The sequence below is a fragment of the Pogoniulus pusillus genome, chromosome 18 (genome assembly GCF_015220805.1).
Source record: "Pogoniulus pusillus isolate bPogPus1 chromosome 18, bPogPus1.pri, whole genome shotgun sequence".
In the NCBI taxonomy this organism is placed as follows: domain Eukaryota; kingdom Metazoa; phylum Chordata; class Aves; order Piciformes; family Lybiidae; genus Pogoniulus; species Pogoniulus pusillus.
The window spans coordinates 5,083,594-5,371,951 of NC_087281.1; the positions used below are offsets into that span (position 1 = coordinate 5,083,594).

Here is a 288,358-nt window from a genome sequence, read left to right on the forward strand (position 1 = left end):
GTGCAGCCTGCAGAAGAGGAGGCCCAGGGCAGACCTCATTGCTGCCTACAACTCCCTGAAGGGAGGCTGTAGCCAGGTGGGGTTGGGCTCTTCTGCCAGGCAAGCAGCAACAGAGCAAGAGGACACAGTCTTAAGTTGTGCCAGGGGAGGTCTATGCTGGATGTTAGGAGGAAGTTGTTGGCAGAGAGAGTGATTGGCATTGGAATGGGCTGCCCAGGTAGTCCCTGGAGGTGTTTAAGAAAAGCCTGGATGAGGCACTTAGTGCCATAGTCTGGTTTATTGTCTAGGGCTAGGTGCTATGTTGGACTGGATGATCTTGGAGGTCTCTTCCAACCTGGTTGATTCTATGACTCCATGACTCAATGTATACTGTCCTAGGCACATTTGAGTGCCTTTCTTCTTCTCTGCCAGCCATCTTAATGCACATTTTATTGTAGGAACACTTAGCTACTAGGACAACATCTGCTTTCAGTGCAAGAAAAGGCTATTTTTATGTTCAAGTGCAACAAGGCCCAAGAAGAGCAAATTATCTGTACATATTGGCTTTTTATACCTCTTAGCAAACCAATGAATGCTATAGACTTTATCATTGTTATTCTTTTACAACCAATGATCTAATTTAGTTAGATTCTGTGCTAAAGTCTCAGGAAAGCACCAATTTCTCTCATTAGAATATTCCATTAAGCTTTGAACTACTACAGGCTTTGATTTGTGTGAGACGCTTCTGACTACTGACATTTGGCTGTGACAAAAAACACAGCTGAAACCAGTCCAGATCTTTCCTCTCCACCTGCCTGTACAAAGTTGCCAAGCAGAAAAAATAAACCACTTGCATTGCTAGAGGGGAAAGCCTGCTAAAGTTCCTGAGATGCTGATTTGCACAGCTAGTTTTTGTTTACTTACCCCTATTAAAGCACTGCTGGCACCTCTTTTCAAAGCTGAGTAGCTGGGTGCTGTTGAGAACACCTGATCTGGCTTCTCTTTTGGGGCACAGACACACAGAATGGCAGAGCCTGGAAGGCATCTAGTCATGTTACTGCAGCTCTGTAGTGAGGTCATGTCTAGCTATTAAAAACTGTCACCGTGGAGAAGGAGCTCCTGTACAGCCATAACTCCAGTGTCACTTGGACTGAAAGCTTGGGACTGGGCTTACCATACCTGCATGGTCCTTGAAGTCTTGTTCAGACCTATTGTTACTTTGTCTGAAATTGTGGGGCAGGCTGCACCTCTCATTTGTCTAATTTCAGGCTAGAATATCTGTTTTACACCTAGGGTTTCACACAGGAACAGAATGTGACAGCTGTGGGAAATATAAGAAAGGAGAAGGAGAGCAGTGACTCTAGCTTTAAACAGACAAAACCAATTACAGTCAGCAGCCAGGGGAACATCTCTGTCCATCTCTTGCCAGGAGAACATCTCTGTCCATCTTTTGCTCTTTCTCTGTAACAATTCAGGGTGACACTGACCTCGCCCTCCCCCATCACTGCCCTGAAAACAAATCTAACACAAGTGTGTAACCAAAGTGATCAAACAACTCCCAGTATGTGCCAAAAACTAGTCACAGCTGTATGTTTGTTCACTAAATTGCTGCTTCTGCAGAGAAAAATCAGACAGCATTTGTTCCATACTGACTGAGCTGATATTTCATGTCTTGCTTTTGACTCTTTTTGGTCTTCAGTCTGTTGACTGCATTTCCCTCCAAAATAATGAAGGAGCCTGCTGAGAAGTCACAAATCATGTGAGAGTTGGGGGAGAGAACAGCACAGCCCATGGTTCATCATAATGGCAATGTAATGGGGCCTCCAGGGACATGTAATGTAAGTGGTTGGGAGACCTCCTACAATGTAAATTCCTATTTCCCTTAGAGAAACTGCACTATGTAACAAGAGAGGTTTGAAATCTCATTGATGTGCCTGCTCAGTTACTACTTCTGTCTACAGCGACCTGAAGGGAGGCTCTAGCCAGGTGGGGTTGGGCTCTTCTGCCAGGCAACCAGCAATAGAACAAGGGGACACAGTCTCAAGTTGTGCCAGGGGAGGTCTAGGTTGGATGTTAGGAAGAAGTTGTTGTCAGAGAGAGTGGCATTGGAATGGGCTGCCCAGGGAGGTGGTGGAGTTGATGTCCCTGGAGGTGTTGAAGAAAAGACTGGATGAGGCACTTAGTGCCATGGTCTATTTGATTGGATAGGGCTGGGTGCTAGGTTGGACTGGGTGATCTTGGAGGTCTCTTCCAACCTGGTTGATTCTATGATTCTATAGTCAGATGTTCATGCACCAAGCATCACATTATGGTTCAAATCATAGACTTTGTGACTGAGAGGCAGAAATTTGGCAGTTTGTTATTTAAAATAGCCTTTTCTGAAAGGCAAAAAGTGAACCTTTGCCACTGCCTTCTAAGAGGTGGTGCTTTTCTTTCAGCCTGCTTGAGTGTTTTTATAAAACACTGTTTCATCCCCATTGAAACATCTTCTCCCCCTCCTTAGAAGTCAAGCTACCTACTGCCTGTAACACATCAGTTTGTCTCAGAAATGTTAAACTCAGTGTCCCCGTTCTCAAGATGAGATGGCACAAGGCCAGGGGAAATTCATTCCTGCAGTGGATCGCTGTTTGGCTGAAAAAGCAGCAAATCCTGCTAAAATAATATATGGAGTGGTGTAACATTTGGAAGCAGGGGAGATTGTGAAGAGGCAGCACTGCCCTCTGTATGACATTCATATACCACAGTGGAAATGTGTCATACTCTGAAATTAATTTTCTGTTAGGGATTAGAAGGAGAAAGAAATGGGTGGAGAAGCTGGAAGAAATCAGTTTGTATTTTTGTGATGAGAAGGGAATCCAGAAATAAGAATTATTTCAGTGTTTGAGAAGAAGAGCCTGCAGGGGCTAAAGTGGGGAGAAAGCTCTTGCAAGGCACACATTTCAGAACTCACTAAGAACATTTTGCATACTGAGGAGTGTTCACTTGTAGTGAAAAATACAGCCTGAGATCAAGAAACCAGCAGTTGCTGTATACCTCCATCCTACTCATCATTGCCACTGCTAACCTGCAAGCTGTCTGATTGTGCCCTTTTCATTAGACTAATGTCAGTAATAAAATATCAATTCTGAACCTATGTTCAGAGGTTATTTTTTGTGCCAAAGAGAGTCAAGAAATCTCTAGGAAGAGAAGAATGCATCATTGCTTCAGAATTGAAGCAATGGGTTTGATAGACACCAGCAGAGTTTCGTTAGTTTGCACTTAGTGTGGTGGGGGGGCAAGGGGGTGGCTCTTCCATTTCCACTTGAAAAAGAACCTGACAGATATTTTTTTTTTCTTTCCAACTACTTTCTAGATTTAGATTTCATTTCAGGGCTATTTAACCATTCAGACTTAGCTCCTTGTCTTCTGTCTATAGATCATCATTGATCTTCTCTTACTGTTTTAATGAACTCTTATTCGCTGAGCAGTGCATTGACAGAAGTTGTACCAAAAACCTGCTGAATGAGGAATGCAGTGGGGGAAGAGTGGTGGGAATGTTTGGAAAGGTTGGTAACAAACAGAAGGCTACTGCCTTCTTTTTACTTTATTACATTTCATGTAGCTTGTGTTTGCTATAAAACAGTGATGTGGTGTTGAAGGCAGTCTTAAGGAGAAGGAAAGGAGTGAGGAATAGAAAAATGCCATCCTTAAGTAGTTGAATGTCCAGGGCATATATAGAAAACACATTTATTTGTCCAAGAGAGCTTAGCTACAGGCTTCTTTCTAGCAGTCATTTTCCTTCTGGATGCACAGCTTTGATGCTGTCTGTGAGGAGTGCCTGGAGTAAAAGTTGCTTATGTTGGGTTCAAAGAAAAGGGAAATAAGAGAAGGGGAGGGGGGATGGGAGCCCAAGGTTGTTTCTGCTCTGTATCTGCCTCAGTCTCTGCTCTCAGCTTGCAGTCACTGGTTCCTGATTTGCTGTCCCATAATATATTTCAATCCCTAATGGTTGTCAGGCATCTAGCAGCTGCCTTTTTCTTCATGGCTGCCATCCACGGCCTCAGTATCCCACAGGACTGTTGTAAATCAGCAAACATCTCTGGGGTGACTTTTGCCTTCCTGCTTTCACCTGTAATTCCAAACACTATTGGTGCACCCTGGCCCCTACTCCAGAGACAACCACAGCCAATGCCCTGCCCATAGCTTGACTGAACAAGGATGAGAAATCCAGCTTGTATTATGGGTTCTGGCACTAGATGTTGAGACAAACTAAGTCTCAGATTAGTAAGTTCTATTATAACAAGATTGGCGCTTATAAAATGTGACCTCTGAGTGGATCTGACCAGCAGTGAAATATCTTTCATGGCACTTGTTGTGGTGGGCCTAAATAGGCCAAAATAAGCTTATCCATGTCCTGGCTTGCCCAGGCATGTGTTTCTGCTTTTCTTCCTCCTTCTTCTGTGGGGAGAAGCAACCATGGGAAAGAGGACAAAGGACCAGGGGCCACTGAGTCTAAGGACTCTGGCTTGTCCAGTCATGTTCCCTTGCTCCCCCTCCTTCTGTGCTGGGGGAAGCAATCACAGGAAAGGCCAATGAAAGCCCTGGCTTCACCTAATATGGCCAAGCTTGGCAAAGTGCCATTCTGATTGGCTAATCTGTGTCCAAAGGCCCATTAGTCTCAGGCTGTATTGATAAAAAGGGATGAGCAGGAAGCACAGGGTGCTGCTGCTGTCTCATTGCATCCTGAACTGCCTGTTAACTCCACTGCCTCGAGTTTACCAGCAGCAGGTTCTAGATGCCTGCATAGCCAGCTTGAAACTGTGCCAAGCCTGCACATGGCATTGCATCCTGCCTGCCCCTCTGCAAGGCTGCTGCTGAATCGGGAATCAGGAGGAACCAGATCAGAGACTATGCTACAGACTCCCAGCTTCCTGAGAAAAGAGCCTGGGAAACTCCAATGCCTCTAATGGCTTTGAGACCACCAAAGGCAGCCCCTCCACGTGCTTTGGGTACTGTCTGATACTATTTTGTGAGTAAATATTTAAACCTCTTGTAACTCACTAATTGTCTTCTGCCATAAGCAGAAAGGTGCTTCCTGTGTCCATCTAGTGGCTAAGCAGTACAATTAACCACAAGCAGTATAGCGACCATAAGAACCTTCTCTTCCAGTACAATTGATCATTTTAAGAACTAAGTGCTCTAGTTTTGCCTGTTCCCTGTGTGTCTGTAAGTAACCAAACTGTGTGTTTCAAACACTGTGAATAAGTTTTCTGGCGAGATTTAATGTTAATAACCCATTTTTGTAGGTGCTAACAATATCAAAATTAATGCAGATTATCAGTTTTGCTTAGTTTGTCACAGGACTGTGTATCAATGCCTGGCTGCAAAAGCACTGCTGGAGATAAAAAAAATTCTGCTGAGGATCAGTAATAGATGCTGATCTGTGATGTCAATGATGTGGAGAAATGGTGCATTGGACAAGAGCTTTTTTGCTTCAGGCAGAGGAGGAGCACTGCTCTGCAAGCAGAAAAAGGAGCTCTAGGCTGCACCCTAGCAGCTCTGGGCTTCTTACTAGACTTTGGCAGTGTTACTGGGCTAAAGAGGGAAGCCAGGTAACAGAAACTGTGGATTCATGCCAAAATCCGAGGTGTAGTAAAGCACAAAAGGCATAGGTCAGTGGAACACAGGTGCCCTGGGTATGGGAAATGGCCTGCATTTTAGTGCTGTCATAGGTATCATTAGGTAACCAGAAACAGAAAATGAAAGCCATGCTTACAGAAAGGAGGGCCCAGGACACAGTGGCTCTGTGATTTCAACCAGATAATATTCTCCACTATCAGAATCACGAATTTATGACTACTGCATCTACTGCTGTGCCGCATTACAGTCCTGGAAAGGAGGGACTGGATAACCTCTGGCTTTTCCAGTCCTTGAGTGGGTGGCTGTGTGTTTGTCTGTAACCAGATTCAGACAGGTATTCCTTTACCTTTTCCTTCTGTTTTCTGCATATGCTGATGTAATCTGATGTCTTTGTAGCAGGGGAGTAAAATAATCTGTGTAAATCAACTGAAAATTCTCCTTTTGCCTATTCCCCCCCCCCCCCCCCCCCCTTTTGCTATCTCCTGGTAATGAGAGAAGAGATAGGGAAGGGAGTGGAGGGGATTGGGGAGTTTAGCCCTTGCACTAAACCATTGCAATACAGAAACAACTCCTGGAGAGAAGGAGTGAAGGAGCTCAACCTATTTAGTTCACAGAGATAAAGAGTGACTTGGTCACGGTCTGCAAATAGGAAAATAAAGAACAGAAATGTGGTAAATAAGGGTCTCTGAAGCCAGCACACAAGTGAAAAACAAAATCCTGTTCCAGTGATGAGTCCAGAAGAGATCAAGAACAAAGTTTAAATTTAAAAGTAGAAAAGATAATAAACTGTTGAAATTTTATTTCATCATGTCACTGGAAAAGTTTTAGTCATTCTAAAAATGGCTTCAGTGCAAGGAGGAATTAATTTGGCCCCTAGCTTCTATTACAGCAGAGGTCATGAAGGGACATCTAGCAGTTTTAACACCAGGATTAATAAACATATGTTCACCCCACAGTCTCAGGAATATGCTTTTAATGTCTGGACTTAAAAGACCCTGCTGTAGGGTAGGGTGTCCCTGACCATGGCAGGGGGGGTTGGAACTAGATGATCCTTGTGGTTCCTTCCAACCCTGACTGATTCTATGACCAGGTTTCTCACACGTTCCACCCTAAACTCTCCAAGAACTTAGGGAGATGTCCTCTGGAGGACTCTGAGCCATATTATCAGGTGATTTTTAGGAAGGATAAAACATTACTCAGAAAACCGAAATTTCCCCCAAACCTCCGGAGGAGAAAAGATGATGAGAGCTATTTAAGGCTGTTCTGCTGCCACATGTCACACGTTATGACGCACTCTGTCAGTGTGGTTACACAACACTGCCACCTCCTCAGACACAGCTGCCTTTCCATACAGGGCCTGTGCCCCCATAGCCGCCCCCTGGCCCCCCACCATGCTCAGTGCAAGCTAACAGAGCTCTGCTGGTAGCTATCAAACCCATTGCTTCAATGATGCATTCTTCTCTTCCTAGAGATTTCTTGGCTCTCTTTGGCACAAAAACCTCTTGAGCATAGGTTGTGAATTGGTAGTTTATTTTTATGAATTATTTACTAATGTTTAATTTGGTGCTCTATAGAAGTATCACAGGGCACTGGCGTTGCATATAAGAGAACCAATCCAGCAGCCTTCCCACCTGCTGGAAGCATACAGTAAAGGCAGATAAGCTAGTTTTGTGTGCAGCCTGACTGCAGCCTCACACCCAGGTGAATCACTGGGGCTGTTCATGAAGTGGGAGCACTGGAGGGCTCTGTTTTACAGCTAGCAGAAACTAGATAAAAATATGTAAGCAGTATTTTGCCTGGGTTTTTTGGACTGAATTAAGAGCACTAAGCTTAAAATATTTAGGGATAAGCATATATTTACATAATAAACTACTGGCATGAAGTATATACATAGCAAATAAGACTACCAGTAATCTCCAAGTAAAGGTTGCCCAGTATCTTCCAGGAGAGGGCTGTGCCATCAAGTATTTACAGACCTGGCAATTTTTTTTTATGTATGTGTCTGCTTTTGAATGTATTTAGTGGATATTTAGTGGGAGCAGGGGGAAAAAAAGGACATCTCATGCTGACCTTAAGACTAAAGTGAAATACTGCATTCTACCATTTCCAACGTGCACTTAACTCAGGCTCTTCTGTGTTTCTTTGACAAGAGAGCCAAGTCAAGAGCAAAGAAGCTGTCACTTGGGAAGAATCATTAAAGCCTTTCAAACTGGGCATGTTCAATATACAAATCCTGCCTGACAAACCTGGTGGCCTTCTATGAACAGGTCACAACATTAATAGATGAGGGGTGAACAACTGATGGCATTTACCTGGACCTGAGCAAGGCTTTTGACACTGTTCCATACCACATCCTGGTCTCCAAGATGTGATGGGTGGACCACAAGATGGGTAAATAACTAGTTTGATGTCTGCACACAAAGAGTGGCTGTCAATGGCTCCATCAACAAGTGGAAGCCACTGACAAGCAGAGTCCCTCAGGGATCAGCCCTGGGACCAGTCTTGGTCAACATCTTTGTGGGTGCCATGGACAGTGGCACTGAGTGCAGCCTCAGCAAGTTTGCCAATCACACCAAGCTGTGTGGTGCAGCACACAGGTTGGAGGGCAGGGATCCATCCAGAAGGACCTAGACAGGCTGGAGAGGTGGGCACAAGACAACTTCATGAGGTTCAACAAGACCAAGTGCAAGGTCCTGCATCTGGGTCGAGGCAATACCAAGCATAAATCCAGGCTAGGTAGTGAATGGCTGGAGAGTGGCCCTGAGGAGAGGGACTTGAGGGTGCTGCTGGAGGAGAAGCTCAACAGGAGCCAGCAGTGTGCACCTGCAGCCCAGAAAGCCAACCAGAGCCTGGGCTGCAGCAGAAGTGTGGCCAGTAGGGCAAGGGAGGAGATTCTCCCCCTCTACTGCACTCTGGTGAGACCCCATCTGGAGTACTGCAGCCAGTTCTGGAGCCCCTATGACAGGAGGGATGTGGAGATGCTGGTGCATGTCCAGAGAAGGGTCACGAGGATGCTCAGAGGGCTGCAGCAGCTCTGCTATGAGCACAGACTGAAAGAGTTGGGGCTGTTCAGTCTGGAGAAGAGGAGGCTCCCAGGTGACCTTCTTGTGGTCTTCCAGCACCTGAAGGGGGCCTACAAAAAAGCTTTTTAGGCTGTCAGGGAGTGACAGGACTGGGGGGAATGGACCAAAGCTGGAGGTGGGTAGGTTCAGACTGGATGTGAGGAGGAAGTTGTTGAGCATGAGAGAGGTGAGAGCTTGGCATGAGTCGCCCAGGGAGGTGGTTGAGGCCCCATGGCTGGAGGTGTTTAAGGCCAGGCTGGCTGAGGCTGTGGGCAGCCTGCTCTAGGGTAGGGTGTCCCTGGCCATGGCAGGGGGGTTGGAACTAGATGATCCTTGTTAGTAGGTTAAGAGATGTTCTCCTCCCTCTCTACTGGGGGCTGGTGAGGCTATGTCTGGGATATTGTGTCCAGTTATGGGCTGCTCAGTTCAAGAAGGTCATAGAACTGCTTGAGAGTGTCCAACACAGAGCCATGGAATTATTAAGGGAATGGAACCTCTTCCTTATGAGGAGAGACTGGGGGAGCTGGGGCTCTTTAGTTTGGAAAAGAGGAGACTGAGAGGTGACCCATTAATGTTTATAAATATGTAAAGGGTGAGTGGCAGGAGGCTGGAGCCAGGCTCTGCTGGGCGATGCCCAATGACAGAACAAGGAGCAATGGGTGGTAGCTGAGGCATAGCAAGTTTCACCTAAATATGGGGAAATATTTTTCACTCTGAGGGTGATGGAACACAACAGGGGGGTTGTGGAGTCTCCCTCTCTGGAGATATTCAAAACCCACCTGGATGTGTTCCTGTGTGATCTGGTATTTTATAATTGAATTGATTTTTTTGCCTGAAGAAAGCAAAGGGAAAAGCAAACTTCACTATTATCTTAAGATCTCAGCCTTCCTTTTCAAATAGCTTCACACAAAAATATCTCTTCCTCCTCCTTTGCAAATACAAATCTGGCAAGTTTTTCCAGAAACAATGATGGAAATGTGGTGCTCAGATCTGTGCCCTCTAAGGTTAGCCATGTTTTCAGAAGTTGATAAGAGTCTTCCACTCTTCTAAGCTGGCAGGACCTCAAAGAACACAGAAACCTGCAGGAAGTTGCTGAGTTAAAACTCCGCAGTGCTGCTTCTCTTAGGCTGTCAGAGTGCAATTCATTGATGCTTCCCTTCAAATACAGTTTGTTACTCTTTTAACTTCACAGGATCACAGAAGGGTTGAGATTGGAAGGGGCCTCTAGAGGTCAATTAGTCCAAATTCTCTTACTCAGGCTGGGCCATCTAAAGCCAGTTGCCCAGGTCCACGCTGAGACAGCTTTTGCATATCTCCATCAATGGAGATTCCACAACCTCACTGGGCAACGTGTGCCAGTGCTCAGTGTTGTGGAGGGTCAAAATGGGCCAAAATAGGCCTGAACATGTCCTGGCTTGCCCAGACATGTTTTGTCTGCTCCCTGACCTTCTGCTGTTGGGAGAGGCAACCATGGGAAAGAGGACAAAGAACCAAGAACCTGGAGCCACTGAGTCTAAGGACTAAGTTGTGCCAGGAGAGGTCTAGGCTGGATGTTAGGAGGAAGTTCTTCCCAGAGAGAGTGATTGGCATTGGAATGGGCTGCCCAGGGAGGTGGTGGAGTCACCATCCCTGGAGGTGTTGAAGCAAAGCCTGGCTGAGGAACTTAGTGCCATGGTCTGGTTGATTGGACAGGGCTGGGTGCTAGGCTGGACTGGATGTGCTTCCAACCTGGCTGATTCTATTATTATTTAATAACTTAATTGATTATTTAATGATTAATGTATTAATAAACTTAACCTAGCAAAGCTCATCAGATATAAAAATAAAGACTATATAACTACAGCAATTCCCTGAATGGGAGAGGCCTTCTTATGTTCACACAAGGCATGTACTGCACCAAATTCCATAACTCTTTATAATTCAATATAAAGAAGTTAAATTGCCTTGTTGCTGAGTGCTGACCCTTCTTAGTTAATAGTTTGTAATTTTCACTGAGGTTTCAAGCTGTGCTGAGAGCATACTTAAGCTACTCCTAGTGTAGTCACCTTTGTTAGCTGTTAATCAACTAAACCTGTGTAAGCAAGAGGGCAACAAGCCCTCTTTCAGAAGGCAACTCACACAGACACAGCTACTGCTGCAAATTGTTCCTTGAAGGAGCTTCTCCTTTCATTCACTATAAGGGAAGAGGAAAAAAGAGAGGCTGGCCATTCAGGTAAGTGGTTTTTAGCATTGCAGATGTGGATAAGGACACAAATTACATGAGAAGGTGTGAGAACTGAGTTTTATTCTTCTGAAGGAAGAAACCTTGCTAACCAGTAAAGCAGAGTTCCCTTTCTTCCCCTTGTCCAAACAGCTTATGAGCAACACAAGGTATTACTAAGAACAGTGATGACACAAACTGTTAAAGCATGCTCTTGACTTTAACTGTAGGACTATCTGCTTTATAGGGACTGCTTGCATATTTAAGAATGTACTTCAGAATTGTTTGGTCAAGAATGGCCTGTGTTAGTCAAAACCTATGAAACCATCAGAGTGGTTTATCTGGAGTGGTTTAGTTCTTCCTGACTTGACTTTTTTCTACAGCACTGCTTGCTCTACCTGCTTAATTCTGTGATGTGTATTAAATCTGCATAATTGCCTATGGCAGGATTTGTTTATCAAGCTCTCTAGATTCAACAATTTTCCAGCTTGGTAGACATTTCTCTTCTGCTTTTGGTCAAATGTATCTAAAGTTATAATGACTTACAAGGTTTTACCCTGAAGTAATAGGAAGAGAGACTTTATCAGAGTGCTCAGAAATAGTATTTGTCTACGGTCTTAATTCTCCAGCTCTCTTTGGGAGCAGTTTATTTTCTAACTCTGGAAAATTTTTACTTACTTAAAATCTGCAGCACAGCTGGATAGGGTACTTCCTTCATCTAAACTGATTTAGCCTCAGAGAATTTATGTTAATCTTTGGAAATTAATTTCAAAGGCCCTGCTCTTCAGAACCCATGCTGCTCTTGTAGAGCACACAATTATGGTAACAAAACCTCACCACTTTTAAACCTACATAAACCAGCAGCAGGAACAGTGTGGCCAGTAGGACAAGGGAGGTTATTCTGCCCCTGTACTCAGCACTGGTCAGGCCACACCTTGAGTCCTGTGCCCAGTTCTGAGCTCCTCAATTCAAGAGAGATGTTGACATGCTGGAACGTGTCCAGAAGAGGGTGACAAAGCTGGTGAGGGGCCTGGAGCACAGCCCTGTGAGGAGAGGCTGAGGGAGCTGGGGGTGTGCAGCCTGGAGAAGAGGAGGCTCAAGGCAGACCTCATTGCTGCCTGCAACTACCTGAAAGGAGGCTGTAGCCAGGTGGGGTTTGGTGTCTTCTGCCAGGCAAACAGCAACAGAAGAAGGGGACACAGTCTCAAGTTGTGCCAGGGGAGGTCTAGGCTGGATGTTGTTAGGAAGTTGTTGTCAGAGAGAGTGATTGGCATTGGAATGGGCTGCCCAGGGAGGTGGTGGAGTCGCTCTCCCTGGAGGTGTTGAAGCAAAGCCTGGATGGGGCACTTAGTGCCATGGTCTGGTTGCTTGGACAGCGCTGGGTGCTAGGTTGGACTGGATGATATTGGAGGTCTCTTCCAACCTCATTGATTCTATGATCCTCACACAGAATATTTAATTCATGGAAACATCTCTGAAGAAACAATTAATAACTGATTTTCTTCTCTTTTGTGGTTTTCTTTCTTCTGTACAGACAGCCCTAACTTTCTCTACCAAAATGATGGCATTCAAACTTGTTATTCTGCTTCCATAAGTATTGTGTTTTAAATAAAAGAATGAACCCCACATGCACTGAGGAGCTGAGCAATGAAAGGCTTTGTGGATAGAACCCAGCAGCTTAATTTTCTTTCTGCAGTTGTAGCTAAGAATTGGAAGGTGTTCCTGTGTGAAAGCTACAATACTGAACATTAAGTAGCCTCATCTAAAAGTGCAGCTGGGAGAAGCAAAGGCCTTTAGGACAAATTATTAATAATTTCTCTTGGTTAAAATGAAAGAAGCAAAGCCACCATCTGCAATGCAAAAATCCCTTCACTGAAGTATGAGATACCATGACTCAGAGAGGTGAAATAACTCCATTATTATTAGTCAGTCACTTAAACCTAAATGTAAATGGTACATCAATAGCAGTTAAATGCTTGAGTCTGTAAAGAAGATAAAAAAATATGTTGTGAAAATTGAGTACATTATTATGGAAAGAAATGCTATGAAAGTAAGAAAAGAGTAAAACTTAACTGGTCATTTTTATCACAGTAAATGATTACAGCTCTAGAAAAAACACACAAAAACTTACCCAAGTTCCATCATCCACCAAGCTAGGGGCAGGTGTGGATCTGTTGGAGGGTAGGAGAGGCCTGCAGAGGTACCCTGACAGGCCTGCCATGGTCTAGTTGATTGGACAGGGTTGAGTGCTAGGTTGGACTGGATGAGCTTGGAAGTCTCTTCCAACTTGGTTGATTCTGTGATAAGGGATTCTGAACCCTTCTAGTCCCACTCACACCACACTACCAAGTAGCAGAGGTTTTATTACATTCAGTTGTGACTAATGGAATATTTCTGCACCAAACTGGGACTAGGTTAAGCTTGGTACATTGTCAGCTTTCTTACATTGGTGCTGAATATAGTTTCTCGTGGCATCAGAACCTATGACTGGTTTCACCAGCCTTACTTTGAGTACTTCCCTGCACACTGTGCATATTGCCATAGAGAAGAGCTTTGAATCAGCTAAGGCTGAGTACATATGACATCCATGCAGAGAAAGCTCTTGAAAGCCAGAAAATGTCAAATTGCGGAACTCCTCTTAAAGGCACCTCAGTGCCCACACAACACATTCCCAGTGACATGAGTAGACTTCACACTTCCCCACAGAACTTCCTTCTGCCTCCCAAATATAAGGGATCCCATGCAGCTCATTAATTTCACACTACAGAACCCCCACACTAAAAGCCTAGCTCAACACCAATTATTACACCAAGTTAGTAAGGTCAAGCCGATGTGTATGTGTGAGGCTTTGAAATAAAGAGGGGATGGAGGTGTTTGAAATTTATTTATGTTTCAGATTTGTAGTTCAGAGCTTTCCAACTGACAACAATTTTTATTTTTTGCTGTACTGTGGCCTTCTTTTTTAATAGAATAACATGCAGGAACTAGTTCTAATTCTATATTTCAGACTACTATCTTGAAGAAGAAGTACTGCGTTCATGTAACAGGCCAGGCAGCAGAATAGTTGGTCCAAAGATTAAATTAGGATGATAGTAACTAAAAAGAATAATTGTGAATATGAATATAGAATTCATAGAATCATGGAATCAATGAGGTTGGAAGAGACCTCCAAGCTCAGACAGTCCAAACTATCACCCAGCCCTGGCCAACCAACTAGGCCATGGCACTAAGTGCCTCAGCCAGGCTTTGCTTGAACACCTCCAGGGATGGTGACTCCACCACCTCCCTGGGCAGCCCATTCCAATGCCAATCACTCTCTCTGACAACAACTTCCTCCTAATATCCAGCCTAGACCTCCCCCGGCACAGCTTGAGACTGTGTCCCCTTGTTCTGTTGCTGCTTGCCTGGCAGAAGAGATCAACCCCCCCTGGCTACAGCCTCCCTTCAGGTAGTTGTAGACAGCAATGAGCTCTGCCCTGAGCCTCCTCTTCTGCAGGCTGCACACCCCCAGCTCCCTCAGCCTCTCCTCACAGGGCTGTGCTCCAGGCCCCTCACCAGCTTTGTCGCCCTCTTCTGGGCACATTCCAGTACCTCAATATCTCTCTTGAATTGAAGAGCCCAGAACTGGACACAGGACTCAAGGTGTGGCCTGAGCAGTACTCAGTACAGGGGCAGAATAACCTCCCTTGTCCTACTGGTCACACTGTTTTAAAGAGGAGTGATTTAGAAACCACCTTTCTGCTTTTTGCCTTTCCTCATTTGTGGCTCATTAACTGGGATCAAGGAGGCCAATTGTATGCAGCTAGCACCAGTGGCTCAGCAGCAGCATCTCAGTTCTCCTTCCTTCTGCCTGTAATATTTTGTATTTTACCTCTGAATCATTATCACAAGTTTGAAAGCATCTTTGTACAGGAGACTTACTCAGGGACTGAAGTGTTGTGAGTACCTCTGCTGGAGTTAATGCTAAGGCTTCATAAGCATAGTTAGAATTTTTCCTGGTTTTGCATTCCTATTTTTCAAGTTCTGATTGTTTAAACTGTTTAATTCTGTGTTTATAAACAGCCTCTGTGCAACTAGAATCATAGAATCAGTCAGGATTGGAAGAGACCACAAGGATCAGCCAGTTCCAACCCCCCTGACATGGGCAGGGACACCCTACCCTAGAGCAGGCTGCCCACAGCCTCAACCAGCCTGGCCTTAAACACCTCCAGCCACGGGACCTCAACCACCTCCCTGGGCAACCCAGTCCAGGCTCTCACCACCCTCCTGCTCAACAACTTCCTCCTCACAGCCAGTCTGATTCTCCCCACCTCCAGCTTTGCTCCATTCCCCTCATTCCTGTCACTCCCTGACAGCCTAAAAAGTCCCTCCCCAGCTTTTTTGTAGGCCCCCTTCAGGTGCTGGAAGGCCACAAGAAGGTCACCTGGGAGTCTTCTCTTCTCCAGACTGAACAGCCCCAACTCTTTCAGTCTGTGCTCACTGTAGAGCTGCTGTAGCCCTCTGAGCATCCTCGTGGCCCTTCTCTGGACATGCTCCAGCATCTCCACATCCCTCCTGTCATAGGGGCTCCAGAACTGGCTGCAGTATTCCAGGTGGGGTCTCAGCAGAGCAGATAGAGGGGGAGAATCACCTCCCTCAACCTGCTGGCCACACTAATTTTAATGCCATCTTGGGAGGCAGGGAGAAATTTTAGTATCAGATGATACAATACATTCATATTATTATTATTCATTAGTATGAGTTATTCCTAAAACTCAAAATTATGATGAGGAATAATTAATCACTGGTGCTTCAGATGCTGCTGAGTGGCAATTGTGAGTGAAGGGCCCTCTACAGACTCTGCACAAATGGCTAAACAGATTTACATTTTCAGAGCAGAAAACCTCACTGGTACAAAACCATTTTGAGTGGCTAATTATATAGGCAGTCTGGGGACAAGAAGCAGTTTACAGTGTTGGAAATGAATAATTAATTATGAATTTGCAATATTAATTTTTAACATTAATATTCAAGAATTTGGGAAATTTCCCTGAGATTGTTTGGAGTTTTGGTAGCTCCCATAACAAGAAGGATGTGGATGTGCTGGAGCATGTCCAGAGAAGGGCCACGAGGATGCTCAGAGGGCTGCAGCAGCTCTGCTGTGAGCACAGACTGAAAGAGTTGGGGCTGTGCAGGCTGGAGAAGAGGAGGCTCCGTTCTTGTGGCCTTCCAGGATATGAAGGGGGCCTAAAAAAAACTGGGGAGGGACTTTTTAGGCTGTCAGGGAGTGACAGGACCAGGGGGAATGGAGCAAAGCTGGAGGTGGGGAGAGTCAGATTGGACATGAGGAGGAAGTTGTTGAGCATGGGGGTGGTGAGAGGCTGGACTGGGTTGCTCAGGGAGGTAGTTGAGGCCCCATGGCTGGAGGTGTTTAAGGCCAGGCTGGATGAGGCTGTGGACAGCCTGCTCTAGGGTAGGGTGTCCCTGGGCATGGCAGGGGGGTTGGAACTGGCTGACCCTTGTGGTCCCTTCCAACCCTGATTGATTCTATGACTCTAAAATGCATTTGCAAAGAGTCCTGTGGATTTCTGGATAGAGAGGCACATCTATCAAGGATTATCTCCTCATGACAGATGTCAGAAGTTGTGTACTGATCACTGCATATCTCTGCTAGCTCTCTTCCTACAGTTGGCTGTGCACTCATGTGTACATACTACGCTCTGTTTACAGTGGAGTGTCCTGGGGTGCTGCTCCTGCCCACTCTTCCTGTTTCTGCTCCCGAGGAATGCTTTCCTGTTTAGTGTGACCACCACACCTTTGCTGCAAGCAGTGTAACTCCGGATACTTTGTATTGGCATTGGAATTAGTTTTGCTGTTTCAACAAACCTATTTTCATTTCAACCCACAAATCTTCTCTCCTTTTTCACAGTTTTCCTTCTCTGCTGGGGAGAGGTCACCAGATGATAAAAACTGCTATAATTTAGTCCCAAATACAGGATAAAAATAGACACAGATTTAGATTTACTTGGTTTTACTTATGCATATTTGTTATTGTTCATTTGAGTTGGGGATCAGCCTACTCTCCCCAGTATCAGCTGCCAGAGAGACAGGAAATTACCTGAAATTGTGCCAGGGAAGGTTTAGGTTGGATATTATGAAAAGTCACTTTACTGAAAGAGTTATGAGGCATTGGAACAAGCTGTCCAGGGAGGTAGTGGAGTCACTGCGCCTGGAGATGTGTGGATGTGGCACTCTGGGACATGGTCATGGTGATCTTAGGTTCACAGTTGGACTTGATGATCTGAGAGGTCTTTTCCAACTGAAACAATTCTATGAAACCCCGAAGTATTTACACAGACATGGAATATATTGCTTTTCCAGGCTGCAAACCAGAGCCCATTGCTGAAACACTTGCAGTGCCTACACAACTGCCCCAAGCATTCAGACAACAGGCTTTTCCACACCTGCTTCAAGCTCTTAGCAGGAAAACTTACACAGGCAGGATTAGATTCAGATAATTGTCACTCTTTGTGTCATCCTTTAACACTAGCTTTCTGAAAATACTTGAAGTATTTTTGTGACTCGACTTGATGTGATCTTTCCAAGTCCACAGAAAGAGGAACTAAGGGAATTAAGATGGGTAATAATTCTCCTGAGAAGCTTCTGTGCATCATTCCTACTGCTGTTGACATAGTTCTTTAAGATTTGACAAATATGGTGAGTCAAGCCTGTTTGTTCACTCAGGTACAGCTGTTTTCAGGGAGTGCCTGTTTAAATATGCATACCACACCCTCTATATAAAGAGGAAGGCCCTGCTCAGCTGTGTTGATTAATCAGCCTAATGTTCTAATGATAATGCTACTTATTCCAGCAGACTGAAGGTTTTCCAGTCTGCTGAGAACAACATATAGATGTAGTACCTACAACATGGCTGAGAGCAGCTCTGAGGGACGGGACCTGGGGGTCTGGGGTAATGCAAAGCTCAACATGAGCCTGCAGTGTGAGCGCAGCCCAGACAGCAACTATGTGCTGGGCTGCAGCAAGAGCAGTGTGGCCAGCAGGGCAAGGGAGGGGATTCTGCCCTTTTGCTCTGCTCTCCTCAGACCCCACCAGGAGTACTGTGTGCATTTTTGGAGCCCCCAGCACAAGAAGGACATGACACTGTTGGAACCAGTCTAGAGGAGGGCCACGAAGATGCTCAGAGGGCTGCAGCACCTCTGCTATGAGGACAGGCTGAGAGAATTGGTCCTCTGCAGCCTGGAGAAGAGAGGGTTTCCAGGAGACCTTATACTGGCCTTCCACTATAAGGTCCCCACTGAAGGTGACCTACAGGAAGGCTGGGAGGGACTATTGGCAAGGTCTTGCAGTGACAGGATAAGGGATAAGGGCTTCAAACTGGAAGAGGGGAGATTGAAATTGGATATTAGGAAGAAGTTCTTTACAGTGAGAGTAGTAAAACACTGGCACAGGTTGCCCAGGGAGGTTGTGGATGCTTCTAGCTTGGTGTCATCCGTAAACTTACTGGACTCAATCCCCTGGTCCATCAATAAAGACACTGAACAGGACTGTTCAATAAGCAGTAAGTACAAAGAATCTAATTTATCTTCATCCATTCATGGGAATTAGGGAAAGGTCATGTGTTAGAACTCTCTTTATCAAAACGCTAGAAGTTAGCACGGAGCACAGGAGTGACACCTACCCTTGAGTGCTTTAATTCAGGACTGTGATTGTGTGTTTTGCACAGTCAGTATGCCTATATTGAATCACAGAATCAACCAGGTTGGAAGAGACCTCCAAGCTCATCCAGTCCAACCTAGCACCCAGCCCTATCCAGTCTACTAAACCATGGCACTAAGTGCCTCATCCAGTCTTCTCTTGAACACCTCCAGGGACGGTGCCTCCACCACCTCCCTGGGCAGCCCATTCCAATGCCAATCACTCTCTCTGACAACAACTTCCTCCTAACATCCAGCCTATACTTTCCCCGGCACAACTTGAGACTGTGTCCCCTTGTTCTATTGCTGGTTGCCTGGCAGAAGAGGCCATCCCCCACCTGGCTACAAAGACTTTATGAATGGACACTTTCAAGTTAAAAACAAAAGAAGAAATGGAAATTAATAATTGCTAGAGCATTCCACTTTGCTACTCACTTGAAGAAGAACCAAGTCAGAGGGCATAGCATGTGTTTCTGAAAAAAGATGAAGTAGCCACCACCCTGAACAGCTGTTTCTGACAGCAGGGAAGCCACTTAGGCAATTTAGATTTGCTGTGTTCTTTATGTGTGGGAATAATACTCCAGAGCACAGTATGTGGGTTAAGGGAAGTAAACATATGTGCCACTTGTAAACTTTTGATATGCTTGCTTTAACATTAAAATAGGCTTGCAATTAGTTCCCAGGAGTTTTTGGTTCAATAAGATGAAGTCTAATTTCATACAAAATGAACAGAGATGGTTGCTCTAGCTGAGACTTAGGCAAGTATACAAATGTATGAATCTTCTTACGTGTTTAAATGCATTTACATCAGAAAAAATAACATTGAAATTAAGAGCACTGCCTGACAACCTTGCAAAAGATATAGGCTGGATGTTAGGAGGAAGTTATTGCCAGAAGGAATGACTGGTATTGGAATGGGCTGCCCAGGGAGGTGGTGGAGTCACCATCCCTGGAGGTGTTCAAGTAAAGACTGGATTAGGCACTTGGTGTCATGGTCTGGTTGATTGGCTAGGGCTGGGTGCTAGGTTGGAATGGATGATCCTGGAGGTCTCTTCCACCCTCGTTGATTCTATGATTCTGTGGCACAGCACTATATCCCTCAGGCGGATTATTTTCTTTCCTAGCCCTCAGACTGCTGTGCCTTTTGGTTTCACTTTTACTGGATCTAGGCTAAAGATCCAATTGTGTAAAGATTTATTCATGAGAACAATAAATTTATAGCCATCTCCACACGACTCAATAAAACACCAGAAGTCAGCCTCGCAAAATTAGGTTGAAATAATAACACAATATGGTGAGGCTCTGCACACCAAAAAATACATTGAGATGTTTCAAGTGATTTTAACAGCTAAAAATAACAGGGAAAAATAGAAACTGCACCATCTATGAGCCTGTTTGGTATAAAAAAACTCAACATCTGTGTGCAAGAGCTTAAAGATTTTTCCACCATCGTCACTAAAGATGGTTGTAGTTTAGGGCTTTTTTTTCTTGCATGTTAAGTTTCAGTGATCAGCACAGATGTCAGAGTTGAACTATTCTGGATGAGATTTAACAAGGCCGAGTGCAGGATTGTGCACTTTGGCCACAACAACTCCAAGCAGCACTACAGGCTGGGGACAGAGTGGCTGAAAGCAGCCAGGAAGAGAGAGACATGGCGATGCTGGTAGATAGCAGCTGACCATGAGCCAGCAGTGTGCTCAGGTGGGCAGGAGAGCCAATGGCATCCTGGCCTGCATCAGGAACAGTGTGGTCAGTAGGGAGGTTATTCTTTCCCTGTACTCAACACTGGTTCAGGCCACATCTTGTGTACTGTGTCCAGTTCTGGGCTCTTCAATTCAAGAGAGATGTTGGAACATGTCCAGAGAAGGCAACAAAGCTGGTGAGGGGCCTGGAGCACAGCCCTGTGAGGAGAGGTTGAGGAAGCTGGGAGTGTGCAGCCTATAGAAGAGGAGGCTCAGGGCAGAGGCCATTGTTGTCTGCAAGTACCTGAAGGGAGGCTGTAGCCAGGTGGGGTTGGTCTCTTCTGCCAGGCAAGCAACAACAGAGCAAGAGGACACAGTCTTAAGTTGTGCCGGGAGAAATATAGGCTGGATGCTAGGAGGAAGTTGTTGTCAGAGAGAGTGATTGGCATTGGAATGGGCTGCCTTGTTAAATCTCATCCCATTCGCCTCTGTCCACCCATCCAGCTTGTCAAGGTCCCTCCACAGGGCTCTCCTACCCTCCAACATATCCACACCTGCTCCTAGCTTGGCGTCATCTCCAAACTTACTGATGATGGACTCAATCCCCTTGTCCATGGTAAAAATATGTAATGGCATATTCCTGTTTCAAAATATATTCAGTTCTTATTCCTCCCTTCCAAATCTTTGAAGACTCTTTCTAGTCACATGCAAATTTTCTTCAAAAACTAGTTGCTTTCAATTTCTCTGTGCAGAATCATAAAATCAACCAGGCTGGAAGAGACCTCCAAGATCATTCAGTCCAACCTAGCACCCAGCCCTAGCCAATCAACTAGACCAAGTATTGAATGTGAGTTCTTGTATTTGTTTCATATCTAGCAGCAGAATAAGTAAATTACTACCAGTGCTACAATATGTCCTTCTCTTGCCTATCTCTTTCCTCTTAAAGAATCATTTTAGTGTATTTTGCTGTTCCATGATCTGGCTTTCAAATTAAAATCATCGACATAAGATCTAGAACGAGGTTACTTTACCTCATCTGATAATAGAATCATAGAATCAGTCAGGGTTGGAAGGGACCACAAAGATCTTCCAGTTCCAATCCCCCCTGACACAGGCAGGGACACACTACCCTAGAGCAGGCTGCCCACAGCCTCAGCCAGCCTGGCCTTAAACACCTCCAGCCATGGGGCCTCAACCACCTCCCAGGGCAACCCAGTCCAGCCTCTCACCACTCTCATGCTCAACAACTTCCTCCTAATGTCCAGTCTGACTCTCCTCACCTCCAGCTTTGCTCCATTCCCCCTAGTCCTGTAACTCCCTGACAGCCTAAAAAGTCCCTCCCCAGCTTTTTTGTAAGCCCCCTTCAGATCCTGAAGGTCACCTGGGAGCCTCCTCTTCTCTAGACTGCACAGCTCCAACTCTCAGTCTGTCTTCATAGACTGGACTCCTCCTATGACACAGAGGGACGAGGTTTTCCCAGATATGCCCAAAATGTTCTTTATAACAAGGTTTTTAGCTCTATCACCTTTAGGTAGCTGACAATGTTTTATATCAGAATGGATGAGCTTTTTTTTTTTTTTTGCTTTTTATTTGCTTGCTAAGAAAATAATGTTTCGTAGCAGTTTAATCAAGGAAGATTATTATATAACATCTGTCAGATTGAGTTGTGCCATATGGGCTCTAGGCCATCTCCTGCAAAAGAAGTTACAGAGACATCTCAAAATGTCTGTGAAAATAGAAGATATTTTTAGAATTGCAGAATATCCTCCTACACTGCCAAATGAACCTGTCAAAAGCGCATCTTGATTTGCTCAGCTCCTACAACTCCTGCTTGTTTGCAGTAAGGACATTTATTGACCAAAGGTGGGTGGTGGAGGTTTTCCATAGGTGCTTTTGCAGATGTGATAGCAACAGTACGGAAGGATTTTTAGGGTGTTTTTTTTTTGTTTAGGGTTGTTGGGTTTTTTTGCATAGTTTTCTAGAATCATAGACTCAAACAGGTTGGAAGAGACCTCCAAGCTAAGCCAGACCAACCTAGCACCCAGCCCTGGCCAATCAACTAGGCCATGGCACTAAGGGCCTCAGCCAGGCTTTGCTTCAACACCTCCAGGCACAGCGACTCCACCACCTCCCTGGGCAGCCCATTCCAATGCCAATCACTCTCTCTGGCAACAACTTCCTACTAACATCCAGCATAGATCTCTCCTGACACAACTTGAAACTGTGTCCACTTCTTCTGCTGCTGGTTGCCTGGCAGAAGACACCAACCCCACCTGGCTACAGCCTCCCTTCAAGTACTTGCAGACAGCAATGAGCTCTGCCCTGAGTCTCCTCTTCTGCAGGCTGCACACCCCCAGCTCCCTCAGCCTCTCCTCCCAGGGCTGTTCTCCAGGCCCCTCACCAGCTTTGTTGCCCTTCTCTGGACATGTTCCAGCATCTCAACATGTCTCTTGCATTGAAGAGTCCAGAACTGGACATAGCACTCAAGGTGTGGCCTGACCAGTGCTGAGTACAGGGGCAGAATAACCTCCCTTGTCCTGCTGGCCACACTGTTCCTGATGCAGGCCAGGATGCCATTGGCCCTCTTGGCCACCTGCTGGCTCATGTTCAGATACTCTCTGCCAGCACCCCCAGTTTGCTTTCTTCCTGGCTGCTCTCAGCCACTCTGTCCCCAGCCTGTAGTGCTGCTTGGGGTTGTTGTGGCCCAAGTGCAGAACCCTGCACTTGGCTTTGAGGTTCTGAAACTATCTCTTGCTTAATCTCGCATGAGAGGATAAAAGATAGAAGACACTAAATAATGAAAACAAGAGAGAGGGAAAAAAATTGCTAAATTAATTAAAAGCATTTCTGTTGTCTAGTATTGTGGTTATGATACAAAGATTACATGTACCTAATTCTATCAATGACCCAAAACTCTAGCTTTTCTGTGGCAGGAAGAAGTAAAGTTTTGAAGTACTTATAATAATGTTCAGTCTGAGGGAGACAAAGTGTTATCTTGGCTTGGAGTCTCTGCTAGTTTGAGGCTAGCTGGAATATTTTAGTGAGAAAAATTACATGATAGGCTTTGAAAAAGAAACAATGGTGATTGTCTGCTTCACTCATGGGCTTGCTGAGATGGATAAAAGCATGAACATAAATATAGATAAGTCAGTGTGTGAGAGGCTCTATCAGAGTCGGTGCCTGTGCTTTTCTCCCTGTGTAACTCAACTAGTTCTACTTCTAACCCCCCTGGCCAGTACCCCAAACTCACCTTGAACGTAAGGCAACATCTGGGATAAGTTAGAGGGGTAGAAAGGAGGTGGCAGGGTGGTTGGGAGCCCCTCCTGGGGACTCTGGTTTCTGGGAGGGCTGTTGTGTTTCTGTATTACCTTTACCTTGTATATTATTTTCTATAGCTGTATATATTGTAAATATCTGCTTGTATATTGTGCTGAGCTCTAAATACAAAGCTTAATTCCTTAATTTCCAGCTCAGCTGGGTGATTTCAGAAGAATGGGGGAGTAGGTAACACCCAAATCATCACATAAAGTTACACTCTTAAGGTGTAACAATGCCATGTTGTTCTGGGCTCTAGTTTACCTCCTTAGTAGTTTTTTGTGTCCTGAGTACAGCTGACTTTGTAGCAGGAGTAATTTCTGTAAGCCTCCCTTAAGTAAAAATCTTGGATCAGACCAGAGAGGTGTATACTTCTATACAGTATAGGCTGGATCTTAGGAGGAAGTTCTTGCCAGAGAAAGTGATTGGCATTGGAATGGGCATTGGAATGGAGGTGGTGGAGTCACTGTACCTGGAGGTGTTTAAGAAAAGCCTGGATGAGGCACTTAGTGCCATGGTCTGGTTGATTGAATAGGGCTGGGTGCTAGGCTGGATTGGATGAGCTTGGAGGTCTCTTTCAACCTGGTTGATTCTGTGATTTATATAATTACCCAGAGGTGGACACAGCTCACCTCTTTCCCTTCCTACCTTAATTTCTTAAGAGACTTCAGGAATTGAAACTTAAGAAACCAGACTTGAGAAAAGCTAGATGTTAGTAGGGGTATGTAGATGCTCTCCCACAGTCTCACTCTGCAGTTGTTTTCCCTTCAACTAGACCCTTGTTTTCATTGGTACCATCTGGTTTCTGGGAGGGGTGCTGTATTTCTGTATTACCTTTAACTTGTCTGTTTCTGTCTATAGCTGTATCGGTTGTAAATATCCATTTGCATATTGTGCTAAGTTGTAAATATAAAGCTTCATTCCTTAATTTCCAGCCTGGCTGAGTCAGTCTAGTCTGGGTGATTTCATAAGAGTGAGGGGACAGGTAGCTCCCAAACCATCACAGAGTACCAGAGCTGGTTTGAGGAGAATAGGAGAAATAGGCAGTAGGAGCACAACTTACCTGGTCAGGGTAGAAGACCTTCAAGGGGGCAGAGGAGAACTGGAAGTAGAGCATTTGAGAAACATGGGAAAGCATCTAGCAACTAAGTACATGGCTTTTAGGCTGTATTTTATTTACTTGACTGATGTTATTTGAAGGACAGCAGATTCATAACCTCCTTAGTACAACAGAAAAAGCATCTGCTGCTGTTAAACAAGCAGGTATTCTAGCTAGTTCCTAAGAAGAAAGTCGTCAAGCTGTTAAAGTCATAGCTGCTAGGATATGGATTTCTAAAAGGTAGTGCCCAACAAATAAAGAAACCTGAGCATGATCAAGACTGAACACAAGCAAAGTTAAAAAGAAACTTAGTGAAAAATGGTTGGGCTCTGTAATCTTAAAGGTCTCTTCAGACCAAAATAATCCTGAGTCTACAAAAGGAAAGATGCAGAAATAGTTCTAGAACCATGAGGAGAGATATTAATGGAAGATCACATTTTCTAGATACACACAGTCACATTTCTCTGTGGAGGGCATCAATGTGAGCTGGAATGATTCACGTCTTATAGATGAAACTATATTAATTGGACCACAAAGCTGTGTCTTCTACTGAAGACAGTGACTATTTCTGCAGTTGTGAGGCTATTAGCAGCTATCTATCAGCTCTGGAAACCTATATACATCTAGGACTAGGTTTTTAAGAGCAGGATCATAGATGCTTGTCAGCATCATGCAAGTACTAGTGTCAAACCCCACAGCTCAGTCACTGCTGACTCTCTCAGCTACTCAGAGTTACAGTGCACAAGGAGAGGAGTCTGCAGTTGCCTGAACTTCTGTCAAATGAGCTGGTATGACAATATGGTGCAGCACATGTGCCAGCATGCTAGTCTAGCCTCAGGAAGCAGCCTGGTTGTGAAAGGAAGCCAATGTCCACGAACTAATAAGCTTTACATCTCAGCAAGCCTAATGAGCTTGAGATGACACTGTGCTGATATGACTGTAGCGTGGACCATGCTCCTTTTTGTACATATCCTTTTTCTCCATCTGCTGGCATCTGTTAGAAGCCTGAATGCTGCTTCCATCTCCCAGTCTACAAGCTGCTCAGAGCCCTAGCTTGAATCACATCCCTGAAAAAGCTAAAGGATTTTAACCAAGTAGAGAGAGCTACTTGGGGTAGTTTTCAGTGCATAGCTGTGCCATGTCCCATACCCTTGCATTTTTGCACAAAGCCTCATTCTGAGGCCTGACACTTGTTACATGACAGCACTTTAGTGCCATATAGCTGTGAGTAGGAACAGGTGCAAATGCCATTAATAAGCATATGTACCAATAGAATCACAGAATCAAGCAGGTTGGAAGAGACCTCCTAGCTCATCCAGTCCAACCTATCATCCAGCCCTGTTCAATCAATTAGACCATGGCACTAAGTGCCTCATCCAGTCTGGACACAGTACTCAAGGTGTGGCCTAACTAACGTTGAGTACAGGGGAAGAATAATATTGGCCCCAAAATGCATGTCTTGACATATGGATGCTGGAGGGGAAAGAAAGGCTATAATCTTGAGAAACACAACTAGGAGGTGTTTAGAATTAGGATGTTAACAGCTTCTTTGTTTACCATGCCTTTCCACATAGCTGCCCAAATAGTCTGATTTGTTCAAGGCAAAGCCAGATTCAGGGACTAGAAATACTTGCATTGTCCTTTAGAATCATAAAATCAACCATGTAGGAAGAGGCCTCCAAGATCACCCAGTCCAACCTAGCACCTAGCCCTAGCCAATCAACTAGACCATGGCACTAAGTGCCTCATACAGGCTTTTCTTGAACGCCTCCAGGGACAGCGACTCCACCACCTCCCTGGGCAGCCCATTCCAGTGGCAAATCACTCTCTCAATCTCTGTCAGCTCTCACCCAGGAAAGAGTACCTAACAGTTGAGCAGCTTCCTGGATTGCCTTCTATCGCAACAGGCATGTTTGTATGAGGGCTGTGCCCTCCCTCAAAGATTGGCTTTAAATCACTGGCACTTTGCACTGAAATGCAGTGAAAAAGAAACATACACAATTCAGGCAGTAGTCTCATCTGAGAGGTCAAAACAAAAAGCTGATGGGTACACCTTTAAGGAAAGCTCTTTCCCTGGCTGTAGGAAAGCTGAGAAGCAGCAGCAAAAGACCATTGACATGGTCAAGAAGAGCTGAAAGTTAGTTTATGGTGCTATGGTATCAAAACTATTGTTACCTGAAAGCAGAGGTAAGCTTAGCATATATTAAATATTTCTTTGGCCTGAGCTCTGTATTTTGGGTAAGCTGGTAATACTTTAACATGCTTTTGGAAAAGGTGTGCATGCAGCTGCCTGCGAGTGGAAGGGTAGTACAGCATAGTCATGATAGTACACCTCTCTGAGACACCACATGTGAAGCAAGAGGAATTCAACTGCTGTTCTCAGGCTACTAAAGGCCCAGAGACACTATCCAAACTGATCACATCCTAACAGCTCTGATATAGCTGTTCCTGCACTTGCTTCTCATTGATGTTACTGTTTGGTTAAAATTCACTGTAGCTTTACTGTTTGAGGCTTAGGCTGAGGGGCTTCACCTCTGTCACTGCTCTGAGCTGAATGCAGAACCCATCCCTTCTGAGTCAATAAGACTAATGAGTTCTGCATATGTTCTAGCATTTGTGAGATCCACATCACATAGATTTTTAGATTTGAGATCAGTAGGGAATCTCAGATCAATTAATATGTTATGTCTGTAATGTGACCATGGTTCCTGACTTGGAAAATTAGGCAAGTGATCTGTCCTGTGCACAGCATGGGAGCCTAACTAGCATGGTTTCTTTGTAAAATCCATGAGGAATAGGACACCCTAGCAGAGAGAGATGCTGCCCCACTCAAACAAGCAGTCTTTAGGAACATGTCCTAAAAAACTGAGCCCATGTTTTTTCCCTCATGAAGAACATGTGTGGCAGTGCAGGCAGCCAGTTCTGACTTGGGTTTTAAAGGCACTTGACATAGAAAGAACTGACATAACTGCCTGCATGCAAGAGCATAACATGTGTCAGCTGCCACTCTTAGAAGGTCTAGAGCATTTCCAAATCTGCAGTAGCTGATAGAATTATAGAATTAACCAGGTTGGAAGAGACCTCCATGATCAGCCAGTCCAACCTAGCACCCAGCCCAACCTATCACCCAAACCTAAAGGCAACAAAGCTGGTGAGGGGCCTGGAACACAAACCCTATGAGGAGAGGCTGAGGGAGCTGGGGGTGTGCAGCCTGCAGAAGAAGAGTCTCAAGGGTGGACTTCATTGCTGTCTACAACTACTTGAAGGAGGTTGTAGCCAGATGGGGTTGGTCTCTTCTGCCAGGCAACCAGCAACAGAACAAGTGGACACAGCCCCAAGTTGTGCCAGGGGAGCTCTGGGCTGGATGTTAGGAGGAAGTTGTTGTCAGAGAGAATGACTGGCATTGGAATGGGCTGCCCAGGGAGGTGGTGGAGTTGCTGTCTCTGGAAGTGTTGAAGCAAAGCCTGGCTGAGGCACTTAGTGCCATGGTCTGGTTGACTGGACAGGGCTGGGTGACCTTGTGGTCCCTTCCAACCCTGACTGAATCTGTGATTCTGTGAACTGCTGGAGCAAGTCCAGAGGAGGGCCACGAAGATGCTCAGAGGGCTGCAGCAGCTCTGCTATGAGGACATGTTACAAGAGTTGGGGCTCTGCAGCCTGGAGAAGAGAAGGCTTTGAGGTGACCTTATAGTGGCCTTCCAGTATCTAAAGGGGGCTAAAGGCTGGGGAAGGACTACTGACAAGGTCTTGTAGTGACAGGACAAGGGGTAATGGGTTTAAACTGGAAGAGGAGAGATTCAGACCAGATGTTAGGAAAGGGCTCTTTACAGTGAGGGTGGTGAGACATTGGCACAGGTTGCCCAGGGAGGTTGTGGATGCTTCCTCCCTGGAAGTGTTCAAGACTATGCTGGATGAGGCCTTGAGTGACCTGTTCTAGTGGGAGGTGTCCCTGCTTATGGCAGGGGGTTGGAACTGAATGATCCTTGAGGTCCCTTCCCACCTAAACCATTCTAAGACAAAGAGAGCATCAGCTTTGAACGTGGCAGGAAGAAAGTCTTGCTGTCTAGGCCAACTTAAAATCCAGACAGTGGCTTTTGAAGACTGCTCTTCCCTTTGAGGTAGTCATACGCATTCCAGAACGCAGGTTATTGTCTGACAGACAACTACAAGGTTTTGATTTACCCATTTTCACAAGGGAGAAGATTTGAATACAAATATAAACATTGCCAAAGCAGATTGCATTAATGGTAGACTCCTTATGTAACTCTGGCTATGTGTCATAGGCAAGCCTTTATAGGATTCATCAGGTTTCCTTCATTAGGTACAAATTAATTCTAGCTGATCTCTAGCTTCAGCTGCTTCATTAGGCTCCAGAAGTGTTTATTTCCTTTCATTGCTTTGAAAGCTTTTGAACCACTGATAAAACAAATTTCAACCTGGCTGATTATTATTCTACTGTATATATCTACACACACACACATGCCTTGAGCTCTGTGGTAAAGGGTTGGACTTGATGATCTATGAGGTCTCTTCCAACCTTGGTGATACTGCGATATATATATATGTGTGTGTAATAGTATTTGCTTCCTTTGACATAATTCAAGAGTGAATTTCACCACAAATTTTTGAGGTTAAAAAAGCAAGAATTTTGATAATATGCTATGGGAACTTGTAACTGTAAATCAGTCCAGTGTTCACTCTCAAAGCTCAACACAGATGAAAAACAGACACACAGTATTAAAATTCTGTATGTGAATGGTCAGGTTAGGTCTATACTACAATAGAGAAATGGATGGAGCACTTAGTGCCATGGTCTAGTTGACTGGCTAGGGCTGGGGGATAGGTTGGACTGGATGATCTTGGAGGTCTCTTCCAACCTGGTTGATTCTATGATTCTATAAAGAACTATACATACATGCAGTAATCTTCCAAAAGTCTCGAGGTGGAAGTGCATAACTCTCATAGCTCTCTCCGCTCCTGAAACACTGACAATGTTTTGCAGAAGCAGCCATTTCTTTGTCTGCAGTCAAAATTTCCTACTGATATCCAGACATATTTGCTGAGTGAATGTCAAGTGTCTTCCAGGATTCCAGTCCACATATTAATATATTTTAAAATGCCAGGTGCTGTGTTGGCCAAATATATATAAAGTTTCACATGGTTTCTCAAATGCATACACACAATACAGGCACTTCTAATTTCTATTACTTAGGAAGTGATGAATCTTCCTGTGAAGACTGTTTAGAGGGGCTCATTCTAAGACATGAAGGGGAATTTCAGATTTCAAAGAATAGTTTCAGGAACAGAAAAGGTCCTGTGCAAAGGTTTAGTCATTGCTAAGAATAAAGTATAGAATCATAGAGTCAACCAGGTTGGAAGAGACCTCAAAGATCATCCAGTCCAACCTAGCACCCAGCCCTAGACAATCAACGAGACCACAGCACTAAGTGCCTCAGCCAGGCCTTGCTTGAACACTTCCCAGAGACTCCACCACCTCCCTGAGCAGCCCATTCCAATGCCAATCACTCTTTCTGCCAACAGCTTCCTCCTAACATCCAGCCTAGACCTCCCCTGCCACAACTTGAGACTGTGTCCCCTTCTTCTGTTGCTGCTTGCCTGGCAGAAGACACCAAACCCCACCTGGCTACAGCCTCCCTTCAGGTAGTTGCAGGCAGCAATGAGGTCTGCCCTGAGCCTCCTCTTCTGCAGGCTGCACACCCCCAGCTCCCTCAGCCTCTCCTCATAGGGTTTGTGTTCCAGACCCCTCACCAGCTTCATTGCCCTTCTCTGGACACGTTCCAGTATCTCAATCTCTCTCTTGAATTGAGGAGCCCAGAACTGGACACAGGACTTAAGGTGTGGCCTGACCAGTGCTGAGTACAGGTGCAGAATAACCTCCCTCATCCTACTAGCCACACTCTTCCTGACCCAGGCCAGGATGCCATCTCTATGTAGAGAAAATTCCTTCCTTACTCTGGTTAAATTCTGATTAACTTAATCACAGTAGTTTTCAAAGCTGACAGCTAATTACCAGTGGAAGTTCTTATGATTCATTCAATTTTTTTCCTAATCTTTCAAAGTTTTTGGCTGACTAATGTTTTGCATCAAATTCCAGCACTTCATTGTGCAGTATCAGAGATATACCCTGCTGTCAAGATTAAATGTGTTAACTCTCTGTTAAATATTTGTCTTATTTTCTTCTTGAAGGACCAAGTATAAAGCAGATTCATTTCCTTCTCATAACCCCTCCATAACCTTCTGGTTTTCATTAAGGCTTTTATATTACTGATGTCTCTATAATTCATCTCTTTCCTGAATGCTGAGGACTCACTCTCCAATATCTTCTCGCAACTTTCCCAAATGGGCCATGCTCTCCTTGCCTATTGAGAGTGACAAAATTCAGTTTCAAATCAATATAGCATTAGTATCTTTATAGAAACATATTCCATTGTGCACAGTAACCGTTTACTCACTTGCTGTAATGAAGCACAGGCTTTCACAGAGTCACAGAATTTCTTGGATTGGAGAAGCCCTTCAAGCTCATTGAGTCCAATCATTAGTTTCATACTGACAAGTCCTTGACTTAACCAAATCCCTCAGCACAATGTCTAATCACTATGAATTGCTGTGCTTGGAAAGGACCACCAGCATCATCCACTCCAACCTTCATCCCAGCATCCTTCACCACTAGACCACAGCCTCAAGCACCACATCCACTCTCCTTTTAAATAACCTCCAGGGATGGCAACTCCACCTCTTCCCTGGGCAGCCCTGCACACCTTCAGCTCCCTCAGCCTCTCCTCACAGAGCTGTGCTCCAGGCCCTTCACAAGCCTTGGTGCCCTTCTCTGGACACCTTCCAATATCTCAACCTATCTCTTGAATTGAGAAGCCCAGAACTGGACACAGCATTCAAAGTTTGGCCTGACCAGTGATGAGTACAAGGCAGAATAACCTCCCTTGTCCTACTGGCCACACTGTTCCTGAGCCAGGCCAGGATGTCACTGGCTCTCCTGTCCACCTGGGCACACTGCTGGCTCATCTTCAGCTACTCTCTACCAGAACCCTCAGGTCCCTCTGTGCCTGGCTGCTCTCAGCCACTCTGTCCCCAGCCTGTAGTGCTGCTTGGGGCTGCTGTGGCCAAAGTGTAGAACACTGAGAAAGGACCTGAGAAAGGAGCATACCCTTGAACTCTTTGTGACACTGAGAAGGAAGATGAAGGCAAATCAGAGATCATATTGCTGTAAAGAGAGAGCAGGAAACAAACATTCAAATAGACTGTTTTAAGTGCTTGCAGTGTGATCGCACACTGTGAGCTGTGTTCCATGTATGCATAACATACTGGAAAGATAACCAAGGGGTCTGATTCTCTGTGTGATAACTGAAGGCAATCAAGGGGATACCCAAGTCATAGTAAGAGACAGTCCAGGTCTTTGGTGAAGGGCAACAGAGTTACTGATAAGCATCAAGAGAGGAGTTACAACTGTGATGACATAGCTCATGTAAAGTTCAAAGTTCTTTCAGGATGTGCTAAAATAAAGTATGAAGGACAATGAACCACACTGGGAGGCAGCCAGGATGGACAAAAGGCAACGTACCTAACATCCCATACTACTCCTGATGATTATCTGACATCTGGTGGCACAGCAAGAAAATATTTTTGTACCTTTTGTCACTACATTACTGCAAAAACCTCAGATTTGATGGAAATCTACATAATGCATTATTTCAGTAACTCCTTTCTGGTTCAAATGTTTACATAAAATTGAAAGCAATTTTAAAACACTTCCCCGGTGGAGAAGCTTTATATTTATACCTTAGCACAATATCCAAGCAGATATTTACAATCTATACAGTTATAGACAAAAATAGACAAGGTAAAAAGTAATACAGAAACACAACAGCCCTCCCAGAAACCAGAGTCCCCAGGAGGGGCTCCCAACTGCCATTCCACCTTCTCCCCACCCCTCTGCCTTACCCCAGACTTTGCCTTACACTGAATGCAATTTAGAGGGTTGGCCAGGGGGGTTAGGAAGCAGATGGATTAGTCACACAGACAGCAGGTTAGGTTAGAAAGAGAAGTTCATGCAGCCCCAGCAGGTTAGGTTAGAAAGAGAAGTTCATGCAGCCCCAGAGACAGAGACTCCCTTATCTGTGTTTATGTTCTTGTTCTTATACATCTCAGTAAGCCTAGAAGTGCAGCAGACATCACCACTGTTTCCTTTTCACAGCCTATCATCTAATTCTTCTCACCAAAACATTCTAGCTAGCTTCAAACTAGCACAATTGTCCAAAAGAAACAACTAGGTTGAGGAGGCTGTGATACCTTAACACTGTTTCAGGTTGTGTTTCTATTCCTTAAATCAGCTCTCATAAAAACAATGGACTCTCTTAGTTGGGAGTTAGAAGACTAAGACTGAGAAGTAGGATGACATTTCACAATATAAATCTGAAAACCATTTTCACAGTGAGTGAAACAAAACAAACAGCTTTAATAACATCATTCATCATCCATAACTAGATCAGGTTTTTCAATTTTAAATTTGAGAATGGTGCAACCTTACACAAATTTTCCCAGTAAATCACTCTAGGAATATGAATGCATTACCACACTATACAGCAAGGAAATAGCTCTCTTATGTTTGATATAAGCACCCCTTGCAAGATACATTTTTATCTTTAGAAGATTTTGCTCATGCTGAACTTTCAGACAGGAAGTCATGACACAGAAAAACATTCCCGTGGGACATAAATTAAGTCTGCTCTTTAGACAGGAAGTGATATTTCAGATGTCAACTTGAAAACATCAGGGTCCTGGGGGAACCATCAATCCTGACTGTCCCTGCCCAGCCTCCTGAGATCCCCCCCACACACAGTCTGGCATCCCATGCCAGCCCCCAGGACTCTCAGCCTCTGCCCCAGCAGCACTGTAGTAGGACCTGTCTCCAGCTCCCTGCAGCCCTGATGGGCCATGGATCCACATCTCATCCAAACCTTAGATCATTCTCTATAAGGCTCTTGGTGCCCAGGACTGCCTGCTCATGTCTGGGAGTGGGTCAAGCCCTGGCTGCCAGGCCCTGCCCTGATAGACCCCCATAGGCAGCCTCTCATGATTCTGGGAGCCACAGGTCCTCACAGCACCCTGAAGTGTTCTCACAGTGCAACTTCCACGGCCCAGAGTTAGTGTAGTTTAGAATTTATTAGTGAGACTGGAGTGTTTTTCCAAAGCTTACCTGCCACTTTTGCCTTGAAAACATTGTAACTCAGAGCCACATAGTCTTCAGAGGAGCAGCAGGCCGTGCACTGAGGAAAAAGACAAAATGAGTGGGATTGGCCAGGAATAAAGAGGAAAACAGATCCCAACCTGTCAGGGAGAGAAAGCTGTAGGTACCCTCAAGCTGCACCTGCAATACTCAAGGTGTGTCCTGACCAGTACTGAGTACAGGGGCAGAATAACTTCCCTTGCCCTGCTGTTCCTGAGCCAGGCCAGGATGTCATTGGCTCTCCTGCCCACCTGGGAACGCTGCTGGCTCATGTTCAGTTGCTCTCTACCAGCACCCCCAGGGTCCCTCTCTGCCTGGCTGCTCTCAGCCACTCTGTCTCCAGCCTGTAGAGCTGCTTGGAGCCAAAGTGTAGAATCCTGCACTTGGCCTTGTTCTATTTCATCCCATTGGCCTCTGCCCACCCATCCACCCATGTCCTGCCTAAAGATGTAGCCCTCTTGTCAACAGTCTTTTCCCCAGTTTCTCAGAAAAGGTCTTTTTGTCCTAAACACCTACATGGTAATGCAATACGAAATACAGCTGTAATTGAGAAGTGTTGGCTATTCTTAACTGGTTCTGTAATCAGCCCTAGCTGTGGTGTTACAACAGAAGGGATGGTGATTCACAGGGAGCAGGTATTAATGAGTCTCTACACACCTTGCCTGAAGTAAAGCTCAGAATTGTGATAAGGTATCAAGTTGCTGAACTTAATCCCAGCAATAGATCTAAATTCTGTTCAGGACAATGCCATGCACTAGGGTCACTTGCTGAGAAGATCTAATTAGAGCTTACCATTTCTTTTAGGCTTTAATTCAAGCAATGACTACATGCCAAAGTTCAACTGCTTCAATTAAGGTTTTAAAAAGTCTTATATTAAGTCACCAGCTGATGCTAAAGCTTACTCAAGTTCACTTACTAGTGTACTGGAACAGAATCTAAAAGACTCGTGAAGAATGACAGAAATGAGAATTGTCAGGCTTACAGATAAATAAATTGGGGTCTAGGCTGCATGTTCTAGGCTTCTTCTCCCCATTGGCCTTGCTACCCAGTTAGTTTCTCTGAAGCAATTATTTGCCTTGTTAATTTCCAATTATTTCCTTCTCAAATTGCAAGGCACTAGCATTTGCTTTGGAAAAATCTCATCTATTTTTGCATCTCCTGTTTCAGTCATTGGGAGGGAAGGGAGAGGAGCAGAAAGAGGTACTGTTTGCCATGCTTGGAATGAAGTTAAAACCACATAGAATACTCGTTCTTATAAGAAATCTTTCAATTGTCTAGAAACCTCATTTTTTCCATGCAACCTAGAATTTAAATATGTATTTGGTGTTATTATTTCTGAACTGCTGTTACAGGAAGGGTTTAGATTCATAGAAAAAATGGTAACATGCTGACAAAAAATCATAGAATAGAATCAATCAGTTTGGAAGATACTTCCAAGATCATCCAGGCCACCCTAGCACCTAGCCCTGTCCAGTCAAATAGACCATGGCACTAAGTGTCTCATCCAGGCTTTGCTTGAACACCTCCCAGAGACTCCACCACCTCCCTGGGCAGCCCATTCCAATGCCAATCACCCTCTCTGCCAACAACTTCCTACTAACAGCCAGCCTGAACGTCCCCTGGCACAACGTGAGACTGTGTCCCCTTGTTCTGTTGCTGCTTGCCTGGCAGAAGAGACCAACTCCACCTGGCTACAGCCTTCCTTCAGGTATTTGTAGACAGCAATGAGATCAGCCCTGAATCTCTTCTCCAGGCTGCGCACCCTCAGCCTCTCCTCACAGGGTTTGTGTTCCAGACCTTCCACCACTGTCATTGCCCTTCTCTGGACACATTCCAGCATCTCAAAATCTTTCTTGAATTGGAATGTACTGATGGAAAAAAATAAGCCTAAAATTCAATGAAGCCTAGATACATTTTGGATATTCTAGCTTTAACATCACTGTAAGATTGTTCAGTTGCTTACATGCATTTTTAGCTTTGCAGTTTACATAGTTCACTGCTTTTAATTTAAAGTAAAAAATACCAGTGTAATAGTAGCAATCTCTAACAAAGACCTAATGTTTCTGTAACCCAAATTAATACTTGTCTATACTGTTAAACTACTGCACAGCAGGAATCCCTTTTTAATTAATTCAATGTAATTACCATGGGAGTTGTAATGTATGTGAGCTTTTTTTCCCGTGTAGTGGGCAGCTACTTGACTGATGAAAACTCCTGCCTAGAGGTTACATTTCATACAAAATGCTGTGTATAAACAGATCACTATCTCTGAAAGACTTTTTTTTCAATCCAGTACTGCAAATGTAAGGATAGATAAATTATTTTTGTCTATTACATTTAGCTTTAATTACTTTAGCCCAAGAAAATCCTTTGTCACTTGGCATGTGCTCATACTTCATCTTAATTTGGCTATTCTGTAAAGCTTGTGTTGATTTCACTTGTAATATTTTGCTGCCTTTTAATGGAGACATTTCATATTTACTTCACTTGCTTATGTGGGTTTTAAGAGTGGCACTGTAATAAGAAGCATTTCTGTTATACCTGATTAAATACTGAAAATGTGTATGACAAAATATATATAAGAAAATACTTAGTATTTAAAGTATCCACCTGTATTTTTTTAGATGGATAGAAGCCTTTGTTTAAAACCTGTTCTTTCTCAGGTTTTAATCCTAGTTTATGCCTACTATTAATGTGAAAAACAGAAATGCTGCCAGGGGATGTGAAACTGTAAATTTATGTTTTAATAATGCAAAAAAGCACAAGTTACTAAGTTACTTCTTTCACAAATGTCATGTTTTCAACTCATAGTGCTGCTGTCATTCATTCTTTTTGCCTTATGTACTCTCCCTTTCTAGTGTGTTGTAGCTATTCTCCTCATGTCACATACCACTAGTAGTAGTCAGTAGTCAGAGATGACTCATCAGAGTGGTGAGAGGCTGGAATGGGTTGCCCAGGGAGGTGTTTAAGGCCAGGCTGGATGAGGCTGTGGCCAGCCTGCTCTAAGGTAGGGTGTCCCTGCCCATGGTAGGGGTGTTGGAACTAGATGATCCTTGTGGTCCCTTCCAACCCTGACTGACTGTACGATTCTACGTGGAGTGGTCAGCTGGTAATGATTCCGTAAATTCTTTCTGAGGCAGCTGTGCCTCTCCCATGTGCTCTGCTCTAGCACAACACCAAACAGATACATGGGCACTTGCATATTACCTATGCTATATGGGTTGATCAATGATGTAGAGCCTTTCCAATATAATTCCCGCAATGACCAATGTATGCTCATCATTATGTTTGCTGGCCTAGCTGAGTGTGCAGGCATCTTAGCGCAGTCTCCAAAGCCCTGTCTCTGCTGTGCATGTCCACACAGCTTTACAGCATCCATACGGAGGGTGTCAGTCCTGTTGTTCCATGATCTTTAATAAAAGATGCCCATGATCTGTGAGCCTACTAAAGACCACAGAGGCTGCCAGATGCAAGAACTCATCATATCCATACAGGCAAGGTCAATCACAAAGTTTGTGAAACAGGGGGATTTAGAAACGCTACACAGTTCATCTCCAGGTGAGGCTGGGGCAAATACTAGCCTAGGATTTTTCCAGAAGCTTACCAGCTCTTCATTTCCTTCTTGCTTATACCTTATTCAAATTAAGCCACAGAAATAGGTTCAACTGTAGATGGATGTCCTCCTTAGTATTTTCCACCAATGCAGATTGTTGGGAGAAAAAATAAATCACAGATGTTTGTTTGGCAACGGTTTTGAGTCTTCAGAAGCTTGTGCACTTTTTCAGCAGCCAGGAAAGACTTCCAAAAGTCACTTGGAGCTATGGTTACACTGCCCTGTCCAATACCTTTGAGTAGAGCAAGTATTACTTCAGAACCGTTTTCCAGCTTCTTTGTATTTATGGCAAGAAAATGTTTGGCTGGATCTCGGTCAATTCTGACTCTGCAGTGTGAGTGACTAAGCACCATTAAGAAGTTCTCAGGAAAGCTAAGCACCTTAGTTAGTCTTCAAAGCTGGGGCTGACTGACTGACAGATGCTTTAGAGCAGCTAAAGACCAAGGAGAGATCTTGAGGTCACTTTCGACAGTAATTTTCTCCTTCATGCTGGGTAATAATTATTGTGTGCAGAATCACCTAGAGTACACTGCCTTCTCTGGCACTTACAACAGGTAACACTTATAGTAACAATGACAGACACAGAGAGTGGACCTGTAAATTCACTACTTACCAACTGCTCTGGGATTATTTCACCCAGTCTTAGCATACATTGTTACTGAATGGGTCTTTACTCATTGTGGATCATGTGAGACTACTCATAATTCTCATTCTTTTCCATGCAGGGGGTGTACTACCTCACAATAAAGGGAGGGAAAAAAGCCTCTAAGCACTGCAATGTCTACACTTTGCAATTACCTGTCAAGTTGTGATTATTTTGAGACAAAGGACCCAACTTATCTGACATCGACTAAATAATGGCTTGTGGAATTGCCATTGTAGGCCAACATTCCATGCTCGTTGCCTCTAATACCTATTAGGAATGGTGCTTGCTTGCTTGCTTGATCAAGAAATAAGCAGGTGATCCTCTCTCCCCTTTTCTAGGAGCAGTAAATAAATACATCAGTAATGAAAGGTGGGTGAAGAAGACCAAAGCCAAGAGGATTCACTTAGAGGCCAGGAATTTGTGTGGCAAATGAAGATGTGCTGCTGAGCATTTAACAGTGGCTCTGTCACAGCTGGATAGTTGAGCTCGAAGATGTTGCAAACTAGTTGGATCTGACTGCTTCTTACTCAGCTGTGCAAGACTCTTAGGCGTTGGACTGGGGTATAAAACACTGGCAAGAGATTTCAGACATCAGAATCAGGATGGTCTAAAAGGGAAACACAAAGTTCAGCAGAATTGTTCCCATTTGTAAACAGGATGTGGTTATTGGGCAAGTGCTGGAAGCCTCAAAGAAGCTCTGACATAAAGCAGACAAATCCAGAGACACAACAGGGCTGTTTGCTGAACTGTAACATTGAAAGGCCTAATTGCCAGTAGATTTTTACAGGGTTAAGAAACACAAAGCATTGATTTGTTGAATGGCATCAACTAGAAAGAGGGCCGTTGCCTCAATGTCCTGTGCTTTGTATCCTCTGCCTAAATATTTACAGGTATTGTTACAATGCTGCAATAATTAATAACTTTTTCCTTGTTGTAGGTGCTGATGTAAAAAAAAAATGAAATCCAAACTCTCCTCTAAAAATTTAAGAGTTCAAGTGGCCAACTCTACAAGTTTTCTTCCCAGTTTAGTGTATTACAATAAGGATATGTGAATAGGTAGAAAAACTGCACGTTACTTCTGTAACTAAAGTTACCTAAAATATGTAATGAATAATTGAAGACATACTGAAAATGCACACAATTCTCTCTTAAAAAGTAAGTTTATTTTTAGATCAGTAATCTACTGATCCTTACTGGAGTCTTATTTCTAGGATTTTTGCCACCTCTGGAGGCATTCTTTCACATTTTGTGAGGATGACTTGAGGAAGTGTCCAGCAGTCCTGGTAACACAGGGGAACAGCTCTGTAAGGTCATGAGTCAATCATTTTGCAGGAATATCCAAACTGGTTTGGTTTCTTTCAAATGCTTATACATCATGTATGTGCTGGCTATGTGATGTAAATTGATGCAGGGTTACTGGTCAAAGAAGAGTGTGGAACTTTCACTTTTGAGGTTATCGCAATGGCTGCATCTTAACTGTTTTTTCTGTGTTCTGATTTCACTTATCCCTCTGTGCAATACCACATTTGCTGTGCTAATAAAACATGCCTAGCTATCAAGTACCACTTAGGCCATTTTTTCTGTGTGTGGGCTTTTACTGCCAAGGCATTCCTGCTATTGCTTGAAAAGCTAAGACAATGTCTGGAATCATAGCTCTGTGTCCTGAACTGCATCAAGAGCAGCATGGTCAGTAGGGCAAGGGAGGGGATTCTGCCCCTTTACTCTGCTCTCCTCAGACCCCGTGTGGAGTACGGTGTGCAGCTCTGGAGTCCCCAGCACAAAGAAGGACATGGAACACTTAGAGCAAGTCCAGAGGAGGGCCACAAAGATGGTTAGAGGGCTGCAGCAGCTCTGCTGTGAGGACAGATTACAAGAGTTGGGGCTGTGCAGCCTGCAGAAGAGAAGGTTTCGAGATCTTGCATTGGCCTTCCAGTATCTGAAAAGGGCTACAGGAAGGCTAGGGAAGAACTATTGACAAGGTCTTGTAATGACAGGACAAGGGGTAATGGGTTTAGACTGGAAGAGGGGAGATTTAAACTAGATGTTAGGAAGAAGTTCTTTACAGTGAGGGTGGTGAAACACTGGAGCAGGTTGCTCAGGGAGGTTGTGGAGCACAGAATCACCCAATGTGCCCCACAACCTCCCTGGAGGTGTTCAGGGCCAGGTTGGATGAGGCCTTCAGTGACCTGTTCTCGTGAGAGGTGTCCTTGCCTATGGTAAGGGGTTGGCCCTGCATGATCTTTGAGGTCCCTTCCAACCTAAACCATTCTATGATTCTCTCTCAGCTTTCCCTCCAAAAGTAAATGTCTGATCACCAGCGCATTATAGCTGAAAAGAAAGTTCAGGAAAGAGTCACGACTGAGCTAAGTGTAACACCTATTACCTGACCATTGACTAGATTGAAAAACAGCAGCAATCTAAAACTGAAAGAAAAAAAACCAAACAAACCAGAACACGACAGATAGTGGAAAGAAACGTTTAACTCTATGCTACCTACTTAAATCAGTTTCGCTGCCGTGAGAATCAAAGGAAGCACTTCGGTAATCCTCGCGGCTCGCCTCAGGACGTGAGGGCCGGGGGTCGGCAGCGCCAGCTCCGCAGCACCTCTGGGGGCCGTCCGCTTGTGCCTATGAACCGCTCCCAGGCCGCCAGCGCACGACGCGCGTGGCCCTCAAGCAGCACGGTGGTCAGGGTGAGGGATATGGGGGCACCATAACCCTCCATTGATCGTAACTGCTGTTGGAAACACTCCTTTCGTCTCGCTCCCAGCACCGCCGCCGCTCCCCGTGCCGCACTGTGAGGGGACCCTGGCGGCGCTGCCTCTCGGCGGGCTGACACCTGCCACGACGGCCGGGCCGCCGCCGCTCCCCGTGCCGCACTGTGAGGGGACCCTGGCGGCGCTGCCTCTCGGCGGGCTGACACCTGCCACGACGGCCGGGCCGCCGCCGCTCCCCGTGCCGCACTGTGAGGGGACCCTGGCGGCGCTGCCTCTAGGCGGGCTGACACCTGCCACGACGGCCGGGCCGCCGCCGCTCCCCGTGCCGCACTGTGAGGGGACCCTGGCGGCGCTGCCTCTCGGCGGGCTGACACCTGCCACGACGGCGATGAGGCGCAGCTCGCGCCAGCTCCGGCTGGCCAGAGCCGCTGAAGAGGAGTCCTGCGCGCAACCACCCGGGAAGCGCAGCTCCCGCCGCAGGAGGGGCCGTGCGCCGCCAGCGCCGCGGCAGGGGCTGTGCTACCCGCCAAAGCCTTCAGTCACTGCCAACACCTGTTACTTGCTCCTGCCTCCATCTGGCCGGAGGCCAAGACCCAGCACACGACCAGCGCGGTGCCCTCCTGCGCCGCGCCCCACCCGCACTCCGCGGGCCGCTCCGGCCTCCGCGCGGCTCGCCTCAGCTCAGCACGGCGGGGGGGCAGACACGGCCACATCCGGGTGCCGGCGCTCTTAGCGCACATGCGCGGCCTCCCCGGTGCTGCGAGAAAGGGTGCCGCGATAGTCGCCGTCGCTACCGCCTCTCCTCCCCGGGGCGCTGCGCTTCCGCGTTGTCAGGCAAGGGGGAGCGATGCGAAGCGGGGGAGGCGCCCTCCGCGGCGGCCGGAGGAGGAGGATGAGGATGGTGATGGTTGTGGGGGCGGGCGGCGGCAGCAGCAGCAGCCGCTGGCAGCAGCCGTGAGAAGCCCCAGTGGCTGCTGGCTGGCGGCACGCGCAGCTCTGAGGCGGCAGAGGGTGCCTGAGCCGCGGGGCGGGCGCCTGCGAAGGGGGGAGAGACTGCGGCGGCGGCGGCGGGGGGGGACCGGCATACGCGCACATACACACGCTGAGACGGGTGACAGCGGTGGCTACAGCTGCCACAATGTGAGGTGGGCTGCGCGGGGGTACGCGGAGGCTCCGTGGAGAGAAGAGGCAGCCCGCACACCCCCAGGGGCGGACGGGCAGCCGGGGTGGGGCCAGCCGGGCCCGGGGCGAGCTGTGCTCCCCGGCAGACTGGGCGCGGGTCGGCCGCGGGCGACGTTGGCGGCGCTGGTGGGGCTGACCGGCTCCTGTTTGCTTGGCTTCAGTCCCTGTCCCTGAGCCCGCGGGCCCCAATGAGGAGCGCCTCTGCACTGCCGGACTGACAGCTGGCCGCCCGCCCCGCGGACGAGGAGGAGCGCTGCCCCGCGGCGGAGAGCGCGGCACCCTTGATTGCGGGCCGCCCCTGCACCGCCCTCCCGACGGGGGCTCGTCTGCCGCCTGCGGGGTGGGCGGCGCGGCGCGGCAGGCGGCAGTGACAGCGCGGCGGCGGCGGCGAGGCCGGGGGAGCGCCGCCGCCGAAGACCATGAGGAAATTTAACATCAGGAAGGTGCTGGACGGCCTGACAGCGGTCTCCGCAGTCGCCTCGGCGTCGTCCGCCGCGCAACAGCAGCAGGCGGGAAACCGGGAGACCGAAATCCAGGAGACGCTCCAGTCCGAGCACTTCCAGCTCTGCAAGGTGAATGAATGCTGCAGCCGAGCCGGCTGGCGATGAGCGCTGCAGGCTTTGCCTGGGTACAGCCCTCACTGAGTCTGCTCGCCGCTCCTGTTTGCTTGCTTGGATTTACTGATTTGGGAGGAGGAGATAGGAAGGAAGCGGTGGATGTAGCTGTGCAGATCTTACTGGATTTCCGTAGTCATCTTTCCTGGAGAGTTTCAGGGTTTGTCGTCTTTTAGGCTCTTCCCAGGCATGTAATACTGAGTGTTCATGGAGGCTTCGTAGAAGGAGTGGGATGGATGAGGGAAGCAGTGATACGGAACTGTAGTGCTGATCAGATTATCGCGGCATTTGAGTAAAAGTCTCTTCTGATGGCCCCGAAGGACAGGGGATCTGTCGCTCTGCATTATTTGGAAATGCATTGGTCCTGTTCTTTTGCGCCTCAAAAGGGCTGTAGACGTTTGTGGTGGTTTTGCTGCAGCATGTTGGCAAGTTGCATTTGCTATTGCAAATCTTCTCCAGAGACAAAGTTCCTGGGGGTTTTTTTGGGGTTTTGTTGTTGTTTAAATTTGCTCGTGTGTGAAACAATAACCGTGGTTTGTCTGCACACTTGAGAAAATGATGTAGCGAATTAATCCACCAGCTGGACCAAGAAGAATTAAAAACTGATTTGAATATCAGTGCCCATTTTATGTTTACAATGCACCCGTGGCCTAACTTGATATGGATGAGCTTGTGTGTGGATTCTTCTCCGTGTTTTATCTTGTACTGCAGGTGTTTCTGCAAGTTGTTCCTAAAGGGTACGTTAAAAAAACAGAGCTGGTACCAGTTAGATTTTATTCACTATGAAATACTGAGAGTTGTGGAGTGCAACTTCAGCAAAGTAAAAGGACTATATCAGAAGTGTGCTATGCATTTGTGAGGTCTTTAAATGATCTTCTAGACTAAAGATTTGAAAATTGAAATGCTAGCTGTAGTATGGCCTATGTTGTATACGTTTATTAACAGAAATAAGAGTAGGGGACACTTAGGTTCTTGATTCTGGTTAATTGCAGTCTGAGAAGGGTAGTTTGGTCAATTATCAAATCCATGTTGGTTAACCAAAAAGCTAAAGGTGCCTACAGCTTCATGTTAGGAAAGAATTTCATGGCTGAGGTTTTGGTTTCCTTTGTTTGATAGACTGTTTTCTGGTTTTGTCTCTTGGGGGCTGTTTTTTGGCTCTTGGGGGGAAGCAGCGGGTGAGAGATTAGCTCGCTGTAGCTTGGGTGTTTTTGTTGGTTGGGTTTTTGGTGTTTGTGTGTTTTTTTTCTTTCCTTTATTTATAAATAGAGCGAGAGAGGTCACACTGACATGTGGGGCCTGTCAGGTTGAAATTGAAGCGATTCCCAGAAAAGCAAGCCTAGTAATTTGTGATAGTTCTAATGACAAGTCTGGTTTTGTTGCCAGACTTCCTAGGAACATCTCTTTGTAAGAGCTGAAAATAAAATTACTTGGACAACAAGGGAGATGGAGGATGGGGGGGGGGGGGGGGGGGGGGGGGGGGAAGCTGAGTTACTAAAATCCTTGCACAGAATAAATGTTAGATTTAAATGAAGTTTTAGTAAGTGTAACTGTCACTTGATGATCAAGGTTGTATGAGTAGTTATGACTTAGATGAATCAATTACAAAAGATTTTTAAGACAACTGATTTTTCTCAGTCTGTTGTTAAAATGCTTTGTAATTCTTAATTGTGATTAACATGGAATCCTCTTCCATAGCATTCAGTATTGATTCTGTTTATTTTTGATCTGCTGTTTGACCCGTGACTGCGGTGATCTGGCTTGTTAGACTGTACGCCATGGTTTCCCCTATCAACCTTCAGCTTTGGCATTTGATCCTGTTCAGAAAATACTGGCCATTGGAACTCAGACTGGTGCACTGAGACTGTATCCTTTTACCTGAAATGGAGTTAGCACACTTCACGTGGGTGATGGTTTGATTCAGCTGCACCCATTCAGAAGTTTGGTGGGAACCAGGCATGCAGGAGAGGAGAAAAACTTTTCTTCATGTTGGTAGGTGGCCAGGCTGTTCTTTGTGTCACTTCCAAGTTGTGTCAAAGATAGGAGGTATGCCTTACTCAGCTCTGATTATCTCAAGGTAGTGCATACAATTTGTAGAGGGTTATTGACAGCTTATAGCATCTGATGGCAAATCTGAAGAGACCTGGGCTGAGCTCTTTTCTGTTGTATCCCCTGGGATAGAAAAAGTCTGGTGGGGATTTTTCAGAGTGTGGTTTTGTTTGTTTGTTTGTTTGTTGTTTTTTATTTTTGTTTTGTGGGTTTCTTCTTGAGATAAGCTTTGTAATACTCTCATTGCCTGCTGCTGCTTCTCTATTGCTAAAAGATGGTTTCAGATGGAGATACCAAAGGATATGGGAATTCTATCTCATTTATTAATTATTCCAAGTGATTGACGTGAACAGAATGAATTTGTGGAATAAAGCACCGCTAACCCTGCTTCTTTTTACTCACTAAAAAGTGGACTACCCATATGTTCATAGCCATATGCTACCCTAGCCATATGGTACTATCCAAGCCATGTAATAACATATGTGTTTAAACTTTTATTTTTAATGGAAGATGCTGTGTGGATTCTTTAATCCATGCTACAACTGCCCAAACCTTCCTTTTCAACAAAAGGGGATTGGCTTAATTCTGTTGTTCTGGAACTGATTGACCTCTTTGGAGAAAACTTAGGCCATCTTAATAGGAAAGTGGACTTAATTCTCTTTAAACTGTAGGTACATCTTGTCTTTCCTGCCTTTATTAGTCTGCAAATAGAACTTTTGGTTGATATCACTATTCCATAAGGTTGTCTCGAGAGACTTGACTTTTACAAATTGAAAAGTTAAAATTTAAATCCCAAGTCTTTGAGAAGAGGCTGAAGTCAAGTAGCTTGTATGATATCTATAATACCTATTAGGAATTCCTAAAATGTCTAAGTTCAAAACATGAGTAAGAATAATGACCATGCTGCACTCTTAATGACATATTTTAAAGGCCTCTAACCCCATAAAATTTTGTTTTATGAGATGATAAAGTTGATTTAAATGAAGAAGTGTGAATGTGTTGTTAATTACTCCTATGTTGGTAGAATAGATGAGAAAACAGAGACCTAAAAGTAAGAATTTTCTTTAGAGGAAAAGGAGGGATCAAAATGCACCTGCTTAGAGCTTACCTTTAATTTTAGACAACATGGTGTTGCAGTTTGAGTAAAAACTTGATAAAACCTATTTGTTTGCACTTGTCTGTGACTACACATGAATTCTGAGGGTGAATTGCTTTCTAAATAACCAAGAGAAATATTACAAGACTGTGATGGGAACAACAGTTCCTGTGAGAGGAAGTGGTAATGTTGACAGTGTATTTTGTAAGGGAGGAGAAGTAGTTTCATGCAGAGGCTAAAACATTGGTGCTCCCCTAAGTAGAAGATCAATAATGTTTCTCAGTACCTTGATACAGATCTTGATTTTCAGAAGAACTGGTTCAAATCCCTCAAACTCAGATGATAGATTATTCCTGTAACCCAGGAACACTGCAGAAATTGCATCTCCTGTGATTACTTGCTCCTTGGGATGGAGGAGCACAGACTAGCTTCTCAACTTTCTGTGTTTGAAAAGCACTCTAGGAAGGAGTGAAACTTGCAAGAAATGCTTATTTGATTCCACTGCTGAAAGATAAAAGCACAATTGAGAAATGCTGATCTACAGGATGACTTAACTGTTAAAAAGATATTTACAAACAAGATGTGGGCAAGGGTTCATTGAAGTGGTAGCTAGTGACTAAAAGAGCTTCAAAAGTGTCTTGAAAGGAGTTGTGGAGTAGGCAGATGGTAAAGTGGTATTCACTGAGAGTAAATCCTAGAAAGTCAGGAAAAAAAATCTTAATCTTCTGCATTCATGTTGTAAGTGCACGGAAGGAAAGGAAGTTTAGCCTGGAGAAGAGGAGGCCTCATTGCTGTCTACAACTACCTGAAGGGAGGCTGTAGCCAAGTGTGATTGGTCTCTTCTGCCAGGCAACCAGCAACAGGACAAGGGGACACAGTCTCAAGTTGTGGCAGGGGAGGTCTAGGCTGGATGTTAGGAGGAAGTTGTTGTCAGAGAGAGTGATTGGCATTGGAATGGGCTGCCCAGGGAGGTGGTGGAGTCACCATCCTTGGAGGTGTTGAAGCAAAGCCTGGATGTGAGGCAATTAGTGCCATGGTCTAGCTGATTGTTCAGGGCTGGGTGCTAGGTTGGCCTGCGTGATCTTGGAGGTCTCTTCCAACCTGGTTGATTCTGTGAATGATAATGCTTCTTCCATTGCCTACAAGCAGATGGGAGGGAGCTGGGTATAAGTGGTTTCCTTGCATCTTCAGGTACAGGTGCTTCTTGCCAAGTTTTCGCTTCTTTCTTACAAGTGAGTGATATGGGCAGTTGAGAAAGTTTTTTTAGAAAGAGTGTTCAAGAAAATACTCTTAAATCAAGGAATGAGGTTACATGGTTTAGATTTCAATCATGTGTGAAGAAATTCATGTAACAGCCCTGGTTGACTTTGGGCCATTTGTCAGCTAAACCCTTCACAGAACACGTTCTCTTTATTCAAGCATGTCTACAATTCAGGTATTTTAATTTCAAACCCAGTACTGGTTAAACCAGAATATGATCAAGAATTTTCTTAACCACACTACTATCCACTAGCAGAGAAAGAGGGAGCATTTTAATGCACAGCTGCTAGATGTTGTCTCCAGTACTGATACACTGAAATGTAAGAATAAAAATAAGGAGTCTTCTGAAGAACCAAGATCTGTAGATAGAAATATACTGGGAGTCCACTGACATAGCATATTTATCAATTTGAGATAAATATAAAGCAACATAAATACTTTGTGGAATCAGAGAATTTGAGATAAATAAAAAATAACATAAATACTTTATAGATTCAGAGGATAGAGTAATTGTAAGCATGAATAAACTGAAAGTGATTGACTTATCTCCCTAGCTAGATTAAAAGTAGACTTGCTACTCTTAATGCTTTTTTTTCTTGTCCCTGATACCAGGCCTGGTGGGTTAAAATTAGTGAGTTTTGTGGCATTTTTGCATACACCCATACATCTAGTTAGTCTGAGTTTGTGGTATTGATTAGAGGACATTCACTCCAACTGTTGGCTAGTGGGATATTTCTGCCTCAGGCTCACCCTTCTCACAGTGCTGGATGCTTGTGGATGTATTCCCTAAGGAACAATTGTGCTTGCTATTGATTTCAGACTGCAATGGTCAGTGTAAGCTCTTTGTGGCTTCATTTGTCACTGCAGGCCAATACCTTTTGATTTCCATCATTCTTACAGGGTTTTAGCTGTTGTTACCAGGGTGTGTTTTGATCTCATGTCCCAGATGTGTTAGGTATCAAGTAGTTAAACATTAATCTGTGCTTTTGTGAAGTTGGCACAGCTTCAAGCAGGAGACTGGTCCAAGTGGACCCAGGAGGTGCTTTCCAATTGAAATTATTCTGTGATTCTGTCTATTCTGTGAATGTACCAACCCTAAACAACTGTTTGATGAACTGTCAGGCAGTTTTTTTTCTGGCATGTGTGCACTGAGGAGAATAGTCCTAACCTCTGCCAACATTCTTCTGGATTTGGAGAAAATCTTCTTGGTTTGGGAAGAGAACATGGATAAAGTTACTAAAAATACTGCAGTAGTGCCATGCCGGAGACACTTTGTGATTATCTGGTAATAAGAAAATATTTATTGGCTACCTTGCTACCCAATTCACATAGAGTGGTTCCAAAAAGTAAAACTGCTTTGCTTAAAATCTACATTAATCTCATCACACTAATGTTTCTTAAAAGGCTACCACATTTCTTATTTCTTCCTGGCCTTAGTTCAAGTGAATATCAATTAGTGCTCTCATCCTTTCTTTCAGTGAAAAATTCCCACTCTCTAAATAAAGAAAACCAGCTGCCCTTGGATAATCTGAAATTAAGTAAGGACAAAGTAGAGATGTCATTTAAAAAAAAGTATGTATTTATAGCAAATATGTCCTACCTAGCTATAACTATACACAAATAACTAAGAATGAATAAGGTGGCGTGTTTTTAAAGCCATGGTTACACTTGCTGGGAGACCTGATGTGCTGGGTTTGGCTGGCATAGAGTTAACTTTCTTCACAGTAGATGGTATGGGGCTGTGTTTGAGGTTTGTGCTGAAAACAGTGTTGATAATTCAGGGATATTTTCTGCTATTGTTGAGTACTGTTTACACAGTCAAGGCCTTTTCTGTTCCTTACTCTGCCCTGCCACGGGGTAAGCTGGGGATGCATAAGAAGCTGGGAGGAGACACAGCCCAGACAGATGACCAAAGGGGTGTTCTGTCTTCACTTAACTATTATGTGATGCAGCTGAGCTTTGCTGAAGGTGGCTGAACCTGCTGCCTGTCAATGAGAAGTAGTGAATGGATTTCTTATCTTGCTCTGCTTCTCTATGTGACTTTTGCTTACCTATTAAGTTGTCCTTATCTCAACCCATGAGTTTATCATTTCTTGCCCTCATCCCACTGCGGGGAGTTAGTGAGTGGCTGTGTGAGAGTTTGCTGCTGGCTAGCATTACCCTATGGCACTCCTTTTCTGTGCCCGTTGTGGGGTTCAAAGGGTTTAAGATAATCATAGAATAATGACAGATTTGATTGGAAGTTGCTAGATAGATTTATAGCTGTCTAACCATTGGCAGACTTCTGTGCCTGTCAGGAGTCTTGCTTTACTGTACATTTGGCTGTGGTGCTTACTAGTGGCTGCTCTCTTGCTTTTACTCTTTGCTGAACTGCTTATCTTATTATCACAGAATCAGCCAGTCTGGAAGAGACCTCTGAGATCATCCAGTCTAACCTATCACTCAGCCCTATCCAGTCAACTAGACCCTGGCACTAAGTGCCTCATCCAGTCTTTTCTTGGACACCTCCAGGAATATGGGAGCATTTTGATAATGGCAGTGATGTGTCTGAGCTAAGAGATTGTCAGAGCATTGTTGCTGTTCCAGTGCTGCTGTACTGGACAGGCTGGAGCTCCGGTGCGATCTGAAGTCAGAAGCACTGTGATCTGCATATGAGTCCATGCAGGAGCAGGTCATCCTCACATGTCTGTTGATAAGCCCATGCCAGAGCAGGTACATCTCAAAGCATCTGTGGCCTTGACTGGCTGTCAGAGCAGATGCACCTCTCAAAAGATTGTGGTCCAAGGATGTGACCATGCTGGAGAGGGCACACTTTGAAGCATTAGTGGGTGTGCAAGAGGGCATGCTGGAGTACCTCAGCATGTGGCTGTGGAAAAGGCCATTGCAAATGAGGTACTCCCCTGGAGGGACTGTAGGCATGGGTAAGACCGTGTTGGAGCAGCCATATTGCTTGAGAGCATTATGAGTAAGGTCATGGTGGAATAGGCGCAGCTCAGAGCAACGAGTCTGTGCTGCAGGAGGCCTTTGATTTGAGGGACTAATGCTTATACTGTAATTCTGCTAAGCATCTTTTAGTATTAATTGATTTTGTTCAGAAATACCTGAAGAATAATTCTAAGTCTCATACTGTAATTAACAAAACCAGACTTCAGAATGGAAACTTTTCTTCCCTGTCATTGTTTTACTGACAGAGTGAGCAGAAGCCTAGTGGGTATAGCGTTGCACCTTCAGGCTTGCTGGACTACAGTGAGCTTAGGGAAGCTGATGGCTTCAGAAAGCAGGCAGAGTTTGCAAGGCTGTGAGTGTTAACCATAGTGCTGGCACAGCCTCTTTGCTTGTACCTCCTAGTTATTTGTGAAACACTAAGGGAGATAGGGATTGTATGATCTGATGATGTTAGGGATAAAATGTAGGAAATTGGACAGCTGGGACCTAGCTTAAGTACTGTACTAGAAATCTAATTCAGTAGGCTCTTAACTTGAGTTTTTAGTGGATTTGTTCTTTCTCAGTCACATTGGAAAGGCTTTTGGAACTGAAGTAGCCTTATTGTTGCAGGAAAACAAATGGGCAGATCCAGTGAAGTCACATTGGAAAAATAGATAGAGTTTGTGACCTGATATGATAATTCCTGAAAGTACAAATCAGTATTGCAAACTCTTCCTAAGAAAACTTACTTTTTTAGCAGAAGTTTTCTACCTGCATAGTTTCTTCTAAGCAGACAGGTCTTTATTTTCACAAGAGAAAGCTACGTGTTCTTATGCATTACACTGAAGGTGTCTGGGTGTGCCCTTAGTTATCAGTTCTGTTCACTTTGTTCTTAGTCGTAGCTAACTGGTGATTGTTCCACATTTTGAAAAAATAGAGTTCTTAGCAGTTTAAATAAGAAGAAAGGGACCTGGGGGTACTGGTAGATAGTAGGTTGAACTTGAGCCAACAGTGTGCCCAGGTGGCCAAGAGAGCCAATGGCATCCTGGCCTGCATCAGGAACAGTGTGCCCAGCAGGACAAGGGAGGTTCTTCTGCCCCTGTGCTCAGCACTGGTCAGGCCACACCTTGAGTGCTGTGTCCAGTTCTGGGCTCCTCAATTCAAGAAAGATGTTGAAGTGCTGGAAGGTGTCCAGAGGAGGGCGACAAAGTTGGTGAGGGGCCTGGAGCACAACCCTGTGAGGAGAGGCTGAGGGAGCTGGGGGTGTGCAGCCTGCAGAAGAGGAGGCTCAGGGCTGACCTCGTTGCTGTCTCCAACTCTCTGAAGGGAGGCTGTGGCCAGGTGGGGTTGGTCTCTTCTGTCAGGCAAGCAGCAACAGAAGAAGGGGACACAGTCTCAAGTTGTGCCAGGAGAGGTCTAGGCTGGATGTTAGGAGGAAGTTGTTGTCAGAGAGAGTGATTGGCATTGGAATGGGCTGCCCAGGAAGGTGGTGGAGTCGCTGTGCCTGGAGGTGTTGAAGAAAAGACTGGATGAGGCTCTTAGTGCCATGGTCTGGTTGGTTGGCCAGGGCTGGGTGCTAGGTTGGAGTGGCTGAGCTTGGAGGTCACTTCCAACCTGGTTGATTCTATGATTGATTCTGTGAAAACTAATACTGTGATAGGTCTTTAATCTCTTGGGTCTTCTCTTTTCCTTTTGCTGCTCTTGGCGTGGCCCTTTTTGGAGTGTACCAGAAACTGATCACTCTAAGTTTTTTGAAATATGCAGGTTCTTAGACCTGCAACTACTATGTCTGATTGTCCTTTTCCCAGAAATGTAAATATTTGACATGAAGTGTCTCTGTTTGCCAGCCTGAGTAAGAGGTTTGTGGTACTTGTGAACCAAAACCACGTATGAGAGCTCATTTGCATGCCCACTGTCAGTATGCTGTCTTGCAGCAATAGCTTTTGCTGATCTGTAGGTTTAAATCCTGGTATTGCAGCTGGTATTTGAATTCTAATCAAGCATAACCATTTTTTATATTAGACTGGGGAGATCTTGGGTGACTTTTTTCATGTCAGTGCTTTTGTAGTAATAATAATAAGACAGCTTGCATGTTTATCAAAGAGAGCACTAAGTCACTACTTCTCTTGACTTCCAATGCAAATATGGGTAAAGGTCTAATGACATAATTTAAATCTCTGGCTGTGGTACTTGTGTTGCTGCATGAAGATCTTGGAAATAGCTAAAAGTGGAATATTTTCATACTGAGGACTGTGTAGAGTGGAATAATTATTTAGTAGATTTCTGAAGTGCGTAGCGATGCTGTCAGCCTATGGAGACTCCTACTGAGTCCTGATTCATCTTGAGTTTTAAAAGGCTTGCATGAAATTCTGTTTTCTGTGTGTATAACCTAGCCTGATCTGACATGACGATGTTCACTTGAAGATGCTCTGCCACGAATGGGAACCATTTTGTCTTACAGTTGAAATCTCTCCTTGGCAAGGGATTCTGAAAGTGCTTTTCTGTCTGAGAACTGTACGACTTGATGACAATCTTGATTTGCATACTAGTTGTTGTAACTTAATCACTTCCTACAAAGGCTCAGTCTATTTTGAATCCTCAAGCTTCTCTTAAACCATAAGGTAATTCCAGTTATTGATAATGCTTTTGCTGAGGCAGCTTGTATCAATTAATGAATTAAGATATTTAGTATTTTCATTAGTAACATTTTTTTGACTGATATCCAAGAATAGATCTTGCCTAGCATTTGTTTACAGCAGTTTTCCTCTCAGTGGTTTTGTACTTAGGCATTTGTCATTTGATTTGAATGTTGTGAAAGCAGATAAAACCTGAAATGTGTGCTTGCTAGTATAGCAAAAGTGCATGATGAAATGCTTGGAGGAGTCTTAGACTAGGATGGGTGAGCTAATTAAAATGTATGAAACTGATTTTTAATAACAGTGATGCTTGTCTTGTAATACTTGGAAAAGTACAATTTGAAGCCTTGTGGTTTGCAAAATCTGCTACCTGACCTTCTCTGTAGAACACTGATCACAGCATGACAGAAATAACTAAGGGCAGCCTTATTCTTTTTACTGTATGTAATGGAATTTTCTTTTGTTGATGCCTTTACAAAGTAATAACAAAACCTGGTTTCTCCTTGGGCAAACTGAAGCTTATTTTCCTTCTAAAATTGAGATAGAAGCAGTGGTCAGCACAATTATACTATGTCTAGAATAAGTATAAGCCTGTCCCACCTAAACTGTGTGGTGTTCTTATGAACCATACTGGTGGAGAATGGAGGTCAGGTTTTTCCAACAAGAAGGGTGTAGACTAAAGTCACCCTTGTATGGAATAACTGCCATGGATTCTCCAAAAACTAATGGTCTCCTCCTCCTGTATTCTTGGTACAAGTTTTCACAGGAGTTGTTTTAACTTTGTAAACCAGGAAACTAAAGAAAGGATGCACAGATCCAAAGAAAGCAAAGCCTTCATACTTCCACTTAGAAAAGTACAGCTTTTATTTTGAGTGATTCATTCCATTTCATGCAGGAGATGGCATTGCATAGCTGCTTCTTGAAGTTTCTGCCAGGCTCAGAGTTGTCACATCTGTGATTAACGTGGTTAGATCTTTGATTCAAGATAGGTTGATATATTAAACACTTGAAGAGCAGACAGCTGAAGAGGTAATCTGAGTGGTAGCCAATGTTTTTGATAACCTTTCCTACAGAAGGTCCTGCCTCTTTCCCAGCTACTAACACCAGCTTGGAGTCAGCAGCAGCAGATGGACAAAGGCAATTTATATTTTTCTACTTGCTTATTAGGGGAAAAGAAAAGAATGCTTTATTTTTTTGGTGATCACTTAACATTAAATTGATAGGCTTAATGTGTGTCTGTTTCTTTGCCTATGCTCTATCCAGTCTTACTACCTTGTTAAACAGAGCAGATGTTCATCTTCACAGTTGAAAAACATTCTTGGCTGAACTCTAAGGTGTTGATATTAGGATTACAGTTACTAAACTTCAGTGATGCTTATTAATATGCAAACAGGCTGAAGAGCAATAGTTTACCTGGCTTTCTTTTATGTGTGTGCAGTAAACTGGTGCAGTGAGACCAGCTTCACAGCTGCCCTTTAAATATCAGATAAAAAGGAAAATTACCAAAAAAAGCCACCCAGAAACTTCCATTTCACTGACTAAATGTGATGACCTTTCTTGCTGGCATAGTATCTCCTCTTTGTTTTGTAACAACTAGATGGGAAACATAATGATTGGGGAAGAAATCCTGGTGAGTTATCCAGAAGAGAGATTGAGTAGCCTACCTCTTTAAAATAGTTTTAATGTCCCTGTGTTTTCATGTGGGCTGCTGGCTGAAAGAAATAGTATTCAGATAACAGCCACTTACAGTGAATACCACCATTTTCTTAATCTTGTTTTGTACTTTCTTCTATGTTTTTTGGGGGGGATGGGGACAACAACAGAGGGCCATAACCCTAAACAAACAAAAAGAAGCATAGAATCATAAAATCATAGAATCAGCCAGGTTGGAAGAGATCTCCAAGCTCATCCAGTCCAACCTAGCACCCAGCCCTATCCAGTCAACCAGACCATGGCACTAAGTGCCTCATCCAGGCTTTTCTTGAACACCTCCAGGGACGGTGACTCCACCATTTTCCTGGGCCATAGGTCCAAAACCTTTCTTTTTAAGTTACCCACAGTATATGTAGCTGCCTAGGACTTGACAGACGTTGCCCATTAGTTTTCTTTCAGACATGGCCCATGAACAGCACAGTGAATATATTCCTAATCATGCTAATAGTTGTAGTTATAGTATGAAAGCTGTAAATTACAGTGGAATTTAGATCATTGTGCTTTGGAGGATGCTACGAGGAAGAGGCAGTAGCAGTTAAGTTTTATAGTGTTGTTACTTTACTTATTGAGCAGCATGGAAAAAGGCTTTAACTTATGATCTATGGCCATTCAAAAGAAATGTAGGGTTGTTGCCTTTTATTGCAGGGTTCTTTAACATATAAACTCTGTCAGTAACTTCCAGATTAAAAAAAAATGCTGTTCTGGGTAAAAGATTAAAAAAAAAGAAGGGGGAGGAGACAACATTTCCTGAGGAAACTTTACTGACTTCTGATGCCTTCTTTCTGCTGACAGTTCCCAGTAGGAGGAGCAGCATATCAGAAGGTGCTAAAGTGGAGTTTGCTTACAAATATTTTGGAACTGCAGTAGTGTATCATAATCAGAAGCAGTTCCACTAATTCATTTTAGTTGTTTTGCACTTAGCTAAGTGTATTGTGACACTTTGAAGACACTTTGTGATGACATTTGTGCTGCCACTCTTATCTCCTGTAGTTTTCTATACACTGAAACTTAGTGAACAGTTTAATGCAGGGAAGTTACCTGTAATGCATTCAGCGTAGTATTAGTGTTAACAGCCATAAAAGCCTCCGTTGGAGCAGTTTGCAAATAAGACTCTGAAGAAATAAACTTCTACAGATCTGCAAGTACATAGATAGTGACAGTTGGTGCATAGCTATAATTGGAAAGCAAAGTGATCAATATTTGAATGCATCAGTACGTTTGGTGCTCTGCTTTGCAGCAGAACTGATTTGTATTTGCAGCAGACTCTAAATAAAGCTAGCTGTGTTTGAGTACCAGGCATTAAAATTCCAAAGGGGACAGAAATCTGATGATATGTGAGTATATAGTAGTCACTTAAAAAATGTCTTATGGGGCTTTCTCCATTATAAAGGTGTATATAGGCAAAAAAAAAAGAGGCTGTTATTACTCTTGCACCTGAGGTTAACGTCATCTGCTTTGGCATGATCAACAGTAGGGGCGATCACTCTTACCAGTGCCTTTGGCAAATTGGAGCTGCCTGCATTTTGTTTCAGTAGACAGAAGTTAGAGTTCTGTACTAGCATCTGCCTAGTGCACCCTGGACTGGACAGGATACTCAAAGACTTTAGCTATTACTTCAGTGAAACTCTTTTAAAGGAAGGTAGTTTGTAAAGCCAGCCATGTTTGGTAGTTACCTACCTAGAGACTTTCATAGCTCAGTTAAGTTGGATTGCCCTTTTCAAATTAGCCTTCCTTTATTCTCAAGGTTAACCTGGGATAACAGAGGGTGCTGCAGAAACTTGAGAGATTACATCACTTCCAAGAATGCTACTTACATATTTCTCTTGTAAGTTCTGTGTATAATTTCATAGTAATTTGACAGTCTGAATTCAACATAGTACTATATTATAGAAATATAGGTTGCAATACTGTATTCTAGAAATAATAAGCATATTTGATATACTGTATGTAATATATACAATATATTAAAGAAAAATGGTATTGGCTTGAACTAGATCTTTGAGTCATCACAGCAGTCAAAGTAGAAAGCTTTAGATAGGTGGTTAGGTGGGTTTGTGTGTCCTTTGAACCAGCTACTGAAACCTGGCTTTTTGATCTGTTACCAAATCTGCCCAACAGACTTGGAACAGCATGGTAAACAAAAGTTGTTATCTTGCTGTCATATAGAATGATGATGTGTCCACATTTTGAATTATGCTTATATTTTTTTTTTTTGCCTGGATTTAGAGGAGAGTGGCTAGAATGACTGAAAATAGAGTGGCTGCCTTAAAGAGGATTAACAGTGCTTTTTTCCCTCAATTTAGAGAGGAGGAGAAGGGATAAATATGTTCAAGGATTGTAAAATCAAGATGGCAATAGTTAAAATGTACACTGAGCTGTCATGAGAAAAGGTGGAGGGCTTCCAGTAAAGCACTATTAGACTGGGTTTTAGTTTGCATGTACTGAACAGTGATTTTTTTTTTGGGAGGTGGGATATGATGTCAGGTCATACTAGTGTATTGAGGGGAGGAGTGGTCAAACCCAGACAACACTCAACAAGCAAATGCTGAAGGGATGACTAGACTGGGATTTGTCCTCTTGCATACTTAGTCTGCTAGGAAGGTTTGGTTTTTGAGTGGGTAGGGAATAGGCTGAGAAAAGTGACCAAGTTTGTGTGCTGTCCTTGAATGTTGAATGCTGTTGTAGAAAACAGTTCTAGGCTGCATGGGCCTCTGGCTTGAGTCAGTATGATGACTGTTAGAATCATAGAATCAGTCAAGGTTAAAAGGGACCACAAGCACCACCTAGTTCCAACCCCCCTGCCATGGGCAGGGACACCCTACCACCCTAGAGCAGACTGCCCACAGCCTCAGCCAGCCTGACCTCCAGGGATGGGGCCTCAACCACCTTCCTGGGCAACCCATTCCAGCCTCTCACCGCTCTCATGATGAAGAACTTCCTCCTCATATCCAGTGTGAATCTCCCCAACTCCAGCTTTGCTCCATTTCCTCTAGTCCTGTCACTTCCTGAGAGCCTAAAAATCCCCTCCCCAGCTTTTTTGTAGGCGCCCTTCAGGTACTGAAAGTCAGTCTTACTTTGACTACCATACTTAGGCAATTCTCTCCAATGATAAAGTTCAACAGTATTGTTGCATTAACTTAATTACAACTTAGTACTCCACATTTGTTGTCTTTCATAAGCACCAATTCAAATTTTCTCAGCTTTTATGATTTGTCAGCAAGGAAATAATCTTCACTGCTTAAGCAACATTTATCAGATGTTAGGGAGCGTTACCATGGAAACTTGTGTGGTTATCATCCTGTGACCTGATGGTGTTCTCTGCTGCCTTCTTTTTCTATAGTGATGGTTACTGTTGCAGTTAGAGCAGTGCTGGGCAAGCTCAGAAAACAGTAGCTTTGAGATGGTTTTAAAGGGGCAAAAACAACCCCGTATTGTTCTTCAGGCTACAATATTACTACAGTAGCTGTATCCAATTTGACAAAGGAAATGCTACTAAGACTTGCTCTTCTAATCTACAGAGCTGTGGATTGGCATTTTTAGGAATAGAATCACACCTGGTACATGAAAGCTCCAAGGGACTGTTATTGCAAAGTGTTCCTAAGTTCTGCTTTGTGTCGAATTTAAAATCAGCAGATTTCAGTTACCAAACAGGTAAAAACAATTAAAAGCACAGTTTGGAAACTTTATCTACATAGTTCGCTGTACAAAACAACCCCCCAGAACTATAGGTCTTTGTAATCTGAAACTTCTTATTGTCTGCTGTAGTACCTTAAAAGTATATAATTGTAAATTACACAAATGTGCTTAATTTGGAGGGAGTTCACTTCTGATGCAATTAAACTTAATTGGGCATACTTCTTGTTAATGCTGTCGTAGTATATTCATAGGATCATAGGGTGTTAGGGGTTGGAAGGGACCCAAGGAGTTAACTGCCCTTCCAGAGCAGGACAATGCTATCCAACACAGATCAGAGGAACACATCCAGACAGGCTTTGAAAGTCTCCAGAGAAGGAGACTCCACGACCTCTCCGGGGAGCCTGTTCCAGTGCTCTGTGACCCTTGCAGTGAAGAAGTCCCCCTTGTGTTGAGGCAGAACCTCTTTTGCTGTATACCTGTATGGATTGAGGATCTTTAACAATGGTCAGTATAACTGCACTGATGATACTGAACCGTTATAAAATACACTTTCAGATCCTAATAAGGACTTGAGAAAATATTTAGCAGTCTAAAGTAGCTTGGTTCTAGTCAGATGTATTATTTGGTGTATTATTTCTCTGGTTACTTTTTTTTTTCTTTAAGGACTTGCCATGGCAGGGAGATTGGAGTAGAGGATCTCTAAGCAGTTCTGTGGCTACTAATAAAACCAGGATGCAGAATGGCATTTGTTGATGTTTGACTGGGTTGCATGTATCAGCCTGTTGTGGTGGATTTCAGCAGAACAGACTTCCTCCTGAGGTATATGCAACTGGCCACAGAGATTGCACAAATAATTTGTTTCCTTTATAGTTACCATTTTGAGTTAATCAGAAGCTATTGGTTAATAAAAGTGATCTCTGCTTGTCTTCAGATTCTTGTTAGGCTATTCTAAACACATGGAGTTTTGAATGTCTGTGACTGCTCTTTGTTTCTTACTAAACAATTCTTAAAACATACTATTTTGGCAGGTTTTGGGTGTGCATTAGTACAGTCTATTTCTGGTAGACTTAACTGTAGCTGTTGTCCATGAATGGTTCCCAAGAATTTATCCATCGTGGAAGAGGCTGTCTAGGGTTGTCTGGGGTGGATGATTTAACTTTCTCTCCTCCGCTTCAAGAGGATCAAAATTATGTACATATGCAGTCTGGGAGGAGAAGAAGGGTTAAGGCTTGAGTTAGAAATGTTTCCCTGACTGAGCAGTCTTGTTCCTGCATGTGGAATTCAAGACCTTTCGATCAAACTCTGATGTGTGGGCATTTGTAGGTGATTCTTGATTAAACAAGCCTGCTTCTTTCAACCTTTGCTAGAGGCTGAAGTTCAGAACCTGAGCATTCATGGGAACAATGAGTAGTAAACAGATGGAAGGTTGCAGTGCTAGCATTATCAACTGATGTTTCTCATAGCCCTTGCTTGGGATACTTTGCAAGCAAAATGCCTTCAGACTTGCAGTGCTTCAGAGAATTTAAAGTCAATCTGCTTGTAGTTGACCAGTAAAGATTCACTTTTTGTAGAGGAGAATACACTTAGCTTTTTCTCTTAATGAGTTGAGTTTAGCCTAGGTGAATTTTTTTACTGTATGAAGTCTAATACTTAATTGTTTTTTTTCTTCAAGTCACACAGAGCTACTGACCACTGTAAATATACAATGGGATTATTTGTTCCTGTTTAAGATTGGCATTTTGCTGTGCTAACATTTGAAAGAAGAAACAAACTTTGAATGGTACCTTGTAAAGGTAGTATTTATTCACTTCTAAGTTCTTTTTTTTTTTTTTGCCACATCATAGAAGCAAGTTTCCTTTGTTGTTGCTGGTGTGGTGGTTTTGATTTGGGTATTTTTTCATTCCACTAAGTATTTAAGAGAAGCATCACAGGTAATTTAGTCTGACAGCAACTTAAATGCTTACTCTTCCATCTTGTATTTCAGCCTCCTGTGATGTTACTCCTCACCATGTAAGGCTTAACATATGACTTCTAGTGAGTTGCAGTAGCTGGCTGAAAATTACATCATTGATTACCTCTTGTATTTTTTGATGGAAAGTGTTACAGAAGCAAACATTCAAAACTTAATTTTCCCTAGAGTTGAGTAGAAGAAGCTGTCTGACACTCAAAACACTTAAGTGTTTTAATCAAAGCGTTTTAAGCAGCAAATTATAGCATCAGTGCAGGGTCTGGAAGACTAACAGAGCAGATCTGCCCTGACTAGACTGCAATGCCATGTTAGTTTTAATGACCTGGCTTTGTTACTTTAAAATCATCTTCAGGTTGAATGAAGAGTAGCATTCCAAATGATACTTTTCTTTTGTCTGGTGCTGTAGATGTTGTCATATTATGGCATTTTTTGAAGCACTGCTTCTGTAGCTGAAAATTTCCTAGAGCAGACAGGAAACCCAATCTGTTTGAATTCTCTAACTTCAGGTTTTGACACTGAAACCTCAGTAAAGCTCTGGGCTGTTGTGGTAGTCTACCTTAAACTACGAGTGTGATTATTTTCAGTATTTATTTTTATTAATGTGGTGTTTTAATGTTCTTTGCAGGGTTAGTACTGTGACTACTGATGATAATAGGGGCTATTACTGATGATAATAGGGGCTAAGATATATAATTAAAAATAATTTTATCTTCTAACTGTGCTAGTTTGAAGCAAGCTGGAGTGTTTTGGTAACAGAACTAGATAACAGGCAGTGAAATGAAAAACAATTGATGTCAACTTCTCTCACAGTCTCGCTGAGAACTCTGGGAAGAAGAAAGACTTTTTCTCCATTTTGTTTCTATCTCTTGCTTTTGCCTTAGACCTGGTCACATCTCATTAACCCTGCTCCCACTAACCTTGCTCCCTAACCTCTTGGCTGCACCTCTTTTCTTCCTGAGAACTGGGGTAAGGTTGAGAGGGCCGGGGGGAGGTGTTGGGGTGGTTTGAGAGCCCCTCCTGGGGACTCAGGTTTCTGGGAGGGGAGTTGTGCTTTTGTATTGTTTATCCTTTGTATATTTCTGTATATAATTGTATAGAACTGTATATATATTGTAAATAGCTGCTTGTAAATTCTGCTAGCTGTAAATAAATTGCTTCATCTATATTCCCAGGGTCCGTCTGAGTTAGCTGGGGCAAATACAAAGTGTGGGGGGGCGGGGTAACCCCCAAACCATCACATTTTTTAATTGGCTTGCCCAACGTGGGGCTAGATATTTCAGTGAGTGGAAATCAGCTCTGGGAATTAAGATGAAGCTAATCAAGCAGCTATTGTACTTGGTGGGGATTGCTGTGTGGCCTGTTTTCTGGTTTTTTGTGTACAATTGGATCAAAGATCAAATTGGTTATTTCTTGCTTCATGTAGTTTTTAAGAAGGCTAAAGTTAAGCTTTCAAACATGTTCTGGAGCTGGGGTGATTTTATTCTTGGTTATGCTGGTTTTAGTGTCACTGAGAATATTACTAGTGATATTACAAGAGTTTTTGTCAATAATGTGACGATCAGTCAAAATGCTGCTTTATCTACTGCTCTCATGAGGGTCATCCAGCCCCAAACTGAAATGCCAAATCCCTGCAAGGATTTCTACTCGAAACAGAGCATGGCAGGGATGCTGGGCATTATACTGGCTCTTGTAGTTTTAAATTTCATATTAATTTTGGCATTATTGGTGAAAAATTCAAAACCAGCTTCTGTAAGGACTAGGAAAAATTCTGTGTCTCAGAAGCAGTCTCTTTCACAGCAAAACAAGGGAACACAGTTATCGGCTTCCCCCTTGCCAGCCTCTGCCCCTCCTTCTCCAAGTGCTGGGAACACAGCCAGCGTTCCCGCCACTAACGTAAACAATGATAAGGATAACCAAAACAAGCTGCAGAGTTTAGCAGGAGCCTCAGGAGCACAGGCAAGTACCCAAAATCAGAATGTTCCTAGCAAAAATGAAAACAAGTCAGGGTTGGCAGGCATCCCAGGAGGACAGGCAAATAATAATACTACTAGTGCTGGTAACGCTAGCCCAGTCAGTCCAAATCCTAATGACACCAGCTCAGCCAATTCAAACCCCCAGCCAGCAGACCAGAACCAAAATCCTCCTGTTAAAAGCAAGGCAGATTTGAACTCACAAGCTCCAAGTCAGACCTCCAATAATTCACAAGCTCCAGGTCAGACCCCTAAGGATTCAAACCCTCCAAGTCAGACTCCTAAAGATTCAAATCCTCCAGCAGACACATCCAAGTCTGTTGCTGCTCAGGCCCTTCTGGCACCTGCTAAGGCAAAAGCTAAGACAAAGAGTGGTTCGCAGGAGGATGTAAGAGATGGAACCTCTGGTGATCAGCAGCAAGAGGAGGAAGAGGAGGCAGTTAGTCTGCGAGACCTTGTAGATGTGCTGAGACAACAATACTCAAGTGAGAGGAGTGCTGTGAGGTTAGCTGCCAGGAGAGAGGATGGTTCCAATGAGTTTAGGAATGCTATGAGGAAGATTGTGTTAGGCCAGGCACCACCAGAACAACAGGAAGAGGAGGATGAAGATGACATCCAAGGCTCCAAGGATCCACTCAGAGAGGTCAGGGAAGTTAGGAAGGAATACACAAGAGAATCAGGTGAGCCAATCCTAAGCTGGCTAGTGAGATGCCGTGGCATTGGTGCTAATGCTCTGCAGGTAGGAGACAAGTCTGCCAAGCAGCTGGGACCACTCACTAAGGAGAGTGGAGTGGACAAACACCTGGCAAGTCCTCTTGGTAGGGTTAGCTTGTGGACACGCCTTCTGTTGGCTGTGGCTATGAGATATCCTTCCCGAGATGATTTGCCATGGGCTGCCAAGAAGTGGAACACCGTTGAGCAGGGAATTAAGCTTCTGAAGGAGTTTGCTGTGAAGGAAGTGCTTTATGGAGATCATGGTACTCATGAGCCTGACGATATTCCTTTGGGAACAGGTCTCATGAAGAAGCTGATTAAGCTTGCTCCTTCATCCTATGCTAACATCTTGGCCAGTAAATTCCTAGCAAGGAGTGATAATGGAAGGTCTTTCACTGTTGGTGAATTCACTGATCAGCTCAGGCAGATTGAGGACAGCTTGTCACATTCTGGCCTAGTCTCTGCCATACAAACTATGACCACAGAGATTAAAGATACCATGAAAGAACTGAAGGAGGATCTTAAAAACATTACTAATCTGGTAAAGGATACCATTCCTGCATCATCTGAATGGGTGCATGTTTCTGCAATCAGGAACAGACGCCCACCTCCTGCAAGGCAATTCCAGCCCAGGAGGAGACAAATTCCACCTAGACAGCAGCAATCACGTGCGTCACTGTGGATACTTCTGCGTGACACATACGGTGAGAACATGAACAAATGGGATGGTAAACCTACTTCAGCTCTTTCAAAGAGAGTCAGGGATCTGCAGAGTGGCAGAAACAGAGGCAATAATGCCCGAAAAGTAGCTGTCACTTCTTCAGCTCCCGAGAGCAACTGCAATTGTTCCAACAGTTGCAGTTCCTCTCACAATAACACCAATCACTGTGTACACCCTACATGCCATGTTCAGCATTAGGGGTGCCCTGCCTCCAGCCAGGAGGAGGAAAGGGATAGTGGAGAGAACCGAATCTATTGGAATATATTCATTAGGTGGCCTGGCAGTTCAAGAGTTCGGAAATACAGGGCTTTAGTTGACACAGGTGCTCAGTGTACTTTATTGCCATCAAATTGCAAAGGGACAGAGTCCATTTCTATCTTTGGAATCACTGGTGGATCTCAAGAGTTAACTAAGATACAGGCTGAGATCAGTTTAACTGGTAAAGAGTGGAAGACACATACTATTGTAACTGGTCCTGATGCGCCTTGCATTTTGGGAATTGACTTTTTGAGACAAGGTTGTTTCAAAGATCCTAAAGGTCACAAATGGGCTTTTGGAATAGCATCTGTAGAGATTGAGGATGATAAATTGAAATTGTCTGTTAGACCTGAACTTTCTGATGAATCTGCAGTTGTGGGACATCATGACATAGAGGACCTGGAAGTGCCAATTGCAACTCAAACTGTTCATCATAGGCAGTACAGAACTAACCGTGACTCTTTGGTGCCCATTCATCAGCTGATTCGTCAATTGGAGAGTCAGGCTGTCATCGAGAAAGCTCATTCACCTTTCAACAGTCCCATCTGGCCTGTGCGCAAACCTACGGGCGACTGGAGACTGACAGTTGACTTTCGTGCCCTCAACGAGGTGACGCCACCCATGAGTGCAGCTGTGCCGGACATGCTGGAACTCCAGTACGAGCTGGAATCGAAGGAGGCTAAGTGGTATGCAACCATAGACATTGCTAATGCTTTCTTCTCTATTCCCATAGCAAAGGAGTGCAGGCCTCAGTTTGCATTCACCTGGAGAGGAATCCAGTACCAGTTCAATCGTTTGCCTCAGGGGTGGAAACACAGCTCAACCATCTGTCACTCAGTCATCCACAATGCACTGGAGAAAGGTAAAGCTCCAGAGCACATCCAGTACATCGACGACATCATTGTGTGGGGCCAAACTGCTGAGGAAGTCTTCGAGAAAGGTAACAAAATCATTGACATTCTGTTGCAAGCAGGTTTTGCCATTAAGAGAGACAAGGTCAAAGGACCTGCCAGAGAAATTCAGTTTCTGGGAGTGCGGTGGCAAGATGGTCGCCGTTACATTCCTCAGGATGTGATCAACAAAGTCTCTACCATGGCAGTTCCCACCAGTAAGAAGGACACACTTTCTTTTCTTGGTGTGGTGGGATTTTGGAGACTACACATTCCTGGTTTCAGTCAGATTGTCAAACCTCTGCACGATGTGACTCGTAAGAGAAACAGTTTTGAGTGGGGACCTGAACAACAAGCAGCCTTTGATCAGATCAAACGAGAAGTAGTCCATGCAGTGGGTTTGGGACCTGTGAGATCTGGTCCGGACATTAAAAACATTCTGTACACGGCTGCCAGTGACAATGGTCCAACTTGGAGTCTTTGGCAGAGAGCTCCAAATGAGACACGTGGTCGTCCACTTGGTTTCTGGGGACGTTGTTACAGAGGTTCAGAGACAAATTACACTGCAACTGAGAAAGAGATTCTAGCAGCCTATGAAGGAGTGAAAGCAGCTTCTGAAGTGATTGGAACTGAGTCACAATTGCTTTTAGCTCCTAGACTGCCAGTTCTTAACTGGATGTTCAAGGGCAAAGGTTCATCACCACATCATGCCACAGATGCAACCTGGTCTAAATGGATGGCTTTGATAACCCAACGAGCACGAATGGGTAATCTTGACCGACCTGGTCTGGTGGAGGTGATCACCAACTGGCCGGAAGGCACAGACTGTTCCAAACCTCCAGAGGAGAAAATAACTCGTGCTGAGGAAGCTCCTCCCTATGGTGATCTCTCTGATCAGGAAAAGAACTATGCTTTGTTCACAGACGGTTCCTGTCGTCTTGTTGGGAACAAGCGAATATGGAAGTCAGCGGTTTGGAGTCCAACCAGGAGAGTTACCGAAACGAAAGATGGCGAAGGAGAATCCAGTCAGTTCGCTGAGGTAAAAGCTGTTCAACTTGCTCTTGATGTGGCTGAACGTGAGAATTGGCCTATCCTTTACCTCTACACCGATTCGTGGATGGTAGCCAATGCTCTATGGGGTTGGCTAAAGGACTGGAAGAAGAGTGGTTGGCAGAGGAAAGGAAAGCCTATTTGGTGTGCTGATCTATGGCAGGACATTGATGCACGGCTGGAGAGAACTCCAGTGAAGGTGCGGCACGTAGATGCACACATGCCTAAGAGCAGAGCTACTGAGGAACATCAACATAACCAGAAGGCAGACCAAGCTGCTAAGATTTCTCAAGTTGATACCAACTCTGAACTTGACATTGACCTTGATTGGAAACACCGAGGTGAGCTGTTCTTAGCTCGGTGGGCCCATGACTCATCTGGACATCAAGGCAGAGATGGAACATACCGATGGGCTCGCGATAGGTCAATTGACTTGTCCATGGACGCTATCACCCAAGTCATCTATGACTGTGACATTTGTGCTGCTATTAAGCAGGCTAAGCGAATCAAGCCCTTATGGTATGGTGAGAGATGGTCAAAGTACAAGTATGGTGAAGCCTGGCAGATTGACTACATCACTTTACCTCGATCTCGTTCTGGCAAGCAGTATGTGCTAACGATGGTAGAAGCCAGCACTGGATGGTTGGAAACCTATCCAGTTCCACATGCTACTGCACGTAACACTATTGTTGGTTTGGAGAGACAAATCTTGTGGAGACATGGAACTCCAGAGAGAATTGAGTCAGACAATGGTACTCATTTCAAGAATAATCTTGTGAAAAACTGGGCCAAAGAGCATGGTATTGAATGGATCTATCACATACCCTACTATGCACCAGCTTCAGGGAAGATTGAGCGCTACAATGGTTTGCTGAAAACCACCCTAAAAGCCATGGGGGGTGGAACTCTGAAAAACTGGGACAAACATTTAGCAGAAGCTACCTGGTTGGTAAATAGTAGAGGTTCAGTAAACAGAGCAGGACCTGCACAATCAGATTTGGTCCAAACAGTAGACGGTGATAAAGTTCCTGTTGTACGTCAGAAGAATCTGTTAGGGAAAACTGTTTGGGTATTTTCTCCTTCGGGTGAAGGGAAACCTGTCCGAGGGGTGGTTTCTGCTGAAGGTCCTGGTCATACATACTGGGTAATGCAGGAGAATGGTGAAATCCAGTGTATTCCACAGAGAAATTTAACCTTAGCTGAGAGAATTTAAATTCAAGTTGTTAGGAGTTTTCTGTTCTAGATAACATCGGCGCCCAACACTGAGAGAATCTACGATAGCATCTACAGTATGTGAGCACGAACCCAACATCACCTGGGAGTCCCTGTTCTGAGCTTTTGAATCACCTACATCTGATTGAAGTGTGAACTGAATTGTATATATTGTTTTAGTGTAAATATTGGTTTAGATTAGATTGGATAATTCTCAGCGATACTCTGAGCGAAGTAGACAGGGGTGGATTGTGCTAGTTTGAAGCAAGCTGGAGTGTTTTGGTAACAGAACTAGATAACAGGCAGTGAAATGAAAAACAATTGATGTCAACTTCTCTCACAGTCTCGCTGAGAACTCTGGGAAGAAGAAAGACTTTTTCTCCATTTTGTTTCTATCTCTTGCTTTTGCCTTAGACCTGGTCACATCTCATTAACCCTGCTCCCACTAACCTTGCTCCCTAACCTCTTGGCTGCACCTCTTTTCTTCCTGAGAACTGGGGTAAGGTTGAGAGGGCCGGGGGGAGGTGTTGGGGTGGTTTGAGAGCCCCTCCTGGGGACTCAGGTTTCTGGGAGGGGAGTTGTGCTTTTGTATTGTTTATCCTTTGTATATTTCTGTATATAATTGTATAGAACTGTATATATATTGTAAATAGCTGCTTGTAAATTCTGCTAGCTGTAAATAAATTGCTTCATCTATATTCCCAGGGTCCGTCTGAGTTAGCTGGGGCAAATACAAAGTGTGGGGGGGCGGGGTAACCCCCAAACCATCACACTAACTAAAGAGCAGCTATTTCATAGGATCATTAGATCCCAGAATCATAGAGTTGTCAGAGCTCAAAAGGGTCCTTGTGGATCATCTGGCTTTAGCCTGCCTGCCATGGGCAGGGACACCTCACGCTAGATCAGGTTGCTCATAGCCACATCCAGCCTGGCCTTAAAAACTTGCAGAGATTTCACTTTCAAAGTTTAAAAAAAGTTGCTGAGGATTGCAGTGGGTACCCAAACCAGCCCAAAGTTCTTTAGTCTTGTGCTTTTAACAACTGTCATTTTGAAGGTGGCTTTTTTCTGAGGAAACTGGCTGTACTTCAGTTGCATCTCTCTGCTTGAAACTGGTCTAAGTAACACTTCCTTCAAGCCATCATAGAAAGAAAGTGGGATTTCCCCTTGCACCTAGAACAGTTTCGATTTGTACCATCAACCATGTTGGAAGAGACCTGCAAGCTCAGCCAGTCCACCCTAGCACCCAGCCCTAGCCAGTCAGCCAGACAATGACAGTAATTGCCCCATCCAGTCTTTTCTTGAACACCTCCAGGGACGGAGACTCCACCACCTCCCTGGGCAGCCCATTCCAATGCCAATCACTCTCTCTGGCAAGAACTTCCTCCTAACATCCAGCCTATACGTCCCCTGGCACAACTTGAGACTGTGTCCCCTTGTTCTGTTGCTGGCTGCCTGGCAGAAGAGACCAACCCCACCTGGCTACAGCCATATAGATATTAACTAATTTGGCTACTTTCATCTATAGGAAACTGATGTTTCGACAACAAAACCTACTATCATACAGCTATATCTTTAGTATAGTTACCTGTGTTGTACCTTAGAAATGTTTGCTGTGATGGCAGCGTTTCCTATAGAGCTTCTTATTTTAGAATGCTGAAGTAATGCTGCCACCTTTCTCTTTTTGATTGGTATGTGGGCCCAATCTGTGTGTGTGCTAGTTTGAAGCTAGCTAGAATGTTTTGGTGAGAAGGATTAGATCACAGGCTGTGAAAGAGAAACAACAGTGGTGTCTATGTCACTCATAGGCTTGCTGAGATGTATAAGAACAAGAGTATAAGCACAGATAGGACCTCTCTCTCTGGGCATTGAGCTGCATCTCTCTAACCTCACCTTCCATCTCTCTGATTAATCCACTTGCTTCCTAACCCCCTGGCCAACCCTCCATTCTTCCTTGGACACAAAGCAACATCTGATGTAAGGTAGAGAGGAGTGGGAGAAGGTGGAAGTGCAGCTGAGAGCCCCTCCTGGGGACTCAGGTTTCTGGGAGGGCTGTTGTGTTTCTGCATTACCTTGTATATTTCTGTCTATAACTGTATATACTGTAAATATTTGCTTGTATATTGTGCTAAGCTGTAAATATAAGCTTCATTCACATTTCCAGAGCTGGCTGAGTCTAGTCTGGGTGATATCTAATGGGGGGGGCGGGGAACACCCAAGCCATCACAGTGTGTTTTCTCTTTTCATTAAACTTACAGCAAATTATTACCTGCAAGACTTCTTCCTATCAGTCAAAGTTGATCAAAATATGTCTGCATCTGCAACAACTGTAAAAAGAAGAGTGAAGATGTGCCATGGTCTAGTTGATTGGATAGGGCTGGGTGATAGGTTGGACTGGATGATCTTGGAGGTCTCTTCCAACCTGGTTGATTCTATGATTCTAAGATGTCATGAGTAGTGTTACTAATGCTATGCTTCACATTTTAGTGATGTTGAAGAACTGCAAGTTGTTTTGTTTTTTTTTTTTAATCTGGCAGCTTAATTTAGATCTTTCTAATGGCATTTATTTCTTCTTTGAGACTATTTTGAAACAAAATTGGAGCAGAATAACATGAAATGTTTACTAATGCTGTGGAGAGAGTGCATAAATTTCTAAAGATACATGAATACATGTATTTTGGCTGTTTATTAACGCTGCAGAAGCAACTTCTAGGGACAGTGCCAAGCTTTGAATAGTCCATCTCAACCTGGATTTCTGGTAAACACAAGTCACAAATACCACTTTGTGTAACACTGACACACAGCTGTAATTCTGGTGTGAAACAGAGCTAGGTGTGATAGCTATTTTGTCCAGATATTTGTGTCCAATATTCCTCCTTAATATTTTAGCATGTAATCAACTGTTTTTTCCTAATTCTGTGAAGAGCCCAAGACATTGAAGAAACTTTGAGTATGAACTGGTTTTGTATATTAAAATAAGAGTTCTGGCTCCAAGGTACCCCTTGTTTATATGAGGACATCCTCTGTGGTAAAGGGTTGGACTTGATGATCTGTGAGGTCTCTTCCAACCCTGATGATACTGTGATACTGTGACATAGTTTCCTGTCTCGATTTTGATGGAACAGTGCCATCTACTGCAGTGCTTGAATTGTACCTTAGTTTTCCATTTGTGATGGTATATTTGGGCAAACATTCAATAAAACTTGTCACAGCTACTCTGATGGTAGTGAAACATTACTCAGTTCCTCTTAATTTTGAAAATCACTGAAATGATGCTACAGTGGAACTTGAGAAGGCTTAAAATGCAATTGGAAATGGTGTTCTTAGAGAAACTGGTGCAGAATGCTCAGTAGTATGGGACGGTTATTGATAGAGGCTTTTGTTTGAGTACCATTTTGAAATGGAGAAGATTTAGGATCTCTCTGTGCTCGTGCCTTTGAACTGGCTTCAGAAAAACTTTTCTCTTGAGACCCATTTGTTTGCATGTTTGAAGCAGGATTTAGAGACTGCTAGGCAAAGTATTTAAACAGCAGTATCAGCAGTATTGCTTGTGAATATCACTGGGTATGTGGAAGATCTAGCTTGTGACTGCCAGCAGTAGTGAGTCTGGAAGCAGACTTATGTCAAGTTGGTACAGCCAGGGTGTCAAACTTCTGCCACCTTTGTTTGAGGTCTGAGTTTCTATGTAATGAGAGGTACCTTGAATCACTGCAGCAAGTGATTTTGCTGGGGAATACTTCAGAAGCCTGTAGCAGCAAAAACCATTCTATGCCTGTATCGCTGATCTGATAAAACACCTAGTGATTAACAACACTTTCTCCAAGAGAGTGTTTATAAGATGGAGTTACATCATTGACACAAGGCAACATGGTGTGGGAAGCAGGAGGATGGATTTAAGCCTCATCCAGAAATCATTGAGTGGTTGTGTCCAAAAGGAATGACCTAATATCAGTACTGAGAAGAAAGAGCACAGCAAAATCTGGGGGAGATAGCCACAACAGTAGGAGGAGAGCAAGGGTTAAATTAGCCTGGCAGGATTTGTGCCCTGCCAGCACAATGGGTCAAGCACTGGTGAAGAACCCCCAGAATAACTTTAAGTATTTTCTTTTTCCTTTTTTTCCCCCAAGGTTGCTCTTCTGAGGCTTTCAGAAATGTTCTGGACTCCTGGAATATTTTTTTTTCCCCAGCGTGTAACTTGTAAGGGCAGATGTGTACTGTGTTGCTCTTACTCAGATAAACTACAATTAATGGTAATAATTCTGAAAATATTTTGAAGAGAATGCTGCTATTTCACTACCTGAAATGCTTTCATTTTGCCTTAATGGGGGTGGGGGGAAGGAAGCTTAGATCTGAAGCTTCTTTTGGAACTGTTGCCTTCTCTGATAAGTGTCAATAAACTCAGTGTTATTATGTGATGTTAAATTAGCCAGATAGCCTGGTTTTCCTATGACCTGCATTTCTGCAGTTGGGAACATCTATGTTAAGACATGACTGTGTTCTCCTTTCCTTCTCCAAGCCACACCTTTTGTCTGACTTTAAAAAAAAATGCAGTGAAGATAGTGAAAAACTAATGTTGGTCATAGAATCAACCAGGTTGGAAGAGACCTCCAAGATCATCCAGCCCAACCTGTCTTTCAGCCCTATCCAGTCAACTAAACTGTGTCACTAAGTGTCCCATCCAGGCTTTACTTGAACACCTCCAAGGATGGTGACTCCACCACCTCCCTTGGGTGGTGGGCAGCCCATTCCAATGCCAATCACTCTCTCCGGCAAGAACTTCCTCCTGACATCCAGCCTAGACCTCCCCTGCCACAACTTGAGACTGTGTCCCCTTGTTCTATTGCTGGTTGCCTGGGAGAAGAGACCAACCCCACCTGGCTACAGCTTCCTTTCAAGTAGTTGTAGACAGCAATGAAGTCAACCCTTGAGACTCTTCTTCTCCAGGCTGCACAACCACAGCTCCCTCAGCCTCTCCTCATAGGGTTTGTGCTCCAGGCCCCTCACCAGATTCGTTGCCCTTCTCTGGACACATTCCAGCACCTCAATATCTCTCCTGAATTGAGGGGCCCAGAACTGGACACAGCACTTAAGGTGTGTCCTGACCAGTGCTGAGTACAGGGGCAGAATAACCTCCCTCATCCTACTGGCCACACTGTTCCTGATCCAGGCCAGGATGCCATTGGCTCAATTGTTTTCCAGGATTGACTTTCCAATGGCCATGGGAAATGCAGAAGCAATATTCAAAGGTACAACTGAAAAACTATTAGTTTATCTGGTTTGTTAGTATTTTGAACAGGTGGTTAAGCAGAAATGGTAGAGAAAGTCCTGGAAGTGAAGGAGGAAGGATGGGTCTTTGATTAGAATTTTTTTTTTCTGGAGTTGTTCTAGATATTTGGCAGAGTTTTCCTTATCTGCAAAATGAAAATGCTTTGTCCATGGACTCTTTATCTCCAATTGCAAATCAGTGGGATGTTGTCTGGTTCTCAAGAGATGCAGTAGATGTCCAGATATTTTAGAAGCTTTGGGAATAATGCTCCAGTTTACTCTGAAATGTTGATTCTTCCTGACTAAACTAGTGTCTCCATTCCTCCAGAAATACTGAGATACTGGAACATGTCCAGAGAAGGGTGATGAAGCTGGTGAGAGGCCTGGAACACAGCCCTGTGAGGAGAGGCTGGGGGCGTGCAGCCTGGAGAAGAGTAGGCTCAGGGCAATCCTCATTGCTGTCTACATCTACCTGAAAGAGAGGTTGTAGCCAGATGTGGTTGGTCTCTTCTGTCAGACAACCAGCAAGAGAAGAAGGGGACACAGTCTCAAGTTCTGCCAGGGGAGGACTAGACTGGATGTTAGGAGGAAGTTGTTGGCAGAGAGAGTGATTGGCATTGGAATGGGCTGCTCAGGGAGGTGGTGGAGTCGCCATCCTTGGAGGTGTTGAAGCAAAGCCTGCATGAGGCACTTAGTGCCATGGTCTAGTTCATTGTCTAGGGCTGGGTGCTAGGATGTCCTGGATCTTCTTGGAATTCTCTTCCAACCTGGTTGATTCGATGATCTTGTTGTCATTCATTATTTTTGCTAGTCTTGGGGGCTGCTACATGGTAGATGGTCGTTGCTTAGTGCAGTGAGCTTTCTTGCCTTAGGCATGCATGTGCAAGTATAGAGGACTTGGACAAATTGCATTCCCTGAGATGCTGCCTGGTTTGTGTGGTTGAGAAATGCTGACCATGTACTGAAGCAGGCATGTATTATCAGCCCTCTGCCCAAAGTGACGTGCAAATTCAAAACTGGAAGGCTTTGCATTGCTATAGTAAAGAAGATTAATGCTGGTTAGGAGGATGATATTAACTTGAGATGAGAAGAATAATTTTAGCTACCAGGTGAAACAGTGAAGATGACATAATACCAAAGCAAAGGAGTTAAATGGGCCTAGATCCAAGGACTATTTTTACTTTGATAACTGTAAGCACTATAAAAGTAGCGAAGATGCTGTTTTCAGACCTGCCTTTGAGGGTTCCTCTAGTTTGTCAGGAGCAACTTGCTATAAATGTTGAAAGCCTCTGTAAGCTTATTCACAGTGCATGTTTACTGACTTGTGGAAAGAGAACTGCTTCAGGTGTTCTAGTAAATGCAGAAGGATTTATTTTTGTTTAAGAACCATTTGAGTGTTCTTAGTGTTGATTTTTTTACTGACTAGTTTTAACAATGCTTCCAGAAATATTGGCATCAGAAGTACCTGAAGAAACATTGGAGGGATAGAGTTTGAAGGCTGAAGTAACTTGAAGAATCTATGGGCTCTGTTTTTTTCTGGGTTTTGTTCTTTTTGTTTTGAAGCAGGGTAGCTGTGAAACCTCCCTTTCAAACTCTCTGTAGGTGAATGACCCAGGCTTATGTTTAATTATGTCAGAAGCTGATATTCAGGGGAAAGGCTGGGGAGATCATCTGCTGGAAAACTACCTGTGTCAGTGCAGGTACATAAGGTTTAAAATACAATTCCTGTAAACATCTGAGTTTCACTTTCAAAAATAGACCTTTGTATATTTCTGCAAATAATTGCTTAAGCAAATGCAGAAAGAAGAGCAACCCTGAAGCCAATGTCCTCTGAAACTTCTCTTATTCCTTGTGGGGATGCTTGTTCCAGTCTGGCACTTTGAATAGTCAGTCCATAGTTAATGCAGAAGCATTATTCTTAGTTTGTGTAGGGAGATAGCATTTATGGGGACAAACCTTCTCCTCACCCCCAAAGTTTAAACTCTTTATTTTTGTGTGTGTCTTTAAGAGCTGTAAACAATCCATGGCATATAGATGATTTCTTTATACAGGAAACTGTGATGGTTTGGGTGTTCCTTGCCCCCCTACTCTTTAGAAATTATCCAGATTAGGCTCAGTCGGCTCTGGGAATATAAATGAAGCTATTTATTTACAGCTGGCACAATACACAAGCAGATATTTACAGTATATACAGTTATAGACAGAAATAGACAAGGTAAAGGGTAATGTAGAAACACAACAGCCCTCCCAGCAACCTCAGTCCCTAGGAGGGGCTCTCAACCACCCCTGCACCTTCCCCCCTGCCCCTCTCAACCTTACCCCAGTCCCAAAGAAGAATAGAGGTTCGGCCAAGAGGTTAAGAAGCAAAGGTGAGTGGAGGGTGTGTTAGAGAGATGCAGCTCGGTCAGCAGCCCAAGCCAGAGTGAGAGAAAATGGCCAGAGTGTTATCTAATGTTTTGATTTCTCCTTCAGCAAGACTCTGAGGGGAGTAGACATCACCATTTGTTTTCCTTTCACAGCCTATAATCCAGTTCTACTCACCAAAACATTCTACTCTACTTCAAACTAGCACAAAACATTGATAAGAATTTCTATTGCAAGGGGAAAAAAGACGTGAGGCAAGCTGGCTCTGTAAGTCCTTCCATGGTAGAACAAAATTGAAGTACTAATTCTGTTCAGGGCAGAAAGCTGGTATTAAGTTTGCTGGATTAGTCAACATCTGTTTAGTATCTCTCGTCACTTTGGATGTTATTCAGATTCATTCGTCTAGGAGAAGAATGGGATTTGTGATGGTTTGGGGGTTACCTGACACCACCCCCCCCCTTATGAAATTACCCAGACTAGACTCAGCTGGCTGGGATTTAAATAATGAAGCTTTATATTCACAGTTTAGGACAATATACAAACAGATATTTACAATCTATCACAAATATGTACAGCTATGTACATATGTACAAGTTAAAGGTAACAAAGAAACACAACACCCTTCCCAGAAACCAGAGTCCCCAGGAGGCTCCTGACCCAGAGCAAGGGGACACAGTCTCAAGTTGTGCTGGGGGAGGTCTAGGCTGGATGTTAGGAGGAAGTTGTTGGCAGAGAGAGTGATTGGCATTGGAATGGGCTGCCCAGGGAGGTGGTGGAGTTGCTGTCCTTGGAGGTGTTCAAGTAAAGCCTGGCTGGGGCACTTAGTGCCATGGTCCGGTTGATTGGACAGGCCTGGGTGCTAGATTGGACTGGATGATCTTGGAGGTCTCTTCCAACCTGGTTGATTCTATGACCCAAACACCCTCCACCACCCCTCCCCTCTTTCCCTCCCTTCAGAAATAACCAGATCAACCTACATATATCTCATGAGATAAATCTGGAGAGATCTGAGGTGAGATGTCAAAAAGATGACAAAGAGGTTAGAGGAAAAAGGGTTAGATTTCATGAAAGAGTTAAGGCAGAGGCAACCACACAGACTTCCAGAAAGAAGGAGCAGAAGTGAGAGCTGAACAGTGTGCAACCAGTGAGTGTCTTATCTATATTTTGACTGGTTGCATTTCTCAGCAGAAGAATAAGTGATACAGGGTACTGTTGGCTTTCTTTTCTTTCTTCTCACAGCTAAGGATTTAATTTCTCTCAGGAAAATATTCCAATTAGCCTCAAACCAGTAGAGGATTGAAGTTTAAAACTAAAATTCCAGTGTGTGACTTGTTGCCATTGTAGTTCTACTTAACATTTTTATCTTGACAACTTAGAGGGTGAACAGGAGATCTGTTTGAGTTTTGATTTGTATGCAGCCTAGTAATCTTTTCAGCTTGTCAACTCTCTCTAGTGCAAATGCATATATCCTTAAGAGTGTTAATAGCTGCTTTGGTTTTGATCAACAATTTCTCTGTAAAAGGGAAACCTGCAGAATGTCTGAGAACTTAACTGTTGTGTTAATTGCTAGTGTATCCTGAGAGAACCAATTGTGCGTTGTATTCCCAGTTTTGCTTACATCTTCGGAGTGATTCCTTTTCTTCCCTAAACTAAGGGTGCTTCTTCAAAACAAGGTGTTCAGCTCTTTGTCAAATTGTTCTCCAGCGATCCCAGAGTGATGGTTTGGATGCTACCCACCCCCCCACACTTAAGAAAATTACCAAGACTAGACTCAGCTGAGCTGGAAGTTAAAGAATGAAGCTTTACATTTACAGCTTAGCACAGTATAGAAGCAGATCTTTACAATCTATACAGCTATAGACAGGAGTAGACAAATTAAAAAGGTAATGCAGAAACACAGCAGCCCTCCCAGAAACTGGAGTCCCCAGGAGGGGCTCCCAACCACCCTTTCACCTCCTTTCCATCCCTTTACTTTATCCCAGACTTTGCCTTGTGTTGAAGGTGAGTTTGGAGGGTCGGCCAGGGGGAGTTAGGAAGCAGAAGGATTAGTTACACATACAGCAGGTTTGGGAGAAAAGTGTGGACAGCCAGAGCCACACAGCAACTCTGTTATCTATATTTATATCCTTGTTTTTATCCATCTCAGCAAGCCTATGAGTGCAGCAGACACCACCACTGTTTCCTTTTCACAGCCTGTCATCTAATTCTTCTCAGCAAAATACTCCAGCTAGCTTCAGACTAGCACACCCAGGCAAGCTGTTCAAGGCAGGACTGGACATGGCACTTGGTGCCATGGTCTAGCCTTGAGCCCTGTGGTAAAGGTTTGGACTTGATGATCTGTGAGATCTCTTCCAACCTTGGTGATGCTGTGTGTGTGATGCTGTGTGAAATGCTGACTGCTTTCTGTAATTAATCTGGATTTATTTCTGCTGTCATCTAGAGGCTGCAGAGTTTGCCTTAATTTCATATAGGAAGAAAGAGGACTGGAAATCAGAGTCTTTGTGACTAGCAAATGAAGCAAAGTATGACCAATTGAAAGAGTGTTTTGTTGCTGCTTCATATTCTTAATGGAAGTACAGGACTGATTATGAGAGGGAAAATTAAACTTCCATTATCTTGTAGTTTATGTAAATCCAGGAAACCTTGATACAGAGATGTTAGAAACTTAGATGACGTAATTTCTCACTGACTTGCTCATACTTCAGCTTCTGATCTTTGTATTTATACCACAGCCGTTATTTTTAACATACCTTGCATTATTTGGCTGCTCTTGCAGGTTTAAGAAAGAAAGGAGGCTCCTTCACCTGAAAAATGTGGTCATTGGATTATGAGGCTTATTTAGTAGTGTTAAATATCAGCACTAGTAGAAAATGAGGTTCATCTAAATAACTGTTCTCACTGGTAGAGAATCTCTATGTATAACTGCTTCATTTATAATTATATGCACTTTTGGGTTCCTTGAGGATAAATAAGATTGGCTTCTTGTTTTCTTTGTGTTTATAAATTGTTTTTTGGTGATCACTCTTCTTCGTGGTTAATATGAATGCATTAGCTAGGAGGAGGATGTTAACCTCTTTGAACGCAGCATTAGTGATAATGAGTGTTGGTTATGGTGTTTGGTGGTTTGGGCTTCCCCTCCCCCAATGTTACATACAACAATTATTCCTTAATGGTACCAATTCCAGCTTTGGTCGGCCGGGAGTTGAATGTTACTGCCAACATGACAGTGGAGCTGCAGTAATCCAGCTTCAGTTCCTGATTAATGAAGTGAGTAAAATGATGTAAATATTCCATAACCAAGAGCAGACACAGAATGCATTTTCTTCACTGTCTCATTAAGCAAGCATCACAATCAACTAACACAAGTGACTCTTAGCATGAATGGCAAACTGTAATGACAATTATAAATAAATGTTCTTAATTTTAGAAAGTGCTTAACTAACTGCTGAAAATATCTTTGTTTCTAGGGTATTCCCTTCCTATAAGTGAGATTGGTTGATTGGGGTTTTTTTACTAGGAGTATTTATTCCTGTCATTCAACATGCAACTTATCTCTTGACCTGGACAGGCTGCCCAGCAGAGAAAGACCTGGGAGTATTGACCAGCAACCAGCTGAACTTAAGTCAGCAGGATGCTCAGCTGGCCAAGCCCAGCAGTGTTCTGGCCTGTATCAGGGATAGTGTGACAAGGAGGACTAGAGAAGTAATTGTCACCCTGTACTTAGCACTGGTGAGGCCACACCTTGAGTATCATGTTCAGCTTTGGGGTCCTTACTAAAAGAAGACATTGAGGTGCTGGAGCATGTCCAAATAAAGGCAGTGAAGCTGGTGAATGGTGTGCAGAATAGGTCTTATGAAGAGTGACTGACAGAACTGGGATATCTTTTTCTGGAGAAAAGGAGACTGAGGTCAGACCTTGTTGCTCTCTACAACTGCCTAAAAGCAGGTTGTATTGAGATGGATAGTGGTCTTTTCTCCCTAGTAACAAGTGATAGGATGAGAGGAAATGGCCTCAAGTGGCCCTGAGCATGGGCGGGTGAGAGTGGAAGGTGTTAGGTTGGATGTTGTTAGAAACTTCTTCACTGAGGGGATACTCATACACTGGAATAGGCTCCCCAGGGAGATGCCTGAATCACAGACCCTGAAAACATTTTCAAGACACAGATGTGATGCTAAGAAACATGACTTCGCACCAGGCTTGGTAGGGTTACATAATGGCTGGAGTCAGTCTTAAAGGTCTTTTCCAACAGAAATTACTCTACCATTCTGTTCTTGAAGTACTAAAGTACAGCACAGAACTAAGTGGAAGTGATTAAGTGATGTATGATTACGTAGGTTATCTCACTACTACTTAGTGGTGTTGATGCACATGGAATCACAGAATCAGTCAGGGTTGGAAGGGAACACAAGGATCAGCCAGTTCCAACCCTCCTGCCATGGGCAGGGACACCCTACCCTAGCGCAGGCTGCCCACATCCTCAGCCAGCTTGGCCTTAAACACCTCCCTGGACAACCCATTGCAGGCTCTCACCACTCTCATGCTCAACAACTTCCTCCTCACATGCACTCTGAATCTCCCCACTTCCAGCTTTGCTCCATTCCCCCCAGTCCTGTCACTCCCTGACAGCCTAGAAAATCCCTCCCCAGCTTTTTTGTAGGCCCCCTTCAGATCCTTGAAGGCCACATGAACGTCACCTGGGAGCCTCCTCTTCTGCAGCCTGCACAGCCCCAACTCTTTCAGTCTGTGCTCACTGTAGAGCTGCTCCAGCCCTCTGATTATCCTCCTGGCCCTTCTCTGGACACACTCCAGCATCTCCACATCCCTTTTGTGACAGGGGCTCCAGAACTGGATGCAGTACTCCAGGTGGGGTCTCCCCTGAGTGCAGTAGAGGGGGAGAATCACCTCCCTCCACCTGCTGGCCACACTTCTCCTGCTGCAGCCCAGGCTCTGGTTGGCCCTCTGGGCTGCAAGTGCACACTGCTGGCTCCTCTTGAGCTCCTTGTCCACCAGCACCCCCAGTTCCCTCAGGGCTGCTCTCCAGCCAGTCACATGCTTGTAAATACTTCTTTTTAGTCCTTGTATTGTATACTTCCACTGATCATGATCTCCCTTTACTAGGGTTATGAAAATGAGTTAACTGAAATGTTTTTTCTTTCTCCTAGGGAGCTCTTGTGAGTGCCTTGGCTGATGATACCTTACACCTGTGGAACTTACGGCAGAAGAGACCTGCTATACTCCATTCACTCAAATTCAACCGAGAACGGTAGGCATCAGATTATTCTTGCCTTACTCTTTACCATGACACCATGTGCCAGATGTGTTAATGCAGGCCAATTCATAACTTGCCAAACAATTCAAACTGGATTTACATCAGTTTCGAGTTTCAAGGCCCAAAGACATGCCAGTGACCTAAAGTAAGGTGACTCTTTTAAGTCTTTATGTACTGCATGGGCTGTTCAAGGCAGGATTGGATGTGGCACTTGGTGCCATGGTCTAGCCTTGAGCTCTGTGGTAAAGGGTTGGACTTGATGATCTGTGAGGTCTCTTCCAACCTTGGTGATACTGTGATACTGTGTGATCTTTAGGACATAGATAAAAGATCTATGTTTTATCTAAAGATATGTATAGGTTTTAACCATCCAGGAGGAGTAACCTTGAACCTGACCCTAGGTGGTCTTGACCCCTCCCCAGGGGTGGGTCTGAACACCACCAGTTGATGGTTAGCCCACTCCCCTTTCCTGTCTAGAGATCCATAAAAGCAGGGGGACTTCATGTTGCTCTCTCTGCACTCCCTGCCTATCACCATCCTGCTCCTGTATTCTCTTTGTTTTCACCACGTGGCCAACACCCATGAGGTGGACAAAGCCATCACCATCAAAATGGAGTCGTATTTCTACATTTTGTATTTGCTTTCCCTTCCCTATACCTTTGTAACTTGCCTACCTCAGATACTTTTTTAAGTTATTGTTAAACTTTTTTTTTCTAACTTATAAATCAAGTGAGATTCATTTATTTGGGTGTGCTTACCTTTCCTCTCTCTACATCTAATCCTTTTCCTTTGCGAAAGAAGGGGGAAGAGGGAAGGACACTCTATAAAAAATTGTTATTGGTTCTATCAAATTTATTTGAGTCTCTGGAAATTTAGATTATAACTGAGTCAAAATAAAGGACTTTCAGTGTATTTCTCCAAAGGATTGTTGGAACAAAAAGTGCATGTGTATGTATACACCAAAACTACAACAGGAAGACTAATTCAGTTAGAAATGTTTCACCCCTTAGGACAAACTGGAATTCATGTTAGAGCTCCTGTACGTATCAGAAGCTGAAAGCAAAATGCATTTTGATTTAACAGTTTTAAGTCTCAAATAAAAGCATTGTAAGCAATCTAGGGAGACATTTGAGATTACACTTCTAAATGTTCAATACATTTCTGGAGGGGGGGGGAAAAGTGTGGGTGTGGATTTTTCTTTCTTTGTTTGCTTAGTTTTGTTGTTGTTTTTTATTTTAAGTAAGTGATCCTTCACTTCTGGGGCATAGCCCTTCTTTTCCAGTATGAGTAAAGTCTCAGCTGGAATGCTCTGTGTCCTTCTGAGCATGTGCTTCGGAGGTGGACTGCTAAGGAAGCTAAAAGGATACCACCAATAAAAGAGAATAATCTGTGACTTGTACCTCTGACTAGGGGAGGAAATAATAAACTTTAAGTAATGGTTAGCAATAGAGTTAAATTAAATATTTATGAAAAAACTATCTACTGTAATGTCATACAAAGTGCTAAACAGGCTGTTGGGAAGGTTATGGAGTGACATTGTGGTTTTAAAGAGTAGGTCATAGACTTGTGAGGAATAACATAAATACAGACTTCTTTTTGCTGTTCAGCATATGAATTTTCAAGAACAAGGAGTTGCCTTTTCTTTTGAAATGATTCTGTATCCATTACAGACCTTGTTCTGAGCTGTGAAAAATGACTTCTTTGGGTAACTTGCAGCTTTTCAGATTTGAACAAAAGTTTTCTGCTAAAAGTAGTGACAAGCTGCCTTCTGAAGATGCTGCTTTCTGTTGAATGTTTGAATGAGCTGAGTATCTGTAGCTAAACTAGCCATTTTTATCAATTCACAGCTCTCAACTGCCTTTTGTACCAGCGATAGTAATTTGAAGCAAGCCTTCTGAACTGATAGTTGATGAATTTTTTGGTGTATAACAAATCCTTTCATTGAAATTACTGCCAGATGTCAGAAGCACAGTGCATGACAAGCTAGTTCTGCAAGTTTCCTAGCCTTTCCTTTTGTTCCTGTTGCATTTGTGTGGGTTTTGCAGCTGCTTCATCTTCTAGTTGCCAAAAGAGAGATGAGAGATAGGAGATATTAAACCAATGTCGCATTAAGCTTGCCAACTGTTCCTTGCATAATGATGCTGACGTTGAAAGGGTTACTTGCATGACTTACCATGCAAGTTAAGAGTTTGTTTTGCCTCTTTGCAAAGTGTGCTATTAAGAGTGTGAATGTTGGTAGCCTAGGTCTTGTACTTCTCTAAGACTTCTTCAGTGAGTCACAGTGTATTTTATTTGTCATCTGCTTACCTAGATAAGTACTCTACACGTAATAAAATGGTTGTCTGTGTACGAGTGAGGCTAGCCTTGGATCAGATTTGGTTTTAATTGATACCAAATGTTAATATTAAGCTAGGTAGAACTCTGAAATAAGCATAGCTGTTACTTCTTGTTAGAGTGAGTATTGAAAGCAACGCCAAGCAGCACTACAGGCTGGAGACAGAGTGGCTGGAGAGCAGCCAGGAAGAAAGAAACCTGGGGGTACTGGTAGATAGTAGGCTTAAGGTGAGGCAGCAATGTGCCCAGGTGGCCAAGAGAGCCAGTGGCATCCTGGCCTGTATCAGGAACAGTGTGGCCAGTAGGACAAAGGAGGTTATTCTGCCCCTGTGCTCAGCACTGGTCAGGCCACACCTTGAGTCCTGTGTTCAGTTGTGGACTCTTCAATTCAAGAGGGATGTTGAGGTACTGGAACGTGTCCAGAGAAGGGCAAAAAAGCTGGGAAGGGGCCTGGGACACAGAGTCTATGAGGAGAGGCTGAGGGAGCTGGTGGTGTGTAGCCTGCAGAAGAGGAGGCTCAGGGCAGACCTCATTATTGTCTCTAACTACCTGAAGGGAGGCTGTAGCCAGGTGGGGTTGGTCTCTTCTGCCAGGCAACCAGCAACAGAACAAGGGGACACAGTCTCAAGTTGTGCCAGGGGAAGTATAGGCTGGATGTGAGGAGGAAGTTGTTGGCAGAGAGTGATTGGCATTGGAATGGGCTGCCCAGGGAGGTGGTGGAGTTGCCGTGCCTGGAGGTGTTGAAGCAAAGTCTGGCTGAGGCACTTAGTGCCATGGTCTGGTTGATTGGCTAGGGCTGTTTTTTAAGTGACATCTCATGACAAATTTGAGTCTCCTTTGCTGCAAACCTCAAACCAATCAGCTTCACATACAGGTATGAAAAATTACTTCAGTTATTGAGGCTTAACCTCCTTAGTGAGCTGAAACCTCCTGTTCTAACGCCAGTGTCATGCTTTGGGTGTTACCTGCCCCCCCACACTTGAGAAAATCACCCAGACTAGACTCAGCCGAGCTGAAAATTAAGAATGAAGCTTTGTGTTTACAGCTTAGCGCAGTATACAGGCAGGTAATTTACAGTCCATATAGCTACAGACAGAAATATACGAGATAAAGGTTAATAGAGAAACACAGCAGCCCTCCCAGAAACTAGAGTCCCCAGGAGAGATCTCCCAACCACCCTTCCACCTCCTTTCCATCCCTCTACCTTCTCCCAGACTTTGCCTCGCATTCAAAGTGAGTTTGGAGGATCGACCAGGGGGATTAGGAAGCAGAAGGATTAGTTACACAGACAACAGGTTAGGGAGAAAAGTGCAGACAGCCAGAGACACACAGCAACTCTGTGTTCTTGTGTTTATCCATCTCAGCAAGCCTATGAGTGCAGCAGACATCACCATTGTTTCCTTTTCATAGCCTGTCATCTAATTCTTCTCCCCAAAATATCTCAGCTAGCTTCAGACTAGCACAAGTGGTGAAACATTCTGAAGAACACAGACTACTTCAGAATGCAGTAGACTAAGGAAAAGTAAAGATTAATTTAGGAGGATTTCTGTTATAATAATACACTCAAGATAAGTGCCTGTCATTTTAACTTAGTATTTCCCTTTAAAATCCTAGTTCTTTGACTTCATTTTAACTTAATCAGTTGTATTCTTTGATATTTCTGTAATTAAATTCCTCTGGGGAATACTATCACTTGCTCTAACTATTTTTTTTTTCAATGTGCTGTGAACCAGCCACAATTAAGATTTCTCTTTGACAGATTATCCCAGAAGACAGATGGTCTGCAGTTAAGAAAAATCCTTTCAGTAGGTTTAGGTTTGGCTTCTCAAAGACTCCCTTGTCACTGCTTACACTGTCCCATAAGCAATACTGCACATGTTTTAAGTAGAGTAAGAATAGGAAATTTGAGGAAATTCCTTTTACCAATATTTTCCACTTCCACTGTACCACTGAGTTTCCTGTTTATAATGTTTTGAGCTACTTAAACCTTATTTCACTTCCCTGAAATGAATTTGTGACTTGTGGGTATTTTTGGTAGGGAAGGAGTGGCTTTGCAACTATGCAGTGAAGAGGAAAATTCTGTGCTTAGGGAGAAGTACAGCTACTAAAACTATTATGATTGTTTAGGGTTGCATAACAGTACCTCATTTTAGCAGCAGTGTTAGCATATATTAAAATCATGCTGTAGATTTTAGGGTTTTTTTAATCCCCTTTAAAGCATTGATATTTTTTCTAGGAAGGTTTTTTTTCCCCTCATTGCACAGATGTGGTGAATTGTAATATTTGGAATCAAGTGCTTGAATTGAATATTTAGCACAATGCACATTCCAAAATGTACTGTACTTACTCAGCTAGCTGAAATTTCCCTGGGGATAGCGTGGGGAATCTGTTGTGCTATGAAAGAGCTGCCTGCAGAGGTCTACTTTCTGTGATCAGATAGTCACAGGGTGTCTCTTTACAGCATCACAGAATTTCTTAGATTGGAAAAAATCTTCAGGCTCATCGAGTCCAATCATTAGTTGCACACTGACAAGTCCTTGGCTAAACCACAACATCGAATCACTATGGTTGGAAAGGACCACCAGGATCATCCAGTCCAACCTTCATCACTAGACCATAGCCTCAAGCACCACATCTACTCTCCTTTCACACACCTCCAGGGATGGTGACTCCACCACCTCCCTGGGCAGCCTGTTCCACTGCCTGACCACCTGCTCAGGAAAGAACTTCCTCCCAACACCCAACCTAAACCTCTCCTGATGCAACTTGAGGCCATTTCCTCTTGTCCTATCATTAGTAAATGGGAAGAAGAGACCAGCTCCTGCCTCACTACAACCTCTTTTTAGGAGCTGCAGAGGGCAGTAAGGTCCCCTCTCAGCCTCCTCTTCTCCAGACTAAACACCCCTAGCTCCCTCAGCCATTCCTCATAGGTCATGTTTGCCAGACCTCTCCCCAGCCTCATTGCCCTCTCTGCACCTGCTCCAGCACCTCAATGTCCCTCCTATACTGCGGTGACGAAACTGGACACAGTGCTCAAGGTGTGGTCTCACAAGTGCTGGGTACAGGGGCGTGATCATCTCCCTACTCCTGCTGTTCACACCATTGCTGATACAGGCCAGGATGCTGTTTGCCTTCTCTGCCACCTGGGCACACTCTTGGCTCTTTCTGCATACAAACCTTGTCTGTTTTTCATAGATGCTTCTGTTACAGTATTTTTTGCTGGAGCAGTTTGATACAGGAAAGGATGAGTATCGTGCTCTGCTTTTCAGGCAGGTGGAGCAAGAAAGACTTCATTTTTTCTTTTTTTCCTGTAGTCTTTTCCATCTATTCACAACAATTTAATGTAATTTCCCCCATTTATGTACATATCCATTTTTGGGTAGGGAGAGAGGGAGGGGAATTAATGCTTGAGTTAAAGAAATGGCGAGAGGCACTGTGTGGCAACTTTTGCTTCTGATATGTCATGGGTGGGGCATACTCTTCTAACCCTGTGACAGAAGGAAGTTTGCTAAAAGAAAAAGTCTTTTCTTTTTTTAAAGAAAAAAGGCCCATGCTATTCATGGCCAAGTGTTAAATAAGCAAGTATTGCCTCACCACCAAAAAGACTGAGTTCTTTTCACACAGGACCACAGGATAGTAGGGGTTGGAAGGCAACCAAGGAGATGAGCAAGTCCAACCAAGATCCTCCAAGATCATCCAGTCCAACCTAGCACCCAGTCAACCAGACCATGGCACTAAGTGCCTCATCCAGTCTTTGCTTGAAGACCTCCAGGGACGGTGACTCCACCACCTCCCTGGGCAGCCCATTCCAATGGGAACTCACTCTCTCTGTGAAGAACTTCCTCCTAACATCCAGCCTATACTTTCATACTGAAAACAACCTCTTACAAATTCTGATTCATGCTATGGTCATCCAAAGTCTGAGAAAAGCAAATGTTCACAGGCTCACAGGATATTAGGGATTGGAAGGGACCCAAAGAGATCACCAAGTCCAACCCCCCTGCCAGAGTAGGACCACACAATCTAGCACAGGTCACAGAGGAACACATCCAGACAGGCCTGGAAAGGCTCCAGAGAAGGAGACTCCACAACCTCTCTGGAGAGCCTGTTCCAGTGCTCTGAGACCCTTACAGTAAAGAAGTTCCCCTTGTGTTGAGGCAGAACCTCTTTTGCTGCAGCTTACTCCCATTGCTCCTTGTGCTATCATAGGGATCAAGTGAGAAGAGTCTGTTGCCCACCTCCTGACCCCCCAGCCCTCAGATGTTTACAGACATTAAATGTTATTTTTTCTTTATCTCTTCTTTATTAAATTTTGTTTCTGTCCTCCAAATTTGAATCCCCTCTGATTCTTAGTTCACTTTTCAGCAGAGCAAGCTAGGCCACTAAGTGTAGTCTGAATGGTGATGTGCTAGTATGTTGTCACTGGTCCTTCAGATGATCATAGCTTCATTGACTGTTGCAGGGGTTTATTTTTTTAAGAGGACTGTAACCCTTGCAGTGTTGTTTAAAATCTATGTAGTTGAAGGTGTTGCCCTTTCTTCTAGAGCAATAAAAATCACAGCCTTGGCTTCATGTGATTTTAAAGGTGAGCAAAGAATATGATTTGGCTCTTAGAATGGAAATGTTGAACAGCCGTAATTAACAGCATTGCTTTCAGATCAAGACAGACAGACCTCTGCTCCTGCTCCTGAATAGTATTTAGTTCTGGCTGCTAGGTTACTCTTCTAAATCCAACTGGCTGCCAGCTGCTTCTAGTATGTGGACTGCTGGCATAGAAGATATGATGTTGAGGAGTTCTGAGGGTTTATCTTTTCATGCTGCGTCTCTTTTGCCTTCCCAATGCCCTGCTTGTAGTGCGAGAGCTCTGTTACTGAGCAGTAAAGTTTTGGGACATGGGTTTTGCTTAGATGCTTCTAACAGAAGAGTAACCTAAGAGGTAGAAAATTAATAGTCATTTAAGTAAAATAATAGCCCTAGAGTTAAACTACCTTTAAAATTACTGTTATAGTTGTTTAGGGTTGATTTTTAGGCTCACTTTGTAGAGGATATGTTGGGCTACATGTCAATGTATATTGGTTGTATTTTTTCCTACCTTCTGTCTTCTCACTTGGAGCCAGCTTGATCTTCATAAAGCTACTTCTAAGAATACTTATTTAAAACTTCAAGGGGAGATTTGTAGGTTAAAACAAGAGTATTGCATTTTAAAATCACAGCAATCTTGGATATACATTCACAGTCACAGAATGGGACCTCCAGCCTTCAGAGGCCTAACGCAGGTATGTCTAGATCAGGTTGTACAGAAACGCATCCAAGTGGCTTTTGAGAGTCTCCAGAGAGGGAGAATCCACAACCTCTCTGCACATTCAGTATACTCATTTTCATAGGTGATTGTGTCGCTTTTGTCTGAATGATGGAATAGTTTAACTTGGTTTCTCTAGTTCTGTTTACTCCAAGTTTTTGCATTGTCTGTGCACCTCTTGCCATTACTTCTCTATTGGATTTGCTACTTTCTCTACCTATAGCCTTCTCTTTCTGCCCGTTTGCCTATGGATTATCTTTTCTACCTTAAAGTGTAAGGTATCTAAAAGACTGATTCCTTTTTTTTGTACCTTTCTTTCAGGATAACGTTTTGTCATCTGCCTTTCCAAAGTAAATGGCTCTACGTAGGCACCGAAAGAGGAAACATTCACATTGTCAATGTGGAGTCATTTACTCTCTCAGGCTATGTCATCATGTGGAATAAAGCCATTGAACTGTGAGTTTAATCAAGTATTGTCTGAGGGGAGGAAACAGAAGTGTCAGTTGCAGAAATGCTCTTGTTACGTAGAGTGGCTTCTGTAATGGTCTTGAGTACAGCAAATAGGAGATCAAATTATATAAGTAGTACTGTAGATACTTTTTCATTCTCATAAATGTGAAATGCTAGTGTTAATTCATACATTTCTACCTGTATAACATTGTTGTGTCATAGTTCCAGGAAGAGGCATAAAAATAGAGAAAATGAGACATAAATATTAGCTGTGGTGATAAGGAACTAGAAAAAATAATGTATGTTCAAATATGATGTGGTTGGTACTTCAGCAGGCACTCCCCTTGTACAGTTTTGGAGTTAAAGCCCAGAATATAACAATAAGCATTGTAAGAGAGCTGATGCAAGCTGTCTGAAAATGTAAATTTAACTAAATCTATTCCTAGAGCAAAGTATACTTTGCAGGTGCATACATGTTAATTTGTGTATGCAAATACAGGTTTTTGTAGAGGGGGAAAAGTACTTCTGTGCTGGTAATTCAGTCCTAGAATGTTACATCTACCTTCAAAACATTCATGGAAGCCATAACTTGCTAAAGGCTGCTGAAACAAACATCTCTTCTATAGCAAGAAGTCTTAACTCTGCTATTCTCATAAAGCCCAGCTTGAGCAGTTTAGGAATAAGGGCAAGACCTGTTTTCCAACATGCAAATAAACATTTTTATCCAACAGCATTAACTCTATAACAAATATTAATATTGGAAAACTAGTGGCAAATGGTATTTTAGCAAGTGAGTGGAAATCAAGCTTTTCCTCCTTAGATAAGGACAAAAGCTAAGTGCCTAAAAATAGAAAGTATGTAAGAGAAAAGTGACTCCAAGCTAAATAGCAACAGCAGAAAAGTGACTCCAAGCTAGACAGCAACAGCTTGCTTATACAGAGTATATATCTGTCTTGTAATCATCTTGAAAATGAAGTTTTGGGTAGGGAAAATGTTGATTTTTTTTTTTTCTTTAATTTTTAGGTCATCCAAATCTCACCCAGGACCAATCGTCCACATTAGTGACAATCCAATGGATGAAGGAAAGGTAGGATCTGTTCAAAGACTACTCAATATATTTATTTTCAAGCAGGACTTGTCAAAATTTATAGAAACCAAACATTAAATACATGAGGACTGTGTTGAAAGCATAAAGAAACCCTAAATCAAGGTTTTAGGCTCTAAAAATCTGAAGTGAGTTAAAGATGTGATTGTAGGACACATTAACTGGAAGAACTGAATACAGAACACTTGAAAACCTAGCTGAAAGTCCATAATTGCAAAAGTTCTTGAAAGCAAAAGCAAAGAACTTCACTTTTTGTGGTTAAAAACTGAGATGTGACCAGAAAAACCTGAGTACAAAAGTTGTGGGATGAAAGTGAAATAAATTTTATGATCCTAGAATCAGAGTGCTTTAAGTTGGGAGGGATCTTAATGATCATCAACCACCCCTGCTATGGGCGGGGATACCATCTACTAGACCATGTAGCTCAAGCCCATGTCCAGCCTGGCTTTCAACACTTATGGGGTTGCATCCTCCATAGCTGCTCTGGGCAACCTGTTCCAGTGCCTCCCCATCCTCACAGCAAAGAATTTCTTGCTAATGTTTAATCTAAATCTAGCTTCTTCCACTTTGAAACCGTTGCCCCTCATCCTATCACTATGTGCCTTTGTAAGTCCAGCTATCCTGGAAGGCTTCTATAAGGTCTCCCTGGAGCCTTCTCCTCTCCAGGCTGAACAACCCCAGCACTCTTAGCCTGTCTTCATGGGGAAGGTGCTCCAGCTCTCTCTTCATCTTCATAGCTTTCCACTGAACCTGCTCTAACAGTTCCCTATCCTTATTGTATTAGGGACTCCAGAGATGGGCATAGCACTGCAGGTGGAGTTACATGATAATGTAAACCAGCAACACCCAAAATCAACTTTAAAATGTTGTTGTTTTTTTTTAATATGGCATATTGATAGAGAATACTGGGTAGCTTCTCTTGAGCTAATAGCAGGCAGCAGTTATCATGGGAATTGAGGATTCAGCAGACACTAACAAGTTCCTTAAAGCCTAACTGGCCTGTATTACAACTAGACACTTCAGGAAAGTCAACTCAGCTAAAATAAGAGCAAGCTGTATATTGTTCTTGTCTTTTTCTTTCATTTGAGGTAGTATTAGCTTTATCTTGATAAAGTTTTACAGTACATGTTCTTGAAACCCTTGCAAGCCAATTTTATGTCCTCTGACACAGCAACCCCAAAAAAGAACTTGAGCTATGAACTAAATTCCTTCTGATTTAAGTAGGGTATTACCCTTTGTTTTGAGAGATATCCTGTGAGGATCATGCAGAACCAACATAAAACACACAACATTAGTTCACCATGAAGATTTTGTGAATTAAAAGAGGAAGCAAGGAGTTGAAATGTTAGCATACCTTTTCGTGGTGACAGCGATTACCCACTTAATTCATGGTTGCAAGACTAAGTTTGCACCTCAGGTAACAAACTTCTTTTCCAAGTCGTGGGATGAGATTACATAACTCACTCTAGTGGAAATCTTCAGTTTTGTTTTGGCTTGTGTGACCCATATAGTTGTTTAGCATATCTTGGCATTCTATTGCAACTTTGATTCAGACCACTTGGTCCATGTTGAAGAATAAATAAGAGGGATTTGGAAAAAAAAAAAAAAGAACAAAACAAAACCCCTTAAAATATGAAAGAAGGCTTTGGAAACAGCAGTCTTGTATGTGTTTTATTCCAAGATTGCTTAAACCCCTGACAAAAGAATGGTTGTAACTTGTCTGGAGAGACTTGATGCAACTTTAAATGACATGTCATTAGTGACTGCTCTAGATTAATCCTGTGTGATTGAATTAAATCTTGTATTTTTGGTTGGTGTGATGGTTACCCACCCCCCCAACTCTTAAAAATCAGCTCAGCCAAGCTGGAAGTTAAGGACTGAAGCTTTATATTTACAGCTTAGCACAATATACAAGCAGATATTTACAGTCTATACAGCTGTAGATAGAAATAGACAAAGATAATACAGAAACATAAGACTTGTCCCAGGAATCAGTCTCCCCAGGAGGGCTCCCAACCACCCTTCCATCATCTTTTCACTACCTTATCCCAGAGTTTGCCTTATGTGCTAGGTGAACTGTGAGTATTGGCAAGGGAGGTTAGAAGGCAGAAGGATTAGTTACACAGAAGCAGCCCAGAGACAGAGGCACACACTCTGACAGAGACACTGACTTTGCCTCTCTGTCCTCTCTGGTTTGTGTTCTTGTTTTTATCATCTCAGCAAGCCTATGAGTGCAGAAGACATCACCATTGTTTCCTTTTCACAGTCTATTATCTAATTTCTCTCACTAGAATATTCCAAATAGCTTCAAACTAGCACAGGTGGTGTAATTTCTCAGAAGTATCCTAGAGTTTTGAACTCCTGTTTGTGAAGAATCTTCAAGGAGAGAGAAAATAATTTTCCTTACTACCATTCCACATACGCAAGAAATGTTTTCATTCTTTACTTGCTTTTCAGTTGACATATTAGTGATGGGTAAAACAGGAGAGGGAATGATATACTATTGTATCAGCAGTGGTTTGACCATTTTAGTAGCATGCTAGTTATAAGCTTGTATCCTAGGCACTTGATGTTTCACTCCAACAGTAACAATTTAGAGAGAATCAGTCAGGGTTGGAAGGAACCACAAGGATCAGCCAGTTCCAACCCCCCTGCCATGGGCAGGGACACCCTACCCTAGAGCAGGCTGCCCACAGCCTCAGCCAGCCTAACCTTAAACACCTCCAGGGATGGTGCCTCCACCACCTTCCTGGGCAACCCAGTCCAGGCTCTCACCACTCTCATGCTCAACAACTTCCTCCTCACTTCCAGTCTGAATCTCCCCACCTCCAGCTTTGCTACATTCCTCCTAGTCCTGTCACTCCCTGACAGCCTAAAAAGTTCCTCCCCAGCTTTTTTGGAGGCCCTCTTCAGATCCTGCAAGGCCACAGTAAGGTCACCTGAGAGCCTCCTCTTCTCCAGCCTGCACAGCCCCAACTCTTTCAGTCTGTCCTTATAGCAAAGCTGCTCCAGCTGTATGTTGTTTTCCACTGGGATGAAGCTTACCGCAGTAAGTGCGTAACTAAGGGTTCTTTTAAATGCAGAATTAACTTTGCACTTCACTCCAGAATTGAGGACCCTTGAGTCTGAATGCAATGGAATCAATAGAACTTCAGAAAGGATAAATAATATTTACTCCAGTGTATTTCACCCCTGCCCTATGTTTAATTATTGTCAATTAAAGTTTAAGAGTTTCTGGGTTTTATCAGGATTGTATGGCCAGACTCTAAAACACTTCCTAAAAGTAAGTGCTGAAGATTCCGGTGCAGTTGCCAGAATCTCCTGGGTGCTCATTTTAAGAGTTTGTTCATCCTGTTATCCTTCTAATTGATTATTTTCCTTAAAATGTCAAGTTAGAATTAATATAAAATATGGCTTATGATAAGCAAGGTAATTTGGAAGAGTATACGTGACACTGTAGGGCAAAAAAAAATCTAATATTCACCTTCAGTAGATCACAGGATATTAGGGGTTGGAGGAGACCCAAGGAGATCATTGAGTCCAACCCCCCTGCCAGAGCAGGACCACACAATCTAGCACAGGTCACAGAGGAACACATCCAGACAGGCCTTGAAAGTCTCCAGAGAAGGAGATGCCTCAGCCTCTCTGGGCAGTCTGTGCCTGTGCTCTGTGACCCTTAACAGTAAAGGAGTTCCTCCTTGTGTTGAGGTGGGATCTCTTGTGCTGCAACTTATACCCATTGCTCCTTGTCCTATCTCAGGGAGCAAGTGAGCAGAGCCTGTTCCCCCACTCCTAACCAGCCCTCAGATGTTTACATACATTTATTAAATCTTCTCTCAGTCTTCTCTTCTCCAGACTAAAAAGTCCCAGGTCCCTCAGCCTCTCTTCATAAGGCAGCGGTCTCCAGTCCCCTAATCATCCTTGTAGCCCTCTGCTGAACTCTATCCAGCTGATCCCTGTCCCTCTTAACTTGGGAGCCCAAAACTGAAGGCAGTATTCATGATGATGTCTCACCAGGGCAGAGTAGAGTAGATGAAGCATATCTGATAATTTAGGGTATTTTTGTGCTGTGTAGCTCTGAATTAGATGCAGTATTTCATCTGTCAGCTGATAGGACACTTCGGTTTGCTCACAGGAGGTACTCTTTTAAGACTGAATAAATCTCTGCAGATGGATACTTACTTTCTGTATGTCCATGGTGGAAAAAGGCATTTGGAGTGAAGGTGTGCTGCTCAGTGCTGGAGCTGCTTTTCCTGTAGTTACATTGCTCAAAGCAAAGATCTCACAGTAGGTACAGCACCTATGAAAAATAAAGCTGCATTGCTGCCTTCTGTATAACAAGTGCCAAGCCTATTGCTACTGCCTTATGTTTTCCCTATTTTGTCTTCATTAAGACAAGCATTGCTTAAAATAGGAGAGAACACTCAAGCACTTAGCAATGTGTTAGACCATTTACTATGGACTATGTGAATCCTCTCTCCCTATGGAAACAGTTTAATCTTGAGTCTAACAAAAAGGTTACTTGAAAAATTATCTCTCTAGCTTCCCTCTTCATTCTGTCTGATGTTCTTGGTGCTCCTTTATCCAGTTGTCTCAGTTGTGATTAACACACAGAAAAGCTCACATGGCATTGTTTCCTTAGAGACAATAAACCATTACTTATAACTTCAGGAAGAATATCACAAATCTAAGGAGAACGAATGCTAGTGAAGAAATGCACAGTAAAAATTTCTCTTTTCCATCCCACCTGTGTTCACTCAAAAGGAATGCATTAAAGAAAGTTTAGTATTGACCTTTCTGGAATTCAAGGAGATTTCCAATGAGCCTTCAGAAAAATGCCTTTTTTTTTTCCTTTAATTTTACATGAATGTCAGTTGGATTAGCCAAAAGTTTAGGAGAATGCAAGTACAAAGTAAACATCTCTAGCATTGAGGTCTTTACCACATCTCATTAATTCTCTTCATACACTCAGTGTAGTAATTGCAAGTAGTTAATAGTGCATCTGTCTGAGGCAAGAACTTACAGGTATTGCAAGTTGTATTGGTTCTGCTTACCCAAAAGTTTAGGAGAATGCAAGTGCAAAGTAAACATCTCTAACATTGAGGTCTTTACCACATCTCATTAATTGTTGTCTTCATACACTCAATGTAGTAACCACAGGTAGTTAATACTGCATCTGTCTGGGACAAGGACTTAAAGGTATTGCAAATCATATTGGTTCTGCTTACCCTTAACAAGACCTAATAAATCTGCTTATTATTGCAGCTTCTGATTGGCTTTGAGTCTGGAACAGTGGTATTATGGGATCTGAAGTCAAAGAAGGCAGATTACAGATACACACACGATGAGGTAACGTTTTTCATCTGCATTACTTACTGTGAGGATATAATTTGCTATTCTAATAGTGACTTTTATTATTTTTCTTTCATTTCTTCTGCTACTTCTGTCTCCAGTGGATCAATAAATAAGTCTCTTTGAAATTGCAAGTACTTGAAGTGTTCTCTAAAAGAGCCATAGTGTTTGAATAATAGAAACTTCAGACCCGAGTAAGTGTTGACAGAGTTGAAGTTTATAAAACAATGAATGGTGGCATGGATTTCTTTAGTGATTTTGGGGGCTGATTCTTGAGTAAATTTGGGGAAGCTTTCAAATGTTGTTTTTTTTTTTTTAATTTTGAGTAGTGTGGCTTTCACCTGTATTTAAAAACTTAAGGTTAAAAAGATGGCTTAGCAATTTCCATGGTTTGGGATTGCTCCCATTCTGAAAGGTGTACAGAGGAAAGAAGCCACTAAATAGTTTGACTAGGATAGTGCTGTAAACAACCTCCTTCATTCCCCACCCTCTCCTTTGTTTTTCTTTAAGCTAAGATGAAGGTTTGAAACAAAACTAGGGCATGTGAGAAAAAACAATGGTATTACATTCATTTATTTTAACATCTTGTTTCTTAAGTGAGTGTAAGCTTTTTGAAAGATAGGTTAGGAGAAACAATTCACCATATGCAAGGTGATGTATTTTATGGCATGTTAGTCTCAATTACTTTCTGGTAATTGTGAAATGTCTGTATCATTGTTCAGTACAAGTTAGGCCTGTTTCTTGTATCACAGCAGATGTGTTTTCCTTAGCTCTGTGCTGCACTTCTCACAAGACAGCATCTGGTTTTTTGTATGGTGGTTCTGACTCGGTGTTCATGCTTGTGTCTTAGTTCTACCAAAAAGGGACTTACTTGAAGGGCAAAATTCTGAAGTAGTCTGAGCCTTAGGTAGTCAGGGCTGTTAAACCTCATTCAGCTCTGATGTTCTCTTTCTTAAGTGTCTGTATAAGCCTAACAGTACATTATATGAAGAGCAATTTTTGTTTCATTGTGTGAACCCAGTTCATTCCATCTTGCTTTATTTCATAACTTATCTCTACTGTATATTCCTAGTTTAAATCAAGTTCATTCTATACTTTTTCATTCTTTTGGCTTTAACTTTCTGGTTTTAAACATTCTATTGTATCTTTGCTTTATAAAAGAGAAACACAACAACATAGTGTATTCAAAATGTGGTCACAATGGAGTTATGGTGTGGAGTAGTTATGTTTTATTTCTTTCCTGATGCTAATACTGGATGAGCTTCTGGATGCAGGCATTAAGCAGATAGGTCCTTGGAATAACCTGCTCTAAAACTAGAGTCTCGTTCTTTGGTGTTAATTTTCAGCTCAAAGTCCATTGTGTGTATGCATGACTTCATGTTTACACAGTATCACAGTATTATCACGATTGGAAGAGACCTCACAGATCATCAAGTCCAACCCTTTACCACAGAGCTCAAGGCTAGACCATGGCACCAAGTGCCATGTCCAATCCTGCCTTGAACAGCTCCAGGGACGGCGACTCCACCACCTCCCCGGGCAGCCCATTCCAGTGTCCAATGACTCTCTCAGGGAAGAACTTTCTCCTCACCTCCAGCCTAAATCTCCCCTGGCGTAGCTTGAGGCTGTGTGCTGGTGCTGGCCACCTGAGAGAAGAGAGCAACCTCCTCCTGGCCACAACCACCCCTCAGGTAGTTGTAGACAGCAATAAGGTCTGCCCTGAGCCTCCTCTTCTCCAGGCTAACCAATCCCAGCTCCCTCAGCCTCTCCTCATAGGGCTGTGCTCGAGGCCTCTCTCCAGCCTCGTCGCCCTTCTCCGGACACACTCAAGCATCTCAATGTCCCTCCTAAACTGGGGGGCCCAGAACTGAACACAATACTCAAGGTGAGGTCTAACCAGTGCAGAGTACAGGGGCAGAATGACCTCCCTGCTCCTGCTGACCACACCATTCCTGATGCAGGCCAGGATGCCACTGGCTCTCTTGGCCACCTGGGCACACTGCTGGCCCATGTTCAGGCGGGTATCAATCAGCACCCCCAGATCCCTCTCTGTCTGGCTGCTCTCCAGCCACTCTGACCCCAGCCTGTATCTCTGCATGGGGTTGTTGTGGCCAAAGTGCAGCACCCTGCACTTGGAGCTATTGAACCCCATCCCCTTGGACTCTGCCCATCTGTCCAGGCGGTCAAGGTCCCGCTGCAGAGCCCTTCTGCCCTCCAACCCAGCCACATCTGCCCCCAGCTTAGTGTCATCTGCAAACTTGCTCATGACTGACTCGATGCCCTCATCCAGATCATCTATGAAGATGTTAAAGAGGATGGGGCCCAGCACTGATCCCTGAGGGACACCACTAGTGACAGCCACCAGCTGGATGTGGCACCATTCACCACCACTCTCTGGGTCCGGCCCTCCAGCCAGTTCCTAACCCAGCACAGAGTGTTGCCATCCAAGCCATGGGCTGACAGCTTAGCCAGCAGTTTGCTGTGGGGGACAGTGTCAGAGGCCTTGCTGAAGTCCAGATAGAGCACATCCACAGGCTCCCCACATCCACCAAGCGGCTCACCTGATAATAGAAGGAGATCAGGTTGGAGAGGCAGGATCTGCCCTTCCTAAACCCATGCTGCCTGGACCTGAGCTCTTTGCCATCCCTCAGGTGTGCTCTTACCACCCCCAAGAGAACCTGCTCCATCAGTTTCCCTGGCACTGAGGTCAGGCTGACAGGTCTATAGTTCCCAGGTTCCTCCATCCGACCCTTCTTGTGGATGGGGACCACGTTGGCAGTTTCCAGTCTCCTGGGACCTCTCCGGTGAGCCAGGACTGCTGGAAAATGATGGAGAGTGGCTTGGCCAGCTCAGCTGCCAGCTCTCTCAGCACCCTGGGATGGATCCCATCTGGTCCCATGGACTTGTGGGTGTCCAGATGGCTCAGCAGGTCCTGAACTAATTCTTCATGAATTTCCAGGGGAACACACTGCTCCCCGACCCCATCCCCCAGTTCAAGAGGCCACTTGCCCTGAACTCCTCCCTCCTTACTGTTGAAAACTGAGGCGAAGAAGGCATTCAGGACCTCAGCCTTTTCTTCATCATCAGTTATAGTGTTCCCCTCCTGGATCAGTAAGGAGTGGAGGCTCTTCTTGCCCTTCTTTTTAGCATTGATACATTTATAAAAGTGCTTTTTATTATCTTATCCTGGTTGATTCTATGATTTTATGATTCTATGACACTATGAAAATTATTTTGCTTTTCCATGAATTTTGTGGTTCATTTGTTTAAAGATTGACTCCATACTTGTATTCTTTAACCAACCCTGTCTTGAGAGGTTGTGAACAGTGAATAGCTCAGCTGTCTCGTCTTCAATTCCCTTTGGGATTTATAAGTGAAGACAGCTAGTTCAGTTTTATTTTTGATTGCAAGGGAGGAAATTACGTATCTAAAAGTCAGATTGTTTGGGAAAGAAATTGGCATTATCGTAACTTAGTAATGGATAAGAAAGGGACAGAAAATATAAGATCTATGGAGTGGATTTTGAGTGTCACTGTCCTGATTAGTGAGAATCATAGAATCAGACAGGTTGGAAAAGATCTCCAAGCTCAGCCAGTCCAACCTAGCACCCAGCCCTATCCAGTCAACCCGACCATGGCACTAAGTGCCCCATCCAGTCTTTTCTTAAACACCTCCAGGGACAGTGACTCCACCACCTCCCTGGGCAGCCCATTCCAATGCCAAGCACTCTCTCTGCCAACAGCTTCTTCCTAACATCCAGCTTAGACCTCCCCTGGCACAACTTGAGACTGTGTCCCCTTGTTCTGTTGCTGGTTGCCCAGGAGAAGAGCCCAACCCCACCTGGCTACAGCCTCCCTTCATACATAAGGCTGTTCAAATATATATATTATTTATATATACATATCTTGGGCCATTCAAGTCTTAGAGGTTGAGAGATGTGTTTTGTGAGTTCCAGTTGCCCTTTAAGAAAAATATTTCTTTGGGGAAAAAAATATTGCTTACAGTAATAATTTGTTGATTCTCATCCATTTAACGTTGTATGACAAGGAATTTCTGCTTCAGTGGGCAAGTTATGTAGATCTAATCTTCTCAGGGGGAAGGCAGAATAGAATAATGCCCTTCTAAATTTGGATTTGATGCAGTTAGGCACCTTTAAAATTCTTCTGGCCTGAATAGCATAGAAATGAAATGATTGATTTTGTCAAACAGTAGGAAAAATAGGTGTTTCTTGAAAGGTGTCATGGCAGAGAGGGCTGTCATTGTTTCTGGATCAAACACTCAATAGATGATCCAATCAGATACAGAGAAGATAATGAACAGAAAGGTACAGAAAGTGGATGCTACGTATAGATGTCTTGTTAGTGCAAGTTGGGTGACGTAAGGCTTCTTCTGTGTCTCTTTCATTTTATTCTTTGCTGCCTTTGTATATAGCTGCAAAAATAGAGCATTATCCTCAGTTTCAGTAGTGAATGGAATAGTCAACTCCATGATGTTATCTTTCTAGTCATCTTCTTCACGCTCTCTCTTCTCTCTTCCTCCCCAACTCTGCCATCTAAGACTACTGAAGTGTATCAGAAGTGTCACAAAGGAGTCTTGAGTTGTGAAACAGGCCTGCTTATTAGCACAGGGGAAACTGCCTCTGACCCTGCTGAAAATGAGTAATTCTAATACTGGTGAGCTGTGTAGTCCTATCAGTCTGAAATGCCATCTCAAGTCACTTTGAGGGCTATGACTGATACTATGCCTATTAGAAATCACAGCACCCTAACTGCCATGCGAGCTTTATTGCTGCTGAGAGTTACAGACTGACATCAGCAGAGTTCAGCACAGCACAGCTGCAATTTGCATAATGCTGAAGGCCCAGACATAGTGGTCACAACCCTGCAGCTGGATCCTCTTCAGTCTTTCTTCTGTAGCAGTGCTGTGAAACTTGCTTGTTTGAGTGATAGTGGCTGCTGTTGAGAGGTGACTGTGGTTCAGTGGCAGTGGCTTAGCAGTAGTGGTGAGATTGTGAGCTCTAAGCAAGTGGCTAGACTTGACCTCAGATGTTTCTTCTAGCCTCATCACTTACTGTGACTCTGTGCTTCATCAGACATTGTGAATAAGATGGCCAGGCACATTGAGAGCATGAAGACTGGTTGCTAGAAATATTAGTCTACCCTCTCATCACTTTATAGTTGACAGTGGTCTTTTAAACATGTGACTTGAAGGTACTGGCGGATAGTAAGCTCAATATGAGTCAGCAGTGTGCCCAGGTGGCCAAGAGAGACAATAGCATCCTGGCATGGCTCAGGAACAGTGTGGCCAGTAGGCTAAGGGAGGTTATTCTTCCCCTGTACTCAACACTGGTCAGGCCACACCTTGAGTGCTGTGTCCAGTTCTGGGCTCCTCAATTCCAGAGAGATGTTGAGGTGCTGGAAGGTGTTCAGAGAAGGGCAACAAGACTAGGGAGGGGCCTGGAGCACAGCCCTGTGAGAAGAGGAGGTGCTGGAGGTGTTTAGCCTGGAGAAGAGGAGGCTCAGGACAGGCATCATTGCTGTCTACAGCTACCTGAAGGGAGGCTGTAGCTAGGACAGAGTTGGTCTCTTCTGCCAGGCCAGCAGCAGCAGAACAAAGGGACACAGTCTCAAGGTGTGCTGGGGGAGGTCTAGGCTGGATGTTAGGAGGAAGTTCTTCACAGAGAGAGTGATTGGCATTGGAATGGGCTGCCCAGGGAGGTGGTGGAGTCACCATCCCTGGAGGTGTTCAAACAAAGCCTGGATGAAGCATTTAGTGCCATGGTCTGGTTGATTGGCTAGGGCTGGGTGCTGCTAGGTTGGGCTGGATGAGCTTGAAGGGCTCTTCTAACCCGGTTGATTCTATGATTCTATGTTTAGAAGTAGTTCAAAGAATGTGGAGTGTACCATTCTTCTTCAAAGAATCAGGAGAAAATTGCCTGTGGCATAATGGAACTGCAGTTGTGAATGAACTTTTCTTTAGAAGTGCTTTTGAAAAGCCTTTCCTCTAAACATCTCTTTGTTGTTGTTTGCTTTCTTTTGTCTTGCGCAGCCTTGGTGGAAAAATAAGACTGGAACATCTTTTTGCATCATTATTAAGCCTTTTGTGTTCAAGCATTCAGGAAATTTTAGATGTTACACATTTCTTATGTGGATCATAGTTTGTACTGTTTCCTGTGCTATGTTTTCCTAAACAATTGAAGTGCAACTTCTGAAAACTAAACCTATTTTTTTTAACAAAAGCCTTTCTTCAAGTAGTGTTTTATTCCAATCTGAAGTAAGCTTTGGTAGTATTAACACAGCAAACATTTTTTAGTATTTTTAGGCTCAGTGTTCTGGTACATGGCTGAGTTTAAGTGATCATTTTACAGCATTAAAAACCTGTCAAAGGAGCCTGTGGGATTAAAAGGAAGAGGAAAAAAATGCAACCCTGATACATGATTTGCCTGATACCAAAGGATGTCATTAGAGCCATTAGGCACTTGCACAGTTGACTGCATTAAAACAATCTTCATAACATCTCACCCATTGTGTCTCAGTAGCTGCATACTACTTTTTATTTTTCAGTATTGTGTTTTTCTTTCTTGACAAGATTTAGAATCATAAATACTCAGCACTGGTCAGGCTACACCTTGAGTCCTGTGTCCAGTTCTGGGCTCCTCAATTCAAGAGAGATGTTGAGGTGCTGGAATATGTCCAGAAGAGGGCCACAAAGCTGGTGAGGGGCCTGGAGCACAGCTCTGTGAGGAGAGGCTGAGGGAGCTGGGGGTGTGCAGCCTGCAGAAGAGGAGGCTCAGGACAGGCCTCATAGCTGTCTGCAAGTACCTGAAGGGAGGCTGTAACCAGGTGGGGTTGGTCTTTCTGCCAGGCAAGCAGCAGCAGAACAAGGGGACACAGTCTCCAGTCGTGCTGGGGGAGATCTAGTCTGGATATTAGGAGGAAGTTGATGGCAGAGAGAGTTACTGGCATTGGAATGGGCTGCCCAGGAAGGTGGTGGAGTCACTGTCCCTGGAGGTGTTCAAGCAAAGCCTGGCTGAGGCACTTAGTGCCATGGTCGGGTTGATTGGCTAGGGCCGGGTGCTAGGTTGGACTGGCTGAGCTTGGAGATCTCTTCCAGTCTGGCTGATTCTGTGATTCTAAATGGAATGGGCTACTTGGGCAGCCCACTCTAAATCACTGTCTCTGTGAAGAACTTCCTGCTAACATCCAGCCTATACCTAATTGCACCTATCTGGTCCATGTTTGTAAATGGATGGATTTAGAAATTTGAAGAGGTCAGAACTTGGGTAACTGTTCTGGATTAATAGAGCCCTCTCTTACAAGCCCTTCTCTTCCCACACTGAAAGGAGGGAAAGTAACACCAAAAAACTCCGGATTGAGATAAGGACTTTACTGAGATGCTGCAAACACAATTACCTTAGCCTGGTTCTAGGGAAGTGCAGCTGAAAGCAGAAGCAGCAGCAGGAGCCAGGGACACCACTCGCCTCCCCTAACCTGCAGCCGGCACGACAGAAAAGACTAACATACCAAAACCCAGAAACAGCAGCTGGGCCAGGAAACCTGTCATGTTACCATCTGAACTTCAAGCCCCATGGTACTTTGCTCCAGTGAGCACTTTCATGTTGAAGCTGGCAGAGTGGCAGCGTGGTACTGAGTATCAGCAGCACTTTCAATGCAGCCAGTGACAATCACCTGTTCAGATAACTTCTTTAAAGGATACAAATATCTTGTAGCTTACATCATAGAATTGCAGAGTGGTTTGAGTTGGAAAGGACTTTCAGAGATCCTCTGTGATACTAGTGTGTGAACTTGTCATGAGGGATTAACTTGCCTGATCAGGATCCATATGATCAGTAATGCATTCCACAATATCTGAGACAACTTAATCAGCACCAGCTAATTAAAGCATACTGCTGCATCATGGCACCGAATGTTGTACTAAGTGAACTTTTAAATCATGATGAGGATTGATAAAATTTTAATAAGACTTAATTTTGAATCAGTATGTTTTAAGTAAAACTGGGGAAAATGAATTGCTCCTACAGGCTTTTCAGCGTCTAGGAAGCTGTGTATAGATTTGCAACCTCAGTGGCTTTTGCCTGATTTTTCACTGTATCACTAAGGCTGGAAGAGACCTCACAGATCATCAAGTCCAACCCTTTACCACAGAGCTCAATTCCAGACCATGGCACCAAGTGCCACGTCCAATCCTGCCTTGGACAGCTCCAGGGACGGCGACTCCACCACCTCCCCGGGCAGCCCATTCCAGTGTCCAATGACTCTCTCAGTGAAGAGCTTTCTCCTCACCTCCAGCCTAAATTTCCCCTGGTGCAGCCTGAGGCTGTGTCCTCTTGTTCTGGTGCTGGCCACCTGAGAGAAGAGAGCAACCTCCTCCTGGCCACAACCTCCCTTCAGGTAGTTGTAGACAGCGATAAGGTCTCCCCTGAGCCTCCTCTTCTCCAGGCTAACCAATCCCAGCTCCCTCAGCCTCTCCTCGTAGGGCTGTGCTCAAGGCCTCTCCCCAGCCTCGTCGCCCTTCTCTGGACACGCTCAAGCATCTCAACGTCCCTCCTAAACTGGGGGGCCCAGAACTGAACACAGTACTCAAGGTGTGGTCTAACCAGTGCAGAGTACAGGAGCAGAATGACCTCCCTGCTCCTGCTGACCACATCATTCCTGATGCAGGCCAGGATGCCACTGGCTCTCTTGGCCACCTGGGCACACTGCTGGCTCATGTTCAGGTGGGTATCAGTCAGCACCCCCAGATCCCTCTCCGTCTGGCTGCTCTCAGTCACTCCGACCCCAGCCTGTATCTCTGCATGGGGTTGTTGTGGTCAAAGTGCAGCACCCTGCACTTGGAGCTATTGAACCCCATCCCATTGGACTCTGCCCATCTGTCCCACTGCAGAGCCCTTCTGCCCTCCAACCCAGCCACATCTGCCCCCAGCTTAGTGTCATCTGCACACTTGCTGATGACTGACTCTATGCCCTCATGCTTTCCTTCAAATTCTAGCACTAGCATTAACCATGGGGAACAAAAGTCAAAACTTTTGCTCTTGATTCCAGAGATGATTTCTCAGTTTTGTTGTGATGATTGAGGCTGTTGCTGTTAACCAACCCATACCACCTAAATTTGCTGTACTCTTTTCCCTTGCCACTTGCAGATATTAGCCTGTTGTATGCCTGGAGATTTTGATAACAGCTGTTTGCAGGTCTGGTTTTATTTTTCAGGCTTACATGACATTGTGAATTGTGTAATAGCTGATGTGAAAATGTGCATTGTGTAATAGCAAGGACAGTGTTCTGTACCAAAGTTTAGCATACTCAGCCCACAGAATTATTAGTGGAAGTCTCTTAAAAATACCTAAACCATGCATTTTGTTAAGCTTTAAATAATGCTTAGCTGCACTGCTAAATGGAACCAGATGCTCTATAAAACCAGATAATAAGTAGCCATAAAGCAAAAGTTCTCATTATTGTCCTTCAGTGTTCTTTCCATCCCACCAGGTTTCTTGCAGCAATTGTGATGGCAGTCATCCTTCTCCTTTGTGCTGAGTTTATCAGATCTCTTTATGTTCTTAAGCATTAAGGCTCTTTCAGTAGTGAGGGCTTGTTGAGTTTCCTTTCCCCTGAACTTTTTCAAGAAAAGGAAAAAGTGTTCATAGCTCAGATTTATCCTTTCTTCAATAAACCTTGCTTTCTTCGTGGTTCTTAAAACCTGTTTCTACATAAGTACGTATCAGAAACTGTTCCATTGACACCATGGGCTGCCTACTGTTGTCAGGGTTAGATGCCACATGAAGAGTATTTAAAACATGCTTACTGCATGGACAATTATAATCTGGATAACTGATTTTCTTAGTGAAAAGAGCTTATTGAAATGCAACCACCCCTGAAAGTGTTCATACAAAGCCTGGCTGACGCACTTAGTGCTGTAGTCTAGTTGACTGGATAGCTTGGAGGTCTCTTCCAACCTCATTGATTCTATGATTCTTCAGTTTACCAGATGGGCACTTTTAAACTTGCTGGTCTCTGACTTTGGTGACATGTTGTTGAAATAAGTAAAAGCAAATTTTTAACACTGATGCAAGATTTCAGTCGTAGTATTGGCATTAATTTGCTACTGAAAATTTATCTTACAGCCAGGATGAGCAAAACTTTGACTCAAGGAGACTTCTTTTGAGATGTCTGGGCTGTATATGTCTAACTGTGAAGATGCTTTCAAACAAAACCTGTAGTGATTCCACACTACACAGGGGACAAAACTAAATTTCAATAAGAAATACTGAACTTAGTATGTAGCTCCAGATCTTCTAATACTTTAACCTGCAAAAGTTATTGTTGGAGACTGTACGCTTATGTAGTGTAGTTGTTTTCTTCTGTCATATGATCACTGGATTCTCCCAATCATATTGCTAGAAACTAGTTTTTCTACAGTGTACTTCTGTGAAATATGAACATCTGGCCTGTGTATAATCACTTTAGGTAAAGCTAGCTTAGACCTGTCTCGTGATTTTTCTCCTCCTAGTAGTTAACTGTGTAAGCTTTCACTGCTGCTTAGGGTTCCCTGCTGCTCTCACACCCAGGTTTCCTCACAGAAGAAATCTGTAGGTACCTGATGAGCTGGAGTGACCATAAGCTCTGCTTACAGATAGCATCTTCTGAGCAGAGATTCTATTGCACAGTGCACTACCTTTCACATATTGGAGTCCTGCTTTCAGTCTAACAAGAGTAATACCTTTGCCATAAGTATTAAGCAAGTCTGCTTTATTGGTAGCATCCAAGTTCAGTGTTTCTGGCAGATAATACTTCTTTCTGCACTTACTGTGTGGTAAATACTTTGAGCTTTCATTGCTTATTTTTATACTATAACTAAAATTTTCTTGAATGTGACCTAATGTATAACATCTCCATGTGCTAGTATTGATGCTGGAAATGGCATCAGTCATTTCTCAATAGTTAATTTGCTTTATTTACACTCTGCTTCACTGTTGACTCTTCTCTGACCTTAAGGCAGCAACTAGACTTCCTTTAATTATCTTTTTACTTTTCCCTGCTGTAAGATTTCTTGTGGCATGCCTTAATCATTCCTAATTCAATATATAAAATATTAAATTATGTTTCTTTTAATAGTAATAGGTTTCTGTATTCATGGAAGGAGTTACCTTCCTATCCCTCAAAACTGCTATTGCAACACTGGAATGCTTATTCAAACTAATTTTTATCGTCGTTTCAGAAAGTTCTTATTTCAATTCTGACTTTATGTTCTAAGCCAATGCTTGCCTCTTGTGTTTATTATCCACATTAGATGTTTCAAAATGTCATTTAAAATTTTGATTTAATAATTCTATGAAGTAGGAACTTATAGTATGGACAAGGTAGTTTTTTTCCCAGTTAAACTTATGTTGGTTAGTAAAGCACCAAGTGCTTGGATTTTAATCTCTGCATGATACCCATTGTTGAAAAGTACTTTGTTATTGCACTGAAGAGGATTTTTTTCCCTCTTAAATAAGCTAGCATGTACTAAGAGCAATAAGACTTAATTAGTAGCTATCTAATTTCCTTTTGCTGTCTAATGGAGCAAGAATAAAATGATACTGATACACTGGTCTGTTTTTTTTATCTCCCTTCTCTTACACAGGCTATTCACTCTGTGGCTTGGCATCACGAAGGAAAACAGTTTGTTTGTAGTCACTCAGATGGTACCTTGACCATATGGAATGTAAAATCTCCTACCAAACCATTCCAGACAATCACTCCACATGGTAAGATGAAAACAGTTAGCCACTGTTACCCTTTAACTGTTCAAACACACAGAACTTAGTTTTAATAGAGTTGTTTTGCAAACCAGAGTATTAAAAGTGCACTTACTGTGCAAGTAAAGCAATAAGTGCAAGTAAAACATTTACTCTGTCCTATCAAATTCTGATAAATTCCATTTTTAAGAAGTCTGAAGTGAGTGCATTTTTGTCTAAATCCATGAACTTTAAGCTCACCTTTCACTTAATGCCATTGATAGCAAAATGAACTCATGTATGTTTTGCAGGGCTTGCTTTTTCATTGACATTACAAACCCATATGTTGTTTAAAATACATATAAGCAAGCATCTGTTTCATGTATAAATGTGTAGATTAGCCTGTAAATTCTTGGAAAGGTTTATAACAGTGAGACTAGCAGCTGGTAGGATGTTCCTACTTCTGGGAAGTCTTGCATCAACTCTAACCTAGGAAATTAACATTTCATGTTGTTCTGCTGTGAAATATGCTGCTGCTCCTCGAAAATGCACTATACAAATGCCAGGTTACCATGGTGTGCATGACATGAAGTCATGCCTTAGTAACATTTACCTCAGACTCTTGAGTGTGAAAGTAACAGTGAGGGTAATCCAGGAGGTTGCTGTCATAGTACAAGATGCTATAGTTAAGCATCCTAGTTTTATGTACCTGGCATCCATCAGTCCATATTTACTGTGCTGGCTGTGGATTACAATGAAAAAAGGAAGCTGTGGATCACTATGTGATCCTGTAGCAGTCAGAAAATAAACTGACATCTGTGGTGGTAGTAAAACTGAACTAAATATAGTCTTGGTCAAAAAAAAAGCCTGGATGAGGCACTTAATGCCGTGGTCTAGTTGATGGGCTAGGGCTGGGTGCTATGTTGGACTGGATGAGCTTGGAGGTCTCTTCCAACCTGCTTGATTCTGTGATTGTCTGATGTTTTGGCTTCTTTAAAAAAAAATTCTTTTGATCTTGGGCTTCAAATTACATTTTCTTCAGAACTTTATATCAGACTTCATCAGCATTCAGATGAGGGGGAAAAAGGCATATTTATGCCACACTCATAATTTCTGCTGACTCCATGGGAAATTGTATGTGTAGAAGCCTCGGATGGTAATAGTTCACAGTAGAGAAAGAGCAGGTTTTGATGTTCAAATTCAAGCCTTAACCTTTTGACGCTCAGAATAGACCTCATTTTACTTGTAAACTGACTAATTTTCATTGCCAAATGGTAGAGACAAGATAATTTTTAAATCTTCAGTGCTACTTAAAACAACTTATTTAGGAGAGAATTGTACTTTTGAAAACAAATGTTATATATCATGTGAAAAAAAAAACCAACAAAACAAAATCATAGAATCATAGAATCAACCAGGTTGGAAGAGACCTCTAAGATCAGCCAGTCCAACCTAGCACCCAGCCCTATCCAATCAATGAGACCATGGCACTAAGTGCCTCATCCAGGCTTTTCTTAAACACCTCCAGGGATGGTAACTCCACCACCTCCCTGGGCAGCCCATTCCAATCACTCTCTCTGTGAAGAACTTCCTCCTAACATCCAGCCTAGACCTCCCCTGGCACAACTTGAGACTGTCCCCCCTTTTTGTCTTGCTGGTTGCCTGGCAGAAGAGACCAACCCCCACCTGGCTGCAACCTTCTTTTGGGTAGCTGCAGAGAGCAATGAGGTCTGCCCTGAGCCTTCTCTTCTGCAGGCTGCACACCCCCAGCTCCCTCAGCCTCTCCTCATAGGTTTTGTGCTCCAGGCCCCTCACCAGCTTTGTTGCCCATCTCTGGACACGTTCCAGCACCTCAATATCTCTCTTGAATTGAGGGGCCCTGAACTCAAACAAAAAAAAACTCAGACAAAAAAGTGCCCCCAGACATCATCCCCCCAAAAAAACCAACAACTCAAAAATACCCTAAGCTTGGAGTATTCTGGGTTGGTATATTGAGAGTTTTGACAAGTCTTTTAATGATCTTATTCCAAGACATGCTCTCTAATTGTCAGATGTTGAATATATATACTTTGCAAGTTGCATAATGAACTTAATCACTTGTTGTCATGTTATGGAACTTTAAGATTAACATAAGAAAATAATTCACTTTAGGAAAGCAGTTGAAGGATGGAAAGAAGCCAGAGCCCTGCAAACCTATTCTTAAGGTGGAATATAAAACAACTAGATCTGGGTAAGACTCATTTTGTATGCAGAATTAACATGTGTGGAAAAAAGAAGGCAACTCTCTGAGGAGATGCTTCATATCCCTGTAGTTGCCTCGTGGCACTGAGCTATGGGAAAACAGCTGAAACAGTTTTTCTAAGTCAGGTATTGCTGAATATGTGAACAAATCACTGTATGAAAAGCTTAACCTTGGTGAAGATCCTGCTAATGCATTATCTACATGCTTCCTTTCTGCTATGGGACTTGGTCTGTTTGCCTTCAGTCTTTTCACAGGCTTGAAAACTGAACTGGGACACGTAGTAGTCTGAGGCAAAATGTTCTAAGTTCTGAATATGTTTTTCTCTCCCAAAAATACTATTTACAGAATTTTTTTCTGGTAGAGTGCAGTTATTTATGCCCTACATTGCACCTAATTATGCATATTTAGAGTGTTACAAAGCATCAGTTGCAACAACAGACTCGGATGGAATGACAGTGTCTTGAGTAGCCTATTTTGTTACAGGATTACAATTAAGAATGAAGTATTACATGAACTGTGTATGAACAAGATTACTTATTCATGGTTCTAAAGTGATTTAAAGTCTTGGAGCAAAAAGAATGCAACATAAAAATGAAATAGTTGTGGAAACTCCTTCAGTTATTTGTAAAAGTTGTTTTTTTTCCTTGAAATTGTGAACAATAAGGTAATTTTCTTTTTACTTTTTACAAGGGTTGTGTATTGCTTCTGTTTGGTTTCTAGGTGTTCAAATGTATAGAATACTTGTTTCTTATTAGTAAGTAGTAAATAGTCAAAGTTTCTATTAATATATTTATGAGGTATTTAGTGCCATGGTTTAGTTAATTATAAGGTGTTAGACAGCATAGCTGATGTACTGGTATTGGGTTATAGGCTGGGCTTGATGATCTTGGAGGTCTTTTCCAGCCTCAATGATTCTGTGATTTATGTACCCATAAATATAGTATCAGTGGCTTTGGCTACTGAAAGGTGAGATGAGTGTGATGGTTTGAGTGCTCCCCGCCCCCCCCACACTTTGGAAATCACCCAGACTAGACTCAGCCAGCTCTGGAAATTGAATGAAGCTTATATTTACAGCTTAGCACAGTATACAAGCAGATATTTATAGTAGATACAGTTATAGACAGAAATAGACAAGGTAAAAGGTAATACAGAAACACAGCTCCCCTCCCAGAAACCTGAGTCCCCAGGAGGGGCTCCCAACCACCCTTCCACCGTTCACCCAGGGGGTTAGGAAGCAAAGTGGATTAATCAAAGAAGCAGCAGAAAGGATAGAGAGAGGAAAAAATATGCATCTCTGAGCTCCCCAGCGGAATTGCCTTATCTATGTTTGGATTCTTGTTCTTACACCTTTCAGCAAGCCTATGAGTGAGGTAGACATCACCACTGCTTTTCCCTTTCACAGCCTGTGATCTGATCCTTCTCACCAAAACGTTCTAGCTTCAAAGTAGCACACAGGGCTAAATTTGAATGCTTCAATTTTTTGTGTGTTCTCTTTACTGATTGAAATCAATTAGGTATGAACATGATTGATGATGTGTGACGTCTCTTCCAACCCTGATAATACTGTGATACTGTGATGGTACAGTTTTAACTTTTAAAGCATTGTCATCTGTCATTCATGGTTTAATTTTTTAAGCCCTGAGGAGAATCTTTGCTGGACAGGATCTTTTTTTTTTCCTAGCTGCAGAAGGTATATAAGCAGCACATCAAATAAACCTGTTTATTTGAGTGCAGTGCACTCTAACTATTATGCAAACAGCACACAACATAGTCTGCAAAACAAAGCAAGCCCATAAAACGTACAAGATATTGAAGATGTACTGTTTAATATATACTTAACTTATTTCAGCTAGCTTCTTTATCATGAAAAACAGCAGGTAACCATTCCATGTTCATTTCTTCTGTGCTGTGCATCACTCCTTTCTCCTCCCTTATCCAGAGTGATCTAAGATCTAGGTTTGTTTCAGGATCTCTGCATAAAGAAAACACTTCATTAATGTGATTACATTTGGTGTTCTTTACTGCTTCTAATGCTGATAAACTTTCTTTTGAGGAAAGGTGTCTAAAACCACACAGAAGGAATGTAAGATTGCAACCCTTCATAGGCACTATCACAGTATCACCAAGGTTGGAAGAGACCTCATAGATCATCAAGTCCAACTCTTTACCACAGAGCTCAAGGCTAGACCATGGCACCAAGTGCCACGTCCAGTCCTGCCTTGGACAGCTCCAGGGACGGCGACTCCACCACCTCCCCGGGCAGCCCATTCCAGTGTCCAATGACTCTCTCAGGGAAGAACTTTCTCCTCACCTCCAGCCTAAATTTCCCCTGGCACAGCCTGAGGCTGTGTCCTCTCGTTCTGGTGCTGGCCACCTGAGAGAAGAGAGCAACCTCCTCCTGTCCACAACCACCCCTCAGGTGGTTGTAGACAGCAATAAGGTCACCCCTGAGCCTCCTCTTCTCCAGGCTAACCAATCCCAGCTCCCTCAGCCTCTCCTCGTAGGGCTGTGCTCAAGGCCTCTCACCAGCCTCGTCACCCTTCTGTGGACATGCTCTGGACAGACACTGTTCCTTTTACTGTTGCAGCTCTTACTAATCTCCTTTTACTTTTTCCCTCCACTTCTGTTCTCCCTACAGGGAAGCAAGAGGCCATGAGGCTTTTTCTGGGTTTTACAAAATATCTGATTTATCTGAAGTTTGTGGCTTTGTGCTAGTTTTGGGTTCTTGAGGTTACTGGAGGTAGTGCCTGTAAAGTCTCCAAACCCAGCTGATCAACCTGCAATACTATGTCTCTAGCTTTATTTCTGGGACAATATATGTAGAAAGGTTACTATTGACAGTCTTCCTATACTTGGGATAGTGGATCAAAACCACAAACTAGCATAATTTTCCAATCCCAGAGCATAATGTCTTTGTGATTTTAGTTGTGGCAATTAACGAGGCAGGAGTTCTACAATATGTACTTAATTTTATTTCTGGAAAGCTCCCCCCCAACAACTCTCTAAAAATGAGTTACATTTGGGTCCTAATTCAGTCAGGAAAATCCTCCCAAGGATGCATCTGGGCAACTCCTTCATTTAGGAAAATCAGGAAAAGCTGGAAAAGTTTAGCCACAAAATGGCTTTGCATCACTTACAAATAGGCAACCTGCAGCCCTAGGGCAAGTCTGTGCTACTCACTGCAGTGGAGTAGGAATTTCAAGCTATACCCTGACTCCTTTGCAGCAGTGTTGGAACTGCTTGGCCCTTGAGAGGCTTCCAGATCTTCCCAGGGTGCTGGGAAAGAGGCAGAGGATCTCTGAGCTGATCCTGGTTCCAGAGGTGCGGGCAGGATCTCGCAGATGTGCAGAGAGCACCATGTTGGTGGCACTTCTTGCCGTGTTGTGAGGCACTTAAATGCCTTCTCCTGGGAAGCTTGAGGTGCTTAATTTTCCAGGTAGTTCAAGCCCAAAACATCAGGGCTAAGCTGGTCTGAAGCACGAGGCAGAGCAGAACACATTGCCCAAGAGCTGTGAGGCAGAGACAGCAGGACAGGAGCAGCTCAACTGCTTGCAACTTAACTCAATTTGTATTACTTGCCTGACTGCAAAGGCTCCTTTGTTCACAGAGCTTCACCAATCAAAATGGCATTTGCCAAACTGACCATATTAGGTGAGCCCAGGGCTTGCTCACCCTTATTTGGGCAAGACACCAACAAGCACCTAAACACCTGTGGGTAGCTGTTTATCACTTAGAGAGGGGACATAAGGGCCCAAGCCTTTGTTTTCCCTCTGCCCTTGCTTCCCCCATCAACAGAAGGGTGGGGCAAGCCAGGGCATCTCATAGGCCTATTAGCCTGCCAGAACACTTTGTTCTTTAGCCATTGAAATTAATCTAAAATGCTCCATCTCTGTGATGAGCCCTAAAGATAGATTACTTTTTAAACTGTATTGAAATGGTTTCCACAGGGTTTTTTTAATGCATATTTTCATGTCTGAAGCAAATCCAGAGAAGCTCTCGACCTTCCTAATGCCATTTCCTACCCTTCCAGATTCTGCTCCTTATAGTCTTTACTCTGGCTGACATGAGTATGATGATAAAATTGCCCAATCATGGGTTTTTTCTGTTGGAGGTCTGTTTTAATAGAAATTTCAGCTCAAAAGTCTGCCTGTAAAACATAGTACAAAAGGGCATTGTGTTGGTAGTCACTTACTGGCTGTAGAGCTAGTCAATCTGTAGCAAGATGAATGGATGTAATTGAATCATAGAATCAGTCAGGATTGGAAGGGACCACAAGCATCATCTAGTTCCAACCCCTCTGCCCTGGGCAGGGACACCCTACCCTAGAGCAGGCTGCCCACAGCCTCATCCAGCCTGGCCTTAAACATCTCCAGGCATGGGGCCTCAACCACCTCCCTGGGCAACCCATTCCAGCCTCTCACCACTCTCATGGTGAAGAACTTCCTCCTCACACCCAGTCTGAACCTACGCATCTCCAGCTTTGCTCCATTCACCCTACTCCTGTCAGTCCCTGGTAACTGGCACCCAGAGGTTACAGCAGTAACAAGGTTTCTAGATTAGACTGAATAGTAGGATTTGCTTGTGTAAGTTTTTGGTTCAAAACCACATTTCTCAAAAAGAACTTGTGATTTATCTTCACCACTACTTCAGGATTTCCAGTCCTAAAGTGAGCTAGCTCTTGAAGTCTTTTACAGCTTTATTATTAGGGATTTGCTTCTCAAATTCACTCATGGTTAGAAAAGTAGGCCAACAGGCACCAGTGACCAGACATCTGTATAGACTGTCCTGTCACATCCAGATGGCTAGAAAATGGCTAATATTTGACAACTATTAAAACTGAGCAGAAACATCCTATGCTGGGAGACAACTTCTGTGTTTTCTGACTGTTTTTCAGTAAGACATTACCCTGCTTTGTAGTGCTCTTTTAAATAGCCTACCCCAAGTGACCTTCACAGATTTACTGATGAGGAAATCTAAAGTGAAAGGACTGATTCCAAACGTGCTGAAGCAGAACTCTTGGAAAGAAGCAGCACTATTAGCAGCTGTTTGAAATGCTGCACAGCAATCCTGAGAGAGCACTGCTTTTTACTAAGTGCTTTCTGTTGTTTCAGGCAGGTAAAACAATCCAGCTTTGATAGTTACAGTCTCATCTATTCACATGAAGTTTTATTTGTCTACTCAAATTACAAATTTCCCTTCAATTTATGTCTGCTAGCTTTTTAATACAATTAATATCACCACTGAAAGACAATGTTCTATGGATTTCATTATAAAACACAGTTTGCTTTGATGGTTGTCCCGGGTTAGGATGGTTCCCTTCCCCTGTAAACTCACTGCAACATGGATTTAATTTCTTTTTTAATGTTAGGAAAAATGAAATTGTATTTCTTATACTTTAAATATAACAGTATAAGAAGAGCAAACAACTACAGAAATACAATAACCTTAAGGAAGATGGGGAAGGGGTCAAGGGATGATGAAGCAGCAAAAGCAGCAGCAGCCAAAACAGCGGCGGGGGAAGACAGCAGTGGGCACAGCAGAAGCAGCAAAGGGAAGGTCCAAGCTGTGCTTCCAGACTTAAAGCTTTTGATGCTCCACTGAAATGACATTTATTTATCTTTGTTGCCATTCTGTGGCCTATCCCTACAATGTTTACCTCTCCTCTCAGAGCTTCCATTTCTAAGGTGCTCTGTTTCAAATGTTTTTCATGTCTGAACTAGAAATCAGCTCAAACAGCCCCAATGGTAAATCTGTGGATGCATGAAAATAGGAAAACTTCATGCATAAACCTGTTTTAATCTTTCCAGCAGATTAAAGTCCACTTTAATCTTTGATTCATCTGTGAAGTCTATGTGACAGATCAGTGCAATCTATTTTTAGCTCTTCCATTCTCTGCTCAATAAGGGTACAGACTGAGGCAAGCCTGGGCAAAAGAATGTGATTACATTGAAGATAAACCCCAGAGAAATCAACATGCAGTTTACACTGTGATCAGTGAAACTTAGAAACTGATGTTTGTCATTACCCACAAGTATAAGAATTTGTCAAGACCCACAAGGCTAAAAATTACTGAAATTTGTTCTGGCACCAATATTGCTCTAAAAAAAAAATAATGATTTTTGTGTAGACAAATACTACAGTAAACCATTCCAGGACAGTGAGATACTGAGAGTACATTGCCCAAGTGCTTTTCTGTTCATTTGCGCCCTGAAAAATACCAGGTTAAATTAAAGTTTCTCCTTTTGCTTTGCTTTTACTTCATGGGCTTGATGATAAAAGGTTGTCTTCTGCTGTGAAGATTGAAGGTTAAATGCAAACTTGGTGAAAACTTAGTCCTCTTCCAGAAATACAGTTTTGACCACTCTTGGAAGCATAATAGTGAACTTGGTAGACCCATGTTCTAATTTAGAATCATACAATCAGTCAGGGTAAGAAGGGACCACAAGGATCATCTAGTTCCAACCCCTCTGCCATGGGCACAGACACCCTAGAGCAGGCTGCCCACAGCCTCATCCAGCCTGGCCTCAAACACCTCCAGCCATGGGGCCTCAATCACCTCCCTGGGCAACCCAGTCCAGGCTCTCACCACTCTCATGCTCAACAACTTCCTCCTCACGTCCAGTCTGACTCTCCCCACCTCCAGCTTTGCTCCATTCCTCCCAGTCCTGTCACTCCCTGAGAGCCTACAAAGTCCCTCCCCAAATTTTTGTAGGCCCCCTTCAGATCCTGCAAGGCTACATGAAGGTCAGCTGGGAGCCTCTTCCTCTTGCAGCCCGAACTCTTTCCATCTGTCCTTATAGGAGAGGTGCTCCAGCCCTCTGATCATCCTCATTTACAGCCATTCCTTTAAGGCATCTTTCTCATACAGCCAGAGTCTTTGATTCTATCAGTCTTCAGTCACAAGACTTTTGGAAGCACCAGGCAGAAGAAACAAAATGCTTAACTCCCTCTACTTTGCCTTCAGTGCTATAAACACAGAGTACATTTAAGCCATGCCCTGGACTTTTGAACAGCATCACATGCATAAACTGAACCGTTCATGAATGGTTTCAGAAAGAAGCATCTACCTAATTTGTCACACTTAGGTTTCAAATGCTAACCAGTGAAAGCAGTTTGGACTGTATGGGAAGATAGTCACATGCTAGTTGCTTCCAAAGCAAACAGTAAGGTTCCTGACTAAAGGAAGCATGAAAACATAGATCAAAGGAATTTTACACTCTAGCAATTTTCCCTTGGAAGTATACCCTTTTATTGACTATTGCCTCATATTCCAGGCCAAAATTTGAGTTGTGTGCTAGTCTGCTCTATAAAATATATTATGCCCTATTTTATCTGTAAGCATCAATAAAGTGGGTGGTGACTTTGGTGACTTTCAGCAATTGGGAAACAAACTACCTAGCACAATGAATACATTTACTCCATCTTTTTTTGTTTTCAAGAAAGGAAATGCTAAACTATGTATTATGTTAGGAGGAAGTTGTTGGCAGAGAGAGTGATTGGCATTGGAAAGGGCTGCCCAGGGAGGGGTGGAGTTGCTGTCCCTGGAGGTGTTCAAGAAAAGGCTGGATGAGGCACTTAGTGCCAGGATCTGGTTGATTGGACAGGGCTGGTGCTAGGTTGGCCTGGACAATCTTTGAGGTCTCTTCCAACCTGGTTGATTCTATGTGCATATTAGATAAAAACGTTTAAATGTTTCTTTATAGACCTGACTGTTTTTAGTAGGGGAAGCCTCTAATCTCTTTTCAAGCCTGAAAAATAATATTCAGCCATTTAATTATGCAGTAGGAGTGGTCTGTGGCATACTATTCCTTAAATGTTGTGCATAGTGGTTGTGCTAGTTTGAAGCTAGCTAGAATGTTTTGGTGAGAAGGATTAGATCACAGGCTGTGAAAGAGAAACAGTGGTGATGTCTTCTTCACTTTTTAGGCTTGCTGAGGTGCGTAAGAACTAGAGTATAAACATAGATAAGGCATTTGGGCACAGCCTGAGTTCTGGGCTGCATTTTTCTCTGTAACCTCACCTTCCATCTCTTTGATTAATGCACTTGCTTCCTAACCCCCCTGGCTGAACCTCCATTCTTTCTTGGGGCACAAGACAACGTCTGGGCTAAGGTAGAGGGGTGGGAGACAGTGGAAGGGTGGTTGGGAGCCCCTCCTGGGGAGTCAGGTTTCTGAGAGGGGAGTTGTGTTTCTGTATTACCTTTTACCTTGTCTATTTCTGTGTATAACTGTATATACTGCAAATATCTACTTGTACATTCTGCTAAGCTGTAAATATAAGCTTCATTCAGATTTCCAGAGCTGGCTGAGTCTAGTCTGGGTGATTTCCAAAGAGTGCATCACTCCTTTCTCCTCCCTTATCCAGAGTGATCTAAGATCTAGGTGTGTTTCACCACAGTGGTAGAGGGGTAAATGGTTAAAACGTTTTGAGTAATAGCAAGGAGAGAACCACAGGCATTCATTTATGTTCTTGCAGCTTGAAAAATGTTCTGTCTTTGAAGTTTATAAGGCAGCTGGTTGCTTCTCCAAGAGCATCATGTTTTTGTGACTGCAAAATGATGCTCTTCACAAAATTGTTCATCCTTCAAAGTTCAGGGTAATTATTTGAAGTAAATGGGCTGTTGTTTCCTGAGCTTGCTGATGTGTTTTGCATTATGCATAATTTGGGCTGTTGATAAATCTGAATCTGGTTCCTCTTCTGCTGAACTGTATGCTGATATTAACAAAAAACCAATGTCATCTTGGCAAACAGCTGCAAAGATTGGTCAAATAAGCAGTAGAGAACATCAGGTTTGGAAGAGATGTCTGACTTGAGTATTTATCTTTTGAAACACCCAAGTTACACATTGCATAGTTTGCTTTATTCTTAACGTATTTTTGCTTAACGATGTCTCATTTAACTTCATTATAAGGTTACAAAAACTATAGAGTCTTTCTTATTGTCACAGCTCGATTCTAAGTATCTATGCTTTGTTCCAGAGAGCCTTTCATCATTCTCTCGGGAGGCTTGTCATACGACACCGTAGGAAGAAGGCCGTGTTTAACAGTTATGCATGGGAAAAGTACTGCAGTGCTAGAAATGGATTATTCAATTGTTGACTTCCTAACCCTCTGTGAAACACCGTATCCTAATGGTAAGCTGTCTTTCACAGTGTTTTCACCCTTTCTCTTTGGAATTTTATACCATTGGAATATTCTTTGCTATCACCTTGCTTTTATCTCTAGAGATCAGGCTGCAGCAACATCTGTTATTCCTGTTGCCTGAAGTATGTTTTACTTCCTAAAGCATCATAATAGAACAGTCCATTATAAAACCCCTTTTGCTTCTAAAAGAATGGCAATTACTCTTTGCATACTTATTCCTTTTAACCTAAAAGCTTGTGCGGACTAAAAAGGAGCATTACAATTTTAAGCTATAGTTACTGCAGCAGAAGTGCTATATATATGTATATATTTGTATTTATATATATATATTTGTATATATATATATATATTTGTATTTATATATATATATATATATATATTTGAGCACAGGCAGATTTCACTGACTTCAGTTTGTTCCAGTAGTCACTTGAAGTTCATCACTAACCTGTAATCTCTACTCTGCAGAGGAGATGTTTTTATCATTGTTTAGAAAGTTGTCTTGGATTAAGAGTAATATCTTGATGATGACTCCAGTGTTTTTAGCTGCCAACTTCCATTAGAGTGTATAAAACTGCTTAGTTGAGAATTTGGGGTCTGCCTAAAAGAGGACGTGATAAACTTAAGATACTCTCAATTTTTTTCTTTTCATGTCCAGTCAGCTGAATTTCAATGCATTTTGTAAGCAGTTAGAATTTAAACCTCTGTGAATATAAGGAAAAAGAGTTTCAGGCTGCAAGGATGTCATTGTTCAGTACCTGTTGCTTTCTCAAATATACCACTTTGCAAGTTTCTCTGCATGATCCTTTTTGTGTTACTTCAGCTGTTTAAATGGTTCTAGGAAGTTGAAGAGTAGGGAGTACTAAATTCAAATGAGAATGTGGCTTTTCTAAACTCAAGTTGGAGTGTTCAGGGGGAGTGAGTGTGTAACTTGTCTTCAGAAACTATAATTGTGAGTGCCTTTTCTACTCTTGACTAGACATAATAAGTAACTACTTTCTTGTTTTCAGACTTCCAAGAACCATATGCTGTAGTTGTTCTCCTAGAAAAGGACCTAGTACTGATTGACCTTGCACAAAATGGGTGAGAATCTTGTCCTTTTTTAATGGTTGGATGCATTGTTCAGCCTTTTCTGCTGTATAACTCTTTAATACACTCTAATACCCTCCTTGTCCAGAACTTTAAAGAATTTAATATTAGATGTAAGATTTCTTCAGCAGGACTGAGAATCTTCATAGATCATGTTCTGTCTAGTTAATATTTATTAGATTAGTAGAGTATCACACAACTTTTTCCATGCTTTTGACCAACAGAAATTACTTTTAGATCACTTTTGCCTTTTCAGTATCACAATCTATTTTTTGAAATTGCTGTTTTATTACTGTGACTGGGTGGGCTTGGAATTTTGGGGAAGGGCAGCAGGGAGAAACAACTGTTCAGGTAAGGTAGGTAGTTTTGGCTGACAGTGAGTTTTGCTGTCATCACATAAGAGCTTGCTGATTTTATTGCCAAGTTAATTGCTACCAGTATTGCATAAAATAACCAAATACTGTTGCAATAAATATCATATACATAACATTAGAATAGTAACATCTACTCCCTGGTTTACTACTATGGTAAGAGTTTGCTTTAATGTAGTACCCATAACTGCTTTCACTAGTACTTGCCTAACATATTTTGAGTCTTGTTACTTTTTCCATGAAGCAGTCTATATAGGGTAGCAATTTAAACTTTCTAGCTTCTACTTTTCTTTTATCAAGAGTTTTGAAATTAGTGCAGGCAGTAACAACCATTAGGGGATTGGTAGTAGAGGAACCAGATGGGTAAGATCTTTGTAGTAGTCCTGATTAGAAGTCCTCAATGGTCAATGAAGGAAGAAAAAAGAAAATCTGAATAGCATCCTTCTAGGACAAAACAAAAACCTGTAACTAGGTATCCTCAAAGTCAATGGTCATAGCTTAAATAACAAAGTCTCTTGGATTTGGAAGGTGAATTTTAGTCCTAATATCCTTGCAGATACTGGGCAAGTTCATTTAGATGTTTGCAGTATGTTACATAGGCCATATGCTGTATCCAGAACTTGTTTCTGGTGGACCAATTGCAATGTGTGCATGTTGAAAGGTTACTAGAACAAGTTTTAATAAGCTTGAAGTAAATTTTATAGAAGGTGTTTGGAAGCTTTTGATATTGTTTGGTTGGGGTTTTTTTTCCTGGAATTGACCTAGTCTGAAATTGGAAGTTCTGTTAAGGCTTGTTTAATTTTCTAACATAAAATGTTCAGCAGGTTTGGTTTGTAGAAGACTTCTTATCTTCGTTGTGATCAGCTTTAGAAATATTGTTTCCCACCTGAAGAAAGCTACAAAGCTAATAGATGATTTTCAACAGATTTCTTTTGCCTTCTGTCATCACACATGTCAACTTGTACTGAAATTAAGTCTCTTTCATTCAGCTTTAGGAGATAATTTTAATGGTATGGATAGCTTTGTATAAAGTTACCTGTATGCAGAATATTTTCATTAGTTGCTACTACTTCTTCTTCTAGATGGATTGAGAAGCTGTGTCCTTGTTTGTCTCTCAAATAGATATTAACCTCTATTACTGGCAGCTTCTTTATTAAGGCTCTGACAGTTTTATGATGGAGGTGGTGGTGAGGATTGCCTATGTCTCTGCTTGCTCCTAATTGGTAACTGAGTGTTGCTATCTATAACTTTATGGAAATGAACCTGGAGATGTGACTAGGTTATGAAAAAGTGTTGGACAGCTTTCTGTTTAAGAACAATATAATAATACCAAGTGAGAAGCGGAGTGTTCCAGTCCTCCTCTCTGGAAGAATAGACTGAAGCCTTGGAAATAAATTCCTAACTCCCCATTAATGCAGTTAGGACTTGGTAACTTCAAGTGTTTTCCACAAGTCATTGAAACAGTAAGCTTTAAAATAGTAAGCTGTAGGGAGTAGCAGCATTCTAGAAACACCCTGGAAAGATTACAAACTTGGGGTTCTGTCTAGAGTACTGCAATATCTTGATAGAGTAGTGGGTAAGCAGTAAGCTTTCATCATCTATTTATTCATAAGCTCACACGAAATTATTTTCCTCTGTGCAAACTTGGTCTTTAGTGTGTAACTTGTATTCTGTATTTTGAAGGAAGATATAAAAGGAAGTCCTAGATTAACAGACTCCTCCTCTTATCCATTAAAGGTACCCTATCTTTGAGAATCCCTATCCCTTGACTATACATGAATCTCCAGTTACCTGTTGTGAATATTTTGCTGATTGTCCTGTGGACCTCATACCTGCACTCTATTCAGTTGGCGCTCGACAGAAACGTCAAGGTTACAGTAAGAAGGTACAACATTGTGTGTGTGTGTGTATACATATATATATATATATATATATATATATATATATATATATAAAAATATGGAAAACCAGAAAGTCTAAAAATAGGAGTGGCCATGCTAAGACCAAAAAACTCCATGTGACTCATCCTGGCTTTGACAACAACCAGTAGTGGGCATCTGTTGGGGTTTGGGCAGCACTGAGTGATCTGAAGTAACGAAACACGAGGGGTAACGTTAGGACGTAGAGAGGGATGTGAGATAAGGGAGTGCAGCGTCAAGGAAAACAACCTTGAAGAAGTTGGCAGAGAAGGTACAAAGTTAGCTGTGCGAGAGGACTAAGAGGGCTGGCCAATACAATTCTCTCCTAGGACATGTGAACAGCCCATGTGCAACTGTTGAGTCGGCCTCTCTTGCAGGCCACGTGGGAGAGGGAGAGACACCAGGCTTACACCCATGTGCTGCATAATGGTCAATGCATGTATTGAAGCTAAGCGAGATACCTATAGAGTGGAGTTTGGTACAGGGGCAGGTACTTCTGATAGGCTTACATAGGCAGAGATTGGCTGTCCACACTCATAGAGGCAGGCCTGACCAACTACCCCCTTAATGCCCCTTTGCAACAACTTAGCCACAACATTGCTTGTTCCCAGGGCTGACCAGCCTGGTTTCCTCGCACAGCTCAGCCTCCCAAGGTTACTTTTCTGCAGCTGTGCCTCCTTATCAGTTCAGTTACTCAACCCTTATTTGCTCAGACTATTCAGTTCTGCCCAACTCTGCTCAATCCTGTTCAAACCCTGGCATGCCATCTATCAGAATTAGACATGTTGTATGCTGAACAATTAGAGCTCTATATAAGCACTGTTTTAGCCTGCAATAAAGGTTCAACTTATGCATCATATTGGTGTCTCAGTGTCACTCTGGTCCCTGCACCATCTAGGAAACCCCAGCAGATGTCTATGGAGGATATAGCGTATGTCAAGCCTATAGTCTTCTGCTTTGCTGATGTCTTCCCATTAGTTGCCACACCACTGAAAGCTAGGGGACTTCCTAGAGCCAGAGGTGGTGTTTCTAGTCTTTGTTGGGTTTTTGGGGGGGGGTTGTGGTTTTGGTTTTTCTCTGCAGTGGATATGCTTAGCCACTTTTTTGAAATTCTGTGAAATACTGGAATCTGCAGTATCTGCAGTTCTTTCAGTGGCTTAGCTTTGCATTGTGTGGTTATTTTCTTTCTCAGTGTCTTTGTTAACCTTCCAGGAATGGCCTATCAGTGGAGGCAACTGGGGTTTGATCACTCAGAGTTATCCAGAGATAATTATTACAGGGTAAGTGACACCACAGTGTAATAATAACTTTGTTAGTTGATCAAATAAAAGTGGAGACCTTTTTTTCCCCACATACAGACAACAATGTCCCAAGAGTGGTTTGAATGCATTAGGAAATTGTGTTTAGCAGGCAAGTCGTTTGCATAATCATGAGGCATTTACATTAAAACAAAAGTGGAAGATAAGGTAGGAGCAAACTAATAGCAAGTGTTTTGCAGGGCTTATCATTATTATTATGTGATCTTATAGGGTTCTATTTGCTATCAGTATATCCTGAACAAAACTTTTATTTTAACTTGTGGAAGATAGTTGAGTAATGTTTTAAAGCATAGAAAGTCTATTGAAAAGTTACAGAGTTCAGTTCCCAAAGGGAAGCCAAATTTTTTGTTTCAAAAAGGACAACCAAATACTTTAAATCCATTAGTTTTGATCTCTTTTGAGATGGATCCCTTTAATACTACTCTAAAGACTATGAGCAAAATTTAATTTGCAACTGTGCAGTGCCTCACTGAAAGTGAAAGCACTACTACAGTTTCTTTTAGAACAGCTCATTAGTGCTAATGAGGATTACTCTCACTTGGTACTATACTTTAGATTGCAGAGACTTTGAGAGACAGTCCAGAAAAAAATCTAGTCATCTGAATCTCAATTCTGAGCATAAATAAATCAGTTAGATGATGCATTGTATCAGCATATTTAGGCATCTTCTTTACATATGTCACACCAAATAAAGAGCATCTTTTGAGAAGGAAGACATGGTAAGATATACCAAGTGACTTGTGGGCAATGCAGGTAACTGAAGTCTACTTAAAATGAGAAATTTACATTAGCAGTGGAATTTAGGGAGGTAACCTCCAAATGTCTTTTTATCTTTTCTGTCACAAGGAATTGTGGCACGTTTGTAAAGTGAGTGGCTTCAAATAAATTGTGAAAATAAAGTGTCACTAAGAATAATAATAGTACAATTAATGTTAACTATCTATTTTCTACTCGGTAGCAAAGAGTTCTAACACTCCAACTAACCATTTTACCATCTCATTGATTTTTTAATATTTCATAGGCATGCTGATGGGTCAATCAAGTTTTGGGATGCCTCAGCAAGTAAGTGTTTTCATTAGTGGGTTGTTTCTTTATTCCTGTAAAATAAGAGTTAACCTAAACTTAACTGATTTCTCTAATTGCAGACTAGTCGCTCTCATTCTTCTTCGTGTAGAGTCTGTAACTCCATAGGAAACTTGTTTAGAATTAAATAAGATTAACATTATTTCTTAATTAATCATTTCACCATTTTTATCACCTGTAATGGAGTAGTAATTAATTAATGTGAGATGATATTATTCCCAAATTAGTATTGTTTCTTAATGTTGATATTCAGAACTCTCACTACTCCCGACCACTGATGATAATGGGTTCTTCACATGGCCATGGAAAACATACAGAGGAATAACTAGGTCTGGAAATAACTTGCACAAATATATTCACTTTAATTGAACTGGAAGAGAAGGTTCCTGCAGTCAATGTATATATCACTTTCAGTCAATATGCCACTTGCCCACTAGATGGATGCAGGGAGCTCCTTTCTGCTTATGGCAGAAGGCTGTGGTGAATTACAAGAGGCTATGAATATTTACTCACAAAATATTATCTCCTGACTCGTGAGGCTAGCTACAGCTTCAGACAGTACCCAAACAATTTCAAGGAATTCTGTTACTATCTTGTCAGCCTTATAGCTTCGCTCCTCTGGATGATCTATGTATCTCCAGGACTTCCCATCTTGGCAGAGTACTTTCAGGTGTAGGCAGGATGTCTTGTGATGTGCAGTCTTAGCACGGTGTCACGCTGGCTATGCAGGCCGATGACATGGAGGCATTTAGAGCCCGTTCCTGGTAAACTTGAGGCAGGCAGTTTCCAGCCAGTTCAGGAGAGATAACTTACAGTTTTAGTATAATGCTGCAGAAGGCAATGGTAGAATCGCTGCCAGAGGCAGAGAGCAATGGCAGCAGGCATGAATACAGTGGCAAAGCATGTTATGTTTACCTGCATATCTCTTTCTGTCAATGTAGCACGAGACCGATGGGCCTTTGGACACAGAATGGCCAACCACAATGGCAGTTACCCAAGCCTGACCATATTAGCTGAAGCCATAGGCTTGCTTTGCCCAAATTTGGGAAAAACATAGGTCTTGCACAAGCTAAGTGTGTGTACCTTGTTTACCATAGGATGTCAACCAGTCTGGGCAGGCCAGAGGCCTTAGACTCAGTGGCTCCAGTTTCTTTGTCCTTTTTCCTGCAGTTGATTCTCCCCAAAACAGAAGGAGGGAGAGCTGAAAAACATGTCTGGGCAAGCCAGGACATGTATAAGCCTATTTTTGTCCTCTCAGACCTACCATGACATCACCTGAGTGAAATTGCCCTGGTAATTCAAGGGCCAGCTAGACTGGAAGGGTTCTAACATGTTTTTTTGAAGCATCTTCAGACACACACTGAGCACAGAGATGCATAACAGGCAAATTGATTCCTTTTTAGTGCCAGTGAATTTCAGTGAGCTATTTCTGTCTTTTTAGACAGGAGAGAGGCATGTGTTTATAAGACATCAGCTGCCCATAAATTAAAGTATCTAAAAATGAGAACTGGGGCCAGTAGTAGTTTGTGCTAATAAAATAATCTATGTGCATAATTTGTGAAGGAAGACAGAAGAATGTCAAGTAAAATCACAATGCTTTTCTTCAGTGGAACACTGAACAGGCTCAAAGAGTCTGATACTGCTTTACATTTTCTTTCAGTTAAAGGATGAGTTGCATCTGATGGTACACACAGCTAGCAGTGAGAAGTGCAGTAAGAATTGCAATTAGAATGTCCTACACTAAGTTAGATGTTTTAATGAATCTGGTTCTGACTAACCTTGCTCCTGGTACTTAAAAGCTGTCTAAAGCCATCTTTGGATCATTATCAGTTGTCTTTGAGAGCTTCCAGAAGACTGGCAAGGTGCCAAAATGTGAAGGCGTGCGTCGGTGTGGGAGGGAACAGATGTAATGTGCGTGTTTAAAAACTGAGAGGAGGAGTATTTGGTTATCTTTCGTTTCACTTTTAGCTGGAGGTGGAATCTAGGGGGTGGGGAAGACCCAGAAACCTGATCGATTCTGTGTTGGTTTAAAAATCCTTTTCAGCATAGATCTGTCAAAAGGAAATCCTACCTGAAGGGAGGCTGTAGCCAGGTGGGGTTGGTCTCTTCTGCCAAGCAAGCAGCAGTGGAACAAGGGGACTCAGTCTTAAACTGTGCCAGGGCAGGTTTAGCCTGGAATTTAGGAAGAAATTCTTCACAGTAAGAGTGATTGGCATTGGAATGGGCTGCCCAGGGAGGTGGTGGAGTCACCATCCCTGGAGGTGTTTAAAAGGAGTGGATGAGGCACTTAGTGCCATGGTTAAGTTAATGAGAAGGGTTAGGTGATGGTTGGATTTGATGGTGTCAGAGGTCTTTTCTAACCTGGTTAATTCTGTGATTCTGTTAAACACACTTAGCTTCTTTCTTAAACAGAAAAATAAACCTGTTAAGGGGAAAACTGCAAGTATCCCAGATCTTGATTTCAAAACTGTTTAAATCTCCCTAATAGTACAGTTTTACTGAGGAATGAGAGAAGTGTGATTCAGGTAACGTCACTGCAGGATGTAAGAGGAGAAAGGCTGCTGTAAACTGAGTTTTCCTAATTATGTAATTAGTATTTGTAGCAGTGATTTTGGCTATTGACTAGACAATATGCCTGTGAAGTTTGAGAGCAACACCAAGACAGTTGAAAGAAGATGTAAGAAAGGATGTGCTTTACAGTTGAGAATGATATTGCTAATACCTGAACAGCATTGAAGCCAATTTATTTGAATACAGGATCAATGTCTTGCACTTAGAACTTGAATTCTTGGCGGGGGGGGGAAGTCTAATGGATTATCATTGAGATAAATAAGTGAGGATGTCTGTAAAACCAACATTTTTAAACTTGGGCACGGCCTCACTAGAGCAGTTCCAGGGAATGCTGTGAAAAATGTGGACTGATTAGAGGGCAGCACTTTTGAATGATCAGAAAGATTGGAGGAACTGCAGCTGTGGGGTCTAAGACACAGGTGAAATTGGAAATACTGCAAGGAGAAAGAAAAGGAATTTTGCTTTCATTGCCATAGGCTTAGCATGTGGGTATAGCACCTATAAATAGATGTCATTGTTATGTAGAGATCCTTCAGAATCAGCCTTACAAGGCTGTGAGGTCTTACTATACACCTATCAGGAAATTTGAGGCTTTGAGTTTTTGGTGTTTTTTCCTTTTTTATCCTAACCTGAATTGGGCACTGCATAGGCAGAGTTAACACAGATATTCAGTGCTTCTACTCTGCCCTCTTTTGCATAGCTATGGCAAGAGTGCCAGACAGTTCATTCATAGAATCAGCCAGGTTGGAAGAGACCTCCAAGCTCATGCAGTCCAACTTATCACCCAGCCAACTAGACCATGGCACTGAGTGCCTCATCCAGTCTCAGATTCTTTCATTTACTCCTCAGAACACAGCACAGTAACTTTGGATTGCCCTAAGATGTGTATTGTAGGCATGGGAATTGCTGGGATGGGATGGTGCTGGCATGCTATGAAGACAGGCTGAGGGAGCTGGGAGCGTTCAGTCTGGAGAAGAGAAAGCTCCAGGCAGATCTAAGAGCAGCCTGCCAGTACCTGAAGGAGGCCACAAGAAGGCCACAGAGAGACTGTTTGCAAAGGCTTTATAGTGGCTTTAAGTTTCTAAATGAAAAAAAAAAATATTAACAAGAGCAAAAATATCTGTGAAGATTAATTTGTATTTCTCTTTGTTCCTAGTAACGCTGCAAGTGCTCTACAAGCTCAAAACAGCCAAAGTATTTGAGAAGTCTCGAAATAAAGATGACAGGCCAAACACAGATATAGTAGATGAAGATCCCTATGCTATTCAGATCATCTCCTGGTGTCCAGAAAGCAGAATGCTGTGTATAGCTGGAGTTTCTGCACATGTGATTATTTACAGGTTCAGCAAGCAGGAAGTGACAACAGAAGTCATTCCGGTAAATAGTATAACCATTTTGGTAACTTTGGACCTAAAACAAGTTTCTGGTTTCCATTGGGTTTTGCAGCCAGTGACAGTTCTTTGTTCTATCTGTCAAAGTGGAGTAAACATTGACAGTGTCAGAAGTCAAATGAAAAGAGAAGCGAATGAAATGTGGAGAAGCGAATGAAATGTGGAGAAGTGAATGAAATGAGAAGTGTCAAATCATTTAGGGAGTCAATTCCCATTTTCCCCCCTTTAATTCCTAATAATTACCATCTCTCTTATCAAAACTATTGCAGTATGCAGAGCTAGAGGCATGCCAGGCATGCCCAAGGGTCTTTTGAGGGCATTGCCATAGCAGTGGTCTATTCTTTATAGGATGCAATGATGAGCTCTATTACGAGAGTTTGAGAAGTCCTTTATCAGGTGCACACAACTGGATTGAATGTATGAGCTGAAAGCTAACTTGAAGCCATTTCATTATTAAATGTTGTAGAATCATAGAATCAGGGTTGGAAGCGACCACAAGGATCATTTAGTTCCAGCCTCCCTGTCATGGGCAGGGACACCCTACACTAGATCAGCCTGGCCGCAGCCTCATCCAGCCTGGCCTTAAACACCACCAGCCATGGGGCCTCAACCACCTTCCTGGGCAACCCAGTCCAGGCTCTCACCACTCTCATGCTCAACAACTTCCTCCTCATATCCAGTCTGCACCTCCCCACCTCCAGCTTTGCTCCATTCCCCCCAGTCCTGTCACTACCCGGTATCCTAAAAAGTCTCTCCCCAGCATTTTTGTAGGCCCCCTTCAGATCCTGGAAGGTCACAAGAAGGTCACCTGGGAGCCTCCTCTTCTCCAGACTGAACAGCCCCAACTCTTTCAGTTTGTCCTCATAGCAGAACTGCTCCAGCCCTCTGAGCATCCTTGTGGCCTTATGTTGTATGTTCTAAGTATAGCTTTAATCATAATGTGGTTGTCTGAGGTTTTTTTTTTCCTCAGCATCTCCTCTCTTAGAGTCATCTTTTCCTTATGTGCAAGTCCTTCTGAAGGAATAATTTTTCCTAAATGACCTTTATAAATGATTCTCTAGCAAACTATTTGTTACTAGGAATGCTTTAATATATATAGTGCTTTGCTTCAGTCCATCAGTTAACTTCTGCACTGCAGGTACCAAGATTACAATGGTCAAAAACTTTATTTGCACTGCACAAGAATTAATACTAATATTGCAGATCTAGCAGAAAGAACTCTGAAATCATGACAAAGTTCTGCAAGATGTATAGTCATGCATTGCCAAACACTGAAAGCAGTCCCACATGTACAGTACAAGTTAGAGTTGTCTGTATGCCTTCAGCTCTTCAGTTTTAGCATCCCTGAAATATACCTAGGCAAGTCATCTTTAGAGCTGTGCATTTGTTGTGCAGTGAATGATAATTGAATGGGTTCAGCATTAACTTCCTTGCTTATATTAAGCAGGAAACTTCCTAACTGCAGGTAAATAGGTTAGCTATGCATTTTTCAGTAATCTTGAGCTATTCAGTCTGCAGTAGATGGTTTGAGTGTCTCTGAACAGTACCTCTGTGTTTAGGTTGTGCTGTTCTCTAAAGTGTTACCTTGTGAAAGATGGAGAAGTCCTTGATGTGACTTCTATCACTGGTGTTTTCAGCTGCACTTCATTTAGTTGATATCTAGCTTCTTGAAAGACAGTTTACTGATAATTTCTTACTTTACAGATGCTGGAAGTACGTCTGTTATATGAAATAAATGATGTTGAAACTCCAGATGGGGAACAGGTGCCACCTTTACCAACTCCAGGCACAGGTTCCAACCCTCAATCCATCGTTCCTCAGTCTCATCCATCTACCAGTAGCAGTTCGTCTGATGGACTTCGCGATAATGTCCCATGTTTAAAGTAAGTTTCTGTTAGGCTTTTGAGTGAGAAAGTTCACAAGAACATAGGGTTAGAATGGCATGTGGCAGCAATTTTTGGTTTTCTTAAAGCAACATTTTCTAAGTACCTGAAAGCTGAGTTCTCTAATAAGAGATTAGTATTGCAATCTTGGTTTCTTTAAGCTCCATGAGATGATTAATGTATATATACACACACAGGCTCACAGGGTGTTGGGGGTTGGAAGGGACCTGAGGAGATCATCGAGTCCAACCCCCCTGCCGGAGCAGGACAATACTATCTAACACAGATCACATAGGAACACATCCAGACAGGCCTTGAAAGTCTCCAGAGAAGGAGACCCCACAACCTCTCTGGGAAACCTGTGTCAGTGCTCTGGGACCCTTACAGTAAAGAAGTTCCTGCTTGTATTGAGGTGGAACCTCTTTTGCTGCAGCTTATACTCATTGCTCCTTGTCCTATCCCAGGGAACAAGTGAGCAGAGCCTGTCCCCCCCAACTTCTGTCCAGCCTTCAGATACTTATCAACATTTATCAAATCCCCTCTAAGTCTTCTTTTCTCCAGACTAAAAAGCTCCAGGTCCAGCAGCCTCTCCTCATAAGACATGCCCTCCGCTGCACCCTCTCCAGCAGATCCCTGTCTCTCTTAAACTGGAGAGCCCAAAACTGAAGGCAGTATTCCAGATGAGGTCTCACCAGGGCAGAGTAGAGGGGAAGGAGACCCTCCCTTGATCTGCTGGACACACTCTGCCTAATACAGCCCAGGATCCCATTGGCCTTCTTGGCCACAAGGGCACATTGCTGTACCATGGCTAACTTGTTAGCCACCAGGACCCCCATGTCCCTCTCCACAGGGCTGCTTTCCAGCAGATCACCTCCCAGCCAGGTGCAGTTTATTATTCCTCCCTAGATGCAGGACTCTGCACTTGTCTTTGTTGAACTTCATCTGGTTCCTCTATGCCCAGCTTTCAGTCTGTCCAGGTCTCTCTGGATGGCCACATGGCCTTCAGCTATATCAGCCAAGCCTCCCAGCCTGGTGTCATGAGCAAACTTGCTGAGCAGACACTGTGCCCTCATCAGTGTCATTGATGACACGTATTTGGAACTGCCTGCTTTAGGAACTTTGACGTACATAATAGCATAGTTCTGGGTGCTCATGCCTTACAACAAACATTTTCAGTAGCAAAAGTATAATTACTTTGGAATCTCATTGTCCAAACAACTTCATGGAAAAGAGAGCTGCAAAACTTTAGGCTAAGTCCAAAAATGTTACTTTTCCAGAGCCTTAGGTTTTTAGGGCCAAAACAAAAGCAATGAAAAAAATTTACAAGCAGCTGAGAGATTTTACCCTCTTTAGGTTTATAAATACAGTCTTCTCTTATGTCACCATGGAACTACTTTGTAGTTTCTGGTCAGGAAACAGAGCTAAATAAGTGTCCCATTTGTATGGATGTTCATTTTGCATGATGCCTCATTGAATTATAGAATCAGCCAGGATGGAAGAGACCTCCAAGCTCATCCAGTCCAACCTAGCACCCAGCCCTATCCAGTCAACCAGACCATGGCACTAAGTGCCTCAGCCAGGCTTTGCTTGAACACCTCCAGGGACGGCGACTCCACCGCCTCCCTGGGCAGCCTATTCCAGTGCCAATCACTCTCTCTGACAACAACTTCCTCCTAACATCCAGCCTACACCTCCCCTGGCACAACTTGAGACTGTGTCCCCTTGTTCTGCTGTGCTCTCAGTGTAGGTCTTTTCAGTGTAGGGCAGATTTTCAGCTTTTTTTTTTTTAATTGGGATTTTTTTTTTCCCTTAAGGTTCCTTCTGTCTGTAAACTTTAGCACATTTGAGAAGAGAAAGCTGATAGATGATAGTCTTCTACGAGACTGTGTTGTGAGGCCACTGGACCATTACCTTTTTCCTTACAGAGAAATGTACCTTGAACTTAATTTTCAGATACACAGTTAAGATCATAGAATGGTTTAGGTTGGAAGGGACCTCAAAGCTCATCCAGTTCCAACCCCCTGCCATAGGCAGGGACACTTCCCACTAGGAACAGGTTGCTCAAGGCCACATTCAACCTACACTTTCCTGTGTAGGTTGCACAGGAACACATTTGGATGAGTTTTGAATGCCTCTATAGAAGGAGACTCCCTAACTTCTCTTAGCAGCCTGTTCAAGTGTTCTGACACCCTCGCAGTGGAAAAGTTTTTCCTTATGTTTAGGTGGAACCTCCTCTAGTCCAGCTTGCACCCCACTGCCCCTTGAATGGGTAGCAATTTCATTTTAGACACTTGAAAACCTTCCTTCAGCTATTCAAGTCAGAACTTCAAGTTAATGCTGTTATGCCTTGCTCTGAGGAGGGAGCAGAAGCATTTGTGATGAGTACTCAATGAATTTTCAGTGCCCTCATGAATCAAAAGAACCCTTAAAGAAGTGAATGACAGTTTGCAGTGGTGTTGGTTTTTTTCCTTGGATTTGTGGGTTTTTTCTCCTTTCTTTGTGATGCCTTTTGTATTTTTCTTGTTTTGGGGCAAGGGAGGTTCTTGGGGGGGGGGTGTTGATTTGTTTGGTGTTTTTTTATGTTTGTGGTGTGTTTGGTTGGTTTTTCTTCTGTTCAGGTCCAGTGTAGTGTAGAACTTAATGAATTCTAAGCCTAGAAGGAGAAAATGGAGACTAGAGAGTCATTAAAACAAGATACTGTGTTTCATTTGCTTTGCAGAGTTAAAAATTCTCCTCTCAAGCAGTCTCCAGGCTACCAAATCGAGTTAGTTATCCAGCTAGTGTGGGTGAGTGGAGAGCCTCCTCAGCAGATCACTAGCTTGGCAGTCAACTCAGCATATGGCCTGTGAGTATATTGCACACAGTTTTTTCATTGTTCTGTTCAAGTCATGGAATCAGTCAGGGTTGGAAAGGACCACAAGGATCATCTAGTTCCAACCCAACCCCCCTGCCATGGTCAGGGACACCCTACCCTAGATCAGCCTGACCAGAGCCTTATCGAGCCTGGCCTTAAACATCTCCAGGGATGGGGCCTCAACCATCTTATTTTAAATTGTCTATTAAATAAAGTTAATTCCCTGTGTGTGTTCACATGAGCTGCACAGCAGCATGAGATGCAATCAGCCTTCTGTGCTGACATAAGATTCCTTTTGGCTCCTGGCAGATCCCAATAGTGTTAACATCAGAAACAAGTCACCTGACACTGTAGTGCCAAGAGCATCACTTAAGGCTGTCAGCTAGGTTGGCAAGCAAAATGAAGGTGATCTATTCTACTCAGTGTCATTTACCAATTAAGCAATGCTGCATTCTGAAGTAGGAATTTCTCAATGCCCACAATTCAGGGTAAGTCATAAAAAAGGAGGAGGTTTTAAAATACTGAACAGCATCAAATACCGATGTCAAGCTTCAGCAATGTTTGATTAGTACTATCTTTTCTTCCACTTCTCTTTTTCCAGAGTAGTTTTTGGAAACTGTAATGGTATTGCCATGGTTGATTACCTGCAGAAGACAGTGCTCTTGAACCTTGGCACAGTTGAACTGTACGGCTCCAACGACCCTTACCGCAGGGAGCCACGCTCTCCCCGGAAAACTCGACAGCCATCTGGAGGTGAGTGAGCAACCATGGCTTGGTTCTGAGCTCACCTGGGCTGGTAGTGTATTTTCTTTGAATACAAGTGTACTTTGCTCCATGCTTTCTTCTTGAGCTGTCCCTGATGACACTACTGCAGCTTTGTTTCTTCATGCTTAAGGCTGGTCCTTAGTGGATTCTGCTGATGCTCGATGTCGTTACTTAGCAGTGTAACATCTGCTTTAAGAAAAAGCAGGTGGGAAAACATCTGGGTGAATAAGTACAAATGTACAATGGGTTTGTGCAGTTCACAAGATTTTTTTGACTTAAAGACCAGCATGAGCTAGAAGTAGCTTGGTGTTGCTGATAAACCTAGTACCCATATCAGGTGCTTGTAAAAACCTATCAGCGTTTGGAGATAGTCAGCATACCTGCTGCTAGCTTTTGGCTTCCTATTCTAAGCTGTCACTAGAAATGACCTTGATGAGTTCTGTGTGGTATGTCTTGCATGCTGTTATATTGTGTCTGAGAGAAAGCCTTTGATTTAAATGAGACTTTGACTTAATGAAGTCGAGGTAAGTTTTGTAAGTTAATATTTAATTTGAGTTGAAGTGGATGCTCTAAGATGAATGTTACTAAATAACCAGTTCAGAAAAGATCCAGCTAGCACCAGCCAGCTTAGTTCAGCTGAGGAAACTGGTCTAAAAACCAGTAGGGAAGAACATACAGAGTTGGTGTCCTGTGAGATAAAATACTTCTAAGAAATAAAAAACTCTACTAAGAAAATTACTTTTTAACAGAGTAAGAATTGTCTTTACTGGCTGGCTGTGTTAATTCCTCTTGGGAACAAAGGGCTTAACTTCTTCATTTAGATTACACACTGCCTTTTGGAGTGTTAAGCATTACTTGGTTTGTTTTCTTCACTTTTAATGTCATGGATCTGCATAACTGAGTTAAAACTGTGTCCAAGATGGTCATGAATGAAGTCCATTTTCCTTGTGGATGTCACAATGTGCCCTTGTGGCATCCTGGGGTGTATTAGGAGGAGTGTGTCCAGCAGATCAAGGGAGGTTCTCCATCTCTACTCTGCCCTGGTGAGACCCCATCTGGAATACTGTGTTCAGTTTTGGGCTCCCCAGTTGAAGAGGGACAGGGAACTGCTGGAGAGGGTCCAGCAGAGGGCTACAAGGATGATTGGGGGACAGGAAGGCATGTCTTATGAGGAGAGGCTGAGGGACCTGGGGCTGCTTAGTCTGGAGAAAAGAGGACTTAGAGGGGATTTGATAAATGTTTCTAAGTATCTGAAGGCTGGACAGAAGTGGGGGGGGAACAGGCTCTGCTCACTTGCTTCCTGGGATAGGCCGGGGAGCAATGGGTGTAAGTTGCAGCACAGGAGGTTCCACCTCAACACAAGGGGGAATTTCTTTCCTGGAAGGGTCACAGAGCACTGGCACAGGCTCCCCAGGGAGGTCGTGGAGTCTCTTTCTCTGGAGACTCTCAAGGCCTGTCTGGATGTGTTCCTGTGTGATCTGTGTTAGATAGCATTGTCCTGCTCCAGCAGGGAGGTTGTACTCAATGATCTCTTTGGGTCCCTTCCAGCCTCTAACATCCTGTGATCCTATGAAAACTTTTTTCCCCCCACACCATTTTAACACTAATGATCTGCATGATAAGAGCATTTTATAATCCTGGTTATTTAAGTTATTGTGCTGGCTTTTTTTTTGTCTCAAATGCACTGCTAGTGTCTTGGTGTCTTTCCTTTTCTCATTGCTTCACAAAGGAATGCTGACTGTGGCTTCTTGCATGTGCGGCCTTTCTAACTTATATTCAGAGTCTGTGAAAAAGCTTCGCACCTCTTATATAAGTAAGTCATCATCTCATGGCAGTAAGATATTTCTGAACATCTGAATTTGATTTTTCACTTTTTCACTTCCATTAAATGTGTTTGGTCATCCATTTTAGGTAACTTCGACTTCTAGAAACTGATTTTAATCCGTCGTGTATCTATTGTGTGTTTTGTGCTCATATCATCTTAAAAAAGGAAGGAAAACCCAGCTGGGATAGTCTGTACTTTGTCATTTAATATTAAAACCAAAAGGAGAACCTGTCTGATGTCTGCAGAGCCAAGATCTTGCTTGCCAAACTTAATACTGTTTTGAGACATGACAGTAGAAGCATCTTTTCCTTAGTCCCCTTTAGGGCAGAAGAAGTGTTTGAAGTCCAGCATTAATATTTAAGATGGTAAAATAAGGAAAAAGTTGTTTGTCTGTTCTAGATAATGACTGACTTCTACATGATGTTATTCATAGAGATTCACAGTGGAGGTGTCTTCTGAGTTGCAGAGCCCTAGGGGATATGCAGGCACTTTTGGAGTTGGGGTGCCTCGTGCAAGGCAGGTGGCCCATCGGAGTCCTGACTTACCTGACTCTTTCTATCATTCACAGCACCCAGCAATTTGAAGTGTCAATATTTGCCATTGGCATGGGCTGCCCAGGGAGGTGGTGGAGTCACCATCCTTGGAAGTGTTCAAGAAAAGTCTGGATGGGGTCACTTAGTGCCGTGGTCTGGTTGATTGGACAGGGCTGGGTGCTAGGTTGGGCTGGGTGAGCTTGGAGGTCTCTTCCAACCTGGTTGATTCTATGAAAATAAAGCATAGTCTTGTTCATTTCCTTAGTATGCCAGGTCTCTCAGCCCTTGGGCAGAGGTAGGCAATCTAACATCATCTTTTGGTGAAGGAGGGTAGAATAAAACTAAGAATGACCTGGAATTTAAACAAAAAATCTCTGCTGCCAAGGGAGGAAGGGGACTAGGCATAAAAGAAATGTATCATCTTGCAGAGTTGAAAACAAATATTTGCTACTAATTCTTTATTATTAGGGGAAACAAAAGGTGAGCAGAAGTACCAGAAGTGGTTTCTGAAGGCAACAAATGGCTGAATTTACCCAGACTTGTTTTAATATATTCCTAAATTAAATAGTTTTGTACAAATTCAAGAAATAGTTTTGTACAAATTCAAGAGAGATGTTGAGGTACTGGAATGTGTCCAGAGAAGGGCAACAAAGCTGGTGAGGGGCCTGGAGCACAGCCCTGTGAGGAGAGGCTGAGGGAGCTGGGGGTGTGCAGCCTGCAGAAGAGGAGGCTCAGGGCAGACCTCATTGCTGTCTGCAACTCCCTGAAGGGAGGCTGTAGCCAGGTGGGGTTGGTCTCTTCTGCCAGGCAACTAGCAGCAGAACAAGGGGACACAGTCTCAAGTTGTGCTGGGAGAGGTCTAGGCTGGATGTTAGGAGGAAATTGTTGTCAGAGAGAGTGATTGGCCAGGGAGGCGGTGGAGTCGCTGTCCCTGAAGGTGTTGAAGAAAAGCCTGGCTGAGGCATTTAGTGCCATGGCTTAGTTTATTGGCTAGGGCTGGGTGTTAGGTTGGACTGGATGAGCTTTGGAGGTCTCTTCCAACCTGGTTGATTCTATGATTCTCTATAGGACATCAGTCTTACACTCTTGCAACTTTCTTTTGGAGGGAGTTGCAAGATCTTATAACTTCTCAGCTACAGCACAATACTAGAACTTTTTTTAAGGTAACATTTCTAGCTCTACCTAAGGCAGGATTCTGATTAGGATTCTGATAATACAGAAGCAGCTCTTATATGCATGTGACTTTTGAAAATGTGTTGGATATGAGAAAAAAAAAAAACAACAACCAAGCTTTCTTTAGTTTATAACTTTCAGAACTGGGCTTGAGTCAAAGTGGAGGAAAATATTCATAACACTCTTCTGGGATTGCTTGTTCTAGTTCTTTTCCCTATCCCCCTTCTCCTTGAGCTGGACCTGGCCATAAACTATTTGTATTTCCAACTTAACTATGAACTAAACCAGGCCAACATCAGCTGTGGCTATGCCCAGTCCAGAACTGAGTTAGAAAGGTTGATAGTTGAGTTTGGAGTTTCTTTGACTCCCATTTTTTCCAGTCAGGTGTTCTTAAATTTAACTCTTTTCAGCTTCATGTCAAGCTAGTTCTAGTTGTCATTTTTAGTGAGGCTGGTTTCCACTGAAGCTGTAGGTCATTCAGGGAGATCTGCTTAAAACTGAGTTGTTCACATAACAAATGTCTCATGAAACTTACTTTGTGTCAGTTAATCATAGAATCAACTAGGTTGGAAGAGATCTCTAAGATCATCCAGTCCAACCTCCACCTGACTACAGCCTTCCTTCAGGGAGTTGTAGACAGCAATGAGGTCTGCCCTGAGCCTCCCCTTCTGCAGGCTGCACAACCCCAGCTCCCTCAGCCTCCCCTCACAGGGCTGTGCTCCAGGCCCCTCACCAGATTTGTTGCCCTTCTCTGGACACATTCCAGTATCTCAACATCTCTCTTGAATTGAGGAACCCAGAACTGGACACAAGACTCGAAGTGTGGCCTGACCAGTGCTGAGTACAGGGGCAGAATAACCTCCCTTGTCCTGCTGGCCACACTGCTCCTGAGCCAGGCCAGGATGCCATTGGCTCTCTTGGCCACCTGGGCACACTGCTGGCTCATCTTCAGCCTAGTATCTACCAGTACCCCCAGGTCCCTTTCTTCCTGACTGCTCTCAGCCACTCTGTCCCCAGCCTGTAGCGCGGCTTGGGGTTGTTGTGGCCAAAGTGCAGAACCCTGCACTTGTCCTTGTTCAATGTCATCCCATTGGCCTCTGCCCACCCATCCAGCCTGTCCAGGTCCCTCTGCAGGGCTTTCCTACCCTCCAGCAGATCCACAGCTGCTCCTAGCTTGGTGTCATCTGCAAACTGACTGATGCTGGACTCAATCCCCTCATCCAGATCATCAATAAAGTCATTGAACAGGACTGGGCCCAGCACTGATCCCTGGGGCACAGCCCTAGTGACAGCTGCCAGCTGGATGTGGCACCATTCACCATCACTCTCTGGGCCCAGCCTTCCAGCCAGCTCTTGACCCATATCTGAGTGAATCTGTCCAAGCCACAAGCTTCCAGCTGTGCCAGGAGCTTGCTGTGGCAGATGGTATCAAAGGCTTTGCTGCAGTCCAGATACCCACTACATATCCACAGCCTGCCCCACAGTCACCAGGCAGGAACCTGATCATAAAAGGAGATCAGGTTGGTCAGGCAGGACCTGTCCTTCCTAAACTCATGCTGGCTGGGCCTGACCCCTTGGCCATCCTGTAGGTGCTTTGTGATGGCACTCAAGATGACCTGTTTACAAAAATTAACTAAAAACTATACTTCAGCTGTAGTATTGCAGGCAGCATGGCAATTTTTGGCTTTTAATGGCACAGTCTGTTGGTTTTGGGGTTTTTTAATTCCTTTTGGAGATTTTCAATTGTTTGTTTTTTCTACTAGAACTCAGATAAAATAAAAGCTCACTGGAAGGTCACTTTTTCATCTATTTTTGTTCTAGCAGGTTGTTGTCCTTGCAGTTCTGTGATGGAAACTCTTGGATCAGTTTGTTTTTAATCAAAAAATCTATAGGAGATTGAGCCTGAAACCAGAGACCTTTTCCAGGGGAGCTGGCTTGCTGCCAGCATGCACCCTCCTGCTTTCAGGCTACCTAAACAGGCAGGAGAGATTGTTAGACCAGGTTGTTCTAACCAGTCATGGACAGACTCAAGTTGTGGCAGGGGAGATCTAGGCTGGATGCTAGGAGGAAGTTGTTGGCAGAGAGAGTGATTGGCATTGGAATGGGCTGCCCAGGGAGGTGGTGGAGTCCCCATCCCTGGAGGTGTTGAAGCAAAGCCTGGCTGGGGCACTTAGTGCCATGGTCTGGTTGATTGGCCAGGGCTGGGTGCTAGGTTGGACTGGATGATCTTGGAGGTCTCTTCCAACCTGGTTGATTTTATGATTAACAGTGCAATTATCAGATGATCATACAAGGACTTGGTGAAATTCCTCTCTACAGGGAGCACTTTGGTAAACACCCTAGAAGATAACTTCTGTAAATGACATGGATGAAGAGTTGGCAAATGACCAAATGCAGCAGGAAGTACAAAGCAATGGGAGAATAATTGGGAAAAACCCTGCAGTAGTTTCAGGTGCTCTAATACATAGTTATAATCTTTGAGATCCCTTGCACCTGACTTTCTTTTGCAGTTACATTTTTGCTCTGACAGTAGGGTTTCTCAAAACAGAAATCATATTTGTACTTGATGTGTATCTATAGTGTGTAAGTGATTGTTCTGATAAGTCTCTTTTCTTGAAAGCATGGTGGCTCTCTAATGAGGAAGTGTATTTGGTGAAGAAAAGCTTTGTAGGAAGGGGACTGAGTGGCTGAGAGCAGCCTGGAGGAAAGGGACCTGGGGGTACTGATAGATACTAGGCTGAAGATGAGCCAGCAGTGTGCCCAGGTGGCCAAGAGAGCCAATGGCATCCTGGCCTGCATCAGGAACAGTGTGGCCAGTAGGACAAGGGAGGTTATTCTTCCCCTGTACTCAAAACTGGTCAGACCACACCTTGAGTACTGTGTCCAGTTCTGGGCCCCTCAATTCAAGAGGGATGTTGAGGTGCTGGAATGTGTCCAGAGAAGGGCAACAAATCTGGTGAGGGGCCTGGAACACAAACCCTATGAGGAGAGGCTGAGGGAGCTGGGGGTGTGCAGCCTGAAGAAGAGGAGGCTCAGGGCAGACCTCATTGCTGTCTACAACTACCTGAAGGGAGGCTGTGGCCAGGTAGGGGGTGGCCTCTTCTCCCAGGCAACCAGCAATAGAACAAGGGGACATAGTCTCAAGTTGTGCCGGGGTAGGTCTAGGCTGGATGTTAGGAAGAAGTTCTTCACAGAGAGAGTGATTGGCATTGGAATGGGCTGCCCAGGGAGGTGGTGGAGGCACCGTCCCTGGAGGTGTTGAAGAAAAGGCTGGATAAGGCACTTAGTGCCATGGTCTGGTTGACTGGCTAGGGCTGGGTGCTAGGTTGGACTGGATGATCTTGGAGGTCTCTTCCAACCTGGTTGATTCTATGATTTAACCTGCAGACACTGTGGGTAGCGGCCAAAATAGGAAGGCAAAAAACCCCCAAGTGAAATGTTGCAGAAATTCTAGCACAGCTGGCTGGTTTGTATCTGATAAGAAATGGAGGAAAGGATAAGATAGCAGCTTTATTTATTAGACACTCTTTTTGTGTTCCAGCAGGTCTTTGTGATATTAATGAAGGTACAGTGGTGCCAGAAGACCGCTGCAAATCACCTACTTCAGGTAACCATAACTTTCTCTGGTCTTCAGCTTCCTTTCCCAGGAGATTGCATGCTTTAAGTCAGCATTTACTATTTAGTAATATTAAAAAAGACCTATGGTGTTCTGACAAACTGTTCCAGCAGTCATCAATTCTGCAGTGTCACACAACTAAGCTTTCAAAACCAGGCAGATTTAAAGAGATGTAGTAGGAGTGGGTAGTAAAGATGCATGAAGAGAGATACAATCTGAACTCTTAATGCTTCAGGGAACATAGTTCATGTGACTGTGTTGCAGAGATCTCAAAAATGGTAAAGATTACTTCTATAAAAACTACTTTATTTCTGCATCTTCATCAGTGGTAAGTTAATCTTTTCCTTTGGAATCACAAGTCTTCAGGAACTGGCAACCTTTACAAAGTAGGAATTCCCTAAAGGCTCCCCCAGCTGCTTTTTGTTTTGTTTTAGTTGCTGCTGCTCTCCATGAATATTTTAAATGAAAGCTTCCACAATATGTCACTTAGTAGTTTGATTAATATTGGCTGGTTGAGGCTATAGCCATTTTATTACTCAATAGTGCACATCAATATATAATGTTTAAGATTAATATGTCGTGCCTGTAGGTAATAATTTGTCACTTGGCCTCACTGTTACTCCTAATAAAACTCCCTAAGTCAGTGCTTCATTCAGAGCTATGCTGGGATGACAACATTGGAGGCTTGCAGAAGTACCTGAGGTAGTATGTGTATTCTTTGCAGTGCAGTGCCAAATGGTCATCAGCACAGGAAATTCAAGATAGATTCCTTTTCTTTTTCATAACCTCTGCCTTTCAAGACCAAGTTGAAAACCTAACAAACTGTGATGGTTTGGGTGTACCCTGCCCTCCTACACTTTTAGAAATGCCCAGCTAGACTCAGTCGGGCTCTGGGAATATAAATGAAGCTATTTATTTACAGCTGGCACAATATATAAGCAGATATTTACAGTCTATACACTTATAGACAGAAATAGACAAGGTAAAAGTAATACAGAAACACAACTCCCCTCCCAGAAACCTGAGTCCCCAGGAGGGGCTCTCAACCACCCCTGCACCTTCCCCCTGCCCCTCTCAACCTTACCCCAGTCCTAAGGAAGAATGGAGGTTCAGCCAAGAGGTTAAGAAGCAAAGGTGAGTGGAAGGTGAGGTTAGGGAGATGCAGCTCAGCTAGAGCCCAGCCAGAGAGTGCAGCAAAAATGGTGAGAGTGTTATCTAATGTTTACCCTTCTTGTTCCCATACATCTCAGCGAGACTGTGAGGGGAGTAGACATCACCATTATTTTCTTTTCATAGCCTATGATCTACTTTTTCTCACCAAAACTTTCTACCCTGCTTCAAACCAGCACACAAACCCAAAATATACTGTTTGTAGCTCTAGTAGAAATTTTACCACGATTTTTGATTTGCCAACTGCTGCCTTTTGATGCTCATTTTTCAATTCTGCAAATTTATATTGGTCAATATCATTTTCTGGTCTTGTTAGGCCTTTATTAGAGTCAGTTTAATTGATTTATAATTAACATTTGACTGGAAATGTTAAAGTCTTAACTTTCATGACATCCTGTGTAACATGAAGTACTGACCTACTGGAGTTGACAGCTTGATACTTTTGGTTTTTAGTGCAGGTGCTTTTGTGTGGTGTTTAGAATAAAGTGTATCTTTTCTGTTGAATTTTGAAGTATCCACACCAATGTCTGTGAGCATCTTGCTGCGTGGTGCTGCAGCTGTGCTAAATCACTTTCTCTATCAAGTGAGGAGAACTGTAATTCTTACTAAGGTATTTGAGTCAGATTCAAAGTCATAGAATCAGTCAGGGTTGGAAGGGACCACAAGAATCAGCCAGTTCCAACCCCCCTGCCGTGGGCAGGGTCACCCTACCCTAGAGCAGGCTGCCCACAGCCTGGCCTTAAACGCCTCCAGCCATGGGGCCTCTAACCACCTCCCTGGGCAAACCCCTTCCAGGCTCTCACCACTCTCATGCTCAACAACTTCCTCTTTGTATCCAGTCTGAATCTCCCCACCTCCAGCTTTGCTCCATTCCCCCCAGTCCTGTCACTCTCTGAGAGCCTAAAAAGTCCAGGCTACCTCTGGATTCTGATGTACTACACACACTGCGCTACACTGGACCTTAGCCAAAAGGCTGAGATGCAATGAGGTGGTGGAGTTGCTGTCCCTGGAGATGTGCAGGAGGAGACTGGATGAGGCATTTGGTACCATGGTCTGGTTGACTGGATAGGGCTGGATGATAGGTTGGACTGGATGATCTTGGAGCTCTCTTCCCTGGTTGATTCTATGATTCTACTGCTGTTAAGTGTACACAGCTAATGAGTTGTAACCCTTAGTCTATATTTTTTGTTTCCCCCTGCTCCAGCATCGCTCAAATGCCAACCAAAAGCAGTTATGTTACCACTAAACCTAAAAACATTACTGAACTTGAATGAAAGGATTTCTTTCATAATTTGGAGGTGGAGCAAAACTCAGTTTACCTTTTCAGTGCAATGAAAGCAAACCCAAAGGTGAAATTCAAATTTGATATGGAAAAATCCTAAATTCAACAATCTGCTTCCCCTCCCTTTAAGATGATCAAGATAAGAAGGCATCTTAGAGTAGATGGATTCAAATGTCCTGGAGGAAAACAGCACTAGGGCAAGGTTCCTAATTCTGCAGAGGTAGAAATCAGTCTCTAATCTGTGAGTTGACTCTTCAGTTGACAGATTGTTTTGAAGTTAACTCTTATTAGAGTTTGGAAAACTGAGTATATCATACAACACAAAATATTGAAGAGAAGTAAGTGTGAAGTACCCAAAACAGTGAATGGACAAAAGATGATGAAGCCACTGTTGCATTCCAGTGTGAAACAGTCTTGAAGCAGCAAGGTTGGGCTGGCTTTGCTTCCCTCACTTCTGTCCTCTCACCTTCTCCAGTTTCCTTTGAGGAAAGTACTTGGAGGGAAACACCTCCTTGGCAGGGAACTCATTTGGTCAGATCTCTGAATAGAGAAGACCTGCAGTTCCTTAGGTTTGGTTTAAGTTTGATATCATTCCTGGGCAAGAGCACAAGACTGGAAGGAAGCTGGAAATGGCATTCAGTCTGCAGAGAAGTGAGAGAGAGTATTTTTGAGAAATCAACTGCACTGCAGTCATGAGCTTGAGATGCAGAAGGACATGTTTGGGTTTTTTTCAGGTTACGATGATAAATAGCCCAGTGCCAAAACTTGCTTGTTACTAGCAGTAAGATTGGAGGATGGGATTGGCAATTGAGTGTGTTATTGGCTTTGAATGTTGAAGTATGATCTGTAAAAGGCACCAGCTGCTCCTTGGAGTCAATTCTGCATCTGTCAAAGTCTTCCATCTCTTCCACTTGCCAGTGTGCAAGTGAAGTGGAAAATACTTCCATTGGACTCCCTCAGTGGGTGGTTATACAGTTGAGAGGACTGTGAAAGGGACTACCTGACAATACCAGTTAGAAGAGTATCCTACAGTTTTACCACTGCTGTTTATTGTTATGCCAGTGTTCTGTGAATCATCATTTAGGTTAATACTTGTGTCAGGCACCATGGTTAGAACGGCAGTATCATTATTCAGTGTAAATACTGGGGTTTTTTTTCCAGGGAGGGAAACAGTTTATAAAATTACTGTATTGCTCAACAGTACTTAAGAGTATAGTTGGTGTGGTTAATCTCAGTATGGTAGAGTTCTTGTCATACCCAAATAAGTAGGTGTGCTAGATAAAGATTATCAGTATTTGGTGGTTTAACACATCATTGTATCATCCTTAAACGCGGAGCTTGTGTTAATGCATGGGGTCTGTGTCCAAAATACTGTGTGTATATCCTTGTCATTCTGTCTTCACTCATAGGTTCTGGTTCACCAAACAATTCTGATGATGATCAAAAAATGAATAATTTTATAGAAAAGGGTACAGTATTTTTTTTTTATTTTCTACAGTCTTTTTTTCTCTTCGGTTCAGTTTTTAATGCGCTTAGATTGATCCTTTATATTAAAATATTATTTACAGTGAAGACCACAAGCAGAAAATTTTCCAAGATGGTAGCCAATGACATAGGTAGGAATTAGAACAAATTCTGCTTTGTTCTTAATCCAGTGCCTTACTCTATGCAGCACTAACACAGCAGCAAATTAATGAAGTACAATGCAAATGTCTATGCATTAAGTGATTAATTGTTTTATTCTTTGTGCTAATTGGTCATTCCTTGGGCTGCTTCTCTACTCAATGCACTGGGCAACACTTAATTTTTTTTTAATCAAAAATATTGGTGTTCTAAGTTCTCTGATTTTGCAGTTGCACTTCTTTTTTTCTGGATGGGTGAAATTCTAATCTGTACTAAGAGTTCAGTCTATGCAAGTCACAACATTATTCCACTTCACAAAAGTATGCTCTCTTTGAGAACAGGTGGCTGGTGCAGTTTCTTTGTGTTGCATTTGTAGCCATGGGATCAAGATAGGGGAAGGATAATTTCTTAATCATCTGGAAGAGGACCTGGTCATACACATGTATGTATATACACACACATGTGTATACTGTGGATACCCCATTACCGTTAAAGAACTGCATTTACTTTGCTGCATCCAACAGTGACACAACACCTTCTAAGCTTGGCTTGTGTCTTAACAGTTTGGCCTTGGAATATGTTGTATGCAGGCAGATTGAACCCTTTTATGATCGGAATGGAAATTAATTCTACTTCTGACAGCTGGGTCATTTAATAAAGGAAGGTGAAAGGCCCAAATGATTGAATTTTGGGCAAGGACCTGTTTCTTTTTGGATTCCTTGTGTTAATGGTTCATTTTGTTTCCATTTTGCATGCTAGCATATCACTGCAGAAGGATTTGATGTTACCTGTCTTGTCATACCAAAAAGTTCAAACCACTTTCTCTGGTAAAACTGCTTGCATGCTAACCAATGATTTCATAGGTTGTATGAAACAATTGGTTAAGACCTCGAAGGGAGATTGCTTTTCCTGTAGTCTCCTTTGGCTTTACTGTGTTGCAGTTTTGTCTTTTTCCTAGACTACTAATCCCTTTCATTGAAATTCAGTAACTGAGAACATGGATCTTTCAGAATTCAGTGAGAGAAATGAGTGTAATGAAGTTATCCTTGGAGTCTGAGGTACATAACGGGGAATAGCAAGAGACCACCCTTTGCTCGGTACTCTGAGCCCTCCTTGCAGCGCTGACAGAAGCGTTAGGGAAATGAGTTCTGAGACAGTGGCTGCTGTTAGTGTATTATGTCAGTTCACCTGTAACTCAAACAAATAACTATCATTTCCATGAGTATTGATGAATATGTCCTCGTCAAGGAAATTCAGCCTACCCAGAAACTTGTGTGCAGCCCTTCTAAAGGAAAAATAGCACTTAATCTCGTGTGTGTTATATCAATGGCTGTTGGTAAGGTAACGTTTCCCTCTCAGGCCAAAGCAGTCCCTTCTAAACTTCAGACAGCCTATTTTGTGCAGTGAACATAGTAGGTTTGAGTGTGACTGTTCTTCAAAGGGTAATGTTGTGGTTTTAAACAAACATGCTAAGGACAGTTCTGTAAAACTCATGACATTTGTTTCAGCTTTAAGCCTTTCAACTGAAAGTATTGTGAGTGTTTTACATAAGTGAAAAAGCAAAACAATTCTTTACAAGTAATGTGTTCTTCAGTGTGTAAGTGAAATACAGACTTCATTGAGACAACGATGCATTCCATAGGTAATCCATGAGCATTTCCCAGTCAGCTCACACTGTGCTTTGTGAAACTTGCAGTTAATTTTAAGCTTAAAAAAATTATTTCATCTGCATTCTGTTAGTTTCAAGTGGTCCAATGCCTCACACTGAATGTTTTTGTTTTGGTATTTTGGTTTTTTTTACTGCCATGTTTGCTCTGCATGCCTCTTTCTGAACTTAGGTTCTAGGCTCTTCCACGTGAACAAAGCATCTCTTCCTCGGCGTTAAGAGTTGTATGATTTTTACATACCATTGTCTTAATCTGAATATGAATGGACTAAGAATTTGTTGTGATTAACTTCTTAATGGAACTTCATTCTTTGTCAATGTGTGAAATATAACTTGTCAAAAGGGTTGTGAAACAGAACAAGAATTACTTAGGTTGCTAACTTCAGTGGCTATTAATATCACTCCTGTGTTTTTTGTCACGTGGGAACAGTAAGTAAAGGAATGCTGCTTGCAAAATGAGAAGTAGCTGTAATGTAGATGAGAAGACCTGTCTAATACATGTGCAGTTAGAAATGTGAAGCCTTCTCTAATCACTTCGTTGAAACTGATGCAGAGACATCTTCATTTCTGCAGTCTTTCGTTAGCGTCAGTATCAAAGGTTCTTGCTTTGTTAAAGGATCAAAAGCCACATAGAATCATAGAATTAGCCAGGTTGGAAGAGACCTCCAAGATCATCCAGTCCAACCTAGCACCCAGCCCTATCCAGTCAACCAGACCATGGCTCTAAGTGTCTCATCCAGTCTTTTCTTCAACACCTTCAGGGACAGTGCCTCCACCACCTCCCTGGGCAGCCCATTCCAATGCCAATCACTCTCTCTGCCAACAACTTCCTCCTAACAGCCAGCCTAGACCTCCCCCGGCACAACTTGAGACTGTGTCCCCTTGTTCTATTGCTGGTTGCCTGGCAGAAGAGACCAACCCCACCTGGCTACAATGTCCCTTCAGGTAGTTGTAGACAGCAATGAGGTCTGCCCTGAGCCTCCTCTTCTCCAGGCTAAACAACCCCAGCTCCTTCAGTCTCTCCTCATAGGGTTTGAGTTCCAGGCCCCTCACCAGCTTTGTCTCCCTTTTCTGGACACCTTCCAGCACCTCAATATCTCTCTTGAATTGATGAGCCCAGAACGGGACACAGTACTCAAGGTGTGGCCTGACCAGTGCTGAGTACATAAGACTGTAACACTAGCATGAATCAAACTAAATGCAAATGCTTCATGTACTAACACTTAAGATTGTTGTGTACACTGTTAAGATCAGTTAGTCTTCTGCTTTTTTCCTGAATACTGGGTTCTGAATGTGCCATGCTAAGGAATGGGTAGCAACTCAAATTGAAGGTGTGTTGTAAATATGTTGCTCTGGGCTCACGTTTCCCTTTCATTTGCATCAGAGGTGAACTTTGAAAAATTCCAGTTACCTTGGAGGTACTTCTGATCATTTCTAGCAACGATCAAAATCACTGTACCCATTATTAAAAGCAACCATTTCTCTTAGGAATGGTTAACATTAAATAGTGTGCTGTGAATTACTCTTAGGAATGGTTAACATTAAATAGTGTGCTGTGAATTACAAGAGAAGTGTTCCAAATGGAGGTGAACTTAGAGGAACAATTGATAGGAAGTACTGAATTTCAAAGGCCATGTCATTATTATAGAAAGGTGTTGTGATCCAACCTCAGTGGAGGAAAAAAGGTATTTCAGTCATACTTCAGTCAGTTGTGTGGTATGAAGATATGTCTGTCATCTATCTCTATGTAGGCAGATTTAGATATATAAAATAGGATTTAAGTGTATCATAGAGTCATAGAATCAACCGGGTTGGAAGAGACCTCCAAGATCATCCAGTCCAATCTAGCACCCAGGCCTGTCCAATCAACCGGACCATGGCACTAAGTGCCTCATCCAGGCTTTGCTTGAACACCTCTGGGGACAGTGACTCCACCTCCCTGGGCAGCCCATTCCAATGCCAATCACTCTCTCTGACAACAACTTCCTCCTAACATCCAGTCTATACTTCCCCCAGCACAACTTGAGACTGTGTCCCCTTGTTCTGTTGCTGCTTGCCTGGCAGAAGAGACCAACCCCACCTGGCTACAGCCTCCCTTCAGGTAGTTGTAGACAGCAGTGTGGTCCCCCCTGAGCCTCCTCTTCTCCAGGCTAAACAACCCCAGCTCCCTCAGCCTCTACAAATCAGGCCACAAGTTAAGAGGTATTATAATGTCAGTTTCTCGAAGAAGCATGCAAAATACCATTTACTCAAAGGCCTTCACTACTCTCAGCTGCTCAGGGCCTCATCCAGCCTGGCCTTAAACATCCCTAGGGAGAAGACATCTACAGCCTCACTGGATAACATATTCCAGAGTCCCACTGCCCTCATACTGAAGAAATTCTTCCTAAGACCCAGCCTAAACCTACTCTCCCTCAGCATAAAACCATTCCCTCTTGTCACAGAATCAACCAGGTTGGAAGAGACCTCCAAGCTCAGCCAGTCCAACCTATCACCCAGCCCTGTCCAATCGACTGGACCATGGTACTATCACCCAGCCCTGTCCAATCGACTGGACCATGGTACTAAGTGCTTTGTTGGCTTGAACAGCAGTGTGCAAGAAGGAGCAAATCAACTCCCCAAAGTGCTGTCTTGCACCACCTGCAGAGGGGGTAGTCTTGGTTGTAACTGTTGCAGCAATTACCTCCAAGAGAGATATTAAACTCTGCTATGACAACTCCTACTTGAGGTCAATCCCATCTGGCATGACCACTCAACATCAGCTTTCCCCTGTTGTGCAACTGGAGTGAAAAGCGTGGCACTGAGCACTCCTGAAGGATCTCCATCCATTCTTTTTTGTTTTCTCTGCTTTGAATCTTGTCTGGCATGTTGCTGGTTTTCATCTGAGGCATAGCAAAGCAGTCCTCCAAAACTATGGTAAATCACTGACCAGAATACAAGCAGATGTTCATTTTAGTTTTGTGGTTTGGGGGTGGGGGGTTTTTGTTGGTTTGTTTTGTCATTTGTTAAAGTAAAGTTAGTTAAGAATTTCTTAGCTGGTGAAATATTCCTGTTTTCTCATTGCATCTTTAAAGGTTTTATTCTTTAAACACAAGATGGCACTACTGCACTTAAATAGGTTCTTCTTTGCTGTTTACATTTGCATTGAGGCTTTTGACACACCAGTGTGTGGTTTGGAATGGTTTTGGGTTTGGCACAGCACAGGAATTCACAACCTCTAGCAATGGCATCCTTTTTAGCCATTCTTGTATCCCTTTGTCCTACTAATGAGACATAGGTCAGTGTTCATACAAAATGGTATCTGACAAATTGAGTTTACCTTCTCAACCACACAGCTGGCCTTTTTCTAAGGACTTGAGCTGTGGATTGACACTTAGAACCTATTGCACTTGTGTGTAATTATTATCTGTTCACTGGTCTGGGTTTTTTTGGTCATTATTTTTCAGCTTGTTAAAACTGTCTTTAAAAACCTCTGAAAAACTAATAGTTGACCACTGTCACCTGTCTTCAAGCTAAGTTAAGCACTGCTGAGATTCACAGAGAGTGAAAGCTCTGAAAAGGCAAAACCACCTCAAATTATTTTCTGTGTGCTTACTTGAGCTTTTGTATCTTCACTCATATGCTTTACATGTCTGACAAAAGTGTTGTAAATCATAATTACTGATAAAGTCTTTTCCAGCTGATCATAAATACAGGCTGGCAGTAAAAAGACTCCTAGAGATGTTTTGCACGATGGTTTTCTGTTTGTATAGATGAGCTCTGATCTAAAGCAGGAGTTGATCTTGTAGAAAACATCTCTGGGCAGAAGCTTAGTTTAGATGGGCTTTGGCCTCATCATTAAGCCAAGCAGATACTACCTGTGTCAATGGAAGGATGAGGGTAGAAAATAGGTAATTGGAGAAGCTTTCTCAGCTTCAGCCTGCACTAAAATAAGTGCCTATTGTTTCAATCTCAGAGCATGCAGTTTCTGGTTTGTTCCAACAGCACATACTTTCTAACACTGACTCCTGAAGGAAATGAGAAGATTATTTCTGGAGTTCTGTACTCAATTTTTTATCATGTCTGATGGGAATAAAAGTGTTCAGCTATTCAGATAACTACCATTTGCACTATTGATGAGCGTAATAGATGATGTAGTCAAGTATTTTAGTTGTTGAAGGAGTGTAAGTAACTTCAAATCAAAAGCAGGCCTTCAGAATACATAGAAAATGGAATTACATCTGTTAAAATGATAATTAGAATGAGTTAACTCCATTTTTACCTGAGAATCAGAGGTTGCTTTATGGCTGGTATATGTTACAGGTTACTGCTAGAATGATGAGGCTATTCTCAACATCTGCTTTAAGGAGAGAATTGTTGCCCTTAAAAGATAGTGAAGAATTAAATGATATATCAAAATTCAAGTATGTGGCTGAGAAATAAATTCAGAATGTAGCTCTGCTCTACCAGTGACACTACAGCAAAACTTACTCCTTCTCCAGTAGCTGTTGAAAAAAAGAAGAGGAGGGAAGTATGGCTACTACTGTATTAGTGATTTCTATTATAGCAGCACTAGGTTAGTTTTGTCCTGCATTTTAAGTGCAGTGCAAGATTTCCATTCCTACAAAGAGGTTTTTCTATGTCAGGGGTGAATTCAAGTTCTGTTTTTCACTTCAACAATATTATCGTGAGTAGACTACATTTTGTGTGACAGTGTTGCAGGTGTTTCTGTGCTGCTGATTGAATAATTGGTCTCTGTAGTGTTCTCATTCTTCCGAGGCTGCAGATTGCATCGCATTATTGCTTTTTAGACACATGCATTAATGTTTTAGAGTAATTAAAAGTCCATCTTCTCTATTTTAAGTATTTCATGATTGCTTAGAAAGCAGGGTAGAAGAGGGGCTGGGATGATAACTTCTCTATAGATTTCAGTGCATGTTCTTGCAACAGCCAGGAGTGTATTCTGCTCCCTCATTCAAGGAAATAAAACTTAAGGTTGAACCAAAGTAAGATTGATTCAATCCATCTAATTCTACCTGAAGCCTGAAGAGAAACAAAGCTTGGCACAAGTCAAAAAATGCTGTATTTGTGGATTTGGGTATCTTGCATGTTTTCACTTTGCATCTCTTCCTTTGGGAAGCTTCATAGAAATCCTGTTAAGTGCTTCAGTTAATACGATCAGTGATGATGTATTAAGTATTGGGAAAGAAGCCAATAAGGGCCAGCAGAGTCATGTTTATTCTGTTTAAAAAAAAGATATACTTCACTTTTCAGCAAAGATGTCCAGGAAGCTAAGTTTGCCAACTGAGTTAAAGCCTGATTTAGGTAAGTTTACATAGTTGATTTTATTTTTACTAAAACTGTTTAGAAGAATGTTGAGTACATTAAAGTCTTACATTACATAACCTATCATGACTTTTTTTTTGTGTCTATGTGAAGCATAGAATTAAAATCTTAATTCCACTCTTTCTGGGGGCTCCCAGGCACAAAATGTCATTGCTGTCATCATAAGGTAAGCCTGCAAGTTTAGTACGTGGCTTATCACACTTGAGGCATCTGCCACTTACTTGATGTGCAATAATGTAATAGCAAAAACATGACTAAACAGGTAATGTAAGGAGAATTGCTACATGTTGAGAACCATCTGATGCTTTTTAAATTGACAAAATGAAATATTTTAAGGATAATTGGGATCTGTTGAGGTTCAGTCAACAAATAGTTGGGCATAGATTTATAAGTACTGTCTTGTGACAGTGTTCTCTCCATGAAAACTGCATACAGCTCTTTGGATGGATGAGCAGTCTGAAAGCTTCATTTGGCTTCAAAAAGCACAGTTACTTTTACATCTGAAGCAGTTCAGTTGTGAAGTCTGTAATGGCTGAAAGTGAGTAGATCTGTTGAGTTTTTAGTGCTTTGACTGTCAGCTCGTGCATCAGACCTAGCTCCCCTCTCTTGTTCTCTGAAGATGATGATGGCAGCTGTAGCCTTGTAGCAGTAGAGTCAGCCTAAATGTGAAAGCTGTCTTCTGCCCACCACAGACTGATCCCCCTCCTGCAGCAGAGTGGCTGCCACAATCCCAGCAGAAGACAGACTGGGATCAGACTGGCAGCTGAAGAGTTCACAACTGCTGCCAGCAGGGCAAGATAGCCTGAAACTGCTGGATTACTCTCACCTACAGTTACAGCTTGCCCCAGCCTCACCAAATGTGAGGTTGGCAGGAGCACTCAGAGATCCTTTTGCCATTGCCATGGCAAGGATACAGGTGTCTGACAATTTGACCTCTCTATTTACAAGCGTTCAATAAGCAACTTTTGAGACAAATCCAAAACAAAGTTGCAGCATTTTCTGGTCAGTTAGAAAATGTCCTGTTAGCTAATTCATCTCCCTTGTTTGCATCTCACTTTGTTTTCTTGTCCTCTCCAAAGTGAGCAGAAGTAGCAAATTCCCCCTCTCTTGTTAGCTGTCTTGTATGCTGTTGCAGGCTGCTGTGATGGCTCTCATCTGCAGTTGGGCAAATTTTCTTCATTAAGTCTTAATTCTTACAAAATTCACTTCCTCCTTTTTTAAGCTTATGCTGTGTAAAACCAGGGTTGTTTCTGCTAATCGCTGCCCTTGGTGTTTTTCCTCCTCTTTCTAAAACTCTTATACTGAGAACCAGTTCGATTTAACTTTGCTCTTGTTGGCACAAAATGCAGAGAAGTTTGATTTATCTTTTCAGTCTGTTCCTGTTCCTCCTTAGGATATTTACTAATGGTTTGGGGAGGGTTTTAGTTTAGAGAAAGGTTTGTCATGCTTTGCAAACTGGAATGCATTTCTGCTTCAATGCTTTTCAAGTCGTTCTAATTTTACTCTTATTTTACTCCTAGTTCTTTACTCCATTTTTTTCACTCCTAATCTTTGAAAGTATTAAGTACTTAAAAGTGTTCTGGTTTTTTTTAATGAAGACTGGAGAGAAGAGAGAGCTGAAATTCTTCCAGTGCTTTCCAAGCTGAAAGAGTTTCAGCATTTTCTGTGTAGTGTTTACAGTTCTTTCTACTGAAATAATGAGATCTAATTGTTTTTTTTTTCATCTCATTTCTGGTATACTCCAACTACTTTGTACGTTCTGCATTAGAATAGCCTTTGACTGGTTTTGCCTCACTTTGCAGGTGTGGATGCTCACACTTAGATGCCTTATTTTGTTCTATGCAAAGTTCTCCTAGGTTTTCAGGTCTGTAAAGAATTTCCTTAGGCAAACGTAATCTTGTTTGCTTTGGTTTACTTCTACCTTTTCTACTAGCAGGATAACTTTTGCATAATGTTCTTTGGAAACTGTCTGCTGGCTTGCATTATTTTGTCAGTTATGTGACCATAGCTGCTGGCTCTAGCAGACGTACTCTCCCAAGTTCCTTATCCCTATAATTTTCATGTCTTCTTGAAATCTACTGGTCCATGGTTGTTCATTCAAATTACCTCTCTGTCTTTAGATCTTTAACCTCCCTGAACAGCCAAAACAAAATCTAAAGTATGTTCTCTATTTATCCACCACTTCCAAACCCAGAAGCATCTTGAAAATACTCTCCACTGCATTGTACCCCTGCCTTTCAGTGTTGTCATCCAGATGGTTAAGGTATCGTTGCCATTAGGTTGTCCTGTGGTTTAACTGCTCATAAGAGCTTCATCCTTCTGATGAAGTAGTGTAGTGGCTCATCACACTCTTGTTTCTTCCTCTTCATCTGAAGCTAATCCATTAAACCACAAATTCTTCCTTGAATTCAGGTGGTGTAATATGCACCAAAGCATTTAAATTCTTTACCCTCATTTCTCTTCTGGACTATTTGTCCACTCTCCACAATACTCATAGTGTCTAGCAAGTTCTTTTGTATGGGATTTTTTCCCCCTCTGTCTATGCTAATAATTCTGGAATTTGTAGAATTCTTCAAATCAAGAATTCAGTGAGCACATTTAATTTTACTGCATTTAGCATAGGCCTGTTCAGACTGATTAATCCATGTTAGAGTTGTGAAGACATGAAGCTAGTATATATTCAAGCATCTGAAGAGGTTGTGGTCATTAGAGGAATTATAAGAACAAATAATTATTTTCACTGTTTTACTCTGGATCTGTCTTTTCTTTTTAGTGTGAAAACTTAGAATGTCAACATCTGAGTGGTTGCCTTTTGGTTTCTTTCTATAATCCATGTTTTGCATTTGACTTAGTTAAAATTTATCAGAACAATAATTTCTCTGCCTTTATTAGAATGAGACAAGTATGGACTGAGATGGAGTGTTTGTGCTGAGTAGTTGTCTGTGTTTAGTCAGTTCTAATCTAGTTTGTGTGCTTTTCATAGAATCAGTCAGGGTTGGAAGGGATCACAAGGATCATCTAGTTCCAGCCTCCCTGTCATGGGCAGGGACACCCTACACTAGATCAGCCTGGCCACAGCTTCATCCAGCCTGGCCTTAAATACCTCCAGCCATGGGGACTCAACCATCTCCCTGGGCAACCCAGTCCAGCCTCTCACCACTCCAATGCTCAACAACTTCCTCCTCATGTCTGCTCTGAACCTCCCCACCTCCAACTTTGCTCCATTCCCCCCAGTCCTGTCACTCCCTGATGTCCTGAAAAGTCCCTCCCCAGGTTTTTATAGGCCCCTTTCAGATCCTGGAAGGCCACAAGAAGGTCACCTGGGAGCCTCCTCCAGACTGCACAACCCCAGCTCTTTCAGTCTGTCCTCACAGCAGAGCTGCTGCAGCCCTCTGAGCATCCTCCTGGCCCTTCTTTGGACACACTCCAGCATCTCCACATCCCTCCTGTAATAGGAGCTCCAGAACTGGATGCAGTACTCCAGGTGGGGTCTCAGCAGAGTGGAGTAGAAGGGGAGAATCACCTCTCTTGCCCTGCTGGCCACACTTCTCCTGCTGCAGCCCATTTTCAGATGCATGTTAGGTATTCTTTTTAGAAATGTTTACAGTGATTTGTCAAAGTTGGCATCCTGATGCTTTGTAGAGCTCTTTAGCTCTTAGTCCTGTTTCAAAGATCCCAATTGCATCTCTGTACAAAGATCCAAATCCTTTTTTTTTCCTTTTTGAGTCATGATATAACTTCTCTCAAACTCTTACTGGTAGGGATTATCATTCTACTTGTGATGGTTTGGGTGTTCCTCGCCCCCCACACTTTGAAATTGCCCAGACTAGACTCAGCCAGCTCTGGAAATTTGAATGAAGCTTATATTTACAGCTAGCACAATATACAAGCAGATATTTACAGTGTATACAGTTATAGACAGAGATATAGAAGATAAAAGGTAATGCAGAAACACAGCAGCCCTCCCAGAAACCTGAGTCCCCAGGAGGGGCTCTCAACTGCCTTTCCACCTTCTCCCACCCCTCTCAACCTTACCCCAGTCCCAAGGAAGAATGGAGGTTCAGCCAGGAGGTTAGGAAGCAGAGTAGATTCATCAGAGAAATGGCAGTGAGGCTAGGGAGAAGTGCAGCTCAGGCAATGCCCCAAGAAGCAGTGCCTTATCTATGTTTGGATTCTTGTTTTTATACCTCTCAGCAAGCCTATGAGTGAAGTAGACATCACCCTTGTTTCCCTTTCACAGCCTGTAATCTAGTTCTTCTCACCAAAACACCGTATCTAGCTTCAAACTAGCACAGTGCTCAACTTTAGGAATGATGATTTCCAGTGAAGTATGAACTCATGAGCACACAGCTAAGTTGAGAGATGCTTATGTGTTAAGCATTACCTCACATACTGACAGCACACAGCTAGGGTGGAGCAGCATTTTTACTGATTAGAGGTTTTGTTCATTCTCTGCTTTGAGAACCTGACTTGCTAAGCAGTCAGCAAGATGTCCTGGTAAGTGTTAGTGCCACTGCTGGCCCTGCCCTGCATTGTTCAAAACAGAAATCTTCACCTTTGCGTTCCAGTTCTGGGGCATGTGGTGTTTCTCTTGCTAAAGTCTGGGTGTAGGTAGTGTGCAGCTATCCTCTCAGACCATACAGTCTCATGAAGTGGGCCAGCATGATTGTGAGTTGTTGCAGGCTGTGCATTGCCATGCTGTCTGGGTGGCACTGTAGTTCCTAAAGTAAGGTAGTTGCCTCTTCCTAAGGCTGTTAAACCACGTTCCACAGAAGCCAGTATTGTTTAAGCTGATCAGAGAATTCATTGGCAGTGCAGCTTGTCACTCTGAGTTTTGTTGGACAATGGCTGTTAAGCTCTCTGAAGAAGACAGAAAAGGGCCTAACAGTTGCTTGCAACAATGCCCTAATAGCAGCAGTCTCTGTTCAGGATACAATGATGAAAACTGGGCCAGAAGGAAATATGGCTAAGGAAGAATACAGGAGTGCTAATCAATAGGATGGTAATTAGTACCTGTACATTAAAGGGGCCGTTTGGGGGGGGGGAATCTGAGTTCTCTTAATCCATGTGGGGTTTTTTTGCCTTCTGTTTAACGAATGCTGCCTTCTTTTCAGATGTGAAAGACAACTCTTTCAGCCGGTCCCGCAGTTCTAGTGTGACCAGCATCGACAAGGAGTCCCGAGAGGCCATCTCAGCTCTTCATTTCTGTGAGACGTTCACAAGGAAGGCTGATACTTCACCTTCCCCCTGCCTGTGGGTCGGCACCACGCTGGGTACAGTGCTCGTCATCGTACTGAATCTGCCCCCAGCAGGAGAGCAAAGACTCCTTCAGCCAGTAATTGTTTCTCCCAGTGGTATGTATAAAGCAGGCAAGCTAAAGCATACTGCAGCATTGGTGGTGGTGGTGTTCTCTGGGTGTTTTCTTTCTTAAGAGAAACCTTTTCTCAGTTGTTAATTAAAAATTAATATTTACTCCATTGATCCAGTTCCTAAGGTTAATAATCCTGATTGCTTACCTCATGAGAGTGGTGAGAGCCTGGACTGGGTTGCCCAGGGAGGTGGCTGAGGCCCCATGGCTGGAGGTGTTTAAGGCCAGGCTGGATGAGGCTGTGGGCAGCTTGCTCTAGGGTCGGGTGGCCCTGCCTGTGGCAGGGGGGTTGGAACTGAATAACAAGTTAACCATGGCACAGCAGTGTGCCCCTGTGGCCAAGAAGGCCAATGGGATCCTGGGGTGTATTAGGAGGAGTGTATCCAGCAGATCAAGTGAGGTTCTCCTCCCTCTCTACTCTGCCCTGGTGAGACCTGTGTTCAGTTTGAGCCTCCTCAGTTTAAGAGGGACAGGGATTTGCTGGAGAGGGTCCATCAGAGAGCTACGAGGATGATGAGGGGACTGGAGGACATGGGTTATGATGAGAGGCTGCTGGACCTGGGGCTTTTTAGTCTGGAGAAGAGAAGACTTCGAGAGGATTTGATAAATGTTTCTAAGTATCTGAGGGCTGGGCAGGAGTGGGGGGACAGGCTCTGCTCACTGCTCCCTGGGATAGGACAGACAGAACTTCAGCAGTTAGCAAAAATAATGCTCAGTTAGGGTAATATAAACAGTATAGCTGAGCTGCTGCACTGGAGCTGTAACAGTGGGAGAGATCTGAGCTCTTTTAAAAAGGCAGTTCCTTGAAATAAATGTTTGCACTTCAAGAGTTTGTTTAGACTCTTCCTCAAAGCAAGAAGAGTTACCAACTGGATTTGTTTCGTAGAAGGGAGCGCTTAGAAGCTGATAGGTCTGCCTTGTCTGAAATCAGTCATTTCAGTTGGGTGTAAGCTGCAGCACAGGAGGTTCCACCTCAACTCAAGGGGGAACTTCTTGACTGTGAGGGTCACAGAGCACTGGCACAGGCTCTGCAGGGAGGTAGTGGAGTCTTCTTCTCTGGAGCCTTTCAAGGCCTGTCTGGATGTGTTCCTCTGTTGTCTGTGTTAGATTGTGTGGTCCTGCTCTGGCAGGGGGGTTGGACTCTATGACCTCATTAGGTCTCTTCCAACCCCTAACATCCTGTGCTCCTATGATCCTTGTGGTCCCTTCCAACCCTGACTGATTCTGTGATGACTAGGGTTTTAAACTTGCAAAGTTGAAAGTATTATCTCATGTAATATAAAAGCACTACTCTAATGTCTACCTGCTGAGAACCCCATGTTTGCTAACCTTAGTGTAGCACCTGACAGTCATTAAACAGAGATGAAAGAGGAGAAGTATCTCAGATGATGCCTTAGGTTTTTTAGTCACGAGGTAATAAACTTAATTTTCCTGAATCATTAAAAGGGAGTAGAAATTAAGGGTTGTATATTGAGCAATTACCTTTAAGTTTTAGTGATAAAAATATCCCTTTGGATTGCTGGGAGAGGTTACTTTTTAGGTAGTTGTAGAGAGCAGTGAGGTCTCCTCTCAGTCTCCTTTCCTCCAGACTAAATCCCAGTTTCCTAAGCTGCTCCTCCTAAGGCTTGTTCTCACCAGCTTTATTGATCTACTGTATGCTTGTTTCAGCAACTCACAGAAGCAGCCAGGTTGGAAGAGACCTCCAAGCTCATCCAGTCCAGCCTAGCACCCAGCCCTAGCCAGTCAACTAGACCATGGCACTAAATGTCCCATTTAGTGTGACTCCACCACCTCCCCAGGCAGCCTATTCCAATGGCAAATCACTCTCTCTGTGCCCTTCTTGTAATGAAGGACTCAAAACTAAACACAGGAAAAGAATGCAAGAAGATACCATTTGTGATGCTGAGCTTGGCTACAAATGTTTATTCCATCTTGACTTGCTGAATCCAAATCCTGAGGTTTTGTTGAATTTAATAGCAGTGTGCACACACTTCACCCTTGAGCATGTTTTTGAATGTGTGTGCTATTGCATGTGCTGGGCTTTCCCTTTTAGGTATATATCCAGAGGTTTTGGTGCATTTGTTTTGCCACAGAGACATGCCTAAGTTCACAGGATATTAGGGGTTGAAAGGGACCCAAAGAGATCATCAAGTGCAACCTCCCTGCCAGAGCAGGACAATACTACCTAGCACAGATCACAGAGGAACACATCCAGACAGGCCTTGAAAGTCTCCAGAGAAGGAGACTCCACAGCCTCTCTGGGGAGCCTGTTCCAGTGCTCTGTGACCCTTACAGTAAAGAATTTCCCCCTTGGGTTGAGGTGGAACCTCTTTTGCTGCAGCTTACACCTCATTTGTCCTACCTCAAGGAGCAAGTGAGAAGAGCTCCCTGTTCTTGCTTTCTTTTCGTTGTAGCTTGAAAGACAATTTACAAGAACTGTTGTAGAAATATGTTTAATTTATTTTTTTCCTTAGGAACCATCCTAAGGCTAAAAGGGGCAATCTTGAGAATGGCTTTTCTGGATACTACAGGCTCTTTGGTCCCCCCAGCACATGAACCTTGGAGAGAACACAACGTTCCTGAAGATAAAGATGACAAAGATAAATCCAAAAAGCGACGACCTGTCTCAGTGTCCCCCTCTTCTTCTCAGGAAATCAGTGAAAACCAGTATGCAGTGATATGTTCAGAAAAGCAAGCTAAAATTATCTCACTGCCAGCCCAGAACTGTATTTATAAGCAAAACATAACAGAGACTTCTTTTGTTCTTCGTGGAGACATAGTGTCATTGAGTAACAGTATCTGCCTTGCATGTTTCTGTGCCAATGGACATATTATGACTTTTAGGTAAGACCTGTTTGACAGTGACTTAAATATAGAAAGCAGAAATAGTCTTCTGTTGGGTAAAAGGGTTCCTGTAAGAACATCATTCTTTCCCCCAGTTACTTTCACCCCATGTTGATGAATGTCTAGCACTTGGGACTGGCAAAATGTGATTGTGCATTCCTATTACTTTGTACCTTTGCCACGCTACAAAGTCTACCAGTTCAGCTCAACCTACTACTGGTTCAACAACTAGTTCCAAATGTGTGATAGAGATCTGTGAGTTGATAAAGTTTGTTTCAAATGTGAATTTGCACCCTGATGGATAAAACTGCTGAGTCAGACCTCCAGCTGGTACTTGACCACAGCTCTGCCCACACTTTTTTTTTCCCCAGTTGTTTGCACTTGTGCCTCAAGATCACCATTTTGTGTAGCTTGCTCACGTCTTAAAGGCTAGCAGTTGTAGTAAAAATCATCTGAAGTGAGGAGTTTCAGTTCAAACATGTGAAAGTACTCACATGTCACTTAGATAATTTTAACATGTCTTTTCTGTTAAATAATTCCAAATGCTTTCATGCACTAAAGTGTAGATACCTACACCCTTGCACCTACATTTTTTTAGTCATGCTTAATGCTAAGAAGTGTTTAGGTACCATATATTGAAACTCTTATTTCCTCAGAATTAATTTTGCTTTAACTCTCTTTAACTTTGTGTAGAGGTAGCTATATTATAGATGTTGAGTTATGTTGCATAGGGAAGCCAAGCTCCCAAAGAGTAACTCCATTTCATAAGCATGAGTTGCTGCTGGGAAGTGGACTTAATGTGATGTTTTTGTCAGAGCACTGTTAACATACCCAGGGTGCCCAGTTCTTGTCTCCTGGTATAAATGTAGATGGGATTTATCTGTTACAGATTTGTTTGATACTATGAAAATGCTATAATGGATGTCATGCTTGTCTGTTCTTATAGTTCTGGTTCATCTTAAAGCTGTAAGGGTGTTTTATGCTTTCATCAGAGGAGCATTTCCCTGTTACCAGGTTGTTCTTAGCAGTATTCATCAGCAGAGCCATTTCCCTGTTACCAAGTTGTTCTTAGCAGTATTCATCAGCAGAGCATTTCCCTATTACTAAGGTATTCTTAGCAGTATTCAGCAGCAGAGCCATTTCCCTGTTACTAAGTTGTTTTTACCAGTATTTATCAGCAGGGTGTTTCCCTGTTACCAAGTTGTTCTTAGCAGTATTCAGCAGCAGAGCCATTTCCCTGTTACTAAGTTGTTTTTACCAGTATTTATCAGCAGGGTATTTCCCTGTTACCAAGTTGTTCCTAGCAGTATTCAGCAGCAGAGCCATTTCCCTGTTACTAAGTTGTTCTTAGCAGTATTTATCAGCAGGGTATTTCCCTGTTACCAAGTTGTTCCTAGCAGTATTCGTCGGCAGAGCATTTCCCTGTTACTAAGTTGTTCTTAGCAGTATTTATCAGCAGGGTATTTCCCTGTTACCAAGTTGTTCCTAGCAGTATTCGTCGGCAGAGCATTTCCCTGTTACTAAGTTGTTCTTAGCAGTATTTATCAGCAGGGTATTTCTCTGTTACCAAGTTGTTCCTAGCAGTATTCATCAGCAGAGCATTTCCCTATTACTAAGGTATTCTTAACAGTATTCAGCAGCAGAGCCATTTCCCTGTTACTAAGTTGTTCTTAGCAGTATTTGTCGGCAGAGCATTTCCCTGTTACTAAGCTGTTCTTAGCAGTATTCTTATGTTAGTTTTGTGTGTGACAGAAGTGGCATTCTCAGGGATGTACTTGCAAGAGAATATTATGGGTTTCTTTTTTACCTGTAAAACTTGACTCCAAAGGCATATCATCAGTTCTCTCTCTTCATCATGAAGTCTCCTGCAGAGACAATGCACAATCTGTAAAATGCAAGTTTAACCTTTACAAATCTACATCTTCCTTTTTCATTACTTTTGGCTTCTGTTTTTTCTAAACTCTGCTTTTTCAGAGTTTAGCAATAATACCGTGCAGATGGCATCTGCAGCAGAATCTGCTTAATGTATTGTGTGGAGATTTGAAGCTAGCATCTTATGTAAATTAGGGGGATTATGAAAAGTTGCCAAGGGTTTTTTTGGTCACCTCTTACTTGCATTCGTTATTATTTTGAGGGGCATCCGTGTTTTGTAGCAAGAGCATTGTTACAGTCTCAGTGTCCTGCATCTGTTCTTTGGTACCTTGATGCAGTAAGCACTGCAGTTTGTATGTGCACAATCAGAAAATAAAAGGCAAGCAAACTCTACAGCAGGATAATTGCCCTCTTGAACTATGTGCTCAGATAAAAGAGGTGGACATGATTCATAAGATTGAAACTACTGCATTCTGTTCTCCTTTGAAAGAATACCCCTGCATATTTCAAAGTGTTCTTGAGGAGAGATCTTTCAGACTTGCTTATTTAGTCTAGAAGCTCTTCAACCTGAGAGAAGAGCTTGGATGCTTAATTCTAAGTCTTTGGTAGACACTCTTGGCAAAAATCTTTGTTAGTAATTACAGAATAATGCACTAAGTGAATCTGTGGTTTACCTGCTTAGAGTATCATTTAAATCCTGCTTTTAGCTGTATCTGTGATGCATTTCACCTCTGAGGTGTTACCTTCAAACATCTAGTACTTCTGGTTTGGGATTTTCTAATTGCACTCACTGATAGCCTTGTTTGTGGTACTTACACAGAATACTGGCAGAAAAAATGATCTACTGATGCTTAATCAATAGAACTGATTTTAAGCAGTTCAATTTTGAATTGATGTTTTAAAATGTTCGTTTAAATTAGTATTTAATTAATAGTAGACAATCATACTACAGTTAATGTATTTTTTTTATGATTCTTTCTAAGTTTGCCAAGTTTAAGGCCATTGTTGGATGTATATTACCTGCCACTGACCAATATGCGGATAGCCAGAACATTCTGCTTCACCAATAACGGACAAGCGCTCTATCTTGTCTCACCAACCGAAATACAGAGGCTCACTTACAGTCAAGAAACATGTGAAAATCTTCAGGTAATGTATTATTGAACTACTGTTTCCTTTATAGATACACTCTGAGGCTCTTGGTTCTAGATTCACAATGCTTAGAGTGATCAAATTTATCATAAAGCTGAACATGTTTGCTTTTGTGCTTTGATTTTTCTCACTATAGCATCAGGTTCAGGATGAATCAATTCTGCTCTTCTTAAGTTTTACTCTTTCATCCATTCTCCTGTATTTGAAACAGTTTCTTACTTGATTTGTAACTTTTGGTCAGTAGGAAAATTCCTGTGAAAGTTAAGATACAGTTAACAAAACTTCCATGTTCAGTCCATGCTGATGTAGGTGCATGCTGACGTAAGCAGGGAATGCTAACCCGGGGTGCTTGAAGAAAACTATTAAGTGTCAAAGGTAATAACATCTTGAAAAGCTTCTCAGTCATGCTTCAGCTTGAAACTTTTAGAGTATGGAAAGAGCAGGGATGCAGGCCATAAGTTCTACTCTGGTACCATGCATGGATATGTATATTTATAGATGTAGTTTCAGCAGAACAGAATCAGAAGTGTTGCCCAAGTTGTTGAGGGGCAAACTTCATAGAATCAGTCAGGATTGGAAGGAACCACAAGGATAATCTAGTTCCAACCCCTCTGCCATGGGCAGGGACACCCTGTCCTAGAGCAGGCTGCCCAGAGCCTCATCCAGCTTGGCCTTAAACACCTCCAGGCATGGGGACTCAACCACCTCCCTGGGCAACCCATTCCAGCCTCTCACCACTCTTATGGGGAAGAACTTCCTCCTCGTGTCCAGTCTGAATGACCTATAAGGTTGCAACTATAACAACAGACAACTGGGAAAGACTTTCTAATAGGTTTTGGTTTCCTGAGATTGCCTTGCATAGGCAGATACCTGTTTAAAGCATACTTATTTTGAAATTCCAATCCACAAAAGAAGTACTCCAAGTGAGAGAACATTCCATTACTCTGTGTGTGAACTAATGTTTGCCTTCTTGTGTCTCCTGATTGCAAAGGAAATGTTGGGTGAGCTCTTCACTCCTGTAGAAACACCAGAAGCACCGAACAGGGGATTCTTTAAAGGCCTCTTTGGAGGTGGGGCACAGTCACTTGACAGAGAAGAACTCTGTAAGTCTTTAGCATTTGTTGTTCTAGAATTTTTACCCAATGGAGACAGTGCTCCTTGAGAAATATATTACCTGTGTTAATAGAATATTACATTGGCAAAAAGGAAAGGGAGTGGCAAGTACTTTTTTGTAGCTTTTGTGTTGTACCCCTTACCAACAAGATCAGGGTCCTTGCCTTAGGTGTTCAGGAGTCAATAATAAATCAAGGAATGGGACAAGTGATACTATTTTTGTAAAGTGTATAGTTCTGACCATGGTTTCTCTTAATGCTATTAAACTGAAAGGAGCTGGTTCTGGAGAACATCTATTCTTGGCAGTGAGAAAATTAAAACTTACTCTGCTGCAGGTCACTTGTTAGCTGCTTCTTCCTCATCTGACTTATCATAGAATCAACCAGCGTGGAAGAGACATCCAAGATCAGCCAGTCCAACCTAGCACCCACCCCTAGCCAGTCAACCAGACTGTGGCACTAAATGCCTCATCCAGGCTTTTCTTCAACACCTTCAGGGACGGCTACTCCACCACCTCCCTGGGCAGCCCATTCCAATGCCAATCACTCTCTCTGCCAACAACTTCCTCCTAACATTCAGCCTAGACCTGCCCTGGCACAACTTGAGACTGTGTCCCCTTGTTCTGTTGCTGCTTGCCTGGCAGAAGAGACCAACCCCAGCAGGCCACAACCTCCCTTCAGGGAGTTGTAGACAGCAATGAGGTCTGCCCTGAGCCTCCTCTTCTGCAGGCTGCACACCCCCAGCTCCCTCAGCCTCTCCTCACAGGGCTGTGCTCCAGGCTTCTCACCAGCTTCATTGTCCTTCTCTGGGCACATTCCAGTATCTCAACATCTCTCTTGAACTTGTGCATGATGCCTTAAAGAGAGGAACAGGCAGAACTCTATGAGAGTTTGGTTCAGTCCTCTGTTCATGGGAGAGTGGGATTCAGGTTTGGAGAAGTTCTTACTGCTTTATCACGTTTTCATTGTGTTTTGACTATGGCTTTTTTACTGTGTTGGTATGGTCACATTCTAATATAATCAAGGAAAATAACTTCCACTTACTTCTAGATGGAAAAACTCTATTATGCAGGTTTAGTTGTAAGAAGAACAATTTCCTTTTTAATTGAAGCATAACTATTAAACCAGACAAGCCTCCCTGGTATTCCTTTCATTTGATTGGTTCTTTTGGTCTATCCAATAAAAATAGAATTAGTATTTACCACTCTTCCCTGTGTGTTGTGAACAGATATCAAAGATATAGAATTCACAGGGAAAAACTCTTCGTGGCAACAGAAAAATGGTTTTGTACCTTTAGAAGTATCTCTTTACATAATTTCAAGTTTACACTGTCAAGTTTTGGCTATGTTTGGCAGAAGGAAAATAGTATACATTAGGGTTGGGGGGGAAAGCCTGATTAATTGTAACCTGGAAGTGAGTTCAGTGACAATTCAGGACATCTGAAAATGTATACAATTTATCTCTTTTTTTTTTAAATATATATATTCTTGAGAATTCAGCAAGATACTTAGTGTGTTAATTAAAATCTAAATTGCTCTTCCTAGAAGCATAAAATCAGTAAATCTGGAAGTATGCAACAGACATTGTTGAAAAGGTTAGTGATGTTTTCCCCAGAGGTGAAAATAACAGATAGTATTTGCATTGCTTGAATAAAAAGTCAAAAGATGACTTGGCTTGACTTCAACATCCAAAAATGTTTTGGCCTTCACTCAGATTTTTGTAGAGTGTACAACTCAGCATGAGAGGGACATCTGTTATGTGTCTAGACCCAGCTAGGAGGCTGGTGTTCCCTTAGCAGTGAAGGAAATGTCAGTGCAGCCACTGAAGTCTAGAGAGGCGTCCAGCTGACCATTCAGGGTAACTGCTGTAGGTTGATCTGGTTTGTTCTGTACTGTCTCTTCATGGCTTAGGTTATATTAGTTTTACAAAATCTTTGCAATAATGACAGCTAGATACCTAGAGTAGAGTCACAGAATCAGTCAGGGTTGGAAAGGGACCACAAGGATCATCTAATTCCAACCCCCCTGCTACGGGCAGGGACGCCCTACCCTAGAGCAGGCTGCCCACAGCTCCATCCAGCCTGGCCTTAAGCACCGCTGAGGATGGAGCTAAAATCTAGCTATCTGCATCCAAAACACTCCACCAAAGGAAGCTTCTGCTGCTAGAATCATGCTGATTGGCTAAAGCAGCAAACCACTTTCAGAACAGTTTGTATTTTCATAGTGCTTCTGCTTTGTCTGTTGAACTCCAAACACCTTCCCCCTGAAGCAAACTGTGTTCTTGAACACCACTTCACCAGCACAATTCTGTTCGTGGCTAGCACTGTTGAGAGAGTTTTAAGTTCACACTTGAGCTATGAAAAGGTCATAACTTTATAACCTGCCTGGAAACTTGGAATTATGCTTTTTAAATTTAAATGTTACTAGCCAATAACATGTGGGAGCGTTGGGTAGTGACTCTTGCTCATAGCCAGGTCTGTGATGGGGTGTTTGGTGGCCATGCAAATAAACTAGTCATATTGGTATTTATGTCATGATGATACAGAACCTTACTGTTCTTTTCTTGCTGCTTTGCACATGTCTCCAGTTGGGGAATCAGCATCTGGGAAGGCATCAAGGAGTCTTGCTCAGCATATTCCGGGTCCTGGGGGCATCGAAGGTGTCAAAGGAGCAGCATCTGGTGTAGTTGGTGAGCTAGCACGAGCCCGGCTGGCGCTAGATGAAAGAGGACAGAAACTGGGAGAACTGGAAGAAAAAACTGCAGCTATGCTTTACAGTGCTGACTCTTTCTCTAAACATGCTCACGAGGTGAGTCTGTTACATCTTAAACTGAACATTCAACTAATTACTTATCGAATAAGTGCGAGTTTTACAAGTTCCTGACTTCTACAAATACACGTTGGAGGTTGCTAAATGGAATGCAGTATTATTGATTAGTGAACACTTCTCTTTTATCTATTGATCAGTGCTTCTAAAGTATTCATGTAAACAGCTTTGTCTTGTGGCACAGTGGCCACAGGATCACAGAATCACAGAATGTCTTAGATTGGCAAAGCCCTTCAAGCTCATCGAGTCCAATCATTAGTTTCACACTGACAAGTCCTTGACTGAACCAAAGCCCTCAGCACAACTTCTATGGTTGGAAAGGACCACCAGGATCATGCAGTCCAACCTTCAGAGCATACTTTCTGCCTGAGTGGCATGCAGACTTCCAAAAGTGCAGCTCAGTAACCATGTCTTTAAGAATTTGTTACTGAACTAGATGAGTAATTGTCCTTGGGATCCCTGTGGTTCTTGAAGACCCAATTATTTAAAGCAGCCCTACAGGTCCAAGTTAATTTTTTTCCCTCCCTTAGTATCAACATAGGATGGCTGTTCTCTTCCATGTCCATGCATATTTTTCCATCACCTAAGCTCCTGTGTAACCTTTCTGTTCTCCCAAATGTGTCTCTTCCTGTATATCTGAGGACAAGTGGTCATCGGCGATAGTACCATTAGAATACTGATCCTGCTAAGCAGTGCTGGTGGTGCAGGTTTGAGAAGCTGGACTGAAGCCTCTCTTGTGCTGGTTCATAGGCATATCATTTGTTTGTATGATGTGTACATTACATAAACAGGAACTAAAGCTTGGGGCTTGTGTTTTGTTTTGTCTTTTCAGATGATGCTGAAGTACAAAGACAAGAAGTGGTACCAATTCTGATGCCGCTCATCAATTACATCTCTTTTGATTTTGTCCTGATGGGAAAAAAAAACAAGTCATGTTTTTTTCATTAATTTTGGCAGGACCACTGAGATTTAAAGGAGTACTCAGCATTGAATACTGTTGTTTCCTAGCACAAATCACACACTTTTACCTCAGTCATGGCTTTAACTGAGGAGCTTTATATTTAAAAGAAACACACAGAGAAAAACCAAACTCGAGTGGTTTTTAGCTGTTGGTTAACCGACAGTGGCAACAGAAGGTAAACTAGAAAATGTGAAGAAAAGGGCAAAGGAAAATTATTGTAGTGTGAGATGGGCAGGGGCAATGCAGGGTCAATCCTGTGTTAATATTTCATATGCCAAAAGTTTTTCTGCTATTGTAATTGCTGCCAGTGTTATACCCTCCTGTGAGGAGAGGCAATAAATCAGGGGTCCAGGAGCTGGAATAAAGATGTTTGTCTTGCTTGGATGGTAGCTGACTTACGCTTACCTTCTCTAGGACTCACTATATTTACCATTATTGTTGAAGAAGAGTTGAAGTCTACTGTCACTTCTTTCATCAGAAGAGCTTGGAAGCTTGCAAGATATCTTTGTTGAAAATTGTATACATAGTTGACCTGTGCACAGTCTTTTCTTGGACCTCTGATCTAGTATTCCTGTATTCATATTCAGTGAAGTGCAAACCAAGAATATACTTTTTTTTTTTGCATTAAAGTCAAGTGAGTAGTATGACTGGAATGTGTCAAGCTGGGAGTTTTCATTTGTGTCACAACTGTGCAATGTGAAATGTGGTAACAACTTCATTGTGGTAACAGTACTCCAACTTCAGTTCAGTATTTTTGTTTGCCAAAGCCAGTCATTGGTTCAGTTTTCTATGACATAGAGTATTGGCTGTGATTTCCATTCATGCTGTGACCTTTTATATGTGAGCTCTTACTTAAAATATCTGGGACAGTTTTGCTCAAAACTTGTTTTCTAGGCGCCCCTTTATCTGATTTCATAGTAAAGGACTAATCTTGGACTCAGGTTTTCAAACAGTTTTACACTCTGTGGAGGTGCTGATGCATGAGTAATGGCAAGCATCTAATAGTTAATAGTTACCAGTATAGTCTTTAGCAAATGACTGAATCCTACTAGTAGAGCTGTTTTACAAGTATTTATCTCAGCCCCACCCAGCACTAAAGGCAATTGGCCTGAAGTTTGGATTTAGTCTCTAAAGCAGCGTTTTGAATGCGGGCACTGCTAAGTGCTCATTGAAACTTCAGCAGTTAGCAAAACTAATGCTCAGTTAGGGTAATATAAACAGTATAGCTGAGCTGCTGCACTGGAGCTGTAACAGTGGGAGAGATCTGAGCTCTTTTAAAAAGGCAGTTCCTTAAAATAAATGTTTGCACTTCAAGAGTTTGTTTAGACTCTTCCTCAAAGCAAGAACAGTTACCAACTGGATTTGTTTCGTAGAAGGGAGCGCTTAGAAGCTGATAGGTCTGCCTTGTCTGAAATCAGTCATTTCAGTTGGGTGTAAGCTGCAGCACAGGAGGTTCCACCTCAACTCAAGGGGGAACTTCTTGACTGTGAGGGTCACAGAGCACTGGCACAGGCTCTGCAGGGAGGTTGTGGAGTCTCCTTCTTTGGAGACTCTCAAGGCCTGTCTGGATGTGTTCCTGTGTGATCTGTGCTAGATTGTGTGGTCCTGCTCTGGCAGGAGGGGTTGGACTCTATGATCTTGGGTCTCTTCCAACCCCTAACATCCTGTGAGCCTGTGAGTTTGCTTTTCCAAGCATCACCTTCTATGGATTGTTTTTTTTCACACGCTTTCTGAATGTGCCCATTGCAAAACCTTGGCTATATTTGTGTTGTAAAATGATGTAGCAAATACATAGATAAGGCAACCGCAGAAAACACTTCAAAGGATGCAAACTATTGCAGTTACTGATGGTTATTGATCTTTGTTTTTCAAATGAAAGGCAGATATGTTTGGTCTTTATAGCACAAATTAAAACATTTTCTGGTGATGTGCATAGTGCCATTTAAATGATAAATACAAGTGGAGTCTGTTGCCAGACACGTCCCCTGTTCAAAGAACTTTAACACATGAGGCCACGACAATTTGAACAAGCATGGTTATGATTCCTCGATAGCTCTGTCTCATACCTACTGAGGCAACATTAACTGTGGCTACTTAGCCCACCACGATTTTTGCTCTCTACAGGGTTAAGTTTTAGTATAATTAATACTTATTTAAATGATCACTATTTCAGTGAAAATCCAGATAGAGGAGGACCAGGTAAACAACTGTCCACATGTCCAAAAATGCAACATCCTAGCTGACACTTGTTGCATTTATAAACAGAGTCACTGTCTGCTAAAAAGATCAGACTATATTTCAGAGCAAGAGAAGGCTGGAAAATTTAGTCTGGTCAGGTCCTAGGAGAAAGGATGGCAAAATTACTCTTCAGCAAACCATATGAGTTCAGAGGTGTTCAAGAAAAGCCTGGATGAGGCACTCGGTGCCATGGTCTAGTTGACCGGCTAGGGCTGGGTGCTAGGTTGGACTGGATGATCTTGGAGGTCTCTTCCAACCTGGTTGATTCTGTGATTCTATGACTGTGGTTTGAAAGCAAAACATACTGAACTTTGTCGTCAAGAAACATTTGACAACCACCAGCAAGCAAAAAAAGTCAGAGGGCAGTTGAAGAAGAGCAGTGGTTTATTTGGCGTTGCAGAGTTTGTCATAGTAGAATCTCTTTTTTTTTCCTCTTGCATATGCTCAGAGCATGTTTCTAGACTGGAAAACTCCTAGGGATTGCTCATGAGATGAACACACAGATGGATTTTAGTCAATAAAAGGGGCTTTGTTCAATTTTATTCTAAACCATTCCTTTGTTCCTTCCCTCTGGAAGGAGGTTGATCATGCACACACCGTTCCATCGTGTTCTGCTGTTGGTAGTGCACCCTTTGTATACCAATGTTTATTGAAATCCATTGCGGGGGAAGCACCTCTTCTTCTGAGGGTTTTGCTGGGATTTTAGTTGTGTAACATATTTTCAGTGTCTGGAAAGTTATAAAACCTCTTGGTTTTGTCTTTTTTTGATGGAAGTGTAAGAAACTGCTGCTACCTGTCTGTTTTACATGTAGTGTGTCTCACTAGGAACTGTAAACCGAAGAAGCTTTTCTTCACTTGAGTCCTGCCAAACCCTAACTTTTGAATGTTGCTCTGTGTAAATATGTGTGTATTACAAATAAGTCTGAAAGTGTTACACCACAAGCATCTCGGGTGATTTGTTCTTCAGCAAATGGTCAAGTTATGAAATACAGTCGTATATAGCTGTGTCCCTTGTCTGTCTTTATGCCAAGATTTTTGCATGAGGTGATACTTGCATGGCAAGTTAAGTTGGAAAGCTATGTCCAAAGGTGGAGTTTTGGATGTTCATTTCCTTTTTTTGCCTTTTGTTTTGGTTTTACTTTTGTCTTCTCCATGGTAACTTCAAAGGTTTGCTTTGGTTTAGTTTCATTGTTTGAGGTGGTTTTTGTTGTTTGGTTGGGGTGGAGGTGGTGGAGAGGGGCTGAACAGGGTGGGGGTTGAGTTGGGGTTTTGTGTATTTGGGTTTTTGGGTTGTTGTTTTTTTTCTTTGCTTAATGGCACTGATCTTACCTGAACTTTTAAACTTGAATTTTTCCTGCACTTTAAATTCAATCGTGGTATTTTATGGCTTAATTTTGTTTCTGCATTCGTGCAGTTCAGGTTCATTATTTGTATATAAACACACATGTTCAATAAAGATTTTAGAGCAGATGACTTTCTGGCATGTTTGCCACTGATGTGACTATGGTTTAGAATGTGTGTTTTCTTAGCAGAACTATGTATATACAATATAGGATCTAATGAAAGGCACACAGCCTGTGCCAGCTTTCAGTTTATAAATGACTGCAACACTTTCAGATTTGTTACTAGATGATAAAATATGTTATATTTATACATACTGCTTAAGAATATACTTTTAGTTTTAAATAATTTTTATATGTACACTTCTACCTTTGCTTTAGAGAAAAAAAAAAGACTTGTGTTCAATTTTTTAAGTCAAAGTACTTAAAGTATGTATATTATCCATAGAAGAAGTTGTTTTAAGCTTATGAATACATTCATATCTCATATGGAGATGATACAATTACTAAGCAATGAAAACAAATAGCCCATTTTGCTTTGCAGAAACGAATCACACTAATTTTTACCTCCCATTTTGAACATTCTTGATTCCCTAAGTAGGGAGGGAGTGTGGGGAAGAGAGGACATTCAGAAGACTAGCCTGGTGTAGAAGTTGTCTCGGTAGCTGCAGTCCGTGGCTGACTAGTTTGCTGTGAGAGACTTTCAGCATCGTTCCTCAGACTTCAAAATTCCCAGAAACTGAAATCAGGTTTGTCCAGTAAGGAATTTCTTTTGAGTAATGTACAAATCTTGACTTCTACATCAGCTCTTTACATGTAACATCAGGTTGCTTTTTGTATACCAAATGCGTTGGGAAACTTAACAGCCTGTGGCCGCAGTGCCCTCTTCTTTCTCATCATGGTTTAATATACCCAGGTGGGCATCGATAGCAGCTGAAGCCCATTGCAGGGAGAAGGGGTGCAGTGCCTTGCCTCCCTCTGTAACTTGTTGGTTGACCCTTTTTGCATTCTAGCAAGTTTCCCATATCATTTATGTGAATCTTTTTTGGGTGGATGTTGATAGCTTTGCTGCTACCACAAAATCTTCATACACTTCGTAGACAGAAAAAGAGCAGGACAAAAAAAATGTGCACTGTAGACAAATCAGCTAAACCAACTTGATTTCACTTTTCATTGAAAGGCTAAGTTAAGCTGAGCCAATTTCTCCTTGTGCATGTTGGAAAGATGTGATGTGTGTCATCTGCTTCCTTAACTGTTTCAGGCCAGATAAGTGTACTGTGTTTCAGGGTTCTTGTACACTTTATATAGTTCAGGCTTAAAGGTGTGGGCATTCGTTAAAAAACAATTAAGGGAAAGAAAAAGAGGCAGAAACAGAACAATCCAAGATATCAGTAGGTATTCCTTCATTCCTTTTGTTTTCCTTGCCAATCCTCTAGGAATCTTTGTCTTACAACTGCTAGGTTACTTTGACACTCTCACTTGTTTTTCTTTTCAGTATCAGAGTTACCTATTCCTGTGCAAATAACTAGAAGTTAAACTGTTTCAGTTGAAAACATGTAAGGAGTTGTATGTGGATTACCACTACTATTCAGTAACAGGTGATGCAAAGGGAGAGGGGGTGGGAACATGTTTTAAATATTCCCTTTTCAAAGAGAAGTTGTAAATAAGCACTACTGTGTTATTTTAGACCTGAGCTCTGCTATCCGTAGTGGTTAGAACTAGGAAAACATGCTGCTTTCTAGTTATGCTACTGTTTCATTGTACCAGCATCATGGGGGAGGGGAGGGAGGGGGATGAAATTGAGAAAAAAAAATAAAATAACATTAAAAAAAAAAAAAAAGGTGAATTTTCCTACCATTGCCCACGTGTGGGTAAGCATGCGCGACGTATAGCGGTTCTCGTTTCTCTATATCTTAGTGTGTACATGTGTGTTCCTTTCCTCACTTCTCTCCATTGCAGTTTCCTCTTCAGTTAAGTCTTGCTGAGCCCCACTAGCTCTTCTGAGGGTGATTACTGGAATATGCATTTTAGGTAGGGTTGCAAATCCATCTGTCTACAAATAGAGTTTCATATGAACGCAAACTGTACTGTTATGAACACGACTACGTTAGGTTGCGTATAGAGTTATTTTACTTACATGTACTTGAACTATGTCATCATAAAGTTAAAAAAAAAAAACAAACAAAAACACAAAACCAAACCTAAGTATGAAATATTTTTGTAAATAAAAATACCTGTGCAGCTGGTATTTTAAATTTAAAATGTATTATACATTAATGTTTCAAGGGAAAAAAATGTTCATATATGTGTATATGAATGTGTCATTATGCTGAAGGGCTCTTGGTTGGGCAAAATAAACTATTCAAATCTCTCCTGATATGAGTGGAGCTTACTCCTTTTCTTCCTAACTACTTCTTGTCTGAGGTGGCCCTGCCCATGGCAGGGGGGCTGCAACTAGGTGATCCTTGAGGTCACTTCTAGGCTTCTTTCTGCCCTTGCTCCTGTGCTCCTGCCTTTTTTTCTGTGCTCCTACCCTTGCTCCTGTGCTCCTGCCTTTTTTTCTGTGCTCCTGCCTTTTTTTCTGTGCTCCTGCCTTTTTTTCTGTGCTCCTGCCTTTTTGTCTGTGCTCCTGCCTTTTTTTCTGTGCTCCTGCCTTTTTTTCTGTGCTCCTGCCTTTTTTTCTGTGCTCCTGCCCTTGCTCCTGTGCTCCTGCCCTTGCTCCTGCCCTTGCTCCTGTGCTCCTGCCTTTTTTTGTGTGCTCCTACCCTTGCTCCTGTGCTCCTGCCTTTATTATTGTGCTCCTACCCTTACTCCTGTGCTCCTGCCTTTATTATTGTGCTTCTAGCCTTGCTCCTGTGCTTCCCTCTCTGCTGGAACATTAATTCCTTGCCAAAAGAGGCTATTTCGTTCGGCTTAACATTTTGCAAGATTGAATTAGTTGTGGCAATTAACGAGGCAGGAATTATAAAATATGTAGTTAATTTTATGTCTGGCAAGCCCTGCCCACAACTCTATCCAAATGAGTTATGTTTGGGTTCTAATTATCTCAGGAAAATCTTCACCAGGATGTTTCTGGGCAATTCATGTATTTAGGAGAATCAGAAAATTGGAAGAGTTATCCACAAAATGGCTGTGCCTCACTTACAAATAGGCAGCCAATGGGCACTGTGGGACTGCAGCTAGCAGCAGCAAGGGAGGATTGACAAAGTGAGGTTGCAAAGTGAAGCACTCTGATGTAGCAAAAGCTGGGATTTGATGACATCTAGGTAAAATTTAGTCCTTTTTTACCTGTCCCTGGCTGGGACAAGTCCTCTCCTAATGTGCTATAAATTAAACGAATGTAAGACCTAGAGATGCACAATAGTATTGCCAACTGGTATTGAGCTGTGCCACCCTCCAAAAGCTCACAGGACAGATGCAATGACCAGGCTCACATCCCAGCTTTCAGAGGTGGTCTTTTCATCCAGGCTTGTTTACCAAACCATCTCCTGGCTGCCCACCGGTCCGTGAGTGCTCAGAAATATCCTAGCCCTCATCTCACCTGCCCTCTCCTGCCTTGGTGCGCTTGGGCTGGGCCATGGGTCAGTCAGACAAAAGATGCTGGTGCTTTCTTCTCCAGGGAGAAGAAGGTAAGAACCTTTCCAGATGCAGCTCAGTCTGGCCTAAAGAAATAGAATGTTTTCCCTCAGCCCTGCACTGAGAGAAGCCCCCAGGAGTGGACTGTCAGCAGACATCACTTTTCTCACTGGTTTCTCCCTTTGCCAGCTGTTTTTTCACAATGTGTAATTAATGCTTCCCTTAGTAAGGGTTTAAGGGTTTGCACATGGTGTTCGTTAGAGTAACAGAGTTCGGCTCAGCTGCTGTAGCAGTTCTCTGTATTTTTTTCAGCTGCAGGAGGCAGCCTGGGCTGAGGCTTGTGCACAGGCTGCTCATAAGGAAAGAGAGCTCTGCCCCTGCAGCTGGCTGAAACCTGGAGAGCATTCCTTCAGCCTCAAACATTCTGAGCAGTGTTTGAATCCAAAACTACTCAGGAGTGACAGAGGACTGCCACAAATCACAGGTAAGAGAAAAATGAGAAGATGGATGTATTTTCACAGTAACACAGTATCATAGTATCACCAAGGTTGGAAGAGACCTCACAGATCATCAAGTCCAACCCTTTACCACAGAGCTCAAGGCTAGACCATGGCACCAAGTGCTACGTCCAACCTTGCCTTGAACTGCCCCAGGGACGGCGACTCCACCACCTCCCCGGGCAGCCCGTTCCAGTCACAGTGTGGACAGGGCTTCAGAACTGATTGTATGAAGGGGTTACCATCAGAATGTCAGACTGTGCTCTTGCTAAGTTTAACAACTCCTCTGCCTAATTAAGAGTAATGTGTAATACTGTTTTCTGTGTGGGCATGAACAGAAAACTGGATGGAGCACTTAGTGCCATGGTCTGTTTGATTGGACAGGGCTGGGTGATAGATTGGACTGGATGAGCTTGGAGGTCTCTTCCAACCTGGTTGATTCTAATTCTATGATTCAATTTCAAGCAGGTATCTCCTAATTCTCTTGGGTGCCTGCAAGTCTCTTAGCACCCTCTCAGTAAGTACCATTTATCTGAATGTCAGCCTGTCACCTGGCCATGTCACTTTTCCTTCCAAGATCTCAAAGCACGTAGCACAGAAGGGGAGGACCTCACGAGGGTTCTTTTCATCACAGATACTGTCTTTAGGTGAGTACACACATTTCTGTCATTCAGGATGTATATTGCAACTTAATACTGATGAAGGAGGGTTTGTTTGGTTTTTAAATGCATCTTCAATTCAAGAAAGATGTTGAGGTGCTGGAGCATGTCCAGAGAAGGGCAACAAAGCTGGTGAGGGGCCTGGAACACAAATCCTATGAGGAGAGGCTGAGGGAGCTGGGCCTGTTTAGCCTGGAGAAGAGGAGGCTCAGGGGGGATCTTATTACTGTCTACAACTACCTGAAGGGACATTGTAGCCAGGTGGGGAGTGGCAACCAGCAATAGAACAAGGGGACACAGTCTCAAGTTGTGCCAGGGTAGGTCTAGGCTGGATGTTAGGAGGAAGTTGTTGGCAGAGAGAGTGATTGGCATTGGAATGGGCTGCCCAGGAAGGGGGTGGAGGCACTGTCCCTGGAGGTGTTTAAGAAAAGGCTGGATGAGGCACTTAGTGCCATGGTCTAGTTGACCTGATGGGGCTGGTTGCTAGGTTGGACTGGATGATCTTGGAGGTCTCTTCCAACCTCGTTGATTCTATGATTCTATGAAAGTGTTAGACAAAATTCTGTGGGGGAAGAAAAAGGGACTCATCCAGGTCATTTTATCAGGTTTACCATAATATGCTCAACCTCACAGTCAAATCTAGCTGGGAGCTTACTTAGGAGGCCCCTACTACCCACTCTGCATTTAAGCACACCAGTTTCTGACTGAGCTTTAGGTTATCTCTTGAAAGAAATCTGTGAAGCACCTGGGAAAACAAAAATGAATTCTTTTATTCTACTGTTGAGTTAAAGCCTTTTAGAAAACTTCCTTTTGTATAGTTTTAAATGTGACCTGTTGCCAGAGCAGGGTCTCTGGAGGCTCTAGAGCTTTCCTTTGGTTGCCAAAGGCCAGTAGTTGGTTTGGCTCTAACATGCAAATGCATGCTTTTGTTAGGTTTATTCTGGAAGCAGCAGCACAAATGTTGGTAAGTAGTGTGTATTGTAGCCACCAATGCAAACTTTCTGATCCTCTTAAGTGAAGAACTGAGAAGTGCCTAAACATTGCTGACTAGAAGGCTCTGATAACCAGTATCACAATTACTTTAATGTATTTAGCAGATGACACCCTAAGGAACTACCAAAAACTTCACTGTGCACTCTGCAGGGCAGACTGTAATGCCTTGGGACTCAAACCATGTTGGAACTGGGGGGCATTGCTCAGAGGCCTTTCACTAGCTCTTTGTGTTTCAGTACTAGGAATGTGAATGGCTGTCAGTGTGACACAGATGTATGGTTTACTGAGGGCTTTAGCATTGAATCAACCAGGCTGGGAGAGACCTCCAAGATCACCCAGCCCTACCCAATCAACCAGACCATGGCACTAAGGGCCTCAGCCAGGCTTGGCTTCAACACCTCCAGGGACAGTGACTCCACCACCTCCCTGGGCAGCCCATTCCAATGCCAATCACTCTCTCTGACAACAACTTCCTCCTAACATCCAGCCTAGACCTCCCCCAGCACAACTTGAGACTGTGTCCCCTTGTTCTGTTGCTGGTTGCCTGGCAAAAGAGACCAACCCCACCTGGCTACAGCCTCCCTTCAGGTAGTTGTAGACAGCAATGAGCTCTGCCCTGAGCCTCCTCTTCTGCAGGCTGCACACCCCCAGCTCCCTCAGCCTCTCCTCACAGGGCTGTGCTCCAGGCCCCTCACCGGCTTTGTCACCCTTCTCTGGAAAAGAGAAAGAGCTTCAAGCAAAAAGTAGATGTCTACCAAAATATAAATAATGAGAAGATTTGCCATGTACTGCATCCTGGAGAGCCAGTTTCAAACCTGAAAACCCTGCTCCTTGTGACTTAACCTGGGGAGAAGTCCAAGTCTGACATTACTGTCTCTTCCCCAGCACTCAGACCAAGATTTCTGAACTCCTCAAAGTAATGCATGCATCTTGCCCTTCACAGGTGACCCAGAAACCTCTTATGCAGTCCTGCTGGCTGTTCTGATTCTAATACCAGGGCTTTGGCCCCCCAGGGTTTCTCAGGGTGATCACAGAATCATAGAATCAGTCAGGGTTGGAAGGGACCACAAGAATCATCCAGTTCCAACTCTCCTGCCATGGGCAGGGACACCCTATCCTAGATCAGCCTGGGCAGAGCCTCATCCAGCCTGGCCAGCTGAACAGTTTTTGTATTTTAGGATTTCTTTATTGGGAAAGGTGAAAAATATTCAAGCTTTTTGTTTCCTCTGTAAGAAGAAAAAGATAAACAAAACAAGATACACACACAAAAAAACTCCCCAACAACCAACACCACCACCAAAACCCCAGAAAATACACCTACTGCTCTGCACCAAATAAACTGGCAGTGTTGCTTAGTGCAACTAAGGCACAGTGGGTGTGCAGCTTCCTTCAGCTCACTGACATGTGGCCACATCTCTCCATAGGGCACTGCAGATGCAGGCACCCTCTTGTGTGATAAATGATTGGTTGCAGAGTGCCCTTCAACTAGCTTTGGGATTCATATTTGCTGCTCAGCACATCTGCCCCACCTCGGGACTTTTGTTCCCTGAAGGCAATGCGTGTGACGTGGCAGCAAAGTTTTTTAGTCCCAGGTCTCACAGTGCAATGTCCTTTTTGGCTAAAGACTTAAGAAATGGGGCTTTGTGGGCAAGCTGAATTCCTGAGCACTGCCAGGTCCCTGAGAGCAGGATCTGCAGCAAACTCGAAGGTTAAGCAGTGAATGTGCCCTGTAAGTAACAAGTACCCTGGCTCTTGACCACCAGCCTGATGTCCAGGAGAGAAGTACTGGTACTACTGCAAGTTAGTGAGTAAAGAGGCATCCACTTCTCATCATTACCACTCATCCTGCTCTGGAGTAACATAAAAAGCCCTCTTGCTCTGTAGTTTTAATTAAAAGCTGTGCTGATACTTCATAGGGCATTAAGGTTGACCTAAATTGCACTTCTCTACCTCTCCACTGGAAGATTTATTCCTTAGGCAGTTGAGAACTGAATGTCTTCTTGACTGCATTACTTTTAATCCTCTGCACACCTGAGTAATACAGTAACCAGTATATGACATAATAAAATGGCCCATAAAAAAAATCCTATATAGCTAAAATACAGGTCTCTAGAAACTTCTGCTTTGATAAGGTAACTGAAAACATTAACACTCTCAGCCTTCATGTACTTTTTGGGGTTCTTTTAACTCTTCCTCCCTCTATGTGAGCTCCAGGAAGAGGCTTCCCAAAACCTATTCTCTAGTCTTTTGTGGATCAGTCACAGAATCACAGAACATTAGAAGCTGAAAGAGACCTTCAAGCCCAAACCTCCTGCCAAAGCAGGGTCCCCCAGGATAGTCCACGCAGGAACCCATGCAGGCAGGCTTTGAAAGTCTCCAGAGAAGGAGACTCCATGACCTCTCTGGGCAGCCTGCTCTTGTGCTGTAAAGAAGCTCCTCCTCATGTTGAGGTGAAACTTTCTGTGTTCCAGTTTGTAGCTGTTGCTCCTCTCAATCAAGGCTAAACAACCCCAGGTCTCTCAGTCTCTCTCTACAGAGGAGGTGCTCAAGTCCCCTAATCATCCTGGTGGTTCTCTGTTGGATTCTCTCCAGCACAGCCCTGCAACTGCTGCCTGCCTGGGGGGCTGAGAGGAAAAGGAAATAATAGCTTCAAAATAGCTAATAAAACAACAGTGTGGATTTTTTTCCCCCTAGAATTGGCTGTAATGAAGTGAGCCTTGTGTCATGTAGCAACAAGGGGACACAGTCTCAGGTCTAGGCTGGATGTTAGGAGCAAGCTGTTGCCAGAGAAAGTGATTGGCATTGGAATGAGCTGCCCAGGGAGGTGGTGGAGTCACCGTCCCTGGAGGCGTTGAAGAAAAGCCTGGCTCAGGCACTTAGTGCCATGGTCTGGTTGATTGGGTAGGGCTGGGTGCTAGGTTGGACTGGATGAGCTTGGAGCTCTCTTCCAACCTGGTTGATTCTATGAAAGCAGTTTATGTTAAAAGCACAATGAGACATTAAGCTCCTGCTCTGGGTACAGATAAGTCAACTCTGTGGTTTCTAAGCAGCCTTTAAAAATAAACCCAGAAATGCCTTTACTTAGCTTAGGCTGCTATTATAAAATGTCACTGTCTGTAGATAAGAGATTCTGCTGGAGTTTAGCAGTCAGTCTTTTCCATATGAGCACATGCTTTTGGCTGGGAAAACTATTATCTGAAGATAATGGTTTCCTTTCCAAGCCAGAAGCTAAGTATGGAAGGCACATCCAACCAAAATGAGGAATGTTGCATTCTTTCAGGTTTTGTGAAGCTGCTCATATTTCTCACAGTGGTTTTGCTGAAGACAGTGCTTTTGCAGCACAGATGCAATCTTTCTTAAATAAACTATAAATAATGGCTAACAATCTGAATTGGAAGCAGAATAAATAGAGACAATTAATTTGACTGAAAAAGGCTGATTTTCTTTCTGATTGCCCACACTAGCAGGCAATCATCACTTACTGCCATGGCCAGGCTGTAGGATAGAAACAAATCATCAGATTCAACTGATAAAATAAATGGTACAATGCAAGTGCTGCCCCTTCCAAGCTGTCACTAATTATCCTCCACTCTGTAACACAGAAATTCTCCCTTTCCATTTGAAGAGTTTCAAAAGTCTCATTAGAATTTACATGATCTATATTTGGATATTGTGGGTGATGCTCAGTCCTCAGCCCTTCCGTGCTGTGTGTGTCTTTCTGCCTTCAGTTTCCAAATGCATGCTTGGGTACCTTTCTCAGTTGGCCAGTGTACTCCTGTCCTCCCCACTTCATACTCTGAAACGTTTCATGGAGCTTATTCCCAAAACTTCAGACAAATCCCCTTGCTTCCCTCAGCTAGCTGATTTCCCAAGCTAGCCTACCACTAATTCATTTTCTGTCATCTTGTTGTGATGGACACGTTGTATTCCCACCCCCGGATGCCAGCTAAAATTCCCTGCGAGTGGCAGTTGTCATCCAGACCTGGATCTGGAGAGAAGTCTGTGCTGCCCTCTGCTGGGAGGAGCCAGAATTCCGTGCAGCGCTCCTCCCTTGATGTTGGGCACACATTGGAAGCCAAGTGTTCCAGAGTATTCCAAATTCCTTTCTTATCCACCCACCTCCAGGGTTTGAATGGGGAGGAGAAGTAGGCTCGAAAACTGCTTTCCCCTCCCCCAGACCCACCCTGCAGGCTTGAAGTAGGAACAACAGGAAACCTTTCTGCACGTGTGCTGACCTGTGTGGGAGCCCACACACTGGAGTTGGGCTGGTTCTTGGCTGGGTTTTAGTGCTCAGTATAAAATGGCAAATGGACGCTTTGTCAAGAAAAGCATCAATAGAGCAGGGGAGAAGGTGTGAGGGGGTTCCCACCTTGACAGAGTTTCTCACGGGACAGGTTCCTGTCAGGACAGAATTTCTGTTTAGGACCATCCCTGTTTTTTTGGATGGCTCCTGCCTTTTTGCACAGCTCTCAGCTTTACACCATCCCTGCCTTTGGATGGTTCTCCCCACTTTTGCACCATTCTGTACAAACTTGGAAGCTTGGCAGCCCTGGGGTCCATTTGAGAGAGCTGCCGGCAGCACCTGGACCCAGCTACTCTCAGACCCAGTTTGGCTCTCCCCTGCCACTGCTGAGGCAGTATTCCTTCCACAAATCCCTGTCTTATGGCAGCTGTGTCCAAAGACATTTGAGTTTGGCAGCTTTGTCACTCGCCTTGGGCTTCTGCTGCATGGATCCAGACTATTGGATATTGCCTGCAGCGTCAGCATCAGTCAAGCCACAGAGAAATCCAGCAAGGGATCACCTCTGAATACCTCTCACCTCTGTGAGTAAAGCCTGCTGTTCCTTTAATTCTCTGCTCAGCCTGATGGAGAGTGAGGTGAAGCTGTGGTTAGAGCTTAGCCTTTTCCATTTCCTGACTTCCTAAAGCTCTACATTTGTCCATAACATCATTTTGAAGAATTCCCCATCAAATTAGAGCCTGTAAATAAACCTAAATAGGAAGATAAAGTAATTCTATTTTTTATAATTCCTGACTCAGCCACACGAATTCCCTGCCTCCATGACACCAGTTTTCCCTAGAAACCTATTGCAAAAATGCCTTTTGAGCAAAATTCATTCATTTTGTCTGGTTGCTTTTCATGTCCTGTTTAAAATCATCGCCGTCAGAAAGCTTTATTTGACTATACTACTGACCTTCCCCACCTCACCCACTTCTGTCCAAACCAGACCAAAACTATCTGCATTTCAGCATGGGCAACATCACTTGCTCCCTGGGATAGGACAAGGAGCAATGGGTGTAAGTTGCAGCACAGGAGGTTCCACCTCAACACAAGGGGGAACTTCTTTACTGTAAGGGTCCCAGAGCACTGGAACAGGCTCCCCAGAGAGATTGTGGAGTCTCCTTCTTTGGAGACTCTCAAGGCCTGTCTGGATGTGTTCCTCTGTGAGCTGTGTTAGATTGTGTGGTCCTGCTTTGGCAGGGGGGTTGGACTCAATGATCTCTTTGGGTCCCTTCCAACCCCTAATATCCTGTGAGCCTGTGAACATTTGCTTTTCTCATTCTGACTTTGGATGACCATAGCATGAATCAGAATTTGTAAGAGGTTGTTTTTAGTATGAAAGTATAGGCTGGCTATTAGGAGGAAGTTCTTCACAGAGAGAGTGAGTTCCCATTGGAATGGGCTGCCCAAGGAGGTGGTGGAGGCACCATCCCTGGAGGCCTTCAAGAAAAAACTGGATGAGGCACTTGGTGCCATGGTCTGGTTGACTGGCTAGGGCTGGGTGCTAGGTTGGGCTGGATGATCTCGGAGGCCTCTTCCAACCTGGTTGATTCTGTGATTCTATGTGAATTTGAGTGAAATTGTAAATTGAAGTTTCAGTTCATAACCAATTTGCTCAGCATAAGCACTGAGACTGTATGAGTATATAAAGCTTATTTTCTGAGAAATTGGACTTAAGACTGTGATGGTAGGCTTGATGGGGCAAATATGGGCTTCTTCATGTTGGCTTGCCCAGACATGTTCCCCTGCTCCCTCTTCTTCTGTGCTGGGGGGAGGCAACCATGGGAGGGGAGGGTGAAAGCCCTGGTTTCACCTAATATGGTGAAGCCTGGCATAGTGCTGTTCCAACTGGCCAATCTATGCCCAATGGCCCACTAGTCTTGGGATGGATAGTGATAAAAGGGATCAGCAGGTAGCACAGGGCTGCTGCTGCCTCATTTTGCATCTTGAATTTGCCTGGAGAGGTTACCAGGAACAGGCTCTAAATGCCTGTATGTGCTCTGAGACTGCACATGGCAAGACATCCCGCCTGCACCTGAAAGTCTCCTGCTAAGTCCTGGAGATACACAGATGGTCCAGAGGAGTCAGGAGACAAGGTCAGAGATTCTCTGCCTCCTTTTCCCAGAAGCCTGGGGAGATTCAAGTCTCAGCAGCCAACAAGACAGAGTTCCACATGCTTTTGGTACTGTCTGATTTATACTTTGTGAGTAAATACTCAAAAGCCTCTTCCAGTATCACATTTGTGTTTGCCACTTTAAGCAGTAAGTGCTCAGGTTTTGCCTGTGCCCTGCCTCTATACATTTTCAACCTGTATGTTTTTTGAACCTGTGAATAAGTTTTCTGGTGAGTTTTAATGTCAATGAACAGTTTCCATAGTTGTTAACAATCATTGCCTGGATAGCAAAATTAATACAGGTTATTCATTTTCCACAATCCCTCACAAAGACTCTGTTTGAAGCCCATGGTTTATAGCCAACATGATCAAGAAATGAATTAAAAAATCAGGAATAAATATAATAGCTTTAAAAAGAACCAAACAAAAAATAAACCCCCCACCATAATTTTCTAACTGGTTCAGCAATATACTAAAAACCAATATTCTATTATACTGTGCCCCTGCCCATGGCAGGGGGGTTGGAACTAGATGATCCTTGTGGTCCCTTGCAAGCCTGGCTGATTCTATGGTTAGCTGCCTGAAAACTTTCCCCAGCTTTCAGTCTTTCAGCTTATCTCTCATCTTTACAGACTCCTGGAAGGCATGATAGTCTCCAGGTGATGCATATGATTTGTTTACCTAAAGAGCTTCCTGAACTCACAAGGCAGCACTCCTGCTGTATGTTATTAAAAGATAAAAATTGTATTACTGTCAGGTGAAGGGTCAGCATCAAGTCCTTGTTATATCTGACAAATTCAGATTTAAGGCTGAAACAGCCTTGAAGATACTCAGCTGAAAGCATCATATTCAGCAAAAATACCTTTTGATACTGCATTGTTTCCTCTGTCTGGGTCCATCTGCTGTTGTCAGCAGAGATATGTCAAACCTATCATGCAGCTGCCTGTCAATTTACCTCTGCATGCTTGCAATGAATTGCAGGTTGTGCAACCAAACAAAAAATATAACCATTTATTTTTTTTTCCTTTATAACCTGAGTGCCTAGGCTAGGGGAGAGGAGAACCAGGCTGATCTGAAAGGGCTTGCCAGAGTCTTTATCTCTTTCTGGCTGTGAGACTTATTTCTGCTCTGAAAGGAGACTTCTAAACTAGCATTGGCATGTACTGTATCTCGAGAGGAAGAGGCAATAAAAGCAGTTTCTGTCAAAGAACTAAGCAGATGTAACTGGGCTCCTTAATTCAGGAGAGATGTTGAGGTGCTGGAACGCGTCCAGAGAAGGGCAATGAAGCTGGTGAGAGGCCTGGAGCACAGCGCTGTGAGAAGAGGCTGAGGGAGCTGGGGTTGTGCAGCCTGCAGAAGAGGAGGCTCAGGGCAGACCTCATTGCTGTCTACAACTCCCTGAAGGGAGGCTGTAGCAAGGTGGGGTTGGTTTCTTCTCCCAGGCAACCAGCAACAGAACAAGGGGACACAGTCTCAAGTTGTGCCAGGGGAGGTCTAGGCTGGATGTTAGGAGGAAGTTGTTGTCAGAGAGAGTGATTGGCATTGGAATGGGCTGCCCAGGAAGGTGGTGGAGTCGCTGTCCTTGGAGGTGTTGAAGCAAAGCCTGGATGTGGCACTTAGTGCCATGGTCTGGTTGATTGGATAGGGCTGGGTGCTAGGTTGGACTGGATGATCTTGGAGGTCTCTTCCAACCTGGTTGATTCTGTGATATTGTAAGAAGTTATTCAGATGGAAATCAGAAGTCATTTTTACATAGCTGTGTTCTAGAAGAAACATCAAGTGTTTTACTGCAGGATTCAGTTGAATCTTCCATAGTTATCTTTTGATTCAATTTCTCATAAGGGTTGCTATGATATGTTTTGTAGAAACAAGGATTGTAGCCAACATAATTATCCCTGCCCTGGAAAATTATTTAAAGATACAGAACATGTACTTGAAGTAGTTATAGTCATAGTGCTGTGATTAAGGTGAAATAGTAGAACTGTCACTTTTTGTTCAGAAAGTAAACCAAAATGTCTGTTGGGCTGAGGACAGGAGGCAGAGCAGTGTGTTAGGAGCACAAGGCAATCTGTTCTTCCAGCTAACTTACAGGCTCACGAGATGTTAGGGGTTGGAAGGGACCCAAAGAGATCACAGAGTCCAACCCCCCTACCAGAGCAGGACCACACAATCTAGCACAGATCACAGAGGAACACATCCAGACAGGCCTTGAAAGTCTCCAGAAAAGGAGACTCCACAACCTCTCTGGGGAGCCTGTTCCAGCTGTAGAAATCCATCACGTTGCAATGAGGTTCTTGGAGGCAACTTAGGTAAGATCGTTTGATTTACATCTCTAAACAGTAATGGTAACAATAGCCCACAGGAAAAAGAAACAATTTACCCTGGTTCAGACAATTACAATATAGCTGGGACCCCATTAGCCAGCCATGTGCACTAGCAAAACACTGCATTTCCTCTAATAAGGGGAAGAGCAGCAGTGTTCACATGGGTTCATTGCAAATGTAATAGCTGGTTGAAAAGCCTATAAAGTTTGTATCAAGCATATAGATTCACCTAAATAGACAATAAAGGTACTTGTTTTTCCACTACAGAAAATGATGAGATCCTCGGATGTGAGGCTTCTCCCACAAATCTTAGCCTCGCTACTGGAAACCGCTTCTGTTATTGGCATTTTTCTGATAGAGGAGGATCAAATATTTAAAATGCTTTGTTTATTATTGCTCACATGCAAACAATTCCTCTCCTCCAGAATGAGCAAGTGCAAATAATTATTCATGCATTCCTGACAAAAGAAGCAGATGAAGTTTTCTCTCCACGTAGCGAGGCCATCAGTCCCTTGGGTATGTCTCCTGAGGCTGTTCCAAAGGCAAAAAACCCAGTGTCTTTCAAGGTGTTGATATGATAGCTTGTAACATCAGCAGGTTATGATAAACTCTATTCTCAAATGATTTTGCTGAGCTCCACGTTCTGGTGATGGGTGATAGCTTGGACTATTCCTCCCTGTTCAATATCTTTATTGATGATCTGGACAAGGGGATTGAGTCCAGCATCGGTAAGTTTGCAGATGACACCAAGCTAGGAGCAGGTGTGCATCTGTTGGAGGGAAGGAGAGTCCTGCAGAGGGACCTAGACAGGCTGGATGGGTGAGCAGAGGCCAACGGGATGACATTTAACAAGGCCAAGTGCAGGGTTCTGCACTTTGGCCACAACAACCCCAAGCAGCACTACAGGCTGGGGACAGAGTGGCTGAGAGCAGCCAGGAAGAAAGGGACCTGGAGTTGTTGGTAGACAGTAGCTGAACATGAGCCAGTAGTGTGCCCAGGTGGCCAAGAGAGCCAGTGGCATCCTGGCCTGGATCAGGAACAGTGTGGCCACACTTTGAGTACTGGTGTGGGCCCCTCCAGTTCTGGGCTCATCAATTCAAGAGAGATGTTGAGATACTGGAATGTATCCAGAGAAGAGCGACAAAGCTGGTGAGGGGCCTGGAGCACAGCCCTTTGAGGAGAGGCTGAGGGAGCTGGGGGTGTGCAGCCTGCAGAAGAGGAGGCTCAGGAAAGACCTCATTGCTGTCTACAACTACCTGAAGGGAGGCTGCAGCCAGGTGGGGTTGGTCTCTTCTCCCAAGCAACCAGCAACAGAACAAGGGGACACAGTCTCAAGTTGTGGCAGGGAAGGTCTAGGCTGGATGTTAGGAGGAAGTTGTTGTCAGAGAGAGTGATTGGCATTGGAATGGGCTGCCCAGGGAGGTGGTGGAGTCACCGTCCCTGGAGGTGTTGAAGCCAAGCCTGGCTGAGGCACTTAGTGCCATGGTCTGGTTGACTGGATAGGGCTGGGTGCTAGGTTGGACTGAATTAGCTTGGAGGTCTCTTCCAACTTGCATCTGTAGATGCAGATAGGATCCTGTAAACCCTGTTTTACTGATTATCCCCAAATCTTCAGAGTTTGGATCCTTGCTAAGTTCTGCCCTTTCCTTGGGTCAGTCTACCTCTGCTCTAGTCTCTTACTCTGTAAGTCTTTCACAGTTTCTGACAATCTGACTTTCTTTGGATCCTGCCATGTTTACATCTTCTCTCCAATTCCATAGTCTAGTGTTTGCTTCCCAGACCTAGCTAACCTTCCTTCAGTGCCAAATATTTTTGTGCCTGAAAGCAAACAGTGGCAAGAACTTTTCTGAATTGAATAGGCAAGGTTTAGCAAGTTATTTTTTTCAGATTCCCTCTGTGCTCCCCACCTTTGAATACTAACACGAGTGACTAAGGCTCACTCTGAAGACCAGCAACCCTCCTTTCAGTTGAGAGCTTGCTGCCAGGTGCAAACTGCTCTGTCCCTTCTCCACCCCCACAGCTCTGCAGAGTCCTTATGATGGATTTAAGCTGGCCCCCATGGGGAAATCTGGGATTTGTCCACTCTAGTAATTGCTCCATACAGCCATGTCCTTTCAGTCACCAAGCCGTAAAATTGCCTTTGTAATTTATGGTATGAAAGCACCTTGAGAGCAGTCTCAACAGAGCTCTCTCTGCTAGGTGGTTGGGTTTTTTTCTTCTTTTTAGTTTTGTCTTGCAATTTACTGATGCAGGTCCTTATACAGGTAATTAATATCCCAGTACCTCCCAGAACTACTGTGTGGAAAAGTTGCATTTGTCTCTTTCTCCAGAAAGGGGAAACCAAAGAAATGGTTTGTATATTTATCTCTGAATATGACAAATGTGTTGGTCATCTCAGGACCATTTTGTAGTGAGCTATGAACCCCAGGCTCCTGAAGCAAGTGACAGGGAAGCAAAACAAAACACAGATGCTCCCTCAGTGCTGCTGTCACAGAAGTGGCATTCTGTGTTCTGATCCAGTTACAAATACCAATTCCATAATTTGTTGGCCTATACAAATTAGAATTGGTTCACAAACCAAGCTGAGTCAAATCTTTCCTGTCCTTTGTTGTTAGATATAGAATTGCTAAAGACAGTAATGCTGGGATGATACTGGGATGATAGCCTGTGCTGCCAGCACATATCCTTTGGTCAGGAAAGCCCTTCTTGAAGCAAACAATTTAAAGCTTTCAGTTTAAAACAGCATTTATCATACAGCAGCCTGAATTCAATAGGAAAATTGCTGCTGTCTTTCCAGCTGTCAGTCAGATCAGAACATTGCCCTCCTTTCTACCAAACTGCCCCATGAGACTCTTTCAAAGCCTGAAGAGTAGCTTAAGAATTTTGCTGGGCAGATAATGCAGTAATGCCATTTATTTTCATATCACACATTTACTAGGTATTATAGAGTCATATCTTAATTAGAATTAAACATTTCAGAGTTTCTATGCCAAGTAAGGAGTCTTTCCAGAAAGAGAATGATATAAAACATTTCCTTCCTTCTCTTAAATGTCACCCTCCTGAGAGCAGGATACCCACACAAAAGACGTTTTTGCAGTTGTTGCTTAAGTCTTAACAGTTCAAGCACCTCCAGTGCCTTCCACCAAAGACAAAACATGCTTGGAGGTTAGAATTTCTAAAACCTTCCAGTGAGATTTGCAATGTGAATCAAAAGACCTGTTTAAATTTTATTTATAGATGTTTAGGGCACCAAAATGTTAAGACTGCAAGCGCACTTGGTTTGTACTGCATGGTTAGCATCCATGACTGTCTTCTCTACTTTCTTTTCATATGACACATAGAACTCCTCAGCTACCTCTAATTCTATTCTCTTAACCTTGCTTGCAGGTGTCAGACTTTTCCTTGGTGTAGGTCAGGAACAAAACTGTTTCCTGAAAGGAAGATGTGCTATGGCAATCCTGTGAGTATTGTCCTTTCTTCTAGACAGCAGTTTGTGTTACTAAACCATGCGAATCTTACTTGCAGTTTCAAAAGACCTACAAAGCTTAGTTCAGTTAATTTTACAGTCCTTGTGTCAGTGGGAAGACCTGAGATAAAATAAAGTTAGTGCTGGGCTGTTAGAGTGAATAGGAAAACTGCTGGTGGTGACAATTAAAAGACTGGATGAGGCACTTAGTGCCATGGTCTAGTTGACTGAACAGGGCTGGGTGCTAGGTTGGGCTGGATGGTCTTGGAGGTCTCTTCAAACCTGGTTGATGCTATGATTCTATGAACAGAACAAAGTTGTTCAAGAAAAGACTGGATGGGGCACTTAGTGCCATGGCTTAGTTGACTGGCTAGGGCTGGGTGCTAGGTTGGACTGCATGGTCTTGGAGGTCTCTTCCAACCTGATTGATTTTATGGTTCTACATCAGGCCTTACCTGCCTTTAGAGGTTGATGTTTTGATGTGCAAAATCTTCATGGAACCATGGGACTCAAAAAAGCAAGACAGGAGGAAAAAACCCAAACCAACCCAACCACTGGAACCATAATGTCCATGTTGGGCATTATGACTTTTTGTTTGATATTTTGATGCCCTTTTTTTTTTTTGTCTATCTGCTAAACTGTCCTGAAAACATATCTCACATGTCCTTAAGTTTTTTTGGGCTAGGAATTAGTGTGTTCTTGTGAATCCCCTTCTTGGTGCAGGGATGGGAAGAAAAGGGAAGGTTAAAAAAAAAAAAAGGTTAAGGGGAAAAGACAACACAACTCTTCTTTGTTACTATCCAGGGAGTAGAAGAGTTCTTAAGCCTAAAGGCAAATTACATCTTCCCTGTAACCATATAAACTTCCCAGACACTAAGAATAAATACTTTGCAAATACTGCAGTAAATACAACTTAAAATGTAGTGTACTTAGAACTAGTGATGGATTCCCCCATATAATTAAAATGGCATGTATTTGTTCTTTTGAAGACATCACTGGGCTGTGTTATGGTAGTTGTGTATCAGTAGCACCAAAGCTCTCTCTGACATTCACCAAACTCCAGAGGGAAGGTAGCTTTCTTGTAGCTCAATGTTTCATTAATTTATGCCACTCACATGAGCCTTCACTGATTTGCTGTTCTTCATTGGACCAAATATGAACTTCTGAGCTTGTTTCCAAATGTCCTGTGACTAAGCTCTGATCAAACTAGATCTGGTTTAGCATGCTGTGGGGAGCAGGGAGTGGCACTGTTTGACTGCTATCATAGCTTTTTAAATGCAAATATGCAAATGACCTTCAGTTTGTCCTCCTTCAAGTGCCTTTCAGCATAGCATGGATTTGCCCCAATATTTAGACAGCTACTACAATCCCTTTCTCCACATCTCTAATTAGTATTTGCTTCTGTGTTGGTGTCTGCTGGAATTAATTGATATTTGTCAAACGCTGAAGGGCAGAACATATGGTGCCACCTTGTGTGCTGTGCTGAGCTGTATAGAACCCTGCTGCTCTAACTGCTGACTCAGTTCATTCCTCTGTGATGGCAATAGCTCCAAGACTGACAAGTACCAAAGGTGAAAATGTTTAACCCAGTGGCAGAGCACTGTGGCTACAGCTGCAGTAGGGAACAGTTTTGGCCAATAGACAGATATTTGTAAGGAACACTCAGTGTTAAAGATCTGACTTTCAGACTATACCCAAGAGGGGTTGCTTCTGACTAAGTTGATTCTGATCTCCTGGGCTGAACTCCAATACACAGATGAAGCACAGTAATGTGTTTCTGGAGCACGTATTTTTGTTTGGTTTCCATGAGGAGGAAGCTAGCTGCTGTGCTCCGAGGCTGCTCCATGATGTTCATCAAGCATTTGCTATGAGGAGAGGCTGAAGGAGCTGGGGTTGTGCAGCTTGGTGAAGAGGAGGCTCGGGGGTGACCTCATTGATGTCTACAACTGCCCGAAGGGAGGCTGTAGCCAGGTGGGGTTGGTCTCTTCTGCCAGGCAATCAGCAACAGAACAAGGGGACACAGTCTCAAGTTGTGCTGGGGGAGGTCTAGGCTGGATGTTAGGAGGAAGTTGTTGGCAGAGAGAGTGATTGGCATTGGAATGGGCTGCCCAGGGAGGTGGTGGAGTCCCTGTCCCTGGAGGTGCTCAAGCAAAGCCTGGATGAGTCAGTGCCATGGTCTAGTTGATTGGACAGGGCTGGGTAATAGGTTGGAGTGGATGATCTTGGAGGTCTCTTCCAATCTGGTTGATTCTATGATTCTAATCTCTACCAAACTTATCAGAATAGTAAGCAGGAAAAGTTGACATAATAAATGCAAGCACACCCCATACATGCCAAACTGCTTGTTTGTAGCAGCAGTGCCCTGTGTGTGATCTACTACGCAGTTCATTTTCCTACAGATGTCCAAACTGTGAAATGTTAATTCACATCCTGGCTTTGAAGTGGCTTTGAACTAATCATTTCCTTTGGCAAGAAAACATGGGTGTGATGAGAGGGCTGCTAATGCCAAGCTCCATGCCTGTAGATGCAGTGCAGATGTAAACAAAACCATTTGGCCTTCTAAGACTGAAGTAATCTTCCAAAAATATCCCAGGAACCTTTGTGGCCTCTTCAACTCATAAGCCACATACAAGTCTCCATATGACACACATGGATATCAGGCTGTAAAAATCTGCCTGTGATGGGCTGTGAAGCAGCCACTCATCTCTGTACCATTGGCCAAAGGAGGCAGGGGTTCAGTGACTTCACTGCTCTAGTTTGCAGCTGTGACTTGGCATTTGCTTCAAGCAGCAATATAACAAGGCAGCTCAGCAACTGCTTGTCGTGGAAGGCCAAAACAGGCCTAAGCATATCCTGGCTTGCCCAGACATGTTCTCTGTTCTCCCTCTCTTCTGCTGATGGAAGAAGCAACTGTGGGAAAGGAGGACAAAAGGTCTGATGCCTCCAAGTCTTCTTCTCTCCTTCCAAACTTGCAAACAGAGTACCTGCATGTGTTCATGCACTTGTTTATGTTCTGCCCTATTACCCAGCCCTATCCAATCAACCAGACCATGGCACTAAGTGCCTCAGGCAGGCTTTTCTTGAACACCTCCAGGGGTGGTGACTCCACCACCTCCCTGGGCAGCCCATTCCAATGCCAATGCTCTGGCACTCTCTCTGTGAAGAACTTCCTCCTAACATCCAGCCTAGACCTCCCCTGGCACAGCTTGAGACTATGTCCACTTGTTCTGTTGCTGCTTGCGTGGCAGAAGAGACCAACCCCACCTGGCTACAGCCTCCCTTCAGGTAGTTGTAGACAGCAATGAGGCCTGTCCTGAGCCTCCTCTTCTGCAGGCTGCACGACCTCCAGCTCCCTCAGCCTCTCCTCACAGGGCTATGCTCCAGGCCCCTCATCAGCTTTGACCTAGTTTTGAAGAGAAAAGCAGAGTGTTTAGCAGTTATGTGTGGAAGGCAAACATTGTCTGCCACTGTATGTGGATGGTGAGCTGTGAGGAGACAAGCTACAGAGCTTGGAGACAAGGACAGTCTTCCAGAACCATTGCACTGTTTTATCACTGCCCCATGACAACTACCCATAAGGTCTGAGCTGTTTAAGCTCCAGGTCTCCATGTATAACAGGGGCTAGGCACCACTTTGGGATGCTACACGCCACTGGGTAGAGGTGTTCCACATTGTTATGCAAATCTTATTTCTAACAAAGTGAAGCCTGGATTCTATGTGGGCTGACATGTTGCTATTGCAGGACTAAGGCATCTGTGGTTTTACTGGAATTACTGTGGGTGCTTTTTTTTGTTGTTAATTCCTACTGGTGGTAGTGAAAGCACACAATGTTTTAACAGCCTCCTGAATTCATAGTTCCCCTTCTGTCCTTCAGAATAAATAAAGGAATAGTACACTGAAAAGATGTGAAAGAGAAAAGAAAAAAATCTAAGAGTCCCACCAAACCAAAAACTAAAAATTCAAACTCAATCCCCACTGGAAAAATCAGTGGTGCCTGGGAACCAGAGGTTGAAAAGCTAAATAGGACATGTTGTTTTAGCTTTGGCATAACTTAGAATCATAGAATAGAATCATAGAATCAATCAGGGTTGGAAGGGACCACAAGTTCCAACTCCTCTGCTATGGGCAGGGACATCCTACCCTAGATCAACCTCGCCACAGCCTCATCCAGCCTGGCCTTAAACATCTCCAGGGATGGGGCCTCAACCACCTCCCTGGGCAACCTATTCTAGGCTCCCACCACCCTCATGCTGAATAACTTCCTCCTCACATCCAGTCTGAATCTCCCCATCTTCAGCTTTGCTCCATTCCCCCTAGTTCTGTCACTCCCTCATAGCCTAAAAAGTCCCTCCTCAGCTTTTTCGTAGGCCCCCTTCAGATACTGGAAGGTCACAAGAAGGTCACCTCAGAGCCTCCTCTTCTCCAGACTGCACAGCCCCAACTCTTTCAGCCTGTCCTCATAGCAGAGCTGCTGCAGCCCTCTCATCATCCTCGTGGCCCTCCTCTGGACATGCTCCAGCATCTTCACATCCCTCTTGTCCCAGGGGCTCCAGAACTGGATGCAGTACTCCAGGTGGGGTCTCACCAGAGCAGAGTAGAGAGGGAGAATCTCCTCCCTCGCCCTGCTGGCCACACTTCTCCTGCTGCAGCCCAGGATCTGGTTGGCCCTTGCTCCCAGGTCTGCAGCAGATGACAGTACCAAGACATTAGTGCAGAGATGGGGATAGAGCAGACTTTGTTATGCCTGAACCATTAAGTTTAATCCGTTCTTAGAGAGGACTCATGTAACAAATAAAAGTTTGTTGTTTTAAAGCTATGCTATAGACTCATTAAAAAACCAAAATAGAATTCTTAATAAAGTTTATGAATTTAACTACATACTGGTAGGAAGCTGCACATGCATTTTTCTCAGCCAAGGAAAACCATAAATTGGCTACATTTACTGACAGAATGAGGTGCTGCTAAGGCAAACATTCTATTTCCTGCTGAGAGGCTGTGAATCACAGTGCACAAAGCACCACATATAGAGTTTTTATTCTGTTGTAAAAATACTGGGGTGAATTTGTTGTCTGTAAGAAAGGAAATCCAGAGAGATAGTGTGAAATAACCTAATCTGTTGCTTGCTGACACAACGTGCCTTGGATAGATTTCCCTTATGTTATCCTAAACAGCTGGACATTTGAGCTGGTGTGATTCTATCCACTTTCTATAATTAATAACAGGGTTTTTTTCTGAGGGAATTATATTTCTGGAACTGCAAAGAGCTGTTTTATTGTTGTTATTTTCCTCCTCACATTTATCTTCACATCTCTCTCACCACTTTTTATTTCAGCACCTTTTGCTTTTCATGGGTCCTCAGCTCCGTTAAACATCCAGCGCTAATTAGACTCTGTTGTCTAAACTGTACCAAACACTTCACTCAAACTCAAAGAGCATTTAATTAGTTAGACTACAGGTTACACCCTATCTTGTAACATTAATGCAAATGAACAGTCAAAATGCTTGTTACAGCCTAGTGAAAATGTTCAAAAAGCTTCTTTAATGGCAGGCAGGATTTCCATTTTGCTGTTGATGAAGGAAGGCATGACAAGAAGGAAGGCAAGAAAAGCAAAGCCTGCATGGGGCACTTAATGCTATGGTCTGGTTGATTGGCTAGGGCTGGGTGCTAGTTTGGACTGGATGAGCTTGGAGGTCTCTTGCAACCTGGTTGATTCTATGAGCTGCCAATGTCTTTTCAATCCATAATATTCTGAAATCATGGACTAGTTCTGATGGTCTAATGTTTGCTATTTATGTTTTATGACAGTTGATTTTTGCAGGGGCTGCTGAGAGGCTAACTTCTTTTTTCTTTCTTTAAGAAAGGAAGGTGAGTTTTCCACAAAATCACTTGCTATGGGGATTAGGAGTTTTAACAAACTTTGCACTGGGTGTTTTGTCTAGCATGCAGCGGACATCCAGTTCACTCCTACATCTAGTGTGATCTTGAAAGGAATGCTCTTTGTTGGATAGCACAAGGTAGCTGAATTCCTTCTACCTCACCTGTGTATCACTATTTGTATCAAAGTCATCATCACTCTGTCTCAAGGTGAAAGAAGTGTGACATGAACCAAGATCTTTAATAAGTTTAGTTTGTTCTGATGTGTCTCTTTGAGCTTGGTATTGCCTCTTGTGCCTGTGAATGGTTAGAATCACAGAATTAACCAGGTTGGAAAATACCTTTGAGATCGAGTCCAACCTGTCATCTAATATCTTCTAATTAACTAAACCATGGCACTAAGTGCCTCATCCAGTCTCCTTTTAAAGACCTCCAGGGATGGTGACTCCACCACCTCCCCAGGCAGTCCATTCCAATGCCAATCACTCTTTCTGTGAAGAACTTCTACCTAATGTCCAGCCTAAACCTGTCATGGTGCAACTTGAGACTGTGACTGCTTGTTCTGTCACTGATTGCCTGAGAGAAGAGACCAACCCCCACATGGCTACAACCTCCCTTCAGGTAGCTGTAGAGAGCAATAACGTCTCCCCTAAGCCTCCTCTTCTCCAGAGATAGAGGACATATCAGATATTAAATTGATAAGAACAGATACTACACTTGATCTTAGCCGAAAGGTCAAGAAGCAATATGAACAGGGCGAATAACTGAGCTGCCACTGTAGTCAATGGAACCTAAACCTGGTATGCAGTCCATCTCTTCCCTAAGTTGAACAAAACTCCAAGTACTCAGAAGAGATTGATAGCACAGTGACAGCACCTTCAGAGATATCAAAAATCCTGATAAGCATGGATAAACTGAACTTCAGCGTCCTGTTGTACTCATTACGGTTAGATATTAATAGATGAGCAGCTGCTTCTGAGTGCCCTTGAATCCCATTTGAATGCCAGAGTAAATATTCAGAGATATACAAAGGCTGTAGGGATGGAACTCTCTCGAAATATCATGATGTCCATGGCAGTGGCAGACAATGCAAAGCTGAGGATAGCCTTCAGCTTCACCCCTCTTTCAGCTCTGACTCCACAGGCACTCAGTGCAGGCACAGAGCAGTGCTTGCACAGCCATTCCCAGGAAAGGACAGAAAATGCAGGCTTCCCTGCCTTCCCTCCAATACAAACAGCCCAGCACTCATTTGAGTAGCAAGGACTTAGGATCAACTAGACTATGGCACTAAGTGTCGCATCCAGGCTTTCCTTGAACACCTCCAGGGATGGGGACTCCACCACCTCCCTGGGCAGCCCATTCCAATGCCAATCACTCTCTCTGACACCAACTTCCTCCTAATATCCAGCCTAGTCCTCCCCTGGCACAACTTGAGACTGTGTTCCCTTATTCTGTTGCTGCTTGCCTGGCAACAGAGCTCAACCCCACCTGGCTACAGCCTCCCTTCAGGTAGTTGTAGACAGCAATGAGCTCTGCCCTGAGCCTCCTCCAGGCTGCACACCCCCAGATCCCTCAGCCTCTCCTCTCACAGGGCTGTGTTCCAGGCCCCTCACCAGCTTCATTGTCCTTCTCTGGACACGTTCCAGTACCTCAACATCTTTCTTGAATTCAGGATCCCAAAACTGGACACAGTACTCAAGGTGTGGCCTGACAAGTGTTGAGTACAGGAGCAGAATAAACTCCCTTCTCCTACTGGCCACACTCTTCCTAATACAGGCCAGGATGCTATTAAGAAAGAATTAAATCTCTTCAGTAACTCCTCTCCAACTTGTCAGAACCATGAATAAGAATTATTTGCAGTGTCTAGTAAAGCCATATGTAGTGGTGTGAATGTTATGTTGAGAAAAAGGAAGTGGCTAAACAGAGTGAAAAACTTGATCTGAAACTGCTTTAAATCTGTGTGATCTCTGGAATACTTGGAAAAAAAGAACTGCTGAAGTGAGTGAGCAAATTCTTTTCCAAGCAGTTCAGACCTGAGACCAGCAGTAATGTTTTCCAGGCACACTGTAGTCCTCCTTTCTCTCTTAATTAACAGTTCTCTAGTACCACTAAAAAAAAAAAAAAAAAAAAAAAAAAAAAAAAAAAAAAAAAAAGAACAACCCACAAAAAAGTAAACAACTCTGTCAAGTTCAGTCTCTGCCTCTATTTTGCAGGAGATTTAAGTGTCTGTCAAAATAGAACTCCCCAGAGGACTATCTTCTTGCAGATGGAGCTATGAAAGTCATCTTTTCAAAGAAAAAAAAATGCTGAAATACATAGAACTGCTCAAGATGTGCTTGAGGCAATTTGTTGACAACGTTGGGTTAGGCAGCTCAGTCTGCAAGTGCAAGTTCTGCAACTAGTAAGGAAAATAAAATTTATTGCTATATTTCCCCCTTCAAAACTGGAAAAAAAAAATTAATCAAAAAAAGAAAAATATGAGAGGCAAAATTGATTCCAATATAATGCTTATAACACTTAACCCTACTTATGAGAGAGTGATTTGCCATGGGAATGGGCTGCCCAGGGAGGTGGTGCAGTCACTGTCCCTAGAAGTGTTCAAAAAAAGACTGGATTATAGAATCAGCCAGGTTGGAAGAAACCTCCAAGCTCATCCAGTCCAACCTAGCACCCAGCCCTAGCCAGTCAACCAGACCATGGCACTAAGTGCCTCATCCAGGCTTTTCTTGAACATCTCCTGGGATGGTGACTCCACTACGTCCCTGGGCAGCCCATTCCAACTGCAAATCACTCTTTCTGTGGTGTGGACTGACCAGGGATAGAACAACCTCCCTTGTCCTGCTGGCCACACTGTTCCTGATCCAGGCCAGGATGCCATTGGCTCTCCTGGCCACCTGGGCACACTGCTGGCTCTTCTTCAGCTACTATCTGCCAGTACCCCCAGGTCCCTTTCTTCCTGACTGCTCTCAGCAACTCTGTCCCCAGCCTGTAGCGCTGCTTCGGGTTCTTGTGGCCAAAGTGTAGGATGCTGCACTTGGCCGTGTTAAATCTTATCCCACTGGCCTCTGCCCACCCATCCAGCCTGTCCAGGTCCCTCTGCAGGTCTGTCCTATCCTCCAACAGTTCCACATCTGCTTCTACTTTGGTGTCATCTGCAAATATACTGATGGTGGACTCAATTCCCTCATCCAAATCATGGTTCAGGATGAGGCACTTAGTGCTGTGGTCTAGTTGATTGGATAGGGCTGGGTGATAGGTTGGACTGAAACCCAAGAGGCTGCAGTTAGATAGAAAGGTAGGTGTGCTTCATGGCACACTTCTGAGTCCTAGTCTTTCAGCCATCTTAATCAAGGCATGAGCAATAGCTCTTTTCCAGGCTATGTGACTGCTATTCTAGCCATATGAGTTAATGAAAAACAGCCAACTGGCCCCCCAAATTTTACACAGGTAAGGTTGTGACACAGCTGAAGAATTCCTCTGGACACCAGGAGCTCAGAAATCTCCTTGGTCCACCAAGCTGAGAAATAGCCTTTCTGTGATGCTTAGAAGACAGGATTATAGACTTCTAACTGGCTTGTCTGAATTTGGCAATCTGAAATGGTGACAAAAATCAGAATGTTGAGAACTGGTGTCACAGCTTAGGCTGTCTCACATGTATTGCCCCTTTTCACTTACACAGCAGTCCACTCCTACATTGTATACTCAGACAAAGTAGGCAAGACATGAAAGCCTACTGAAGCCTGAATGGAATTAAAACATTTCTTTTTCCTTCCAAGCACCAATGAATTGCACATAAGGTACTTTTGAAATGTGAGTTATTTGCTTTATAACTCATCTTTGTTCTGTCTTCTCCCATGATAGGTTCAGAGGCTAACCCACAGATTTGCCTATGCTTTCTGCAGCCAAGGGCTGTATCCCTCAGCAGTCTACCCAGATACACTTCAAATATAATCTAATAATTAAAGATGGATGAGACTTCACTCAAATGAAAGCATTTGTAAACGAGACTGCATGCACACTATAGAGAAATGACAACTCAATAACACAAAGACAAAAAACTTCTGTTAAGCTTGCTGGTTGTGGGGGGGGGGAAAGCATTAGAATATAATACATATAAAACTTTATGTTCCCTGCAGATAAAATCCATCATCCCAGTTCTCACTTATGGAAAAATCTCTGGGTTCTTCAGCTGACATGACTCCTTAGAACAAGTGAAAAATTGTCTCAGAAGGTCTGAAAACACATGCGACTTCTTTCTTTCTCTTCCCTGCATGTCTAATTATACTGTTCTATGAACTTGAGCAGAAATACATGTGCTCTAAGTTAATTTGTGTGATAGTGAGAACTTTTATTTGTTAATTGCCTGATCTTATAATATTCTGCTAGTCTTCAGTGTATCCATCTAAACAGTTAAAACCCCACAGATGCAGCAGCCGTGACTGCCTGTGTCAGGAAGATACTGGGTATCAGCTGCAGTGAAGACTGGGATCAGCTCTGATTTAATGAAGAGTCAGTGCTGTGCGACAGTGTGGCGGTTGGTGAAGGCAGGGCGGTCCTGATGGGTCGGGCTCCTGTGCTGCGTGACTGACTCCTGACGTGCCAAGGAATGGCAAAATGACTCCCAGAGGGAAAAAAAGACCACACAAAAGGTGGGAGCTGGGACATAGTGCTGTCTTTTGAGAGACCTAGGTGAATGACTGACAAAAATCTATTACAGAGAAAGGGGAGAGCATGACTAAAAGGTCTCACAGCGTTTATTCTGACAGGATGATTAATTTCTCATTACTCATCTAGAATGGGACTGTCTAGGGGGAATTCAGGGAAATATTCGATTCTTTCAAACACTGGTTATTTGGAGAAAAGCTTTTCTACAGATCCAGACACTTTATCCTGTCTTTGTTTCGAAATAGCACAGAAAGAGCTTTCTAAATTCTTGACAGAGGTTCTTCAGAGTCTCAGCACTCAGCAGGACTCTTTATTTCAAAGCTATGAGCCAAATCTATAGCTGCTTCTGAGGGTCTAACTTACTTGGGCCATGTTCATAGAATCAATCAGGTTAGAAGAGACCTCCAAGATCATCCAGTTCAACCTATCACTCAGCCCTATCCAATCAACTAGACCATGGCACTAAGTGCCACATCCAGTCTCTTCTTGAACACCTCCAGGGATGGTGACTCCACCACCTCCCTGGGCAGCCCATTCCAATGGACCTTTCATGCCTGCTGACTCCTCCTCTAGACGTATTGGTCCAGCTGATCTGTTGGGCTCAGGTCTGTAAGTGGAAAAATCGTGACTGTTGTCCTGCAATGCTGCTTGTCTGGAGGAATTCTATCTGATAGCCATTTGGATAATCTTGACTTCTTCCTTCAAGGAAATACTTTATGTTTGGTGATCCTCAGTAGAGCATAGACTAGGCATTCACTGCTTTACTCTTGCTGAATTCTACTTTGCATGGCCTTTGCTTTTAAGTCTCATGGCTTGAGTGCCATTCAGGAAGCTCTGTGTGTTCATACTATCTACAGCAGCTGAGCTCAAGAGAGAAAGGAAAAGCTCAGATAGGATTTTCGACCTTCATGAGAACAACAGATAGCAATGTTCTTGCAGAATCAGACAAGAAGTCCCTCTAGCTCAATATAGATAGCAAGTACCTAACAAAAAAAAAAGTATATGAACACAGCAGAACTACTTTAATTGGAGGAGCAAGGGCAAAGAGTCGGATCTGGGCATAGCAAGAGAAGGAGAAAATAACTGAAAACAAGGAGTGTTAACAAAAAAGCAGTTCAGCAGAGAAGGAAAAAGGAAGGGATTGTGGAAATAGGAGATGATGAAAAACACAGCCTGTGAGGCAGACAAGAGCGGCGGGAAATTGGTTGGGATAATAGATGTGGATGAAGGATGGATGAATGGAGCAGTTAGAGAAAGAGCCCGTGGAACAACGGAAGTGAGCATATGTCAGCAGGTAATAAAAACAGCCAGTCTCTACTGTCAGTGATTTACATAATAGAAAGGAGTTTAAGAGCACAGTTTTAACACTCATGTACTTAAGAGATGTGTGAGTAATTGTGGAAATTTCATTATGTTCTATCTGTTTTCCCTGAAATACCTTATAAATCTGAGATGTTGCCTATGTGTCCTTGAAGAGAAGCAGAATAAAAACAGGCATGGGAGAGACTGGGACCTTCTTGTCACATGTCAGCTTTTCTGTTAGCTTTGTAAAACAAATGTGTGGCTCCAGGAGTGCATTGAAACTTCAGCTGTTCTCAGCTGTGTGCCATACTCTTTCGCTAATTTCCCCTGGGGTCAGGATCCTACTTTGTGGTCCTAGGACATTGGAGGACTCCTAACTTTTGATGAGTTGAATGGTTCTCCTTTTCCCTGAGATACACATTCTCTCAGAGTAATCACACCTGCTAATTGCAGCTAGTGCCACAATTTTTAGGGCAAGGCACACAGGCTAGTTAGAAATGATGGATCCATTTTTGCCCCCTGTTTTGGGTTCAAATGCAAGTTCCCAGAGACTCTTATAAATTTGGTAGACCCAATGACAATTTATAGAATTTATAGAATTTATAGAGTGCCCTCCCCTCCTCCCCCTCCTTTCCCCAAAAGACAGGGAGAGAGATAAAAGGTAGGGACACCCCAATAAATCAATCTCACTCGATTTGGAAGTTAAAAAGGAAAAGTTTAACAATAACTTAGAAAAAAGGGATTGGAGGTAGGGGAGTTTACAAAGGATGAGGAAGGGAAAACAGCAAAATACAAAACAGGGATGGATACAACCCGAGTAGTGTGATGGTGTCTCTGCCTCGTGGCTGGTATACAGTATCAGTGTGTGTGTGCGGTCATGAACGCAGGTAGTGAGCAAGAGGGCGAAAAGAGGAAGAGACAGGAGAACTCCTGTCTTTTATACCACAGGAAGTGGGGGGAGTGGGCTAACCATCACCTGGAGTGTGGCCCACCCCTGAGGAGGGGCCAAGACCCCTAGGGTCAGGTTCAGGGTCACTCCCCCAGGAGTGTTAACCCTATACATTCCACCCCTTGGTTAGACCACTTCCACCTTCCTAAGAACAGTCTTCTTCTCCAAAGATGGGAAAAGTGTCCATGGGTTAAGAGTTCGTGAAGTCCTTCTTGGTCCCCGGCTGTATCCCAAGGCGATGCGTTCCTCTGGTCCGGTGCAGGTTGCTGAGATGTGAGCAGGGCAGGAACGGAAGAAAAGTCAGTGAATCAGGAACAGTTCTTGTTGGTACTCAGGAAAAGAGTCTTTTCCCTCTGCGAAGAAAACATCAGGAACAGTCTCTTCATGTCTGGCATCAGGGGAACAGGTGTAGATGAGATGGCTGTAGACATCCTCTGGAGGGAAATCAGGAACAGTCTCTCACTGCAGGGCATCAGTGACGAATCAGATGCAGGGTTCTGGTTGGACGCCGTGGTGTGATGCGATGCTGTAGGACTCTGGATAGCTGCTGCTGTCATGTAGGTTCTGTTGGACGCCGTGTAGTGGTGAGGGTATAACTACAAAAAACAACTTGTAACCCCTTATGAACTATAATACAAGTATTGCACAACTATGATACAAGTATTGCACAACTATGATACAACTATTATACAACTATAATACAAGATAACCTGAAAGTATCTGGAACACATGGAATCAACTCTGAGATTTCAAAACCTTTTCAGCTAAAGAGAGATTTCTCTGAGGGACACACTCGATAACACCAGTTTCCATCATCACCCAGTATGTGTGACCAGGACCCTCTGCAGATACCACCCCTTTGATAGGTTTTCCCCCACCAGAGGCAGGAGCAACCCACACAGTCTTTCCCAGTAGATTCCTTTCACAGACTACAGGAACTCCATCTCCCTCAACTATGGGCAGTAGGGCAGACTGAGCAGGACCAGCTCTGTTAACTGATCCCCTGCTGTTCACCAGCCAAGTGGCTTCTGCAAGGTGCTTCTCCCAGTTTCTGAGAGTTCCACCTCCCATAGCCTTCAGGGTGGTTTTCAGCAGACCATTGTGTCGCTCAATCTTTCCTGCAGCCTGTGGGTAGTATGGGATGTGGTAAACCCATTCTATCCCATGCTCTTTTGCCCAGTTGCTTACAAGGTGGTTCTTGAAATGGGTCCCATTGTCTGACTCAATTCTCTCTGGGGTACCGTGTCTCCACAGGATGTGGCTCTGCAGACCCAGAATGGTGTTACGGGCAGTAGCATGAGGTACTGGGTAGGTTTCCAGCCACCCCGTGCTTCCCTCCACCATGGTTAACACATACTGCTTGCCACTGCGAGACCGAGGCAGAGTGATGTAATCAATCTGCCAGGCCTCCCCATACCTGTACTTTGACCACCTTCCCCCGTACCACAAAGGCTTCATGCGCTTAGCTTGCTTTATGGTGGCACAGATGTCACATTCATGGATAACCTGAGTTATGGCCTCCATGGATATGTCCACGGATCTGTCTCGGGCCCATTGGTATGTGGCATCTCTTCCTTGGTGACCAGAAGAGTCATGTGCCCACCGAGCTAAGAACAGTTCACCTTTGTGTTTCCAGTCCAGGTCAATCTGGCAGATGTGGGCAGCCTGGTCAGCTTGGTGGTTATGCTGCTGCTCTTCAGTGGCTCTGCTCTTTGGGATGTGAGCACTGATGTGTCGGATTTTAACTGGCAGTTTGTCCAGGCGTGCAGAAATGTCTTGCCAGAGATCAGCAGCCCAAATAGGCTTCCCTTTTCTCTGCCAATCATTTCTCTTCCACTCCTTCAGCCACCCCCATAAGGCATTTGCTACCATCCATGAGTCGGTGTAGATGTATAGCATTGGCCACTGCTCTCGTTCTGCAATGTCCAGGGCCAGCTGGATGGCTTTCACCTCAGCATACTGGCTGGATTCGCCTTCTCCATCTCTTGCCTCTGCAACCCTGCGTGTGGGATTCCAGACGGCAGCCTTCCATCTTCGCTTGCTGCCTACCAGGCGGCAGGATCCATCTGTGAAGAGAGCATATGCCTTTTCCTCCTCAGGAAGGTCACTGTATGGGGGGGCTTCCTCAGCACGGGTCACTGCCTTCTCTTCTGTTGGCTTTCCAAAGTCAGTGCCCTCTGGCCAGTTGGTGATGACCTCCACAATGCCTGGACGCTCGAGAGTCCCCATCCTAGCCCTCTGAGTTATCAGAGCCATCCACTTACTCCAAGTGGCATCTGTGGCATGGTGCGGAGTCGAACCCTTCCCTTTAAACATCCAAGTCAGGACCGGAAGCCTTGGAGCTAAAAGGAGTGGTGACTCCGTCCCAATCACCTCAGAGGCAGCTCTGACTCCCTCATAGGCAGCTAGGATTTCTTTCTCTGTGGGGGTATACTTGGTCTCTGAGCCTTTGTACGCCTTGCTCCAGAACCCGAGTGGGCGGCCTCTTGTCTCATCAGGAGCTTTCTGCCATAGGCTCCAGCTAGGACCATTCTCACTGGCTGCTGTGTAGAGAATGTTCTTAATCTCTGGGCCGGTTCGAACTGGTCCCAAGGCCATGGCATGGACCACCTCTCGTTTGATCTGGTCAAATGCCACCTGCTGCTCAGGTCCCCACTCAAAGTTATTCCTCTTTCTTGTAACGTCAAAGAGGGGTTTCACAACTTGACTGTACCCGGGAATGTGCATCTTCCAAAAGCCCACAAACCCCAGGAAGGATTGTGTCTCCTTCCGGTTAGTGGGTTCCACCATAGTGGCCACTTTATTCACCACATCCATAGGGATGTGGCGTCGGCCATCCTGCCATCGAACTCCCAGGAACTGGATCTCTCTGGCAGGCCCTTTCACTTTGCTTCTCTTAATGGCAAAACCAGCATCCAACAGGATATTAATGATCTTCTCACCCTTCTGGAAGACCTCCTCTGCTGTCTCACCCCATACAATGATGTCATCGATGTACTGCAGATGTTCCGGAGCTCCACCCTTCTCCAGTGCAGTCTGGATGATGCCATGGCAGATTGTAGGGCTGTGCTTCCACCCTTGAGGCAGTCTGTTCCAGTGGTACTGGACTCCTCTCCAGGTGAAGGCAAACTGCGGCCTACATTCTTCTGCAATGGGGATGGAGAAGAAAGCATTAGCAATGTCAATTGTGGCATACCATTTGGCCTCCTTTGTTTCCAGTTCATACTGCAGCTCCAACATATCAGGCACGGCTGCGCTGATTGGAGGAGTCACTTCATTCAGGCCTCGGAAATCCACCGTGAGTCTCCACTCCCCCGTCTCCTTTCGCACTGGCCATATTGGGCTGTTGAAGGGCGAGTGGCTCTTGCTGATGACAAGCTGCTGCTCCAGGCGGCGAATCAGCTGCTGTATGGGTAGCAGGGAGTCTCTGTTGGTGCGGTATTGCCTGCGATGAACTACACGAGAAGCAACAGGTAACTTGACATCTTCCACCTTGTGGGTACCAACCACGGAAGGGTCATCTGACAAGCCAGGCATGATAGACAGCTGCTCTTTGTCTGCAGTCTCTACAGCTGCTATGCCAAAAGCCCACTTGTTCCCCTTCGGATCTTTAAAGTACCCTTCCCGGAGAAAGTCAATCCCCAGGATGCAAGGTGCATCAGGGCCAGTTACTATGGAGTGCTTCTCCCACACATTCCCGGTGAGGCTTATCTCAGCCTGCAGCACAGTCAACTCCCGAGACCCCCCTGTGACTCCTGCAATTGTAACAGTATCTGTCCCCCTGTGGCTGGAGGGGATCAGAGTGCATTGGGCACCGGTGTCTACCAACGCTCTGTACTTCTCGGCTTCAGAAGTGCCAGGCCATTTCACAAACACGTCCCAATATACTCTGTTATCCCTGGCCTCCGCCTGGCTGGAGACAGGGCACCTCTAATTCTGAGCAGTGTGACTGCATGAGGCACATGGACCTGAGTTACTGGCTTCACCACCCCTTGAGCGAGAGCGCTGCCTGCGGGACACTGGGGCAACCCCTCTTCTGGAGGAGTTATTCCCTGTGTTTGTCCCCTGCAGTTCCCTTACCCTGGCCCATAGAGCTGAGGTGGGCTGGCCATGCCATCTATCCATGTTTTCCCCATGGTCACACAGTGTTCTCCAGAGTGACCCCCTGTGTGTACCCTGTCTGCTCTGGGCTGGTCTCCTGCGGGGAGGAGGAGGAGCACGGCGGCGTGTGTTCCTTACAGCTGAGACTTGCACCCACTCTGAAGGTGAAGAGCAGTCATCCTCTGCCTTCTGCATTTCAGAGAAAAAGGCTTTCAGCTCGTTCATTTCTTGGGTGAGGGTCTCTACAGTGGCAATTAAGGTTTTCCTCGACAAACTGTCTTCAAACTGTCTCAGGTCATTCACAAACTCCCTGATTGTGGGAAGGTTGTTGGGGTCTCTGCCCAGCAGCAGTGCTCCCAATGTGGGGGCATATGTGGAAGGGGCACACTGAGTCAGTTTCTTTAAGAGGGCTGGCTTCATGCGGACATCATCAGGGTCCGAGGGCCTCTGGTCGGCTCCATAAATTATCTCTTGAACCGCCATTTGCCTCAGGTATGAGATCCCCTGTTCCATATCTGTCCATCTAAGGGGATGGAAAATCATGTCATCCTTAGTCGGGTACCTGTACCTCACAGCTATCAGAAGCCTGGCCCAAAGTGAGTGGGTACCATCGAGCCTTCCCAGCTCCTTATCCACACCTCCATCCCTCGACAAGGATCCCAGCTGCTTCGCCTCCCTGTGATCTAGGTCCACTGTTTCTGCTCCTGCATCCCAGCATTTCAAAAGCCAGGCTAAAAGGGACTGTCCGTTTGCCCTTGCATACTCCTGCCTTATGTGCCTGATTTCCTTTCTGGGCGTGGAGCTGATAAGGATCACTCCATTATCAGGTCCATTTCCAGCTGGTTGCTGTTGCTGGGGGGTGCTGGTTCCCGAAGAGGTCCCTTGCCCTGGATCCGTATCTGCGGGAGGATTTGCGTTTGATCTTGCTGGCCGCGTCGTAATTGGCGCCAGGTGAAGGGGGCTGGGCTGAGGGGGCAGGGTCCAGGGGGCTGCCCTGGGCGGGACCGGAGGCGGAGTTCGGGGCGGAGCCGCGCTAGGGGCGGTCTGCCCGGTCTGCCCTGTCGCCCAACCCCCGCAACTGCAGCTCGGGCAGTGAGGACTACCCCTCCCCCTAAGCACCCTAATGGCGGCGCCCACTCGATATTTCCACGTGTCCCAGTTCACCGCTATCTTATTAATTCCCAAACCCAAATTTACACACAGTGAAATAACAGCTATCCAGTACCATTTTTCCCCCAAAATATCTGGAGCTTCTGTGCTCCAATGCATATACTCAGATTGATTCCATGTTCCAGAAACATTTCTAAACACAGTGATATTACTAACAGAATTCAGGAAATAGGCATAGACTCGGGCAGGCAAATGCTTAGAATATTCCCAGAGCATATCAATGACAATCCAGAAGACATGGTAACTTATAAACTTTAACAGCCAGCCCCACAACAGCCATGCAAAAGCGTTGATGATTAAGACTTTCAGAATATCCATTTTTTAACTTCCAAATCTTCTCTGAAAGAATTCTTTCTACCTAGCCCCACGTTGAGACGCCAAATAAATTGTTTTGGGTTCAAATGCAAGTTCCCAGAGACTCTTATAAATTTGGTAGACCCAATGACAATTTATAGAATTTATAGAATTTATAGAGTGCCCTCCCCTCCTCCCCCTCCTTTCCCCAAAAGACAGGGAGAGAGATAAAAGGTAGGGACACCCCAATAAATCAATCTCACTCGATTTGGAAGTTAAAAAGGAAAAGTTTAACAATAACTTAGAAAAAAGGGATTGGAGGTAGGGGAGTTTACAAAGGATGAGGAAGGGAAAACAGCAAAATACAAAACAGGGATGGATACAACCCGAGTAGTGTGATGGTGTCTCTGCCTCGTGGCTGGTATACAGTATCAGTGTGTGTGTGCGGTCATGAACGCAGGTAGTGAGCAAGAGGGCGAAAAGAGGAAGAGACAGGAGAACTCCTGTCTTTTATACCACAGGAAGTGGGGGGAGTGGGCTAACCATCACCTGGAGTGTGGCCCACCCCTGAGGAGGGGCCAAGACCCCTAGGGTCAGGTTCAGGGTCACTCCCCCAGGAGTGTTAACCCTATACACCCCCTGACTCCCCCTTATTTTTTTTAAGCATAAAATGCTTTGGTGTCCCAGAAACCTGATGCCTGATGTTTGGAGATGTTCACAATGAGTTTAAGACATATGACTATGCTGATTGTGAGTTCACTTTTATTAGGCAGTAGTTGCAAACAAAACAAGGCACCAAGAACACTAACAACTTGAAAACTGCATAAAGATTGTTGTTTTGTGGTTTCTGCATGTGCCTGGCGAAGCAGGTCTTCTTGATGGAAAGGAGTATGTGAAGGTTCATAGAAAGAAAGGAAACAGAAGCTCACAATGAATGTCAAAGAGAGCAAAGCTTTTTGCTTAGTACGTTCTAAGAATCACAGAATCAGCCAGGTTGGAAGAGACCTCCAAGATCATCCAGTCCAATCTAGCACCCAGCCCTAGCCAATCAACTAGACCATGGCACTAAGTGACTCATCCAGGCTTTTCTTGAACACCTCCAGGGATGGTGACTCCACCACCTCCCTGGGCAGCCCATTCCAATGCCAATCACTCTCTCTGGCAACAACTTCCTCCTAACATCCAGCCTAAACCTCCCCTGGCACATCTTGAGACTGTGTCCCCTTGTCCTGTTGCTGGCTGCCTTGGAGAAGAGACCAACCCCCCTGGCTACAGCCTCCCTTAAGGTGGTGTTACAATATATTTCTAAGGATAAAGTTTAAGGTAATATGGTTTTCTATCAGGATAGAGTCTTTGCCACAGAAGGTCATAGAGGTAGTACTTGTGCAAGCCCATTTTGCCTTTCCATTGACAATGACATACAAAGGGTATATTAGAGCTTGACCTGTTAATAGATAGTTGGCTAGTTTGTGGAAGAAGCCTAGCTCTTATATTTTTTTTTTCTGTTGCTAAGGAAAGAGGCTACAGTTTTAGACTGAATTCTGGTTACAGAACTTGGTCTGAGGGAAAAAAGCAGCCTTGATTTGGATTTTTATTCCCGTTTCTACTCAGTTTCCTTCTCTATTGTGGGAGGTGTCCCTGCCTATGGTGGGGGATTGCAACTAGATGATCTTTGAGGTCCCTTCCAACCTAAACCATTCTATTGCATTCGGAAAATGATCCTTTAGTTATCACAGACTTGATCTTAACACTATTTTTTTAAAGGAAAAGGGCATCCCTAATGTTCTGTTTTTTTCCCCCCTGTGATACAGCTTTTACTTAATCCTTTATACCTCACAAATGGCTGAAAAATGTGAGAAGAGACTTAGGGAACTTGGTTTGTTTAGCCTGTTGTGACCCAAGTGTAGCACCCCTCACTTGCACTCATTGAATCTCACACAGCTGGCCTCGGCCCATGATCCAGCCTGTCCTGGTCCCTCTGCAGAGATTCCTACCCTCAAGCAGATCAACACACCCTTCCAACTTAGTGTCCTCTGCAAACTTACTGAGGGTGCACTCAATTCCCTCATCCAGGTTATTGATAAAGATATTAATGAGAACTGGCCCCAGCACTGCTCCCTGGGAAATGTCATCTGTGACTGGCCCAGCCACGCAGGCAGTTTTTAACCCGGTGTAGCAGCCACCTATCCAAGCCATGTGCAGCCAGTTTCTCCAGGAGGTTGCTGTGGGAGATAGTGTCAAATGCTTTGCTAAATTCCAGGTGAACAACACTCACAATCTATCTCTAATTCACTAAGCAGGCCACCTTGTTGTAGAAGGAGATCAGGTTCATCAAGTAGGACCTGTCCTTCATGAACCCATGCTGACTGGGCCTGATCACATAAATACACTGTATATGCTGTACAATTGCAGCCAAACTGATCTGCTCCATGATGTTCCTCAGTACTAACAGATCTGTAACTTGCCAGATTGTCCTTCTGTCCCTTCCTGTGGATAATTTGCCAATTTCCAGTCAGGTGAGATGTCCCCAGTTAGGGCTGCCAATAAATGATGGAAAGGGACTTGGTGAGCACTTTTGCCAGCTCTCCCAGTACCCTGGGATTACAAGATCTTCATTCTGCTTCCCAACCCTATCTTCCATCTCAGAGGACTGGGAATCCAGTAAACAATTGGTCCTACTGCAAAGAAGGCAAAGAAGATATTGATTACCTCAGCCTTTTCCTCATCTTTGACTGTGTTCCCCTCTGCATCTAACAAAGGACAGAATTTCTCCTTAGACCTCCAATTACATGAACAATATATTCTGACTCAGTGAAACCTGCCAGGAGTGACAGTTTTCCTTCACAGTAGGCCTGCAAAGCTTACAGGAAAAAAAAACTCAGGAAAAATACAAGCATAGTCTATTGCAGAGATAATTTAACATGAAATACAGTGTCTATATTCAGCCACTGAAACTGTGTGCTAGTTGGAAGTTAGCTAGAATGTTTTGGTGAGAAGAAGTAGATGGCAGGCTGTGAAAAGGAAACAGTGGTGATGTCTGCTTCACTCATAGGCTTGCTGAGTTGTATAAGAACAAAAACAAAAATATAGATACCACAGTCACTGCCTGGGTTTTTGGGCTGAACTTCTCGCTCTCTCTAACCTAACCTGCCATCTGTGTGACTAATCCATCTGCTTCTTAACCCCCTTGGCCAACCCTCCAATCTTCCTTGGGCATTAGGCAAAGTCTTGGGTAAGATAGAGGGGTGGGAGCCCCTCCTGGGGACTCAGGTTTCTGGGAGGGCTGTTGTGTTTCTATATTACCTTTTACCTTGTATATTTCTGTCTATAACTGTATATACTGTAAATATCTGCTTCTATATTGTGCTAAGCTATAAATATAAAGCCTCATTCAATTTCCCGAGCTGCTGAGTCTAGTCTGGGTGATTTTCCAAAGTGTGGGGGGTGGGTAACACCCAAACAATGACAAACTGATCTGCAAACGCTGTCAGAAATGCTGTTTAGAGTGATGCTACCCTGTTGATTTCATAGCTCCGTAGATACAATATGCATGATAGGTGGCATCTTGCAATTGTCAAGCACACTCTTATGTTTCAGCTGGATTGCATCCACAGTTCAGTATCTCAGAAACTAACACTTTTTTGCAGTGAATCATTTTTAATAATAACTATGCTTTTAATAAAAAAGCACATGAAGGAGGTTTTCAAACTGAGTTTGCTGTTATCGCTCAAAACAAGATTCCATTTCCTGCTCCACCACTCTGTGACCTTCCTCCTTTTTCACTCTCAAATTATCTTCCCAACATATGCCTCCCAATTTGGTGTTATCTGGGAACTTTCTGAAGATGCACTTCAGCTTGGCACTGAGAGCATCAGTGAAGATATTGTACAGTGGTGGCCTCAATATCAAATCCCCAACTACCCACCAAAACTTCGTGGAGGTCTTCACAAAGGCTTGGCCTGAAGTTTTCCCAGGAACTGAGCTGCACCAAGGTTTTGTTCTCTAGTCATCCGCCTGTCTTTTTTAAAGGTGGGCAGAACTTTTAAGTTTTTGCTTATTTTGGTATTTCAAAGTCATACAGACTCTTTTTTTTTTGTATTTGATACCATGTTTTGTGAAACTAAAATCAAAGCCAAAGACAACCAGACAGCGTTTCACAGTGTTGCAACCTGCTGTCAAACTCCGTGCTTCCATCCCAGTGCACCACTTCTGCTACGGCACCACTGCCCCAGAAGCTGTCTCCCTTTTACAAGTGGGCGACCTGCAGTTTACCAAGCAGATAACAATCTTAGCATATGCAATACCTTAAAAGCTTCCGAAGACCCTTCCACAAGGCACATATAAAAGTGATAGAACTCTGTATGTACCGTCATTAAGCCCGATGAAGATGGGCCGTCTGAGTCAGTTTTTCTCTTCTCTCGCACACCATCAATTCCAGCGCCAGTCCACAGAACCTCCTCGCTAATTTCCCTGACGTTGTCAGTCTTTCAGCAGGCCTGTGAAGAGAAGATAATTGCGGCTTCAATTTCTGTCTCTGGCTTGAGAAGGGAGTTTGAAATATTATGTGGCCTGGAAAGAAAATAAGATACAGAAAAAAAAAAAAAAAAAAAAAAAAAGAAGAAGAGGGATGAAAGGAGATTTAAAAGGGAATAAAAGGCTGTTCCTCCTTTTCTCCCCTTTTAGCATATGAAACTGTGATCTTTATACCCTGAGGCTGCATTTTAAGCACTTGTAAGTAGCTAAGCTTTTCCAAACGCTTTGCAATAGAATGCTTTCTGTGAGAGCGATGCTATGCTACGTAATCCTGCGGGGAACTACCGTGAAGTCCCAGGCTTAAAAAAGAAACCTGCTACAAATAAACCCCACCAAAGCACAAAAGGGAGTGTGTGCCTCTTCTAGCGACCTTGTGCAGTGGGGCGGCGGGGCGACGACCTCCACAGCATTCGTTTTCAGTTCCTTTCAGCCACAAGTAGGGTCATCCTTGCCTCAGCCCATGACCCTTCTTCTGACGGGACTCGGCGGGCCGGGCTAGCCCGGCGCGCCCGGACTCGCCTTTTGCCCCCATGGCGGCCGAAGGGTCTGTCTGCTGAGGGAGAGGGGTGTTCTAAGAAAATGAGTTTTACCTTTTCTCACATTGCAATGGTAGGGAGGTGCGCGCCTCGCTACGCCCAGAGCCGACAAGGAGTACCGGGCCGCGCCGGGCCGGGTGAGGCGGCGCTGTCGCCCGCGGCCTGGCGGGGGCGCTGAGAGCACGGCGTTGCGGGCCGAGCGCGGCTGCGGCTCGCGGCATCTCCGCCGGCCCCGGGCAGCTGGCGGCGGCGGGTGGAGAGCGGGGCTAGCGCCTCCCGCTCTTCCTTGCCGCCTCCCGGAAACGCGAAGGCACGCTTGCTCTAATCGGCAGCCCCGAAGGGTCGCCCTTCAGCGGCGAAGGGGCTCGGTGGCCCCGCGGGGGGAGCGGCCGCCGCTGCCGTGACTCGGCTGTCCCAAGGGCGCGGGGGGACGCCGAGCCTTCCCCGGCGCGTGCCTCCCCCCGCCGGAGGGGAGCGAGAGCGGCGAGCCCGCCAGGAGCGCGCGCCGCGGCACCGGCGCCTACCGCCTGCCCACCGCCCAGAGGGTCGGGCAGGGGGCGGCCAGAGGCAGAGACCGCGAGTTACCGGCGGGGAAAGTTGAAAAGGCCTTGGGGAGACTCGGGGCAGGGAGCTGGCAGCAGGGTGACGGGCTGCCCTGCAGGAAGAGCGGGGAGAAGCTGCACCGGAGCGCCGGGAGAAGCTGGAGGAAATTTCTGGCGGCGCGTCAGGGGTAGGGGAGGAAGGACGACTCGGGAGGGGAGCGCTGCTCCGGGGTGCCGCTGGCAGGGAAGGGGAAAGCACCGACACCAGCCGGGGGAGGAGGAGGGCAGCGCCAGTGACCTGTCGCAGATCGGTTGTATCCGCCGCTCAGCTGCCGCCGCCGGAGGATGCACAGAGCGGCGGCTGCCCTCACGGCCCCGCCGCCTCCTCTTGAGGGCGGCTGCGGGCAGTGGCGGGAGGGCCAGAAGAAAGCGAGGAAAGTTGTCTGTGCCGGGTGCAGGGCTGCGTGCCCCAGAGGGGCAGGAGGGCACCGCCGGCACCAGCGCGGAGAAAGTGGGGTTGGAAAGCAGTTTCTGGTCTCGCTACAAGTGAAGTGCGTCCCAGGGATGAAGGGGAACTGAGAAAGTAACTCGGAAAAGTGAGTGGAATTATCTTTTTTTTTTCCCTCCTTATTTTTTCCTCCAAATTTGAAAGGATCTATTTAAAAGGAAAGCAAAAGCTACCGTGTGCACCCGCTGCTGGGAGAAATACGGGAGAGGAGGGCACTGCGCACCAGCACCCCTGCCTGTTCTGGCCGAGGATGGGGGATCCTGCGCTCGGTTCTTCCCCAACATGATGGTATACCAAAGCAGCTACACGTAGTAAACAGATCCATCATGCGACGGAACGCAGGAAGGTGAGACAGAAGCAGAAACTGAAAGGAAGAAGGGGAAAAAATCAGACTGACTGCGAATTACTTCCAGAGAAAGTGGGTGGATGTTGTGCGGCAGCGACTTGAGATTTTAGGGAATACACCCTTACAGTTTGCTTCCCTCTACTCAGAGCCTTCTTTCTCCAGTGGCAGGAGGCGGCTGTACTTGGTGGTAGAAAAACAGGAGGAGGAATAAACGGGAGTGGTCCCTTCAGCAGTGCTTGCGATGCCCTACTGATCTGCTCTAAGGATTTACATTTTTTTTTCCCCTGGTGGATGTCGAATTCTTGCCCTTGATTTTGAGACCTTTTAAGCTGCATCGTAGATGTTTTGTGGTTTTATTTCCTTTGGCGAGGAGTGGGAAAGGGGAGGCTGGCTTCAGTGCTGAAAGTTGTGGTCGTTATTATTTTGGAACCAGCATGTGCACCAACATAGTCTACGAGTGGCTGAAGACCCTGCAGCTCCCCCAGTATGCGGAGTCCTTCGTCGATAATGGCTACGACGACCTGGAGGTCTGCAAGCAGATCGGAGATCCAGACTTGGATGCCATCGGCGTTGCCGTGCCCCACCACCGCCGCCGGATTCACGAGGCCGTGAGGCGGCTGAAGGAGGCGGATGAGAGGACGGTGGGGCTGTACTTTACCTTGGAACCGCAACCGCCACCGCCGCCGCGGCCGGCGCCCCCCGTCTCCGGGCGCTGCCCTCGTCGGGTGTCTGGGCAGGAGGAGGCTCGGCGGGTGGCGGCCCCTCGGCACCGCCCCGGCGGCCGGCGCGGGGCGGCTGCCGGCGAGGGGCTGATCGCCTACCCCAGGTTGAAGCTGAAGATCATGATCCGAGACAAGCTCATCCGCGACGGCATCAACTTGAGTAAACCCCCGTACTCCAATAAGGTAAGAGACTCCCCGCCGGGCGCTGCCCCCAGGTGGGGCCGTGGCTCCCAGGTGTGGCGGGGCAGCAGTGGCAGCTGGACAAGTCCTCTCACAAGTAGTGTTGGGGCATACAGCCGGAGATCGGGGGCTCCAGCAGGGCCTGGTCTCACCTGTGTCGTGCACTGGTGCTGGGTGTCTCCAGCGGTGTCCATCTGTGGCATTTTCTGAGGGAAGCATGGTCAGGAGTCAGCACCAGTGTGTGAAGAGGAGTGGGGCCAACACAGGTCAGATCTGATGGTGCTTGTTGGCCTGATGTGGACTTTCAGCACAGTGCAGTCTCGCACTGCATTTTGGTTTTGCCTTTTTTTTTTCCCCTTTTTTTCCTTTTCTTTTTTATGAATTAGTTTTTTTCAGCCACAGTCTGCTTTGCGGCATGAAGGTCGAAATTGACAACGTGGTATTAATGGTTCGAGGGTTGGTTTGTTTGTTTTTCTTTTCTCTGAAACTTTTCCATTGTACGAGTGTCAGTTTCTGTTGGTGAAATGGCTAGTGAAGCAAGTGGTAATCCGGTTTATTGTCTGGATTTATTTACTGGAGGATGGTAGTGACTGGTGAATGTCAAAACTATTCATTAGCTGCTCCAGCACAGGTTAATCTATGTCTCATCTGCTGAAAGGCCAGAAAAGTGCAGATCTTGGAAGAGTTTGATGAAACCTCAGTATTTATCTAATTCTTATCTCTTGAAAAGACTAATATGTGGGATTAAAGTGTTTCAGAAGATAGAAATAATTTCATCTAAAGTTTTGTGTAGGTTTTCTGCCCAAGATGTCATATGCAGAATAAATAAACCAATACCAGGGAGGAGAAAATGATTTGTGAAAGAAGATACAGTATTATAACATGTGGTTGCTTCAGATTTCAGAATGAAGTGCTTCAGAGTTGTTTGGTGACCCAGGTTGCCTGTGTTTTCTTTAATGAAGTCTGATTGTACAGAAAGACTGAGTGGTTGCAGCTGACCTTTGACTTGTGGGTTCTTTTTACTTCTGAGAAGCCTATAGAGGTATGGAAGCACAGTGATCAGGAAGTCTGTAGGTCTCGGTCTACAAAAATGTGAGGAATTAAATTTGAGAATGAATTGTTTGGTGTAAGGAGTTCTGGGTGTGAGAATAACTGGTAGAATTCAATTTAGGTAACGATGTGGAGGTGGTAAGATGACTGATATGACAGTAAGTTTCAGCATTCCAGTTGTTTAATGGTCTGATGATAGAGGGGCACTAGTCACTTCTCAAATACAGCACAGCTGACTGCTTGAGTTATTTATTTATTCTCCTTTTCTGCAACGTCCGGATGATGATACTGTCAGAGAAAGTGTATCAAATCTGATAGGACAATAGCCAAATGCAACAAAGTATCCATGAACATCTAGTCTAATGTTACTGTACTAATACACATCCTGTTACTGTATCATTTCAGAACGCTGGGGTTTTTTCCTTCAGTACAAGCCTTCTGCAGAAGAACTTCTGTGGAAGTTCTCACTTACTAGTGTAGCTACGTTTCTCACCCCCATAGCTGCCTTTGACTTCTTCCTTTTGACTTTGTGTGCATTCATAGTCACCCATTCCACCTAACCAAGTGGATACTTTACCTTCTCTCTTCTACACCTCCCTCCTTCATAGGAACTGTAACATTTCTAAGATACCAGCATGTGACACTAAGGAAATTAAAATCTTTGGTGTTGATTTCTTGTTTCATTTACCTTATTTTAATTTGATGGGTCTGATAATAGTGTAGATTAACTTGCTCATCTCAAACAGAAAGCATCACTCTGTTTTAATTGGTTTAGATCTAAATATAACATTTTGAAATAGAGGAACTAAGCTTACTTTCCTGGTTTTATTTCAGCCTGTCATGTCAATGTATTTATTTTGGATGATAAATGCATATACATCATTTTGTTACAGTAATAGAATAACTTTCTCCATCTCCTCAGTGTGAATTACTTCACATCATAGCGTGCTGTAAGAAACCGTAAAGCAGACAAGATTTGAGAGTCTGTTGCTCAACATGTGTTATTCTGAATACCACCCACTGTGGCAATCCATCTCAGCAATGGCTTAAAGGGAATCACAAAAGATCACGTCACTGTACATTACTCATTGGATCTTGTTTAGAGGAAGAAAAATTAAATACTGGATTCTTTTATTTGAGAAAGAGCCTTATTGTTACAGTGCCTATCCCCACCACAATGCAACCAAACAACCCAACTTCAGGACATAATGTAAGCAACCTATATTGTACTTTCTATATGGACTATGCAATGTACAGACTTTTGCATGTCAAAAGAAACTGTGTGGATTCTCTGCCTTGCAGAGGATTAAAGAGTCGGCTCAAGGTTTGTGTCAAGTTTTTTGTATGCCCTTACCACACATCCATCTAGAGATGGTCCTGTGGCTATTCTGGGGCAGGGCACCAGACACTGACCTATTTGCCATCTATTTGAATTTCTGGTGCTGCTGAGCTGCTAACTGGCCTTCCTTCCGTGGCTTACAGACAGAATGCTGTCATCTTCTCCTCTTAAAATCTGTGAATGGAAACTAGTATCTAGGAATGGAAAACATGCCTGAAAACTGGAAGTCTTGCACCTCTGCCTTGTTTGTAGCCTTTTGCTAGCTTTTTGAGATGTAGACCTACCAGAAGATCAAAAATGAGTATCAGATGTTGCTGTGGAGGGTTTAAAAGTATCTTTTTGCTGTCCTTTCACTATTGGTGGTGTGTTTTCAGATAACAGGTGATGTAACGGAGTGGGAAGGATAGAAATGTATTGGCATGATAAATTTTGGTTTAACTTAGTTTGATTACAGTCGGCGTAAATCACTAACAACGACTTAGAAGAACTTAATATAAGTATCTTAAAGATGTGCAAACTTTGAATTGAAGCCATTTGTGTGAGTGACATCAGACATGGAGAATTATCACAAGTCATCTTGATTATTTCCATTTCCACCTCCTGAAATTGCATCTCATCGATTTTTTTGGTATAAACCAAAGAATATAACTGAGGAGAACTCTGCAGAAGTCAGATTTTGTTCCATGTTGGTAGTGCTCCTTAATACTCAAAGCCTTCTGTTTTAGTCTCACACCTGCTGTTGCTGGCTGGTAGCCTTAGAAGTCTCATGTATCTCAGAAACTTCTTGTGGAGGTGATGGACCTGAATGCCCTTCAAACAAGGTCCTGTAATACCTCTCCAAGTTGAGTGAAACATCTGTGTCATTCTCAAAGCTTAAAAAAAAGTTATCCTTGATAGTTGTAATTCTGTCCTCAAATAGGAACTTAATTAGGAATAGTATTTATATCATTTTGCCATGTAGAAGTTATGGGAGATGAACAGATGGCAGAAGGGAACCAAATCGAATACCCCTCTGAGTTGCAGGGAAGATGAATGAGGGAAAGCACAGCACTGATCTGAACCAGCCAGATCTGTAGAAGTAGAGCCTTTTCCTCCATATGGAGATGCTTCTTGCCTTGGTGGGCTTGTTGCAAGACAGATTATGTCCATGCTGGGTTTGGGCATTAGTACTTTCACTAATGTCACTGTGACAGGAAAAGCAAAGGAGCACAAATATTGTCAATATAAAGACAAGCAGGGTACCTTGTTGTGGAACATGCCAAGAGAAATTAAGTATTCTATTTATCTTCAATATAGATTAAGTGACATTTAATTGTTTACTTGAATTCCATTACTATTTCTAATTGAAATAAATGGCCTCACCTATTTCTTCAGGAACTTTATTCAATTATTTTTTTATCCTCAGAGAACTGCAAATACATCAAAAATCACTAAAAACATTACATGCATTTAAAGCTCCTACACCAATTAAGAGAATTGGCTTAGCCTCAGTAAAGTTATACTCACATAGATTTCAATATTTATTAGAGAGAATAAACCTGTAGTGTGGTATATATATGTGTATGTGAGCTCATTGTCACTGTGCTGTTCATGGTTAGCAGAATGCTTGGAAAACAAACACGAAAAATTCAACTGCATTTGAGGTTTTAATCCTCAGGGTTCAAGCAGCTGCAGAAAAGTAAGAAGTCAGATTCATGTCGGTATCTACCCAAAGACCCAAACAGAGGTTTTTTGTGTGTTTTGTGCAGATGATACAGCACAGAGTTTTGTTTCTGATTAAATCTTTATTTAATCCTTGCCATTATAAAAATTAGAACTATTTTACATCAATTAAATATTGAGAAGTAAATATGCCAGCAGTTATACTTTGCAGTACACTGGTTCAAGATGAAACTGGGCCTGGGTAACATAGTGAGTGATGTAGGTATCTTCAGAAGTGAATTCAGCGAGTTAAAAGTATTTGGCTTTGAAGAAATGGTAACATTCATCCATACTGAACATGAAGCTTTTTTCTAAGGACCTGGCTGCTTTGGAATAACTGCAGCAACTCTGATTAGCAGAGCATTCTCAAATGTGCCTTGGGGAGAGCTGCCTATTGACAAAAGTACCAGTGCACTAAGTAGTAACAATATTTTCATGGCAATAAATTAGCAAAGCTACAGGCAATGTTCAGGAAGTGAAAAAGCATTTTATATAAGAAACCCCTAAATTTGCCTTTGACTTCATAACTCTGTTGTCTTTTAAAGAAAACACAGCACCTCATATATTGAGCAATCGTTTTCAAAGTGCCAGTTTATTAAACTTACAGAAAACAAACTGGAAAAGATCTTCTTCCGATCAGACTATTAAGGCAAAATGTTGCAGAATATGAATAGTACATTACTGTGCTGTATTTGCATTTGAATTGTTCCTGCATATTTTAAAGTGTATTCAATCTTCTCTGGAAATATTGAATGCAAATCTTCCAGGGTTTCATTATCTCTCCGTTTTGAGGGGAGGAAGAGCCCATTAGTGTATATTAAAGGTGGAGTCCTGAGAGAGGGTAGCATCAACTCCACAGCCATACTGCCCCCTTTCCGTGTTCATATTCAGGGTGTTTTCTCAGTTGTGGTCACAGTGGGGCTGGCAGAGAAGGGGAGTGTGTGACTCCCTTCTCTGAGGGACTGTGCAGCACCTGACATCCTGACACTCTTAGCTGTAAGGGAGAGCCATCTTTTAGTCTCCACATGACTCTAAGCTTGAAGAAAAGAGCAAAAGTTATGGGCCCTGATGAAAGAGAAATGCCTGACCTCTTGTAGTTCACTGAAGACTTTTTCTTTCCCGAAGGATGTGATTCAATCAGACTTCTGTGCTGCAAAGCACCAGTGGTGTGGCAATAGTCTGCCAACCAGTTTCACTCCTGCAGAATGATAAACCTGTCTTGTTTTGAATATGTTTGGTGATTATAAGTCTTTCTGAGGAGAAAACACAGTTTAAGGAAAATAGTTTTGTTGATACCCCCACCCCCAGAGCTTCTGTCTCTACCATGTGTAAGATGAAGACCATTCACACATCCCTGTGTGAGTAACACCAAAGAAACCCAGATAGTTTCTTACCAATGAAGTAACCTTATGAACTATCTTTCTAGTTTGGTTTACAACCAGTATCACTGTCTCACATATACCACAATACATAGGGCAGCTGTGCCTCTGGTTGCAGACATGCAATTGATGAATTTGCCTAAAGTAATGAAGAGTTTTTGACAAGTGGAAACATTGGAAGCTACTGCTGCAGCATGTTTTTCCGTCGCCTTATGATTGAGAGAAAACTTGTGTATGTGTTAGGTAACTGAAAAGTGAGCTGGGAATAACCATTAAGTTGGCTATGTGGCAATTAGTTATGCCTGTTAATTTTGCCTGTTACTTATACCCTGTGTGCATATGTCATTGTGAAGACTCCCTCTCCACTAAGATAGATAGAGCCATATGTGTAATCTAAGGGACGTACTAACAGCTATTACAGAACTTTAGAAAAGAGCAGCAGAGGGGTTTGAAGGGACAGGAATATTGTTATTGCAGATTAGGAATTAATTTATTATAACACTTACAGGAGCTCACTTACTGGTTTGAGACATTCGAAGCAGGAGAGGATGGAATGAGTTAAAATTAGAATTGGTAGCTTCAACTTGAACATGTCCTGCTTTGTCAGTTTGAATGAGCCCCTTTGCCTGGTGTTTGACAAAGCTATCTGGCTCAATCTCTTTGTCTAGGCTAATATGACATCTCATATTGATGTGCTTATCTTGAAAAATGTGGTGGCTTGTACATGCTGCAGGAATTGTTGCTTATTAACAGAGCAGGTCGGTGCTATGTTTAGCACTGCCGTGTTACTTTGGGACTGTCTGTGCAGCAGGAAAGGAAGAAGCAGGTGAACCTGCCCCTACAGTGACAGTCAGCAGCCGAGCTGGCCCAAAACCGCCTCCAGTGACTCATCCAGCCTCTTCAGTTGCTTACTTGCAAATACTACAGTACTTCTCTTAACTATTTTGCAAACTAAAAGTGAAGTTGTGTTTCACGTGAAACACAGGCAGAAGGACCTTCACGGTAGTGTCTCATCCTGGTTCTCACTAACTCAGCAGGATGTGAATGACAGATACATGCCTCTCACAGGAGCTTTATTTCTCAGCTTGGTCTCATTCCCAGTGAAGTCAGTGGGGAATTTGCCGGTGATTTCATCTGATGCTGAGTTTTGTGAGAAGTGTTTGAATTTAATTCATCTAACAATCACAACCTTATTGACTGTAATTGTTGCAGTGGGTGGGGACTGGATGACATGAGAAGAGAATAGTAAATAAAGCAGTAACATGCCAAGAAAAAGAAATCAGAACTTTTCAGAGCTTTAAATGTCACTATTAGCAGCTTGAACAGCAGCAAGACAGACTTCTGAACATAGGTCTTACTAGGATAAATATTTGGTAGAGTCTTTGAAATCTCCATTAATGTATACTGGATGGAATGAAGCACACTGTAAACACATTTTTTTCAAGCTGTTGTCTCAACAGACTAAAATCAGTGAGAAATGGTAATAATATATAGCAAATAAAACTTGCAACCAAGTACAAATGTATATGTTCCACAAGCTCTTTTTTTCCCAAGAGGGACTGTATAGATTTTGAAGATCCACACCCTTAAGCAGGGTTGTGGTGTTATCCCTGCATATAAAGTAGCTGAGAAATTTAGGAAGAAATGAAGTCCATTTCTGATGTCTGTGCCTCAGATACCACACAGTAAACTTCATGTGGTTAAAGAGCTGAAAGCTGGGAAAACCCTGGTCTTTCAGTCAGGGACTTAGAGAAGTTTGTACTGTTGTGTTTGGGGATTTTGGTTGGTTTGGTTTTGTTTGTTTGTTTGGTTTGGTTTTTGTTTTAATTATTATTTTCCCAGAGTTAGTTAAGTGGCCACTTGGCCACGCTCTCACATGAATAGAAGGAAATATTTTTATTAGCAGAAACAGACTTTGAGAACTTCAGTGGCTGAGAGCTGGAGTTGGGCTATTCATGCTCTGAAGAAGGCCAGATGCCAATATAAACAAAAACCTAAATAAATCAATATTCCATAGAGAAAAAAACAACAAACCTCAGAACCCAAAGCTAGATGTGGTTGCCAGTTTTGCATTGGTTTGTGGATAGATTCGTGTGTATTCTGCACTAGCGGTTTGTGGATAGATTCGTGTGTATTCTGCACTAGCAAGCTCCTGTACCTTGGGCTCTACATTTCCCAGCTCTTCTGTCCCAGAGCCCTCTGTGTGCCCCTAAAGTACCCATTCGTTGACTTCTCCTAAATCATATCCCCTAAGTCTCTCCCAGGGTTCACTATCTTCATACCTAACAGTAATTTCTTTCCCATCCAAGAATGTATGTCTTTTGCCTTAGGCCTCCCCAACCTTTTTCTTCTTACCTGTTGTAATAACTGCTTGCATTGTACTACACTGAGTGTTTTTATGCAAATGCACCTCTGATTGTTTGTTTGACCTCATAGTCAACGATTCTCTCTGAATATACAGCTCTTGGTTTAGCAGAGGTCTTTCCACAGTTAGAGAATGCAAAGTACCAGAGTAATCATCAAGAATCAAATTTGCCCTCAAGAAAGTCTGTTGCAAGGGTTCATGTGCTAGCTCCTAAGCTAGAAAGTTCAACTGAAAGATAAGAATGAGTGACTGTTTCAGCCTCTGAGTCTACATTCTTTCTTGTATCAGACCAAACATTGCAAGAAAATGCCCTTTTAAAATAGTAAACAGAAGCAGCTCAAGGATTAATAAAGAGAACTGTGGAAATTACTAACCAAGGAGGTTTGTTTGTTTGAAGGTGTTAACATTCAAAAAACTAGGAAGAAAAAAAAAGGAAATGTGACTGAAACTCTACCAAGAAAAAGTCAGTTTTGATTTCACTTGCTTTGTTATTTTGAGGTGAAGGAAATACATTAGATTTTCTAGTGATAACTTCTAAGTAAGATTCTGCCAAGGGACTATTTCAGAGAGAAGAGTTTCACATAAACTTAGTATTTATATAGTGGTAAAAATAATGTTCTGTGGCTTGTGGAGTAGGATGGAGCAAGAGGGAGTTTGACAAGAATACCAGTAGCTGGTTTCACTCCAGCTCTAAAAATTACATGCAGTAAGGACATAATTCATGTAGCCAGTGATTGGGACTAATAAAATGCACCTGTGTCATTGCCAACAATGTCATGTCAAAGCCAAACAAAAAAACATCAGTCTCTCCTTTAGTACCTCTTGAACATTAGGATCCCTAGCAAAGGTTATGGCAAAATTCTCCTAAAAAGTTGACTTTATTTCCAAGTTTTATGGTCTAAAGGATGAAACAAAGCTGAACAATTCTCCTTTCAGTGATACTTTTGTGTCCTCATACAGAAATCCCCTGAGCAAAATGACTTGACTCTTTTTGGTAGAAAGGCAAGCAGGTGCTGTAAATTGAGAGGAAATGAACCAATTTAATTGTGCTTGGGTACCAATTGAAATCAGCAAAGCCAGGCTCACTCTCAAGCCAGTGACTTCGGTACTCATCTGCTCCTGTAAGTATGATTATATCCCTGCCTAGCACTGAACCAGCTTGGGATATTTTCCCAATAAAGTTTAGGCAATCTTCTGTGCCACTTGTTATAAGTCTATGCATCTCCATGGAAGCAGAGATTCTCATAATTAGAGGTAGTTTGAATCACTTATTGAAGTTGTTTTGTGTGGATACTGTAGCAAGCATGTGTGAGGGTGGGTAGTGTGCATTTTATTAAACATTACAGAATTTGGGTGGTTTTCATGTGAGTCTTCAGTAGTGAGTATTAATTCACACATGTAAGAAGCTGGAAAGGATTGAGATGTTTCCCTATGGAATTATTTCATCTCTGAGCTGGAAACTTACTTAAAAAAGAACTTGTATTCTAAACTTACATGTATTAAAAGGAGCTGCTTATGCAACACTGAATTCACTAAATCAATTCCTACAGTGTCTAACAGGAAATAAACAGTTGCAGTATATCCTTCCTCTGTGTGTGTGCTGGTTTAGGTTTTGGAAGGAGCACAGATTTGTCCAGAATTAATTGTTTTCATGGAACTTGTATAGACCTTTCAGCAGCTGGAATGGCTGTAATATTCTGTAGCATTGATGTAGATTTGGAAGATAAGGGAGAAATTCCTTTGTGCTGAGCATGCTTCCTCCTACAGGAGTGAGGAAATTAGTATCTTCTTAACAAGAAATAACTTCATACTTAAAATGAATATGAAATAAATTCAAGGTGAAGATAGTGAAGGAATTTCAAGAGCTTATTTTCCTTTTCTTCTCCTTGCCTCTCTTATTTACTGTGAGAAAATGTCTAATTCATATTTACTATGCAACTGGACAAAACAAATAACAAATGTAATTCTTTTACTGAATGCATTATAACTTAATAATCTTCCTTACTTTTGGGTGTGTTCCATGATAGTTTGTGCGGTATGAATATATACTGCATGTACTTGAGAGTTTTTTGTTCCTAAGTGTCTAATTTTGACTGAAGTGGTGGCATTGTTTATCCTTCAAATTAAACATGGTATTTAAATTGCTATGAAGATTTGGTGTCTTAAGAGTTATTATGGACTACTCAGGGAGGTGGTGGAGTTGCCGTCCCTAGAGGTGTTTGGGAATAGATTGAATGAGACACTTAGTGCCATGGTCTAGCTGATTGGATGGGGATGGATGATGGGTTGGGCTGGACGATCTCAGGTCTCTTCCAACCTGGTTGACTCTATTCTATTATTGGAATGATTCAGATGTTTTCACTAACAACTTGTTTCTTTAGAGAGCCACCTGCAGAACTTATTTTGGGCCTTTATTAGTACAAACCTGCTTTTTTGAATTTTCTGCTGACTTCCCCCCCCCCCCCCCCCCCCATGTGCTGATATATTGTTTTGCTTCTATGGTTTTTACTGAAAAAGGTAAAATCCCTTGGCCAGTCCTCCTTTACTGTAGTGCAGGTTTGTCTTGTCTTGGGAAGTGTTGCATTTACCAAAAAATCCTCAGTAAACTTTTCTGTAGGCTCTTTCAGATAGTGGCCTGAGCAATAGTTATTAGTGATCATGTGTGTCACACAGACAAGGAATAATGTGCTAACACAGAGATATTTACAGTTGTTGTATTGCATGGGTTTAGAGGCACGCATGAATATTTACACTCTAACTATAGTGATTTTGTAATGACTCATAGAATCAACTAGGTTGGAAGAGACCTCCAGGATCATCCAGTTCAACCTAGCACCCAGCCCAACGCTTTCTGAACAGACTGTAACACTGAGTTTTTGTCTCTCTCTGCTTTCCTGTGATCTGTTTGCTAGCTGCTTGAGAGTGAGGTGTGCAGAATATGTAATTGAAACACGCACATTGGTAAGGTAAATAGCTTTTAGATATGAGGAGGTCTGTAATTTAAGCAGCAAGTGTTATCAGTTGCCTTTTCCGTGGTAGGATTTTCAAAAGTAAAAGCATGTTTGCAGTAGATTCTGTCAGGTATGTAGGCTCTGATTCTCTTACTCCTCTGTTGTGCAAGTCAGTGGAAATTTTGCTATTGGTTTTGTTGTGAACAGGATGAGGTTTTTTGCCAACGGCCTACAATTTGGCTTTCAAAGTCCTAAACCAAAAAAGAATAGGCATTATGGTTTCTGGCTGGAGCTTAGTCTTTATCTTAATGGCTCTTAAAATATATTTTTATTAGCTTCTATTTTCATGAACTGTCAAAAGCCCTTTCTATTGGCAATGAGCTGCTGAGATTGTGGGTGCCTTCTCTATCGGTTAGGGTTGCTTTCCAAATACCTTTAAATAGATCTGTACATCTTCTCTCGCTTAGATTTCTGGGTTTGGTTTGTTAGTTGGTTTGTTCAGTTTTGTTTGGGGTTTTTTGGTTGTTGTTCTGTTGGTTTTCTTTCTTGCTCTCCTCATTCCTCCTTCCTTTTCTCTTTCAGTTTGGAGACTTGTGAAGCAAATCCTAGCCTGTCAAACAATGCGGTGAAATTCTGGATGATTTTCCATGTTTCAACTAGGAATAAGGCAGTAGAAAATATAATCGCTAAGAGTGAGATGGTTTTTGGTGCATGAAAAATATTCCAAGGCCAAGAAATGGAAAAAGTTGATAATGGTAAAATATTTCCTGATGTCATATAGCTGTTTCAAAAGGATTTTAAGCCTATTTAATGTGTTAATGATTGGTGCCTCTCTGGCCTTAAACTACCTGTAGTGAAAAAAAAATCTCAAGAGCAGCTTGACTGAGGAAAAGTTTTTAGATAGTGAGTTTGTATTCATGTTGTTGTGGAGTTGCACTCCACAGTGACATCACTTTGCCTTGGAAATGGCAGGATTTGTTCAGAGGTGGGTCAGTTGGTGTGCTTATGTGTTGAGTCAATCCTAAAGATGGAAATTTGGCAGACGTTATAACTAACTTCCTGTTCTTTCCTTAAGTTAAAGTGATATGGTCAGAGAAGTTGCTGGCTGTCTGCCCGTGGGCTCCCTCACTTTTTCTTCAGAGTCTCTGGCTTCTGCCTCCTTTTCTGGGAAATAGACTTTTTTTTTGGGACCCATTGCTTGTTCCCATGTAGACCATTTTGTCAGCCTGGGAGAAAAGAAAAAAGGCTGTGTGAGTAATACTCCAAGTGTTTTCTTTCCATGTTCCTGAACCTGTGTGTAAAGAATGCTTAAACCTTGGCTTTCCAAGTATTTGTCAGTGTATTTTAAACAGAAGGAAATATTGGAAGAGAAAAAGCATTAAACCTTTTTTTTTTTTTTTTCCATGGATTCATGTTTAAATCACAGCTCTGGATGTTGTTTAGACAGCTTGCAGCTGAAGAACATGTTTAGAAAGACTCCTGCAGTTTTATGCAAGCTCCTTTTCCACTGTATAGATAAGTGTTAGTGCTGGGTGGAACTTAACTACTTATCTTTAAAGAGCAGATAGACCAGAGAAATTGGTGCAGTAGTTTGCCATGTGTTCCCTTTCAGTATATCTGAGGTTTGAGTAAGTGGATAATGTCACAGTTAAAAAAATCATAGAATCAACCAGGTTGGAAGAGACCTCTAAGATCATCCAGTCCAACCTATCAACTCAGCCCTATCCAATCAACTAGACCATGGCACTAAGTGTTCTGTTTATGCATCAGATCCACATAGGGAGTTCAATGTCCTTCTGCTGATTTGCTAATTGGTAGTAGCAGCCTTTAGTAATTTTTGAGATTGAGCTATTTGTTCAGTAGCTCTGAATAGAGGTGGCAGTGGAAAGTATTTTCCTCAGATGTGAGCTGGATTTTGAAACTACTGATGGGTGAGCACTTGTCTAACTTCACAGAAGTTGCACTACTGGTGATCTTAGTCTTGGCTGTTAATCTTTTTACAATACTACACTGTCTTTGTCATGGGAATTTTTTTTCCCCTTCTTATCTAAATCTTTCATGCACCAATACTGCCTTAGTACTTCTTGTCATGTCTACCGGGAGCATGGGGAATAGCTCTGGTGCTGGGCAGAACACAAGTTCCTCTGTCTTTGCAGTCAACAATTTGGTTCCTTTACTCCATCTGGCTGTTACCCTTCTTGTAACATTATAATGTTGCTGACTCATGCCTTGAATCCACAAGAGGCCCTGAGACCTTTGGGTAGCAGAGGGAGCCATTTGTTTCCTAGTATTGATGAATGTAATGATTCACTGTCAGGTGCACTTTTCTTGCTGTTGTCTCTGATCAATTGCATCTGTGTATTTACCAGGTTCTCCCTCCAGTTTAAGGACATTTTGAAGTCTAAGCCTGGCCTCCTGTACACTAATACTCCCACTAGTTGAATCTGGCCTGCCGATGTATATTTTACATATTTTTGCTTTGCTGCTTAAACCAGTTCTAAAAACAAAAAGAATCATTGCTGTGCTAAGGGCAGACCTCTGCAAAACATCTCTTGTTTCTGCTCTACAAAGAGATGAGGCTGATTTAACACAATTCATCTTTGACAAGTCTATGTTGACTGTTGAGCATGTCCTACCTTTTTGATTTCTGAAACAAAAGTGTTTTTGTGTGGGAGCATCAGCAAGATTTTCCATGCGTACCACAATAATCTTGTTCCAGAGAATACAGGTTTGTGTCATCCTATTATTATCTTCTCTTACCTAAAGAGGAAATGCTTTTGATCACCAATTTTGGGAGAGGGTCACACACTTGCCTTGTGTGAGATCCAGATTTCCCCCTATGTTACCAGTCTGGTTGTGATCATAAACTTAACCTCGTAGATGAACTCCTTTGTAGAGCTGTTTGATGATAAATGATGTCTGGCAGGTGCAGACACCTATGTGTCCTCTCCATTTCAGCTCTTGCTGGTTTTCTACTGCATGGAGGGAATGGAGGGTAACTCTGTGCTGTACTTGAGCACTTTGGGCCTGAGAGTTTATTTGTATGCACTACAGGAATGTGCATGAGTCACACATGAATCATAATTAAACTTCTCAACTCTCAGACATAGCTTTAATCTATGTTAGCTTGGCTCAAACACATGTCATGTAGAAATAAAAGTGTTCTGTGCCTTCCTGCAGATGTATCAACCCGATTCAGGGTCACTACAGGTGGCACTAATGTGGTTTCCAGTCTTGGACCTCTGGAATTTTACTAAATACTTACAAGGATATCTCCTGTGCTCCCTTCTTCCAGATAACTGTTGGATTGGTTCTTTCCCAAGGACCTCTGCTAATTCTACATTTTCCAACTTGCATCAAGACCTCAAAAAGTTTAGATATCCTGCAGTGTGTTTGGGATTTGTGTTTGGTTGTGGAGTTCTTTGTTGTTTAGAGAAGGTAGATTGAAAACCATCCAAGCCCAGAAATCGGTGGATTATTGTGCTCTAGTTTACACAGCTTGACAGAGATAAAGGTCAGGGAGTAGCCTGTTGCATGGGTATGAGTAATTGAATGACTGTCAAGGAAAGGATGTATAGATCATGCCATAACTTACCCTCCATTCTGTGCAGAGAAAAGGTGCCTTCTCTCTTCTGTCTCCATCCTGCAACTTGCTGTTGTTTTGCCAACAATTTGTCATTCATGTTCCTATTTTCTAGGATCTTTACCCCTCCTTAAACCCACCTAATGTGCCCCTTTATAGGAGAGTCACAGTGGGATTATTGTAAATCTTTTCTTTTGTCAACTGTGGTCCAGTATCGAAATCTCTGAAGGAAGGCTCCTCCCCTGTTAATTGCTCTGCACGATCCCTTACTTTATGAGGATCTACCTGCTACGATGTTGCAAAAGGCAGAAACAAGAGCAGTTGACTACTACATTGTAAACATTTGGCCTAACCAGAGTCACTGTCACTGGAAGTGTTCAAGCAAAGCCTGGATGAGGCACTTAGTGCCATGGTCTAGTTGATTGGACAGGGCTGGGTGCTAGGTTGGACTGGATGATCTTGGGGGTCTCTTCCAACCTGGTTGATTCTATGCCTCTAAAAAGAAGAAATTCTTTCTGACTCTGAAACAAGTGCTCAGTTATTGTTCTGGGTTAACGCAGCCCACCCTCACATGCCCTCCTCTCCCTGCACAGACAGGAGGGCACACAAGAAGAAAAGCAGATTGAGATAAGGAGATAATAGGATGTATACCTACCTTAGAAAAGGCACAGCCAAATGCAGAAGCAGGAGCTGAAGCCTGTGTTAAAGCAGTTGTGCCAACCTGACCACACAGAAGCTAGTACAGCAGAAAAGGCTGACACCCCAAACCTGAAAACCAGGAGCAACTGAACAGGAAGCCTCTCATGTTACGATTTGAACCTCAAGCCCCATGATACTTTGTTCCAGCTGGCATTTTCATTTTGGAGCTGGCACAATGGTAGCTTGGCATTGAATATCATCATCAGATTCAACTCAACCTGTGACAGTTACATATACACAGTGTCCTGAAACAAAGTATAGTAAGGTGTGAGGAGGCCATATGCTGCCCAAAAGGATTCGAGTTCATGCAGATTTGAAATGCACAGGCCAGAGAAAAGCAGAGGCAAGCGACTGGCATGGTTCCTTAGTTGTTGGTAGTGGAAGGGGTAGATGAGGAAAAGCAGCATCTGCATCCCTGTGTGTTTCTCTGTAGTGCTGTGTATCTTACTCTCTGCTTGTATAATCAGCAGAGCTTTCGGTTAATGCGGTGGGAGCCTGTTTAGTGTCTTTAAGTGTTGTCAGCATTATCATTCTAATGGATTGAATATATTTTGATTCACGAATGCTGATCTTAATATGAAGGGGGTGAGCTGCAGCATATTGGAAGCTGTACTTAATTACTGAACCACACATTCAGCTACATACACTTATGAATGTGAATTTTGGCTTTTTCAACAGTTTATTTTTAAATGGCTGAAAACATTCTTAAGTATTGCTGATGTTATACCTACTTCTAGCACACTGTTCCTGAAAACAAAGAGTTCAATATATTGCTTTTAGGGGAAATATTTTGCATGATTGCTTCTAGCCTGGAGCTTGGAGAAAATTAGGAAATAATTCAGGGGAAGTTATAAATCAGTGAAAAGGGACTTCTAGCTTAAAGAATGCCTCTTCAACCATGACTGTGGCTCATGATAGGATGTTATAATCTGGTCATGTAGAAATTTCTCCCAGTCAGGTGAAGTGGGGGCTGGGACAGGGAGAGAAGGACAAAGTGTACTTTTTACATTGCTCTGTTCAGATTCTATCCCTGGGGGTTGTGCAGGATGAATCTGCAAACTCGCTCTTACTGAATTTTTTTTCAGTGGCTTCAAATTGGGAGAACCTCATCAGAATGAAAACCAAAATAATTGGCACCTGCATTAAAATAAACTTTGCTGACCAGCAGAAGGAGACAATAACATCAGCATGTAAGAATCCTTCAGATTTGGGAACATTATTTATTCCTATCATTCATCTCAATGGAAGTACTTCAAAATCCTCAAAACTGGGGTTTGGGTTGGTTTTGGTTTTTCTTTTAAAATTGGAACTGTCTTCTAATTTTCAACCCACATTTGTTAGTGATTTGTTATTAAAAAAAGAAAAAATGCCAGGACTTTCAGTTTAAGTAGGTTACTGTGTAAAAAGAACAGCACAGTACCTGTCCAGGCTGCCCAGGGAGGTGGTGGAGGCACCGTCCCTGGAGGTGTTCAAGAAAAGACTGGATGAGGCACTTAGTGCCATGGTCTAGTTGACTGGATAGGGCTGGGTGCTGGGTTGGACTGGATGATCTTGGAGGTCTCCTCCAACCTGGTTGATTCTATGATTCAATGATTCCACCTGTGTACTGTCTCTGGTACATGTCTATCTCCGTTCACATAGAGATGAACTGTAGTAGTAGTTCCCATTCAAATACCCAGATTCATCAGCAGGATGAGAGCAGTCATCTTTCTTCAGTGTCTTTGGCAACCAGCAAGAGAACAAGGGGACACAGTCTCAAGCTGTGCTGGGGGAGGTATAGGCTGGATGTTAGGAGGAAGTTCTTCACAGACAGAGTGATTGGCATTGGAATGGGCTGCCCAGGGAGGTGGTGGAGTCACCATCCCTGGAGGTGTTCAAGAAAAGCCTGTATGAGGCACTTAGTGCCATGGTCTAGTTGATTGGCTGGGGCTGGGTGCTAGGTTGGGCTGGATGATCTTAGAGGTCTCTTCCAACATGATGGATTCTATGATACTCTTAAAGTAAATGTTTTTAAAGTCAGCTCTGCAGGGCTGCAATTCTGGGCAACAAAATAATTTTGAATGCTAGTAAGGAAATTTATGGATTTCAATTACAGCTTGTAGTGTATCATAATTCTAGTTTTATACCCTGTGCAGTTCAGTGTTTTAGATTTTTAATGGGTATAGAGCAGTAATCATAAAAGTGATTCAAAATACACCAAGTAATTACAGAGATTTGCTGTTGCTTTTGCATTAAAAATTATGATGATTTACAATCAACAAAATTGCAGTCTGTGGTTTTACTTTAGATACTCATGCTATTACACTGCTTATTAGTTATGGTCAGTGATTTAGAGCTTAAGAGCTATGTGCTAGAAAGCTGTAAAATTAGTTATTCCATAATAGATTATAACAGTAAATTTAAAACAGGTGTTATATTACTCATCTTGTACATTAAAGAATAAATCTGCAGCCCTTTGTATCTTACTTTGGTTCCTAGAAATTAATTACAACTAGAATGGAATAGTTGGACTACAATAGCCAGAGTTACATACATACTGTTTGTTTCTGCTATGGTCCAAGAATTTTCAAGTTAGATGCCAGAGTCATTTCTGTCTAGCAAGTAATGTAAAAAATCCTTTTCTCCACATTTCCCCTTATGCCAGATACAAATCTAGGTGTATGCAAGTTAGTGGAAAGGTAGCCAATACACTGACATGGGATTTAACATCAGATAGAAAGAAGTAAGACATTATTTTACCTGCAGATTATTTTCAGATAGTTTGTCCTGAGGTAAGAATATGCAGGGGGTTTGCTCACATTTCTTCTTTCTGTCTATTTTATTCCTTTCCTAAATAGTTCCTCTTTTTTTTCTGGTACTTTGCATCAAACCCAAGTGTAACAGACTCCTACTTCCTCTGAGAAGTATTATTTCTGATCTGGGCTTCACAGTTGGCACTACAAGAGTTAAAGCTGTTTTAAGCTTTAACAATAAGATTTTTCTTTAGAACATTGTCAAGCATTAGCATAAACAATACTTTCCCCTTCTTATTAAGTCTTGATTTTTACCAGAGATAAGATAACAAGCAGGTACATTTGTAGTCAAGTCACGATGTAATAAGTCCTGGTGTAGTTACTGATTATGTAGCTCTTTACTAGAAATAATGACTGGGAAACTCAAAACTAGAGAGTTTGTTGTTTGACAGTGGTTTGTTTCTAGAAGCTCTCATAGGAAAAAAAAAGGCCCTATTATTTTTGGCCAACAGTAACTAGAATAAACTTACACTGCCATATTTTAGCTTGTGTTTTATGTGGAGTCTTTTGATGACAAAGGTTTCAGTCATTGTCTTGCAATAGCAGTTGCATTCCTCTTAATATTTGCAAAATATGCTAAAATGCTGGCTTGCAGTAATCCTCCTTCTCAAAATTCTTTGCCTGAAAGGGGGGTTTGAAATTAAAGCAAGGCTAGTTTGGTACTATTTCCTTTAGAGTTTGCATACTCGGGCTGATGCCTTTCCAATTTACTCCTTTGTTTGGTGGTTATGACAGTGTGAGATGGGGTGCACTGGAAAAGCAAGAGTTTATCTTTATTTTATCATGGTTAAGGACCTAAGCATTTGTAAATGGAAGCAGGAGAGATGAAGCCCAACCTTTCACCTTAAAAGAGAGTTGGGCATTTTTTCAGCATTTAGATCTTTGGATATTTGGTTAAATGTTTCAGAGTCATAATTCAGATTCTTCTAGTTTTCTAAGGACTCACAGAAGGGCCATGTGTGTTGATTACTGATTTCATCAGAACCTGCAATGCAACTTAGCCTATTTTTCTAGGCAAATCTCTTTTGGGCTGTAAAATCTTACCTATTCTTTTCTCCTCCTTATTGTCTCACTGCAAGACCTGGGAATCCCTAGCTAGTACCTGGCTCCAGTTCCTGCTGCCAGTTTCTGACACATACATAAAGCTTAGGTGAGTCTGTTGTGTAGCGAACTGTTCAGTACTTGAAGTTTTAGAATTGATTATTGGGGTGAGGAATATTTTGCCCAGGAGCCATATATCATGCAGGCTCTCACATCTGCTCAGTGAGATTGCATTCTTGCACAACTAAAGGTTGTCTTTTGCCAAATCAGGTTTTTAACTCCTATACTTTCACTATGTGCACAGTATCAAAGAATCAACCAGGTTGGAAGAGACCTCCAAGATCATCCAGTCCAACCTAGCACCCAGACCTATCCAGTCAACTAGACCATAGCACCAAGTGCCTCATCCAGCCTTTTCTTGAACACCTCCAGGGATGGTGACTCCTCCACCTCCCTGGGCAGCCCATTGCAATGGCAAATCACTCTCTGGCAAGAACTTCCTCCTAACATCCAGCTTATACTTTCCCTGGCACAACTTGAGACTGTATCCCCCTGTTCTGTGAGCTGAAATAGTCTGTATCACAATTAGGTCCTCATTTTACAAGCAGTTTAAGCTCATTGAGGTTTGTTTTTTTTTTTTTTGGGGGGGGGGGGTGTTTGTGTTTTCTTTTAAAGAAGCCTCTCTAGGCGGCTAATCTTAGTCTGCCTAGAGTGCTACCTTCCTCTCGTAGGAGCACACAAGCTTCCCTTTGAGAAGGACTGGTTTTGACTTGGATTGGTGCTCTGATAGAGGCAAGTCCATGGTCATGTTAAGACAAGTGGCATAGAAATAGAAAATGGAGTAGAGAAAGGACATGAGGGATGGGAAGAGTCATGAACACTTCTTCAGAGTCAGGGTTTGCCTCTACCTCTTTTAAACATGTGACCCTCCATCCTGTGCGCAGTAGATTAATGTTTCGTGCACAGGATTGATTCAGCCAAGTATTAGCTGGAAACAGTAGTAAGTGATGAATGAGTAGCAAAGAGCTCTGACAGAATCCTTTGCTCAAACCGTTACTTTTTTCCCCATTTATCAAGAGAATTCAAAACTGCCTGTTTCAAAGTAGCTCTGGATCTGCAGAAATACAAATGCTGGGCAGAGTTTATTTGTTCTTGATTTGTATAGCACTTGTGCAGTGCGGGTTAATACTTGTGGCTAATATCTCAGTGGTTCCTCTGTTTAGGCTGTTTTCCATGTAATACAGGAAGGACAGAAAAAGTAAGATCTTAAGTTCCCAATAAGCCTGTAAAGAGCAAACATCTGCTAGAGTCATGAACTGTGTATTCCCTGTGTTGGGTAAGAGGGCAGAGGCAGCTGATCATGATCATTCCTCTCTTAATTACTTTGTCAAATGTCACTACAGTTCTATGTAGGGATAGGAGGTATTTCCTTAATGACAAGAAAATAAGATAAACATCAAGCAAAAATGTGATAGTCTGCCAGTATGCTGCTGCTCTTAGCTTTATTTAGTTATAACTAACTTCTTTCTCACTGAGATCTCAGTAGATTCTTTTTAACCAAAATATAAAGTTCCAGGTTGTAGTTTTGAAGACTGTTTGCCTTTCATCCTTCTCACAACTACCCAAAGTGAATATAGGTCAGTGCCAGTTTGGATGTTCTTCTGCTTTTTTAGTTTTCCCTATCCTTATACTCATCCATACTAATATTGATAGTTTTTTTTGTTTGGCTTTTTTTTATTTTTTAATGTCTTCTTAATGAGTGTTTTTATGAAGCAAAATAAGGAACAGGTAGGCTCTGGCCATGTGAGAATGGCTCACCAAAACATACAATGGACAGACTTGGAATGAATTTATTACTTGAAGCTCAGCCTGAGCAATAGAAATTCCATTTGAGGCCTTTGGACCTTCAGGGGACAGTAGCTAATCTTTATGTTAGTGAAATCAAAGACATGTTAATACATTTTTAACACTGAAGCACTTATAATAGTCTGCTTCAAAAGGGATTCAAGCCAAAAGTGTATTATAGCATGCTGATTCCGTATTGATCGTTTAGCCTGAGAAGCTTAAGGTATCTGTAAGGCAAAACAGACTCATGAGTCTGTTATAATCACGACCTCTGCCTGTACAAATTTAAGTCAGACTTTTCCAAGTTATAACTAGCTAACTATAGCAGTAATATCACAATTTCAACTTGAGTATTGACTGTGAAGTTCTGTCTGGGGTTTTCTGGACAGCAAAGCACATATGTGAAGTAGATGACAAAGTTAAATTTTCGTTGTTCTAGAGCTGAGCTTAGTTTTCCTCATTAAGTGTTGTTGAGTCCCCTGAGCATTTCTCTCTGTGGGAGTATAAGGCAGAAACAGTTTCCTGTGCAAAACAATTCCCTACAACTGTTTGTTAACACTTACTATAAAAGTGACTGTTTGCCTTCAGTCATGCTGAATTGTGTTAGCCTTTTAAGATGAAATATTCTGAAACCAGCTTCATTTACATGCATTAGCTGAAGCTGCCTAATTAGTTTAATTAATTAGCATAATTAGCTAAAGCTTCATTGTTCTGCAGAGTTAAACTGCTGGGTAAGCCTTTGAGCTCAGAAAGGGTGTTGGAGGTAGCTGGACTAAACTGGTGTAGAAGGGGATGAACTATTTATTTATTATTCTCAGAAGTAATAAAAGATTGTATAGAATTTACTGAACACATCAGTGGGATTAGTCTTTAAAGGAGGTCTATAAGTCTGTCAGGGCCTAGAGTCTTCTCATAGATGAACCTTATTTGAACAGGCTTTCTTGTGGCAAATATAAAACATGGGTTTTGAACTATGTTACAGTGTTTGCATGTGAGAGTAGAGTGCAGCTTGTAGAGATAGTGTCATGTAGTTTGTAAACAAAAGATCCAGTCATTTGTATCACATTTTTATAAGTTCCATGCAGATGGCTTAGAAACTTTGTTAGATGCCTGCAAATCGATGTCAGGGAACTGAGGAGCATCAACAGTGGAAGCCAAACAAGGATGCTGACCTCCTGGGACTGATGATTTTTCCTAGGTCAGTTTGGTTCCAGAGAGTTGTACATGTATTGTTTGTGTTTGCATGATTGACAGTATATAGGGCTGAGATTTTTTGCTTGCTGTTAAAATTTGATGGGTAGGATATGTCTCTGACACACTGTATGAAACTTCTGTGGACTCACTGCTGAGTTACACCTAGTAGGTTTTGTCTTGTGTATCTTTTCAAACTAAAGCCACAGTAGCAGGATGGGCAATACTCAGTAAAACATCTAGAGCTATGGTTTAGATACTGCAAATTATAAGGCATGATATTCACAGTATCACAGTATCATCAGGGTTGGAAGAGACCTCACAGATCATCAAGTCCAACCCTTTACCACACAGCCCAAGGCCAGACCATGGCACCAAGTGCCACGTCCAATCCTGCCTTGAACAGCCCCAGGGACGGCGACTCCACCACCTCCCCGGGCAGCCCATTCCAGTGTCCAATGACTCTGTCAGTGAAGAACTTTCTCCTCACCTCCAGCCTAAATCTCCCCTGGTGCAGCCTGAGGCTGTGTCCTCTTGTTCTGGCGCTGGCCACCTGAGAGAAGAGAGCAACCTCCTCCTGGCCACAACCTCCCCTCAGGTAGTTATAGACAGCAATAAGGTCACCCCTGAGCCTCCTCTTCTCCAGGCTAACCAATCCCAGCTCCCTCAGCCTCTCCTCGTAGGGCTGTGCTCAAGGCCTCTCCCCAGCCTCGTCGCCCTTCTCTGGACACGCTCAAGCATCTCAATGTCCCTTCTAAACTGGGGGGCCCAGAACTGAACACAGTACTCAAGGTGTGGTCTAACCAGTGCAGAGTACAGGGGCAGAATGACCTCCCTGTTTAGTAAGTAATGCTATCACAAGGCAGATTTATGGGGATTTGGGGGCAAATGGAGCACATTATTTGCTTTTGTACTAATTTAATTGTTCTGGATACAGTCACAGAACTACCTCACAGTCACAGCCATCCCTTCTTCGGTTTCTTACTGAATCAGGATTACCATTTCATTGTCCTAGAATAAATTCTGCAAAAGTATTAGTCCTTTTATGTAATGATCTGCAGGAGTGTGAGAGTGGGGCCTATACTGCTTTCTATCCCTCTTACTGGTTTCCCTCTTATTTTCCATTGCAAATGATGTGCCTGTGTGTTGTATGAGCTTCTATTGTACATTCCTCAGTAAGCAGGTAGAACCAAAGCACGCAATGCACTACACCAGCAACAAAAATGTTGAGGCTTATGTGGGAAAGGTGTGAAAGGGAGATAAGCCATGGTGTTATACATCTGTTTGTTTAGAAGTTCTTAAAAAAAAAAAAAAAGAGCAATAAAGAGTACATGTGTGAAATGGCAGCATCTGGCATGGGCTTCCATAATTTCAAGTGTGAAATTGAAATTGTCTTGTGATCGTAGTAAGTGTCTGCATTATTAATGCTGGACATATTGGTTCCTATAGCAATGGTGCTGTCACTTGTATACAGAGCAATATGTAGCAGACAGTTGACTTCAGGCATCAACCTCAAAATCATTTTAAAAGGTACAATTTCAGAGGCATGATTAGAAGCAGATTCTTGTGTCCTAGAACACACTTGGGATTGAAGCATGAAATTTTTTGTGATTCAAAATCTTGCCTTTTGTGAATAAATTAAAATTACTGTATTGTGTGATCATTTTCTTTCACCAGCACCACTTGTTTTATAAAATCTTCCAGGTTTTTCACTTTGTGGAGAAGGACCTTTGGGAGCTGGGTAACAAGTTAACCATGAGCCAGCAATGTGTCCTTGTGGCCAAGAAGGCAAATGGTATCTTGGGGTTGCATTAAGTGTGTGGCCAGCAGGTCAGGAGAGATTTTCTTCCCCCTCTGCTCTGCCCTAGTGAGGCCGCATCTGGTGTACTGTGTCTGGTTCTGGGCTGTTCATTTCAAGAGAGACAGGGAGAGAGTCAAAGGGAGAGCTACAAAGACGAGGGGACTGGAGCTTCTCGTTCACTAGGAACAGATGAGAGAGTTGAGGCTAATTAGCCCAAAGAAGAGAAGACTGAGAGGGAATCTTATCAATGCTTGTAAATATCTAAAGGGTGGGTGTCAAAATGATGGAGCTGGAGTCGTTTCATTGGTGCCCAGCAGCAGGATAAGGGGCAGAGCTGGACACAAACTGCAACACAGGAAATTCCATGTATGCATATGGAAAAACTCCTTTGGAAGTGACTGCCCAGAGTGGTTGTGGAGTCTCCTTCTCTATATACATAACCCCTACCTGTGTGTGATCCTATACAACCTGGTCTAGCTGAACCCACTTTAGCAGGGAGGGTGGAGTAGATGATCTCCAGAGGTCCCTTCCAACCCCTACCATTCTCTGATAAATGATGAGTTTATACAAGGGACCATATGGATGGAGAAGTAGTGTTGAAAGCCAGAATAATTTATTACAACCACCTTGTTCCTGGAACAGGTGAGGTAAATCATTAGTTGCCAAGGACATCTCATGAGTGTGCAGAGAGGCAATACATTAACTGAGCACAAAGCAGACCACAACTTCAATATTCTCTTGTCCAAAATATAAACGACAAAGAGGAGAGTAGGAGAGTGGTGCAAACAGGATACTCTGCTTCACAAGAACAAAGGAAGAAATAGTCTTGTTGGTTTTTTTTGTTGTAGTGGTGAATGTGTATTGCTGTGAGCAACTAAGTTTTCTTTGCCCTTGTAATTGTCACTGATACCCAAGTGAGCTTTTTGGAGTTGGAATCCCCTCTTTGTTCTTGGGATTGTTTTCTGCACCTGATTACAACCCCAAAACTTCAGAAGCATGTGGATTCCCCTGCCCCAATTTTAAAACCAGCTGTCCTTGTACTTACTTTGACTGTAGACCTGGTTGATTTTAGTTTAATTTTTTTTTTCTGGCAATGTTTTAGTGAAGTAGTATTTTTTTTTTAAAGAAGTATGTTGGATTTAATGCTGCAGGATTGTTTGTGTTTGATTTGCTGGGGTTTTTTTTGTTCCCATAGGTTTTAAAAAAGACTTGAAATGGTCAGTTTAGAGTAATAATTTTATATCAGTAAGTCTATCAAGTAGATATACATGCTGTAGATTATAGACTACATGATGTGGAATATATAGATTGTATGATGTGGAATTTGTGGGGTTTTTTTTCCTCTCATTTTTGCCTCCAATGGAACTGACAAAATTATCTTGTGAAGAGGAAAGTGATAGTTGTTGTTTTATCCCTGTTGAAATGAAGAAAAACAACAGTTGGTGCTGGTGGACCAAGAATGTGGGAGGCTGATGTATGGAGTGTGAACAGGGTGGATGCCAAGCAAAGGAATTGTTCTTTCTCTTTTATAATATGAGAAGTAAATGTTGCAGAATAAAGGCAATACAAAGGAAGATGTGATAGAATATAGGTTAGTGCAGCTGTCCTATGCTGAAGTATCAAACCTAGTGTGTGCCTGAATATGGTCACTTTTTGTGAGCACTTTCCTCCTGCTTTAGGAGTTAAAGCTGTGTCCTGCAATATAAACTAGTAGTGTTATCCTTGCTGTGTCTTTGAACAGTGGATGTTATATGCTGTCAGGTGAGAAAGTGATTTGCTTTGCTTTAGAAAGAGAGAAAGTGATTTGGTTTAGGTAACTGACATCTTCTAAAGCACATCTACAGACTCTGTCTGTTTGCTTCTACCCTATGATGGTTTGGGTGTTACCTGCCCCCTCCCTTAAGAAAAGCATCCAGATTAGACTCAGATGGCTGGAAAGTTAAAGAATGAAGCTTTATACTTACAGTTTAGCACAATATACAAGCAGATATTTACAGTATCTACAGCTATATACAAGGTTAAGTTAATACGGAAACACAGCAGCCCTCTCAGAAGCCTAAGTCCCCAGGAGGGCCTCCCAACCACCCTTTCACCTCCTTTCCACTGCCCTACCCTATCCCAGAGTTTGCCTTAGAGTTTGGAGGATTGGCCAAGTGGGTTAGAAAAGCAAGCCAGGGAGAAAAGTACAGACACCAGCTGCAACAGAGAGCCACTGCAACTGTGTTATCTGTGTTTATGTTCTTGTTTTTATCTATCTCAGCAAGCCTATGAGTGAGCGGGCATCACCACTGTTTCCTTTTCACAGCCTGTCATCTGATTTCTCTCACTAAAATGTTTCAGCTAGCCCCAAACTAGCACATACCCTTGAGGCTTGCATACCAATATTCCAAAATAAACATGGGGCTTGGAATCACAACTGGTTTTCTCTGTGCTGACAACCTTAACTCCCTTTTGATCACAATTTATTACAACTGATTGCTCCTAGATCTTCTTCCAATCTGTGAATAACAGCAAGCCTTTTCCTCTCATTTCCTTTCCACCCTGCAAACTAGAGCCTGACTGCAGCTGGTGCACACAATGCATCATGCTACTTTTGCACAGGACTGTTCTTGTTATGTTCATACAGCTTTGGAATTAAAGCAGACCTTGCCTGTTCTGAAATGATGAAGTTTCTATCCTAATGAAATTATTCCAGTTATAGCAATATTTCCAGTTACTCTGCTAACTTGGCCTTTTATTATACCATCAAACTGACTTCTATAGGGGATGTACAGATAATCTCTCTGTGTTGCTTCTCCTCATGTTATTCCAGGAATTAGATTCTCCCACTTTGTATATGCCAGTTTTGATAACTTGTTGCAGATATTCATTGTTCTTGACACGCTCTGGAGGAGTGCAGCCCAACCAGCATAAGAATGATGCCTCTCTCCAAATTTCCTTTTGTCTGGAGAAGATGATAAGCTTTTCTTGGTCACAGAGATATTTGGCTGAGCGTCTTGAGCCATCACTTTTCCAACCTTTGCCCTTTTTGTAGATTTGCATACTTGGGATGGGAGCAGACTATTTGATTTCCCCATGCCTACTAAGAAATCCACATGGAGACAGGAGAGAAGAGTTGTCTCATTAGTCTAAGAGCACTGATTTTTGACTATGTTTGCCAATAAACTTCATCTTTGTCATAGGAGAGGAACAGCATTTCTCCCTAATGTTATTTTTATCATATTCTGTTTCTTTTGCTGCCTCTCCAGTTGTTTAATAAGGCACACAGCTGACTGAGTTAATAAATAACTCGCATCTTCCTCCTGCTCTGCATGCTAATCCAGTTCTTTGTGACTGCTGAGTCCAGTAGGCAATTGTGAGTGGCTCTGGGTTTTTTTTTTTTTCCTAAGCTACTTGGATCTCCTATGAGCTGCTCAGCCAGTGCTTTCCTGCTGCAGTGCAAGGGAAGAAATACAATCTCTGATTGGTGTCGAGGAGATGCAGTGTCCTGCTGAGGGCTCTGTCATTAGTCTCCCTCTGTGTCTCAAAATCATAAGATTCTTTTCCTAGTGGTAAAATAGCAGTGATTGGAATGCATGTACAGTGGCATAAAGAGGCAACATATGAAACAAGTCATCTCCTGATGATGAATTCAAGAAATATGATATGTCACAGATGGCAGAAGAGCTGTAACAGAGATAGATGAATGCAGTTAAATTCTATACCAAAAATAAATAAATGAATGTTCTCAATAGCAGACTTGGTGGAACTCCTCGTTGCCATATATGTGGAATGGAAAAAGCATCTGAGAATGAAAACAGTTTCTGGAGTTACAAAAATTGAAGCTAGAAATGTTTACTGAAGTGGACATGGCCTTATTGTTTTGAAGTGTTCCAGCTTTTATTAGAAAATTAAAAGTCCCTGCAGCGTTCCATCTTTTGAGCAGCTGAAGAATAGTGATTGAAGTCCTGGAAAATGGATACACAGCTGTGTTTGAGTGGCAATTTTAATATGTATTTGTGCATTAAAAAAAAGGCACCACAGTAGTTAAATAGTGCACAGAGTTTATGCGATCATCAGCACAAAACTCTTCTGCACATTGTGGGTTGGTTTTTCAACTAAAACCAGCAGCTCTCAGCAGGTAAGTTTAAGAGGATGGTAGAAGAAGGTTCAAGTGTGGACCATTTCACCTTAATATGGGAAACTTTGTTAGGACAAAAAAGTTATGTTTTGATTTTGAACTAAATGATCAATGTGAGAGGGAGTCAAATGCTACTGAAAACAATCATACAGAACCCCAACCAGCCAACAACAACCCACAGAACCCCTAAATACTACCACAACCTCCCACCCTTCCCCCCCCCTACACCAGCACTGGTCAAAATAACATTATTGCAGGCAAGTGTTTTATTACATTATATCTTAGATAGTTCTCATATCCTTACTTAAAGGTACCAAGTTCAATCAGCAGTGAGTGGCTTGGGAGACTGCTGGTAAAGGGCTGACCTACAAGCAAATAGAGATTTGCTGTTAACACCTGAGTAACATCCAGGCTCCAGTTTAGCCTGTATGATCTGTGGCCCAAGGTGGCAAGCTGGAAAATCTCTGATTTGTTCACGAGTTAGTGTCTTTGTGCTGGGTTGGCACTTGCTGCCGTGTTGCTTTACAGACACGTTGAGGAGATTGTCACTTACCATCTGGAATAAGGCAAGATGAACTATGAAGCAGGAAAATGAAAGAGAGTGGATAGAGCTGATTAATAGAAGAGCTGGGACTAGATTTTGCAGGTTGGTAACCTTTCTTCAGAGCTACACTCTCTGTTGATAAATGGAAATGGAGACATTTCTCCTAGCTGACCGTGGTCCAGCAGCCCTGCAGTAGGAATCTTCTTTTTGGCAGACCCATAGAGTATGAAGCCTGGTGGTTTATTGTGGAATATAGTCTTCATTTGGTGATCTGGTACTACCACTGCACCAAGTGATGTAATTAGTTATAGTGCTTGGAGTACACAGAAACAGCACAGGAATTTTCCTGTTTGCTTTTTTGGACAGGTAGCAAAGACGTCTGGAAGTGCTGATTGGCAGCCTCCTGGTTCCTGCCAGCTCCACCTTTTTCACCATGCAAAGACTGTCAGTTTGCTTTGTGTTTGCAACCTTCTCAATGACAAAGCTTTTTTTCCTCAGCAAATGTAGTGTTTGAATGTCAGACACAGTATTTTCAGTGATAGAGAAACCAGAGCTTAAATAATGTAATGCAGCTGACAAAAATGCCTTGGGTATATTTTTGTTTTCGAGTAAGACAAAACAGTAGTATCTCCCCAGAGATGAGAAGACAGTTCACAGTATCACCAAGGTTGGAAGAGACCTCACAGATCATCAAGTCCAACCCTTTACCACAGAGCTCAAGGCCAGACCATGGCACCAAGTGCCACGTCCAATCCTGCCTTGAACAGCCCCAGGGATGGCGACTCCACCACCTCCCCGGGCAGCCCATTCCAGTGTCCAATGACTCTCTCAGTGAAGAACTTTCTCCTCACCTCCAGCCTCAATTTCCCCTGGCGTAGTTGAGGCTGTGTCCTCTTGTTCTGGTGCTGGCTACCTGAGAGAAGAGAAGAAGTTGTCCATTAAAGTATGATTGCTCTGTGCTACTGTTGGCTTTGTTTCTGATAAACAGTGATGTTCAGCTGCTTTTAACCCACATTGTTGCTCAGTACCAGAGGTTTTAAGTTAGTGTTTAATGTTCCAGCAATTGGATTTTCATGGGAGTTGAGAAAAGACTGGTGCAAATTTTCTGGCTTTTCCAGTCAGTGCAGTCCTATATATGAAACAGAAAAAAAATCTACTTTATTTAATTTACAAATCTAATGCTTAGTTTAGCAAAATTGAAACAAAAAGACAATAAGGTTGGGGTTTTTTTTTTTCTGTTTGTTGGGTTTTTTCTGTTGTTGTTGGTTTTTTTTTAACAAATGAATCACTTTCCAAGCAAATTATTTTAGTGGGCCTTTGGGTAGTTTTAATCTGTATTATCTCAGCAGTGATACTCTCAAGGCTGTGGGAATACTTTTTAATATTGCATGTGATAATTGTTTTTGTTCCTTTAATCCGTAGATTCTGTAATCTCTTGACCTAGATGCCATCTTAATGAACTGAGAAATAGAAGTACTTGATTATGTAGAGGTCTGCATCAGTAGATCTCAAGTGTTTCACAAAGGACCTAAGTACCATTTGACAGGCGATGAAACATGAGTAGCAGCAAAATAAATCACCTAAGTATACTCATTAGATGGGCTGAAGATCTAGGAACAAAATACCACTTTCCTGTGCCACTCTAAATGTTTTATTTTCATTATTCTGCAGCCAATATTTTTCCTGATGGTCTTTTTTTTTTTTCCCCTGGAAAGAATAGCTGCAGTTACTAGAAATAGCAGCAGGTAGCACATGTGGGTGCATATAGAATCATAGAGTCAAACAGGTTGGAAGAGACCTCCAAGATCATCCACTCCAACTATGGTGACTCCTCCCTCTCCCTGGGCAGCCTATTCCAATACCAGTTGCTATTTTAGGCTTTGAGTATCTGGGAAGCTTAAACCAGACAAATACAATACAGCAAACTAAATTTCCTCTTTTTGTAATCTTTTAAACCATAGAGACTGTTTTGTTTTCTTTTCTTTTTTCCACTAGAGAAAAGGCAGCTTTGTCCAAATGAATCTTCAAATATTAACACTGTAGATAATTAGGAATAGGAATGATACTTATAACATATAATAAGTGATGTCGCAGATAATTAGAATAATTAGCATTTTCAGAGAGTCATGAGTGGGCAAGTCCTATATACAGCACTATAGGAGCAGGTGTGGAGCTGTTGGAGGGTAGGAGAGCCCTGCAGAGGGACCCGGACAGGCTGGATGGGTGGGCAGAGGCCAATGGGATGAGATTGAACAAGGCTAAGTGCAGGGTTCTACACTTTGGCCACAACAGCCCCAAGCAGCACTACAGGCTGGGGACAGAGTGGCTGAGAGCAGCCAGGAGGAAAGGGACCTGGGGGTACTGGTAGAGAGTAGCTGAACATGAGCCAGCAATGTGCCCAGGAGATCCAATGGCATCCTGGGCTGGCTCAGGAACAGTGTGGCCAGCAGGATAAGGGAGGTTATTCTGCCCCTGTGCTCAGCACTGGTCAGTCCACACCTTGAGTGCTGTGTCCAGTTCTGGGCTCTTCAATTCAAGAGAGATGCTGAGGTACTGGAACATGTCCAGAGAAGCGCAGCAAGGCTGGAGAGAGGCCTGGAGCACAGCCCTGTGAGGAGAGGCTGAGGGAGCTGGGGGTGTGCAGCCTACAGAAGAGGAGGCTCAGGGCTGACCTCATTGCTGTCTACAACTACCTGAAGGGAGGTTGTAGCTAGGACACAGTTGGTCTCTTCTGCCAGGCAAGCAGCAACAGAACAGGGAGACCCAGTCTCAAGTTGTGCCAGGGGATTTCTAGGCTGGATGTTAGGAGGATGTTCTTGCTGGAGAGAGTGATTGGCATTGGAATGGGCTGCCCAGGAAGGTGGTGGAGTCACTGTCCCTGGGGGTGTTTAAGTAAAGCCTGGATGAGGCACTTAGTGTTATGGTTTGGTGGATTGTCTAGGGCTGGGTGCTATGTTGGACTGGATGATCTTGGAAATCTCTTCCAACCTGGCTGATTCTATGATTCTTACAGGCACCTGCAGGCAATTATGTGCTGTGTGGCTTTTTTCAGTCTCTAAAAATTGTTGGTTGATTTAATGCAAACTTTAGTAGTACTATAATGAAAACAAAATACTTTTAACCTATCTCAGTATACATGGAAAAAATATGCTGTGGTCTCTAGAGAAAGCTTATGTGCTTGATTGAAGGGAAGATTTGAAAAGTCTACTTCAGAATATAATAGTAAATATAATTGTATATATATAAATATAATAGTATAAATATAATGTAGAAATATTATAGTAATAGTAAATATAATTGTAGTAGTAAAATTTGGGGAAGTTTAGGACAGTAGCAGAGTGTGAGGTCATCTGAATGTTGTCATATTGCTGACCAAGGAATCTCTCCTGGTTTCACCTAAGCCTCTGTAGCCTTTGAAATCTTTATTAAAGTACATGCTCACGCTAACTTGTCCAGAATAGCAGGGTGAGGCACGGATTTACATGTCATTTAAACTATGCATAAGCCTCTTAGTAAGATTTTTGTTGGTGCCTGGGAGATCCTGCAGTGAGGTGAGCATGGTTATTCAGTTAAAGCTCACAGGGACTGAGCGCAGGGGGTCCTCTCCCCAGCCCCTTTCCCCTCCCACTCTCAGCCCTGACTCTTTAGTTGTATCCTCCCTGGAAGAGCCAACAGAGATGCACTGTGACACACGTTTCTAAAGGGCTGACTTTCAGCCCTGACAGATGGGTGGTAGATTGTAAATTCTGCTTGTGTTCAGTTTTGCAGGGACCCTGGTTCCAAAGAAGGCTGTTAAAACTGTCAACACCTAACACTGCTTGAAGATAATGAATATAATATAAACCTTAGAAGCCTATGAGCAGTGCTGGCTTCCCACACAGCAGATAAAATCCACTGGGTCTCTGCATCTCAAGAAAGCCTCTGAGTCCTATTCAGGCTTATGCAAAAATTCCTGCTTGTTCAAAGAAGTGTGTTAACAAAAAGAAGTTAAAAGTATTCAAGCATCCTACATTTATTGCGTTCCAAAGCCACTTCAGGATGTTGACAGCTGGTTATTAATTACAGTGCCATTGGTAAATATGTGATAATAATGCAGCACATAATTTCATGTGATTTATAGATATGTTTGCCAGTGCATGCTCAGTGTTCCCTTGGAGTTCAGTAACAAAGTATGATATGGTGAGATTTTGAGTTCTTCACTAGCTTAGGTGCTTTTAGTTGAGAGCAATGCAGAAGTGAGTTTCATTATCAGTTAGAAATGTTTGTGATGCTTGCCTGTTTTTCTGGAAGAAAAGTCTATTCTAGTGATTTTCCATTCCAGGGGGAGGAAGGCAGAAGGAAGCCCTTGGTAAGGCTCTTTCAGAAGGACTAAATTTGAGAAACTTTATGATGGAAATGGCTTAGCTTTCAAAGTCCTTTGAAATTAAATAGGATGCAGAGAATGATAACATAAAGTAATCCCCAATGAAAGTAATTAAACAGAAACAATCATTAAATGTATTAAATAAGTTCTGGGGGTCATGCATACAGATAGAATTTATTTTCTGTCCATATCTGTAGCTTAAACTAGGATGCTGGCTGAAGGCACTTAGAGTTGCCACCAGCCATGGGGTATTCTCTGTGATTTCCATTTTACTTACTTATTGCAACTTGAGTGGATTGAGCTTTTAAATTTCATGACTCAATGTAATAGGAGGGTTTCAGAGTGATAACATATGACTTGTATTGTAGAAATCACATGGGTGCTCTCCAAGTGTTCAGTATTATTACTGCAAATACACATCCACACATGTATGTGATTTTTACAGACCTATAAGATGGTAGAGTTATTGCCAGGAATCCATTGTACTGTAGTAAATGACTGATCTACGTTATCCTCAAGTATCTTCATTGTCTTCAAAGAGATCATAGAATCAAGCAGGTTGGAAGAGACCTCCAAGATCATCCAGTCCAACTTCTAACCCCCCTTGTCCTGCTAGCCACACTGTTCCTGATCCAGGCCAGGATGCTATTGGCTGACCTGGACACACTGCTGGCTCATCTTCAGCCTACTATCTGTCAGTACCCCCAATTTGCTTTATTCCTGGCTGCTCTCCAGCCACTCTGTCCCCAGCCTGTAGCACTGCTTGGCGTTGTTGTGGCCAACACTTACCCTTGTTCAATCTCATCCTTTTGGCCTCTGCCCACCCATCCAGCCTGGCAAGGTCCCTCTGCAGGGCTCTCCTACCCTCCAACAGCTCCATACCTGCTTCGAGCTTGGTGTCATCTGCAAACTTACTGATGCTGGACTCAATCCCCTCATCCAGATCATCAGTAAAGATATTGACAGGACTGGGCACAGCACTGATCCTTGGGGCACACCACTAGTGACAGCTGCCAACTGGATGTGCACTTCGTTGTCCATCCTCAAGTGGTATTTAGTGTATCCTTAGTTAAAAGAGGAGAAGCAAGTTTGACAATGGGATGCAAAGTGAAAGAAGCCACTAGCAGGCATGAATCCACTTGCTGGTAGAAAGAGGGGTGATGCATTTGCTTTTGGAAATATTGAGTGACACGTGGTGAAATACACCTTTGTGAGAATACATGTAGCTAGTGATGGTAAAGTTGCTGAGCACCAATAAAATGGTGACACCAAGCAATTAACTGGCTTTGTAGAAACAAGGTCTATGAACACCAATGATATTATAAGCTTTGTTTTATACAAATGAGATGTGTCACTTGGAGAAAAAGTACTTCCACTCCTGTCTAAAGTTAAGAAAATATCCAAATGTTTGAAGTGTTAATCACAGAGAAGTTGTTTTCTGGAGCGGGAGTGAGTGTAAAACTCTGCTTATTACATCTTTGTGTATTCCACAAGAAAAAGAATGCTTTTCTGGGGAAAGTGAGTTTTGCCCAAGAATTTGAAGAGTATTTTGGGGGAGTGGTGACTTGTGGGTGGGAGGTTCTGTTTGGTTTGGGTTTTGGTGTGTGCATTCATACTCTTCTTGTAAGTATTTCAGGTTAATGTGTCTCACATGCTTTGCTGACATTTCATTTTCATTTCATGCTCAGGCATCTTCTCTTTTGCTGTGGGGTGTGATACCAAACTAATTTAGCCAGCAGTGTGCCCAGGTGGCCAAGAAGGCCAAAAGCATCCTGGTCTGTATCGGAAATGGTGCGACCAGCAGGAGTAAGGAGGTGATCATGCCCCTGTACTCAGCACTCATGGGACCACACCTCGAGTGCTGTGTCCAGTTTTGGTCACCACAGTATAAGAGGGACATTGAGATGCTGGAGTAGGTGCAGAGAAGGGTGATGAGACTGGGGAGAGGTCTGGAGAACATGACCTATGAAGAGCGGCTGAAGGAGCTGGGGGTGTTTAGTCTGGAGAAGAGGAGGCTGAGAGTGGACCTTATTGCCCTCTACAGCTGCCTAAAAGGAGGTTGTGGTGAGGCTGGAGCTGGTCTCTTCTCCCCAGTTGCTAATGATAGGACAAGAGGAAATGGCCTCAAGTTGCATCAGGGGAGGTTTAGGTTGGATGCTGGGAGGAAGTTCCTTCCTGAGCAGGTGGTCAGGCACTGGAACAGGCTGCCCATGGAGCTGGTGGAGTCACCATCCCTGGAGGTGTTTAAAAGGAGAGTGGATGTGGTGCTTGAGGCTATGGTCTCGTGATGAAGGTTGGAGTGGATGATCCTGGTGGTCCTTTCCAACCATAGTGATTCATAGTGATTAGATGTTGTGCTGAAGGCTTTGGTTTAGTCAAGGACTTGTCAGTGTGAAACTAATGTTTGGACTCTATCTTGAAGGCCTTTTTCAATCTAAGAAATTCTGTGACTTCGTAATCTTAAAGTGTTTTGAATTGATGTGTGGACAAATAGCTGCATGCCATAGTCATCAGCTCAAGTTATGGAATAGAGTGTATAGAGAGTTTGATAAATACATATATTTAACTCAAACTCCTGTTTTTGCAGTTCATCAGACAAAACACTACACAGCTGCAGTCAGTAGCGTACATTCAAATGCACTACAGAATCAGCGTTGTAGTAGCTTTTCCCACTGGAAAGAGCAATTTAGAGTCATAAAGGGTTCAAGTCAACCAGTTGAAAAAAAAAACAACACAAGAAAATTGAATTTTTCAGTTGGTTTCTCAAGTAAACTCTCCTGAATTTCTCAGGAGAATAACTCTCAAAAGGCAAATCAAATCAAGTGAATAAAATAAAAGGACTATTCCTTTAAGTTAGAGCTTTAGGAAGACTTCAGAATTTTGTTAAGTATTAGTATTCAGATCAGGAATAAATGGGTTAAACTCTACATTTAGATCTGGTTTCTACTTTCCAGCTAGTTCTGCCAAAAAAAAAAGTCATTCTGTTGGAACATGAGGAAGGAAATAAACTTTTAAATATAATTTAATGCCGGAAAAAATCTTGTATGGTTTTATTTTGCATCACGAGTTTTAGGGAGATGTCAACACTTGTTATTTAAGTATGTAGAGAGTAAGTTGGTATATCCCTGGGATCCAATGTCAGGCATGTCACTGTTCTCTGTGTTTGTTTTGCTAGGTCTAAGTGTTTAAGATTCTTAGCAACTAGTTCATATACTCACAGCTTAATTCAGCATAATCCTCTAAGAATATGGAAATCTGCCCAGGCTCTGAAAAAATCATTCTGGGGCTTGTTCAACAATGCAACTGCTTACATAAGAGCCTGTGGGGTCTTCAGTTTCATTTAAATGTTTTCCTAAAAGTATTTCCCTGTTGTGTTGCATTAAGGCTTTTTTTAGACTGTTTGGTGTGTTACTTCTTTTTTTGGACTTGTGACTTCTAATGAGTTTGTTTATTCTTTTCAAATAGCATAAATACCATGTTCTTTTGTTTTCTTTGGGTTTTTTTCTTCTTTTTTTTTCCCTTCATGGCTTTTCACTTAAAACTACTGTTGCAATAGAGCTATACTTGGTGCTGTTATTTCCATTATCATAGAATCAACCAGGTTGGAAGAGACTTCCAAGATCATCCACTCCAATCTATTACCCAGTCCTATCCAATCAACTAGACCATGGCACTAAGTGCCTCATTCAGTCTTTTTCTGACACCTCCAGGGACAGTGGCACCACCACATCCCTGGGCAGCCCATTCCAATGGCAGATCACTCTGTCTGTGGTGAAATTTGTATTACACCTCTCTTTGAAGTGTTTCCAAATTCCATATATAAGCTGCTAGTCTTAAGAACAAAGAACTTGGTTCTGGAATTTATCAGAAATGGGGAAACCCCATGTCAGGGGTTTGTAACTAGGTGATCCTTGTGGTCCCTTCCAACCCTGAGTGATTCTGTGATTCTAAAATGGAATATTGCATGGGGATTTACTTTCCTGAAGATTCTCTCATTTTGAAGGGCAACTTCTGAGGGATGCAGATTCAGCCATCCTAGTGTCCAGTGCTTACCACAAAAGACAGCAGCTTTTTCAGACCAGTTGTGTAGCACAGTTGGTATAATTATATAATTTCTTAGGCTCCTGGTGCATATTAAGAACAGTTAAATTGCATTGTCTTCAGGAAATAGAATCATAGAATCAACCAGGTTGGAAGAGACCTCCAAGATCATCCAGTCCAACCTATCACCCTGCCCTATCCAATCAACTAGACCATGGCACTAAGTGCCTCATCCAGGCTTTTCTTGAAGATCCCCAAGGACGGTGCCTCCACCACCTCCCTGGGCAGCCCATTCCAATGGGAAATCACTCTGTGAAGAACTTCTTCCCAATATCCAGCCTATACCTACCCTGGCACAACTTGAGACTGTGTCCCCTTGTTCTATTGCTGGTTGCCTGGGAGAAGAGGCCACCCCCCACCTGGCTACAATGCCCTTTCAGGTAGTTGTAGACAGTAATAAGATCACCCCTGAGCCTCCTCTTCTCCAGGCTAAACAACCCCAGCTCCCTCAACCTTTCCTCATAGGATTTGTGCTCCAGGCCCCCCACCAGCTTCGTTGCCCTTCTCTGGACATGTTCCAGCACCTCAACATCCTTCTTGAATTGAGGGGCCCAGAACTGGACACAGTACTCAAGGTGTGGTCTTATGTCAGTGTAGATCATCCCTTGTGTCATTGGTAAATTTATGTGGCATGGATGCTGCATGCTTTCTTCTTCCATCATCTTACCTTGCCCTTTTAGATTCCCTACTTACTGTCTTCTTATTTTTATCTTTTCCCCTGAGTTCATCCAGAAGTTATTTCTCTATTCACTGTCTCTGAAAATGCTATTCAGGCTCATATGTTTTAACACCAAGTCATGCCTGCTTCAATGGATATAACACAGAATTGTTTTACTCAGTGTTTCCACTCAGCGATAATACTGCAAATATGTTCAAAACCACTCTAGTGGATGTCTCTAACACTGTATTCCCCCAAATAAGATCATTATAGCTCTTTGGTTTCTATTAGTTCAGAAATAAGAGAAAAATTAGTAGAAAATTGGAGACAAAAATGTGTGGTTGAGTTGAAATTCATCCCAAATAGCAGGATTCATGTGAACATGACAACTGCAATTGCCTACATTGTTGTTCTGAATGATATCAAAAGCAATGGCTTAACATTCTCTACGTAAACTCCTAAAAACCACAAAAAAGTGGTTCCTACTTAAATCCCCTCCCTTGTATGCACAGACAAAATATGTCAAGTGAAGACAATGTAGTTGACCAATGACTTGGAGTCCTTGCAAACCCTGTATTTTAGTGCTTTTTGAACTGTGTGCTTCACTAGAAGTCAAGGCAACAATTTTGCTGAAAAGGACATCTATGTATAATAGGAAAGCAAATGGATTGTCATGTCAAGGTGTGGCACAAGAAGGATACAGTATGTGTGGATGCATACTAAAACTATATGTCTAAAACACATCATAATTTAAAATTCTTTTGTGCTGCATGCAAATAGCCCAAACCAGCAAGATCCTAGAGATCTCTACAGCCATAGTAAGTACATCCTTGCAAAAATCACAGAATGGAAGGTACCTCAAAGATCATCCAGTTACAAACACTCTGCCATGGACAGGGACACCTCACACTAGACCAGATCAAATGCAGGAGGTCTTCAAGAAAAGACTGGATAAAGCACTTAGTGCCATGGTCTAGTTGACTGGATAGGGCTAGAGGATATGTTGGACTGGATGTTCTTGGAGATCTCTTCCAACTTGGTTTATTCTATGATTCTGTGATCTATTAAATAGATGTTATATCAAACTGGGCCCCTCAATTCAACAGAGATGTTGAGAGACTGGAATGTGTCCAGAGAAGGGAGGCAAAGCTGAAAGGCCTGGAGCAGAGCCCTGTGAGGAGAGGCTGAGGGAGCTGGGGGTGTGCAGCCTGCAGAAGAGGAGGCTCAGGGCAGACCTCATTGCTGTCTGCAACTACCTGAATGGAGGTTGTAGCCAGGTGGGGTTGGTCTATTCTGCTAGGCAGCCAGCAACAGAACAAGGGAATAGAGTCTCATGTTGTGCCAGAGGAGGTCTAGGCTGGATGTTAGGAGGAAGTTGTTGTCAGAGAGAGTGATTGGCATTGGAATGGGCTGTCCAGGGAAGTGGTGGAGTCACCATCCCTGGAGGTGTTGAAGAAAAGCCTGGCTGAGGCACTTAGTGCCATGGTCTGGTTGATTGGATAGGGCTGGGTGCTAGGTTGGACTGGATGATCCTGGAGGTCTCTTCCAACCCGGCTGATTCTATGATTTGGCAGCCCTTTACTATGTAAAGTGTTCTGAAATACAACTATTTACACAACAGTCTATGTAGGCTCTTATTTGTCATTTCAAAATAGTTGTCTTCCAGCCAACCACTTGTCAAAATGTATTAGTTTGCATTTGCCTTTGTTTAAAGATTTTGAATCTTGCTACGTTAATTTGGGGTTTTGTTGACAATAACTATTGGGGAAGCTTGCAATATGATTAGTATTTTATTTCATGTTGTATGATGATGCTTTATGCCTTCTTTTGCTTATTAATTAAAACTGAAGTTTCCTTTGAAGAAGTAAAAACAGTTATTAATACAAAGTGTTAATTTAGAAAACTAAAGGGTTTGTTAAATAATTTGGTACAGTAATCCCTTTGTTTGCTTGGGACAAGAGTTTTTTGGGATTAAAAAAGCTAATTAACACCTGCATCTGTTTAATAAGGTTAAGTATGTTAGAAGTGAGGTACAGCTCACCAGGTTTTACTGCTCAACATTTTTCTAACTTGAGAAACAACAAAATTACTTTGCCATTCTTTTTCTTCTTGTCATTGAAAATCACTATATGATAGAGTAGGAAATACTGTTTTAAAAGAGAGAGCTAACACTTGTGAATGAGTTTCATTGCAGACTTGAGAAGAAAAAAGTGCATATTTATAAGTATCCCATAGTGCATAGCTTTGCTGATGGCTGATTTCTGTATGCTGACTGTAACTTGCTCTTCTGCAGGCCGTTGCAAAATATCTTGCTTTCAAAACCTGGGTAAGGGCTATAACATTGGCTAAATTCTACAATAGAAGCAATTTTGGCTGTTTTAAGAGGGCCAAGAGTTGCCAGCACACCACATTTCTTGCTTATTTTAATTTCTTATATGGCATGACACTAATGAGGCACCGTCCCTGGAGGTCTTCAGGAAAAGACTGGATGAGGCACTTAGTGCCATGGTCTAGTTGACTGGCTAGGGCTGGGGGATAGGTTGGGCTGGATGATCTTGGGGGTCTCTTCCAACCTGGTTGATTCTATGATTCTATGAACTACCTTATGTTCCTTACACTGAACCATATATTCCTTAAAATAGTGTTATGGGAGGGCAAAAGGGTTGAAATGCTGACTAGTGAAGTAACATGAACTAAATTAGGTGGTGCAAAGGAATAGAATTTCTGGATAAAGATGGACTCAGATCCAAGTAGCATCAGGAAGCATCTTATGCTGCAAGCCATGCACTGGGAATCCTGGCTGTACCTCGCCTGTACCAGAATTGTTTAGCTGAGTTCCCAGGAATCCTCAGGGTGTTTTGAACTGCAACTGCTCAGGTAGCTAAGGTGTTTGGAGCATGTACCCTGATGTGATACTCCAAAAGAGACTCTGTTCAAGTGATGCAAGTGCAGCGCACCTGAGTTTTTAATGGATCATGCTTACTTCAGACACCTGAAAATCTCTCTGGAACCTATGTGGTTCAGGTCAAACTTGGTTGTTTGGCAGATCTAGAAAATCAAAAGTGCAATTTGGAGAAGAGTATAGATACATATTGGGATAAAGGAGGCATTGTTTTCCTATGCTCCACTGTGCCAAATTTCATTGGAATGATGTTTTTAAAGTGGAATTTTTAATACTTTTTTATCCTTAAAATACTATATATTTTTATCCACTTTCACTAAGAAGCTGTTTCTTCATCTGACTTTCTTCTGCCAGATTACACTGTTCCTGGTTTTTCTTTAAACAGGTGAAGCAGATGTTGTCAAATCATAGAATCAACCAGGTTGGAGGAGACCTCCAAGATCATCCAGGCCAACCTAGCACCCAGCCCCAGCCAATCAACCAGACCATGGCACTAAGTGCCTCATCCAGTCTTTTCTTGAACGCCTCAAGGGATGGTGCCTCCACCACCTCCCTGGGCAGCCCATTCCAATGCCAATCACTCTCTCTGTGAAGAACTTCCTCCTAACATCCAGCCTAGACTTCTCCTGGCACAACTTGAGACTGTGTCCCCTTGTTCTATTGCTGGTTGCCTGGGAGAAGAGGCCAACCCCCACCTGGCTGCAATGTCCCTTCAGGTAGTTGTAGACAGCAATGAGGTCACCCCTGAGCTTTCTCTTCTACAATAGTAAGGTAGAAAGATTTTTGATCTCTAGATCACACGTTCAGCTTTGTCATATGTCAATGAGAGCAGGTAGAGACACATTGGAGGAACTATATGACATAGATGTGGAATTTCAGTGACAGTTTTAGTAGCCTTCATTCACACAATTACAAACCCCAACTAATCTCTTTCCACAACCCAAGCATGCTTGTTCTGCACTAGGATGGATTTAGCTCAAAAACACAAATCAGTTGTCCACGTTCTCTCTCTTGTCTGGAATAATAGACTGGTTTTAAAACTGCAACCCCCACATCTTTTCTAAATGACAAAATAATAGCTCCAAGTGCAGGGTGCTGCACTTTGGCCACAACAACCCCATGCAGAGATACAGGCTGGGGTCAGAGTGGCTGGAGAGCAGCCAGACAGAGAGGGATCTGGGGGTGCTGATTGATACCTGCCTGAACATGAGCCAGCAGTGTGCCCAGGTGGCCAAGAGAGCCAGTGGCATCCTGGCCTGCATCAGGAATGGTGTGGTCAGCAGGAGCAGGGAGGTCATTCTGCCCCTGTACTCTGCACTGGTTAGACCTCACCTTGAGTCCTGTGTTCAGTTCTGGGCCCCCCAGTTTAGGAGGGACATTGAGATGCTTGAGCATGTCCAGAGAAGGGCAACGAGGCTGGGGAGAGCCCTTGAGCACAGCATTACGAGGAGAGGCTGAGGGAGCTGGGATTGGTTAGCCTGGAGAAGAGGAGGCTCAGGGGAGACCTTATTGCTGTCTGCACCTACCTGAGGGGAGGTTGTGGCCAGGAGGAGGTTGCTCTCTTCTCTCAGGTGGCCAGCACCAGAACAAGAGGACACAGCCTCAGGCTGTGCCAGGGGAAATTTAGGCTGGAGGTGAGGAGAAAGTTCTTCCCTGAGAGAGTCATTGGACACTGGAATGGGCTGCCCGGGGAGGTGGTGGAGTCGCCGTCCCTGGAGCTGTTCAAGGCAGGATTGGATGTGGCACTTGGTGCCATGGTCTAGCCTTGAGCTCTGTGGTAAAGGGTTGGACTTGATGATCTGTGAGGTCTCTTCCAACCTTGGTGATACTGTGATACTGTGATAATTATTACAAAAAGAAAAAACCCAAACCTCTACTTCCTCAGTTGCAGAATTTGCTTATGAGTCTTAAGTTAAAATAGCAGTAGCTGTGATTTCCTGTCAGTGCATTACTTCAAAAGTGTACCTGTTGGTAGCATTTTTAATGTGATTTATAAGTGTGTAATAAATGTGCTGATTGGTTCAACTCTATTTCTAGAGACGAAGCAGAGCACAGAAAGCGACAGACTTTTGCTGAAAAATCCTGGAGTTATTGCCCTTGTGTGTGCCAAAGGAAGGACAAATGGGGGAAGAAAGTTGGGTTGTGATGAAAGAAGTAGTGTTCGGTTACCCTTAATTATGTTTAGTTTGGCAGTGTGGCAAGTGTAGACTCATGATGAGATAAACCTTTTTCACTTTCTGGTGAGCAGTGTGTATGTACATGCTTTCTTTGGAACTGGTAGAGGAAAGTATATGTCATGGGATACGCTGGTGGGCATAGCGGTGCTTGAGGGCACCCTCCTCTCCATGTGAAACATGTTACTGTTTTACTCAAAATGAGAACAAGTTGTGCAAGTGGTGTGGGGTATTGTTTTCCCTCTGGAGGGAATGGCTGTTCCACACACCAAAAGCACTGGAAAGCTGCTGAAACGTGGATGAGTGGTGCAAGTGTAGAATTGTGTAACCTGAAGTCCAGTGAGTCAGAAGTCAGAGGCTTTGAGACTGCAGCTATTAAGAGTGACAAGTTCTTCTGTTCACATGTAAGGGCACAAATTCAGCAACCTTCAGCACCGAGAGTATTCGGCAGCTGTGAAACTGTCTGCGAGTATTGCAGTGGTCCTCTGGAATCCTTTGTGCCAAATGGTCAACCTCAGAGTGTCAGAAAGGAATTCCCCTGCCTTATGAGTCAAACCTTTACTGTGGGTACTGCAAAGATATGCTGTGCGGAGGAGCTGCCAGGAAGAAATCAGGCACACCTGTCTGGAAACATGTTTTCTGGGCAGGAGAAAAATGGAGTGGAGGAAGGGTGAAGGACAGAAGTTAAAAGCAACTTTATGAAACGGCAGAATGGGATACAACCTTTAGACCTCTGTTGTACAGTTAAGTGGTACCAGTGGCAGCATTTAGTCAGCTCTAAATTGAGACTGATTTAATGTCACAGCAAGGAAGAATGGTAGCAACCTCTGTGTCCTGTCTAGCAGTGCCTAGCTCAGGAAACAGTTTTCTTATCGCCCCTCTTGCCTTTAAAATTCGAAATGCTTTTCTTTAATAAGCATAACAAGGAGGAAAGGGGGGAAAAGATGAAAAAAGTCCATAAGACAAGCAGGGAAAAAAACCAAACAAAAAATAAAATAACCCCCTCAAAGCCTTGAACAGCAGTTGGAGTCAAAATTAGATGCTAGGCAACTCATTTATTTTCTATCTTGTGCAAAAAATTAGATTTTTAAATAAACCTTATGTAGATATTGGCTCCACCCGTTCTGAATCAGCGTAGTTCAAGCCATGAATGTGGTATGGTCCATTCTGTACATGCAGTTTGAGGGGGGGGGGGGGGGGGGGGGGGAGGAAGTGATCCTGTTAATGAATACAAAGTTATATTAAGAAGAAAAAGAAACACCTGGTTTCATCTGAGAATAAAAGCTTTTGTCAGTGAGGCGTTGTCTCTTCCCAACGTATCTTGAGTCTTCTGTCTGAATGACACAAAGGAAGATAAAGTGATAGGTCTGAGGAGTCAAGAAAACCTTTCGAAATGCAAAACAAGCCTTTGTACTTTTAATTGCCTAGAATGTGCTGTTGAATGCTGTGGGATGGAGGAGAGGGCAAAGGTAAGGAAAGCAGCTCATGATTTCTCAGGGAGCTGAACTTGGCCAAATCAGCAGCGGCAGGAAATGTAGTTTTCCAGTTCATTAAAGGCAGCAGGCTGTCAGTCAGATGCTTATGAGCCAGCTCAGTTGAGAGAGGGCACATGCCACGATGTTTACACAGAGATGCTCTGACTGCTGCAGGAACGCTTCCCCAGCCGCTGTTGGCAGCGCTTAACCCAGTGGCATGTTGCTTTGGTTTCAGGCGTGCTGCCTGGGCCGGAGCTACTTTCCCATATCATCACAAATCAGCTTCGATGGATACAGAGCAAACTTGATTTTTTAGGTATTTCCCAACTGAACATGATATGCTGTATTTTACTCCAGACTGACTGTGTGTGTCTATTAATTTAATCAGTGAGTTACTGCTTCTAATAATAAATTATTGCAGTAACTTAACAGAACTGGAACCTGTAGTACAGAAATAGAATCATTTCCCTGTAAATCCATCCTTTTCTCTGCTGCATGCTGCAGCATGAGGAACAGCCATCCTCCTACTTCAGGGGCAGAAGGATTGCCGTGGCAGGAGGGAGATTAAAATTTTAAGAGGATTTAAGAATTCTTGACAAAATAGTCTTTGCTTGATGCTTCTCACAAGCATGAGAAGTACAAAATGAAGGGGAGAGGAAAAACCCCACGGAATTGGATGGAGAAAGCTAAAATCAGAAGCTAGAAGCTGTAAGAATGTCTGAGGTGCTTTGTTAGGCAGGGGTTTTGTTTGTTTGTTTTGTCCGTGATTTGTTTGCATGTGTGGTTTGAGGAGTAGCTTTTAACTGAGCAGTACAGAACTGTGTGATGGTTTGGGTGTTACTTGACCCCCCCACACTTAAGAAAAATCACTCATACTAGACTCAGCCAAGCTGGAAATTAAAGAATGAGGCTTTTATTTACAGCTTAGCACAATATACAAGCAGATATTTATAATCTATGCAGCTAGAGACAGAAATATGTAAGTTAAAAAGTAATACAGAAACACAACAGTCCTCCCAGAAACCAGAGTCCCCAGGAGGGGCTGCCAACCACCCTTAAACCTCCTTTTCATCCCTCTACCTTACCCCAGACGTTGCTTTACATTCAAGGTGAGTTTGGAGGGTCGGCCAGGGGGATTAGAAAGCAAAAGGATTAAGTCACACAGACGGCAGGTTAGAGAGAAAGTGCAGCCCAAAGCTAGAGAGCAAAACGATGTTATCTTTGTTTGTGTTCTTGTTTTTTATCCATCTCAGCAAGCCTATGAGTGCAGTTGCTTTTCACAGTCTATAATCTAATTCTTTTCACCAAAATATCCTAGCTAGGCTCAAACCAGTACAATCTGCATGAGCAGAGCTGCTTCTGTGAGTGTAGAAAAGACTAAAGACCTCTAAAAAGAGGAGTGGAGCAGCATTCTGGGCTGCTGTTCCCAGAACACTGCAATATCCTGCTAAAAGATGACATCAAATAGAAACCAGTGGTTTACTGGGAGGGAGAAAGATACCCAAAGGTGTCAAGGCTCACCAATCCCTTATGATACAATATATTACCATAGCTGCAATATCACAACATTTAAAGTAATAAAATACTTTGGTGCAAGTATTGTGAAAGATTTACATGTTTTATCCCCTACCCAAATGGAAACAAATGTTCAGCCAAGTTCTTAGTTGTAAAAATTGTAAATGGCTGGAATAGTATTCAGAAAGATGTCTTTGATTTCTTTTCATTGTATCATTCAGTAGTTCCTGAAAAATAGAGTAGTTTTTGCTGATTCAAGGGCCTTGGAAGTATTTGTTGCTATTTTCCCATGTACCATAAATCTCCTTATTTGTACTTCCAGCAGAAAGCTGATTTGCAGATGTAGAAGCTGAAATTTATGGCAAGGAGTAGAAGACTCTAGTGGGTTTAATACTGTTCACAGTCAAAATGAAATAAATCCACAGCAACTGCATTTAAATGTAATAGAATCATAGAATCAACCAGGTGGGAAGAGACCTCCAAGATCATCCAGTCCCACCTAGCACCCAGCCCTGTCCAATCAATGAGACCATGGCACTAAGTGCCTCATCCAGGCTTTGCTTGAACACCTCCAGGGACAGTGACTCCACCACCTCCCTGGGCAGCCCATTCCGATGCAAATCACTCTCTCTGCCAACAACTTCCTCCTAACATCCAGTCTATACCTCCCCTGGCACAACTTGAGGCTGTATCCCCTTAAGATGTCACTTAAGACCATTAGAAACCTGCAAAAATTAACTGTTGGGTAGTTGTTATCCTTAGTTGAAGATGTGCTCTCTTCCTAAAAGCCAAGCATTTGCAGTGGCAGGTTTTTTTGATGGTGGATGTTAAGAGGGTTTTTTTATTGTTGTTTTTGCTTTGTTGTTGTTTGTGTGGTTTGTTTTGGTTTTGTGGGCTTTTTCAAGTAATGCACAGTGAACATAGGTAATGACAATCTTTTAGCTGGTGGAGATGAATCCAAGATGAATTGCATCTCTGCTGCACTGATGTATATGTGGTATTTTAAATTGGATTTGTAAGATACTCTGCAGTACAGCATAATGCATAACTGTGAAAAATAATGCTCTGTTTCAGAAAAGTACCCATCCAGACTGCCCTCTCCATTGAAGGTGAGAAAGGCAAGCATTGAAGAACCATAACTGATGTTTTCAATGGTAGATTTTAGTGTTTTCATGCATTTGTGGAGGAGGAGGTGAAAGTGTTGTACTTGGTGCATGCATTAACTGAAACTTGTGTGCTGTGGAGATGTAGGTGTCTTGGTTTGTGGTTTTATTTCTTTTCTACTTTGAGAGGAAGTCCCATGAAGGACATGGAGACTGAAGAAAAGAATTCATTACAGAGCAGTGACATCCTTTCTAAAGCTAAATGCCTGGGATATGCTGTGTTTAGACAAATGAAAGCATGGAAACGTGTTCAACAGGCTGAGATTTGTTGCCAAGAACACAGATCATTCATGCCAGTTGGGGAATGGATTTGCTGCAGAGGCCTAATTAGATGTCTGCATGAAAACATGACTTGGTTCATTACCTTGATGCTTACCTTATAGTGACCGAGTGGATTCTGTAGTAAATCTCTGTGCTGGATGGGATGAAGAGATGTCATCTTTTTCCATCTACACAAGGAGACTTTGTTGCTATGTTGACCTTGGTGGTACATGCCCTCTTTCTGGTAACTTTTAGTTCAGCTGCTCCCTGTTGAGTCTGGGGCACTGCCATCCACAGGTCTTACAGTACCCTTTTATTTGCTTTTCCAGGCCACCACAGCTGTATTACCACTACAAGACATACAGAAATTGATTGAAAATCATGAGATCAGTTCAGGTTTTTTTTTTCAGTTCTTCTGAAATTATTTTATGTTGTTATTGCTCATGTGCTTTTTAAGCTTTTCACCCAGCTACAAAGAATATATTGCAAAGTGGATACTCTTTGGATTGTCACTTAATCATATGCCTAAGGGGGAAAAAAATGCACTGATGGCACTTCTGACAGTGTTGTGGAAGTTGGCAACATGTCCATATCTTCTCTGTGTTTTTGACAGGGAAAGCAGCCTGACTTTGACAGTTATATCTTGACACTTGAATTATTTGGTTGACATCCTATGAAAAACAAACAAAACAAAAACCAAGGGGAAAAAATCCCCTATTTTTTTTTCCATTGCTAGTATCTAAAAAAAAGTCAGAAACACATTTAAATATACTGGTGTCTGTAGGCTTTCATTACGGTCAACCACAAGTGTAGAAATTGCCTTGGATTTCTCTCTTCCCAAAGAGAAATACTCAAATCCTCAGCTTTGTGTTTTCAACTCTTTGTGTTTGATTGGTTTTGGGGTTGGTTTCTTCTTTTTGGTGTTTTTAAAGATTTATGTGAGTGTTGTCTTCTTCATATAGTGTTCTTTTTCTTTCTTGGATATCCTGTCAGCATAAAAATTACCCTCTCTTTAAACAAATGCATGTTTGTTGGATTGGATTGATGAACAATTGCACTTTCCAATTCTCAGTACAGCATAATAATGTAAGCAATTTAAGATGTTAGTGTTTTGGTAGTAATTAATTCAGCTACTAAAGGTATCCCAATAACTTCAGCTGTAGCAACCAGCAACAGAACAAGGGGGACACAGTATCAAGTTGGGCTGAGAGAGATGTAGGCTGGATGTTAGGAGGAAGTTGTTGCCAGAGAGAGTGATTGGTATTGGAACGAGCTGCCCAGGGAGGTGGTGGAGTTGCTGTCCCTGGAGGTGTTGAAGAAAAGCCTGGATGAGGCACTTAGTGCCATGGTCTAGTTTATTGTTTAGGGCTGGGTGCGAGGTTGGACTGGTTGATTTTGGAGTTCTCTTCCAACCTGGTTGATTCTGTGATTCAATTCTGTATTCAAAACAAAAACCAACACAAACCAAGCCCAAACAAACCCCAACCCCTACCCCACCTTCTCAGAAAAAACAATCATTACAGAAAGCACTTGCAATAGTATCAAGGGCTTTTAGCTTTTCCTTAATCTACCAGCTGACAGGTCACCTGTCATCTGCTGCTGCTTACTAGCTACTAAAGATTGAATGGAGTTATACTTCAACATAGCTAGAAGTTCAAGTTTTCCCTCCTGATACTTCAGTTGAAGGGAGGAATCTCCCCAGTCTATTAATGCTGTCTACAACTACCTGAAGGGAGGTTGTTGCCAGGTGGGGTTGGTCTCTTCCCTCAGGCAACCACCAGTAGAACAAGGGGACACAGTCTCAAGTTGTGCCAGGGTAGGTCTAGGCTGGATGTTAGGAGGAAGTTGTTGGCAGAGAGAGTGATTGGCATTGGAATGGGCTGCCCAGGGAGGTGGTGGAGTCACTGTCCCTGAAGGTGTTTAGGCAAACTTAGTGCCATGGTCTGCTTGATTGGCTAGGGTTGGGTGCTAGGTTGGACTGGATGATCTCAGAGTTCTCTTCCAACATGGTTGATTCTATGATTATATTGGAAGTAAAATAAGCTCCTTGAACAAAACTAACAATGACAAGCATCCTATATATTTAAGTGACAGTTTCACTTAAGTTATCAGTTAGTTTTCCTTCCTCTTGTCACATAGTCTTATAATAGTATGATGCATATTAATAAAGAGATTTCCTGGGCCAGAGAGAGCTGCACATGAAGTGATGAAGTAGGATTTTAAAAACATGCTTGGTATCTCTTCCTCACAGATTCTACCAGGCACCTCTGCTAATTTCTATTGAAGTAGCTCCTAGAATTTGATGTGGAGTTCTTTCTTTCAGTCTTGGGCTTTGTCAAGTTGATTGGTTTTCTAAAAATAAACAGCATGTGACAACTTAATAAGCTAAAAAGATTCAGGAATGCAGGAAGGCAATGTTGTGGCTGAAGAAACAAGCACAGAATGCAGCAAATGCTAAGTTGTGACAGCCAGTGGAAGGGTAGCTGTCTATAGCTGGCTGTAGGTTATGGCTCTTAGGAAACATATCATTCAACACTTCTTTTGTGAAAGGGATATGCCCATCTTCTTGGTGAGACAAGGCAAATAAGATTATTCAGAAGCACTGCAGCCCTGTTTTGGTTTTGCATAGATTTCTCTCTGCTGTTGCATATCTCTTGCATACCTTGATGATTTTAAATTAAGTAATATTCCTGGGTTGCCTCATGATTTATGTATTCCCCTCACAGCTGTGGTGTTTGTAATTGTTTCTCTCAGATTCCCACATCTGTACCATACTTCAGAATCAAGAAACATGTAAATGATTTTTAATAGCATTTCTGTCCAGTGGCATATGTCCTAGAGAGCAGAAATATCACCACTTGGATTTAGTCTGGATGTTCCCATGGCACCTACAATCTTCTAAGTCAATCAGTGCTTAGCCAGTGTGGTCTAGAAATGTGAAGTTAATCATGCAGATATGCATTTAGGAAGTCAGCATTCTCTCAACTCTGTGGGTTGATGGTGATTTTCTTTAGGACTAATTAGTAGGGTTATTAATCCAAACAATTAAATTTTCTTCTAACACTACAGCTGTCTAATTAATGGATCTATTAATTAACCAGTAGGTTCTCCAGATGCCTACTGAGATACTGTCCCTTGAGCAGCAGTATTAGTTGTTGAATTTTTGTAAACCGAGAAGAGAATCTTTAATTTGTTTGGCTGTATATTAAACAGGAGCTACAGTTATTAAAGTACAAGGGCTGAATCTTTTCCTCTGAGGGGAAAAAAAACACCCTATTTTTAATTATCAATGGTTATTATTTTTTTCCATTCAGCCACCTGACATCATTGTGAATAGATAATGTGTGATTAAAATCTAAAGGGTTGTTATTCAAATGCCTCCTTTCCAGTGACCCGGAAAAAGCTCTTGCAGAAATTAATGTTGCCATATAAGCATGCAAATACCTTAATTGCTTTCCATTTCAAAAACCTACTTGCCTTGGGCCAGTAAATCATGATCTTACCACAGTACTGCTGCAGAACCTGTGCATTTACTGGGATGTATTAGGTATTTTCCTTACTGCTGAATGGAAACATGCTTGATGAGCCCAAGGTCACTCTTGTTAAAAAGCTTTGGGTAATAAACCATGACTAAAAACTTGATGAACCTGACTGCTGTCCACTCACATGTTCATCTCTTCCACCTTTCAGGTTTTTTTGTGTGCAAGCACAGAGAAACATATTACACCTGCTTTCACCCAGCACTTAAATATTGTTCTTCTCAGTGTTTTCTAGAGGGAGATCAACTTATGTGACAGTGGTGTGTGCTGTATGGGGCGTGTTCTTACCGAGGCATGCTGCCTCTCAGAGCTTCAGAACAGGCTATCGTTTGGGTCAAGTGTGGCCAAGTCATCCTGTCTGGTTTGACTGTCACTGTTTATCCCGCAGGACTGGAAAGCACTTTGACCACAAGTGCACAAGTTTAACAGAAAGAAGTTTCTTTGCATACTAAAATATATAGGATACTCTGTCCACGTTTGTGCTGCTCTGCTTGCTTTGTGACTTCTGTTGGAAAAAGTGAGCTTTGCAAAACTAAATATGTGGCCTTGATATTTAGCATCTTCTGTTTCACAACTAAAGCAGTTCTTGGTTTATCCAGTCATGAAATCTTCATCATCTCTAAGTAATGAAACTGTTGCTCATTCCTTCCCTCTCTGTTCTGTGAAAGCCAATGTATAAATTACCTTGTCAGTCCTAATTAGCGTACAGCAGGCTAGAATGTAACTGCTAAGATGCCTTTGCTACATTTTTGCTAACATATTGTTTGCCTCAGAGACAACGACTTACTTTATTTCTCCTCTTGCTCTTTTCCTCGTAAATTTCCTTCCCTTTTAATTTATCACATGCCAAAGAAGGTAAAGAGGAGGCTTTTAAACCTCAGTAAAATTCTGTTTGTCGTAATTAACATTCTAGAATGCAAAGCACACTCTTAATATTACTGTGTTGGTGGGCATGAGCCTCCCAAACTTGCCAGACCACAGCTGCCAGAGTTGCTGTATTATTGGAACATGTGTGGAGTTGGCTGCTTCTTCTAGCGCTCTGCATCCGGTGCTGAGAAGGGCACTATGCTCGGAAAGGACAGTGTCAGATGAGCTGAGGGCATATGTTCTCAGCTGGGAGCTTGTCTGTAGTGACATTTCACTGGAGGTTTGCACTGCTTGGGAAGGTAGTTTTCCTGAGGTGACAGGCTGAGCTTTGCCAGCTGGCACCAAGTTGATGCAAACTACTGGCACAAGAAACAGCTACTGTGAATAGATATAACCTTGCTGGGTCTCCCACCTGAGTGAGACTGGCCTTACTCAGAAAACGTCCTGTCCAGATCCTTGCAGCCTTTGTCTGTCTATTTCAGAGTTAACAAGGATATTTTAGGGAGCTTTGAGATTAGGCTGGCTCAGTTTCCAGCTGAGTTCTGGGAACTGAAGACCGAGCAGGGATATAATTCTGTTTCTAGCTATAGACTGAGCTAGAGATAACTGTGAAGTGTTTATTGTCACAACTACGTTGTGCTGAAATCTACAGTTGCGTTATATATGGCTGTGGCTGACAAAGCAAAGAGGACTAACTGGAAGAATGTTGAGCAACAAATGAAATAAATCCTGGGTCTGTTAAATGAAGCAGATAGGAAACATAGCTCTATATTTTTCTTTCTTTTAATTGGTGTTTGTTTGCTTTAAATTAGGAAAAGCCTCAATCTGCTTCAAGACAAAAGCTTTATTTAGCTGATCTTTAAGAATTTCACTGTCCCTGTTCCTCTAAACTCCTTCCCTGCAATTTAAAAGACAAATCTGAATGCTCATTAATTTGACACCTTTCAGTAACAGCTGAACAGTTAGTATTTTTTCCCTTGTCATTTATATCATCTTTCTCTATAACTTTGAAAATAATGCCTTGATTATTTTTAAGTGTTTAAAAAAAAACCCTCAGGAAACAACCCCTCTCCTCCAAAAAATAAAACCCCTGACAACAGAACCTGAACTCTGTCAGCTCTTAATAGAGGAGAGTAACCATTCCTAAAACAAATGACAGTGGTGTATCTTAAATATGTTCTCTGACTAAAGCATCTTTGGCATCTGGCTAATCAGAAACTGGAAAACAGTTTCTGTCTCTCTCGCACCTCCACACTCCCTCTTGGTCTCCTCTTTTGTATTAGTCCTTGTATTATCTGTGCATTTAAGTCAACAGTGCTTAAAATCAGTCGAGTATTGAAGCAAAATGAGCAAAACTTGCTGTTTGCCTGCTTTTGTCTTGACCTTTCCACTGTGTTGTAGAGGTTTTCACTCCGTGGTTCACTAGTTATTGCTGTTCTTGGAAGTATGTAGTAAATATTTGATTTTAAATCTTCATCTTCACTTCTAAAACTGCATTAAAAAGAGTCAAAAGCAATTTGCATTAAAAAGGCACAAAGCCAGATTGCCAATATCACTTCCTTATGTAAGCAGTGGATATACTCATTAAAAAGATACTATATGACTTGTGAGTGGATAAACTAAGTTGTCTGTGCTTTTGAAAGGAAGGATATATGTTTAAGAAATATCAGGCTGTGTTAAGACATAGTCTGCAAAGTAGAAAGGCATTTGAGAGGTCCTGTTACTCAGCCTCTATGTTTTCATGCATTCACATGCAAGGATAACCAGTGAGGTCAAAACCCTGAGTCTAAAATTTTTCAAAGGCAGTATTAAGATTCTGCAGATCTACAGGATGCTCTGGAGCATGTAAAACTGGCATCAAAAGATCCATTTTTTTAGTCTTGGTCCTATTAATGTCTTGATTTCTCCTTCTTGTGTCCTAACCAAAGCTATATTTACTTCAACCTCTTTAGCCTGGTCATAAAAAAAGCACACATAGCTGTCACTGCTGTATTATTGTGCATCTTACAGTAGCTCTAAGGAAGACTAATTTAGTAAGCCAGGAGCTTTTCTCTGTGTTGTTTATATCCATTTTCTATTATAGTTTTCCACATTAAGTGCTGAAGGAATATGGTTTTATAATCTCAACATCTTAATGAGAAACTTCCTTCTCGAGTGGGCAAAGTTAGGTAATTTGTTACAATGACCTCCACTTGGGCTAGGGTTGATCATTCCCTGAAGAACATTGGTTAAAAGATTACCTGAAAGGTGAGATTCTTTCAAGAAATGGTAGTCTTTACCCTGTGCAAAACTCTTTTGTATACTCGAGTTTCCCACCACCCTGACCTCCTTCATTCCTCTGATGTTAGCTCTTTGTAGTGGTTAGAAGCACTTTTACTTCTTTAGGGTGGTCTCAAGTACAGTAGAATCTTGCTCCATAAATAGAAGGTCGTTTAGAAAGCTGGGAGACATTGAGGTATCAGCCAACTTTCCAAGCAGGTCTAAATAAATTCCAAAGTGGATTTCACAGAAGCAGGTTAATTATCTTTGGACCCATGTCTTTGCAGAGTAGGGCAGCATGGTGTCTACACTGTTTGCCAAAGAAAAATTTGTAAAGGTAGCTTAGTTTGAACCACCTTCTGTGGTTTTATGTTTGTAGTAAGGATCCTTGAAATGTGAATAGCTTTTTGTTCTTCTAAGCCTACTTAAACACAGCTCCTGGAATGTCAAGTCAGTTTTGAGTGAAAGCAGAAGGGCCCTTTGGTCTCCTGTTCAGGCAAACTCTCTCAGTATAAGGTGTGTGATACTCCAGCACTTTAAATAAACATGCTGTGTCAGGCACACTCGATCAAAGGTAGCCTTCCACTTCTGATTAGGGCAGGTGTGCTTTAGACCCTGCTTCTTCAGAAGTGCTGAGCATTTACAATGCTCTGAGTCATTTGGATTTGCAAAGACTCAGCATCTTTGGAAGTCACACTAGCAATGACAAAATTGGAGTATCCAATTAGGTCCAGTTAAATTATAGATGTTAGTATACATCCAGATGCAGGTAATCATGTGAATGCTTACCTCCATTGAAATCAATAAATGTTCAATTACTCAGTGCTTTTGAAAATGCCATTAGGCAGCGAGGCAGCTGAATAACTTGAGCTATCTGAAGTATGGGAACGTTACTTTAGACGTATGTTATCCATTATACTAGGAGACTGTGCAAGAGAGCTGAGCTTTTTAGAGGGACTGAAAGGAATTAATTGCCCACTCAATGGGGCATTCAGTGGCTGTCTTAAGCTGCTTTAAAGCCCCAGACTGCTACCTCTGCTTCCAGAGGTTTATGGCCCATATGTGGGAAGAGAACAACTTGGCATTCGGCAACACCGAAGCCCAGCAGAATGTTTGTAATATTCAACACTCTGTTGCTCTTGGCAGAGAAGTCTAAATGTTGACCCACTGCCGTACTTTCTTACCACCCTTAGGCAAATTCTCTTTTCAGATATATTCCTGCAATACTGATAATTGTGGTGGACAGAACCTAATAAACATCCAAAGGGACAGTATCTGGAAAAGGAAGCATTTCTTTAGAGTCGAGTCTTCTATTATTTTTTGAGCATCAACACATTTGCCTGGATTTTCTTTTCCTCTTGATCATTGTGAAATATAAAAAAATAATATTTTCTGTTTTGAAGAGCTTGTGTGTAAGAAAGTATTCTAATCTCTTAGACTTCTGGATGATAATCAGCCAGTTTGAGTGGTGGAATTCCAAGCAGAGTATTCATGAGAAGAGTAGATGAAGAGTCAGATGAGACAAAGTGAGAATATGTGATTTTACTCATCTGGCAGATGCTCAGAACCTTATTTCAAGGGCATACTTAGAATTCTTCAGTGAATACAAAAGTATTAATGATGTTACTTGGAGTCGCCGTCCCTGGGGCTGTTCAAGGCAAGGCTGGACATGGCACTTGGTGCCATGGTCTAGCCTTGAGCTCTGTGGTAAAGGGTTGGACTTGATGATCTGTGAGGTCTCTTCCAACCTTGGTGATACTGTGATGCTGTGATACTTTTTTTAAGTGTGCATTAAATAGACTAAAGCTTCCTCTTGCCCATCATTTCCACCAACTATTCCAAAAGCCAGCAACAGAGAAGTCTCTTTCATCAGGTATTATCAGAAAAGTCAAATTGTATCTCAGTTGCATTGTACTGAAACAAAGATGAGGACTGATAGGTATTTGCAGTTTGCTTATGTGTTATGTGGTCACTTAATCCACTTAAAAAAAAAACAGTAAAAATCATCCATTTACTTGGTTAAACTTTCAAATACAGAAGCTGCTAAAATGAAGCATCAACTAACAATTTTATATGGTCTGGATATATTTTTGGCCTCATTTTGTGGTAACAGCAGCCAGAAGGAAAGGGATCTGGGGGTGCTGGTAGGTAGTAGCTGGACATGAGCCATCATTGTGGCCAGGGGAGCTAATGGCATCCTGGCCTGTATCAGGAACAGTGTGGCCAGTAGGACAAGGGAGGTTATTCTGCCTCTGCTCATCGCTGCTCAAGCCACACCTTGAGTGCTGTGTCCAGTTCTGGGCTCATCAAGTCGAGAGAATTTAAGATACTGGAGGCAAGGGTGATGAAGCTGATGGGAAGCCTAGAACACAGCTCTGTGAGGAGATGCTGAGGGAGCTGGGGGTGTGCACCCTGCAGAAGAGTAGGCTCAGGGCAGAGCTCATTGCTGTCTACAACTACATGAAGGGAGGCTGTAGCCAAGTGGGGTTGATCTCTTCTGCCAGGCAAGCAGCAACAGAAGGAGGGGACACAATCTCAAGTTGTGGCAGGGGAGGTCTAGGCTGGATGTTAGGAGGAAGTTGTTGTCAGAGAGAGTGATTGGCATTGGAATGGGCTGCCCAGGGAGGTGGTGGAGTTGCTGTCTCGAGAGGTGTCTAAGCAAAGCCTGACTGGGGCACTTAGTGCCATGGTCTGGTTGATTGTCTAGGGCTGGTTGCTAGCTGGGTGCTAGGTTGGACTGGCTGAGCTTGGAGGTCTCTTCCAACCTGGTTTATTCTATGAACTATAAATTGCAGCTAGTTTCTTCTTGCAATGCTGTTAGCTTTTCTTGAGGCAGAGGAGAGGTGTGGGTGGGTAGGTTTGGGATCTTTATGAGGTGGGCTTTTTGAGCAGAAGGCACATGTCCTGATTATGACAGATCTTCAGCATCTGGACATTTAGCAGAGCTTTCAGCCTTCACATTTTTTAGGTTCCTTTCTGAAGATAACACTGAGTAAAAAAAAAATTGTATATGCTTAGTGATAACAACATCTAATAGTGGTGCAAACTGACATCTGTGAATGTATCATTCTGCATGACCCCTCCCTGTTGCATGACATAATTTAGTATGTACTAGCCATCAGTAAATCCCTGTCATTTTTTCTTTTTGTTTTGTTGTGGGTTTTTTTCTCAGTCAGGCATCTATTTGCCATCATATGACTGGAAACAGTTTTCTACCTTACAAAATGGAATGACCTATGGATGCCAAGGCATAGTATTATTGGCCAGGCTCAGCCAATACTGTGTTGTTTATATGTATGTGTGTAGTAAATTCTCTGTTATAGCTGAACTTCTGCTTTCAGTGTTTTTTGAAGTCTCAGATAAAATTGTAGAATCAGTCAGGGTTGGAAGGGACCACAAGGATCATAGACTCAGTCATAGAATCAACCCGGTTGGAAGAGACCTCCAAGATCGTCCAGTCCAACCTATCCCCCAGCCCTATCCACAAGAATCAGCCAGTTCCAACCCCTCTGCCATGGGCAGGGACACCCTACCTTAGATCAACCTCGTTAGAGCCTCATCCAGCCTGGCCTTAACCATCTCCAGCCATGGGGCCTCAACCACTTCCCTGCACAACCCAGTCCAGGCTCTCACCACTCTCATGCTCAACAACTTCCTTCTCACATCCAGTCTGACTCTCCCCACCTCCAGCTTTGCTCCAATCCTCCCAGTCCTCTCACTCCCTGAGAGCCTAAACAGTCCCTCTCCAGCTTTTTTGTAGGCCCTCTTTCAGATACTGGGAGGCCACAAGAAGGTCACCTGGGAGCCTCCTCTTCTCCAGATTGAACAGCCTCTTTCAGTCTGTGCTCACAGCAGAGCTGCTGCAGTCCTCTGAGCATCCTCGTGGCCCTTCTCTGGACACACTCCAGCATCTCCACATCCCTCTTGTCATAGGAGCTCTACAAGTGGATGCAGTACTCCAGGTGGGGTCTCATCAGAATAAAGGGGGAGAATCACCTCCCTGTCCCTGCTGGCCACACTTCTCCTGCTGCAGCCCAGGCTCTCTTTGCCTTCCTGGGCTGCAAGTGCACACTGCTGGCTCCTGTTGAGCTTCTTGTCTGCCAGCACCCCCGAGTCTCTTCATGGTTGCTCTCCAGCCACTCACTGCCCAGCCTGGATTTGTGCTTGGCATTGCCTCAACCCACCTGCGGGACCTTGCACTTGGTCTTGTTGAACCTCATGAGCTTGGCTTGTGCCCACCTCTCCAGCCTGTTCAGGTCCCTCTGGATGGATCCCTGCCCTCCAATGTGTCTGCTGCATCACACAGCTTGGTGTCATCAGCAAACTTGCTGAGGCTGCACTCAGTGCCTCTGCCCATGTCACCAAAATGACAAAACGGTCATGCAAAATGGTTGCAGAGTTTCTGGAAATGAGGATAAAAAAATTGTACGCTTAAAATAATTCTGCCAGCTTTGTTAAAAATTATTATTATTAGCTTGATCTACTCAGGTCCATAATTGGAAGTGCAGCCTTAACATTTAGGAGCAGATGGCCTTCTTGTCAGGGGTATGTTTTCCACTATTCATTTGTCAAGTTCTGAACTTTCAAAGTCTGCTTGCATGGAGTGAATAGAGACAAAGAGGAGGCATTGGAAAAGGGTAATCTCCGCAGTTAATGCAGATAAGTTCTTCCAGGGCTGATTCAAAGGGTCATTTAGTTTCCTGCTGAGTTGCTCTCTTCTTTCACTGTTTCTGGAAAAAGTCGAAGGAGAGAGCCTTGGTGAAGATTCCTTGCAGGGTTTCCTGAATTCTCTGAAGTTGTGTGTGAAAGTTTTGCAGCACCTTTCAGCTCCGTTGGTGCTGACCAGCCTGTGCACCTATCAGCACCCCTGAGATATTTCACATGCTTTAGCCTGCAGATACATCATTGAAGTAGGATTCGTTTTACAGCAGTTGCTATGCCTGGCTGAAAAACTAGCACTGAAGCTGAAATCGTAGCCCCTGTGCTGCTGAGATTTTGCTGAACCCTGTGCTGGCCCTGAGGCAAAGCTGTGGAGGAAGCAGGGGTGTGTAAAGCAAGAGGGGAAGAGCAGGGCTGAAGTGTTTCAGTGTCAGTGGAACAAGAGCGGTGGGAGGAAAAAGAAATAGTAATCCTGATAATCCGTATCCTCTGTGACACAGAGGGAGACAGGGATTAGAGGAAGAACAAAACCACAACAAGCCTAAAAAAAACCCCACTTCAAAACAAACCCCAAACAAAACCAATCAACCAAAAAACCCCAATAGAAACAAGCTAACAAAAAATCCCCCAACAAAAATTCCTTGTTTAATCAACATGTCACTTAAACCCCTTCCTTTTATGTTTTCTCTTCCTTTTTTCCTATGTTCTTGCCCCATACCTTTTAATTTAAGATTTCCATAATAAACCTATTTATATTCAAATATATGAGGAAATGCTTTTGTGTGTTAGATGTGCTTTGACATACTTTAGCTAGAGCTTGACAGGGATGTCATCCTTGACGATGCAAAAGGCGTTAATGAAACTCAAGACTGAGTTATTGCTATCTCCAAGTTAGTTAAATGACAATGAAATGACTACACAACTGGGAAGCACATATTTTTGCAATGAATTATTGATTGGTCTTGATAGAGGAAATAAGAAATTAGGATGACTGGACAACAAAATGTTAACAGTTCTTGTTATTTTAATCAGGCATATTATAATGTAGTTCATTTAAGATTAAAAGTTGTATATGGTGTCATAAAATCAAACAGATTGGAAGAGACCTCCAGTCCAAACTAGCACCCAGCCCTGTCCAGTCAACCAGACCATGGCACTAAGTGCCTCAGCCAGGCTTGGCTTCAACATCTCCAGGGACAGGGACTCCACCACCTCCCTGGGCAGCCCATTTCAATGCCAATCACTCTCTCTGACAACAACTTCCTCCTAACATCCAGCCTAGACCTTCCCTGGCACAACCTGAGACTGTGTCCCCTTGTTCTGTTGCTGGGTGCCTGGCAGAAGAGACCAACCCCACCTGGCTACAGCCTCCCTTCAGGTAGTTGTAGACAGTAATGAGGTCCCCCCTGAGCCTCCTCTTCTGCAGGCTGCACACCCCCAGCTCCCTTAGCCTCTCCTCACAGGGCTGTGCTCCAGGTCTCCCACCAGCTTTGTTGTCCTTCTCTGGACATGTTCCAGGCATTTCTCTTTAAAGTAGCCTGATTCATTTCAGATAGGGAAAAATGAATGTGTGGATGTTTGTTTCTTTTCTTATTAAGCCATAATGCACTCTGGTTTACAGAATATGTAAATGGTCAGATTTCTTCTATGTGTACACAGGAATTCTTATACACCATGAAGTTAACTGGTAATAGTTATGCTGGATACTAAGCTGTGGTTTATATTGCATCTATAACAAGTCTCAGAGTGTAAAAAATGTAACCATACACTAATGTTGAATTAATTACTTAGCTATTTGGTTATTTATTTGCTTTCATTTGACGAACATCTTGGGGAAACAGACCAAAATCTGATCTGTGGAGGCTTATTATCTTTACAAAATGCTTTACAGGGTCTGCTTTGCTGTGAAAGTTGCATCCCAAAGTTTTGCCTGGCAATGACAAAACAGTCAGTGGGTAAATAATATTTCAGGATGCTTTATTTTTGCTTGTCTTGCATTTTAATGAGTTCATCTTGTTGTATCTGGAGGTTTTTAATATGCATGTGTGAAGAAGGATGTAGTGCAGTGCCTCTGCTGCTGCTTTATGGGCCAGCAGGGCTTCAAGAAAATTGTGACTGTGAATGAATATTCCTTCACACACCCCCATCTAATCTCAGAACTCTGTGATGTGACACGCAGTAAGCATTTCCTGCTCACCATAAATGTGTCTGTCTTCCAGCGAGAGATGGGAAAAACAATGTATTAGAGTTTGACATTTGCACAAGTTTGTCTGAACATCTGGAGATGTTTGTAGTATACATTGGCCTCTGAAATTGGCATTCTCCCCCCCCCCCCCCCATTCTTCTCATCATGTAGTTGAAGAAAAATGGGCAGGAAAATAATCAGTTATATTTCTGCAATATGATTTTTACTGTTTTTCTTGTATTCATCAAATAGTTTTTATCCAGTTCCATGTTTGTTACTTTACCTGTGTCTGATGGTTTGGGTGTTCCCTGCCCCCCACACTTAAGGAAATCACCCAGACTAGACTCAGCCAAGCTGGAAATTAAAGAATGAAGCTTTATATTTACAGCTTAGCACAATATCCAAGCAGGTATTTACAATCTATGCAGCTAGAGATGGAAATAGACAAGGTAAAAGAAATATAGAAATGCAGCAGCCCTCCCAGAAACCAGAGTCCCCAGGAGGGGCTCCCAACCACCTTTCCACCTCCTTTCCATCCCTCTACCTTATCTCAGACTTTGCCTTACAGTCAAGGTGAGTTTGGAGAATTGGCTGGGGGGTTAGGAAGCAGAAGGATTAGTTAGACGGTAGGTTAGAGAGAGAAGGGAGGCAGCCAGAGCCAGAGAGCAACTCTATTATCTATGTTTGTGTTCTTGTTCTTATCCATCTCAGCAGACATCAGCATTGTTTCCTATTCACAGCCTATCTTCTATTTCCTCTCACCAAAGTATCTCAACTAGGCTCAAACTAGCACACAGTGTAAATATTTGAAACTTAGAATCATAGAATTAACCAGGTTGGAAGAGACCTCCAAGATCATCCAGTCCAACCTAGCACCCAGCCCCAGCCAATCAAATAGACCATGGCACCAAATGCCTTATCCAGTCTTTTCTGGAACACCTCCAAGGACAATGACTCCTCCACATCCTAAATTTAGGCTCTTAACACTTGACATAAGTATTTTTAAAAGCCTTTATTTTTCAAATATTTTTGTATTAGGAAGCTCCTACACTGGCACTAATATGCCTGTCTTGTGGAACACCAAGTGGCCTTTTGTTCTGAGCTACCCACAAATGTTTGTAAAGGTTTATAGTTGCAGCACAGGCAGTACAGGATTACACTGTCTGCTAGTTTCATAAATGATTCTTGCCTGGCTGCAAAACAAGTTAGTAGCAAGGTGTGCTTGCATTTTAACTCTTCTTTTTAGCTCTTTTATTCCTCAATGGCAATAACTTTGAAAACTACTCCCTGCCCCCTCAGTTCTTCCTATCTGTAATGTGTTTTTTTTTTACTGGTGGCAGCTAATTTTTCTTCACTATCTAAGCATAGATGTCTTGTAACATATTTGTGGATGCAAGCATGCCAAGATAGCCTAATTAGTTCACTAGGAAATGTGGTCATCATGCATACAAATATTATCAAGCACATGGTCACTTGTTATGACTTTGACTTCCCCCATTTGGCAAGAATGTGAGCTAATCTGCCTCCTTTTAAGCTAAGTGACCTTCCTGTTTCCTGCACCATGGCCAAGAAGCAACACTGGCAGAGAGGCTCACTTTGCTTCACCCGTGCTGGCATTACACTGAGAATAATTTCTGTGCAAAGTCACCCAATCCTATGGAAGGGGGAAAGAGGTGGGCACATGAGTGCATGTATACATTCTTGGTGGGGTGAGTGAAGATTTTTTCACCTTCTTTCCTCTTCTGCACATGAAAGGACAAGGTCTGCCCTGTGCAAGTCACTTTATCCCAAATATATCACTGGTATCTGCTCTCCTTTCTGGTGCTGCTCCACAAATAAGAACGTATCAATCATATCTAGCTGCTGCCTTGGGTAAGAAGAGGCCAAGCCAAATTTTGCCTCTGCTGATAGGAACTGGATAAAGGCCTGGTGGAATTGTTTCTTTCTTGGGGCTAGTTCCCACTGTGCTCACCACCCAAGCAGAGCTTTGTGCTCCGCTGTGCAAATGTAGAATCATAGAATCAACCAGGTTGGAAGAGACCTCCAAGATCATCCAGTCCAACCTAGCACCCAGCCCTATCCAGTCAACCAGACCATGGCACTAAGTGCCTCAGCCAGGTTTTGCTTGAACACCTCCTGGGACAGCAACTCCACTACCTCCCTGGGCAGCCCATTCCAATGCCAATCACTCTCTCTGCCAACAACTTCCTCCTAACATCCAGCCTAGACCTGCCCTGACACAACTTGGGACTGTGTCCCCTTGTTCTGTTGCTGCTTGCCTGGCAGAAGAGACCAACCCCCACCTGGCTACACCAAAAGAAGAGTTTTGTCTCATGTTTTGTTCAGCTCAATTAGCACTCAAGCTACTGGGAAAGAATTTAAATACCTGTTCAAGCTATAAAGTAACTGTGGGCAGAATATCTAAGGGTGGAGATATTCCCATCTGATTGGACTGTGCTAGGATGTGAACAGTGGCATTTTAGAAATAATGTGCAGAGAAAAACCCTTCCAGTTTACAATGCAGATTAGCATTTCATTGTAAGTGATAACTTCCAGAGTTGGTGTTTTTCACAGTATCACCAAGGTTGGAAGAGACCTCATAGATCATCTGTTAATAGAAGTTTTCTTCTTCTGTATAGAAACATTATTTTTTCTTGTTTAGTTTTATTTGGCCTTTATGCAAAGGCTTTTTAAGACAATGAAAGTAATTAGGAATTAAATTCTCCTCTCACTGAGATCAGTAGGAAAAAATCTTCAACTTGACTGCAAGGCAAATAATGGGAAGGAAAATGCGAACCAAACTCTGATACCAAGCTCCATTCCACTTGTGCACAAGGCCACAGTGTTTTCTCACATGACAGCTGCTGGGAGGTTGTATGTGTCAGCCAAGCAGACCTAAATACATTAAACACAGAGAAGTTTTTTTTCATGTTCCCGTAGCTGCTGTCCATAAGAAGCAACTAATAGGTAGTTGTAGGCAGGCATAAAAGGTCTGCCTATCTTTAGGTTAGGTTGCAATGAGAGTTTTACCAGCTCTCCTACAAAACTATCATGTGAGGGAATGGTATGTCATAGCCAAAACTGCTACACCTTGAGTACTGTGTTCAGTTCTGGGCCCCCCAGTTTAGGAGGGACAATGAGATGCTTGAGTGTGTCCAGAGAAGGGCGACGAGGTTGGTGAGAGGCCTCGAGCACAGACCTACAAGGAGAGGCTGAGGGAGCTGGGATTGGTTAGCCTGGAGGAGAGGAGGCTCAGGGGAGACCTTATTGCTGTCTACAACTACCTGAGGGGTGGTTGTGGCCAGGAGGAGGTTGCTCTCTTCTCTCAGGTGGCCAGCACCAGAACAAGAGGACACAGCCTCAAGCTACGCCAGGGGAAATTTAGGCTGGAGGTGAGGAGAAAGTTCTTCCCTGAGAGAGTCATTGGACACTGGAATGGGCTGCCCGGGGAGGTGGTGGAGTCGCCGTCCCTGGAGCTGTTCAGGGCAGGACTGGACGTGGCACTTGGTGCCATGATCTAGCCTTGAGCTCTGTGGTAAAGGGTTGGACTTGATGATCTGTGAGGTCTCTTCCAACCTTGGTGATAGTGTGATACCTTGCTGTGATTTAGTCCTTGCTGAGAATTTAGCCACTGTAGCAAGTTGTAAGGGTTTATGTCAGCATTTTTCTGCTGAAAAGAGCCTCAAAAGGGCTAGTCCAAGCATGCCCTGAAAACTAAGTTTCCTGTAGAAATTCTCTCGAAGCACTAATCGTGATGATGCCACTGTTAGAAATTGTTAGATCCTATTTAGTTCAAGAGCATTGTGGGCATGTAAGTAATTACTGAGTGGAGAGATTTGTGAGAGAAAACAGGTTCTCTCCCAATCTGCTGGTCTTCAAAGAAAAATTATGCTAAATTATAGGTTTGCAATACCATCTTTTATTGGTGGTAGTTTTATGCTTCTGTAGTTAATATCAGTGCCTCAGGAAGCTAACTTATTTCTCTGTATAATTCCTGTAAACGTGTGCCATGAAATCCGATAGATTTGTTTTTACTGAATTGAGATGTAAGTGAGGCTCTATTAACTTCTTATAATCCCTTTGCTAAATTGAGTTCTGAACGTGTTCTCACTGTTAACTTCCTCTGTGCACCGTACGTGTTGCAAACATGTCACCCCTCAACTGACTGAAAGCAGTTGTGAAGAAGCTGTTATGGCCTCTCTTGTGTGAGTAATACTTCTTCAGAAAACAAACTGAGATCGTTGGTACACATATTTAACAGTGATTTGCCCCCTAAGGATAAGAGCAGTTCTCTACATGCAGTGCTGCATCCAGTTCTGGAGCCCCTATTACAAGAGGAGATGCTGGAGCATGTCCAGAGAAGGGCCACAAGGATCATCGGAGGGCTGCAACATCTCTGCTGTGAGCACAGACTGAAAGAGTTGGGGCTGTTCAGGCTGGAGAAGAGGAGGCTCCCAGGTGACCTTCTTGTGGCCTTCCAGGATCTGAAGGGGGCTACAAAAAAGCTGGGAAGGGACTTTTTAGGCTGTCAGGGAGTGACAGGATTAGGGGGAACGGAGCAAAGCTGGAGATGGAGAGCTTCAAACTGGACTGGATGAAAGAAAGTTGTTGAGCATGAGAGTGATGAGAGCCTGGAATGGGTTGCCCAGGGAGGTGGTTGAGGCTCCATGGCTGGAGGTGTTTAAGGCCAGGCTGGCTGAGGCTGTGGGCAGCCTGCTCTAGGGTAGGGTGTCCCTGCCCATGGCAGGGGTGTTGGAACTGGCTGATCCTTGTGGTCCCTTCCAACTCCGACTGATTATGTGATTCTACATACTAAAGGTATTCTGTCTTTATAGCTTAGGCTGCATGTTATGATTATTATCCTTCCATTGGAGGACAATTAGACCTCTTTGGTTAGCATTCACTTTTTTTTCTGGTAAGTGAAGCTCTGGGGTATTGCTATGGGTGTTCAAGAACAGAAGCCTGCACTGCCATATAGTATTATTCAATTACTGCTTTCTCTGTTACATGTAATTAAATACCCTGTAAAGGTTAACCAGCACTGGTAAGCAGTTTGAACAGTTTGTATTAGAACAACAGATAGAAGCCTCACATTCTCCAAGGTTCTCAGTGGCAGGAAATCAGTTAAGAACACTAGATGTGCTGCTGATGCAGGACATTGCCTGGCTGCAGTGACACTTGTCCTCCTGAGTAGAATCATAGAATGGTTTAGGTTGGAAGGGACCTCAAAGCTCATCCAGTTCCAGCCCCTTGCCATTGGCAGGGACACTTCCCGCTAGAACAGGTCACTCAAGGCCTCATCCAACCTGGCCTTGAACATCTGCAGGGAGGGAGCAGCCACAATCTCCCTGGGCAACCTGTGCCAGTGCCTCAATACCCTCACTGTAGAGAACTTCTTCCTAACATCCAGTTTCAATCTCCCCTCTGCCAGTCTAAACCCATTACCCCTCGTCCTGTCATTACAAGGCCTTGTCTATAGTCCCTCCTCAGTCTTCCTGTAGCCCACTTCAGATACTGGAAAACCTCTGTAAGGTCTCCTTGAAGCCTTCTCTTCTCCAGGCTGAAGAGCCCCAGTTCTTGCAGCCTGTCCTCAGAGCTGCTGCAGTTCTTTGAGCATCTTTGTTACTCTCCTCTGGACTGGCTCCAACAGTTCCATGTCCTTCTTGTGTGGAGGCTCCAGAACTTCACACAGTACTCCAGGTGAGGTCTGACGAGAGCAAAGGGGCAGAATCCCCCCCCCCCCCTCCTTGCCCTGGTGGCCTTGCTGTAGCCCAGCACAGGGTTGCTGTCTGGGCTGCACTCACACTGCAGGCTCATGTTGAGCTTTTCATCACTTCAGACCCCCAGGGCCTTTTCCTCAGGGCTGCTCTCAGCCGTTCTCCACGCAGCCTGGAGCTGTGTTGGGATTGCGCCCACCCAGGTGCAGGACCTTACACTTGGCCTTGTTGAATGTCATGAGGTTGGCCTGGGCACACCTCTGCATCCTGTCCAGGTCCCTCTGGATGGATCCCTGCCCTCTAGCAAGTTGACTGTGCCACACACCTTGGTGCCATCTGCAGACTTACTGAGGGTTCACTGATTCCTCTGTTCATGTCACTGACAAAGATGTTAAACATCACTGGTGCCAGCACTGACCCCTGAGGGATGCCACTTGGCACTGGTTTCCAAGTGGACATTGTGCCCTTGATCACCACCCTCTGCATGCCACCATCCAGCCAATTCCTCATGCAGAAGTGCTCCACCCATCCAGTCTGTGTCGTTCCAGTTTGGTGACCAGGATGTCATGTGGGACAGAGTCAAATGCCTTACTCAGGTCCAGGTAGATGATGTCAGTTGCCCTTCCCTTGTCCACTGTTGCTGAGGCTTCATCATAAAGTGGAGGCTTCAGCTGCTTAGTCTTTGTGTGTTGTTGAGCCTGTGCTCTGTGTGAAGCACTGCATCAGCACAGTGTGTGTTGTTGAGCCTCTGCTCTGTGTGAAGCACTGCATCAGCACAGTGTGTGTTGTTGAGCCTCTGCTCTGTGTGAAGCACTGCATCAGCACAGTGTGTGTTGTTGAGCCTCTGCTCTGTGTGAAGCACTGCATCAGCACAGTGTGTGTTGTTGAGCCTCTGCTCTGTGTGAAGCACTGCATCAGCATAGCTGTGGAAAGTCATGCACGTAGATCTCAGTGTTCTTCCTCCTCTCCACTCCCTGTTCTGGCTGGAGTGTGAAATGGTTGTATGGAGTATTGCATTTAAATCTCCTTTCTTTTGTCTACAAGAGACCCTCTTAAGACCACTTTTTACTCAGGAGCAGTTTTACACCACTTGTGCACTTTACAGGTGACTTCATATGGCCTCAGGTCAAGTGGAGCATTCCTCACTAGTGAGCTGGAAGTTCACTCTCTGTGAGCTGTAATACCAAACATGAGCAGATAATCTTTGCCAGACCTGTACTGATTCTTCTCCCTGGTTGGTTTGTCATTTCAGTCCCTAAATCTTGGCACAGGAGTTTCATAGCCATGATAATTTTCCGGGATCCATGACTATGAAAACGTTGAGGATGGTTATTCTGCACTGCTCCACAGTGTGGAAGAGTGTTCAAGAGAACTCGTTTCAAATGGTGGGAGAGCCCTGCAGAGGGACCTGGCCAGGCAGGATGGGTGGGCAGAGGCCAATGGGATGAGATTGAACAAGGCCAAGTGCAGGGTTCTGCCCTTTGGCCACACCAACCCCAAGCAGCACTACAGGCTGGGGACAGAGTGGCTGAGAGCAGCCAGGAAGAAAGGGACCTGGGGGTACTGGTAGAGAGTAGCTGAAGATGAGCCAGCAGTGTGCCCAGGTGGCCAAGAGAGCCAATGGCATCCTGGGCTGTATCAGGAACAGTGTGGCCAGCAGGACAAGGGAGGTTATTCTGCCCCTGTACTCAGCACTGGTCAGGCCACACCTTGAGTGCTGTGTCCAGTTCTGGGCCCCTCAATTCAAGAGAGATGTTGAGGTACTGGAATGTGTCCAGATAAGGGCACCAGGGCTAGTGAGGAGCCCGGAGCACAGCCCTGTGAGGAGAGGCTGAGGGAGCTGGGGGTGTGCAGCCTGCAGAAGAGGAGGCTCAGGGCTGACCTCATTGCTGTCTACAACTCCCTGAAGGGAGGCTGTAGCCAGGTGGGGTTGATCTCTTCTGCCAGGCAAGCAGCAACAGAACAAGGAGACACAGTCTCAAGTTGTGCCAGGGGAGGACTGGGCTGGCTGTTAGGAGGAAGTTGTTGGCAGAGAGAGTGATTGGCATTGGAAAGGGCTGCCCAGGGAGGTGGTGAAGTTGCCATGCCTGGGGGTGTTGAAGTGAAGCCTGGCTGAGGCACTTAGTGCCATGGTCTGGTTGATTGTCTAGGACTGGGTGGTAGGTTGGACTGGCTGATCTTGGAGGTCCCTTCCAACCTGGTTGATTCTATTCTAAATCATTACAGGTGTGCTGATCAAAACAGGAGAGCTTGATTAAATTCAGTGTGTATATTCTGGACTGGCACTTAGTGAATACAGCAGAACTGTCACATTACTGCCTGAATATTTTATTCCATGCTTAACACAACATCCTGGGCAAAGGAAAATTTTCTTTCTATTAAAAAACTGCCCTAAACTGTGGTAGTAGTTGCATAAAAATCTCAGCACAGTTGAAAAATGAATACATGAAGCAATACTACATCTAGCAACCATCATAGAGTTGAATCATTGTTTAATACAACCACGTTAAGCCTAAATCCAAGAGATAGTTATCCTATTAAAAGCCAGTGTGATTATAGGGCTGTTTCCAGGAAAGAGGGGGAAAAAGGGCCTGTCAGCTTTTGGCAGTGCTGAGGTGTTGGACTTTGATCAGAAACTTAGATTCCTGTGGCTTCTATTACACAGGAAAGGAACTTGTTTTGGCACATCTTCTATCAGGTTGTGAAAGATCAATTGCTCACTTGCTCATGCCCACTGGAAGAACTTTCTTGACTATCAGATATCTTGGTTTCATTAAATGCCTTCAGAGAAGTCATGAATTAGAACTTGAGCATTCACAAAAATGGTTTTAATGATGAATTTCCAGGTGCTATATTTATGAAGTGTGGGAGGATTGCACTTCCCTGCCTGACAGATACCTGGAAGAAAAAGGTATCTTACTGAAGGTTGTGAGATGCTGTACTTAACTGGATATCAAAATATGGTAAGGGAATGGAAGGTGAAAAATAGTTTGTAAATAATATGCTGAAGACTAGAAGCTGCTGTATAGTACTTACTTTAATGAGCATATTAAAACAAATGGTTGAGTTTATATATATGTGTATATATATATGCTGTCTACAACTCCCTGAAGGGAGGCTGTAGCCAGGTGGGGTTGGTCTCTTCTGCCAGGCAAGCAGCAGCAGCAGAAGGGGACACAGTATCAAGTTGTGGCAGGGGAGGTCTAGGTTGGATGTTAGGAGGAAGTTCTTCCCAAAGAGGGTGATTGATGTTGGACTGGGCTGCTCAGGGAGGTGGCAGAGTCACCGTCCCTGGAGGTGCTCAAGCAAAGCCTGTATAAGGCGTTTAGTGCCGCAGTCTGGTTGACTGGCTAGAGCTGTGTGCTAGGTTGTAGTGGATGATCTTGGAGGTCTCTTCCAAACTGGTTGATTCTATGATTCTATTCTATGATAAGCTTAGGGCGTCTCAGGCCTGTGAGACAAACTTGCAAATGTTTACTAAGTCTGCAAAACCCTTTCATTATAACAACTATTTGACTATTACTGTTAAGCATTATGTGCTTGCTTGCATTAGTATCATGTTAAGAAATTTCTTAACTGTTATATAAACCTAGAGATGCATTCCTAGCATTAAATATCCATGAAATTAACCTTTCTTAGTCATGGGCTGTCATCTAAACAGCAATGTGTTATCAAAAAATACACTTTGTGATGGTTTGGGTGTTACCTGCTCCCCCATTCTTATGAAGTCACCCAGACTAGACTCAGCTGAGCTGGAAGCTAAGGAATGAAGCTTTATATTCACAGCTTAGCACAGTATACAAGCAGGTAGTTACAATATATACAAGTTAAAGACAATTCAGAAACACAACAGCCCTCCCAGAAACAGGGATCTCCAGGAGGGGCTCCCAACCACCCTTCCACCTTCTTTGCACCCCTCTACCCTATCCCAGAGTTTGCCTTATGTGCAAGGTGAGCTTGGAGGGTTGGCAATGGGGGTTAGAAAGCAGAAGGATTAGTTACACAGCAAGCAGCCCAGGGAGAAAACACAGGATCTGACACAAACATTGACTCTCCTGCTCTGTCTTATCTATCTTTGTGTTCTTGTTCTTACACATCTCAGCAAGCCTGTGAGTGCAGCAGACATCAGCATTGTTTCCTTTTCACAGCCTATCATCTAATTCTCCTCACTAAAATATTCTACTTAGCCTCCAACTAGCACAGAGTGGGGGTGTTTGTAGGTTGTAGGGTTTTGTTTGCTTTGAGTTTTTGCTGGTTTGTTTTAAAAAGTATCTCCTCTGTTCTGTCTACCATAATTTCATATTTAAACTTTGAACCCAAATCAATGAAGTACAAGCAGCATGCATGTAGACCAGTAGTTTCCAGTTTTCTGCTGTTTGTGAATCCAGGTCCAGAATCACAGGCTTCTTTCCAGTTGCTCCTTTAGTCTGTGAACCCTGGTTTATTTGAAAAGCACTGAGTTTGCAGAATGATGCATATGGGAAACCTCAGTAATGAGGAATGAACCCTTTGTTTGTGGCAATAGTAGTTCCCAGTGCTGCTTTGGCTGGTGTCCTGGATCTGACAGTGAGCTTGACAGCATCAGATAACTGCAGTTGTAAAAACGGCACAGGAGGCAGATAATTTGTTCTTTACAACTGTTTTCACCCTGATTATAGACATTTAAAGACAGGTTTAAAACCATAAATTGTGAGAGTTTAATGGCCTCTCAAAATGTTATGTTAATGTCACAGAATCCGAGTATCCTTGACAGCTGTGGATGCTATGTATACCTGTCAAAACTTCAGCTAGATCTTTGCTCTCAGTTTGAAATGTTTATCTGTAAAACGATGCTGATCACTTTGATTTGGTTTGGTTGCTGGTTTTTTTTTATCTCTGGATTTCCCTGTCTTTGGTTTCATTGCACAATTCCTTGTTCTTTTATTGAGAGCCAATGATGTTGGGTTTTCTCTGGGCAAGAGGTGAAGCATCAGGGTGGATGAATGTGTGCTCTGGCTTGATGAGTAATGGAGGTAGCTGGGAACAGCTGGGTCAGTCGACTTCTGTCTTTTGCCTGTCAAGCATCTGTGGCAATTTACTTTGCCATGATGTACTTCCTTTCATAGCACAGATGTGATGTAGGAGTGGTGAATTTCAACTGCTCTCCAGCGAACATAGATTCCGTAGTACAGGGAAACATTATAGAGAAGCCTCTTGGTATATAAAGGCTTAAAATCTTTGTAGCAGTAATAATTTTAAAGTAAACAAAGGTCAATTTAAACTAGCTATAAAGAAGACATTGTTCACAAAGAAGATGGTGAAACACAGGAATGCATGGCCCAAAGAGGTGGTAGAAGACCCATCCCTGGAAACATTCAGGAACAGGTTGAATGGGGCACTGAGGACTAGAGCAGACTCAGGGGTGACCTCATTGCTGTCTACAACTCCCTGAAGGGAGGCTGTAGCCAGGCTAGGTGTTGGTCTCTTCTGCCAGGCAACCAGCAACAGAAGAAGGGGACACAGTCTCAAGTTGTGCTGAGGGAGGTCTGGATATCAGGAGGAAGTTGTTGGCAGAGAGAATGATTGGCATTGGAATGGGCTGCCCAGGGAGGTGGTGGAGTCGCCATGCCTGGAGGTGTTGAAGCAAAGCCTGGGTGAGGCACTTAGTGCTGTGGTCTGGTTGACTGGCTAGGGCTGGGTGCTAGGTTGGACTGGCTGATCTTGGAGGTCCCTTCCAACCTGGCTGATTCTGTGATTCTATGATTTTAAAGTTCCCTTCCATCCACCATAACTCTATGATTTTATAACTAAGTGAAATGTTTATATGTTTATTGTTTTAATAAGCAGCTTAAGTTTAGTAGGAAGCTGTTAGAGACAAAATGAGTATTAACAAAAACGAGCATCAGAAGGTAAACTGGACAAAAAACTGAGAACTGAACAAAAGCCTGAGCAACAAGATGGGAAGAGGTGGCAATGTGGTGGGGAGCTGAGGGAAGGGGTCTGCTTAAGAGAGATTATGATTTTTTTTTTGTTTTGGTGAGCCAGCAGTGTGCCCAGGTGGCCAAGAGAGCCAATGGCATCCTGGCCTGGATCAGGAACAGTGTGGCCAGTAGGACAAGGGAGGTTATTCTTCCCCTGTACTCAGCACTGGTCAGGCCACACCTTGAGTACTGTGTCCAGTTCTGGGCCCCTCAATTCAAGAGAGATGTTGAGGTGCTGGAACGTGTCCAGAGAAGGGCAACAAGGCTGGTGAGGGGCCTGGAGCACAAATCCTATGAGGAGAGGTTGAGGGAGCTGGGCCTGTTTAGCCTGGAGAAGAGGAGGCTCAGGGGTGATCTTATTACTGTCTACAACTACCTGAAGGGGCATTGTAGCCAGGTGGGGTTGGCCTCTTCTCCCAGGCAACCAGCAATAGAACAAGGGGACACAGTCTCAAGTTGTGCCAGGGTAGGTATAGGCTGGATGTTAGGAAGAAGCTCTTCACAGAGAGAGTGATTGGCATTGGAATGGGCTGCCCAGGGAGGTGGTGGAGGCACCGTCCCTGGAGGTGTTCAAGAAAAGACTGGATGAGGCACTTAGTGCCATGGTCTAGTTGACTGGATAGGGCTGGGTGATAGGTTGGACTCGATCTTGGAGGTCTCTTCCAACCTGGTTGATTCTATGATTCTATGAAATCAAGTTAGAATAAGCTTGTCTGAGGCTTTTCCTAGATGAGTTGCAGGCAAAAGCCCATCTTTGTGTTGTCAACACTTTCCCATTTAAATGCATTTTTTCATAGAAGCAGCATGGTTGCTACTTGTGTTTTAAGATGGCTTTGCAGTTGGTCACTTGTCATGGAGGCTGGAGTCCCAGCCTGGCAGATTCAGCCTTGCTGGAGCTTATTGAATGCACACAGTGGATAGGCCAGGGAGCAACCAGGATTGTGATGTGCCAAGCTGGCCAGGCACTGCTGTAGGGGCTGTGAACTTTTCCTCCCTGGAGGTGAGAGGCAGTTTTGGACAGGCAGAGAGAGATGAGGGAGCTGGGCTGAGCCAGCTGCCTGGGAGGACAGAGCTGGCTGTTTCACTCCAGGCTGGAGTCACTGCCCTGCTTTGTGCCCTTTTATGGCATCACCATGAGTTTTCTGGCTTCTCAGAGATCTGGCACAGAAAAGCAGGTAGCAGGGAGAGGACTACTTTCCTGCCTGCTGGCAATCTTCTGCTGTAGGCATTCATCAGCTTCAGCTGCACACTTTAGAGGATCCCACATGTAGAAGTCTGAAACAAGGCAGCCTCACGCTGAAGCAGACGAGTTTTGCCAAGTGGCAACAGATTAGAAAACATATGGATCTGAGGAGGGATGAAATTTTGGTGTATCTTGATTCAGAGTCTCTGCGCTGCTCCCTCCCTCCCGCTCTCTGCGCTGCTCCCTCTCTCTGTGCTGCTGAGCTATTTTGCACAGTCCAGAGAAGGACAATGAAGCTGATGAGGGGCCTGGAGCACAGCCCTGTGAGGAGAGGCTGAGGGAGCTGGGGGTGTGCAGCCTGCAGAAGAGGAGGCTCAGGGCTGACCTCATTGCTGTCTGCAAATACCTGAAGGGAGGCTGTAGGCAGATGGGGTTGATCTCTTCTGCCAGGCAAGCAGCAACAGAACAAGGGGACACAGTCTCAAGTTGTACCAGGGGAGGTCTAGACTGGGTATTAGGAGGAAGTTCTTGCTGGAGAGAGTGATTGGCATTGGAATGGGCTGCCCAGGGAGGTGGAGTTGCCGCCATCCTTGGAGGTGTTAAGCAAAGCCTGAATGAGGCACTTAGTGCTATGGTCTTGTTAATTGGCTAGGGCTGGGTGCTAGGTTGGATTGGATGAGTTTGGAGGTCTCTTCAACCTGGTTGATTCTATGATACTTTCTACCCTGTGTGGAGACGTATGTGATATTCTGGAGGTGTAATCATATATACTGTTCCAGGTGTTGCATTTATTTAGTAAGTGGTTGAAAACCTAGAGGAAGGCTTTCTGAAGAGTGCTAGCAACGT

The 288,358-nt window shown here is 43.3% G+C and overlaps 2 protein-coding genes, 1 long non-coding RNA gene and 1 pseudogene across 10 annotated transcripts; 3 read left to right on the forward strand and 1 right to left on the reverse strand.

Annotated features, from left to right (window-relative positions):
• The first annotated feature begins 41,717 nt into the window (after positions 1 to 41,717).
• STXBP5 (syntaxin binding protein 5) lies at positions 41,718 to 172,874 on the forward strand. 4 transcript variants are annotated; one of them, XM_064158271.1, is made up of 27 exons: positions 41,718 to 41,788; positions 42,231 to 42,641; positions 44,449 to 44,546; positions 77,591 to 77,672; positions 79,568 to 79,668; positions 87,629 to 87,763; positions 88,781 to 88,844; positions 94,128 to 94,211; positions 105,852 to 105,975; positions 108,097 to 108,175; positions 117,166 to 117,320; positions 118,338 to 118,410; positions 120,525 to 120,672; positions 121,919 to 121,986; positions 123,047 to 123,087; positions 126,836 to 127,056; positions 128,775 to 128,953; positions 131,673 to 131,798; positions 132,409 to 132,560; positions 139,645 to 139,710; positions 150,714 to 150,764; positions 155,900 to 156,139; positions 158,628 to 158,997; positions 161,853 to 162,018; positions 163,013 to 163,124; positions 165,720 to 165,940; positions 166,791 to 172,874. In XM_064158271.1, exons 2-27 carry the CDS (start codon positions 42,489 to 42,491, stop codon positions 166,830 to 166,832), a joined length of 3,351 nt encoding a protein of 1,116 aa, XP_064014341.1. In that variant the 5' UTR covers positions 41,718 to 41,788; positions 42,231 to 42,488; the 3' UTR covers positions 166,833 to 172,874. The 4 variants fall into 4 exon arrangements, with proteins under 4 accessions (XP_064014341.1, XP_064014342.1, XP_064014344.1 ...); XM_064158272.1 differs by lacking the exon at positions 41,718 to 41,788 and having other exon boundaries at positions 42,301 to 42,641; positions 139,648 to 139,710; XM_064158274.1 differs by lacking the exons at positions 41,718 to 41,788; positions 150,714 to 150,764 and having other exon boundaries at positions 42,301 to 42,641.
• Positions 172,875 to 174,397: 1,523 nt separating this feature from the next.
• Positions 174,398 to 198,609, forward strand: LOC135183362 (uncharacterized). 5 transcript variants are annotated; one of them, XR_010305527.1, is made up of 4 exons: positions 174,398 to 174,557; positions 188,329 to 188,401; positions 196,496 to 196,683; positions 198,419 to 198,609. It is a non-coding gene; the product is annotated as an uncharacterized LOC135183362 (long non-coding RNA). The 5 variants fall into 5 exon arrangements; XR_010305528.1 differs by lacking the exon at positions 198,419 to 198,609 and adding an exon at positions 175,039 to 175,087 and having other exon boundaries at positions 196,496 to 196,968; XR_010305526.1 differs by lacking the exon at positions 196,496 to 196,683.
• LOC135183637 (U2 spliceosomal RNA) lies at positions 194,920 to 195,029 on the reverse strand (annotated as a pseudogene).
• Positions 198,610 to 212,088: 13,479 nt separating the features above from the next.
• SAMD5 (sterile alpha motif domain containing 5) lies at positions 212,089 to 217,917 on the forward strand. The gene is made up of 4 exons (XM_064158282.1): positions 212,089 to 212,562; positions 213,027 to 213,228; positions 213,662 to 214,133; positions 215,586 to 217,917. The coding sequence occupies exons 2-4, from the start codon at positions 213,209 to 213,211 to the stop codon at positions 215,658 to 215,660; spliced, it is 567 nt and encodes a 188-aa protein (XP_064014352.1). The 5' UTR covers positions 212,089 to 212,562; positions 213,027 to 213,208; the 3' UTR covers positions 215,661 to 217,917.
• Positions 217,918 to 288,358: the final 70,441 nt, after the last annotated feature.

What these genes read in the sequence shown, in the direction of transcription:
- STXBP5 (XM_064158271.1), top strand. Translation starts at nt 42,489, where the DNA reads ATGAGGAAATTTAACATCAGGAAGGTGCTGGACGGCCTGACAGCGGTC. An exon ending in ATTGACCTTGCACAAAATGG is followed by an intron (nt 118,411 to 120,524) that starts GTGAGAATCTTG and finishes TATCCATTAAAG; the next exon opens with GTACCCTATCTTTGAGAATC. An exon ending in AACTCGACAGCCATCTGGAG is followed by an intron (nt 132,561 to 139,644) that starts GTGAGTGAGCAA and finishes TTTGTGTTCCAG; the next exon opens with CAGGTCTTTGTGATATTAAT.
- SAMD5 (XM_064158282.1), top strand. Translation starts at nt 213,209, where the DNA reads ATGCGACGGAACGCAGGAAG. An exon ending in ATGCGACGGAACGCAGGAAG is followed by an intron (nt 213,229 to 213,661) that starts GTGAGACAGAAG and finishes TTTTGGAACCAG; the next exon opens with CATGTGCACCAACATAGTCT. An exon ending in AACCCCCGTACTCCAATAAG is followed by an intron (nt 214,134 to 215,585) that starts GTAAGAGACTCC and finishes GTATCATTTCAG; the next exon opens with AACGCTGGGGTTTTTTCCTT.